The 243,793-nt window shown below is 57.9% G+C and overlaps 3 protein-coding genes and 1 long non-coding RNA gene across 13 annotated transcripts; all 4 read left to right on the top strand.

The window, feature by feature from the left end:
* Window positions 1-2,876: 2,876 nt before the first annotated feature.
* On the top strand, window positions 2,877-85,238 carry ARHGEF10 (Rho guanine nucleotide exchange factor 10). 5 transcript variants are annotated; one of them, XM_045086173.1, is made up of 30 exons: window positions 2,931-2,964; window positions 3,837-4,110; window positions 20,210-20,278; window positions 26,181-26,327; window positions 26,936-27,223; window positions 29,670-29,733; window positions 32,243-32,319; window positions 33,466-33,522; window positions 37,973-38,136; window positions 39,712-39,828; window positions 42,280-42,394; window positions 44,026-44,132; window positions 46,714-46,791; window positions 47,013-47,192; window positions 48,627-48,743; window positions 50,531-50,623; window positions 54,073-54,243; window positions 55,478-55,623; window positions 58,161-58,336; window positions 64,425-64,540; window positions 64,883-65,010; window positions 65,150-65,250; window positions 67,115-67,236; window positions 68,009-68,095; window positions 69,604-69,809; window positions 70,263-70,420; window positions 73,009-73,151; window positions 76,737-76,911; window positions 81,106-81,228; window positions 83,567-85,238. In XM_045086173.1, exons 3-30 carry the CDS (start codon window positions 20,242-20,244, stop codon window positions 84,070-84,072), a joined length of 3,999 nt encoding a protein of 1,332 aa, XP_044942108.1. In that variant the 5' UTR covers window positions 2,931-2,964; window positions 3,837-4,110; window positions 20,210-20,241; the 3' UTR covers window positions 84,073-85,238. The 5 variants fall into 5 exon arrangements, with proteins under 5 accessions (XP_044942109.1, XP_044942110.1, XP_044942107.1 ...); XM_045086174.1 differs by lacking the exons at window positions 2,931-2,964; window positions 3,837-4,110 and adding an exon at window positions 2,877-2,921; XM_045086175.1 differs by lacking the exon at window positions 3,837-4,110 and having other exon boundaries at window positions 2,891-2,964; window positions 50,534-50,623.
* A 3,488-nt stretch (window positions 85,239-88,726) lies between these two features.
* On the top strand, window positions 88,727-122,365 carry KBTBD11 (kelch repeat and BTB domain containing 11). Of its 5 annotated transcripts, none has more exons than XM_045086179.1 (2): window positions 88,727-88,854; window positions 115,696-122,365. In XM_045086179.1, exon 2 carries the CDS (start codon window positions 116,498-116,500, stop codon window positions 118,625-118,627), a length of 2,130 nt encoding a protein of 709 aa, XP_044942114.1. In that variant the 5' UTR covers window positions 88,727-88,854; window positions 115,696-116,497; the 3' UTR covers window positions 118,628-122,365. The 5 variants fall into 5 exon arrangements, with proteins under 5 accessions (XP_044942114.1, XP_044942116.1, XP_044942112.1 ...); XM_045086181.1 differs by lacking the exon at window positions 88,727-88,854 and adding an exon at window positions 88,855-88,960; XM_045086177.1 differs by lacking the exon at window positions 88,727-88,854 and adding an exon at window positions 97,928-98,059.
* Window positions 122,366-125,124: 2,759 nt separating this feature from the next.
* Window positions 125,125-143,543, top strand: LOC106007253. 2 transcript variants are annotated; one of them, XR_006608442.1, is made up of 4 exons: window positions 125,126-125,686; window positions 126,416-133,396; window positions 133,988-138,407; window positions 139,019-143,543. It is a non-coding gene; the product is annotated as an uncharacterized LOC106007253 (long non-coding RNA). The 2 variants fall into 2 exon arrangements; XR_006608443.1 differs by having other exon boundaries at window positions 125,125-125,686; window positions 126,416-138,407.
* Window positions 143,544-149,383: 5,840 nt separating this feature from the next.
* MYOM2 (myomesin 2) lies at window positions 149,384-222,571 on the top strand. Its single transcript, XM_004766755.2, is given in 38 exon segments — window positions 149,384-149,496; window positions 153,917-154,035; window positions 155,221-155,379; window positions 157,209-157,347; window positions 157,498-157,655; window positions 158,655-158,747; window positions 165,703-165,791; window positions 165,871-165,921; window positions 168,083-168,204; window positions 168,206-168,248; window positions 170,204-170,365; window positions 172,566-172,707; window positions 174,806-175,005; window positions 175,661-175,714; window positions 180,377-180,504; window positions 183,381-183,564; window positions 184,315-184,489; window positions 185,771-185,892; window positions 187,329-187,516; window positions 189,038-189,164; window positions 190,264-190,442; window positions 191,482-191,596; window positions 192,560-192,716; window positions 192,797-192,903; window positions 194,924-194,968; window positions 195,498-195,634; window positions 199,813-199,957; window positions 200,068-200,127; window positions 201,052-201,119; window positions 203,972-204,085; window positions 204,280-204,367; window positions 204,875-204,913; window positions 210,210-210,315; window positions 217,571-217,734; window positions 217,967-218,003; window positions 219,538-219,560; window positions 220,603-220,658; window positions 221,846-222,571. Coding segments are annotated over 37 exon segments (4,401 nt in total). The 5' UTR covers window positions 149,384-149,496; window positions 153,917-153,928; the 3' UTR covers window positions 222,164-222,571.
* The last annotated feature ends 21,222 nt before the right edge of the window (window positions 222,572-243,793 follow it).

Here is a 243,793-nt window from a genome sequence, read left to right as displayed (position 1 = left end):
AGCGGGGAGCCTGCTTCCTCCTCTCTCTCTCTGCCTGCCTCTTGCCTACTTGTGATCTCTGTCTGTCAAATGAATAAATAAAAATATTTTTTTTTAAAATTGAACCTAACTTTTATCTCCCAAGAGTCAGTGAGGGATTCACAGTGCGAATTCTCCACCTTCACCGCAACACCCGGGCTCGGAGACTACGGCACTCCGTCTGGGAGGGCACCCACTCTTGGAGGCTGCTCAGGAATTAAGGCTCAAATCAGAGCTCTGCCCGCCCCAGCCACACCCGGCAGCCTTGGCCTGAGGTTCCCCCTACCAACCCGCAGCTGCCCTTTCTGGTGGCCCTGCGCTAAGGGGCTCAGCATGGCCCTATGGGATTGGGAAGGCCCAGTCTGAACTACTTCCAGTTACGATGCTGCTACTGTATTGTCCTCATAGGTCCCAAAACACAATTTCTGAGTGAAAACAATGTGTCATATTGTCCTCAAGTTTTTGAAAATAAGCTTGTGAGCTATTTATTAGAAATGTTGATTCAATCTGTTTTCATTCTTCTGGGACAATAAACAGCCCCAAATCATGATTGTGACTTACCGAGCGCCCACTCCTGTGATACATCGCATGGGCTCTTTGTCGAGTTCTCCCTTTCAAACTCCCAAGTGGAGATGTGCCTATGATTAGTTACATTTCTATATAGTTAGAGACTGTGTAAGTCACACAGGATTTTATCAGGGTCAGAAATCAAAGTGGGTTCCCAAATGGACCCCCAATCCCCGTTTGTTCTACGTATGGCGCTATTTTCCCTCTTACCTCAGCGCTTAGCGACCTGGAAATGTGACAAGCATGTGGCTAGCTGGAATTAATTCAGCTGGCCTTTTTCTTTTTTCTTTTTCTTTTTTTTTTTACATCTGTCTATTAAAATAATTATCTGGGTGGAAGACCTTTGAGCAAGGTACTCAAATAACCCTAGGAATAGAGACACTGTAATGCTTTTCTGATTTTACAGTCCCTGGAAGGAGAAGTGTCAGCCTCCAGTATCTTCACAGCAGGAAGACAAGTCTGAAACAGTATTTAAAAGTAGCTCAGCCTGTTCTACAAAAGGAGCAAATGCTAATAATAAATATCGCTAAATATTTCCTTACCTACTGTTATTTACTTCCCAACACTTGTAGTCTCTACATGTTGTGACGACGATTTATGTCACTCAGAATCTGCAGGGAAAGAACTTACACAGAGCATGTGAGCTTTAGGGGTACTTAATGTTTAAACTAACTGTGACAGTTAGCTACTTCGTTCTGTTCTAGAAGCCGTGAATGGGGCTAGAGATCTCTACGATGTCTGGCAGTTCTAAAATTCTGACTTTAGATCATTTCTTTGACTCAGAGACTTGGGCAAGAAGGGGAGGAGTCCAGCGACTGGGAGCATCTCTGTTAACCTGTAACCAGGTAACGTGGTTTCTTTGTATTCTTGTTAAAGATTGTCCCAAGTTCCCCCACTTCAGTCATAATTATAACAATAATCCGTTTTCTTTTTAAATTATAAAATGGGGCTCCTGGATGGCACAGTGGGTTAAGCCTCTGCTTTCTGCTCAGGTCATGATCTCAGTTCTCTGCTCGGTGGGGAGCCTGCTTCTCCCCCCCCCCCACACCTGTCTCTCTGCCTACTTGTGATCTCTGTCAAATAAATAAAATTTAAAAAAGAATCCTGCTGGTTAACAACAGCACGGAGGACAACGTTCTTGTGCATGCTGGACCCTTGGGTGCAGACCCAAGCATTGTGAGTTCATCTCCAGCCACAAACAGACTCATAGTATGAGGATGCTTTGACAGCCTACGAAGCACTTAGCCATTCCAAGGGTGGAACCAGAAGGGGAGGCTCTTCCCTCTTAAAGCACTAGTTTCAGGCTCTTAAAATTGCCTGGGAAGGGGCGCCTGGGTGGCTCAGGGGGTTAAGCCTCTGCCTTCAGCTCAAGCCGTGATCTCAGGATCCTGGGATAGAGCCCCGAGTTGGAGTTGGGCTCTCTGCTCGGCGGGGTCCTGCTTCCCCCCTCTCTCTGCCTGCTTCTTTGCCTACCTATGACCTCTTGTCAATAAGTAAATAAGTAAATCTTAAAAAAAAAAATTGCCTGGGAAATGTGTGAGATCCTTGCATATCCTAACGCCCAAGCCTCGGCAGGCCTGGGAGCAGCTGACTTTCTGCAGAGCCAGGACCGCCCCTGCTGGCAGGAAGAGCTCCCCAAGGGAAGGGGAGGTGCTCTCGGTAGTCTGCAGCCCCAGGGGTCCGCGGGGGAAGGGTGGGTGTCTGCTGGGGGGTCCCACCCACGACCCCGCCCAGGCGTGCAAGCCCGCGCGTCACAGGAAGGGCCAGGAGTCTGGGGGGTCCTACCCACGACCTTACCCACGCGTGTAAGCCCCAGGGTCCGCGGGGAAGGGTGCCTGTGGGGGTGGGGGTGGGGTCTTGCCCACCGACACCACCCACCTGTGCACAGCCCCAGGGTCCGCGGCAAGAACCCGGTGTTGTGAGTGGGTGGCGGGTCCTGCCCGCGCCCACACCCACGCGTGCATAGCCCGAGGGTCCGCAGGAGCGGCCAGGAGTCTGGGGGGGCTGTTCCGTCCACGATCCCGCCCACGCGTGCAAGCCGGCGGGCTCTGCGGGAAGGGGCCTGCCTGGCGGCCCTGCCCCGGCCGGGTTGCGCCCCCCCCGCCCCCCCACGCGTGCGCAGCCAGGCCGGGCGTTGGGCTTAGGAGGGGCCGCGGGCGGCCACGTGGCCCCGCAGGAATGCGCGGGCGTGAGGGTGGAGCGCGGCCGAGGACGGGCAGGCGCGCTATCCAATGGGCTCCCGGCGCCGTCGGATCCGGCCAATCAGGGCGTGGGGGTGGGGCTGCCTCCCTGTGGGCGGGGCCGGGGCGCATCCCCGGCGGCAGGAGCGGGGCAGGGTGAGGGGCGCTCGGAGGGACGGCGGGCGGGGGTCTCGGCCGGGTGAGTGCGGGCTGGCGGCCCGGGGTTCCTGCGGGGCGAGATCGGGCCGGGAGGCGGGATCCCGGGGGACGATGCGGGCCCAGGGCAGGAGCGGGGGTCCGGGTGGGGGCGTGAGTGTCGGCCGGAGGGAGCAGGGGTCCTGGGGGCGGCGCGGGGCTGCGGCCGGCGCGGGGAGGCGCGGGTCCTCGGAGCGAGCGTCCCGCCGGTTGGTCGCGGGGCCGCGGATGAGCCTTCGCCCCCGACGGCCTGTCCGGTGCGACGGCTCGCGCGCTCGCGCAGTCCGGCCGGGCTGCGAGTCCCGGCTGCCCGCCGCCTGAGGTCTGCGGGTGCGCGCGCCGACGGCGCGGGGTGGCCCTCGGTTCCCGGGGGCCGTGCGGGTGCCGGACCCAGCGCCGCCGCAGCGCCAGCGGGGTGCGCCCTGTGCCTTCTGCCCAGCGCGCAGTGCAGGTCACGGGCCCCGAGCGGCCCCGCGGCTTTCGGGGGGCGTCCTCCCGGCTCCCCTGCGCACAGCCGGCGCCGCCCCCAGCTCCCGAAGTGTGTCCCCTGCACGCTTGGGTACAGACAGTGCGGGCAAAGGATCACAGGCAGCCTCCCAGCTTCCGTGGGGTGCTCCCTGTCCCCTGGCTCGACAGTGCAGGGAGCAGACCATGAGCAGCACCCCAGGTTTAGCAGCTGTTCCCCCCAATCCCCCCACGCACAGCTTCCCCCCAGCCACGCACAGGTGTGGAGTAAGAAGCCCACGAGCGGCTGCCCCCACCTTCAGCATTGCCCCGTGTCCCCGGGGTCGATGGTAGTGGGCTGTCAGGACCCTGCGGGAGAACGGAGGAGTTGAGGTGTTTATTTGGAAGAGTGATTTCCCTTTTCCTCCAAAGACAAAGTCAGTGGCCTGCTTTAGGATGAAGGCGCACGCTACTTACGAAACAGGTGTCCCCCTCCGCCCAGAAACCGAAGCGGGGTGTGCCGGCCGCGGCGGGCAGATGCCTGCTTCTCCCCGCGCGGCCACACTTCTCCGTGGGACCCGAAGTTCTGAACATAAACACTTGAGGAAATGATTCAGCTTGTCCCGGGGCATCAACGTTCAGAAAACAACAGCAGATATATTTGATGTCATGTACGATTCATGGCCATGACTCACTTTCGCCAGAGGTAAAACTTCTTATTAACCCCAAACCTTTGGGGCTTTTCTTTTGGCTCTAGTTGAGCCACAGAGTAAAACTGGGGTAGCCTGCTGCATTTGGGACCCTGTGCAAGGGTTACTTAGTTTCCCCACAGGCTGAACGTTGCAGGGAGCGTGGTTTTCTCTGCTCATTTGTTGCTTACAAAATGTAATCTGAACATGTTTCCTAGGAAATTACTTATTAGAGAAGAAAGAGGAGATTTACTGTTTGTAGTTTTTAAAACATCACTTGCTCCATAATCTGGCAGCATTCCCTTGATTGGCTCAGGGATGTGATTTAGTGGCCAACATCGTTAGGTCGGTGTATCACGTCTTTTTGTCATCAGATACAGACTTTGATGGTGTCTTGTCATTTGTCTAAGATGCTCTTTCCTAACTGGTCAGTCTTTCCATCAAAAGAGTTAGAATAGGACAGAGGAAAAATTGAAACTGATTCCGGATAGCCTTCTACCTTTTAAAAGTTGAGCTTGACTTGCCCTGAATTTACTGTCTGGATCACCGAGACATTCCTAAGCGCCATATTTTCTCTGTAGTTTCTTTTGTGGTGTAGTCAGAAGGAGAGTCTTTGGGAATTCTTTTGGATAGAGGCACGCCGGTGATTTCAAGGGGCTTTGAGAGGAGCCTGCGGTGAGTTCTGGAACTGCTTGCCCGGCCCTGGGTGCGTCAGGTCATCCCACAGAGCTTCTGTTTACTCCTTATGAAATTGCTGGGACGTAGTACCTACGGCTTATTACACCGAAGCTTTCTGCCTAATGAAGAACAACTAAAACCGAGGCGAGTTGGGCTGTATTATTCTTTAAATAATACTTTTAAAACCCCGTCATGAGATACAGTATTTTATTGCACAGGGAGTCCTCAGAAGGCTGCGGGGAAAGAGTCAGGTACTGGAGCACGTTCGTGTTCCATTGATCTGGGACTCCCAGTTTGCCCAGGTAGGAAGGTGAGTGCGGAGAAGTATGACAGGCGAGGAAAAGGAGGTGATAACCACTCAGGAGCTCGCCTTCTCCCTTTTTCATGAAAGCCTTGGACCAGTGTAATTTTGACAAAAGGAGGGAATCCTGGAGCTTTGCAGCAGACAGGGCAGTTCCAGGTCTGCGGAGAGCTGCCGGGGTCCCGCAGGAGAGCGGAGCGTGTTCTGCGGGAGGGTGTGGGCAGGGCTGGCTCCATGGGTGGCCATGTGTCCACCCTGTGACAGTTGTGACAGGTCAGGGCTGTGATCAGGTTGCTGGCTAAGGACAGGGGAGGCCCGGGTGGAGAGCTAGCGGGGCCCCTTCTCCTGGGCCACCGGCCTCAGCCGACACATGCGAGCTCTCTGTCTGTCCCTGTTCCTCCGGTTCAGACCGCTCCGCGGCGCCAGGCCGGGACGCTGGTTTGCGCGTCTTTCTTTGCGTGTGTATGAAGTTTCAAAACCTTGATGATGGACATGATGGGCCATCAGAACCTCTGTTCCTCTTGTATTTCCTGCTCTCCTCTAAGTCACCGCCATGAATTGTACCTGCTAGGGGAAGGGGTGTCTGTGCCTTATTTCCTATTGTAATTAACAGGAAAATGATCTTTTGAAATACTAAAAATCCTAAAAATCCTTTGTGCGTGTTCATGTTTTTCTCTTCCATGGACCCTCTTCCAGTATTAGAAATTGTTTTTTTTTTTTTTTTTTAAAGATTTTATTTATTTACTCGACAGAGAGAGATCACAAGCAGGCAGAGAGAGAGAGAGGAGAAAGCAGGCTTCCCGCTGAGCAGAGAGCCCGATGCGGGACTCGATCCCAGGACCCCGAGATCACGACCCGAGCCAAAGGCAGCGGCCCAACCCACTGAGCCACTCAGGCGCCCCTAGAAATTGTTTTTTAACGTAAAACAGCCTCAGAGCTGTAACAGGGTGCCGTGGCCTGTGTGCGGGGGAGAGCTGGAGAGGGAGTGTGCTTGCCGTTGGGCGTGGGGAGTGGCACGTTGTGCCCGCAAAGGAAATCGTGGCCCCGTGGTGGGGGGAGGTGGGGGGGGGTGCGCACCTGGGGGCCCATCTTGGGCTCTGAAATCTTGACCCGGTGAATCACTTGTGACTTGACCTGGGGAATTTATGAAGAAAACAGAATGAGCCGTGGAGGGCACCTGCATCCTTTGCCCTGGCACAGCTCCATGGAGCAAAGGAACCCTTCGCCGGTGAGGCGTGGCAGGCTCCCTGAGGGTCTGGGCTTTGCTTCCTGCGAAGAGGGTCTGTCTCCATCCTCATCGGAACCAGAGCTGTGCGGTCTGGCTATGGAGACCCAGACCCTTACGCGTGGATATTATGATTTTTAAGAAAGAAATACGGACATTTGCTTTGAGATAGAAATACCAATTGTAAAACTGCAAAGTCACATATAGACGTGAGAACTGAACTTGTGTTTCTTTCCTCGGTATGCGCAGCCTGGGGCTGCCCGGACGAGGAAGGCCGAGGCCCTCTGTCTGGATAGAAGGGAGCTGTGCGCGCAGAGCGCTCTGTCATCTCTTCCTTACTTCTCTCGAGGGAGAATGGAGTGGGCACTGAGCTGACGGCAAGGGACGGGAGACGAGTGAACGGAAGAGCCATGTTCACGCTGATTTGCGCTGTGCCCAGTGAGCAGAGAGGTTGGAAGCCTGGACTCGGAAGCGTTGGTGTTCAGGGAGGCTGTGGTCCGAGTTTCCCGCACACAGAGTCACCCCACTGGGCTGCCTCATCAGACCAGGTCCTGCCTTTCTAAGGGCAGCTTGAGAGTGGCTTGAAACCCTAGGGCATTGGCTGAGCGGTCTGGACGGGACCCCTGTGTGGGCCAGTGTAGACACAACCCAGGGAGTTCCAGAGCTATTGATGAGCACATTTCTGAGGCCGGAGTTTGTTTCTCCGCGAGAAGCCTTGAGCTGGGGTAGAAGGAATTCACTGTGTCTTTTTACTCCCCGTGGGAGCAGGTGTGAGCCTGGCCGGGTCGCCGGACCAGACAGCCGCGAGGTTGTGGGCTGTTGCTTGCTTCCTCCCAAGGACAGGGACTGGGCTCCGGCCCTGCTCCCGTCCTGCCCCGTCCTCTTGCTGCACAAGTGGTAAGAAAGTTGCTTCCTGTTTGGTTCTCAAGCCGGCAGCTCAGCCGGGGGTGGGAAGCAGCCCACGGTGGCGTGGACCATGCCCTGCGTGCCCCGCCTGCTCCCAGGGCGGAGCTGCTGCGAAATGTCATCTGCGTGGGTTCTGTGAATTCCGCCGGCAGAAGCTCTTCTTCCAGAGCCACACCCCTGAGAAAGTCTCTCTCCGCTTTGCTGTGCTGTGTGGAAGAGGCCAGTGTTCATTTGGAACTGAAATCTCAGCTCCTGCTGTTAGGTTCCAAGGCCACAGGGCCCACCAGTCTCCTCGGAGCTCTAGTTCCGCAAGGAGCCCCACACCAGTCTCCTCGGAGCTCTAGTTCCGCAAGACGGAAACCGAACCGGGGTGGCGGCTGCTGCTGCTTCAGGCTCCTCCCTGAAAACTGTGCAGCAAACCGTGGTTTGTGTTGATGTCTCAGGAAAGAGGACAGGTGCACCATTCTGCCCCAGCACAGGGGGACGCCGGACGTCTGTCACAGGCGGCTGGGGCAGGAGGAGAGATGCCTGTTTCCCAGGACCTTGGCCAGAGGGAGATTTGGACCCTGGGATGCTTCTCTGCTCAGCTTTCTCAGACGAGCTCATCCCACAAGGGGAGGCGGTGTGTGTGCTCCCCTGGAGTCGAGGAAGGTGTCTGGCTCCAGGTTTCCTGTGCAAGCTGATTCCTCTTTTTTTTTTTTTTTAAAGATTTCATTTATTTATTTATCAGAGAGAGAGAGAGAGTGAGCGAGCACACAGGCAGGCAGAGTGGCAGGCAGAGGTGGAGAGAGAAGCAGGCTCCCTACCGAACAAGGAGCCCGATGCGGGACTCGATCCCAGAACCCTGGGATCATGACCTGAGCCGAAGGCAGCAGCTTAACTGAGTCCCCAGGCACCCCAAGTGGATTCGTCTTATGGCTCATTTCCCTGATGGTCTTCAGGGTGCCATAGGTGGACCCATTGTCCCAGGCATCCTGACTGTGTAAGAGCTCTGGTCACCTCTTCCTCCAGGGCTCTGCTCTAGGAAACTGGAGGGAGTGTGTGGCGAAACCATCCGAGTAGGCCTCCACTTCCCCCTTGCTGAGATGGTCTGGTGACTGTGATAACTGGTCTGGAAATGGAAAGCAAGAGACAGGGCTGGGGTGCTGAGGTGGGGACGGTGGCGGTGCTTGTGAGTCACATAGGGGCCAGGTGGGTCTTCACTGGCAAGGTGATGCTTGAGTGAAGTTTGGAAGAAGGTGAGTGAGATCACACCAAGAGCCTTCTATCCGAAGGGAGAGCATGTGCAAAGGCCTTGGGGCAGGAGCAGCAAGAGGGTCCTGTGGTCACAGGAGACAGCTTAGGACATGACCTCAGGGAGGTGACAATAGTGTGACAGAAAGCCATTACAGAGCCGTGACCCCGTGGGACCCTGTTTCACGGGGCCATCCTGGCTACAGTACTGAGTTCAGATGACACAGGGTTGAGGATGGCAAGGGAGGTGAATGATGAAGCTTTTCCAGGAACTCAGGCAGAGATGGGCTCCAGGGTGGACCAGACAGGCGGCCTTGGAAGGAGGGGTCAGTGCTATTCTGGGCACCTGTTGACGCTGGAGCTCACAGGGCTTGCTGGTGGGTTCGTTATTGGGAATGCAGGAAAGGAGGAGTTGAGTAAGTCCGAGCGCTTGTGGGTTGTCCTGAGCAAGGTGAGGCCGGACGTTTCTGGGGGAAGGAGGTAGTCCGGCTGCCGCCTGCTGAGGAAGGTGCCTTTCGCAGTGGACCTGCTGATGTTTGTGTCTGGGGGGCTCTGAACTTCTACCTCCTCGGCAGCTTTCATTTACAGTTCTCCGCCACTCCACACACTTGGTGTTTTCCAAAGATCTAGGTTATTACCAACTTCCAGTAGCAGGAAGAAACCTGAAGAGGATTTCCCTCTTATGAAAAAGTCAAAAAGTGGGCATCACATTCAGCATCTGTTTTGTGGGGAACCCCTACGGGCGGCATGCGCCCCGACCAGCTCCTTCCTGGGCTCTGCTCCCCGCCTCTGGCCACCAGCGCTTTGACCTGTGTCTGTGAGCATCCGCTGGCCTTTATCTCCATGTATTTTGGGCATCCGGTAGGATGTTGTGTCCTGAGGCCTAAGAAGAGCCAGAGAGAAGTAATTTTGGGGTCTGACATGCTCACTCATTTTCCTACATGAATGAAAGGTCATTCCTTCTTCAGTTTACACCATTTCCGTTGTGAAAGATTTCATAGGAACGCGGCACTTCTGGCTGGGGAACCTGTACCCCTTCCTGCAGGGCTGGCTCCGTCCTGTGCTGCGCAGCGCGTTCCATGACTTCCGGAGTTTTGGCTCTCCCACACGCTTCGCTCATTTTGCCCAGTCTCCACCCCTGGCAGCCGCTGATCTGTTCTTTGTACTTATGAGCTCATTTTTATGCCACGTAAAATGAGCTCAGATGGGATTTGTCTTTCTTATTTCAGGGTGCCGTCAGGGCCGTCCACGTTGTTGCAAACGGCAGGGTTTCTCTCGACGGCAGAAGAGCACCCCCTGCACGTGTCAGACGCTATATTTTCTTTCTGTTCAGCCATCAGTGGACACCCTGTGATGGCTGTCCACATGGTGGCTGTTGGGATAAGGCTGCAGTGGACGTGGGGGTGCACATACCCTTTCAAGGTCTTATTTTTGTTCTTTTTGGGTAAATATCCAGAAGGGGGGGGGCTGAATCATATGGTAGTTCTAGTTTTTGTTTTTTGAGGACCACACTGTTCTCCGGAGTGGCCGCACCCGCTTGCCTTCCCACGGGCAGTGCGGGAGGCTTCCCCTCTCTCCGCGTCCTCGCCAGCACTTACGGTCTCTCATCTTTTTGGTACTAGCCATTTGGACAGGTGGGAGACAGTATCGCGTTGTGGTTTGGTTTCCATTTCCCTGATGGTCAGTGATGTTGAGCATCTTTTCACATACCTTTTGGGCACCGGAAGGTTTTCTTTGGAAAGCTATTCAGACCCTCTGCCCATTGTTTAGTTAGGTGGTTTGTTGGCTACTGTCGTATGAATTGTTTATATGCTTTGCATTTAACCCTTTATGAGATACATGATGTACAAATATCTTCTCCCATTTCTTAGGTTACCTTTATATTTTGATGACGGTTTCCTTTGCTGTGTGGAAGCATTTAGTTTTAAGTAGTCTTTATTTATTTATTTGTTTAAATGTGCTGTTGCTGTCTTTGCCTTTGATGTCAGATTCAAAAAGTCGTCACCAACACTGGTGTCCGGGAGCTTACTGTGCTTTCTTCTAGGCGTTTATTGCCTTCTAGGTGTTTATAGTTTCAGACCATATGTAAACGTCTCTAATCTATTTCAAGTTAAGTTTTGTGTATGTCGTGATGTAACGCTCAGTTTCATTCTTACACACTGCACGTGTCTGAGTTTCCCGGCTCCATTTGCTGAAGACACTGTCCAGTGTGCACTCTGGGTTCCTTGGCTGTAAATTAGGTGAACATGCGTGGATTTATTTCTGAGCTCTCCCTTCTGTGCTGTGTGTCTGCTTTTATGCTGCTCCCAGACCATTGTACTGATTCCCGGAGCTTTGCCACGTAGTTTGACGTCAGGAAGTGTGATGCCTCCAGCTTTGTTCTTACTCGAGGTCACTTTGGCTATTTGGGGTGTTTGTGGTTCTTTACCAATTTTAGGATTATTTCATTGTTGTGAAAAACACCACTGGAATTTTAATAGGAATTGGATTCAGTCTGTAGATAGCTCTGGGTCACATGGACATTTTAACAATATTCTTCCAATCCATGAACATGGAATATCTTTTTTTTTTTTTTTTAAATTTGTGTCTCTTTCAATTTACTTCATCAGTGTCTTAGAGATTTCATTGTATAGGTTTTAAACCTCCTTGGTGAAATTATTCTTAGATTTTTTTTTTTTTTTTTGATGTGGTTGTAAGTGGGATTGTTTTCTTAATTTTTCTGATGATTTGTTATTATGTATGGAAATGCAACTGATTTTCACATATTGATTTTGTGTCCTGCAACTGTACTGAATTAGTTTTAGCCATTTTTTGGTGGAGTCTTTAGGGTTTTCTATAGGTAGTGTCATGTTGTCTACAAACAATGATGATTTTCTTCTTCCTTACCAATTTAGATGCTTTTTTTTTCTTTTCTTGCCTAATAGCTGAGGGAGGGCTTCCAGTACTGTATTGAGTGGACGTAGTGAGAGGACATCCTTGTCTTGTTCCTCTTCTTACAGGGGAAGCTCTCAGCTTTTCATTGAAGGGCATGTGAGCTGAAGGCTTACCACATGGACACTTTATTATGTTGGAGGATGTTCCCTCTAGACCCACTTGTTGAGAGTTTGTTTTTTTTTTAAATAAATGGATGTTGAACTTTGTCGACATTTGTCTGCACTGATTGTAATGATCATAAGATTTTACCATTTTGTGAGTGTCGTGTCTCATTGATCGCTTTGCGGATGTCGAGCCATCCTTGATCCCTGGAATGAATCCCGCTTGATCATGGTGTTTGATCTTTTTCTCGTCATGCTGGGTTTGGTTTGGCACACTTTGGATGAGGGTTTTACAGCTTTATCAAGGCTGTTGGCCTGTGATTTTCCTTCATTGTACTGTTTTTGTCTGGTTTAGTGTCAGGGTAATGCTGGCCTCCTAAAATGCATTTAGAAGTGTTTCCCATTCTTTGTTTTCCTTGAAGAGTTTGGGAAGGATTGGCATTCTAACTTTAACCTTTGGTAGAGCTCATCAGTGAAGCTGTCTGGCCTTGGATATTTGTTTTTTGGGCAGGTTTTTGATGATTGATTCCATCTCCTTACTAGTAATTGGTCTGTTCAGACTTTTTGTTTCTTTGTGATTCTGTCTTTGTAGGTTGTTTGTAAGGACTCTAGTTTGGACCATTTGTTTGCTTATAATAGTTCACGTTACTGTCTCATGATGCTTCGTGTTTCTGTGGTGTCGTCTGAATGGTTCCTCTTGTCGTTTTGGTTTTCTTTGAGTCCTCTCTCCTTTTTTCTTAGTAGGTCTAGTGAAAGGTTTGCGAGTTTTATCTTTTCAGAAAAACAGCTCTTCATATCCCTGAGGTTTTCTATCATCTTTTCGTCTTTATTTCCTGATCTTCGTTATTTCCTTTCTTCTGCTAACTTTGGGCTTAGTTTGTTCTTCATTTTCTAGTTCCTTGAGGTATAAAATTAGGTTGTTCATTGGAGATTTTTCTTGTTTCTTTTTTTTGGGGGGGAGAGAGCGAGCACAGGCAGACAGAGAGGCAGGCAGAGGCAGAGGGAGAAGCAGGCTCCTGCTGAGCAAGGAGCCCGATGTGGGACTCGATCCCAGGATGCTGGGATCATGACCTGAGCCGAAGGCAGAGGCTTAACCCACTGAGCCACCCAGGCGTCCCATTGTTTCTTAATATAGGTATTTATTGCTACAAACTTCCCTCTTAGAACTGCTTTTCTTGCATCCCATAGGTTTTCTGGGTGTTAATGTTTCCATATTCATTTGTCTCAAGGTTTTGTTTTCCGATTTTCTTTGGATTCTTCTTTCCCTCACTGGTGTCTCAGTAGGATATCGTTTAATCTCCGCATACTTGTGTCTTTTCCCATTTTCTTGGGGTTGAGTTCTGGTTGCATACTCTTGTGATTGGAGGAGGTTCTTGATACGATTTCAGCCTCCTTAGATTTGTTGAGACTTGTTCTGTTGCCTAAGCTGTGCTTTCTCCTAGAGAACATGCGTGTGCACTTGAGAAAAATGTATATTCTGCTTTGGGAGTGAATTGTTCTGTGTTAAGTCCGCCTTGTCTAATGTACCATTGAAGGCCAATGTTCCTTATTTTCTGTCTGGACATCTGTCATGCAAACTCTACCCGAAGACTCGGTGGGGCTCCATCACTCTGGAGGGCTGCTGGTCATGGAGTCCCGAGTCTCCCAGTTGTCAGCATCTTCTTGCCCCGTGGCCTCCCGAGTGTTGCCTCTGTCTGATTGGCCATCCTCCCCGGTGCTCCAGCCACATCAGTCACCTGATCAGACACCTCTGTGGGTCCCCTCTGAGCCCAGGATGAGGCCCTGCCCTGGTGGGGCCTGCTGGTGCCCATGGCTGGTGAGCCGCCTCTCCTCCCGCCCTGGGGCCTTCCTCCCCTCAGTCTTCCTCCCAGAAGCCCTCCCTTCTTCCCTGCTCTGGGCTCCTTCTCGCCTCATGGAGTCTTAGCTGGCTCTATGTCTGCGTCCCCGCCACAGGCCTGCTGCGTGGGCAGAGTGACAGTGCCATCTGGACACTCTGCTCTTCTTCTTCCTGGGGTCCACGGTGTGGCCCCAGTGGCCGTTGGGTGTGGGCGGCAGCCCCAGCACCCCCGGGGCGGGGTTGGGAGTCGCGTCCTGCGCGGAGGAAGCAGGTAGGGCTGGGCCTCCCCACGGCCTGCAGAACTGCTGGCCCTTGGTGTTTGAGGAGCGGCTCACTGTGCTCTGGGGTGACGGTGCTTATTCTGGGTCTGACTGATGCAGTAGCACTTCGGCACGGTGCCCCTTCTCTGTGGGAGCCCCTCAGTACACTTCCTGTACACGGCCCCCTCACTGTGGGAATGTGAGCACAGGGCAGCCCCTCCCCATGTGGAGCCCCCCCACCCCCACCTCGCCCACCGCGGGCAACCAGGGGCAGGGACTCTGGCCCCGGAGCCTCCCCAGAGACTTGCATGCTGAGGCCTGGTGTCCTTGACCGCGAGGGCGGCCTTTAAACCTGGAATTCACGTCCTGCAGGAGATCTCTGTGCGCGTGGTCTTCGGGGAGGGACTAGCGATTTCACTGGGGGGCGCGTCCTGAGCTGACCCTTTCCTGGGGTGTTCCGTCCCCATCTTTGGATGGGGCCCAGCGGCTGTGGGGAGTGACAGGGTGGCCCGAGCAGGCTGCGGAAGGGGACCAGCCCCAGCACTAGTCAGAGATCCGGCGCTTGCTGGCCGGCTGCCTGGGGGCAGGGACCGGTGGGCGGCGTCACTTGAGCCGAGGCAAGGGGAGGCTTTCTTCCCTCCAGGAGGAACGTTCTGTTGTTTTGTTTTGTGAGCACGACACTTAATGAAACGTTTCTGGGCAACATTATCTGTTAAAGACAGAGTTAACTTACGCCCCAGTAAGCTGTGGTCACTTGAAGCAGTTGGAATTTTGTCCGGGTGATTGGGAGGTTTGGAAAAAACTCGGGGTGGTTCTGACCTGGCTGAGCCCTGTTGCTGGGGTCGCCGTGTGGGCGGGCGCCTCAGGAGCTTTCCCCGGGGATGTGCTGTGTGGTCGCGAAGCACTTGCCCTCTGTGAGTCTCGTCTGGTCCCCCCCTCAGAGGGTGCGGATCCTGGCAGAGCCCTTGTGGACCCCAGCCCCGGGGGCAGCCCCCGCCCACCCCACATCCCAGTTCTGTAGTTTGGGTACTTAAGAGAGGAAGAAGAGGCCAGGAGGGGTGAGGAGGAGGGGGAGGAGGCAGTATGCCCCAAGCAGAGGTGAGGACAGGAGGGACAGCACGGGAGGACTGGTCCGCAGGGTCCTGGGGCCTCCCCACCCGAGTCTCTAGCTGCCCACATGAGGACCACGCCAGGAGCGCCTGCAGCTGCCCCCGCCCCTCCCCCGCCCCCTGCCCCTCCCTGCCCGGCCTCTCCCCTTCCTGCCTCCCCTCCCCCCCTCTTCCCCTCCCCCTTCTCCTCCGTGCTCCTCCCTCCTTCAGGGTTTCAAGTGAACCACCTCTGGCTTTTGTGCCTCGGTAGCAGCCCTAAGTCCACAACTAGGTGCTGTTTCAGCCCCAGAAACGCGCAGGGTATGGCTCAGGGGTTAGTCCTTCGTCAGAGCTTGGGGGCATCCCTCGAAGGTCATGTGCATTCTGCAGCCGCCCGCAGCCCCGACATGGAGCCCCGACATGGAGCCCCGTCTGGAGAGGCCTTGTGCAGTGGCCCCATCCCGAGCCCCAGCCGGCCCTGTGGGGTAGGCGCCAGGGAGGGGGAGGGACCGCGCCCCTGAGCTCGCCTTGCGCTCTCTCTAGAAGCAGCGGAGCAGGGGTGCCGCTCCTGACTCTGGGCTGGCGAGGGCTGCAGAGCAGAGCAGCGGACAGGGAGGCTTCTCTCTCTTGAGAGCCGAGGCTCCTTCTCTTGCGACTTTCAGTCAGACCGCTGTCCCGCCTGGGCTGTCCCTGCTTGCCTCTCCAGCCACCGGTCGCCGCTCGGTCACTCTCTTCCATCCCAGGACACCCCAGGATTCTGTGTCCTCAGGTCGGAGTGTGCGGGGGAGGGGCGTGCAGGGCACAGGCAACCCAGGGGCCAAGGCTTTGAGGGAGCTGGAGAGCTGAGCACAGCAGACAGGGTGCCCCGGCCCAGCCTCGGGTGGAGGATGCGACCTCAGGGGCCTCACCTTTGTACTCTGGACCCTGGGCTGTTTGGGAAAGAGCCACTTAGCTGCTGGCGGCCATAGGTTTTCTAATACCGTTGACACAGAATAAATTTACTTCTCTTTAGTTTTTGGTCTTCTGGGGCCAGTGAATAAAGGAAGGGAAGAGACCTGGGGTTGGCGTCCGTCTGACATGAGCGCGTCACTTACAGTCGGAAAGACGCGGACACAGGACAGTCCCGCGTAGCTGTCCTGACCCTCACCCTGACCCTAACCCCAACCCCAACCCTCACCTAATCCTAACCCTCGCCGCAGACTCCCTGGTAAAGCCCAGGAGTCCCGGCCAGCTGAGCTCCCTGCAAGCGCGTGGGAAGCTTCTCCATCCTTCCCTTTCCCTTGTGCGTCACCGTAACTGTGAACACGGTTGTTTTCTGTGTTTTTCTGTGCAGAAGGTTTCTGTCTGTCTTTCTGCGCGGGAGGTTGGCGCGTTTGGTCTGCCGTGGAATTTAAACTTAGCGGGTGCCATTCCGGCAAGACGTGCGCCGTGAGACCTTGTGTGCTCATCCTCGCTCCTCCCCGGGCTCTGTGGGCGCAGAGCCTTACGGATGTGACGTCCGTCCACAGGCAGTCCCAGAGGGAGGGAACCTGCCGCGGGCCCTTGGGGTTTCCTGGCGCACACTGCTCAGCGCCCAGCTCCCTGTCCCCTCGTCCTCGGGTTCTGTCCTTGGGGTCCTCTCCTCTTAGGCAGGAGGACCCGAGGCTCCTTGTCCAGGCAGTTTCCACGCCGGTGCTCCGAGCCAGCCCCTTTGGTTGGGACGCTGGGCGCTCTGTGACTCGGACAGGCCAAGGTGGATCCTTGCTCTGGCGATGGTGGTGGGCTCTGGTGGGTCTGGGCTGGGCACAGGCTCAGCCACCTGCAGCCCATCTCTCCGTGACCCAGACTGGGGAGATGGGTGAAATGGATGTAAGGGAGCCCCCCCCACCCCACCGCTGGTGCCCACAGTGCACAAGAGGCTGTGTGCTCAGCAGGGCTGAGCCTGCCGGGCGGTGAGTGAGCCTGTTCCCTCGGGGGCCCTGCTCCAGCCTCAGGGACACAGTCCCCCCCACCCCCGGCAGCCCTGTAGCTGGACCCCCGCAGGTGGGTTGCATGGCTGAGGACGAGCTGCAGAGCCCTGTCCAGCTGGGGGAGGTCTGGGGAGCTGGGTGTCCCCAGAGCTCAGGCCCCCTGTCCCCTGCTGCATGTTCTCTCTGCTGGTCTCTGTGGAAGGGACCCTGGTTGGGAGTGTCCCGCTGTCCTCAGAACCCCGAATGCCGAGTGCTGCTGTGGTCACAGGCTGTGAGAAGCGTCTGTCTCCTGAGCCTCGGCGTCCTGCCGCTCACGTGCCCGTCCCACACAGGGTATGAGACGCCAAGAAATGCCGTGGGAGCCAAGGTTCGGGAGCATTTCTGCAATGTGGGAAAAAGCAGGCACAGTGACGTGGGGTATCTGGGGGCTGCCCCGGCCTCAGAGACCATCTTGTGACGCGGAGCCACACCACCTGCAGACAAGTCCTGTGAAATGGTCCCACGGGGCTCAACCTCTGGGCTCCTGCTCTGACCGAACACGTCATCTTTTTGTTTAAAACCGCGATCTGGGTGCACAATGCAGTCTTTCATTAAGATGCTTAAATTGGAAAGTGACCGCAGTCGCACAGCCCAGACTGGAATTATGTCCTGCTGCCGTCTGTCGGAGGACCGCGTTGTGTCGGCGAGGCTCTGTGCTCTGGCCGAGGTCAGTCTTGGACAGAGCCGGCTGCGGTCCAACTCGGTCCCCAGAACACCGTCTGCAAGCGCTGAGGGTCCCCAGGGAGGGTGCCACGTGCCAAGTGCCACCGGGAGACGGCTCAGAGATGCGGCTTTGGCCCCTGCGTGACTGCAGGGGAAGCAGGGTTTTCGGTGTGGCCTCAAGGGCCTAGAGGGGCAGGATGCCTCCCGGGTGCCGAGCAGGCCGTCGGGGTTAAGTGCACGCTGGCCTCGGAAATCCGGGGGCAGAAGCGTGTGTTTGTGGGTTGTTCTCAGGAACGTGGCTTCCCACGGACGCTGCTGTGGGGACAGTGGTGTTACAGAGCGTGCTGTGAGCCGCTGGGCTCTCGCCGGTGTCCAGAACACAGATCATGGCACCAGAGGCTGGCTTCCAGTCCCCGCGCCACAGCTGGAGCAGGTCACGCACCCGCAGGGGCCCCGCGAGCTGGGCACATTGGCGCAGGTGGCCGTTGGAGCAGCGAACCACAGTGTAGTCTGTCCTGTCTTGTCAGTGTCCAGTGGGGAACGGGGCGCTCTGCTGGCCTTGGTTCTCAGGTGTTTCAGGGACAGCAGGTGTTAGTGAGATTTGTGCTCTGTGGTTTGAAAGAAAAGTGTTGAGGACGAGTGACCAGTGTTCAGACAGGAGGAGCCACATGGCCGTGGCTGCTGGTGTGTCCCAGCTCCTGCTGAAGAGCCTGGGGCAGAAGCGCCACCCTTTGTCCCCGACCGGAAGGATGTCTTCAGTGGCGGTGTCCCCCGCTGGCCTCGCGCACCAGCGGCACCCGTGCTGAGCTCAGACCCACGAGAAAGCTGTGAGTTGCCCGAAAGCCCGAGGACCCCTCCGGCTGCCCGGGGTGCTGTTGTTTGGGGCTCTTCTCCACGCAGCTCTGAAAATGCCGGGTGCCCACACCCCGTCTGTGGCGACAGCGCTGAGTAGCTGCACACCCGGTCCTCACCTCTCGGGCGGCTAAAAATACGTTTCCCTTCTTCCTCACTTCCTCTCGCGACTGTGGAGTCCATTGTCCCCTCTTCCTGCGGATATGTCGCGTCTTTCCTGTTCCCGGCGGTGCCTGTGGGGTCTAGGCGCACCGGCCGGGCGGGGCCGGATCCAGGGTGAGGACCGGCCCGGCATTTTCTTGTGGGACCAGCATCAGTGGGAACCCTGGCATCTTGGACGTGCTCGTGTGCAGTGCAGCGTGTCGCTGCTGGCTGGGTCCTCTTCCCTTTGCAAGCTCACCTGTAGGACGCAGAAGCCTGGGAGACTTTGGGACTCACTTCCTTGGGAGATGACGTGGCAGGAGAAGACGCTCCCTCCATGCAGCTCCGAGGGCCGCGTGATCCCTGCAGACATGCGCCCTGTCCCTCCCGCCACCCACTGCCCAGGAGAGATGTCCGTCCGGCGTCCATGCTGCATCACAGGCCGTGACCCCTGCGGACACCACGCTCGGTGCCTGGAATGCAGCGGACGTTGGTTGACTATTTGCTGGCTGACGTGGGGTGGTGGGTGTGGAGTTCCGTGTCAGGGTCGCCGTGCCTCTGTCCCTGTCCCTGTGGACCAGGTCACCGCAGCCCGAGGCCACCGCTTCTCAGGGAGATGCGCTCCCACCTGCATTATTTCCTCCCGTAACTGCCACAGTCTGCGTGCGTCTCTCTGCTTTGGGAACCGAGCGATGGTTTCTGGCCAGGAGGGTGAACTCTGCCGTGGGCTCTGTGGGCCCCCGAGGGATATATGTTGTATCGAATCCTTGGAGAGGGCCGGGGGTGGGCATGGTGGGACAGAGGACGGACCGCAGTGTGACTCGACCAGTGCCCGCTGCCACCTGCCCAGTGCCCCCGCGTGCCGGGCCCTGTCCCAACCCCCTGTGTTCAGATGTTTCACCCCTGCAGCAGCCGAGGCCACCCCTGCTGCTGTCCCTGTGCTCCCGCTGGCCTGTAGGAGGGCAGGGGTGCAGCCCCAGCATGGGACGTCGTGCTCCTGGGTCTCCCTGGGGTCGGTTCCCAGGAGCACTCCGCACCTCCGTTCCTTCACTTGGGACTGGCACGGGAGCCCGTGTCCTGGAGGAGACACGGGACGAAGCTGGCGGACAAGCCTGAAGCACAGCGCAGAGGGGCGGCCGTGCGGGCAGGGTGGGCCATGCCCCCATCGGGGCCCTCACCAGCTTCCCTTGTGCTGCCCAGGCTGAGAGCCGGCGTGGTGGGCACCGCAGCTGTGTTGGCAAGGGACCCACAGCTTGCCCCGCTGCGGGCAGGTGTGGGCTGGGGCGTCGTCACCGCCGCACTCGCCTTGGTGCCATCCTGGCCGCCTCAGAGCCCGGGCGTTGGCCGTAGGAGCCGGGCAGGTGTTCGGTGCTGTAGTCCCTGCGAACCAGGGAGCGGGCAACAGGATGCCCCTCGGGAGCCGGGCACGGACATCTTCACAGTGTGGCTGGTTTCATATTCTCAGACTTTGTTCTCTTTCGGAAGCACATCGGGAAACCAAGTGCAAAGAAGAAGAAAAAGAATAAAGCTGGGTGTGCAGAGACCTGGCCTAGACCCCAGAGCTTAACCACTGGAGGCTTAGGGGACGGTCAGCCTGGTCCGTGATCCTGGGCAGCGAGTTGTTGACTCGAAGCCAAAGCTGAAGGAAGAGAAGGGGCAGCCGTCTGCCCTGGGTTCCTTTCTCCCGACCCTCGTGCCGGGCTCGGAGGGGTCCGCCAGCAAGCCCGGTGTGGAGGGAACTCCTGGCCGTGACCGTGGGGAGATCAGGCCCCCGGGGACTCTGCGCGCTCACAGGCGTGATTTCGGGGGCGAGTGGCCGTCCTTCGGGAGTGGCCCCTCAGTGAGCAGCGTGACTGGGGCTGACGTCAGCCCTTCACCTGTGGTGACCGTGGTGTCTTTACTCCCGCAGGGGTCCAAGGACTGACGTTTCCCAGCTGCGCCATGGACCAGCCCGAGCCACCCGCCCCTGCTCCTGAAGGTAACCGTCGGCTTGCAGGGCCCCTTCCGACGTTGCGGGCCCTCGGGGAGAAGGGGAGGGTCTGGCCACACGTCCCGAGGAGGTGCAACTCTGAGCCCCTGCCTGCCCAGTGCTCCTCCCTTACCTTGGGGTGCCGTGTCTGAGCCTCCTGCTGGGCCCTGGGCACCCCCCCAGGGCAAGCGCCCGCCCGGAGTCCTGTGAGGTCCGACTCCTCCCGACCCGTTGCACACCCACGTGCGGAGGAGGACAGGCGGACCTCCTGGCTGAGGGGCCACAGGTAGGCTCTCGCCGCCCCAGGCGTCCGCTGGTGGAGCAGCAGGATGGTTTCCAGGTCTGCCTCCTTTTGCGCTCGGCTCGCTCAGGGAGAGCGGGGACCTCTTCTGTCTGGCTGCTCTGTATGTGAGGTTGGCGAGGGAGGGGCCCCGTCCTGGGCCGTGGCCAGACCACAGAGACCACAGCATGGCAGCGGAGGGTCTGGTGCTGTCCCTCCCAGCTCGCAGGGCACGGTCTGCTCGGGGCTCCCGTCCCCGGGACTTCCCTCGACCTGTGCCCGGACAGATGTGCATGTCCCCAGCATGCCGGGAGGCTGTGGGACCCGAAGGGCAGTGAGCCAGAGTCTGGGAGGAACCCATGTGGAGCCAGAGCCTGGCCGTCCCTTCTCCTGTGCTGGCTGTGGCACTCGGGGCCTTGAGTTTATGGTCTTGCCTCTTGGCAGGAGGCATCGTGGTCTCCTGATGCCTTCCCAGAACTCATAGCAACCCCACCCCCCACCATGGTAGGGAAGGAGGACCCCTCCGTTGTCCCGGTGCCAGAGGAACGTGGCCTCACCCACAGCCGGGTGGCAGGCACTTGCTGATGACGGGTCGGGCTCCAGCAGGACACAGAGAACAGAAGCTGTGTGCGAAGGGTGGAGGGGCGGTGGCCTGTGATGGTGGCATTGTTCTGGGGACACCGCTGTGCACACGCAGCCGCCACCCCAGGGATGTCCGGAGCCGGGAGGAGGCCGACAAGGACCGTGGCCGTGAATGGCCCCTTGTTGGGGAGCGGTTTGCGCCTGCTGCTTTGCAAAGCCCTTTTTTTTTTCTAATGATAGTAAGAAATAGAGCACAAACAGCCTTCTTTCGAAATGAGAAGAACATCTTATCTTGGATCAAGCTTTTTTTGTGTTATAATAGATGTGGTCTTACTGGCCCCAGGGACAAAATGTGTCGCCTTTATCTGAGCTTAAAAATGAATATTCTCTTATTTTTTCCACTCAATGTCTTAGTTCCTCCATGGCATGGCTTTCAGACCTGTTTGTGGGTTTTCAGCAGCCCTTGAGGGCTATCTGCTCGAAGAGGGGACGACCTAGGAGGGGCATCTATGTGTCCCTGAGCCCTGGAGCCCCCGTTCCCCTGAGGGGTGAGCGACCCGAGCCAGCCCATCCTGAGCCCAGGCTCTGTGTCAGCTGCGTAGACCGGTGCATTACAGGAGCAGAGGGTGGCCGGCCGGGCTGGAGGCAGGCAGTGTCTCCCTCCCTGTCTCGGCCCAGGACTCTAAGTCCCGGTGGGAAATGTAACATTGTAGCCTGTAGTGACTGAGCCTTTGTTGCAGTTTGGGAAGACGCTAAGACCGTGTTGACCTGAGAGATCCAGTGTGAACTCTCGTTTCCTTGGAAGTGCGCTGGCCCCAGTGGTGCAGTTTGCTGCTAGACTGAGGCGGGGGGCTCAGTTGTGGGAGGAGGGCGGTCGCGGGTCAGACTGTACCCCTGGTGCTGTGCTTGCTGACAAGGTTGTTGTCTTGTCAGGGCGTTGACCAGAGGGTCAGCCTGGCACGGGGTCTGAGTCGGGGTCCGGCTCCTCTGCCTGGAGAGCTGTGGGCAGGACCCTGGGTGGTGCCCTGGGACACATCAGGAATGTTGCCGGAGTCGGGAAGAGGAGAGTCCAAAGCAAAGGGACTCCTCCGTGGGTTGGTTCATGGCCCTGCAGTGGCCCGGGGCCTGGGGGGATCCTGAGGTTCCTGCTGTGGACTTCTCACCCCAGGGAGAGTGTGCAGAGATGGGGAGGGACCGAGGAATGGCTGAGCTAGAGGGGCTCCCGGAGTCCAAGCAGAGCTCCTTGGATGTGACTCCAGAGCTCCAGCAGGAGGTCTGGCGTGGACGGTGGATTTTGTGCCGATGAAGACCAAGGCTGTGGGCAGGCCTGGCCTCCCATGGGGAGCGTGTCGGTTACTCTGGAGCACTCGTTGTGGGGGCAGGAGGGGTCCATCAAGGAGCAGCCTGCCTGGGCAGCCATGCCACTTCCTGCGGACAGGACCACGGATGTCGTCTCTTAGAGCCTGGAGGCAGGAGGCCCAGGGTCCAGGGTGGGCAAGGCAGGTTCCTCAGAGCCTCCCTCCTTTCTCTCCCTGTATCCTCCTGTGTCGTCCTTCTGTGTGTGTCTGTGTCGCGATCCCTTCTCCTTATGACGACCCTAGTCCTGTGGCACCAAGGCCCGCCGTAGGGACCTCGGACCTCCGCATGAGTCGTGTTCGAAGTACTGGGGCTTTGGCCTTCAGCATATGGTTTTGGGAGACACAAATCAGTGTGTCTGATTTGTGGAATCGAGAGGAAACAGCGGAAAGTAGCAGCCGGATAGGTGGGAGGAAGCCAGGAGTGTGTAATGTCACTGATGCCAGACGCGGCAGTGAGGAACAGCCCAGTGACGGGCGGGGACAGATGCGGGTGACCCACGGGCTTTGGCTTTGGGGACACATCCCCCAGCATCCCGTGAAGCCGTCTGCCCAGCGGTGGGGAGGCAGCAGGAGTGGTGGGGGAGAGGAGCAGGTGCAACACAGAGGGTTTAGGGCAGTGAGACTCCTGCATGTGACCCTGCCATGGTGGACACGAGTCATTGTCCAAAGCCATCAGGCACGGCCCCTGACGGGAGCAGCGGACTGTGGGTGACAGTGACCTATCAGTGTGGGTCGGTCATAAGAAAAGCTGTTTGCCGCTCACTTTCCTTCCTGAGCACATTAAACAGGAATCCTTTCTCCCTGCATGGGGGAGCCTGGGGTTCAGGCCCATGGGGTCAGAGGTCATAAGGCTTTTTTTTTTTTAAGATTTTATGTATTTATTTGAGACAGAGATCCCAAGTAGGCAGAGAGGCAGGCAGAGACAGAGGAAGGGAAGCAGGCTCCCTGCCGAGCAGAGAGCCCGACGCGGGGCTCAATCCCAGGACCCTGAGATCATGACCAAAGGCAGAGGCTCAACCCAATGAGCCACCCAGGCGCCCCAAGGGTTTTTTAATAGCAGTGTTTGCAAGGTCACGTAGGTGGTCGCACGTTTGCATGGGCGTACAAGCACCTGCTTGGTGGCCTGTTTTTAACGCTTCCACGTGAATCCCCACCTGGAAGTAGGTCCTGGGCCGTGGGGCAGCTCCATGTTTGGCCCAGATGGTGTACACACCGCCTGCTCCAGTTCCCGTCCCCTCCAGCGGCGCACCGGAGTTCTGGTTCTCCAGTCCTCGCCAATCTTTGTTATTTTCTACTGAGTATGAAAGGGCCAATTACAAACACTATTAGTGTGTCAGGAACCTCTTTCCAAATCACTGAATAAACTTCAACAAAACAAGGTTAACTGTTTCAGTAGTAGCGCACTGTGTAAATGTGTCGTGATTTGGAGACTGTCTTCTGTCGTAAGACACGCAGGTAAGTATTCCGATGACCTCTGATCATTTCCTCAAGGCAGACATTTCATGGTAGAATTTCTGAGATGGAGGATTTACAGAATTAGAAGGCTCGGGTGAGTATTGGCGAGCTACCGTCCACAGGGTCACCAGTGCGCACTCTCATCGGAATTCCGTGTTCTAAAGACATGTTTTCTGAAGACTTTCCTTCATTGCATGTCAGCGTTGCCGCTGTCTTGCTTTTAGCCGATGAAAGTGACTTCCCAGCACGCTGGGCGGGCCCGTGTGTGCCTGGACGTGGCATGGGCGTGGCGTGGCAGTGGCGTGGGCGTGGCGTTCTGGCCGAGAGGTCCCTCCCGCCTGCCCCCTCGCAGGGGCCAGCCTGAGCTCTCCGTTACTCGGAAAGTGTTTTCTCTGAAAGACCCCTTAGAGTGTGTTGCTGGTTCCAAAGATTCAGGGACAAAATACACACCCGGTATTTAAAGCCACTTTTTCTTTTGGACCGTCAGTGGTCCGTCTGGGCAGTGAGGCCCCAGCTGGAAGGAGTTTCTAGGCTGACTCCTGCGGCGACACACGTCCGTCAGCTTCCCTCCCTAGGAATGACTCCACCCTAAAACCCTGATACGGACTGTCCCGCCCCCCAGGCTCCCCCAACCCCTCAGGAGCTACGAGGTGCCTGCGTCCTTCAGCGGCCCAGGGTATGGAAGCTGGTTTCCGTAGCCTGCTCAGCACCCACGCTGCTTGTCTGTAGCTGACCCTGGCCTTGACCTGGGATCGAGGGGCGCTCGGGGGGCTCTGGGCAGAGTGGGAGGGGTGTAGATCACCCACCATTGTGATGGGACAGCCCGGCCTGGCCTCACGCACGCCCCACCGACTGGGGAGGTGACCCCTTCCCATCATCCGTAAGGCCCCAGGCCATCCCGGAATCCACTTGGACCCCAGCCCCGGGGACAGAGCAGGGAAGCGAGCCCTGCGGCGTTAGCACAGGGGTGTGGAGAGCGAGGTTCCTGATGTCTCCGTTACCTCAGCCTGAAGACGCACCACCCCCAGCCTCTGATCCTGTTCACGTGTCCTCAGTTCTAAAATAACCACGTTCAGGTCCCTGCGTTCCCCGTAGGCGCCTTGGGAAACAGCCGGGCATGTGTACCAGCCGTTTGGCTGGTAAGTCGGGGTGGAACCATCTGGAAGGGACCCGACCTGGGGCAGTGGGGCCTGTCCCGGCAGATCCTTCCCCAGCCTCACAGAGCCGGAGCTCTCTGTGCCTGGTGCCCTCTGAGCGGCGGCCCAGAGAAAACCCGGTCACGCTGGGTGAGCTGGTTTGCTTGCTGGGTGAGTGATTTCTGCTTGTGCTGACCTTCAGGTCATCTCTCTCAGCGGGTCACGTTTTCCTCCCCTTAGTGCCCATTACTTCATAAGGGAACCCCCTAGATTCCTCTAGGGCCTGGGGTCCCTCAGTCCCGCAGGGGCCCCTCCCGTGAGTGTGCAGGAATGTGACCTTAATGGCCCAGAGCTTCTCCCTGGAAAGTAACTGATTTTTTCTGATATTTCGTGATTTGTCTGAGCACCAGACACCGGCCGACTGTCTTGTCACCGAGGGAGTGGTGCGCTGGTGGTTAAGGATGTCCAGTTCGGGGGTTTCCGTGTTCTGACTTCGTGCCTCAGAGTTGGGGTGCAGAGAGGAGGAAAAGGCCCTTCCCTCCCACGCTGGCCCCTGCATGTCCTGCTCTGTCCCCTACCCCAGCTCCGTAGCCGGGGCGCGGTGACCCCTCACGGGCTGCCTGGGCATCTGTCCACCTGCCCCCCGCTTTGTGAGCCAAGCATGGGGGTCCAGGCCTCATCCCGGTGGATAAGTCCCGAGATGGCCAGTCTCAGATGCCTGTCCCAGTGCCCACCGGAGACCCCCTCGGTGACATCCTTGAGGCTGAGCCCCACTCCCTGCCCCGCACATCCTCGGCCAGGAACGTGTGGCCAGAGGGCTGGAGGGCGGCCTGACATGTGCAGGGAGCACGAGGTCCCCTGCCTCCGGGTGTGACGTACTTTGCAGGTGGCCGCGTGGGCAGAACCGGGGGGTCTGGGGACCCGTGGGGCGGGAGCCACGTCCGTTCCGCGAGGAGGTTGAACGTCTGTCGTGGGCGCCCCGTGTCCGGATTTTCCCTCTCCTCCATCCTCGCCCTGCTGCCCTGGCCTCCCCGATGTCCGCTGTCGCTGACAGCGCTTCTCCCTCCCTCTGGGCTTGACCGTGTCCTTCCGCCCCGTAGACAACGCCGCGAAGCGCGAGTCTGCCGACGAGGACGACGAGGGGGAGCAGTTCGATTTCGACAGCGGAGATGAGGTTCCGGAAGCAGACCGACAGGCTGCGGACGCCCCCCCGGCCGGGAACGCGGGCGCAGACGCGTCCGGCTCAGGTGGGTCCCCTGCGGCCACCGGCACGCGCGGCCCGGCGACTCCCTCGCCCCACGGCCAGTGGGACGGGCACGGGGGCCTTGGGCGTCCAGGTGTGGGACCGTCGTGACCTTTCTGGGGCCTGAGCCTGAGAGACGGGTTCGGCTCCGGCCGGGTGTCCCTCATTTCTGCTCCTGCCCCGTGTGGGCGGGCGCTGGGGGTGTTGGCGGGTGAAAGCGGCCCCGGCGCCGCGTCTGCGGGGACGTGGAGCGGTTCCAGGGTCAGCACGTCGGGAGAGGGAAATCCGCTTGGGTCTCCGAGGGGCCGTTGTCGGCTTCGCTCCCTGACGGGGAGGACGGGCGGGGGCGAGGCTTCCGTGTCTCCGTCCCTCACAGCACCCTCTGCACGTCGCGGACTGGCCCGAGCTCAGCGGCCTCTCACTCATCTCGCAGTAGAGGCCGCGCTGGGAGCCGCCAGGCCCCGTGGGCGCCCGCCCCTCCGATGCCCCAGAGTCGGGGGCGCCCCTCAGCACCCCAGCTGTGGGCGTCTCCTGGGCGGCCCGGTGTTGCCTGGGCCCCGGGAGGGCAGGTCAGCGGTGCGCCCACCTTGATGCTTGTGTGTTTGCCTCCAGGAGGTGAGGTTGGGGTAGGGACAGACACGGACGCCCCGGCAGAACCCGCCGCCCTCCAGGCCCCGGCGAGAGTCAACCCCTACTCCGTGATCGACATCGCGCCCTTCCAGGACGAGCAGCCCCTGCCCCCAGACGCGGACGCGGAGGACGACACCGGGAGCCAGCCGGTGCCCAGCGGGTACTCGGTGCCCGTGCCCTGCGGCTACGCCGTGCCCTGCAGCCTGCCGCTGCTCCTGCCCGCCTACTCCAGCCCCGTCGCCGTCCGCGCCGTGCCCCCGCACGAGGAAGGTAGCGCCCCTGCTCCTCTCTGCGCACCGCGGGCCGGGAACTAGCCTTGTCCCTGGGAGCCGCGGTGCTGGGTGCTCAGCGAGAAATGCCAGAGCGGACGAGGCGGAGCCGTCTGTGCTCCTGCCGAGGCCACAGGCCCCTGCCACCCCTGCCGCAGGCACAGGTGTCCAGGCGCTCCTGAGGGCCCAGCACTGTGCCCCCAGCGAGTGTGCTGTGTTCTGTGCAAAGCGGACTCCGTGAACGCAGCCTGCTGAGTTCTCCTCTCTGTGAACTCTGTGCTCTGTGTCCCGGACACGCCACGGGGACACAGGCAGAGGGCCTCTGAGGGACGAGACACCCCCAGACCCAGAAGCACAACTTGGATTACGTGAGGTTTCAGTAAACAGGTTCTTTCCTTCCCAGTTATGCACAACAGAGACAAAACATCTTTAAAGAGAATCTCGAATTTACACTGGGAAACGCACAAGGTTTTCGGGGTTGATGTTTCCCCATATGTTTTCCTGGTGTAATTGGCAGTGATCTTGGAAAGTCACCACGATCCACAATGCTGTCCGTATCTTGTAGCCCAAAGACTAAGAACAATCTGAAAATAAGGAAGTCGGCATTGCAGTCAAAAAAAGATTAAGGAATATGTTCTTGTGTTAATTTGCTTATTTTCAGATTGTTTGGTTATTTTTAATAATTAAATACTAATTTATTCTAAGTAATTTAGTATATTTAAAAACCATTGGCTGCTTTTTGTGCCGTCCTCCTAGAGCTGTTAATAAAATCCTATCGTAACAAACACTGTGGTAAGTCCCCAGAGCCAGGAAGACAGGTCTGATCGTTCGTCTCTTGAGCCTTCAAAGACAAACCCGTGCACCAGGCTCTCCGCTGGGGTCATGGGAAAGCCTGCACTTCGGGGAGGCTGGGGTCCGAGGCCTGGACCTGCGCTGCCGGCCGGCCGTGAGATGGCCAGCCTCTTAACTCTTTGCACCTTGTGGTTCTCCCACGGACCTGGGGGTGCCTCCTGGCTGTGCCAGGGCTCAGGCCCCCCAGCACGGAAGCTGCCCCATCTGGACCCTCAGAAACAGGAAGAGTCCTTCTCTTCCCGCTGCCCAAACCTATTCTGAAAAAAGACTCTGAGGTTCTGCTTCTGTTCTCTAGTGGTCCTCCAATGGCCAGAAACTCACAGTGCTCTGCTTCTTGGCAAGAGCTTCCAGATCTTTCCAGAACAGCAAGAAATGAGCAGTTAGTGTGGCCAGAGAGAGAACTTCCGAGTGTGCTGACCTCCTCCTGACCTCTCCTATCCAAGGTCTCGTGTCTGAGCACACAGCAAAACGGGTGCATCTCCTTTCTTGAAACGGGGAGCACGGGGGAAGAACACATCATTTTGGGTGGGCAGTGAGATGCGGCTTGGGTGGTGTGCGTTTGGGGGTGGGGGGTGATGCCCTTGGCCCAGCCTTGGGGCAGCAATCCCGGTGCGCAATGTGGTTGCTGCCAGTTAATGTCCTTTCTTCAACACTTTGTCTAGTAGCTTTGTCTCTTGGGAGGTCCTGGGGGTCATTCTTCGGGGCAGCTGGTGTGGTGGAAAGAGCAGTGTTTGGAAGGGGGCACAGGGTTGAGTTCAGATCCCGACCCTGCCTCTGACCTGACCCGTGGTCCGTGGCAGATGCCTACCGTTCGGTGGCCTTAAGAACACGGCGAGTCCGTGTCCGTGTGGCCCCGGCTGCACCGCTGGGGGTTCCCACCACCGAGGAAGGGTATTTGTTAGTCATGAGCAGGACCAGGGGACCATTTATAGCCGAGGTCTCCACACTAAGTACACTGCGCCCCGCTTTCATGGACAGCAGCGCACCGTCACTTCTTTCTTAAAGGCTTTTTGTGGACGGTGTCCCAGTGGGGCCGATAGCGCCCATCCTCCGTTGAGCTCATGGCCTTTTGTCCTGAGCTCATCACCCTCTTGGTAAACCAGACCCAGAGGTGGGAGAACAGCCGTCGGCCGAGACACGTGTGACGGACTCGTGTGTGCGTGTGCCTGTGTGTGTGCATGAGTGTGCGTGAGCACGTGCGTGAGCACGTGAAAGGTGGGTTGTCAGATGCCAGCGAAGGGACTTCGTCCCGTGAGGCCTCTGGAGGCTGCCGTGAATCGATCAGTCGTGAACCCCCGTGCGGAAGTTAAGCACTGAGAGGAAACCGGTTTCTTTGTCGCTCAAACGCGGTTTCTTTGGGGCACGGCTAATTCCCGCTGTTTCAGCGGCCTTCGTGTATCACTTTTTACTATAATCTTGTTTTAAATACATTTTATCTAAAACCTGAAAAACCTTTAAATCTGTCAGTTAATCATTTTTACGGTAAGATAAGCTTATCACTGAAAAAAATATAAAAGCATCTTAAGGATAAAAATCCGCTTCCTGAGCATTTTACCGTAAGCCTAAACCCACTGAGTTTTTTCCTTTCCTCACAGAAACTCAGGAAGCAGCGGACGACAGCCAGTTTACTTCTTTACGGTCTGAGGATCCAGCAAGCAGGTACCTTGACTAACTTCCGTACGTGCTCTGAGTTCGTGACCCTTTCCTGAGATGTGGAATGCAGCGTACGGGGGGCGGGCCTGCCCGCCCTCGGTGCTGTGAGGTGACCGGCCAGGCGCGCCCCCAGCCCGAGACCCTCCCTCCCAGGTCCAGGACCGCTCGCTGTGTCACCCGGGGCTCCCAAGATGGGCTCGCCGGGATACAAGGACCCCACAGGCTGTCCCTTGTGTTCTGGGGAGACAGGCCGTATGGGGGCACAGGCGGGTCGACCAGGAGCTGCAGCCCTCCTCGGGGGTCCGTGTGCTTTAGGGTCAAAGAGGGTCGCAGCATCCTGTGGGGGAGGGGGGCTTTTCCCTGCATTGGACCCACCTCGGTCTGGAGTCCTCCAAACTGATCTGATTGTAGATCTTTCATACCACTTGCCTTCAAAGACGCTGTCGTCTGCATGGGGTGCCCCGCGAAATCCCCGCTTCCCGGCGAGCTCCTCCTCGGGTTCCAGGACCCCGGTGCGAGCTCACTTGCAATACTGCGGACTGCTCTGTGCCTTCCCTCGTATATCCTGTGTCCCCCCTGCTGCTGGACGAAGGGTTTTTCAGAGATAAAGACCAGGTGTACCAAAGCTTAGCGTGCGATGTGCTTGGCGTGTGGTAGGTGTGCCCGCGTGCGGTTGCTGGGCCGCCGTGCTCGGGGAGCCACGCACCACGCCTGTTTTGAGTGTCCTGTCCAGTGGGTTTTGGCACATTGCATCGTCCGTCCTCAAATTGTGTTAGAATCTACATAACGTAGTATTCTGCCATTTTAAGTCTACAAGCCAGCGGCCTCTTGTGTGTCCACGCTGCTGTACAAGCGTCACTACTCTCTGCTTTCAGAATTTTTCATCTTCTCAGACAGAAACTGCCCGCTGGGTGGTCATCTACCGTCCCCGTCCCGGCCCCAGAGAGCGTCTGTTCCGGGCTGGGCTACGAGCTTGCGTGATTGAGCTGCCCCTGGGACTGGACTCACGGCCGTTGTCCCCGTGTCGGGCTCATTTCCCTTCGGGTCACATTCGCGGGGCTCTCCCGTGTTGCGGGATGTGTCAGGGCTGCCTTCCTCTTCAAGCGGGCACCGGGGCCCGAGCACCGGAGTGCCTGCCTGCTCCCGGCCCGTCGGCTCTGCGCCTGGGGGCGGAACGGCCGGATCTCGGGTGAGTCTGTGTCAGGGACCGCGCCGGTCACGTGGACGGTCCCGCCTTCTCCGTAAGATCAGGAGCTGATTTTCCATTTTTAAAGAGCACAGCCGTACCGCTGAGTGGGAAATGGTCCTCGTGCTGGTTTTGATGTGCATTTCCTTGATGAGTAGCGACACGGGCCCCCGCATGCCGTCGGCCCGTTTGTGTGTCGTCTTTGGGGAGATGCCGTCACGTCCTGTACTTACCTCCGAACTGGGTTTTGGTTGTTGAGTTCCCGGTGTTCTTTATGTGCTCAGCGTTAATCCCTTGTTGGGCGCGTGATTGGTGACGTTTTCTCCTGTTCTGTGGGCTGCCTTTCACTCTCTTGGTAGTTTCCTTTGTACAAAAGTTTTCGATTTTGATAAAGTCTAACATATGTTTTTCCCTTTCGAATTGCCTGTGCTTTTGGCGTCCTGCGCAGTGAGGGCCGGCAAGACCGTGCCGTGCGGCAGTCTCCCCGCATTTCTCCCAGGAGCTTCGTGGTTTAGCCCGCGGGGCTGACGGATGTTCTGATGGTGCTCGGGTCTGGCTGATTCGAGGTGTGCTTACGGCTCTCCGGGCCGGCGGTCCCAGCCCTGGGCTGCCAGGGCGATGTCTCCGGCTGTCCTCCTGAGTGTCTTTCGGTCTTCGGTTCTGTGCATTTTTGCTTCACTTACTGGGGTGTTGAGAAGCCGCAGCTGGGTGTTAAACTGGGGACGTGCCAATTAGGACCCGCTAGTGAGGTGCAGAAGCCTCCTGCATGTGTCCGTGGGAGCTCCCCCAGCCTCCCAGTGACTGGTTTGGGGGACGGAGAATCCCAGGGTGACTTTGATGGAAGGCACAGCTGGGGCCACCCACACGAGGGCAGTGGGGTCACCAGATCGATCCCTGACACGTCCTCGGCCCAGGAGGTGTGAGCTGGGGGAAGGGGGTCCCCTGCTGCAGCAGATACAGAGCAAGGTCCCCAGCACCTGTCACTTATTAGATGAGAGTGGACGAGAGCTCGCTAGCTTTTTAAGGGCTTAACTCCTAAGTGTTGGTTTTACAAGGTGCCCTGAGAAAGTGGAGCCGGACGGCATGGTGGGAATCCCAAGCGCGGGTCCTGCTGACAGATCTGGACTGTGGGTGTGGGCAGGCGTGCCACACCGTGAAATGCACGGGCAGCAGCTCAGAACTCAGGAGGCTCAGCTCAGAGCACCCGTGATGCTGTCCGGGGAAACAGAGGGGTACAGACTGGGAAGCAGGGGTACCCTTAGGGGACAGCCTGTGGCCTCATGACGGGAAGCGTCCACTGTTGTGATCTTGTGGTCTGTTTTCTCTTAGCGACGACCGGGTGCACAAGGCGGACAGTGCCCTCGCCCGGTGGGTTGCGGACCCGGCCAACACCGCGTGGATGGAGAGTAGGTACCAAAGCCACCAAGAGCCGGGCGGGCCCCTCTCCCGCCCCCGTGTGTGTCTGTCAGGTTCTGCTGATCATCCCATGGCCTCTTCAGGTCGAACACGTTAGAAACATCTTCATTGACCCCAAGTACTGGCTGGTGCTGTCCCGGCTCTCCGCAGCCCTCCTCTCCCTGCCGTGGAACCCCTCTGCTCACCCATCCCTGCAAGCAGTTGTTCCTTTCTTCCTCACACAGTGTCTGGGTTTTGCCGTGACCGTCCTCTGTTTGGGGACCAATGCTGTGACCCGGGCCCATAGTCAGCAAGTCACCGTGGGACATCAACCAGATAGGTTTTTCGGGATTCTCACTAAGATGCTTCTTCGTGCTACCGTTTTGAAAAGGGGATGGGGGGCTGGGGGCCGGGTAAGCCAGCCGACCGGCCGATGGCAGACCGGATCTTCTGGTCCACGTGGGGTTTAGAAAGCGCAGCTATTTTTAACTACGTGTGATTTTTAATTTTTAAAGAAAACTAAAGATGGTTTTTCTAATTATCTCTTTATTTTCCACTGGCTCACTAATTTCTGTGTCATTATTTTATATGATCGACTTCCAAGGAAGAATTGTCTTAACTTTATCCTAATTATTAAATTATCTTCCAGGATGTGTTGTTCTGGTTTTAATTATGACATTGTCGAACAAGGAACTTAGCATAAGTAGATGATTCTGCTAGGGGCTGCTAAATTGGGTTCATTACAGGATGAAATTAATATCTTCCAGTTCTCTAGAGAATTTATTTCCAAAGTAAAATTTGTCTGACTTTCCCTTTACTCGTTTTATTACATCAGAGGCAGCTAGTTAGAATAACGCACAGGTCAGGTGCGCTAAACTCTACCACAGTAAAAGAATCTGGGTATAACTTTTGATTCCCCACAAAACTTCCTGTCAGCCAGAGTCCCAGCTGGGTCAAGTAGCGTGTCATCCTTCATCCCAAGAAAACATCCTGTCCCAAAAGCAGGGGTCGTGCTCCCGTAGGTCTCACGAATTAGCCCTTACCAACTGACTTTCAGAGTAATTACAGCATCATAGGAGACTGTGGTCGGTCCTAACAGTGTAAACTGTACTTGGTGAGTCGGGTCAGGTTTTCACGTGTCCCTCTTTGTATTCCAGATCCAGAAGAAGCCATTTATGATGACGTGCCAAGAGAGAATTCGGACTCCGAACCAGGTTTGAATTGTCTGTGATCAAGTTTTAGAGGGTTCAGTTATCAGTGTTCCCTTCTGGGTGTGAAAAAGCACTCGTCAGCCTGCACACAGTCTGTAGACACACAGCTTACGTGTGTTTCATGGTCGTGTTTTGTATGTTGTCTAGTGTCTCCTTGGTGTCATGCCGTGGATTATTGGTCTGTGCGCACGGGTGTGTGTGCTTCCATTATAGGCCTTTAATGAGGGTGATTGATGAACATAAAGGAGCAGAAAGAGTTAAAGATGTGAAAAATAGGAATGGAAATGTAAAAAAACATGGAAGCTGTGAGTACCAGCACATACGTGATGAGTGACTTAGATGAGAAAATAGAAGAAAGGCGTCCTGATACTTTTCCAGAATTAAAGAGTGACGTAAGTTCTCAGATTGCAGAAATACAAAATCAAAGCCGGGTCCAGCCTGAATCCGTACCCTGGCCCGCACACAGCTCAGTCCCCAATTCCAGAACAGGAGTGTGTAAAAGAGTAAAACAAAGGCAATGTCAGACAGAGACTGGGGAGACCGAGACAGAGACTGGGGAGACTGACTGCTGGAGCCTAAAACGATTTCACAAGTTGCATTCCAAGGAGAAGGTGCTGAGCTTAACGAGCTGTCGAGAGAACAGAGAGCAGATAATGACTTTGTGAGCGAGTCCAAAGCAGGCAGTGAGGAAGATGGCCCCGTGGTGGTGTTCCATCCCTGAGTGTGGCCACAGGGTGGGGCTAAAGCCCTGGGCAAGGCACCGGCCATCTGGGGAGGCGGCGGGCTGACCCTCGCTTCTGCCGTCTGTGCGTTTCTCAGCAAGAGGGTGTGAATGATGATTGCGCATGTTTTTCGGTGATCGTTTGGGTCTGCATTTATGGGTGATCACTAAGAGAATAGAAGTGGGTTATTTAACTTCCAACCCAGTAGAGAAAAACGGAGTCTGGCCTGTAAGAAGCAAGAAAATGTAAAATAAGAAAGGATGGTGAATAGTAGGAGAAAAGACGGCAGAATCAGTCCGAGGAGTCTGCTCGTTATAGTAAAGACGAATTGAGTCCAGTTGGCCCTAAAAGAAAAAACCCAGATCTTGGGTTGGATAAATTCACAGTTCTAGGCACAGATTTTAATGACAGCTGAATGCGGACACAAAACATTTGTAAGTAAATGGATGGAAAAAGAAATACAAGTTCAGTTCCAACTACATGTCGTAGCCAGTATGACTCTCATCTACTGGACGTTCGTCTGTGAAATGTTAGGCGTAGAGCCCTTCCCAAGAGAGAACCGTAACCGTTCTAAACTTGTGTGCTCCTAACAAGACTGTCTCCAGTCGTATAAAGCGAAACATGCCCGAGATGGAATCGGCCGTAGTTGAGTACGTGATCGGAGCGGGAGAGTTTAAGAAAGCTCCTCCCCGTCCGTGGATACTGGATGTAGAGTAAGTGAACCGCAGAAGAGCGTGGTATACTGTCGACGGAAAGATCCCGTGTAGAACCCTGGAGCTGATTGTTTCAGAATGCGCTTTTTTCCCAAACGCATGGAATATTTGTAAAAATTATATAGCATTCCTCAGAGCAATTGTGAGCGAATGCCAGAGAATTACTGTTCATGCCTCATTCTCTGATTTAAAAAAAAATCAATAAAAATATATTTGAATATTAAAAAATAACACTGATATCTAGCTCATAGACAAGGCTGAACACAGGATGGAAATTAAGAATATTTGACTTGAATAATAGTGAAAACATTACATACATTTTTATGGGATACTTTAAAATAATGAATTATAGACATTTGTTAATAACAGAAGAGAGGAAAATAATGAGCCACTTCCAACTCCGTTTTATATAAAAGAATAGCAGAGGGAATTCAGAGAAAATAGAAGAAAATAAAAATGGTAGCGGCACCTGGGTGGCTCGGTGGGTTAAGCCTCTGCCTCCAGCTCAGGTCATGATCTCAGGGTCCTGGGATCGAGCCCCGCGTCGGGCTCTCTGCTCGGCGGGGAGCCTGCTCACCCCCCTACCCCCCTGCCTGCCTCTCTGCCTGCTTGTGATCGCTCTCTCTCGCAAATAAATAAATAAAATCTTTTTAAATAAAAATGCTAGCAGCAGACGTGATAAACAGAAAACAGAATGGAAAGTTACCAGCATAATGAAAGAAGAGTTCTATGAAAGTCGACAAGCCTCCGGCAGTGTCGGGAAGCACGGGCGTTCCTGGTCAGAGAGCGGCAGAGAGGGAAGGAAAGTGGATCAGCAGAAGCTCATGAGCATCATGAAGGGGTTCCGGAAACGACGTGGTGTCATTCAGTTGAAACACTTGGCCTGCATCTGACGTAGAAAACATTGATGCATAATGATTCCCGATCTAGAATTAATTGCTTAACTGACGGGCCAGACAGCCCGCCGAGACCCGTGTCCTCGTCCCAGCGGGGCTAAACCATCGGGTGACAGGCAGTTCCTCTGCTCTACACGCAGGTCCAGTGGACCGTAGAGGACAGGAGCAGGTCACTCCTGAGGGTCTCAGTAGAAGCTTAGAATCCCCTTCACGCAAAGGGGCGATGCTGAACATCCTAATGAAAATGTAAAGAAATAAAATCCAGCAGTATCCCAACAGACAAGCAAAAGCCCACCTGAGCCCTTTAGGTTTGTCTCGGGGGTTTATGGATCCCTTAACATTAGCAGGTTCTTTGACCATCTTTTCCACAGGACCAGACGAACGGACATAAACCTTACCCTCATCTCAAGACATGCTTAAAATGCACTTGATAGGATTCAGTCAGTGTTAAAAGCTCCTAATAGGAGGCAACGTCCTCAGGCTAAGAAAGGACATGTTCTTGTAATCACGTGTCCTTGTAATCTACATCCAGCTAAACGGTGAGTTAAAACCCGTGGAAATTTATTCATTCCGCCCTGTGTTGGGACGCTGTCACACGCTGAGCACTGAAGCAGGTTCAGCCAACAGACTCGTCCCTGCTCTCCAGATTCCTGCGTCCAGGGAGAGACACACTGAACATTTGGGCCCCTTCGGAAATCGAACTGAAGTGTTTGCTGAAGGAGTGTGCAGGCAGGTATTTTATTTAAACGCATGCTGCAAATGAAGTGGGAATTAAAGACTGGTTTCTGCAAAAACAAGCTTGAAATTTATTTTTGGGTAATTTGTGCATCCAGGTAGGCCCTTCCCAACCCAGACGGAGTGACCTGGGGCCTCCCAAAACCAAAACGCCAGCCAGAGGTCTACCAGTAGTCAGGGAGCCAGCCATTCCGGGTAGAGCCAGCCGTGTCCCTGTGAGGACAGTGCCGTGCAGGGCGCCGACGTGTATGGTGTGTGTGCTTTAAGTCCCACGTCAGCCAGCACCCTCCCTTGTTAGGATCACAGAACGTCCTGGTCCCCTCAGTGGCCCTTAGCTCTTTGCTTATTAAATGTTTGGTGCCACAAATATTTTGAAAAAAAAAAACAAAAAAACAAAAAAAAAACCACTTCAGTAAGACCTAGCTAATGTGCAGATGGTGATACAAACTGGTGGTTCCCTGGCAGGTGTGTTTTCTGGAGAAATTCTTGCCCATGTCAAGGACACGTGTGTAAGGGTGCTTGTCTGTGGCACGATTTGTAAAGAGCAGAAGAGGCGGGGAACACAGTGGCCCCACACCGGGGAAAGGGTCCGTATATGGCAGTGAATTCTTACAGCAGACATTGTGCTGCAGTTAAAAATGAGTAAATGAAATATATATATATATATTTTTTTTACAAACACACACGCTTAAAAGTAGGGTTGAGCAAAAAGCAAGACCCCCAGGGGTAGGGTGCAGGTACGCTTACGTTGGATGGGCACCGCTGAGGTCAGTGGATGCCCGTGGGCCGGGACTGCTTTGTGCTGACCTGGGGGAGGGCACAGGGCTCTGGCCATGCGTGGGTCGCTTTGTGCTGCTGCCTCCATGGGAGCAGGCGCTGCCATGGCGTAGATGGGGCCCACAGACTGGCCTGCTCCATGGTGCTCTTTGGTGCACATAAAGTGTTTGGTAATTAAACATGTTCAGTGAAGATGGCACTAGATATTTGAGGTTCCCTGGAAGTATAATTGCAGGATTCAGGCTGCCCGGGACCTCGGCTGTCTGGTGAACTGCAGACACACAGATGTGTCTGAGGGAGAGCAGAGGCCCACGTGCTTTGTGCGAAATACGGCCTTTGAGGGTGAAGTTCCGTCGCAGCCCTGGGAGGACCCTCACGCGGAGTGTGACCAGCGGCCCTCAGTTTGCCCCGGGGCTGGGGGCTCACGGGGGCTCACGACCCCTCACGACCCCTCACGCCGCTGCCCCGTCCCTGCGGTGCTGCGCTGGCCCTGGGGGTCTGACACGCCTCCCACCCCAGCTCTCGAGGCTAGGGTGAAGCCGCCCACACGCACAGACCCTAACGAGCCGATTCTGCGTTTCGTATTTTGCTGTGGCCTGTTCGCCCTCAGAGGAGATGGTCTACGACGACGTGGAGAACGGAGAGGAAGGCGGGAACAGCTCGGCGGAGTGCGGCTGGAGCTCCAGCGAGTTCGAAAGCTACGAGGAGCAGAGTGACTCCGAGTGCAGGAACGGGGTCCCCAGGTCCTTCCTGCGCAGCAACCACAGAAAGCAAGTATGTGTTGGGGCTGTGCGGGGGGGCAGCTCAGCGCCGTGCGCCGTCAGCACGAGGGCACGTTTGCACCCGTCACGTGTCGCTGCTTCCGATGCGGCCCGCTTAGCGTGGGGAAGGTGCAAGCGGGCGTGAAAGGGGCCCCGGCTTGTGTCTTGAGCGTAGCCGCGGCGGGTTTCTCAGAGACACACCGAGAGGCCTCGGGGACCACTGCCCGCATCACCTGTGTTGTGCACAGACGGTCACGGCGCGCTGGGCACGCGCACGGCCTCGGTGTCTGTGAGACGCCCGTGCTGCCGAAGGACAGAGCCCCAGAGCGGCCTCCTCCTGTCCGGAGGGGAGCGTGTGCGCGTGTGCGCGCGTGCGCGTGCGCGTGTGCGTGTGCGCGAGTGCCTCCTGGGGGTCTGGGGAGGAACTTCAAGGGTCAGTGTGAAATCCGGAGCTGGGCGGTGGTCCGCGGTGGCCCTGGACGCACTCGGTTGGGCGGCCCCTCTTCCTGAGATGCGTGGTCTCACGGTGGTGGCTGTGCCGTTGGGGAAAGGGGTGAAGGGCGCTCATGGCCGTGTCCGCAGCTGCCCGTGCCGCCCGTGTGAGGCCGCGCGTCAGGCCGCAGGCACGCGGAGGCAGCCCGATTCCGTGCGCTCCCGCCTCTCTGGCCTAGGGCCGGGGTTAGGAGAGGAGAGTGCGCTGCAGCTTCCCGCTGGCGGCGGCTGGATCATGCGCCGGCCGACGGGCCTCTCACGCGCTTTCTGAGCCGAGCTGCCTGCCTTGCCCACTGGGTTCCCTTGCCCACGCCCCGGAGCGCAGAGGGAGAGGCTGCTGCGCCGCAGGTGGCTCTCGAGTGCGGATGACCCTGGCATGACCCCTGCCCAAGCTTGGCCACGTCCTGGGGCGGCCGGCGGCACGGCCAGCAGGAGGGGCGGGCTGAGGGAAGGCCCAGGCCTTCTCGGTCTGAGTCGTGATTTTAGAACGGCTCGCTGAGTGCTCTTGTGCTTGGCGAGTCAGCTCGGGGAGGCTTTAGTGAACACTTGCATCAGGCGTCTTTTCCTGGGTCGACACAGGAAGCATTTGCGGAGAAGCCCTGAAGCCTCGGTTTCTGTATCGGAGATGCGCGACCCCGTGGGCAGTGCCTGCAGGAGTCCTGCCCTCCCCTGGCCGAGACGACGTGACGTCAGTTGGAGACTTAGAAGTCTGTGCTGCCCGTTCCCAAATCACGACACCCTGTGTGTAGGGCAGTCTTGAACTCGGGTACCTTCTGCCTTGGTGCTGACCCAGAAGAATAATTTTACACCTTTTCTACTTGCATGTTGGGTCATTTTAATGTTCTCAGAATGCACAGGAATGAGGTTCGAGAGGCTCCAGTGCCCGTGTTCGCTTTTGTCTGGTGTAAAAAAGTCCCCAGTCTGGCTCCTTCTTCCCCCACATTTGTAGCTCTCGGGGGTCGCTGGACCAGAACTAGGGGCTCCCCGTGGGGCGCGGGGTCCCCGGCCGCCGCCGCCGCGTCCTGCCAGCGTAAGACTGTGTCTCAGGACGGGAAGGCGTGCGTTTGTGAACAGCTTGTGTCTCTTTGTGCTGTAGCTCTCCCATGACCTAGCCCGTTTCAAGGAGCACTATGAGAGCAAGATGAGAGCTTTGATGGCCACCGCGGTGGGGGCCGCAGAGATTCAGCAGCTAAAGCAGAGGCACGAACGGAAGGTAGGGCGGCTCGTGCTTTCACCAGCTGCGTGGGTCACGCGTGTTCGGAAACAGGCCAGGCTTCCCGGGGAGGCCGCACGGCCGCGATGTTGGCCCTTCCTAACCATTCTGGTTCCCAAAGTGTGGTCCTCGGCTTCCAGAGGCCACCACGGCCCGCGGAGGGGCTCCCACTGTTCCTGAAACGCTTTTACCCTCCTGTCTGTCTGGTTCTCTTCCACGCGGACCGGAGTGTCCCCCAGGCTCCGTGGGGTGTCACCCCCGCCCGGCCCCCAGCCTGGCCTGACCGGCATCCCCTCTCCCACACGTATGCAGCCGCGCCGCCTGTCGGGCCGTTTGGGAACTACAGGGATTTTCCCTGGACGTGCTACTTCCACGACCCAGAGCAGGTTTATTGTTATTTCTAAACGAGTGTTCATTGAAGCTTGATATTTTTCTCAACGTTAACTCTCCATCCAGTCAATGTAGACCCGTGAGGGCCGGGTGGACAGAGCTCATGGGGCCCTCAGTACTTTTACGAGTCTAAAGGGCCCCCGAGACCCAGGGGCTCAGGAGCGGCTGGGTTTGAGCGAGGTGGCAGCCGTCCCCGGAGCTGTGTTTTGAAAGGGCACGGTCAAGTACTGCTCACGTCCCTGTCCCGCGTCCTGCCGATGTCCTATGGTCTGTCCGTGAGTGTCAAGTGACCTCTAACTCAAAACAGACGTTCACCTAAAAGTGTCTTCCGTGAGAGTCGCTGCTTGATTCTGGAGCATTCTTGTGTCATGGGCCTCCCGGAGCAGGAGCAGGAGCAGGAGCAGGAGCCTTGGGCTGGTTCCTGTGCAGAATGTAAGGCAGCAGGTCATGTGGGAGCGTCAGGGGCCTGGCGCGATTCCCCAGAGCATCATGAGCTCAGTCATTGGTCACGGGGGAGGCGTGATGGAGGCCAGCTTGGTGGAGGAGTTTGGAAGCTTGTGCGCCGGTAGGGAGTGGTCCGGGTGAGCAGAATGACTTTGGGAGCAGGGAGTGATGCCGTGGTATGTAGTTGGGGCCAGGCCAGGCTGACCCCCTTCATCCAGAAAGAGGCAGACGTGAGGATGGGTTGGGGGCCCTGGCTCGGCTTCCGGACTGCTGGCACGGGCATTGCGGTGCCCTGGGTGCTGGGGCTTCGCTGCTGCTTGAGGACTAGGTGCCGTGCAGGCTGGTCGCCTTCAGTCGTCTGTTTGCAGTTCTCTGATTCTTGTCCGGGGGCCCCTGACCGGGGTCTGGTAAAGATCGAGGCTTAGCAGTCCGGCACGGGGTAAGAAGGGGGCGGTCCCGGAAGGCGGTCTGGGTCGGGAGACGAAGCAGAGGCGCCCCACAGGCAGACGAGCCATGGGGGTCGTGAGCAGGAGGTCCCAGCAGCCAACACAGGGGAGGTGCTGCGGCCGTGAAGGGCACGTCCCCAGGAGGGGAGACCCGATGCAGGAGTCAGAGGGGCTGCGGTGGCCGTGCCCTGGGGTGGCTGGAGCAGGGTCCCGCCTGGCGAGTGTGGACAGGGCTTGGCTGCAGCTGGTCGAGGCTCGGGGGACTAGAAGACAGTCGGGGGCAGCCGGGGTCACAGTGCGTGTCCGATACCAGTGCATGCCCCTGGGGAGGCACCCAGGCTGTGGCGATCTGGCCCCAGGGGCAGGGAGCTGGAGACAGGGTTGCAGTGTGTCTAGTGTTGGGGGAGTCGGTGGGAGGACCAGGGCGGCAGGCAGTGTGGACCGGACGCTGGCTTGTGTGGAGGGGGACATCTGGGTTTCTCTGAAAGAATCCCTGGGAGCCCAGTGGTGAGTACCTCGATCTCAGAGTTTTCAAGAACAAGGAAGGTGAGAAGGCAGAGCAGCTGGTCGTGGCCCAGAGCCCCAACGACCGGTGTGTGCTGCTGGGCTCTGGGTTCAGGGAACCGGAACGTCTACACGGCGCTCTGGTGGGAAGTGGGGTTCTGGCTTCCCATGGGCTGTCCTCCCGCTGTGACCGCTCACGCAGCCTGTGTGCACCCCTGAGCCGATGGCCCTGCCTCCCGGGGAGCTTAGCAGACAGCCGTGGGCTGTGTCCTGCGTGTGCTGGGACCTGGGCCCTCTGCGTGACTCTGTGCCTCCGATGCCTGTGGGGCTGTGAGTCGTCCCCGGAGCTATGGGATCGGCCTTGCACGTGGCGGGAGGAGGAGGGGCTGCTAGTCCAGTTCGCTTTTCTTTCTTTTCTATTAAACACACAAAACATGGCCCAGGCCATGCGTGCACACACGCACACGCATGCACACGCACGCGCATGCACAATCGCACACAATCGCACGCGCATGCACATGCACGCGCACGCACAGCAAGCGAGCTCTCCCTGATCACAGAGCCGACCCGAGGGGACGTTTTAATTCTTGACAGTATTCTTTTAAAATAAAAGCAGCAAGTCGATTTCGTCGACGCGCGGCCTCTCACGTGTTCCCTCCTCCGGCAGATGCAGAGGCTCATGAAGGCTGCCAGGGAAGGCACGAAGGACGGGCTGCAGAAGACGAGGGCCGCGGTGCGGAGGGGCCGCTCCCTCATCCGGACCAGGTCCTTCCTGGCTGCAGGTGGGGAACCCCGAGCCGGGCAGGGCGACGGTCTGCGGGACCCCCGAGGCGGGTGGCTGTGGGTCAGGTGCGTGCCTGAGCCCGACGACCTTAGTCACCCAAGCTGCGAAGCGGAAGACGGGACTGAGTTGGTGGCTCTTACGCTGGGCGTGGTCGTGAGGAGGTGGGAGCGTTTAACCCATCCCGCGCACCTGACGCCATGGCCCTGGGACTGATCCGTGGAACCCGAGGCGGGGTTCCGGATACCAGAAGGTTCTGTTTCTGTTTCTTGTTAAGACTTTATTATTTAAGGTCAAGTTTAGATTCACAGCAGCCCTGAGCAGAGGGCGCAGAGAGGTTCTGTGTACAGCCTCCTCCACGCAGAGCCCCCGACCCCAGCAGCCACATCACCGTGGTGCGTTTGTCACCTCTGATGAGGCCACGCAGCTTCCGTCCAACATGCCACGTTCTGTGGGTTTGGACACAGGCCGGTGGCCGGTGCCCGCCATTACCGGGCCATGCAGAGGGGCATCATGCCCTAAGAATCTCCTGTGCTCCGCCGGCTTATCTCTCCGTGCGCTGCACGCCCGGCGGCCTCTGCTCTTGTCACTGTCTCTGTGGCTTCATGTCCCCAGATTGTCGGAGTCGGAGCCCGGCCGTGTGCAGACACCTCACACCGACGCCCTTCACGTGGGCACACGTCTGTGAGGCACCCCCACGTCAGTTTGTGACGCGAAGGCTTTTTTCTCTGCAGCGCTGGACACCACCCACTCCGGGTGGACCACAGTTAATGTGTCCGTCACCTCCCGAAGGGATTCTTGGCGTCGCCAAGCCCGGGCCGTCAGGAGCCGGCCGCTGGGAGCTCCCGTGGCAGGCCTGTGTGGGCCCAAGTTTTCAAGTCCTCTGGGTCAGGATCGAGGACTGTGGGGTCGGACTGTGTCACCTTCTGTGAGAAGGCACCCGACTGTCCTCCAGAGTGGCTGTGCCCCGGCAGCCCGGCCGTTCACGGGGGCTCCGCAGCTCCGCACTCTGGCTGGCCCGGGGTGAGGCCCTCGCTGCGGACGTGAGCCCTACTCACAGAGTGTGGACTCCGCGGGCTTTTGCTGTCTCCTTACGGACACTTCTGTGCAGCCGGGTGTGCAGCTCTGAGTTCCATGGTCTTTGGGCTCCCGCTGCTGTGGAGCCCTTGCTGTTCTGGTCTCCAGCCGGCACAGCCGAGTGTTTAGAGATGCGCCGAGTTCCGGTCCAAGCGCTTTGCTGTGGTGGGAGCTCTGCTTCCCGGAGCGCAGGGCCGAGTCCAGAAGGACGCCGAGTCTGCCTTAGCTTCCGCTGGCGAGCGAGCGTGGGCTCTCCGCGGGCCTTCGCTCTCAGTGCGGCGTTGCCTAGGTCAACACGTGGAAGGATTCAGAGGTGTTCAGAGGACACGACTGCCTTTTAAAATGAAACTACCACGTATTGAAAATTTTAGGTGTCGACGGACGCTGTGCTCCTCGGGTGGGAAGGGTATTTTCTGGGCACGTCCAAGTTTCCATTCAACCATGGCCCGATGGAACCTGAGCACGGAAAACCAAAGTGCCCAAAGCCGGGATTCGATGGGTTTTGTTGTTGTCACCATGCTGTCGCGTTATGACCGTTTCTGATTTCTTTTTAAGATCACAGATCCTGTCTTGAAGAGGAGCAGAATTTATTTATCGATGTTGACTGCAAACATCCGGAAGCTGTCCTCACCCCCATGCCTGAGGGTCTGTCTCAGCAGCAGGTAGGGTGGGGGGCTGTGCCGGCTGCTCACCGAGCTTGGGGTCTCCCCGTCAGACCCCTGCCGTCCCCTGCCTGCGGCCCCCGTGGGGCCTGGACACGGTGTCCCTGGCCCACGAGCGTTTGGGGCACCACTGCCAGAGTAAGCGGGAGACGGGTGTGGGCGCGATTTATACCGGTTCTGACAGGGACTTTAGCTAGAGACGCTGGGCGAGCGTCGGCCAATGGCGCGGACGTAGGCCCCGCACGCAGACTTCCGTAACCGATGAAGTCCGTGGGGTGTCTGCGATTTTAGCCTCTGGAAACAGGTAGCAGAGGGAAGAAAACACGGTGGTGTCTGTTAATGATCTCTGGCTAAAAGGAAGAGAAGCCTCCCGAGTGTGGAGTGGAGCTGGAGGTTCCAGGGGGCCCTTGGGCTGTTCTCCGTGGGGTCAGTGTGATGCCCGTCGTGGGGACACGCAGCATGAGGTAGACACATGTGCACAGTGGTGTGGGACGGAGCGGTGTGGTGACCGTGCTGGGGTCGCAGCCTGGACAAAGAGCCACACTGGGCGGATGTCCGTGGCCATCAGCCGTCCCCAGACTAGGAAGCAAACATCCCACGGAGTTAAAGGTGAGCCCGAGCGTGGGGCTGGCAGGCCGAGGAGGCGTGTCCGTGGGTCATGCGGCCCCGTGAGCGCGTTGGCAGCGGAGGAAGACCCGGGGACAGTTGCGGCTGCGTGTCACCAAGTCCTCGCACATCCGTCCGTATCACGCACACGTCCCGCGGGAGGTCGCCGGGGCTCCCAGGAGGCCAGCGGTAGGGGTGACGCCGTGCCCTGGGCACCGTATGGCCCCACACCTGGGCCAAGTCTCTGATCCCCAAACCTAAAATCTTCAATCCTGAGTCTGTTGGTTGGGTGAGCCGTAAGCGCCCTGCTCTCTGCGGTGCTCCCTGGGGACGAGCGGCTGCGATTCCCGCGCAGCAGGTGCCGGCCGGCCCCGTTCGTGGCTCACCCACCGCTGTCCAGCCTCACCAGCTGGAGAGGGGACCGGAGTTCTTGACAACACCTTCCGTGTCCCTTTGAGGTCTGTCTGCCTGGGTTCCCTCACCCACTCTTATGCTGTGTGGGGCTCTGGCCACTGATGGGGTCTCCATGCTCATTCCTGGGGGGATACAGTGTGACTGGGACTTGGGTCCCCTTGTCGGAGGACACGGGGTCCAGTGGAGAGGGATGAAGCAGGGCCCTCCCTGATGGCAGGCACAGGTTGGGCACCGTGATGTAGCCGGGGACGGCTGTACAGGGGACGTGGGGCCTGGCCTCTCCGAGTTCTCTCGGGACTGTTAAAAATGTCTGTAGTTTCCTGGGTTTGACCCCAGATTTCTACCTGAGGAGACTTGGAGCATCTGGGAATCTGAATTCAGGGAAGGGACGGTGGAGACAGGTCGCTGCTCGTCCGGGGAGTGACTGGGCGGTGGGGTCTGGCCTTCCTCGTGGCGCTCAGACTCCTGACCGCGGGGGCCTCTCTCCACCCCAGACCTTCCACGCCGAGTGCGGCCCTGACCTCCTTGCGTGACCGAGGAGCACTGGTTTCTGTCTTAGCTTTGTGGGTTTGAATGGTCCTTTTTGTGGAGAGTCACTCCCTTGTCTATCGCCTTTTGTGGGACGGTATGGTCCTGGGACATCCTCTACTGCCAGCTCCCCATGGTGGGCAGTGCCGGGTCCGGCCATGGGGGGCGCTGGGCTCCGTCGCCAGCCTTGTGCGGGCGCTGCGGGGCGAGGGGCGGACGGGGCCAGGGGTGTAGAGGCCCTGCTGGTTCTGTGCTCATTCTTCACTGCTTGGCCAAAGGAACTTGCCAGACTCTAGGCTTGATGGCCCCGCCAGGCGTCCAGCCTTTCCCAGGAACCGCGCCAGAGGCGCCGTCCCCTGGGCGCGACTGACCCGCAGCCGTGAGGGCGACGGGGGCGGTCTTCATCCCTTTGCCGTGCCCTCCGCTGCCTGGCTGTGCTCGCTCGCGAGCTGTTGAGCCAGAAGGTCTCCTCTTGTCTCGGAGGCCGATTCTGCTTCCACAGGTTTGCGGGAGCGACGTCCCTGGATCGGTTTGGGGAAGCGATGCCCCTGGATTGGTTTGCAGGAGCGATGCCCCTGGATCGGTTTGGGGAAGCGACATCCCTGGATCGGTTTGGGAAAGCGACGCCCCTAGACCTGTGATGCCACCCGCGGGCTTTGAGTCAGGGCGGGAGCGGCTCTCAGGCTTGATGTGCTTGGGGAGCTGCCGCAGCCCAGCCCAGCGCAAGCCTGGGAGACTCTGCCCCACGGCTCCCAGCGGCTGGCGTCACTGCTGCAGTGCGGCCTGTCCCGCTGTCCCTACCGTTCACAGTTTGAGGCTGGACCTATCCCGTGGCCGTGGCAGTGGGCCCAGGAGGTCTGTGCCCGCGGGCGCCGTCCAGCACACCCTCAGGGCCGGGCGGTGACCTTGCTTCCCGCGCCGAGGACTCGGGAACAAAGCAAAGCTCGGAACAAAGCAAAGCTCGTCCTGCACGAGACGTGACTTTTCCGTTTCCTGCCGTGCTCCGCTCACTGCCGTTTCCGCGTGTCACCAGGTTGTGAGAAGGTACATCCTGGGCTCCGTGGTCGACAGCGAGAAGAACTACGTGGGCGCCCTGAAGAGGATTCTGGAGGTACGGACGCGTCGTGTCGTGGGGACGTGGGTGTCACGGGCCTCGTCCGCCCGTGCGGGTTCACGCGTGCCCACGCGCCGGGACGGGGTCGGCGTGGCGGGACCCCCGGGAGGCGCGGAGAGCCGCGTGGCTTGCGTGAACCGTGACTTCTGTGAGTGGGTTTCTCCGCGTGTCTGCGATGCGCCCTCCAGCGTCCGCGCCGCCCCCCGTGTCTTTGCCAGCAATACGAGAAGCCGCTGTCGGAGATGGAGCCCAAGATGCTGAGCGAGAGGAAGCTGAGGCTCGTGTTCTACCGCGTCAAGGAGCTGCTGCAGTGCCACGGCATGTTCCAGATTGCGCTGGCCAGCCGCGTGGCCGAGTGGGACTCCGTGGAAACCATCGGGGACGTCTTCGTGGCCTCGGTAGGCTGCTGCGCCCCGCCCGTGCCTGTGCCTGGGGGAACACTCATGCTGGGGGTCCATGTCGGCAGCGGGCCTGGCTGCTCTCTGTGGCCACCGTGGCCGGGGGGCTCCGGGACACATGGTTAGGCGCTGTCCTGAGGCCGGTGGGGTGTCCTGGAACGGGCCAGCTCTGTCCAGTGCCACTCCAGGCAGTTGGAGTGTGGTTTTTGTGGCCGAGCTGGGGCTCTGTGGAGGGTGCCGCTCTCTCCCGCCCAGCCCGGGGCAGCTGGGTCTTGCCCTGCTCCCTGCCCCACCAGGGTCCGTGGAAACTCCCCACATGTTCACTCCAGCCAAGGCTCTGGGGCCTGGGGACATGTGATTGTGATGCTGATGCAGTCTTGAGGCCGCTGGTGACTCAGGACGTGGCGACCCACGTTCACGTTTCGTGGCGGGGGAGGAGTTCAGCTGCCTGGAAACCAGCAGCCTCCGGTGTGCACCGGCAGTTCCGAACCCTTTGTCTTGGTCCGTTTGTGAACTCCGTGTGCTGGGCTTACGAGTGTGCTGTGTAGACGGGGAAGCCTTTATCTTTCCCGCAGAACAGCGTGGGCTTGACGACGTGCCGAGTCACGGGCCGCCTCGAGCCCCGCGCAGGAGCAGAGCTCTCCCTGCGGCGTCTGCCTGGTGCCCCACAGGCACCTCGCGGAGAGCAGAGAGAGCAGAGACAGCACGGTTGCGCGGCAGTTGTGTTTTCCGGCTGTTTTATGTGTTGGTCTCTGCATTGGCTCTCACTTCTTGAAATATTTGTCTTAGTAACTTCTTTAAAAGGAAGAAACACCTTAAAAACTGTAGTTGATTTTTATACAGAAAGCATTTTTTTTGGTCAGTGATAGTTGCGTCAGACCCGGATGGATCTTACTGTGTATCTTGGGGATCTGTGGGATCTGCGGAGAGTCCCAGCAGGAGGCCTCTTGGCGTTTCTAGGGAAACGGAAAGGGAGCGGCGTGGCCCTCAGCCAGAGACGCAGGAGGGATCGGTGCCCTGCCTCCCCCGCAGCGTCTCCGGGAACCTTCAGGGCCTGCCAGTCAGGTTGTTGGGGCCTGTGGGGTGGCCCCCCCAGAGGTGAAATCCACGGAGCGAGGACCGGCCGGACATTGGGGGCAGGTGTTGGTTGGGGCTGCTGCTGAGCTGAAGGCCGGACCGTCGGGGGTCTGAGCCGATGAGCACATCGGGCAGAGCGGGGGGAGACCGACCATCTGTTCAAACAAGTCCTAGCGAGTTTGCTTAAAGAAGAAAGGACATCACACGGGGTCGTAAGGAAGCGTGTCCTGTAGAAACATCCCAGCGACTGAGGGGTCCCATCTGGGGCGGGTCTCAAGTGTTCTCTTCTGTCCCACAAGTGTGAGCCTCTGGGCTCTGCACGCCGTTGACGGTTTTCTGTTCTCTCTGGTGTTTCAGTTTTCCAAGTCCATGGTGCTGGACGCCTACAGCGAGTACGTGAATAATTTCAGCACCGCGGTGGCAATCCTCAAGAAAACGTGTGCTACAAAGCCTGCGTTCCTCGAGTTCTTAAAGGTTAGCCCTTGGTTTTTCTTCCCATTCTGGGTTTTCACACCCTTTGATAACGCGTTCCGTGGGCACATGCTTCGTGGTGAAGCTTTCATGCATGTTGCCTGTAAACGTCGAGAGTCACGCAAGCTTCGGTACCGAGGGGCTGGGTCAGAGCTGGAAGCAAAGGTGAGTCTTCAGGGGTGGCAGGGCTCTCGGGAAATAACCTCCATGTGCACCCCCGGGAGGGGTGCGGAGGGGCGGGCAGACGGACAGCTAAGGTCCGATCGCAGAGGAAGCTGCCTTGGGATTGGGGTGGAGACCCCCCAGGCCCCTCAAGTCTGAGCAGGGAGCTGATCCCCGAGGGATGAGCCCCCCGTGGGCCGTGGGCTCTGTCCCTGCTCCAGTGAGAGGCAAGGTGCCTCTGATGTTGACAATACGCAGTTGACCTGGGATATTTGGCCCACGGCCCCTCACCGTGGCCAGCCACCGACCCCAGACCTCACGCGCACGAGGCCCCAGCTCCCGTCATAAACCCTGAGCCGAAGCTTGCTCCTTTCCTTGAACTGAATTCTCGATCTCCTGCCACCATAGGGAGCGGACGCGGGTGCCACCCTCGCCAGCCGGTTACGCTCCGGTCAGCGTTAGTGGGGGATCCTGTCAGTCCCCGCTTCATGGGTCTCGGCACTCGGTGGTCTCTCTGTATCCCACGTGGCTTCTGGGGGAAGGACACACAGATGGTCAGGCGGTCACTTGCTTGGAGGAGGTTGTAACCATCTTGTGGAGGTTGTCCGCCGGGGGGGCCAGGGGCAGCCCCCGCCGCCAGTTGACCGCGTGCCGGGTGGCTTGGGGGCGAGGTGTGGGTCATCCTGGTCCACCCGGGAACCAGTCTTAGGGGGCTGAGCCGCCCTTGGTGGTGGTGGGGCTGAGCCCTCGCTCTGCCATGCGGCCACACCGCTGCCCTAGCCGGAGACCCCATCCCCGTGCGGTGGTCCGGCCTGCGGCGCATCCCTCCCTGGCACACGGAGGCATGACGAGGGACTCGGTGGCCCCTGCTGCACGGTGGTGGCAGCCCTCACCCCAGACGTCCTCTGCCATGGCTGCTCCTGGGGCAGCTTCCGTAGGACACAGACTCAGGGACAGCCTGCCCTCCCCACCCCCTCCCCCGAGACCCTCCCCCCAGAACCAAGCCTGGCCGGCGGCGGCTGCTGCGGAGAACTCGCCCAGAGCTGGGCCTGGCTGCCGTCCAGAGCCCTGCCGACTCTCGTTTGGGGTTCTGTGCGGTTTTTTTCTTCTCCTTTTTTTTTTTTTTTTTAACATTTTTTTTATTTAAGAGAGAGGAATAGAGATCACAAGCAGGGGAAGAGGGAGAGGGAGAAGCAGGCTCCCGCTGAGCAGGGAGCCTGATGTGGGGCTCAATTTGGGACCCCGGGGCCAGGACGTGAGCGGGAGGCGAATGTCCAACCGACAGAGTCTCCCGGGAGCCTCTTTTTCTCCTTTCTGTCAGCGCACTTTCGGGTGGCTGTAGCGTCTCAAACTGCCAGTCCCTAGAAGGCCGAGATGCGTCTGTAGGTGGACGAGCCCCGCCTGGGGGCCGGGCGCCCTCGGGGAGCATTGAATGCCAACCTGGGAGATTTCCACTCGGAACCGGCCCCCGCGCGCTCTGGCCCTCGGAGGCGCGAGCACGCGGGCAGTGCCGGGTGTGGGGTTCTGCAGCGGGTCTGCCGCACGGTCTCCGTCGGGTGAGGGCAGCCGTGGCCCCGGGTGGGGGTCCCTGCCGGCCGCAGTGCGAGAATCCGGGCTTCTCCCCACAGCAGTGCCAGGAGTCCAGCCCCGACCGCGTCACGCTCTACAGTCTGATGACGAAGCCCATACAGAGGTTCCCGCAGTTTATTCTGCTGCTGCAGGTAAGGACGTGCCCTTCCTGGCGTCCGCCCGCGCGCCGCCGCTGTGCTCCTGGCCCCGTCTCCAGGCTCCTCCCTCCCCGGGCGGTTATGGCGGGCAGGGTTGGGGCTCCCGAGTGTGGACACGGCCCCGGGCCCTCACCGGCCCACTCCTGCATGGGCAGACGGGGCGGATGCAGGTTCCCCAGGGACAGAAAGGAATCCGCCCCGTCCGCAGCCATCAGGGTCTGGGTCTAGGCTCAGGTGGGAAAGAGCCCACCCTCTGCGGCCAGAGGGCACGGGCGGGCTCAGGAGTCTGAGTCCAGACTCCGTCAAGCCGAGCCTGTTGTAAACGTGGTCCACAGACGGTGTAGGGAGCAGAGACGCCTTGTGGAGAGGCTCACCCGTGGGCCCGACGTGGTTGGAAACTAAGCATATTCAGATTGGTGCCTGTGTTGTTTCCAACAAATCCGGTTTTGGGGCCAGATGTGAGGCACCGATTCCGTGGGACGCTCCGTCCGCGCACACGCCTCGCCCTCCCCACAGCCGGGGCCCCGCCGCACGGAGGCGGACAGCCCACGCCAGCCCCCGGGTGTGGGTTCCACCGATTTGTCAGGCGGCTCGGCATGGCTCGTGTCTGGGGACGCAGGAAGGCGGACTGGCCCCGCCCTCGGTGACGTCACCTAGGCCCTCGGTGACATCACCCAGGCTCCTTCCCTTGAGGTTACGGCTACGGCTGTGACCGACCAGATCTCTGTGGAACGTGTCCTCCCAGACCGCGTCGTCACAGAGCTGTGAGAAGAAGGACACGCACCCCAGACCGCTGACATCTGCTGTGTCCGTGGCTGGTCTCGTGGGGCCGTTAGTCTTTGTTTTCCACGTCCGTGTTCTAGCGAGCGTCCGTCATGTACGTGTCCGATCCAGGTTCGGGTTCCGTCGTGTGTGCTGGAGGGCTAATAACAGAAGCCGTCAGGATACCCAGAAAATGTGTTTGATTCACAGCTGCTCGTGTGGGCGGCCCCAGGCGGGCAGTTCGGTGAGGAAGGAAGGTGGAGCCAATTAGACAGTTCCTTCTTTAGCTAGAGCGGGACACAGGGACCAAGGGCAAGAGCATGACCTCCCTGGGATCGTGTGGAGCACGTTCAACCTCACGTGCAGACTGTGCTGGTGCGTGCTGGTGCGTGCCTGGTCACCCCCGGTCACCCCGTCCACGGCGCGTGCCGAGACCTGCTGCGTTTTCACGCCGCACTCGCGGAAGGTTTTTGTTCTTCGTTGTTACAGCTGGATGTGGTTTCCAATCTCGTTTGTCAGCCTTTGGTTAACTGTTAGTAAGTCCTGGTAGACCTTTGGCCCAGGTATTACCAAAATAGGTATTTTTAGAAGAGGTGCGAGGGCTGTGGGGAACAGAACAAAAACACCAGAGGACAGGCTCTGCGCCTCATGGTGCCTGAGAGCAGGGTCGTGGTCTTGGGTAACATTTCTCTGATTCTGGTCCAGGAACACTCGTTTAACAGCTTTTCCCCGTGGGCTGAGATCGGTCCCTCTGTGGCTCTTCCTCCCCGACCCCCGCCCCGTCCTCCTGGGACTCAGGAGCCTGACCTGAGACCTCCGGGATCCCTGTGAGTGGCTCCCCTGACAGGTTGGGGGGCTCGGGGTGGGTCTGGGTCTCAGGAGAATGCATGGTTGGACGCAGAGTGTGCAGTCTGGGCGGCTGGGTCATGCAGGGGCTCCGCTCCCAGTACGGGTGCTCCCGGGAGCTGCTGCCTGGGGGACCGCGGGGGCCGGCGGCCGGGCTGGAAGACTAGACCGCGTGTCCCCTCCCTTCTGAGTCTGCTCTGTGCACGCAGGGAGGGACGGCGTGCGGACCGGCGTGCTTCCTCCCTCTTCTTCTGGCCCATCGGGAAGCCTGCTCTCCCTGTCTCTGCGCCGACCCCAGCTCTCCTGGGGCATGTTACTGGTAGCGCTGGGACCCCCCAGGCTTCCCTGACCCTTGGTAAAGCTGAATGGCCCTGGCTTTTCTGGGCCTGCTGGGTTGAGAACATGGTCCCGTAGGAATGTTTATCTCACTGTGTCCCACTGCTGTTATCTGTCCCATGTTGGACCAGTGGGACTCACGGTCTGGACGGAGGGACAGACGTCCTTTTTCCCTGCATGGTTGTGTCCTGACTGTGGTTGGCACCGGGGCCGGCCCTGCCAGCTCGCACCGTTGGAGCAGGTGGCATTCTCCCGAGGAGTCTGCTGCCTCGAAAGGATTCAAGTGATGCGTAGGGACACGGGCGTGCGGCAGGGTCTGTACAGTGACGCGTAGGGACGCGGGCGTGCGGCAGGGTCTGTACAGTGACGCGTAGGGACGCGGGCGTGCGGCAGGGTCTGTACAGTGACGCGTAGGGACGTGGGCGTGCGGCAGGGTCTGTACAGTGACGCGTAGGGACGCGGGCGTGCGGCAGGGTCTGTACAGTGACGCGTAGGGACGCGGGCGTGCGGCAGGGTCTGTACACGTGACGCGCGTAGGGACGCGGGCGTGCGGCAGGGTCTGTACAGTGACGCGTGGGACGCGGGCGTGCGGCAGGGTCTGTACAGTGACGCGTAGGGACGCGGGCGTGCGGCAGGGTCTGTACAGTGACGCGTAGGGACGCGGGCGTGCGGCAGGGTCTGTACAGCCCACGCAGAGTGGAAATATGTCATCGCTTCTGCAGGTTTTTTCCTTCAGATGAAAAGCAGGTGGAAAGGTGAGGCAGGCACCGTTGAATTCCGGCATCGGGGGGCCGGGTGAGAAGGGTGCTTCCAGACACGTCTGCTTCCGTCTGCAGGAGTCCGTACGTGGCCTGTGTGAGTGAGCGGAGACCCACTCCGTGTCCGGTGTCAGAGCAGGGGGACGGCCCGTGACTGTCCCACAGATGCTGCTCCTGAAAGCCGACTCCCGTGTTTGACACGTGTGGTGCCACTTTGTCGGTGATCAGACTGTCGGCCCCTCCTGGCAGCGCCCTCTTCCCGCTGGGAGCCTGCGGATGCGTACAGAGGGTGTCCGGCCCCCGGGAGATTCGGCTCCTCCGTGCGGGGTGAAGGCACGGGAGGAATGCTGCCGACTCCGTGTTTGGAAGCTGACCTCCGGGGTCCGTGGGTCCGACTGGGGTGGAGAGAAGCAGGCTAGGAGTGACCCTGAGCATGGTTATGGAGGGCGGGTGCTTCTAAGATGTGGCACGTTCATATTTATGGTGCCCTGTATTGGGAAATGCTGGTCTTTTCCATTAGCAAAGCCATTTAATAAGTTCCTTTAGTTTGTGCAAAAGGAGCCGTTCCCGTGTGTGGCCAGATCGTGAGTCACTGGGCTGCGCCTTCTCTCCCAGTGCTTATCTTACCCTCCCCCGACGGAGTGTGTGAGCCTCACAGCCGCTGGCTGAGAGCACATGTGGGCCGCGGTCCGCCCCCGCCCCGGCAGTCCCGTGACTCCTCTGACGGTGCTTCTCCCCCAGGACATGCTGAAGAACACGTCCCGAGGGCACCCGGACCGGTTGCCCCTTCAGATGGCGCTGACCGAGCTGGAAACCCTAGCGGAGAAGCTGAACGAGAGGAAGAGAGATGCCGACCAGCGCTGTGAGATCAAGCAGGTCGCCCAGGCTGTCAACGAGAGATACCTGAACAAGGTTGAGCGGCCCCCCAGTCCGTGCGGGGACCTGCTGTGCCCTGGCTAACACGCCACCCTTCCTTCCGACACTCGCTACTCACCTTCTGGAAGCTTTGTGCTGACGCCCCGGCTCCGGCCCTGCCTCCGAGGCCGATGGAGGGCATCCGGCTGGTCGGGCAGGCTTCCTCGGGGGAGGGGCCTCCCGCCTCTGCGACAGCCTTGCGGGGTCTGAATCTCGCTGCCAAAAGGCGGTGTTTCCGCTCAGAGGGTCACGACCAAAGCGGAGGGGGTCACATTCGTTCTCACCTGCACCTGTCCGTGCTCGGACTAAGCTATGGGAACGGGAAGGAGCCGCGGCGGGAAAGCAGTTTCTGGGCAGAGCTGCGTTTCTGCTCTATGCGGGCGAGCCCGTCCGGGGACAGCAGCCTGGGCGGACGTGGACTTTGAACCTGCTCACAGCCCCGGTCCACGGGGAGAGGTTTGGTGTTGAGTAATTCCGTGTCGTACCTACGTCGCTAAGGTCATTTCCGCTTCTGTCTGTAGGGCCAGTGTCCTCCCAGTGACCCCCCGAGGGTTCACGACGAGAACTTTAATGCGTTTTGAGGAACAGGTTTTTCCTGACTTTCTTAATAATTTGATTAGGAATTTCTGTGAGCTGAAGGTAGCATTAAGCGCCGGGGACGTGGTTTAGGACCCTGCTTGGCTCTGGTAACAGCGCTTGCAGACTTGTGTGGGGCCCCGAGTAAGGCTGACGAGGAAGGGCTGCGTGTCCCTCGCTGGCGATCCCGTGCCTGTGCGCACGGCCTCGTCCTCCCCGTGCACATGTCGAGAACAGACTGACAGTGAGGACGGCCGGCCGGCCGCGGACGAGAGTCTCTAAGGGCTGGGGCTAGTACTCGGGCAAGTTGTTTAAGGAGAAGGCGTACGGCTGACGGGTGAGAACAGGTGGGCCCCCCGTGCCTGGGTCCGTGTCTCTCGGCTGGAGGAGCTGTGTAAGGGCTGTGGTGGTCAGACTCCCCGCACTCTAGGTAATTCCAAACACTGAAACCACAGAGTAAAAAGCTGCTTTCAGCACTCCACGCAGTGCACGCATACAGGGTGATCGGAGGTGCGGCAATTCTCCGTATAGGGGAAAACCTGCAAAGCCTTGACGCTCTGTGCTCCTATATTTTGCAAGACTTCCGCTCACGCTTTCTGTCCTTCTGACGACCTCGGTTGCGGGGAGCGCGTCAACTGTGACTTTGAATGTTCAGCTTCTCAGCAGCGGGAATCGGTACCTCGTGCGGTCGGATGACATGATCGAAACCGTGTACAACGACCGGGGAGAGATCGTCAAAACCAAGGAGCGCCGTGTCTTCCTGCTGAGCGATGTGTTGATGTGTGCCACGGTCAGTGCACGGTGAGCGGGGGCCTCACCCAGGGGTCCGCTGAGCGCCCACGTGTGCACCAAACCATGGGCTGCTTGAACTCGTGCTCTGAGTGGCAACAGCATGGAACTGGCCCGTGAATCAGGGCTTCCTCTCCCAGGGGGCCTGGGTGCTGGGCCTCCATGAGCACACCCCTAGATCAGAGCCAGCATGATGCCTGTGGGCCCCCCATGGTGGCCGGCCCCTGGTCCCGTGCAGTCCCAGCACAGGTCTGGGTGGGTGATCCTCCAGGGGCTCACCCGGCATGGCCCGATTCCAGCCCCACCTTCTCAAGGCTCTGGGAAGTCACCCCGTCTCGCTGAGCCTCATGCACACACTCTGTAGGGTCCTGGCGGGGAAGCTGGTGATCCCTGGGACTCTGGGGGTCCCGCTGAGGAGCACCGTGAGACATGTCAGCCTGGCGCCCGGCACGGGGCTGTCTGGTTACTGTCAGTGTTTGTTATGGTTCCTCCTCGTCCTCAGTGGCTCTGAGACAGGTACAGAGTAAGTCTGGAAAATATGCCCTTTTTTTTTTATGTTTTATTTGTTAGCGAGAGGGGAGACAGCATGAGTGGGGGTGGGGCAGAAGGGGAATCTCAAGACACCTTGCTCAGCTTAGAGCCTGGTGCGGGGCTCGCTGTCACGACCCCGAGATCATGACCTGAGCCAGAACCAAGAGTCGGTTGCTTAACCGACTGAGCCGTCCGGCCACCCCCAAATGTGCCAGTTTTAACGACAGCCCCGTGTCAGGACGTTGCTTGATTCATACCCAAGGCTCAGCCTTTATCGTTAAACTTGCCGTGGCCACACTCGGACCTCTGGAAGCAGCCACGCTCGGCGTGGTTTGGCCACTGCCTTCACCTGCGTGTGGAAAGGAGCAGGTCACTGAGGCGTGGGCTGAGCCTGGGGGCCTGGAGAGGTCTGAGCAGTACGTCCCGGCAGGGAGTGCCTTCTGCTCCCTGTGTTCCCACCCCGAGAGCCACTTCCGGCCACACGGAAGCTAACGGCACAGACTGGTTTCCAGGCCTAACGGTGCAGGAAGCACCCCCTCCAGGGGAGGCGGTGAGCTCTCCGCACACACTGGAAAGATGAGGTCACACAGTGAAAGGACTTTGTGGACAGCGAAGCGCGGCGCACACGTGGGTGTTTCCTGTCCCACGGGTTTGCTGTTCGTAAGCAAGCTTTGTCTGAATGTAGCGGGACGGCTGCTCGCCGTCCTGCGGGGTCCCGGGGGCGGCCCAGGTACATGCTCCAGCACATGCCCCTCGGTCAGTTTGGGTCTTTGGAAAAATGTTATGTCATTTTTAAAAACCTGAAGCTGATCATATACTTCCCAGATGAGCAAGAAGTGGACAGACCCTTAGAAAGGGGGTTAGCCGTGGTCACTACCAGGGTTGTTCCTCAGAGTAACGCCCCGGGCCGTGGCAGGGAAGCCAGGTTCCGACAGCCTTCTACGAAGTGAGGAAACGGGACGCTGTTCCGTGGCCAGAGATGTTCTGAGCGACACTCCCGGGAGGCGGTGCAGGGGGAGCCACCTCGGTCAGGCCCCGAGGATGATCAGAATAGGAAGATTCCCCCAAACCTCAGTAGAAGTGAAGATTTTAGATTCAAACACAATGAGTAGACATTGGGGTCGAGTTCTTGGGCTTCTCCATTTTTACGTCCAGAGCCCGCGGAGCCCCTAGAGCACACAGCGTCTGCGCGTAGCCTTCTCCTCCTCCCCCTTGGCCTGCGGACCAGACGTGGAGAAGTAAGGTCTTCCAACGTCACAGCGACGTCGGGCAGCTCGGGCACCAACATGTCCAGCGTTTCGGTTGGAAGTGCAGCGTCTGGACTTTTGGTTATTCCTGTGTACATTTTGACTGGAAAAGATATGTACATCTTGCAGGAAGCAAACTGAGACAGTGACCAGAAGTGGGGAGCAGTGATTGCCCCTGCTGGGGGAAGGGGGGCTTCCTGGCCACGCGGAGGACCTCAGGTGGCTGGCGGCCTGGCAGCCCAGATGGGTGCTGGTCACGCAGGGGTTTGCTGTCGTATCTTCCCCTACGGAGCAGGTGTGGCTCGTGGGGTCTCCGCACGTAGACCTCATTGTGTGGCCCAAAGAAGAAAATAACCTGCACAGGTCATGAGATTGTTTTATTTAATTTTTACCTACATATTTTCATCACGGAGCCTGATGGCAGGATGTGACTTTATTAGACGAGGTTCGCTCTCCCCGGGAGTAAAGCGTTCCGATGTGAAGCGGACATTTCCCCGATAGCAGCCTGTGCCGGAGCACACGAGCATCTGCCCAGCCGTCCGTCAGGCAGCCTCCGGCTTGTCCCCTTTAAGCATTTGTGGAAACGCGGGAGCTTTTGGGAGATAAGCCTTCCGTCTTCCCCCGTCCCCCTAGATTAGGCAGTGAAGGGTTCCTGCCCTCCCCTGCGCGGTCCCGGGGGACCCAACGGTGTGTTTCTCGCCCGAGTGTCAAGGGCGACAGGTATCCTGACTTCTGCGGGGAGGGATGCTAACCCGCGGCCTCCTCTTTCAGCACCGCGGACAGCAACGCCCTGGCGTCCCCCGGCCGGAAGTACTTGTTGAAGTGGAGCGTCCCTCTCGGACGCGTGGAAGTGGTGGAGTATGGCAGCAGCGACGGGGCTGGAGAAAACAGGTGCCCGCCCGTGCACCCCCCAGAGAGCCTGGCGGTGGTCGCCAACGCCAAGCCGAGTAAGTGACACTTGACTCATGTGCGTGTGTCTTGCGGCCGCGTCAACACCAACCTCAGAGGCCGTTTGCTCGGCTTCCGCAGCGTCCGGGGCCCCCGGGGGGTGGTGGGGCTGTTGGACGAGACCGTCCTCGGAGCCCTGTTTTGCGCCGGCTGGTACACGTCGACGGAGAGCCCACCGGCCCCTCATCTCTGAGCCCACCTCACTGGCGTGCGCCCTTTGGGTTAGCAGGGGAGCCGCATCCTGTGGGACGCGCCGTCTCCCCAGGTCTGTGATTTCCGTTCTGCGTTTTCCCACTCAGCAGGGAGGGCGCTACCTCCCGTCTCCCGAGCGTGCGTGGACGTCCAGCAGCGTGGGGACCTCGGTCGTGGGCGTGGCTCTGCCGTGCACCCCGGCATGGTGCAGCCCCTGCTCTCCCGCAGCTCCCGGGGAGGGAGTGCCGGTTGCTCGGCCGAGACGAGCCACGGGTGTCCTGACACTGGCAGTGCTTCTGCAGCTGTGTGACGTGTGTGGTCTTTATTGCTGAAGGGTCTCGGGACTGGAGAGTTTGAATGTTGTAGTATTCCTGACTTTCTCCTACCATCTCTCTTTTTTATTTTATTTTATTTTTAAAGATTTTATGTGTTTGACAGAGAGAGTTCATAAGTAGGCAGAGAGGCAGACAGTGAGAGGGAAGCAGGCTCCCCACTGAGCAGAGAGCCCGACTCGGGGCTCGATCCCAGGACCCTGCGACCATGACCTGAGCCGAAGGCAGCGGCTTAACCCACTGAGCCACCCAGGTGCTTCTGTCTCTCTTTTTTAATGCAATTAAAGCCTGGCTGAGTTTCACCCTGGCGCCGGCCTCTGCCCCAGGCGTGGAACACACAAGACAGTGAGCGGGGACCCGCAGTCGGCCTTTTCATACATGGAATGAGCCTTGATATTAAATGTTCGTGCCGTAAATATGTGGGACAGCCTCTCTGAAGACTTTGTTTCTGCGCGTTCAGAAGGAGGTGCCTTTAAAGCCCGCAGCTCTCCCGGCCTCTTGGGCCCATCCGCTCGGACTCCCGGAACAGGCCTGAGGAGCATCAGGTCTTATAGGCTGGGAGGTCTCCCGTTGTTCTCACTCATGTGACGGTAGCCGTCGGTCCCTCAGGTGGGGATGAGCCTGGAAGACCGCGTCCCCAGGCCCCGTGTTACGGGTCCTATAGTCCTGAATCACTGACCGCCAAGTCCTTATAGGCATGGCCGATGGGCTCCGTGAAAAATCAAAGTCCCAGAAGGTGTCACAGTTTCCATGGCGGGAATGTCCTGAGCGGGCGGGGAGGGGGTTCTCCCAGACGGACGCGGGTCTCCGGGATGTACTCACGTTCCACTTGCGAATCTCGAAAGTTTGGAAAAGTCCATGTAAATTGCTTGGCCGAATTGGGTGCAAATCCCAGGTGCGTCTTGGTTTTGCAGACAGCACCGTGCCTTCCTGTGTTTGTAACAGCAGCAATGTTAGAAGGTATTCGCGGGTGAGATTGCCTCCTTGTGCTTGAGTCACCGCAGAGAATCACTGACCCGCGGCTTTGGTCGTAGAAGGGACACTGGGCAGTACAGCATCGCTACGTTGTCTTACTTGAGTTTTTATTCATAACTTCCATGGAGCTAACACAGAACGAGATTCGAATCCGTTAGCAGCATGGGAAAGCTGACCCTGAAACAACTCCGGGGTGAGGGGCAGCAACCCCCGTCCGTTGAAAATCCTCATCCATGATTTGACTCTCCAAAAACTTAACAGTGAAAACCTGCTGTCGAGCGGAAGCCCCAGTGAGAGCAGGAGCAGCTGGCGCACGCCTCGCACGATACACGGATCCTGTCCTGTGTTCTCACGGGACATCAGCGAGGGGACACACAGCGTCAGAGAGGACATGGTACGACACGCTCCTGGCGCGGCCGCAGGTCTATCAGAGCAACTTGCGTAGGAACGGACCTGGACAGGTCAAAGCCGAGCTGCTCACGGTGGACCGGCCCCGGAAGAGCAGACACGGGCGCCAGAAACGTTCCCACGAGCTTCTGTCGGTGACGGCAGGTGCAGTTCTCATTGTCAGCGAGAAGAAAATGTGTCCTTTGGGAGAGTGTCGGGTTTTCTTCGTTCTTCAGTTTAAGGAGGAGTTTGATGTGACATCCTAAGTTCAAGAGACTTGGGAGCGTGCTTGGGGCCGTACACGGTTGTGTTCTGACTTGCCCTGACCTTTCCCGTCACTCCCAAGAAGCAAGCGCTAGCCTCGTGAGCACCGTTGTTCGGGGGCGTCTGTGTGGACACCGTCCTGAGGAGGGGGGTGAAGACCAGACCCGTCTGCCGTCCACTGAGGTGTGTTCCACTCCGTGTTGCCGGTGGAGGCCGCACGTGGGCGTCACTTGTGTCACCGCCCGTGCTGTGGCCCGTGCACAGGCGTGCACCCTCTTTCAGTGCGGCCCGTTACCGTGGTGCCTTACTTTAGGGACTCGGGGTCCCGGTAACGGAGGGGTGCGCGCAGACGTCATCGGCACCGAGCTATTCCTCGTCCCCTTCCCACTTCGGGGCTGGGCGTGCGGTGGGCGCCCCGTGAGTGTTTGTTGGGCAGATGAAAAGAAAATTGGAATCACCGTTGAATGGAATTGTTAATGAAACTGCATCTTTCTACCTACCTGTTTATCGAAGTCCTGTTCAAAACCCAGCGCCGCGTCCTGGCGACCCCTTGACGAGTAAGGGGCTGACGGTGCCTTCTGATGCCCCAGGAGATGGATGCAAGGAACAGCTGATGTGCTTGGATACGGTCCTCGACAGAGCCCGGGGCGCAGGATGCTTCGGGAGGTCAGCAGGGACTGTTTTCTCCGAGCCACCGCTGGAGCCGGTTGTGAGGAGGAGCGGGGTTTCGGGAGCCGGAGGCGGGCGACGCGCCTGTTGACTCGTCGGTTCCTTCCGCCGGCCTTTGTCCGACACCCACCCGGAGCTCGGAGGAAGCTTGTGCCCAGGGAGCGCTGAGGGTTTTTGTGACTGGACCCTTCCAGCCTGTGGCGCTCCCTCGGGATTCTGGAGGACGGAGCCTGGTCCATTTGTGGGTCCAGGGCCGTCCACAGGTGCAGGAACCCCAGGAGGCTTCCGGGCTGTCTCGGGATTGCGTGGGCCATGGCGTGGCACTCGCTGTGGCTCTCCAGCCAGCGGCACTGCTTTGTCCGGAAGGAAGGGCCCAGACCGGGCGGCGTGGCGCTGTATGGGCCGCAGACCCTGAGACACCGCTCGGCAGAGCCCCTTCCTTGTACGGCTTCGTGGCGCGCATGGCTGGACGCAGAACAACAAAGTGTGGAGTCAGAGCAGGAACACAGAATAATCGCCGATCGCTCCGTAAACTGTTTCTGGAGAAAGGAAGACAGGACGGCGGGGACTGGCCCCGCGTCGGTAGTGCTGGTGTTTCCGGGACGGAGCCTTGACGTGCTGTTCGTTCCCCGTCATGAGCAGACTGTGGCCATGAAAGGGTTGGATTGGGAATCGTCCGGACGCAGCATTCCAGACAGGAAGGCCTCCGGGAAGCCGTGTTCTGGGCCCCGGAGTCCAGGAAGGGGCGCCTTCCCGAGCTTCAGGTTGTCGTGGGGCCCGTGCTCTGTTCCTGTTTCTGGAACCCGTCACTCATCTCAGCTCTGCGTCGGACGCGTTCCTTGTGTAAGTGCGGGGTTTTAGCAGGCTGTTGCCATACAGCTGCGGGCAGCGGGGAGGCCTGTGGGCAGCGAGTCTGCGGGTCGGGGGGTCCCAGCACCCGGCCTCCGTGGGAGCGAGTGTTCTCTGCGTTCCTGGCTTAGTGCCGCACCCGAGCTGTGCGGACCCCTGTCTGCTGGTTTTCCTGTCCATGGAGGGGATCCAGGTTTTAGCTCTAATTCCTGAAATGATGTCTGTGGAGTATGTGGCCCTCTAAATGCCTTCTCGGTTAAAAAATTTCTTTAACAAATTGAAATGTGCTAATTCTGTGTGTTGGAAGACTGAACTCCAGCCAGACCTCCGTGGGGCACTTTCAGGCTTCCGGTCAGGGACAGGGAACGGCAGGTTCACTGGCAGGAAGGACTGTCCCGCCCACCCTGCCCACACGCCTCCAGCAATGAGGGTCCATGCGTTGTTGGGGCCAGACCAGGAGCTGCTCTTGCACGTCAAGTCCAGAATTTGGATCTCCTTCCCACCAGCCTGCAGACAGCGAGCCGTGCTGCTCCGTGCATAAACCCGCGTCTGTCCACGAGTCATAGCTAGCTGGGCCATCTCCACTGTCTCCGGAGTTTTCTAGAAGGGCTTTAGATGCCCCCACAATGCTGTTGTTCCTTCTGGTTCTCCTGCATTTGTCACCCTCGGTTAGTTTGAGATGCCAGGCAGGAGTTGTTGCTTCCTCAATAGCCGTGCGACTTCTCTGCCGTGTGGATGACTGAGCTCTGAGCTCAGCGTTGGGGAATTCAGTCTCTTGTTCTGCACTGAAGACAGAGCGCGGGTGTCACGGCCTAGCAGCCGGGCTACAGGAGCCGGTGAGGTTGCCGCCGTGGGCCTCGCGGGAGCCGCACGCATGTGGACGTGCTGGTAAGGAAGAGCCGTGTGAGGAGCGGATGGTCACTGGCCAGCTTGCTCCCTTTGTTGTGAAACGTCCCCAAAGCACTTGATAGGCCATCGGTCGTAGAATTTGTCTAGATTAGTCCTGAAAAATCAGGCCTGGCGGAGGCAGAAAGATCCCAGTAAAAATGGCTCAGAGGGCGTTTCTGAGGACTGTTAGCTCCCCGGCGAGGAGTGAGTGGTCGGACGTCCGCGTCTGGAAAGCTCGCGGTGGACGCCCGGCTCCGTTTTGCAGGCAGACGCGCGTCCGCAGACAGTCCACACTGGAGGACGGACGAAGCCCCGCACTCGGCTGGGCCGTGTGCACGAGCAACGTGCAGGGCGCCTCACACACCCCGTTGAGAGTTCCCACACGCGACGGGGTGCCCGAAACCGGCCGGGGCGCTTGGTTTCCTCCGGGCTGGCCCTGAGAACTGTCCCAGCCCTTTAGGTTTTATTTTCTCCCAGCGGGGGTTTGTCCCTTAGAAGAGCGTCTGCGCGGAGCACGTGTACTTGCCTCGCCTGGGAACCGCTGCCGACCCGCCCAGCCCGGCCTGGTGCTGAGGGCGGCGTCCGCTTCAGTCACGCTGGCCTCGCGGAAACGGACCCAGGAGACATCCTTATCCAACACGGACAGATCTGCTCCCTGGCCTGCGGGGCGCTGGCGGGGGCCCGAGGCCGTCTGTTTCTGTGAATGCGGAAGAGGAGGCAGCTGTGACCGCGTGTCCCGTAAGGGGTGGGCTCCGCGTGAGACGTGGCGTTGGGTCCTGCCTGCGTGTCAGTGTGGGGCCTGTGTCCTCGCCGGGAGGAAGGGGCACGGGGCCTAGTCCTGGGGGGGTGAGGAACATTTTCCCCCGGCGCAGAGGTGGCCCCGGGGGGGGGGACGGGGCTCTTCCCCTGCCTGTCGCTGTTCTTCTCTGTGTCCTGTGGTCCCTTGGAGAAAGGGCACTGGGGAGCCCATGCTGGTGCTGGAGGACCCGGTTGTTGGAAATTTGGCTTCAGTCAAACGCAGTGTCAGCAGTGTGTTAGAAATGCAAGTGACAAGACGTCAGCCAAACCCAAAGTGTGAGAGGCTCTGTGAGGTAGCGCACCGGCCGTGGTCCTGATGTTCAGGTCCTGGAAGACGGGCGCCCCCGGAGCTGGCCTGGCCTGGAGTGGAGGCAAGTGCGTGCGGGGCTGTGGGTCGGGTCCGGGAGCAGAGCACGAGCTCGGGGAAGCTGGCAACACTGGAACACGGCTCGCAGGCTCGCGAACGGCGTCCTGTCCACGTGACCTGGCGGGTTTGACGACGATGCTGTGGTTCTGTGAGAGTCTAATGTCACGGGACGCGGCGTAAAGGGCGCACACGGGGACAGTCGGCATCTTTTCTGAGTCTGAAGTCCTTCCAAAATGAGAAGTTAGAAAAGGAAAATGCGCAGGATGCTTGGCGAGAGCCCCTTGTTAGGCATTCTCGGTCCCGCGGCGTCTTACCCTCCGGCTCGCGCGTGGCTTCACGTGGCGCCGTGTGCTGCTTCGTCCGCAGACCAGGTGTACGTGGGGCCCGGCCAGCTCTATCAAGACTTACAGAATCTGCTGCATGACCTGAACGTGGTCGGGCAGATCTCGCAGCTCGTCGGGAGCCTCCGAGGGAACTACCAGGTAACCGGCGGGCCCCGCGGCGCGGAATTCCGTGTCCACATCCGGGTCGCCATCACGGCGAGGCCGGGCCTCCGGGTTCCCCGCGGAGGGAGAATCAGGCTGATCTTGAGAACCAGTGCGATGGCGGGGGGTCAGGGGGAAGCGTCCTTGGGTCACCTCACTCACAAGCGGACTCCAGTCTCCGTCCCGTTTTGGAGACACCCAAGCCCGGGGTAGGGGGCTCGTGTTAGGAAGGCGCTATGGGAGGCTGGTCTTCCCCGGGCTCCTGCCCCAGCCGCACTCTGTCCTCCCTGGGAGCCTGCCTTGGTGAGACCTTCACCGCGCACGCCTGTCCCTTCGCAGAACCTGAACCAGTCCGTGGCGCACGACTGGACGTCGGGGCTACAGAGGCTCATTCTGAAGAAGGAGGAGGCGATCCGGGCCGCAGACTGCTGCCGCATCCAGCTGCAGCTCCCCGGGAAGCAGGACAAGTCAGTGGTCACTCGGCAGGGCGGCCGTCCCGGGCGGGGCTCAGAGAACGGCTCCGCGGCCCCGTCGGGGGTGGCGTGGGCAGGGCTGGTCCCGGGATCCACGTTCTGCGCGTCGAGTGCCTTTCTGCTCCCCCGGCAGGTCGGGGCGGCCCACGTTCTTCACGGCCGTGTTCAACACCTTCACGCCCGCCATCAAAGAGTCTTGGCTCAACAGCCTGCAGATGGCCAAGCTCGCTCTGGGTAAGACGGGTCGACCCCAGCTCGGGGGCATGTGTAGGCGGGGGCCACGGGCGCATCCCGATGCCGCTTCTCTCCGGAGGGCGGTGTCCGTGCCCAGCACAAGAAAGACCCCGGCAGTAGAATCCCTGCGCACCCGGCAGAATGTTCCTGTTTCTGTTTCTGTTTTTTAGTATTTATTTATTTATCCGAGAGAAAGACTTGTGAGTGAGCAGAGGGTGGGGGAGACCGGCAGACCCCGCGGAGCAGGGCGCCCCGTGCGGGGCTCTATCCCAGGACCCCGAAATGACGACCTGAGCCAAAATCCACAGTCGGGTGCTGAACCGACGGGGCCCCCCAGACAGCCCAGAAGAATGTTCTCAAACAGGAAAAATGAACCCGAGCAGGAGTGGTTGTTTTTAAAAGGTTTTATTGATTGTTTGAGTGAGAGAGCCGGGGAGGGACAGAAGAGAGCCGGGGAGGGACAGAAGACAGAGGAAGGGAGGAACCGGACGCGGGGCTCGATCCCAGGGAGGAGCCGGACGCGGGGCTCGATCCCAGGGAGGAGCCGGACGCGGGGCTCGATCCCAGGGAGGAGCCGGATGCGGGGCTCTATCCCAGGACCGACCAGAGCCAGAATCCACAGGGGAGGGGCCCACTGCACCCCCTGAGCCGAACAGGCCCCCCGCCCCCCAGCGGGAGTTGTTTTTACTATATCTGCATTATAATGAAGGGATTCTAGGAAAAACAGGCCCTGACTTTTACATGTGGCTCAGCCCCTCGGGAGGCCCAGCCCCACCGGTGGGACATCCTGCTTCTCTGCCCCACAGTGAGCAGGTCGCCCCTGAGCGGTCCCTGGAGAGCCTGCCCTCATGGTCAGGAAGGCCCCTGGTTCCTGCTGCCTCGAGGGGCCTTGGTGATTCTGTTTCCGCTCCTCTGTCCGCACCTGTGGTCTGTTGAGCCGTGAGTCAGTCAGACAGGCCTGTGCGTATGTTGTTCACACACAGTGTGTGACCCCGAGCACACCGTGACACACAGGCCCCATGTGCTGTTGTCGCTAAGTGAAAATAAAATACGGAGGGAACACGGCCCGGCCGCTGCTCGCCCCAGGGCCCAGGGCTGCACTTCCTGCCGGGCGGGAGCCTCCCCGCCACTGCCTGTGCCCCTCTGTCTCCCGGGACGATTGCATGGTTTGTCTTGTACTGGAGGCTGCGAGCCTGAAACGGCCCACTCTGATGAGAGCGAGCTGAACCCGAGAATCGGCCCCTTTCATCCCTGCAGAGCCGAGATGGACAACTTGCTCTGTAGCAGAGTTTCTCTTCGCTTCCTCGTGCTTTTTTCTTTTTAATTCTTATTGTCACAGAGAGAGAGAGCACAAGCAGGGGGAGCCCTAGGGAGAGAGGGAAGCAGGGTCCCCGCTGAGCCGGGAGCCCGACGCGGGGCTCGATGCCAGGCCCCGGGATCATGGCCTGAGCCCCCCGCAGACGAGTCACCGACAGCCGCCCAGGCGCGTCTCCCTCGCGTGTTTTACTCCATGGTTTTCTGCCTGTCGCGGCAGCTCTCACTGTGCCCGTCGTATTTGAATCTGAACATCTCCGTTGCGTTGAAGAAAGACGAAGACGAGCAGCTCCAGCTGCTCTACGGGGCAGTCTCCGCCCTCGCGTCCTCGCGGTCAGGGGCAACGAGCAGCAGACAGGACGCGCTTCTCAGAATAACGCAGTGACTGTCAGGCCTGCCTTTGGGAGGACAGCGCGCTGTGCTCCAGCAACCGTGTTGAGCTCTGCGGGCTGGCGTAGGCTGTGATGTCCACGTCTGGGGCCCACGGGGCCGGGTCAGCCCACAGGTGGCTCAGGTCTGCCCCTGCCTGTTTCTCTTCACCCGCCCGCAGAGGAGGAGAACCACATGGGCTGGTTCTGCGTGGAAGATGACGGGAATCAGATCAAGAAGGAAAGACACCCTCTCCTCGTGGGACACATGCCGGTGACGGTGGCCAAGCAGCAGGAGTTCAAGGTGATGGACGGGGGGCCTGGAGGAGGGGTCCACTGTGCACAGAGACGGTGCCTCCTTGTCTGGGTAGAGTCCCACGTGGTCTCCCCAAGTCAACTACTGTCCGCATTTCTCTGGGGGCATTTGTTTAGGAATTAAGGTTGCTAGAGGATGAGTGTGAAAGCCGGCTTTGCTGCCCAGCGGCCGTCGGGAGGTGGAGGTTCCTCGCATACCTGGTACATTCCAGGCATTATTAGTTACATGAGGGCACATGTGTCAACCCCGGCGGTGTTCAGTGTCCACAGTGGGTCACAGGGAGAGGCCTCATGTTTGCGCGGAGTACAGCAGGCTTGGGCTGACGCGGGGTTTATCCGTGCGCCCGGCTGTCTGTCCTGGCACCGCGGAGGATGTGTTCAGAGGCACATGGCTGTGTCTTTGTGTGTGCGACGAGCAGAGACATTCCGTTCCTACTTCTCCTTCCTGGACTCTGGCCGACACTCCGCCCCGGAGGTCCCGGGAGGGCAGAGGGCGGAAGGGGCGGTGCGCCCCGTGACGGACGTCTGCGGCACCTGCCGGGGTCTGAAGATTCGAGAGTGGAGACTGACGTTTGCCTCTGAAAAGCGGATTTCTGAGGCTTACACCCACATCTGTTCTTTTTTCTGTTTTAACCTTTAAAAAGTAATAATGTGCCGTTTCTGTGACTAAGTGTCGAAGTCTGTCGTCCACTGAAGACACTGTGGTCTGGACGCCTCCCGGTCCCTTTCTGACGTGTGGGTGTTTGATGTCTCCCCATTAGATCGAGTGTGCGGCCTACAACCCAGAACCCTGCGCGAACAGCGAGGCTCAGCTCGATCCCCTGGCCGCGGCGCACGGCTTCCTGTGGGTAAGATGCTGCGCGTCGGGCGCGGCTTCCCGAGGAATCTGTGGCCATAGCTGGTGTGAGCTTGAGAGGGTTCCAGACCCTGCGGTGGTCGCTGTGTGCGCCGGGCTCTGTTTATAAACACGAAAGTCCCAAACCACCCACGAGGGGACTGAACGCTTTTGGAAAAATGTCCAATTCTCAGGAATTAAAATGTTTCTTTTTCATGTAAAGCTTTGTGGGGTAGCCTCAGCCCAGAGACAACCAATTTAGCTAATATGAGAGTAATTTAAGTATTTCTTCAATTTGGGTGGTTGAATTGCATGGGACCTTCCCCTCCATCTAAGACAGTGCTGGCTTCTTACACTGGAAACTTTGCAATTAAAATTAATTTGTTCCAAATGAAATACTGCATTGGAATTAACTGCCATCCAGTGGGCATTTCTGGTTCTTTCCAAAGGAAGATGGTCCTTGTGTGCTGTGTTTGAGGTCTCCCCGGGCCCCCCCGGACCTGCTCCCTGATGGGTGCCCTGCTGTCCTCCAGCACTGTGCCCTGCCCTCGGGTGACCTCTCCCCTTCCCCACAGCCCCAGCCTCTGTGGTTGGGGCTCCTCCCCGAGCATCGAGGGGGAACGGCCCGAGGAACCGGGTCATTCCATGCGCCCAGCTGCGAGGGAGGATGGGCTTGTTTCCCTGAGGTTTTCGTATTTTAGCAGAGAAGTCCTCCGTCACTGGGACTGTAGTTGGTGACTCATTCCCTCTCCTGATCCTGTTCCCGCCTGAGTCCGCGCCGGCCGGAGCAGGGCTTCATGGCTGGGCACCCTTCCCTGGCAGGACGCGTCTCTGTAGCGTGGAAACACTGTAGTACGAGTAAGGGGGGGTGGGACCCCCAGAGGAAACGGGACCCCGGAGCCCTTGCCCCCAGGCCGGCTTTCCCGGCAGGACCCTGAGCGCTCTGTCCTGGCAATGCTTCCCTTAACCAGATCTGACTCTTTGCCACTGAGAAAACAGTTGGACCTCACGTTGGGCACGAAGCCTGTGGGACCCGGCAGATAGATTCACGGGAGTGCCCACGGCCAGCCAGTGTCTCAGGGCCACGGCACACCGCCTTACGCTCACGCCGGTGGCCATGGGAGGCACGTGACATGCGCTCTTTTTGTAAGTCTTTGTTTTCTGGGGTGAGCCTGTGTGGCGTGGGGTCGACTCTCACGTGCGTGGAAGCCTTCGTGCTGTGCCGAGCAGGCCGCCACTGCTACGTGGCGCTGGGACGTGGCTTCTCCGGGGTAGAAAGAGGAATTAAAAACAATCCCAAACTGTGCTCTTGTTATGAAAATTAAAAGGGAAAGTAACCCCATTCGTTGAAAAGAAGAAGCGGGGTCCGGTAGCAGACTGTGTCAGCGGCTCTGGAGTCTGGGAGGAGCGTCCGTTCCCGTGGCAACCCGGAATGTCCCCGCGGCACTGGGCACCGGAGGCAGGGGTCGGTGTGCCGTGGATGCCCAGACGCTCCTCTCTCCTCCCCAATCCCCGACCCAGATCGGAAGCTGCACCAACCAAATGGGCCAGATCGCCATCGTCTCGTTTCAAAACTCCACGCCCAAGGTCATCGAGTGCTTCAACGTGGAGTCTCGAATCCTGTGCATGGTGTTTGTCCCCACGGAGGAGCGGCCTGCGCAGCCCGAGGCCGCGGCCCGGGGGGCGCTGGGCGTGCCCACCATCTGCCTGGGGACTGAGGAGGGGAGGTGAGCCGCTGCCGGCACCCCGAGAGGAGCTGGGGCAGTGGGGACGGACGGTCACCTGCCCGTCTGTTAGGGCTTAGGCCACACGCCAGGAGGCCAGGTCGCCGCCCGTGGGAGTGACCTCAGGGGACCTCCTAGTTCCGCCGTGCGGTTTCCCCCTGCCTGTCTCTTCCTGTTTTCCGAGCGGCTGACTGCTCACGTCTGGGGTAGGACAGGGCCGTGGTCTGGGCCGTACGCGGGCGGAGTGTTGGCCTGTTCACAGCACGCCGCGGGGTTTTCCTGCTGTGAAGTCACCTCGGAAGAAGTGGCTTCTTCATGGTTTCTCCTTCGCAGCAGTGGGACGAGATCAGGGTGGCGGCCGCGTTCCCATGCAGGCTGGGGCGGGGTGGGGCTGGGCCCTGCGGGAGCTGCCGGTCCCCCGAGCACACGCTTACCGGCTCCCGGTCCCCCTCGCAGCATCTCCGTGTACAAGAGCAGCCAAGGCTCCAAGAAGGTGCGTCTGCAGCATTTCTTCACGCCGGACAAGTCCACGGTCATGAGCCTCGCCTGCACGCCCCAGAGCCTGTACGCCGGCCTGGTCAACGGTGCCGTGGCCGTCTACACCAAGGCAGAAGGTAAGCGTGTCTGTACCGTGTGCCCGTCTACACGTCCACTCTCGTAGTGTTTCTGGGGGTTGGCTCTGCACGGAGCTTCACGTCCCTGGGTCACGTCCCCGTGTCTGTCACCGTGCGTCCCAAGGTACGTGCGGCTTCCTCAACCCCGAGCGGACGGCGTGAAGCACCAGCATCCCAGCTGCCAGGCGGGAAGTGGTTTCAGACGTGGGTCTCCCGGCTGACGTGTTCCCGTTCCACAAAGTCCTGATGTCCACACGCGTCCTTCTCCCGGTGGGCGGGACCCGGCCTCCTCGTGGTCCCTGCCATCACGCAGGCCACGGGGCTTTGTTTTCTCAGGTGGGGGAACCTCAGGCCGCCCGTGGGAGTGGCGGGAGCCGGTCTGCACCAGCCCGACAGCTGGGAACCCCGAGATGCGTGCACCGGCCGTTGCCCCCACCCCCCTCCCCACCCCCACCCCAGGCTCCCTCTTGTCTCAGGCGTGACCCAGCCGTCCGGGGGGTTCAGGGACACCAGAGGGGCACAGCGGGTCTGTAGCCGCCTGGGGCTGCGTCTCCCAGCTTGGGGCACTCATGATGCCCAGGGAGCCCAGGGAGGCGCTGGGTCAGAGCCTCTGCAGGGAGACCACGGGGCCAAACCGAGGGGGGCCCGTCGTCCGGGGGAATGGGAGCCCTGCCGGGACACCAGGGCCGCTGCAGCCCCCCAGGAGGGGAGCCGGGAAGGTGGGAAGGAGCGGGGTGGCCGTGGCCGTCCCGTGGGCAGGGGATAGCAGGTGTGCCCCGTGCAGTGAGTGCCGCGGCTGGGGCATGTGGCTTCTGTGCAGGCTCGGCTGCGTTTAGAGAGAAGCGCGTGTTGATTCAGGTACGATGAATAGTCACCGTGGGACGCTGTTTCCTCTCCCCGTCGGCTCTGGCTGGGCGGCCGCGCACACGGGCTCCCTGCCCTCCGTGTCCTCGCCAGCGCTCGTGACTTGTCTTTCTGCGGACGGCCGTTCCCACGGGTCCCGCTTCTCTGCTGCACGTCTGACTAAAACAGCTGTTCTCCGCAGTGGGAGGCTTGCCTGGCTGGAGGCCCTCACGCTTCCACCACTGCTCAGCCAAGCTCTGTTGCGAGTCTTCAGCTTTTTAAGGAGCTTGAAATCTGGAAATCTGTAGGAAATTGCCAGATTTTTAAGTGTCAGCTCAATACGTCATCGGCATGTCCTGTGGCCGCCGGTTGGGCAGCCCGGTGCAGCATTCAGGTGGGCAGTAAAGACTCCAGAAAGAGGCTGTCCCCAGGCAGCTGGTCTGTTGGCTGGAGCTGCCAGCTGCTGCCCAGGGCCCAAGGCTGTGCCCTCCCCAACGCCCCAGGGGACCTGGCATAAGAGCATCTTTTGGACTTAACTGCAGCATAGAAGTGTTCCCACTGCCGCTGAGTCATAACTTGAACGTGCGTCTCGAAATGCAGAACGTGCCTCGGGGCATTCTGGAATCTGCGCGCTCGGCTTGGGACGGTCACTCACAAACAGGGGTCGGATTAGAAGGGTCGGCGGTTCCTGCAGAAGCCAGGAGCAGCCCTCGGTGTGCAGCCGGGACCTTGCCGCCTTCCGTGTTCAGAGGGCTTATTCCGGGAGGATGCGGGGCCGGACTCAGAGCTGTCGTTGTGTTTTTGGCACGACGGCTTAAGTGATGGTTACCTGAGGAACTGAAGCATCCGTTTTACTGTTTCCCAGGGTAGTCACGCCGTCACTTTGAAAACGTTGGTCAGCTCTGGCTTTTGATGTTTTCTGTGGCCGTCCCTGTCGACTCGCACTTCATGCCCAGTGGGACAGGCCCCCTCAGCAGGTCTTTGAAAATATTTTCAAACCAAACTATTTCATCCCTGCCCGTGTGTTGGGAATGCAGGGGGAGTTCCCGAGAAGAGGAAAGCCTCCTCAGTTCTGGCTTTTTATTTTTTGAAATTCAGTGAAGACGTGGTGGGTCTTGATACACCGTGCGTGGCGAGGGGAGTTTCAGAGGGGAGAGCCGGTGACGGGGACACGTAAAACTGTCCCATGCTGTCTCAGGTGCAGAGCCTTCCTGATGACCGAGTCGTTCTGTGCGTGTCGCTGTAGGCGACAGGACTCGCCGGACACAGCTGTGCCGGGCGCTGTGCCGAGCCCCGGATCGCCTGTCGCCCCTCACACTCTCACGCAGCTCTGGGGGCGCGTGGCAGAGTTGTCCCCGTGTTGCAGAGAAGGAAGCCGAGACGGGGTTGGGTGGTTCGTACCGGGCGGCCAGGCCGGGGTCTGAACGTTGCTCCGTGCACCGTCACTCCGGTCGCCTCACGGCGAGGACGCCCGCTCTGCGAGCCTGGGACACCCAGACCCACGCGACAGCCTCGGAATTACCAACAGTATTTTGCTTGTTGTTTAAAACTGTCTGTGGGGTCCGGGCTGGTTTGGTTGGTAGAGCCTGTGACCCGAGACCCAGGCTCATGGGTTCCAGCCCCAGGGTGGGTGTAAGCCTTCCTTAAAAACAGCACAGGACAAGCAAAATGTGGTCTGTGATCCTTGCCCCCAGGTCCTGTGCACGGATAGCAGAGTCTGAATGAAAGTAACTTTCTCTTTTAAGATGGATCCTGGAATTCCGACCCTCAGGAAGTGATACAGTTAGGCGTCCTGCCCGTTAGGAGCCTCGTCATGGCAGAGGACGCGCTCTGGGCGGCTTCCGGAGGCCTGGTGTTCACGATCCGCACCGACACGCACACCATAGAGGTGAGTCGTCTTTGGTGAGTCTGTGGCCCGGGAGGGATGCATTTCCGTTGAGCTGCGACGCTGGTGGTCAGGGCATCCCCGGCCCGCGGCCCCACCAGCAGGACGGCCCTCCGTCGAGGCGTCTGCTTAACCAGGTAATGCGGCTGCCGCGCAGCCGTGTGTCCGTGGGAGCACGGAGCATTCCTGAGCCGCTAACAGTCACAGACGTTACTGCAAAAGATGCATTGAGTATGAATGTGATAGAGGGTCTTCGAGGACATGGGGAAAATCGACCCTGGTCAGGGGCCCTTCCGGTCAGTGCAAGCTTGGTGTTACTCTTAAGGGTCAGGAGAGAGCCCGCCCCGTGGGTGCAGGGGCCGAGCGCAGGCCCCGGGTCTTAACCTCCTCCACGTTCCAGATGGAGGAAATCGTAAAACATAAACAAAGTCACAAACTTAGATGGAAAGCAGTAGAACGTTCTCATTACTCTGCCGTGGGGGAGGTTTTCAGGGCGTGACCCATGCTTAGAAGTTGTCATAGTAAAGAAACAGTGAATGTGGTAAAGTTGTAGAACATTTTTTGTTCCCATTTGGTACGTGTATGTGTTTGTACAAGAAGAAAGTTTTGTAAATGACAAATGCAGAAAATAGCGTCCATCTCTGTGACCAAGCGTTAGCGTCCTGAGAAGGAGGAGTTCTTCTAGAGGACAGAGAAGCCGGGCCGTCCGCCATCATTCCGCGCCTCCCCTCACAGTGAGCTCAGATAATAATTATTGCTTTCGGCCAACGGAATGAGTCAGGTCCTGACTGGAAATCCCACCAGCATGCGAACGGCCCTTGAGATAGGAGGCCGCTCGGGGAGGACCCCCGTCGTCCGTGCATACGCGCTGCGGGCACCTTGCCGTGACTGGAGGGAACCTCCACAAGCTCTTCGTAAACTGTAGACATTTGGACTTCGGAAGACGTCTGTCCACGTTCTCCCGGAGAAGGACCGTCGACGCAGCCGGGTAGGACCTTCAGCCATTTTGCCAGCGCCCTCTGAGACGTGTTGTAAGACACGCGTGCAGCCTATTCTGGGACACACGTGGTGGCGTGTTCTGGGGTCTCAGAAGATGGGATGTCAGCCTGCGCCCGGAGCCCCCGCAGGAGCTGGAGGGCGGCCGACAGTGGTCAGGGGAGCGCTGGGTCCGTGCAGACCGGGGTAGATCGCCTCTGACCACGTGAGCCCAAGGACGGCGGCAGAGGAGACCCCAGAAGGTCACCAGGTGCCACACTCAGACCCGCGAGGTCCAGACGCCTCCCGTTGGTCACAGGTGGCTCTTCTGGGTTTCCTTCTGGATGTGCGTCTCCAGCATCCTGCAAGCCCCTGCCTCCTGAAGCCGACAGGTCAGAGCTCTGGCCTTGCCATGCAGTTGGCAGGAAGAGAACAATCGTGGCTTTGATGCCAAGATATGGAGGGCGGGACAAGAACAGTGTAAATTATTCCCACCCGAGAACCCCATGAGGCCTGGCTGGCCCAGCAGAGCCGGGATCCCTAAAAGGAGATTTCTTGGAGCATCTCGGGTGGAGACGGGTGTGGGCGCGTCCGGTGGCCCGGTGGGAGGTGCACTTGGCACAGATGTGGTGGGAACACCCAGGAGTTGGGACTTCTCTCCCCCGCACCTGGAAGCTCTCGGAGGAGGCCCCTCGGGGTCACCGTACTGGGGGGATCCCAATGGGAGGCATTGTGTCTGGCTGGCTTTCTCAGGGGCGCACATGTCCTTTCTGTTGGGACGGCCCGTGTTCTCTGAAGGTCAGTTTGCTGGCAGTTTGGGGGGCTGCTGCTGGAGACCACCTACGTGGAGGAGCCAGCCGGGCCAACCCCACAGGGCCCGCGGGCCCGCAGAGAGCACAGCTCTGGGAAGACGCGTGACTGGCCACGAAGTGCAGAAAGCGTAGCGGCAGCTGTCACGGACCCCGGCTCTCCCGCACGGTTCAGGGAGCACCGCGCGGACCGTGCGCGACCCCCACACCCCCACACTCCCGTGGCATTCAGGGAGCATGGCGTGGAGGTGCGTGATGGAAGGATGGAAGACAGACAGCAGGAGACAAATAACATGAAGGTGGGCGGGGCCCAGCAGCACTCGTGAGAACATTCCAGAAACAGTTCTGGGCCCCACCCCGGGCCTGCTGGCGTCGCTCGAGGGCCAGCAGCCTATGCTATGGTGATGTCTGGGGGTCCTGGTGGGCAGGGCTGGCCTGTCCCGGCAGGGGCGAGGGGCACATGCCGGGATGCCCGCCAGTCTCCGCAGCCTCCCATGGTCCCCCCGCCGCCACCGTCCCACTAATCAGCCCCACGGGCAGACATGTGGCTGTGGGGCGTAGTGACCCTCCGCTTCCTCAGGAATTCTGTGCTGGTCCCCAGAGATAGGAATGGAACTTCCTTCGCCGAGAAGTCCGCGGAAGGGTGAGGCCGCGTCTGCTCCCGTGATGGGCGTGGAGGGGGGTGGTCCAGGCCAGCTCGGAGAGTGGGGTCCCGCCCCGTCTGGGTCTCTCTGGGCACAGGTGACAAGGGCTCTGCTCCCGACCGTGGCGGAAATGTTCGCCCCCGGCTGGGCTTCCGGTGGGCTCCGCAGGGCGCGGGTGGGTGAGGGGTGGAGCCCGGCGGCCGCTCTCTGCGTGGGGCAGGCACACAGCACGTGTGAGCACGCCTGCTCGGCGGGGTGACGGGCTCTGAGCAGCCCCCGTTCCGTGATGCTCAGGAGCAGCCCGGCTACCAGAGAAGCGAGCCCGTCTGCTTTCCCTGCCCTGTGCAGGGTCGCGCCGGATTTGATGGGCTGCGGGGATTAGGGGCTGCTCTGAAGGGGCGGCGTCTTGACGCCGACTCTGCAAACTTCACCCCTGCTCGCCCTTCCTCCAGACCTGTCAGGGGTGCCCCCCGCTGCCCGCCCAGGCCTGGCCCATCCTGGCTGTGGCCGAGTTCCCCCTTCACGGGTCCTCGTGGCTCAGGGCTGTCAGGATGGGGTCACGGGGCAGAGCTCGACCAGATGCTCAGGAAAGACCTGGCCCCACAGGGAAGTAGCAGGTGGCCTTTGGGGACCAGGCCAGGGCTGGGGGCAGACCCAGAGACCCGTGGGTCACCCACGAGCGCTCGGAGCAGTGAGGTCAGGCAGGCCTTCCCAGGGCTCTCCCGAGGCCAGGGTACGGCCTCCATTCCCTGCTCCGGGTTTGGGGAAGGGGGCTGCGGGCCGCACACCAGCTGCCCTTCACGATCCCTGACCTTCCAGCTCCCCTGCTCCCGGGCAGCTTGCGAGGGTCAGGGTCCCTGGGAAACACCGGGACTACTGCTTCGGAGCGGGACAAGTACCGTTTGGTCACTACCTTGTGTCTTGGGGACAGAGGTGTCTGTGGCTTTGGAGTGGTGGTCCCCTCGCCGTAGGTCCTTGGGGGTCACGCTGGGCCCCTCTGGAGTGCCAGCTGGACGCTCACGGTCAGGGTGGCTGTCTCACCTGGCTGTTCAGTTGTGGCGTGGGGGCTGGCAGTGGCCAGCGGTGGCTGATGGTGACACCACGGTAAGTCTCTGGTTGTACCCGGAGCCCCAGGCATCGCGTCTCCTTGATTTCCCCAGAACCAGCTGGAGGCCCACCAGGAGGAGGGCATGGTGGTCTCTCACATGGTCATCGCTGGCGTGGGGGTCTGGATCGCCTTCACCTCTGGGTCCACGCTTCGCCTCTTCCACACGGAGACGCTCAAGCACCTGCAGGACGTCAACATAGCCACCCCTGTTCACCACATGCTGCCAGGTAATCGGACCGGCCGGGGGGTCCCAGGGGAGAAGGGGGCGTGCTGCACAGGCCCGGCCCCTTCCGGGCAAGGACACAGGGTGAGTCTGTGCCTCAGCTTGGTTCCCATAGGTCAGAAGCCCTTCACCGTAGACGTTGCTTGTAGTTGAGCCCAATGAGACCAGATGAGGGGAGCAGGGACCTCACGTAGAAGAGCAGACAGGAGGAGAAGACTCACTGGGGCGGGGAGGGCTCTTGGGGGACGCCAGAGACGCCGCATCTTGGCTGGGAGCCCCCCAGGCACAGAGTGGGAAGGGTGCCCCCAACAGGGGGTAAAACAGGTGCAGGTGCAGAAGTGGAACTGTGGGGACAGCAGGTGGCTAGTGTGTGGGTGTGCGGCTAGTGTGTGTGTGTGGCTAGTGTGTGCGATCGGCTAGTGTGTGTGCGACCGGCTAGTGTGTGCGTGCGTGCGACTAGTGTGTGTGCGTGCGGCTAGTGTGTGTGCAGTCGGCTAGTGTGTGCGTGTGTGTGACTAGTGTGTGTGCATGCAGCTAGTGTGTGTGCAGGTGGCTAATGCGTGTGTGCATGAGAATGAAGTGCACATGCGTGGGGCAAGTGTGTGCATGTGGCTGGTGTGTGTGAACATGAGCTACCTGTACATGCACGTGTGTCACATGTGCAGCATATACAGAAGCGTGTGGCCAGCGTGTGTTCAGGCTGTAGCCAGGAAGCACAGGCAGGCAGCTGGCGTGTGTGAGCATGTCATTAGCAGGTAGACACTTGGAGGGAGTGTGTGGTCATGTGGCCAGTCTGTTCGCGCTTCTGGCCAGCGTGTGTTTCTGTGTCACGGAGCTGATACATACGAGTGTGTAGCTAGAATATTCTCCCGTATCTGGTGCGTGTGAGATGTAGATAGTATGTATTTGTTACATGGAGCTGGTGCATGTGTGTAGCTGCTGAATGCGAGCACGTGGCCGGCGTGCGTGCAGACGCGTGGCTGCTATATGCATGCGTGTAGGTACTGCGTGTAAGCACATCACTGGTGTGGTGCAGACCCCCGGCCGCCCCCTGTAGGCTCGTGGCTCATGTACATGAGCACGTGGCTGGGACCTGCAGGCGTGTCGCACGTGTGTGCACAAGCAGGCAGCAGCTGTGCTGGGGGAGGGGGTGGAGGGAAGGAAGAGCCTGGCAAGGCTGAGCCTGGAAGGAGCATCCGGCAGCAGCCGACGGAGGATGTGGGGGAGGACGGTGGGGCCCCGCCTGTGGTCCGGGGGCGTCCACGCGGCCGCGTGAACCCAGGGAGAAGCAGAGTCCCCTGGGGCAAGACTGATGAGGGGAGGACCGGCCAGAACGTTTGAGGTTTGGGACCTGGGTTTCTTGGGAAGCACACAAAATCATCAACAGACATGGGGTCACAAAATGCTCGTTTGGGAAAACCAGGCCACTGCCCTGGGTGCTGCTGAGCAGAGCAGCCTGTAGGAAAGAAAAGGAGGGTCTGGGGCGTGGACGGGGAGTCGGGAAAGGGGCTGCAGTTGGGGAATAAATCCCGTCCGGTGCGCCAAGAGGGATGGGGCGGGGCCGAAAGTGTGGGTCGGAACATCAGATGCCGTCCGAACGTCAGCCAGCAGCCTCCGGAGGAGAGAGGAGTGTGCGGACTTGGAAAGAGGGTGTGTGAGGAGCCAGGAGAGCCCTCCGGTGTGCGTGCCGGGAGGCCAGGAGGGGAGCCAGGCAGGGCACGGCCAAGCTCAAGGCCCGAGGGCTGGTGTGTGCATGTGCATGTGTTGGTGCAGGTGTGTGCACGTGAGTATGGGTTTGTGCGTGTGTGCATGTATACATGTGTGTACACACGTGTGCATATGCGTGAGGGAGGAGCTTTGCTGCAGACGTTTGAAGATGTGGGAACCAGGGAGGTAAAGAGATTGAGATTAGATTATGGTTTGAAAAAGTTAACAGCAAACGCTGACCCAGTCATGCCTGGTGAAAACCTCTGAGAAGTTATCTGGGTCCCCTGCCCACGTGGGCAGTAAAGCAAGTTGTCAAAATCCACAAATTCAGTGCCGGTTGTATTCTGGCCAGATACCCTGCGTATATGTGTTTATGTCTTTAGCCGTAGTTTAAAGGGACGGAGGGAGGCTGGTGGTCCCCGGGGCAGGTTTTGTTTTGCTCGTTGATGGTTGCTGGTGGTTGGTGGTTTGTAGTAATGTTGACAGTGTCCGCAGCTTCAGCAGCAGGTGCTAGAGGAAGAGTTACCTGTGATGCGGAAGAAACAGGATAAGGGGTCAAGTTCTAGAAAGGCTGGTCTCTGAAAGGGGAACATTGGTGTTGGATGTGGGGAGAGAAGAATATGGAACGGAGGGGTGGGGTGACACGTGTGGGGCTTGGTGAGTGCTGGTTGTGGGTGGCGTGCCGCAAAGCCAAGTTCACCTGCTGCCAGAACAGGCGATCCTGCGTTAGCCAGCCGTGGTCCGTCGGCGGCCGATCCCGGGTTAGCCAGCCGTGGTCAGCGGCGGCCGATCCCGGGTTAGCCAGCCGTGGTCCGTCGGTGGCCGATCCCGGGTTAGCCAGCCATGGTCAGCGGTGGCCGATCCCGGGTTAGCCAGCCGTGGTCAGCGGCGGCCGATCCCGGGTTAGCCAGCTATGGTCAGCGGTGGCCGATCCCGGGTTAGCCAGCTATGGTCAGCGGTGGCCGATCCCGGGTTAGCCAGCCGTGGTCAGCGGTGGCCGATCCCGGGTTAGCCAGCCGTGGTCAGCGGCGGCCGATCCCGGGTTAGCCAGCTATGGTCAGCGGTGGCCGATCCCGGGTTAGCCAGCCGTGGTCCGTTGGCTGTCGATCCCGGGTTAGCCAGCCGCGGTCAGCGGCGGCCGATCCCGGGTTAGCCAGCCGCGGTCAGCGGCAGCCGATCCTGGGTTAGCCAGCAGCTGGGCCCTGCCCACGTGCTGTGGTTCTCTTCTGGGCTGGAGAGAGCCCCAGCTGGTGCGTGTCCTCCCCCACTGCGAGGCTCGCTGCTGCTTCTGTTCCCTCCGGGGGTGTGTTATGAGGAGCCTGTGGATAAGCCTTCCAACACGTGCTGCGTCACTCAGTCATACTGGCTGTGAGTTGGTCTCATTTCCTTCTGAAAATGCTCACACACCTGTACCTGTGTGTTTTCTAGGCATTTTATACCTGTATGTAAAATAAACAGTGCCCACCCGTCTCCAAAACCAGGTCATTCAAACAGGCAGATGTCCAGAATTCCTGGGAACATAAACACTATTGGCTTTTAAAACAACATATAAGTCTATATTGAGAAATAAAGCCGAATCTTTTTTTTTTTTTTTTGGTAGATTTTGTTTTTTTATTGGGGGGTCTTGGGGTTTTGGGGGGGTCTTAGGGTTTTTTGGTTCAGTTTTTCGTTGTGTGTGTGTGTGTGTGTGTTGTTGCAAGAAAGCACATACCAATAGTCACGTCTACCTTGGGCCTTGGTATTAGACCATTTGTGTCCGTATTTTTTCTGCAAGACGGACTTGAGTGGGACGTAGAGTCCTTGGAGGTGACCTTCGTTCCTACAGAAGAGAAGCAGCACGTTGTCTTTAAATGCTGCCGTCGCTTCTCGGGAGCAAACAGCGGTTCTTGTCCGCATGTGGGCCTCAGAGGGACGTGGGGCGTCCCCGGGACTCTCCTCGGAAGCGTGGCCCTAGCGTGGTCCTGGCGAGTCCCACGGCCCAGCAGCACCCTCTGGGCTGCTCTGCACACGGCAAGCTGTCCGACGTCTCTGGGCCTTGGGGCCGTGGCCATAAAACCAAACTGGACAAGCAGCCGAAGCCGCGCGGGCCCCGTGGCTCTGCCGTGCCCTGCGAACATTTCCCACACGGTTTCCCGTGCTGAGCCGAGGGCGCCCTTCTCCCTTCTGGCAGACGCTGCGGGAGGTCCCCCATGGCTGAGTGGGGCTGCGGGTCATGTGCGGGGACATCCGTCCTGGGCGCAGTGGAGCCCCTCTCTCCTGGAAGGCCTGGTGGCTCCTGCTGCTGGCGTGCCTGGGTCGGCAGCCCAGCCCCGGTCCCTGTCTTCCCCGGCAGCGGGGTGAGCGCAGTGTGTAGCCGGAGAGCCCTGGGAGGCCGTGGGTGGCACGGTGGGTATTCAGGCTTGAGGCGGCGGCATGTCCAGGTGGGGCACCGAGCGCCTGCCCCCAGCGCCGCGCAGTGGCCGAGACCCCCCACTTCCCTCTCTCTATGCAGGGCACCAGCGCCTGTCGGTGACCAGCCTGCTCGTCTGCCACGGCCTGCTGATGGTCGGCACCAGCTTGGGCGTCGTGGTGGCCTTGCCCGTCCCACGTCTGCAGGGCATCCCCAAGGTGACTGGTGAGTAGACACGCCCCGGGCCCCCGTCTTGCCCGGGCCTCACTCAGCCCTCTTCATGCTTCCGCATGCCGGGAGCTGCTTACGCAGGGGGAATTCGCATGTTTCCTTTCAGTGTAGACTCGAGTGCTCAGTGCACACATGTGTTCTGTGCTGATGTCAGCGGCCCAGGGTCACTCCTATCCCAGGACATGTTTGCACGTTCCCTTTATGGCCGCGTATTAGTTTCTGTCATTTAGAGATGCTTTTGCTTGGTGGCCGTGGACGCTTGTTACATTTTATATCACAAAGAAGGAAGCTCAGCGTCCAAACGGGCTTTTTTGCCGTGTTGGCAGGAGTTCGGACGGGTCCAGTCTTTTCGGGAAGCGATCTGGGATTGGGGAACGTGAGCTTGAAGATGGTGTGTGTGTGTGTCTGTAGTCGGGATATTTCGGTTCAGAAATCTGCCTCGGGAGGCAGCCGAGACGAGGAGCAAAGCAAGATGCAAAAACGATATTTGACGAAGCGTTCAGTTTTTCTCAGCACAGAACAGGACCCAACTTAAAAATCAGGGGTGAAGAGAGATTTAAGAAAGTGGCTGTGCTCCCGTTTTAGAGTATAACAAAGCTGGTAAAAATGATGTTTGTGGAAAGCTATGAGCCATACAGAGAAACGTGAGCTCTGTAAGTCAAGCCAAGATCTTAAATTTTACACTGATTCCGTACTATCAGCCAGGGGAGAAGAAAGTCTCAGAGAAAGAACCTGTAGGAAATTGAGCAGAGGGATAATGAAGATTCTGTTCCTACAGTTTCTTCCAAGCGACAACCGCAGAGTATTTCCTTGGCCCCAGACGCCCTTCTGTCCTCCGTGAGCTGTGGGCCTGTCGTAAATCGATCTTTACATAAATCCGGGGGCACCTGGCCGGGCTGAGGAGTCCTTTCGTTCGTCTTTGTCCTCATTTCTGTGTCTCCTGTGATCCGTGTACGGCACACACAGTCGCAGGTGTGACGACGTCCAGTTCCGCAGGGCTGCTGAAGGCGTCCCTGTCCAGCGACCCTGCCCCCCGGGCATAATGTGCTCAGTGGGTTAAGCAGCGGCCTTCGGCTCAGGTCATGATCCCAGCGTCCTGGGATCGAGTCCCCCATCGGGCTCCTTGCTCATGACCTGAGCTGAAGGCAGCTGCTCCCTTCGGCGCCCCTCCCCCACAGCCATGCAGAACCGTATTCCGTCACCAACTTTTCTCTAACGTCTTGCCAGTCTTTACCCCCACAAACCAAATTCGTATTTTTGCTGTTTTCCCATTTTCTAGAATTGCCTCCTAACATGCATATTCCTCCGTGACTTTTTTTGTTTCAACGTTATTGCCAAGACGCATGCGTGTGGGCGGTGAGACGCCTTTGCACGCGTGATCATCTGGCCACCTCCGCTGACACCGGCCCCCGTTCTTCTGGGGCACACGCCAGGCGCGGAGTCATGGGCATGTAGGAGACGCATGTGCTCACCTTCCCTTGGTGACACGGACATGTTTTCCCCCAGCTGTCACACTGGGGACACCTTGCTCGCTGGTGTCTGAGCCTTCCTGCCCTCCCGTCCCCCCGCCCCCAGTACCTGTGAGCTTGCCGCTTGCTGCTGTGCTCACCGAGGAACGGGCCTCGGGCCTTAAAGCACCTGGTAAAGAAGGGTGCACACTTGCCAAGTCCCTGTCACCTGACCTGTGGAGTGCTTGAAGTGTGGACACCCTGTTCCCACCTGATGACCTGTAGGGTCAGGGCGTTTGGGGAGGGGAACGAATCGTTATTTCAGAATAGACCTCTGGGTAGTTTCTGACATGTGCTCTCACGTTAGGTGAAGATTTTAAAATTTACTTCACGCCACTCTTAAATTGAAAAGTGCCCCATCTGTGAATAAACCAGATAGCTAGAAAGAAGAGTCCCCATTTTAATTAAAACCACGGAAGGAACTCGTTCTAAAGCACAGGGCCTTCATGTAACAAGAAACAGCAGGAAGCTGCTGGCATTTTAAGCATCTTGTGCCTCAAACAGACACATTTCTGGCATTTAATTTTTCTGTCAAGACTTAGGAAAATCACATCTGTTTCTCAAGTGCGAGTGAGGGGAGCCCCGTATGGGGAGTGGGGGGCCACTGTTGTCCCGCGGGCGCTGGAAGTCCCGACCATCACTCTCAAAGCATTGTGGGCATTCAGTAAAAGGCCACGAGAACATGGCCACGCGCTGTTCTGGTTTGAGGCTGTCCGCTGGTGTCCGAGGTCTGCGTGGGTTTCTGTGGTTTGGGCGAGAGACGGATGCTTGCTGATTGCCCTGTGACCCTGTCTGTTGCACGCGGCGTGTGCGGAACGGCTCAGGAAGAGGCATGGTCTCCTACCACGCGCACAACGGGCCCGTCAAGTTCCTGGTCATGGCCGCTGCCACCGTCAGGACAGACAAGGACAAGCCCACGGACAGCCCACCGCCCGGCGCAGAGGCCCTGGAGGAAGAGCAGAAGGAGGCACCCCCCGGCGAGGGGCCCGGGCCAAGTCAGAGCGGTGCGGATGGCATCTGGCTGGGGGGCTCGTTGGGCTCCGGGACTCCCAGAAGCGATTTCTCCTCGTCGTCCGGGTCCCTGACTGCCTCGCAGGGCTCCGGCTCCCTGGAGCCCCGATCGGAGGAGAGTGTGGTCTACGACCTCCTGCGTCTCCCCAGCGTCCTGCCGAGCCGGGGGCGGCGGGCCAGGAGGGCGAAAGCCAGCTCAGTGCTCGTGGCATGCGGGGGCCAGGGCCACCGGCGGGTGAGCAGGAAGGCCCGGCAGCAGCGCCCGGAGGAGCTGGCCTCCTCCGTCATGGTCTGGCAGATCCCCCTGCTGAGCGCCTGAGCCCGGGGCCCGCCGAGGGGGCGGCGTTCTGCCGGGTCGGTGACCCCGGCTGTAGACTGCGTCTGTGCTGGTTGAGGAGGAAGTAGGTGTTCGGGGGAGAAGCGTGCAATATCACGGTGGTGGTGTTTTCCTGCGAGCTGGTGCCCGCCCTCCAGGAGCAGAAGCAGGTGCGGACGATGAGAGGAGCCGCAGGGCCCGTGGGGGCCGTGGGGAGCTGCTGGAGGGCGCCCCACACTCCTGACCGCCGCAGACAAGGTGCCGCAGACACGCGGGGGCTCCCAACCCTCCCCTGTGCCGTTACCCCGAGAATTTAATCTGTGGACTGAGAACGTCTGGCAAAACCCACCCTGTTAGTAGTGTGGACACTTCGTAACAATTCTCAGAATAATGACTGCTTGGGTCGGAGTCCAGGCTTCTATTTATACTGTCTGTAAATTCCCGCCCGGAGTTGGCAACCATGAAGAAAGCCTGAACACACCCCGGTCTGCGGCGCTGGTTTGCTTTCTGAGCTGAACTGGGTTTTCCCAAGTGGTGTCCTGTGTGTATTGTATATTTTAACAAAGTAGTATTTTTATATTGCATTTTTGTCAATTAAAAATTAACAGTCAACGTTTTAGCCGATATGAGATCTGTAACATTTCATGAATGATGTTTGCTTTGAACCAAAACACTCTGTACCTTCCCAAGGTGTACACTCGAGCGTCAACGCCAAACTCCGCCTCCCTCCTCGTGTCCGGTGGCACGGACGCTGCGGTGGCATGTGTCTCCCTGTCGCAGAAAACGCATGGAAGCGGCGCCGGTCGGCTCTGCCCCGGTGCGGGTCAGTGTGGCCGTGGGGCGCGGGCGAGGTGGGCAGCCCTGCCATCCAGGCGCCCCATCACTTGGCGCATGTACGGGTGCGCGGCCGAGCGCTGAGGCCCATGACGCGCCGTTGGGGCTCGCGTATCCGCGTCGTACTTAGTGCTTTAAAACCATTAATGCAGGCGTCACTGGAGATAAATTTCTCAGCACTTTACAAATGACTAAAAATGCTAATTTTATGACTTAGCCAAATATTTTCCAAGGTGCGTATATACCCCCCTCCCCGAGAGTAATATCTCCCTAAGCTTTCTTAAATCGTTAGCTGCTACCTTAAGTCATCAATAAAATCTTTTTATGTAAACATACACTTTCCGAATTGCCTTTTCTTGCCCTGAAACACGGAGGGGCACTTCCGGTCCGGCAGGTCGGGGGTGGCCTGCGGGGCCCTTTGGGGTTCGGGAGCGCTGCCTGCTGGTTTGGGAGTTTGGTGCCATGAGACAGCCACGAGGTGTGTGAGTTGTGCGGGAACGCTGTGGTTTGGGGCAGGTGCTGAGAGGACCTCGTCTCGTGTCCAGGACTCACAGACACGCCGGTTTGCACTTTGAGCGACATCGTGAGTGGAATGAACTCCACGTAAACCACAGAGGAATCTGGGGCTGACCCGCTTCGGGGACCCGCGCTGAGTGAGACCGTGAGCTTCTCCGTGTGTTCACAGGCGGAACAAAACACAAGCCCTCCCGTGTGCGCTTTGTTGCAACCTTGGTACCCAGAGGCGTTAGGTCTTCTTCAGTATCTCAAAAAACTCACAACCACCAATTTTCTTATGGCCTAAATAATAAAAACAACAACAGTAAACCCCAAACAGTACCCGCCGGGGTTTACCTCTGCGTCTGGATGTTGACGTATTTGGACAAACCTTGTGTGATGCCATGTGTCGCACTCCCGTGTCGGAAGCCTGGCTGGGCTTGGCGTCAGGCGTGTGCGGTGAAGGGTCCCCCCGTGGGGCCGTCGTCTCTCTGTTCACGTGCCTCCCTGCAGAGCCCTGAGTTCCTCCTGCCATGGTGGCTGCCCCCTGCCATGTTTTGGGGGAGGCTGGGTTTCCCTGCCGTGGGGCGAGGCCAGGCTCCCTCATGCCCCTCGCAAACCCTGGGGCGGCAGCCTCGGTGGCTCCGAGACCGAAGCCCGGAGCTGGTAGGTCCGCGTGCCTCCATACGGGGTTGGCCCCCCTTCGGCATCCTGGGACCGTCTGTGTCAGACCACAGCCAGGGTGGGTTTGGGCTAGTGCTGTCTGCTAGACGCGCCCCCCGAAATCCACGTGTTGAAACCCCAGGCTCCGAGGTGGCCGTGTTAGGAGGAGGGAGGTCATGAGGTCGCGAGGGCGATGGGAGCCCCGCCCCTGCCCCAGACTCTCGTGGGGACACAGTGAGGAGACCTCCTGAGCCAGGGAGGCCTCACCCGACACCGGCTCTGTGGGGCCTCGACCCTGAACTTGCAGCCCCAAGGGTAGAGTTCAGAGCGGCCCCTGTGCCTCCCATGTCCCCCGGGGATGGTGCATCTGACCTCCCGGCCTTCACTGCTGCTGAGGTTCGGGTCTGGTTTCCAAAGGGAAAACTCCCAGCAAACCAGCAGACCTGCCCGGCGCCACGTGGGGCCCCTCTGGGCAGCGATCCGGCAGGCAGAGAATGGCTCCCGCCCGGGGCTGGCGGCAGACGCTGGTGCCCACAAGGAGCCAGGGTCCAATCGCAACGGAATGCAGGGCTCCCTGAGGAGGCTCGTACGTGTCTGCGATCAGCCCTCGGCGGTGGCCTCCACAGCCCCGCGAGTGCAGGCGGCTTGCCCCACCGAGCCGGTCTGCGCCTGGCCAAGGAGGAGGGCCATCCAGAGCGGGCGGGGTGCAGGCAGGACAAGACCCTCCCGTCGCCTCCGGAGCAGCCAGGGCAGGAGCGGGTCCACGCGCCTTTTCCACGTGCTGGGAGGTGGGTGCTCGGAGCCCCTGAAGGAGCAGAGCAGTGTGGACACGTCCCGTGGGCTAGACTACCTGGTGAGAGGCAGGAGAGGGTGAGCCTGTGGGATGGGTTTGTCCGCGCCCTTTCTGGGGAGAAGGGAGGGCCTCTGGGTCCTGGAAACATCGGCTGGCCAGGAACTGGGTATCCTAGCGGGGCGCAAACATCTGCAAATCTATGGGATGCCCCTGGACTGTCCCCGGACACCGGGGCATTCAGCTACCTGCTCAGTAGTGAGCCCTCGGGGTCCCAGCCCCACCCCCCATACTGCAGGACCCAACCTGAAGAGGGACTCAGCTCCCGCAGCTGTCCGGGGATGAGTAGCCCAGCTCCAGGCCAACTGCCTTCCCCCTGCTCCTGTGCGGTGGCCTCTCTGCCTCTCCCCCCTGCCCCCTGGCCCTCTGCTCCCCCAGCCCTGCCCCAGCCTTCTGGATGCCTGTGATTGTACCTACTGGTGAAAACAGCCTTGGTAAGCTTGGTAAGGGCAGTAACTGCCCTTCCCACCCCGTGCGTGGTTCCGATTCGGGGCACAGAGCGCTTCTTAAGCTTTCCCAAGCCCCTTCTCTCTCACATCCGCCCCCACAGCTCCTGCACACGCTCATGCACGCACACACACACACACACACTCGTGCCTGCACACCTCCTCCGTGCTAGCTTTGCTCGCCCGCCTGCAAGGGGCAGTTGGGGCAATGTGGATTCGGGCGGAAGAGAGAGACAGCCGGCCAGGGCTGCCCCCCGGGGTCTGGCATCACTCTGGTCCCGCTGCTTCTCTCCGAAGAGCCTCGGGGAGAATGAACCCTTGAAAAGCAGGCTGGTGATTCTCTGGGATTTGACAGCTCTTGCTGGCCTGAAGGCATGTTTCTGCCTCCTCTTTGTGGCCTGAGAACATCGCACTGGTCCCTCCAGGTGGATTCAGGTGTGTCCCTCGCCCTCTGGACCTGCAGCAGTGACTTGTTCTCTTACTCCTCCCACGAAGGTGCCCAGTCCTAGTCCCCTCGTGAGAAAGGGTAGAGCCAGGGCAGGAAAGGGGCGGCTGCCCTCTTCGGCACCTGTCACAGGAGGGCTGCGACCTCCGCCAACCTCGCACGGCGACAGGGCATCCACGTGTGCGTCTCAGAGCAGTCCTGCTGCTCCGGTGTCGTTTCTGGACGTGTCGTGCAGATTCTGAGTCTGACTCTGTGGTTTTATTAAAGACAACTGCCGTGCGAGGAAGATGGCCTAGGTCCCGTGTGCTCGGGGAGCTCAGGAGTCTGGCCAAAGGGGACTCGGCCAGGAGCAGCAGAAACGGGCGTCTGGTGACCGACAGCCCGATCGGAGTCGGCCCAGGGCCACGACCAGAACCGCCGGGTGCCGGGATGGCCGGTGGGGGGTGGGGTTGCAGGGAAGGAGGGGCGGCACAGACCCTTGGCTGGGGCTCTGCGAAGGCGGGATTGTGTAACCGGGCTGCCTGGAGCCCAGCCAGGCCGCAGAGCAAACAGAAGGGCTGGAAGCAAAACCACCCAGAGACTGGCCACAGAAATCAGAGGTTTCACGTGACCTGGGAACGTCCCCCTTGGTGTCGGTGCTAAACTGCTGGTGATGGTAGCGCGTCACCAGGAGGAGGGGCCTGTTGGCTGTGGGTCTGCGCCCGGTCGCCTGCAGCGGAGGCCCAGCGGGTCTCCAAGAGCTTCGTTCCCAAAGACCCCCCTGCGTGGAGCACTGTCGCTGAGCCCCGGAGAACGAGCTGCCGTCCAGGAGGACGACCAGCCCTACGGCAGGCGCGGTGTTCCAGAATGCCTCCTGATTGATGGTGGAGGCAAAGCATGGGCAGGGGTGGAGGGGAGTGGGGGGGAGGGGCGTGAGGGGGCGGGCCCACAGAGATGCTGGCGGAGGAGGAGGGAGCGTGCCCGGTGCCCACAGGCCTGCTTCGGTGCAGTGGCTGCGCGCAGAGCTGGGGGAGCCCCCCGGGAAGTGAGGGCACAGGAATCAGAGATGACCAGTAAGTGCTCCGGCCCCACGCTGGCAGGTTCAGAGGTGTGGGGGTGTGGAAGTGTGGCTCGCACACATGCAGGCAGAGGGAGAGCCCTGCACTGTGTTCTGGGTAGGTAAGTAACGGAGGAGTTGTTTATTTTTTCTGCTTATCAGAAATAATCGCTGCTTGATTCCCCACCGTGATGCCCGAGGTGTGGGATTCCTGTCCCGCCGTCTCTAGTTCAACGGTTCTCAACCAGGGACAGTTGGTCGTTTCTGGGGACGTGTTCGTTGTCATTACTTGTGGGGGGCACGGACAGAGGACTGGACGGGGCAGCAGGCCGGCCGAGGCCGGGGATGCTGCCGGATGCCCCGGAGCACGGGACAGCCCCTTGTCTGCTGTGCTGTGGCCAGAACACCAGGTCTCCGTGTTCTCGTGCTCCCCTGGAGATCAGCTGGTTGATTTCTTTTTTTGGTGTGAACATATGGGATTCCTGCTCTGTTCTCAGATGTCCCAGGCTTCTCACTGCGTCTGCTTGGCCCCAGCGCTGCTGCTCTAATTTGAACATAAAAATACCTTGTTTAGGGGGCCTGAGTGGCTCAGTTGGTTAAGCACCAGACTCTCAATTTCAGATCTGAGGGTTGTGAGGTCAAGCCCCGTACCAGGATCCATGCTGGGTGTGGAGCCTGCTTGAGGTTCTGTCTGTCTCTCTGTCTGTTCCCCTGCCCCTCCCCCACCCGGGCTCACACTCATGCTCACACACTCTCTCTCTAAAAATAAACATTGAAAGATTTAAAAACATTAAAAAAAATACCTTGTTTAGGTGCCAACACAGAACTCCTGATACAGACTAATGGGGCAATAAGCTCACTGAAGTGAGAGCAGATACGGATTCGTACTCAGAGAGAGAGAAGCTCCTGCTGGCCACACCCCGTGTTAGGCACGGTCCACACGTGCACACCAGATCTATACACGTGGTAACTTCGGGCTGGGCCTCCCACGGAATCAGAGACCGTGACGGGCTCTGCTGTGGGATTCCTCACGGACAGAATCCCTTCAGATGGGAATCCACAGGCTGGGTTTGGGGGGGGTCCCCAGGGCCTGTGGTTGATCATCAGGGGCTCTGAATTTCCAGGAAGAACAGGCAGGCGGTGTGCTGGGAGGTATATGTGTCTGTACTCCCTGCCCCAGGAAAGCGCTCACACCGTCCTTCTGCCCAAGTCATGACCAGGAAATTGCTGGAAGCCACCTGCCTGGTCTGTGTCTGCATTCTGAAACTTCCTCTCACTTCTAAGAAAAAGCAGACGAGGGTTTAAGACCAGAGGGTTTGAAAGTCAGGATTTTATTTATTTTTATTTATTTGTCAGAGAGAAAGGCAGGGGGAAGAGAAAGAGCATACGCAAGGGGAGGGGTAGAGGGAGAAGCAGGTCCCCTTCTGAATAAGGAGTCCTTGTGGGGCTCAATCCTAGGACCCCAGGATCATGACCTGAGCCGAAGCCTGATGCTTAATGACTGTGTTACCAAGGCGCCCCAGGGGCTTTGAAGTTCAAGTAGGAGCTTTACCACTTAGGTTTGCTGAACATCAAACCTTGAGCAAATTGTGTCTTTGAGCCTCACCTGTGTCATCTGTGAAATGCACTTAGTTCCTGCCTCACCTGGCGACAGGATTTAAACCACGTGATGGGTGAAGGTCTCACTCGGTGCCTGGCGCGTGGCCGGCCTGCAGCAGCGGCTCCTGACAGACGCCTCTTCCCCCTGGGACTCCGTGTCCGGCAAGCAGCCCTGCCATCCCTGGTCATTCTGCGTCTCCCACGGCTTCCCCACTTCTTGTTGACTGTGTTCAGTCTTCCAGCGAGTGCGCGGCTTGCTTGCCTGCAGGGGACGCTGCCGGGAGCTGCCCACGCAGCTGGGATCAATTAAGGATCTTGGGATGAGGGGATGAGCCTGGATCATTGGGGCCCAGGTACTGTCCTAAGGGTCCTTGCTGGGGAGAGGCGGGCGGGTCAGAGAAGCAGACGGGCCTGGGAGGGGGCCGCAGGTGGCCCGCCACTGGCCGTGACAGCAGAGGAAAGGGTTTCCGAGTACTGGAAACGACCAAACAGGTTCTCCCCTCAAGTCTCCAGAAGGACCTGGCCCTGCCACTGTAGACTTCAGCCCAGCAAGGCCCAGGTCGGGTTCCTAAGAAATAAATCAGTATTGTTTGATGCCCCCAGTTTCCTGGCAATTTGCCACAGCAACCACGGGGAGCCTGCACAGTCCTGCGGGTTAAAAACACCGGTGTTGATGCGTGTAGGACTAGGCCCGCTAGAGGGGCAGCGCGCCGGGCCGCCGCACGGGGCGTCTCTGAGAAGGCTTCCAGCTTCAGTCTCACACTCTCGTGGCCATGAAGGCCTTTCAGGGAGAAGGTGAAGACAGGACAGGAACACAGTCTGGAGGGTCTTTTTACCACTGGGAGAGGGGGTCGAGGTGGCTCCTCCTTCGGGCAGAGGCCTGCTGCTGGGGGTGACCGGCAGCCCACGCACCAGCCGCCTGCTTGTGTCCCAGCAGCTTCCCCAGCACGAGGCTCCCTGTTCAGAATCACCCCAGTGCCGCCTGACCCCGGAGGGTTCCCCGACGGCGCGGCCTCCGCTCTCTGGCCGCAGTCCAGGGTGGACTCCTCCAGGCCTGGGACACGCTCCCTGACCCCTCTTCTCTGTCCTGTCTGCTTTGCCGGCCGAGAGCAGGCGGCAGGAGGGGTGAGGGGGACCTGCCTCAGCGGGGGCTCTGAGAGCTCAAGCCTCCCAGTTCCACAGCACACCTGCAGCCCGGTGGGTCTCCCATGTCCAAGGACTTGGCACCGGTAAGACCCCAAAGGCAGGCCCCTTGAACCCAGGCCAGAGGCCTTGTGCACAGGACATGTTACTCTTCTCTAAGGGAGCTGGGGCGTGGTTTGGAGGCACTGGCTCTCCAGTCCACCAGCGGCTCAGCGGCCCGAGGTCCCCCTGCTGAGTCCGTGCAGGGGACCCTGTACCCTCGTGCAAGGTGGAGGCAGTAGGTCCCGGGGTGCGAGCCCTGTCCCTTCAGAATGCACCCTCCTAGAATGCTCCTGCCCTGCGGAAGCCCGGGGCTGGGGCCTGACCTTGTGGCCGGGTAGGGGGAAGCAGGGGGCCCCCGCAGAGAGAAGACAGCTGGAAACAAGGGGCCGGTAGAGCCGGGGTGGCCAGCAGAGTCTCCGTGGATCCTTCCCTAACACACTCATCCAGTGTAACCACATGCAGTTTTTGTTTTTTTTTTCCCCCAAGTTTTAAGAGCAAAACAGCACACTTTCAAGGGGGAAATAAAAGGCACAAAGAACAGAACAATCCAGTAGTGCTGGTTTTGGGGTAGGCCGGCGTGTGTCTTCCTGCCTTCTCCGAGGGCCTGCTGCGCGCTGCGGGTCTGGGCCCCGGATTCACCGGCTGAAGCCCTAACGCCAGCAGCCCGGCGCCTGCAGAGGGGTCTCTGGGGGCAAGTCAGAGCAGACGAGGTCCTGAGGGTGGGGGTCGGAATGAGTGTCCTTATCAGAGAAGCAGACCCAGAGGTCGCTCTCGCCAGAGGAGGACACAGCCAAGGCCCTCCCTCCCTGCGCCCGCAGGTCTGGCACACCGTGATGACCCTGGACTCCGCAGCCCCCAGACGCGGGAGGAAGAAGGAAGGAAGCGGGGATGGATGTGCTGGGGCAGCGGGGCTGACCGTGGCGGGGCTGGATGTGCTGGGGCAGCGGGGCTGACCGTGGCACGGCGGAAGAGTACGACGCGGCTCCCGTCTGTTCACGTGCAGACACGTGGAAAGCTGTCCCTACACGGGAAACCCGGCAGGGAGGCGGGCACAGACCCCCAACCAGCAGCTTTGGGAGCTTTGCACCCACTGAGCCGCAGAATCCTGGCAGAGACCCTGGGGTAGGAGGCAGAACGGGCTTGGGAGAGCGGGCCCCTGTGCAGGCGGGAGCGCTCCCGGGACCTGGGGAGTGTCGTGGGAGGGCCACGGACATTTCCACACCAGGACCCTCCCCACCCCCACCCCCTGCCCCGTCTGATGGCTCCAGGGGGCTCCCAGCGGGGCTCCGGAAGGGCCCACAGCCACACGTGTTCTGACGATTCCGGTGGTTTCCCGGGGATCCCTCCCACCGAGACTCCGGAGTGGGACCCCACCGGTTGTGGTTGCTGGGGGTAGGGAGACCCAGCAGGCAGCTCATCAGGAAGCAGGTGCAGCTGGGCCGGTGTGGCCTGCCCCAGCTCGGCCGCCCCCTCCCTGCCCTCCGGTGGCCTGGCTCTCCCTCTGCAGAAGGAAACAGGTGGAGTGGGGGGTGGGGCGGCCACGAGGAAGGGGGGCGTCCTCCGCACGCGGCTCTTCCTCCCGCAGAAGCTGCCGCCTGTGTCCCCGGAGGCTGAGGGCTGAAGTGGCCGGGCAAGGGGAAGCGGCAGTGCAAGCATCAGGGTCTGGCACTTTGTAAACATACACTTAGGAGCACCCCGCGTCCTGAGAGGTTTCAGGTAGGCCCTCCCGGTGTGGCTTCCGGGCGCCCCCCGGAATTCCAGAGAGCAGCAGGGAAGAGCCGTCTGGTGGAAGGCTGTTCGATTCTGCAAAGATTCACCGGCGATGAGAACCAGGTTCACACATCCCTCCCTTCGCCCCAGACTAGTTTTCACAAGTGCATTGCCTGATTCCAGAAGAAGACATCGTCTGGAAAAAGTGGGCAGGAGACGTCCACCCGTGTCCACTCTGAGTGCTGTGGTCTGGGGCTTCGCGAGGACCAGCCGGCCGCCCGCGTGTCAGCAGGTGGGCTCTGGAGCTGTCCGTGGTCGAGGGGACAGCCCGGGCCACGGCCGCCTCCCAGAACCCCACCGGACGCGGCGTGCGGCGTGCTGGGCACAGACCGGGTCTAGGCCCCTCTAGCTTCATATGAAGGAAATGGCTTCGGATTTCGTACGTCGTTTCTAAATCCTCCTTTTTCTACCAATTCATTTTTACTGCATTTTAGAAAGGCCCGTCCACAATCAATGTCAAATAAGAACCCAAACCCCTGACTGCTCGCGGCGGACTCCTTGGAAGGCACGGCCTGCACAGAGAAGACGAGAAACCTCTGTGTCAGTTTCCTGGGGCTGCCCGGAGTCAGCACCATCTAGGGGTGAGGAGGGACGTAGACCACAGATTTGGACGCTCCCGTGGTCCTGAGGCCAGGCTGACACCCCTGTGTCACGGGCCACGCCGTCCGAGGGCTGTCAGAGGACCTGGGCCTCCGGTTCCTGGCGTCCCTGGCATCCGTCATTCCTACCTGCGTCTGTCCACACCTGGGACCGAACCTCCTCCTGGAAGGACACTCGTCACACACCAGGGCCCACCCTGATGGCCTCATGTTTGGTTGGCTGCCTTCCCCAAATAGGGTCCCCTTCTGAGTTACCAAGGGGTTAGGACTCCAGCAGATCTCTGTGGGGAGCGAGGCACAACCTAGCCCATAAGAACCTTCGTGCTCATCAGCCTTCTTGATGTTTCCTCCGAAGATTAGATTGATTCATTCGAGAAGACCGTGCCTCACTGTGAGGAAGGGCTTTGGGGCTGGACGGGGTGAAAATCCCCGACCCACCACGCGTCAGATGAGTTACACTAAACTCTCCGGAGGCCACCTTCCTGCATGGCAGAAGGGAGACATTCCCAGCTCCGGCGTGGTGCGGGCGCATCTACACCAGGTGTTCTGCACAAGTATGCGTACGCTTACGTATGAACGTACTACCACGTAGACTTAGGTGAAATCAGATTTCATTGCAAGTAATTTGCTCTGACACTATGAACACATACCTTGAAAATATTTTAAAATAACTGTTAAATTTTTACATCTTTTCCAAAAGAAGTTTTACCAGTATCAGCACTCATGAGCTTAATGGTCTCTTAGTGGCTGCCGCATCGACTCCTGTGACAAAGATTCATGGCCTCCTGGTGGCCTGCAGCTGAGTGAAGGAAGGGACAGGCCAGGTGCCAGCATCCCGCGGAGTGTGATGGAGGACAGCGGGAGGGAGGCATTCAGTACAACAAGGCATCACCCTCCCGTGGACTGGGCAAGCTGTGGTCACGACTTGCTCTAGAAGGTGAAAAAGACGGGTCTCGGTTGTCCCGTTCAAATCAGGGGCTCCAGGTATCATCCTACGCCGGGGGTGTCTGTAACATGCAAGTCCGGGTGACGTCAGCAGCACGCGGTCAGTGCGCGCGTACAAGTCCTCCTCCCTCGTCGGCAGTATTTCGGGGGACGTAGGCGCGTACTCTCTCGAGTGTAAATTTCTCAGACGCTGCTAATTAGAGACTTGGGAAAGCTCAAGACACGAGGGAAAGAACTTCACAATATTCAAGATGTAGCTTTCCCAACAGTGTCAGTGGCCCCCAGTCCATCAGAGACGAAGGGGGCCGTCGCGGTGGGGAAAGGGGAATTTTAGGGAGGCCGGTGGAGGAGACGGCCTCACGTTGGCACAGCGTGGGCAGACGTTTTACATGAAGCACGGACTGTTGTTCCCACACCCACGCAGGCTATTCTAATTAATTTTTCATGCCAAGGGACTCAAAGTACTTTGTAGCAATTGGATCAATTCCTGACAGTTAGTGGAGTTTAATTGCTTTTTTTTTTTTGGAAGGCAGGAATGCATAAACTCTTACGGGCTATTAAAACCTTTGGGGGAAATTATATGCTTTCTGGTAACAGCACCAGTAGGAAAACGGTATCTCACGTCCTAACAGGGCTCAGAACTGGTGACTCAGTGACAGCCATGTACCTCATCTATGTCTAAGCCCTGCGCGTGCATGAGGAGCCCAGTCTGGGGGAGTCCAGAACTGGAGAGCTCGAGTGCGTTTGCTGACAGTCATCCGGCGGAGGGGACGGACTCCAAACAGGAGTGAGGAGTGCAGTTGGCCTGTGCCTGCACTTAGGACACGCAGCGCTGAGAGCACTGCCGGAATCACCTCGGTGTGTCCCCGCCGGGGGGGAATAGTCACGTCCCCCACCTACAGAAGTGGAGAGCGGAGCACGGAGAGGTCAGTTCTCTTGTTCAAAATTCTCAAGACTTGCAGATGGTGGGATGGGGCTCTGAGATCCAGCCTGCCGAATTCCAAGGCCGTGCTCTTGCGGTTTCTCCACGCAGCTTCCAAATGGGGTTCAGAGTCCCCCAGGCCTGGAGCGCAGGCTGCATAGACCCCAGCATTCAGGGGGTTGCCGACCGTCCTACCCAGGACAGTTATGAGTGTCACTTACACTCTCCACAGCTCTGCCGTGATGTATTTGTACATTTCCTCAGAACTGCCGTGCACGATTTGGCTCTTTCTGAGCCGTGGAAAATTGAAAATAGTAAAATACTATTCTCGAAGTACTCTTAAAATAGATGTTATTGAATGTTTAAGTTAAGTCCGTCTTCTTGATGTTGTTATGTTCCACGTTCGGTTTCAGGCGCTCTGGAGGTCCCTGTAGTTTGACGGAACTCATTAAGTGAATGGATCGTTCCTCTACAATTCCCATCGACCATACTGGGGCCCTAGTATGTTTTTTAAAATAAGACATGTACAGTCTGAAAATGGATGGGGCTCCCCACACACCTTATCTGCCAGATGGTGTAGGGAATGGATGGATATTTTCAGTTAATTCATTTACTTTTTCTTTCATTCAGTAAACATCTACCGAGAATCTAGAATATGGCAAGCGAAGCGTTGTGAAGTGAAAAGAAAAACTAATTATGACACATGACCGAAGTTTTCCGAGTGGTGGAGGAGATGGGCCAGTACTTCAGTGGCAAGAGTACCAGTGGTTGGGGAAAGCTAGTGGCCACTGGACACTGACCCGCACAAGTGTGTGGGGAAGCCACGCGGAGCTCTGACTCTGTGGGTCGGCTGAAAGCTCCGAGAAAGCCCGGGAGTGAGGCCTGCAGGCCCAGCTGGGGAAACGGAACTGTATTCCAGGCGTCTCTGGTCAGTGGGGAAGGGTGAGCTAGTGACACGGGCTCCACGTGAAGGTGAACAGACATCACTGAAAAGACCCCAGATTTTGGAGTATTTCTGGAGTGAACAGAACAAAATTCACATGGGCCATGATGGGAATGATGTCAGCCCCCAGAAGATGTTCCTGCTAGAGTTAACCAATGCTGTAAAAATGCGTACCCCAGTGGTTTGCTTGGTTTCCGCTGCCGTGGATCCAAATCCTGGCGTGTTCTGGTTGGCCACTGAGTGAATTCAGGATGTTCTCATAGTCTTAGCCCTGGTCGGAAATCCAAAAGCCTCCTAGCACAGTAAGCTGGCAAAGACTGTCAGAGGCAACACTTGAAACAAAGCAGAGTCTGAGGCCCTCTGTGCCTGTGGAAATCTAATCAACCTTATTTTGCACAAAACCTTTAAAAATAGCATTGACCCTGGGGGCCCGGTGTTAACTAGAACTGACCCCGGCAGGAAGCAGCTGTATGCAGGAATAAAAAGCCGCTGAAGTCAGTGGAAATGTCTTCCCCGTCCGCGGGCAGCTCTCCCGGAGCTTGCTGTCCGCTTTTCCCTGAGGCCCCGACAAGCCGGCCCGGTGGCTGCGGGCGCAGCCGGGGCCGAAGGCAGCTGGGGATGCTTGAGGCCACACTGCTGGACACAACAAGTTTCCGCGTTTCCTGCAGCGCGATGAACGTTTTTCTTTTTCATTCTGGAATCTACAGGCGACAGGTTTTCAATCACTGCATATGTCAACAGCGCGTCTCTAATTTCCCGCACAAAATCCACGCACACTCCAGCCCATTATCTCAGGGTTTGGCAGAGGATGGGCGGGGGAGGGGCAGCTGGACACAAAAGAGCGTGGCCTCAGGCAGAGACCCCCGCGCGCCGGCGGGAACCTGGTTTCGCTTCCTGTGGGGTGGCTGGGGGGTGCAAGCGGCATTCGCGAGGCGCACCGGGGTCCACCTCGCCGTCGGCGCCCCTCCGCGTGGGGCCGTCGTGGGTACGCAGGCGGCGCCGCTCTGCACGCCCGGAGCGCCCGCATCTGCAGGAGCTGCCGCGGCTGCGGAAAGGGTTAAGCGGGCGGCGGGCGGAGGAGGGCCCCGCGCGGAGCGGCTCCGTCCCCGGAGCGGGCAGGGGCGGCGCGGGCTCGCGCTCCAGCCCGGAGGCTGCGCGCCCGTGTGCACGCGCGCCCGGCGGAGGCTGCGGCCGCTCCGGCCCCCGCGGCGCGAAGCCTGGGCGCGCTCGGCGGAGCGGCTGGGCCTCCGAGGCCGAGGTGAGTGCCCAGTGCCGGGCCCCCGCCGTCCGCCCCGCGGCGGGCTGGGGGAACGCGCGTCCCGGGGGCGAGGGCGCAGGGGGACTCGCCGCGCGGGCCTGGCGGCGCCGGAACAGCCCGGGCGCTCTGGGGAGCGCGGGAAGGCGCCGGAGGGACCCGGGGCGCTCGCTGGCGCGCGGGAGGCGGCGGAGGACCCTCCGGGGCGCTCGCGGGGGCGCCGCAAGAGCCGGAAGACCCCCCCCCCCCGGGCGCTGGATGGCGCGCGGGAGGATGCCGGGGAGCCCGCGGGGCGCTCGCACAGGTGCGCGGAGGCGACCGCCCCGCCTCCGGCGCTCGCACAGGTGCGCGGGAAGAGGGCCGCGCGCATGCGCGCCGGAGACCCCCGACCGGGGCTCGGAGTCCCGGCTCGGGTGGGCGCGGGGGTGGCGGGCGCGTCGCAGAGCGGCGAGGTAGGGGAGGGCCCCGAGGACGGAAGGCGGGGGCCGAACGCCCCCGGAGGCGCAGGGTCGGGGAAGCCCGAGTGGCGAGGGGGTGGCTGCCGAGCTGGGGGAGGCGGCGGGGGCGGCGGGGGCGGTCCTCCCCGGCGGAGGTGCGGGCAGAGGGCGGGCGGCGGTCTCGGCCCCGGGGGCGCCGGCGTAGGGGTGGGCGGCCGATCCGCGAGGACTGCCCCGGGAAGGGGGTGCCGCGGGTGGGGCTCGGCAGCCGCGCCGCGTCCCGAGGACGACGAGCCCCCGCGCTGCCCTCGCGGTGACCGCGGGGGGAACAGGCGCTCGGGGAGGGGCGTGGGGCGCCGTGGCCACGTTTGCTGCTGGCACGGCCGGGGTCCGCGCGTTCTCGGGGGCTGGCCCGGGCCTGCGCGCTGCGCCTCGGAAGCGCGCGGGTCGCGGGGCCGCAGGAGGCGGGAGAGAGGGCCCTCCGGGACCGGGACCGGGACCGGGACGCGGGGAGACGGGACCCACGTCCACGGCGCGTTGCCCGTTCTCCTCGTTCGGCCGCTCTGCGCCCTGTGGCCGCCCTTGAGGACCCCGAGCCGCCCGGGGTTCGCCGGCCTCCGCCGCGGCCCGTGGGGGCGGGGGGCTTACCCCGGCACCGAGCCGGGCCGCCGGGCGCCTCCGCTGGTGGCCAGTGCGAACGTGCCCGACATCACGATGGGGCGACATCACGATGGGGCGGCGGGTGCGGGCTGCGAGCGACCGGCTCACCCGCGCCGTCGCCCGGAACACGTCTGGAGGGAGTTTCGGTGCCAGCCTCGCTGCCCGCCCCGTGGGCACCCCCACGTGCTGGCGACCCCTGCCTCCTGCACGGCCCGCGCAGTTCTTGCGGGGAGGGTCCCTAGCTCTGGAGGGACTGCGTCCATAACGTTAAATCAGGGGAGTTTTAAATAATTCTACCATCTCTTAATTTTCTACAAAACCATAATTTCAAACTCTACCCCCCCCCCCCATATTTATTCTAAGGGCAAAGAAAAAGAACAAGCCAGTTTGGTAAGACGCTGCATTTCTGCTCAAACCACTAAAGGCTCGTGACCAGCAGGTCTTAAACTCTTGTTCATCCCGCTGGAGCATCCAGGGAATGAAGGGTTCGCCCTGTTCCCAGCCTGTTCTCTGGCCACTTCCCTCCATCTCATTAAGTGGCAGCTACTCAGACTCTAATTAGGAACTCCTAATGGATGCCAACGGTGCCCTTGAGCCTTTCATCCTGAGCTAATGGCGTCCTATTATTAGAATACCCCTCTCCCTACCCCAAACCCACAGAAGACAGCTTCCCCTGCCTTCAGATTTCTGCCAGGGACCGGCCATTGTCTGCAAATTTATGGTAATTGTTATTCCAACTGTCTCTTCAGGGGATAACTAAGCAAAAATTTTAATGAGATTAAAAGTTTTGAGCTCTTAGTGTCAACTGTGCAGACATTGCTGATAATATAATTAGAACACAATGAGAAGAGTTAGAAGATTTTGCCTGTATTTAAAGCAGTCTTGGTTTGGGAGGGGAGAACAGAAGTGGAATCTTGTGGATCTTAGCCTCCAGGCTGGGCAACTCTGTATATGGCCCTCTCGCCTTTCTGATAATCTGGGCATTCGTTCAAGAAAGGCCCTACCTTGACCCTCTGACCGCGTTGTGCGTTAGCAGGAGGGTGGAAGGATCTGGAATTGTGGCGATCTTTCTAGACGGTCCCCCTTACGTCTGACTTTACTTCCGTGGGTCCCCATACAAGCAGCAGCTTTGGCACTGGGAAGGTGAAGGTCTCTTTTTAGCTTGAAATACACCTTTGGAGTCTTTGTTCCTGTACCAAAAAACAGGCTCTCCAAGCTCTGAACGCCTCCATCTGGAATCATATTTCTGTTGTTTTCTAAATGCCAACAGCATAAATTGCTCAGTAAGAAGAGCTTTGCAAGGCATCTGGAATCACTTAGGCAGCTGCAGTGCCCCCAAGCTTCCCTACATCTGAGCTGTGTGACCCATGAAGATGGCTGCCTCAGTGGGCCTCGGAGGTGCCCGGCGGGGCCTTCTGCTTGCAGATCAGAAACCCGCTGTGCCATTTTGCACATCTGCCCCTGGTGACTTAGAGTCATATCTGCTCTTCTCTGGAGTTCAAGCGATTACCGTCTCCACTGTGGCCCTGACTGGGGTTTTTCTCTTGCAATTATTATAATTATGCTAAAATTATAGTGTCCGTATCCAGTGCATATTTGCAATATAGTTCAAACAGAGCAGCAGTAACTTTTGGAATAAAATAAAAACTTCTAGGAGTTTATCTTTTGCCAAGAACCTGGCTCCTGCTAGAAAGGATATTAAAATAAACAGTGCCTTGGAAGTTGAAGCCATCCTATTTCTTGTGCAATGGTTGACCGATTAAAAATTAATTTCCTTCTTTTGCAAATAGTTTTTGAGTGACTCCGTGGGTCGGGCACCATTCTAGGTGCTAGCAATAGAACGGCAAGTGAAGTAGACTCAGTCCCCACTTCTTGCGGCTGAGACTCTGCAAGGTGAAAGGTGGTAAGCGTGGGACCGTGTAAGTTCACCTGTAGTAACGACCCACCTGCTCTGAAGGAAAGGAATAAACCACGAAAGCATAGGTCAGAAGGATGAGAGTGCCTGAGGAGAGTTCCAGGGGAAATCATATGCAAAGGCCCTGTGGTGAGGAACAGGACACACAGAAAAACTGAAGGAAAGCCAGGGAGGAGCACCTAGAGCAGAGAGTCCTAATCTGTAACTTAATATAATGTTAATCCTCAATTAATTGTGTTTTTCCCTTTAAGTAAGCTGATGGGGCTTTATGCTTTAGGATTTGTTGGAGTAGGATGTGGATTAATTCTACAGAACCGAGACCTACTGAATCATAAAGGGAAATCATGAAGAGGGATGATCAGTGCCAGTTTTAACGCTCTTATTACTGTTGTATGATAAAGTCTGAGACTGGAATCCTTTGTGTGTGTGCTCCCTGACCCTACTACCTTGGAGCCACCATTGCCTGTTGCTTTCACGGTAGCCTTTGTCCCCGGGTGGGGTGCTGGACATCACTCTTGTCCCCTCTGGTCAGTTTCTCATGCCGTCGTCAGGTGGTCATTTACAAACAGAGCTGACATGGGGGTGGTTAATGGCTTCCCGTTGTCAAAGCTGCAACCCACAGTTCTCCATATGGGCTGTGAGAGCCTTGGCTGTGACACCCTTAAGGGTGTCCCTTAAGTCCCCCATGAAGGCATGTGAAACTGTAGCCCCTGTGCGATGGTATTTGGAGATGGGGCCTGTGGGGGCCATTGGGTCATGAGGATGGTGCCCTCCTGAACGGGGTTAGTGCCCTATTGAGAAGAGACAGGTGTGAGCCGCCCTCTTTCTACCCTCAGCTGTGTGAGAACACAGCAACAAGTCGGCCAGTGGGGAGGACCCTCAGACAGCCATGCCGGGCCCCCGATCTAGAACTGCCCAGCCCCCAGAGCAGTGAGAATTCAGAGTCTGTTGTTTACAAGCCATTAAAGCCATGGTATGTTTGTGATAGCAGCTGGAGCAGACTAAGGGAGTGGCTTCAAACCCATTTACTCAGGTCTACAGTCTGAGTGGGTCTCCGTGGGGCAGCTCAGCTCTGTGCCACTGTGCAGGACATGGGCTGGTCTGAAGGATGAGAGCTGGGACCACCCTGAGGCTCTTGGTCTCTGGTGTCTGGGCTCCAGACCAGCCTCACGCCATCAGGTGGGGGCTGGAGCAGCTGGGGCCCCGGGAGCCTGTCTGTCTGTCTGTCTCTATGGCCACTCCGGGGGCCCTCCCCTGCCCAGCAGCGTCTGTGTGCAGGAATGCTTCCATGCTGGGGCACGGCTCCCCAGGACTGTGTCCCGAGCAGATAGGGTTGTGTGAGCCCCCCCTTTCCTAAACGAGGCTTAGAAGTCACGTTGCGGCACTTTCGGCAGTTTCCGGCCTGCCTGGGTCACGGGAAGGGAACGTGGCCCTCCCCTCCTTGGAGGAATGCCCGCTCCTTGTGAGGAGATCATGCTGGGTGGGGCATGTCCGTGGGGCCATCTTTGGAAAACACCGTCTGCCACACCCCATCCACACCCCATCCTCTTGGCACTAAATCCACATCCCTCCCATGTGCAGTGGCACGACTCCCGGTCCAGCCCCCAAATCTCACCCTGCCATGGCCTCAGGCTCAGTCCGCACGATCTCATCGGGGACAGCAGGCCCCCTGGGCCCTAGTCCTTGAGCTCATTCCTCATACAAAGACGCCCACACCGAGGAGAGGCGCTGTCTGCCCCAGACATCCAGCAGCCGTGATGGGCAGGGATTGGACTACAGCAGCAGAACCTTGTGTTGGAACCAGCAGGGTGTCCGTGTTTGGGCACAGAGAGGTTCACTTATGGGCAGGTATCGGCCTCTGTGATCACGGGCTGGCCGGTGTGCAGTCCACAGGCCGTGCTCCTGGCGAGAGCCCTTCCACAGAAGAGCTGGTGTGGCCGCTGGAGCCTAAGGCCGTCCAGAGCAGGATTCTCTCTTCCTGGGGGTCTCAGCCTTTCCTCCGCTCCAGCCTTCAACCGACTGGATGAGGCCCCCTGCACCGTGGGGGATCTGTCTTAGCCGAGTCTACGGATTTAAATGTGAGCCCCTCTAACCCGTCACGTTCTCAGCAAGTATACACTGGTGCTCGAGGGAGCGTCTGGCCCCGGTGCCCAGCCACGTGGACACAGAAAATGCATCATTGCGGGCACTGTCCTATTCCCAAGCCAGGCGGGGAAGGTGCACTGCAGCCGGCGGACGGGGTGGTTCCTGGACCAGGTTCTAGTCTCATTCCTGGGCATGACTTTCCAGCGCTCTTGGCTCTGCCCTCTGGATTCCTGGCTCTCCCTTCCCAGTTCTTTCTTTTCCATAAGAAGTGGCCAGTGTTTGCCGCTGATGGTTTTCTCAGCCCGTTTCCTGTTTTCCTCCTGTGCTGTCTGGGGCCCACGCAGTAGCTCCTCCGGTGTGGTGGGCTGACAGGCCTGGCGGGTTTTCCGTGGCTCTCTTGGCCTCGCGCCAACCGACCAAAGCCCTGCCTGCAAAGGTCACGTCCCCGGGCCTTTGCCACCACTTTGCCCCACTGCCGTGGAAAGTCCTGAAAATTCTAAAAGCTGTGGTTGACTGAGTCTGCCCTCGAGAGCGTCCGAGCGGCCTCACTCTGGTTGAGCGTCCCCCCCGCCCCCTGCCGATATTCGGAGGCTCTCACAGAGGGCGAGTGCCCCCCAGATGTGATTGTTTCCCCGAAGCTCCTTTGCTGGTCGACAGCCCTGCAGCCCCCACCAACAGGAGCCGGTTTTACTTCCAACCCCGGCCCCCGAAAGGCTTGCTTCCTTTATGTGTCTCCCACATCTCCCTTGAGAGCAAGGAGAACACCTGCCTCACCCCTGCCCCCCTCACTGGATCAGAGCTGCCGAGGGCGACCCCAGCAGCAGCCCGCGAGCCTCTGTGCCGGCGGAGCGGGGGTCCCGGAGCGCAGGCCTGGCCACCCCACGTGCCCTGACAGCGGTGGGAGCTGCGGGAGTCACGGCTCCTGGCGGTGCCTCCGGCCGAGCCCGCCGCCCCACTCTGCGGCAGTGTGTGCTGCAGCCACTCCTGCACGGGCGCTCCGGGTCATTGCCGACTGTCCCCCACCAGCACAGCTGCGTGTCTGCGGCTCCCACATCTGGGCAGCGTCATGGGGGGACGGCTCTCCGGGCCTCCCTCCACCGAGGGCAGCGCAGGTGACCTCTCCGAGGGGTGCTCCTGCTTCCAAACCCCGGGCGGGGCGCCCGACACGGGGCATGGCAGGTTGTCCGTGCGGCCTCTCCCCTGGGACCCTCCGGTGTCCCCCATGTCCGCACGGTGGGGCAGGGGTCCGGGGTGCAAGTCCTCCGAGGGGGAGAACCAGGACCAGCTGTACTGCCCTTTGTCGTGCGGGCTCCCTTCCCCGTGGCGGCGTCGGGTCAGGAGGACCGACGCTGGGGTCAGCCTCACCTGCTGGGGACAGCGCGGGATGAGCTGCAGGGGCGGCCCCCTCGGGAGGGACCACGGGCCCCCATGATCCGCCTGTGCCTCCGTCCAGCTCCGGCTCCTCGCCGTCCACCAGCAGCTCCCTCCGTGAGGGGCCCAGGGCCTGTTCTGACCTGCCGGCTTCCTCTCAAGGTCTGCTCTGCCTGTTTGCCCCCAACTACACCGCTTCCTCCGGGGAGGGTCCCTGGGTGGGCCAGAGCAGGCCTGTCCCCCCACAACCTGTCCCCTGTCTGTGATCATTCCCTTGGTCCCTGGTTCTAACGGCTGGGGTGTGTCTGTCACGGCCCTGCCAGGACTAGGAGCCCCAGGAAGCCAGTTCCGCACCTGCCTCCCCCTGAGTCACACTGGGTGGGCAAGGGGGCTGATGTGGGGTAGGCGTCCCTGCTGCGACGGGAACCTGTGTGCCAGGATTCCTGTGTCCTGTTCCCTGTGCTCTGCTTGGCCTACACGTGGGCCTGGCATTAGTAGGCTTGTATTATCAGACGTTTGTTGAATGACTGTGTGACTAAATGATGAAAAAGAACTTGACCCTGATGAAGAGCATGAGGCAGCTCAGGTGTAGAGGCCTCGTCTGCCGGGGGACGGTGCTCCCGTGTCCTCACGGGGGTGGGGTTCGTGGTGCAGACGGGAGCTCTGGTCCCCCATCCTGGGCAGCATGGCCTGTGTGGAGTGCGTCTGGCAATAGCTCACGTCACACTGTGCTGGGCGCGGGCTGACCCCTGTGCACACTCCTGCCCTTCCAGGGCAGACGGGAGTCCCACGGACGGAATATGGACGTCGGGCTAAATGGTTCTGGCTCCGGAGTTATCGTTCTCAAGAAGGCAGGACGGACTGTGCAGGACTGTCCGTTTGTGTGGACAGGCATCACCAGGACGCGTCTTAGTGCCAACGCTCGTCATGTTTACTCCACTGTTAAGTCCTTCTGGAAGGTTCCACATTTCGAGGAGAAATCCTGAGAGAGGACACAGGCCCAGTTGATGTAGCAAAGGCTGTGACCCACCGACGGGACCCCTGGCTCAGGGTGTGTCCACACGGGGCTCAGGCCTTCGTAGGGGCACTGCAGTCCAGAGTCTCATGCTGCTTGGACGTGGCCGTGGGCTGTGGGTTCGTGGTGGCCTTGGTGTCTCCTGACCCAAGAGTGTGAGCTGAGAGGCACTTGTCCTGCACCTGGAACCCCCGACCCGCGGGGTTGGGATCGGCAGCGAGCAGGACGAGGCTCGGAGACAGGGCAGCGCCCTTGCCCGCTGCTCCTGCTCTTCCCGTTCTCAGGGGCTCCAGCCCCAGCAGATGAGCACCGGGGGACTGCCGGGCTGACCCCGCCAGGCTGCAGACCACACCCACGGGTCGCCTGGGCAGTCTGCTGCACTGTCAAGGGATTTGTAGGCATCTTGAGAAAGAGTTGGATCTCAGACATTCCTGGACTCGAGATAGGGCCTGGAGATACGGAAGGCGCAGTAGGATCCTGGCTCCAGCCCAGCACCGCGTGCCTTGGCTGTGGGGCCCTGCGTAGTGCCTTGACCCCAAGGACTCTGTTTCGCTTGTTTCTGGGAAAGGCAGGGAGCCGGTGCTCTTGGGGGCCCCAACGTCCCGAGCCTGGGAACAGGTTCTGGGGCTGGAGGCTCTCCGGTTCAGCAGGATTTAGGTTTGCATGTTTTTTCTGCAAACGTGCGGCCCAAGTCACGCCTAAGATTTAGCAAAATTTGACTCTTAAAAGTGATGCGTCATTCTCAGGACAATGTTCCTGAAATCCTGGCCCTTAGGAGGGTGCGATCCTTTCTTCACTGTATGCCTGTCTGCTCAGGGGCCCGGCTGGACCCAGCGTGGTTTTATTTTGTACATGGACACACACATATGCATGTGCATGTGCTCACATAAGTGTGTACACACGGGCATGAGTGCGTACACACGTAGACACAAAGGGGCGTGTGTGTGAGTTTTCTAATCCTGACAGTAGTACACCTCGAGGAGAGGTGGTTCGAAGACACCAAAAATTATGAAAAAAGAAGTCACACATCCACAAGGCTTTTAGACTTTTTGGCACTTTTCTCAGTGTCTTTGTTTTTTTTTAAAGATTTTACTTATTCATTTGACAGAGAGAGAACATAAGCAGGGGGAGGGAGAGGGAGAAGCAGGCTCCCTGTCGAGCTGGGAGCCCAATGTGGGACTCCGTCCCAGGAGCCTGGGATCGTGAACCGAAGGCAAGTGCTTTACGACTGAGCCGCCCGGTCCCACCAGGCGCCCACCTCCATGTCTTTCTTAGTGTGTTTCCCCTGTGCGCGCGCTCTCTCTCTCTCTCTCTCTCTCTAAATGGCATGGGCCACCTTGTGATCTCGGGCTTTAAATTCAGAATCGTGAGGGAGGCCTTTTCCCAAATGCTTGGAAACCCTGAGAATGGTTTTTCGTGATGGCACGGGACTACATGCAATTGAGTGGTAAAATCCCCCGTTCATGAGTCCCATGTTTTGCAAAATGTTTTGTCCTGAAATCTGCTTTTCCGGAGCAGTTTCCGTCCGAGGCGTGGAGCACCATGGCGGTGCTGGATGACCTGTCCAAGCGGCCGGTCATGCGGGAGCCGTGGGGACCGAGGGAACCATGCAGGTGCTCCCAGCCTGACCCGTGTCTACAAGGTTGGATACACGGTGCTTCAAAGCCCCCTTTTCCACTCAGCAACTTCCCGCGTCTTCACGGAACTCCGAACCCTGGGCAGACGGCGGGGGCTGCTGCCCGGGGCTCACGGGCTTGCTGGGAAACCGCAGCCCCCGCAGTTACTCCGATGGCTCACTGCGGTTGGCGTTTGCCAAGTGCGACGGGATTTGTTTGTTTTTCCCCCAAAGTCACCATCTTTGCGAGGCTGCAGTTTCCTCTCTCACCCCGAACTCCCCTCACGTTAGCTTCAAGCTCAGGCGGAGAAAACATAGCGCAAATGGAGAGGTTGGCGACTCGTTGATGAGCACTGTTGCTCGGACGGTCAGGGCTGGCAAAGACAGCCGGGGAGCAGGCGCCCTCGGTCGGCCTCCGGACGGAGCTGCGAACCTTCCTCGCGGGCGCTCTCCTGGCGACCCTGCACGGCCGGACGTGGAGCGGTCCCTGCCGCGCCCCTGGGCTCGGGCACAGCCTGCCGTCTCCGCGGGATGCGGCGGCCCCTGTGCGAGGTCAGTGAGCCGTTCAGCTGCCTCCCCTCCGGGCGCCCCACCGCGGCTGGGAGCACCCCGAGGTGAGAGCACTCGGGTCCACCGCAGGGTCCCTCCCCGCCATCTCTCTGCCCACAACAGGAAGGCCGGTTCTGCGCGTCGGGCCGGGTCGCTGTGAGCCTTGTCCCCGGGCCTCGCGGAGTCCGCGCTCCTGGTCAGCAGCGGCCGCGGCCCAGGATGAAGCTCCCGGGAAGTCGCTGCCTCCGTGCGGGGCCTGTGCGGATGTGCTGATGCCCAGGCGCGGCGGGAGGGGGACCACGGACGCTCTGCGCGGCGCCCGAGCCAAACCAGAGGAGAACAGACGTGGGAGAGAAGGGGTCCCTCCTCGTCAGCTCGTCCCAACAGCCGTGAATAACGAGTGACATTAGTGGAAAAGGCACTGGGTTGGGACTTTTTTTTTTCCCTTAAGATTTTATTTGAAAGAGAGAGTGTGTGTGTGTGGTTGGGGGGGGGGGCAGAGGGAGAGGGAGAAGCCGACTCCCGCCTGAGCAGGGAGCCTGAGGCGGGACTCGATCCCTGGACCCTGAGATCAGGACCCAAGCTGAAGGCTGCCGCTTCACCGACTGAGCCGCCCAGGCACCCCAGGCTTTCACAGGTTTTAATTAAACTCTGTAGGCAACTGGTGTGACCTTGGACAAGGCTCCTTAATAAAACCAAGGGCTTAACTTTAAAGATGACAAAAGGTGAGCTTTTATTTAATTTTGCCATATTTCAATTCCACTGGAACTTTAAGCATCTTGAATAAGTTACTTAACGAATGAGTAACAAATAAGTTACTTAACCTCAGCACTAGGAATGAAGCAACTTAAGGGGATTCCTACGCTGCAGATGAACCTATTACTTATGTGTGAGGCTGTGGCTTCCATCAATTTTTAGGACTAAGCCGGACTCACTAACTAATAAATACTGGCAGCCATTTATTTGTTTATTTATTTATTTATTTTTAAAGATTTTGTATTTATTTATTTGACAGAGAGAGGTCACAAGCAGGCAGAGAGACAGGCAGAGAGAGAGAGAGGAGGAAGCAGGCTCCCCGCTGAGCAGAGAGCCCGATGCGGGACTCGATCCCAGGATCCTGGGACCATGAGCTGAGCTGAAGGCAGAGGCTTTAACCCACTGAGCCACCCAGGCGCCCCCTGGTAGCCATTTAAACACACAGAACAACATCTCAAATTATCAACTGTGAAATATTCCAAACATCGTAAACAAGGGGCGCCTGCATGGCTCGGTCATTAAGCCTCTGCCTTTGGCTCAGGTCATGATCTCAGGGTCCTGGGATCGAGCCCCGCATCGGACTCCCTGCTCGGAGGGAATCTGCTTCTCCCCTTCCCGCTCCCCTGCTGTGTTCCCTTTCTCTTTCAAATACAGAAATAAGTAAATTAAATTTAAAAACAAAGCAAAACATCATAAATAGTGTAATAAGAAGTACAAAGTATCCTAAAAAGATGTCACGCCTTCTTCTTTTGCCCTTTATGCTTTAAGATTAAAGGAAAATAAATGATACTGACTTGGTGGGAGACCCCATTCCTTCCGTCTTGGGAAGTAACCTCTGGACCCGACATCTGCCACCGTCTTCTTCCCAAAACACAGTGTTCTTTTGTGCGTGTGTGTGTGTGAATGGGATGACAAACCACCAACCCTCAAAAATGCAAAATTGTGTTTTTGAAATGTATTCATAGAGATACATGTAAATCTAGTTCTTTTTTTGTGGTAGAGTAATTTTGGCAGATCCAAAATCAGTCTAAAAGCAACTCCGTGGATTCGTATTGTGTAAAAGGACACACGCCATCCTCACTCCCAGGACTGATCGTGTTACCGCCAGGTCACCCTCCGCTTGCTTCTCCACCAGCCACCAAGGGATTTCCACTGTCAAGGAGACATTGTGGCTCCATGGGCGTGACAGGTCCACTGACCTGCAGAGCCCCCAGTGCATCCCGCCTCCTCCTGTTTCTAGAACTGGTCAGGCTTGTTTCCATCGCAGGATTTCCCCTCTGCTGGGCTCTCTGGTGCATCCCATCTCACCGACACTCCGAGTCTCCTCTCGGGTTCAGTGTGCGTTCCCCGTTCTCAGAGGGGTCTCTCCTGATCCCAGGCTCAGAATCCAGTCCAGCCGTCACTGTCTCTCAGAACTGTGTGCGTGTCCTTCATGACACGACTCTCATTCACTCGGAACTCAGAGAATGGCTGCAGGCTTGCCTTCCTCCCTAGACTGGGGCCTTGGTGGGGGCTGGGACCACATCAGCTGGGTTCCTGGGTGCCTCCTGGTCCCTGGTGCACTTCCTGCTACACTGTAGGTGTTCCGTAGACGTCTGCCCAATAAATGGGGAAAGGAATGAAGATTGCTAATTATTTGTCAACGTTGAGGTATCCATGGGGATTTCACAGGTCGAATGACTGAGAAAAACTGGGATTTATTTGGCTCAGGTCGTTGCTCCTTTCTGATCCCAGCTTTCCATCCCCGGGGGACACTCAGTTTGATTTCAGCAGATGTGCAGAACACATTAGCTGCGGGAGAGTCGGGTCTACCCACACAGACTGCTCAGCATGGCATCTCAGGGCAAGAAAGTGCAGCGTGGACTTACCATTCAGGTGCCTCTTTCCAGATGCTCCGCGATTCTATCTGTAACCTTAGTGTTGACGCCGTGTGTTTGGCTAAATCTGTAATTCTTGAATCTGGACCCACAGGGACAAACGCTTCTATTGCAACATAATCTGAGTGTGTGTCCGAAGGGACTTGAGCAGACGGTGAGCTCCTCCACCGTGGCCACAGTCTCTGGAAGGACCGCACAGACACGTCCGTTCAGTTCTGCTAGCCTGGGACTCGGGCGCCCACAGGACCGGGGGTGCGGCGGCGGCCGGCGATGTCGGCTCTCGCTGCAGCGGGGAACACGCGGCGCTGCCTTCAGCTGCCTGCAGTGGCCCTTCCATTCCTGCTCCCCTCCCCGTATGGTCATTACGTCACCAGCAGAGGCACGTCTTGTGCGTCCTGGAGCTCTAACGTGCTGTGTATCTCTGAACTCTTGAATTAGGAAAAAAAAAACAAACCATGATCTGACGAAGAAAGCAGAATAGTAAATCCGTTCAAACAAACTTTGACCTAGCTGTCCACCTGGGTTATTGTAAATTTTATCTCTCTACACGCTTCACTCCCTCCCGGCAGGCAGTAACGGGGGATGGCCAAGGGTGCGGACACAGAGACCCCCTCACTGTGCAGCCTTTGGCACAGCAGGCGAGAGCTGCCTGTGGAGTGGGGTGCTCAGCTCTGCCAAACATGGCACCTCGGGCTGCCATCCCAGGCTCCCACCAGCTTTCTTGAATTCCTGCCCAGCAGGAGGCAGTCCCTGGGGACTCGGTGGCCTGCTCACAAGGTGAACAGCTAGAACAGTCTTGGGCATTGTTTGGGTCTGTTGCTAAGTTTTTTGGTTTTATGAGACTAGTCACTGGAGATTTCTGGGCATCAAGCATTTTCTCCTTTACTAAGTCAGGGCCCTGGTGGTCGTCCTGCTAGTCCTCGTCTGTGAGTCACGAGCGCGGACCACCGAGTTGCCGTGCTGGCGACAGGGCCGGTCTGGACACGGCTGGGATGGTCGACGCTCGTTCGGGCCTGGTCCAGGCTGTGTGCGGTGCTGGCCAGGGCGGGAATGCCCACTTGTGCACGCTTCCCGGGGGCAGGAACTGTGCCGTGCTGCGTTCTTTATAAACCCAAGGCAGTGCTGTGACGCAGGCTCCGGTTTTTGGTTAGGAAGACTGCAGTTTCCAGGGAGGGGAACCCCACGCAAGTCAGCTCATGTGTCAAATGGAACTGATTAGCTCAGGGACCTCGGACGCCCCAGCATGAACCTGGCTGGAGGCCGGGCTCGACCCAGGGGCCTCTCCTTCCGTCTCCCAGGTGGTGCTGTGTGAGCCAGCTTCCTTTTCTAGACTGAAGACCAGACTGCCTTTGACTTCTGCCCCACTGAGGCAGGGCCCTTCCTCCTCCTGCGTCAGCTGGCAGGTTGCCGTGTCCCGGTGGCCAGAGACCTGACCTGAGGCCGCGCTCTATGGAACAAGGCACGGGGCGTCTGGTGTCTCGGAACAGGCAGCTCACTGCCTGCTTCACGGGCCTTGGACTCTGGACTTGAACAGCTCTTACGTAAAGCTTTTATTCGGGAAATTCCCGAGGAGTTTACTTGTTCCCATCATCTCCTGCTGAAGATTTGCCCCCTCAAGTTACCGAGATCGTAACTCCCCTAATAACGCCCGCGAAAGCGCAGGTGCCCGCTCACCTGTCTGCTTTATTCCCAGCATGGGGTGCGGGGCTGCCAGTTTCTAGGATCCCGTGGACAGTTGTCCTGGGCCACGGACGGGGCTCAGGAAGACGTGGAGGCTTCGGTCCCCCCAGCATGCGGATGCCGCTGAAGTCACCTTCCTCACAGTCAGCACTAGTGACGGACCCGACGCTTCCAGACACATCGGGCCTGGGCTCCCGGTGCTGGTTCCAGTTCTGGCTCTGGCCCTAGGAGCTGTGCGCTGGCGGCATCATGCCATGTGGGGGAGGCTGCCCCTTCTCCTTACCTCTGCTGCGCAGCGGAGCTCACGAGAGCAAGGCCCTGGCGTGTCTGTATGGTCGCGCCCCCCGCAGAACCTGCCTGGGGCAGCCCCACGCCCGGGATGGAGACATTAGCCATCGCGTTCTCACTACCCCTGTGCCGTCAGGCCACGTCACAGCTCATCTGGTCTTTTAGAAAGGTCCTTCGTGAAAACAGAATTCTAGATTGCCGTCGGGTGGAATAAAGCCTAAGCGGTGTCACTCGGTCTACCGAAGGGCAGCCGCACTCCTGTAATTATCCACAGACTATGGCACCAGCCTCCCCGTGGGCTTCTGAACTCCACGGGATACACGGCCGGCCTGGGCTTCAGGGCCTCTGACTCACCGCGTCTCTCCCTGCTTGGAGCACATTACCGATCTCTCACAGGCGGACTCCACGGGCTCCACTTCCCACGCTTCTGAGACCCCACACGCCCCTCGCTTGCCATGGCCGGACAGCGGCGTTACTGGGCCACATTTCTGAACGAAGATATATTTCGTGACTGACGCTTCCCGTGGCCAGCTCTGGCCTCGGAAATGCTGCTCCCGGTGTTTGGACGGTCCTCCTGCAAGTCTCTTCTGCACCGTGATGGGTACCCAGGGAAGGGGACCCGGGCCCTGGGGGTGCCTGCAGCCTGGGCGCCTGCTCCGGGCCCCTCCGGAACTGCCCACTCATTGTAACGGGGGCCCGGAGACGAAATCATCTTGAAAAGCAGTGTTTGTATGAACAGCTGACGCAAATCAACGCGTTCTGTAACCAAACAGAATTCCCGAGGCTCCCTGCAGGTTTCTGGGGCTCTACGAGAGCTCCTGCACTTACTGCTTTCTCCGCTCATGAACCTCACGCTGACGATTGGCTGTTTCCTGGGAGAACGGGGTCTTTCTGGCGTTGGGGAAGGCGCACGGTGGGCCCGGTGCAGGCGCCATCCCGGGGCCTCCGGACCTAACAGGGTGGATGGCGATGTGTGTGGAACAGGCTGGCTGGGGCGCGCACGGCACGGGAGAGGGACTCCTCACGAGCAGCAAGGTCCGCCGCCTGTTACAGGAGCTCAGACACTCCGGGTCTATAAACAAACACGTTTTTTCAAAAAGCCGACCATAAAAATTTAAAACAAAGAGTCTTTTAAACAACCTATATTATAAGGAAGCCTATTTAATTTTAAATAAACTAATATCCACTTTAGATACATAAACAGTGTCCATCTTAGGAAATCATACAATCATTTTTAAAAATAGTCAAGAAATTCATGGAAGGAAACTTTAAAAACTCAGACCCCGGTGACTTGGGATTGTGTTGGTTTCTCTCCTGCTCCGTTACGGGCCTCGCTCTGTCTCTCTTTTCAAACACAGCGGGCCAGCCGTCAGCTTGGCGAGGTGCCCCAATCACAGCTCTTCTCTAGGTCTGCGGCGATTTACGTGAAGACAACCTTGAGGGCTTAGGTTTTTATTCAGTCTGACGTCAGGTCAGCCAAAGAGCCAGGAAGTTCTGGGACTCTTCTCAGGCTACAGAAAGAAATAAAAGACTAGGTCGGTCCTCTGAGGTCCACCGTCTTGGGCGGTGCACAGACGTGTTAAATAAAGAACGAGCCTCCTCACAGCCCGCCCCCCGAGTTTCTGACATCCGGGTTCACACACGCGTATGCACGCGCCCTTTGACCTCTTGCCCGTCTCCCCCACCCCTGACTCGGACAACCCCTCTTCTCTGTATCTGTGCGGTTTTTACTAAGATATGTCAATACACCTTAGTTTCATCAGACCTTCCCCGGAATGACCTCGCGGACAGAGTGCCGCTGCCTCCCGGGGGCCACGTGCTGGGGTTCTAGCCTTCGCCGCTCGCCCTCACTGTGCTCCGGGGTTCACGTCCATGGCCACCTCGCTGGGCGTGGCGGCTGGGGACAGGGTGGATGGCGCAGAGATGGTGTCGCAGCAGGGCTGGGCCACAGCTGAGTAAACACCAGAGCGAGTCTGTCCTGCTGGCTTCTCCGCGACCCACATGCCCCAGTGGGCCAGGCGTCCCGCTCGCTCAGCACTTCCTCCCCTGGCCTTTCCGTGCACCCTGGCCACGGCCTTCCGTGCAGCGGCTCTGCCGCGGAAGCTGCCCTTCAGGATTTCTGGAAAAGACAGAGGACAGGAGAGGCAGAGAGAATGGAAGGTTTTGCATTTCCAACTTGAAAACACGTCTGCTAAAATAATGGGAAAGCGTTTTTAGCAACCCAGCAGCAGGAGGCTAGGGGCGAACAGGTAGACATGCTCAACTCTGAGCTGCTGCAAGGCTCAGGGGACCGTCTTTGGAAGGACAGTCTCAGGGGACAGTGTTTGGAAGGACAGGCAGAAATCCGGAGACTTTGGGGGAAGCTGATTAAGAAACGCCCGTCTCGTTCGAGAGGCCAATACATCCTAGCTAGTAATGGAAAATGGAGCTGTGTTTGCTGTTTTTCTTGCCGGTATGCCCTTCGTTAGAACACAATTCGACTCTCCCCTCATGTCCATGCTAGGACTGCTAAGACCCCTTTCAGGCTGGGGAGTCTCAGAAGGTTTTGCCAGTTTAGGGAAGATTATATTTTATCCTTCCCTTGCAGGTGCTCACATCTGCCTTACACATACTTTTTTCTTGGTTTGGCTTTTCTTTGGCTGCATGTGGGCTATTTGGAGAACTGCTTCTCTGAGGTTTTTCAGAGGCTCGTTCCGAGAGCGAGGGGTTCAAACAGATTCCAGAGCTGAGCCTCCGAGGCCAAGTCCACAGAAGTGTCTCTGCTCCTTCTCCAAATATTTGGTTTTTAAACCAACTGGAAAAGACTGTAGGAAAACTGTCACATAGTAGTAAAATTAGTAGGTTCATTGTGCTTTCCACTGAGCATCCTTTACATACACATCCCATTAGGCTGAAAATAGGAATTTGTTGACCTTTGACTGCCTTTTTTTACCCATAAAAAAGGAGTTTTGTTTGGACCAACCCGATGTTTTTATTTTTTTAAAATAATTTTATTTTATTTTTCAGTGTTCCAAGATTCATTGTTTATGCACATACCCAGCGCTCCGTGCCGTCTGCGCCCTCCATAATCCCCACCACCAGGCTCCCCCATCCCCCCGCCCCCTCCCCTCCAAACGCTGAGAAACCAGATGTTTTTAAAGCTCTTTGCCTGAACCAGGTTCTCCCTGGGCCTCACAAACAGGGCAGGAATAAGGAGAGAAAATAATCCCTAAGTTGATCTCTTTATCTTCTTCATCTGACTCTCCAGCAGTGAGGAGTCACTGTCCCCTTTCCCATCCACTGTGGGTCCCCTACTGTGGCAGTGGTGGGGGAGTGTGGCAGACCCCACTGACACACGGTGACCCTGCTGCAGAGTGCACACTCAAACACGCTCTCTCTCTCCCACAAACAGGAACAAGAGTGTGCTGACACCGTCTGGAAACATCTGATGTTCCAACAAAGGAGGAGGCTCCAGCCGGATGAGTGAGGAAGGCCGCTTCTGCTGCAGGAATCCTGTTTTTCTAACACCCACCTGGCGAGTGAATTATGGACAGCCCCCTCCCCGGGGGCGGGGGGGTGAACAGTGTGGATGCAGAGGTAGCAGAGCTGCTGAAGCCGGACAGGAGACTAATAGAGACTAATCGAAATCCGGATCACAAATGAGAGTCTTAAAAATAAAAGCAAGCTCGGGGGAGCACTCCACAGGGACCGAAGTGCAAATCCCGGGTCTGAAGTTTAGAGGCAGCGGCCTTGGACGTGTTGGTCCTGGGATGCAGGGCTGGGACTGATGGGATGAGAGTAAAGTGACCCACGCTGGCCCAGGAAGAAAGGGCTGCCCTGTTTGTGAGCCCTTCCCCCTAGCTCCGCGCGGCAGAGAAGGGGCTGCGGATCACCGGGAGGCCGTCGGCGCGTTCCCGGGAGGAGGCATCGGTGCACCGGCCTGGGGACCAAGCCACGGAGACCCTGGCCCCGGGCTGGCCCACGCCTCCGTCAGAAGTTCAGCTGAGACTGCCCGGCGCTGACGCACTCCTCCTCGCGGCAGAGGGGAGCGGTGTGGGGGCCGGAGGAACCGTGCACACACCAGTGAAATCTGATCGCCGGCCAGGAAAAGCCCCGGAGGCACGGGCGACCTTGCGCAGCCCGAGTCAGGGCGCGGTCATGGTGGGGTGCTGAGCGCGGCTGCGGCGGCGGCGGTGGCGCAAGCAAGCGTCCCCATGGAGAACCCCGTGCCCCCCTGCGCCCTCTATCCCGGGGACGACCGCGGCCGCGGGGCCGAGGCCGGGGGCGCCTTTGCGCAGGGAGCGTGCGGCCAGGCCGGGGGCCGGGGCGGCGCGCCCGCAGCTCCGGGAGAGGGCAGCCTGCAGCCGCCCGACGCGCAGACACCCTGCAGTCTCCGCGCGTCGCTGTGCTTCAGCTCCGGGGACGGCTCCCCGCCGCAGTCTCGCGCCTCCGCGGCGGAAGGCGCAGCGTCCTCCCCGCCCTCGCGCCGCAGCGGCCCGCGGGTCGTGGAGCGGCAGTGGGAGGTCGGCGGCGCCGCCACCGCGTCCGCCGAGCAGCCCGGGGACCCCGAGCAGCGCGCGTCCCCGGAGGATTCTGTGTCCCCGGAAGAGCCCGCGTCCGCCGAGCAGCCCGGGGACCCAGCCCAGCGCCCGTCCCCGGAAGAGCCCGCGTCTCCCGGGGAGCCCGTGTCCACTGAGGAGCCCACGTCCCTGGAAGAGCTCGTGTCTCCCGAGGAGCCTGTGTCCACCGAGGAGCCCGTGTCCACCGAGGAGCCCACGTCGCTGGAAGAGCTCGTGTCCCCTGAGGAGCCCGTGTCCCCCGAGGAGACCGGGGACCTCCCACCCGTGGCCCCGGGCGTCGGGCCGGCGCACGGGGAGCCTGACCTGGTCATCGAGGTGTCGGGCCGCCGGCTGCGGGCACACAAGGCGGTGCTGGCGGCTCGCAGCGACTACTTCCGCGCGCGCGCGTCCCGGGACGTGCTGCGGGTGCAGGGGGTGGGCTGGGCGGCGCTGCGGCTGCTCCTGGCCTACGCGTACAGCGGGCGCATGGCGGGCGTGCGACCGGACAACGTGGCCGAGGTGGTGGCCGGCGCGCGCCGCCTGCAGCTGCCGTGCGCCGTGCAGCGCGCCACCGACGCCGTGGCGCCGCAGCTGAGCCTGGCCAACTGCTACGAGGTGCTGAGCGCGGCCAAGCGGCAGCGGCTGTCCGAGCTGCGCGACGCCGCCTACCGCTTCATGAGCGACCACTACCTGGACGTGCTGCGCGAGCCCGCGGTGTTCGGGCGCCTGTCGGGCGCCGAGCGCGACCTGCTGCTGCGCCGCCGTCTGCGCGCCGGCCGGGCCCGCCTGCTGGCCGCCGCGCTCGGACCGGCCGGGGAGCGCGCGGGCAGCCGCCCGCAGAGCCCGTCGGGGGACGCGGAGGGTCGGGGCGACGCCGCCGTCTACTGCCTGCACGAGGCGGCCGGCGAGTGGCGCGAGCTGACGCGGCTGCCCGAGGGCGCGCCGGCGCGGGGCTGCGGCCTGTGCGTGCTCTACAACTACCTCTTCGTGGCCGGCGGCGTGGGGCCGGCGGGTCCCGACGGCCGCGCGCGCCCCTCGGACCAGGTCTTCTGCTACAACCCGGCCACCGAGCGCTGGAGCACCGTGCGGCCGCTGCGCCAAGCGCGCTCGCAGCTGCAGCTGCTGGCCCTGGACGGCCACCTGTACGCCGTGGGCGGTGAGTGCCTGCTCAGCGTGGAGCGCTACGACCCGCGCGCCGACCGCTGGGCCGCCGTGGCCCCGCTGCCCCGCGGCGCCTTCGCTGTGGCGCACGAAGCCACCACGTGCAACGGCGCGATCTACGTGTCCGGGGGCTCCCTCTTCTACCGCTTGCTCAAGTACGACCCGCGGCGCGACGAGTGGCAGGAGTGCCCGTGCAGCAGCAGTCGGGAGCGCTCCGCGGCCATGGTGGCCCTGGATGGCTTCATCTACCGCTTCGACCTGGGCGGGGGCCGCGGCGACTCGCAGGCGGCGGAGGCCGGAGGCGTCAGCGTGTTCCGCTACCACTGCCTGGCCAAGCAGTGGAGCCGCTGCGCCGCGCACCTGCGGCCCCCGGGCGCGCCGTCCAGCCTGCAGCCCTTCCGCTGCGTGGCGCTGGACGGCACCATCTACTGCGTGAGCCGCGCAGGCACCTGGCGCTTCGTGCCCCCGCAGGACAGCGAGCCCGGCGCGGACGTGGGCGCGGGCGAAGGGGGCAGCTTCGAGCCCGCACCGCTCCGCGCCCCCTTGGACGCCCGAGGCTCGCTCTTCCCGTTTGTGCTCAACTTGCCGGAGAAACCGGACCGAGGCGAGGAGGGCGCCGCGTAGGGCGGGCGGGGTCCACCTGGGCATCTCCCTCAGGGACGCCCCCGTGGGCGGAGATCCACTGGAGGGGGTGGGGGGACACGGTCCATGGGGACCATTTAAACCCTTTGAAGTTGGAAGCTTGTCGCGGGGCCTTGAAGACTTTTTGCAATGCTCTTTTAAGGTCTGCTGCCCTATTCTGCATTCCCTTTTGCGCCGCTTTGCTCCACGGGTCAATGGCACACTATGTAAGGTGTGTGTAAAGGGGTGACCTTACAAATATGGCATGGGATGTCGGAGGGAGAAGGAGGAGGAAGTGGAAGATGACGCCTGAGGATGAGTGGGTGGGTCCCAGAGTGCCCATCCATTGTCCCAGGGTGCTCAGAGGCAGTTGAGCTCCCGAGTGGGATGGAGAGTCCCCAGACTGGGGGTGTGCACACTAGCTTCCTCACTGCACCAGGAGAAGACCCTGCACATAGCTCAGGGCCACCACCCCCGGGCGGGGGAGCCCCTGAAGTAGGCCACCGTGGGCTCTGTTGGCTTGAGGTTTACACTCATAACCCATACGCAGAGCTCTTGAAACTTTTTCTGCTTTAGTGAAAAGGCTCATGTCATCCTATGTTCAATTATGGTTGGGTTAGTTTCCGATGTCGCAAGCGTGAAAGGTGGGATCTGTCCCTGTCTCCTGTCCAGCAAGCGGGGAAGGATTGCCTCTGTCTGCTGCGGATCCCACAGAATGGGCCTCACCCCCTCTCAAGGGCCACTCCATCTCACCTTTCAACCCAGATAGCTTACAGACTTTTGAGTTAAAGGGTGTTAATGATTATATCCGATGTCCTAGTAATGACTTACTTCAGAGAGCAGATCGCGAGTAGCAAAAGCTGACCCCAAGGATGCTTGTCTGTTTTGAAAGGAACCTTCCTCAAGTGCCCTCTACATGAGCAGCCACCTTCCTGTTCTCGAACGGGCTCAAAGAACAGGTGCCCCTTCCCCTTGCCCCCGAGAAGAAGGTTGAAGCCCCTCTCGGCACTTCTAAAGACAAACATGTAGGCACATTTGGAATCCAGTAGTGTCCAATGTTCGCAGGATGTATTAGGCCATTCTGACGAGAGAGATTAATTTTTACTAGTATGGTGGCAGGGAGATGTGGCAGTGACAGGAAGTATACTGACATAGGGGAGGTAATGTGTATTTGTAACGTTAAGTAGCAGGTAAACTTCATTTTTTCTAATCGATTTCCAAAATACCCTAATAGAATTAACATCAATTTCAGTACTTTGAGAGGTCACGAGTGTTAAAAAGAAACCAAGTGATTGCTCATTTGTTATAACATTTTACTTTCCAAACAGGTGTAGACAGAGTTTACTGTTTATTAAGAATTTAAGGGTAAAGTGTGTGCTCAGAAAGAGAGGCAAACCGATCTGGATTCTGAATTGAGGCCATTTAAAAAAATTATAACAGGAAAAGTGCATGTTGACAGTCACCGGCACTTAACCAGAGGAAATCGCGCACCCCTCACTGCTTTTCCCTTCTTTCTCCAGTGGTGGGGGTTGACGTCTCTGTAGCAACAGAGGGTCATTGGGAAACAAGTTGTGCTTTCTAAAGAGCCTGTGGTTGTGGAAGTTACCGGTTAAGTATGTTTGGAAATGACTAGCTTGCGTCATGATGCACAAGCCAGAGCGATGGAGTTTAGGATTTCTGTGAGAGTATGTTCTAGCGACCTATGTGCTCTCTCAAGCCTGCTCCTGAGCCAAGAAGGTATCGTGGCAGCCTGGTTCTTCATCTTAGAAAAGGACAGACTTCGCCTGGCCCGGCCGTCCGTACGAGTAGAACGCAGAAACGGAAGCGGGAAAGGGAAGTTAGCGCAGGAAACAATGTTCTTGTAAAGAAACGTGCGCCTGTGTCCAGCACATTTCCCTCTAGAATCTTGTGTTTATGCTGAAGCTTTTATATGAAATGGAGCCAGGCCAATATTTTCATTCCTTCATTCTCAAATTCATGAAACACTATCACTGTGATTTTGCTCGTGAAATCATTCCTGCGATGTTTGTTGTTTCGGAACAAAATGCTGTGGGAGTGAGTTTCCCAAGCAGGCTCGTCCTGCAGGGGCACACGGGAGGTGCTGACTCGTGGGCGCTGACAGCCTCAGCGTCCCGTGCCCAGCTGGAGTTCCGTGTGTTGTTCTAGGATTTAATTGAACAGAGGCCGGCCCCAGACCTGGCGTCCCTCCTGCGGGAACTGACCCTGGATTTCCAGGGTTTGCCGCACTGGAATGCACGAGCAAGCCCAGGGAACGCATGGACACAGAGGGGCGTGGATCTTATTTCTCAATACAAATGCCTCCCAGAGACAAATGCCACGAGGACCAGTTTCTTTTGCTTTTGGGGCCAGTATTTGGAATTGTAACCACGAGGTTTGCAGCAGTCAGGCAAGCAGGTGGGGGCCGGGGCCACGATGCGGGGGACTGTGTGGTGCGGGGAGGGGCTGTTGGGGGGCATCCCCTGCCGAGACTGTCCCCTCACGGCTGATACTCCAAGGCGGGCCCTTTGCGCACACGACGGGACACTCCAGGCCTGCACCAGCGCCGGGTCGGGATGCCTCGCTGTTCCCATTCCCGGTTGCTCGCTTTGCCGCAGACTCCTGAAGACGGGTCTGTCAGAGGCCAGCGCGTCTGATGTGTGTAGGACCACCCATAACTCTCGTGCAGGTGACCCTGGCACGCAGACATTTCCCCATATGCAAAGGAGCAGTGGGCTTGTCCAGGGAGACTGCGGTGGACAGAAAGGTCCGGCCTTTGGTTAGCCGACGGCCTTTGTCCATGGAGACTCATTCGAGCCACAGAGACACGGGGCTGGCCATGTCTTCTTCCACATGTTTATTCTTGGTCTTGGGAACAACCTGAGCCCCAAGCGACCCTTGGCAGCTTTCAAGCTGGACTTGGGCCTTGCGGATGGGGTTTCTGCATCCCTGGGGGCCCCTCTAAGAGGACACACAGACGCCGTGGCTGCGTGTCTGCTGCGGTTTGAACTCTTACGCGTGCATTTTGCCGCAGACACTCAAGAAGCACAGCCGTCTGCCGCATCTGCGCCGTTTCTGGTGGCTTTGGTCATGCTGGCTCGTCAGGGGAGCTCTTGGGTAACTTCCTGTGAACAATTCTCAAACGGGATGTGTTTGAGGTCCTTGGCTGTATTTTCTAAAGCTGAGGTCCGTTGGGACCACAGCCCGCGGGAGCACCTGCAGGGCCGAAATGGCAGCAGATGGGCAGCTTGTGTTTTATTTTAGGTGCTTCCCCAGCTTATGAAATGCTGTAGTCGGGCATTCCAAAAATCCCAGCTTCTCACTTACGCCGTACCTGGGCTGTGGTATTCATGAGAAGACAGGAACGAGACGCGCACGCTCCAGCGGCACCGCCTCTCTGCCCCGGCGCCTGGACCTGCCGGCACGCACGGCCAGGCCCCCGCGCTCCGGTGCCGGGCGTGCCGCTGTGACGGGCTCCGGGACTCTGCTTTCGGGGAGCCGCAATGCAGGCTGGACGCCTCTCCTGGGAGGATTCCGCCCTCCACGGCTCTAACAAGCGTGAACAGACTGCAGGGGGGCGTCGAGTAAAGTCGCACCAGCCCTGTTCCCCGCAGGTCAGGCCCGCGGACGCTGTACGCACAGGGAATGAGCTAACGCTTCGGTTTCCCGCGCCTGGGCGCAATTGCTGTGAAGCCTTGTCCGTGTCCGCTTATGCCACGATGAAATAAATCATTGGAAATGCTACTGCTCCTGAATCTGTGCCGTGGTTGCTTCTCTGCCCACCCCCCCGCACCCCGACAGGCAGAGCGGAGCCCCAGGTGAGCTGCCCTCCCTCGGGAAACCAGAAGCGTCCTCACCTGGGCCGCGGAGGTGCCCGCCTGGTCTGCCAGGCCCGTGCCGGCGGCTCCCCTCGGTGGATGAGGGTATGATGACCCCCGAGCCTCTTTCCAGCCCCCACGTTTACGCTCGATGGTCTCTTCACACTTACAAGGCGCCTGTCCGCGCCTCCACCGCTCACCTGTCCCTTCCCTGCCCGCGGTGCCACGCGTTGGTTTCCCCGTCGGCCACACCTCTGGGTCTGCATGGTCACTTACTCCTACAAAGGGAAGCCTGTAGACCCAAACATCCCTTACAGTTCGCACCCCCCAGGATCACGGGCCCGTGCCATTGTTAATTTGTAGGGGTTCGTTAAGAAATTATTTCTTTTTCTCTTAAAAATATTGTTTCATGGGGCGGGGGGCTGGGGGATGTAACTTGGGCTGGGGGACGCAGGAGCTCCCCGATCCGAGCTTGCCGTATCATTTCCTAATGGCTTTTTCCCTGCAAAACCAGAATTCAATCTGAACTTCCGCACAGCTGCAATCCCCCCCCCGCCGAGTTCTGGGGTTCTGATAATGGCCCGGGATGAGTTTCTTGGCCTTTCACACCTTTTCAGTTAGGTGCAATGCCACGAAACACAGGGGCTTTGCAGACGGAGGTGATGCACTTTATAACAAGTTGGGGCCCACGGAGGGTATGGGAAAAGCTCACATCGCTGGTCTGAGGTTCTCGTCCCGTGAGAAAGGACGATTTTCTTAAAACCACTTCCGGCAGATGAACTGACATCTGTGTTTGCCGAGGGGAGTTATTGGGCTCAATTCTTCAGAGAGCACAGCGGCCCCCGAGCGCCTTCCTTGGGGACCATTTTGCTGGTGGCTGGTGGCCCTGCCCTTTGGCGCTAACAGGACATTGACCTGGGCACTGCGCTGTCCCAGACCGACCTGCTGGTTCCCGCAGATGCCTCCGAACATTCCAGCAGCAGGAAGTAAGCAGCCGTGTCCCAAGGGGTCCCACTAGAAGCCCGTCACTGGAGCGTTTCGGGGAGGGATCCGGCACTGACCGCTGATCACCGACAGCGGGTCATTACACTCCATGAAGCTGTCCCCTGGTGCTGGCTGGGAAAGGTAGAAAAAGCACCGAGGCAGGACGTCGTCTGCGTTCATTCTGAGTGGCGGGTCTGTCCCATAACTAGAACCTGTGGGACGCCCGACTCCATGAACGGTCACATTTCCGTACCTGTATCATCAACAATGCCATCGGAGCGCTGACGGGTCAGTTGTGCGCACAACCTGCCGCAGGCACCCCCGGGTCGGGGCTTCTCAGACCTCAGAGTCCGGGAGAGGCCCTTTGTGAACTCCTAAAAAATGCAAAATCCTAGGTCCCAACATGAGAGGCTCCATTAAAGCTGTCCCCGGGGAGCCTGGAGTTTGGGTTTTCACAAACACCACAGGTATCGCCGGTGCTCACGGCCGCGTTGCGTGCGGGGGTCCCGCATGTGCGACGGTCCCCGTAGAGCCCAGGTCCCCGTGGCGCTGTGCTCGCTGTGGACACGTCTCCGGGGCTGCCTCTCGTCCCGCACCTGTCGTGGCGACGCTGCCTGTGCTGCTCCGGCTGGATCGTCCTGGAGAGGTTGTGATTGTCACACACCATGAGTGGGGTGCACTAAGAACCAGCTCCTTATGATAAGCCGCTTACATGCTAGTGAGGGAGCCCAGACACTCAGCAAGGCCTGCAGTGTCCAACCCAGTGACCTTGGGCTGGCGAATCAGAGGCAGTTTCTGTACCTGAGCACAGCAGGGACCCTTGCCGGCAGGTCCGGTCTGTGCGGCTTCCGGCGGTGGAGGCAGCACGGCCCCGGGTAGTCCCATAACCCTCCGGCCGACGCGCACAGCCTCCCCCACCTCCTCTCCCCCCCACCTCCGTCCCCTCTGGTCGGGGCGTCGTCGCCACTGATGAGCCCCCATGGACACGTCCTCATCCCCCACATCCTCAGTGCACGTCAGGGTCACTGTTGGTGTCGCACACTCAGGGGTTTGCACGAATGTGTGGGGACTCCTACCTGCCATGACAGGGTCACACAGAGTAGTGTCACCGCCTAAACCCTCTGTGCTCCCCCTGCCCCCCTCCCCCTCCAGCCCCAGCCCTCCCCCTCCAGCCCCCCCACCCCCAAGTCTCCCTCTCCATCGTCATCCCCTGGAAGCCACTCATCTGTTTACTGTGTCTGTAGTTCTGCCTTGTCCAGCAGGTCACAGAGTTGGAATCACAGAGCAAGTCGCCCTCAGACTGGCTTCCTCCACTGGGTGAAGCACATTGGAGGTTTCCCCGTGTCTTCATGGTTGGGTGGCTCATTTCTTTTTAGGGTTAACCACTATTCCAGGGTCTGAACACACCACAGTTGACTCAACCACCCGCTGAAGGACACCTTGTTTGGGTCCAGGCTTTGGCAACTATGAATAAAGTGCGCAGGTTTTTGTGTGGACATGAGTTTTCAGTTCATGTATTATTTTAGATCAACTTTATCAGGATACAATTTACACACAACCACGTAGCCTCATTGTCAGTGTACAGGTCCATGACTTCTGACAAAATACCTACGAACCCAGGGGCGCCTGGGTGGCTCAGTGGGTTAAGCCGCTGCCTTTGGCTCAGGTCATGATCTCAGGGTCCTGGGATCGAGCCCCGCGTCGGGCTCTCTGCTCAACAGGGAGCCTGCTTCCTCCTCTCTCTCTCTCTGCCTGCCTCCCTGCCTACTTGTGATCTCTCTGTCAAATAAATAAATAAAATCTTTCAAAAAAAAAAAAATACCTACGAACCCAGATACAGGTACCCTGAGTTCCTGTATAAAATACAGAGCAAGTGCTTCCCCGCGGACCTCACCCGACTCCTTCGCTGCCTGACCCCACATCCTGGCCCTGGGCGGTCAGCGTCCTGCCTCTGTCACTAGAGATCAATTTCGTAAACATGGAAACACACGGCATTTGCTTTTTTCTGTCCTTCTGGTTTTTCATGCGGCGCAATGGTTTTGAGATCTGTGTGTATCAGTCATCTGCCTCTTCCTGCCTTCCTCTCTCTCTCTCTTTCTTTCTTTCTTTGTTAAATTGTTTTTAAAGGTTGTTCCGCAAAGCAGATGCAGTATTTAAGGCCCCGTGGCCAGCAGGGACTGCTGCGTCATCAGCGCGAGCGCGGGGTTGATCAGAGCGCCGGGCAGCCGCAGCCCACTTCCCCAGCCAGACTTCTTGCGAACTGGTAAGTGACAACGTTGATATTTGTGTCTTCGCTCCAAGAATCCCCCAAATCCGGCCGTCGCTGTGACGGGTTCTAGTCCCGGGCTGGCATCGGGGGCTGACCTGGCCCTCCCGAGCTGGAGAGCGTGCGGTCCACGGGCCTGTCCGCGCTCGCTTGGCTCTCACCGCCGGCTTCACGCCCTTCCCTTCCGTCGGCTTCGGTGGGACTCGCGCGATTTTCTCATGTTGTGGGCAGCCTTAAAGGCAGGCGACATCATTCTGGGATAAAAGGGGGCACGAGCCAGTTGCATGAACTCGGGAGCTGCAGCTGAGGTGATCCCTGCCCCCCCCCACGACATGTTTCATCCGGGCTGTCCCTGCGGAGCAAACCACCGAGACCCTGCGGAGCGCCCAGCCCTGTCACTCGGCTGTGGGAACAAACAGCTTCCGCGGGCTGAGCGGCCACAGCAGATGCCACACCGGGCAGCTCACGCACAGGGTCGCGTTCACACCTCACAGACGTGTCGTAGGGTTGGCCGGTCCCCAAGGGGACACTCACATGGCAAGGCCCCTTCAGGGCCACCTGACTTCTGAGATTAAGAAAGTGGCCCTTTCCCGGGGGAGCCCCCGCAGCCCACCTGCCCAGGACAGCCCGCCCACCTGCACACGCCTGGACCCGCCCTGCCCTCCAGGCGTGAGAGAGCCCGAGCTCGGATGCAGGCCCCCAGCTGAGTGGCCTTTGTTCCAACAGACCCGGGCGGACTCTCCACCCGAGGGCCTCGAGACCGTGACCACGTGGTGACCAGCTGTTGGATTCAGCAAGATGGGGCACTTCGTGAGGGCCAGGTCTGTTCTGGGTGTGGGGACGCTGCCCTGAACCCCACCAGCAGCCCACAGCACCCCTTGACCGGCGTCTGGTAGACAGAGAGGGAACCCCTGCGTCACCAAGAGGGGTGGTCTCCTTCCCAGGAAGTGGCCCGGCGGCCACGGACCTGCTGCTCCTACCCCCAAGGGCGCGTGCGTCTGGGCGTCAGTAATGCCGATTCTCTACACTCAGCAACGCCCCGGGGAGCGGGTGAACTAGAAGTTTCCGCTTCCTGTGGTTATTACTCAGGGGCTGAGTAAGCGTGTCTGAGGCCAGTCAGCATGACGGCCGCGCCACGGTCCTCGAGCCTGGGACACACTCGTCACCCCCACCGCCCCCTCTCCGGGCAGGCCGTGTGCACACCCCAGGGGCACCTCCCGACCCTGCGATGCACGGGGCACCCGGCCGGGCCCCACAGAGGTGGCCTGGCTTGGTGTTCAGGCCTCTGGCGGCCTTCGTGCGGGGTTGCAGTGCCCTGCCCGCCCCCGACCAGCTCCCCTGCTGTCCTAGAGCCTCCGCGGTGCTGCGTGGGAAGGCGGGCCGGCACGGACTTCAGACATCCCCGGAGAGGGTCCACCTCGCCCTCTGCTGTCGTCACACTGAGCGCCTGTCTGAGGGACGCCCTTCCAGGGAGGGCCACTCACCGTCCCCTCAGAGTCCCCGGTAGCATGCCCACACCCTTGCCTGGAGCGCAGGCCCTGGCCCAGGGGCTCCACGTCCAGCCCCCACCAGCCCTCTGCGCCTCCCTCCTGCCTTTCCTCCTCTTTTCCAGGCATTCTGGCTGCCTCGCTGCTCCCCACACAGCACTGACCCTGGGATCGCCTCTGTCTGGGCCTCTGCCCCCTGGGCTCCCCGGGGCTCCTGGCCTCCATCCCTCCCTCAGGAGGCCTCTGACAGCAGCCCACTCCCTCCGCCTGCATCGGGCTGCGTCTCCTCACGGGAAGGCTTTGGGTTCGTTGATGGATCTTATCCGCGCGCAGCTAGAGCTCACTGTGCGTTTATCCCCTCCCGCCCGTCAGCGCGGGCTTGTCTGCTGGGCTGTCCTCCCCGAGCCAGCCCGGCTTCCCTTGCCCTGGGCCCGGCTTCTCCGTCGGGGGGGAGGGGGCTGGGAGACCCCCGGGCCCGGGTGAGAGCCCTGCAGGGAGCGCGGTGTGAGCCCCACTGCCCGCACGAGAGCGCGGAGGCTGGTCTCGGAGGACCCGTGCGCGGCCCCGGGGAGCGCTCTGCACCATCAGACGCGTCCCGACACGTGCGCGTTCTAGCCCTTGTGTACCTCCCAATCAGTGTTCCTTTCAGGGCAATTGTTATTTATTTGCAGTTATTTTATTTTATTTTTCATCCCGGCGCGCGCCTTCCTCCCCACCCGTTTCCACTGTGCCCCCGCCCCGTCCCCTCTGGGGACCAGCAGGGTGCTCTCTGCGGTTAAGGGTCTGTTTCTCCGTTTGTCTCTCTCTCTGTTCTCCTTTGCATGTTTGTTTGGCTTGTGACATTCCACACGCGGGTGAGATCATCAGGGCGATCTGTAGGAAGCGTTCGCGCCCTTAGAGCACTCGACTTTAGCCAGCAGGCTCCCCGTGGGTTTGTAGGACAACCCGCCCCACACCCAGCTGCGTCGGACGCGTGCGCCCCGTCTTCGTGCGGGGCTTCTCTCCCCTCAGCCTGTTTGTCCACGTCTGTGCTCAGCGGCCACGCTCGCCGAGGGGCACGGGGTGACCGCACCCCAGGGCTCGGAGTTCCTGCTCCGCCCCGCTGGAGCCGCTCGGCCCGGAGGAGCCTCTGGATTCCACCCATGTGTCCCTGGGTGTGTCCCGAGGCGCGCAGACACACAGACGTGTTCGGGGTGTGTTTAATCGATCTCCGTCTTTTCTCACCGTCTCTACACGTTTAAGAAAGAGCCGCCCCTGGTGCTTCGTGTGGCTCCCGCGGCCGCTGCCTGCGACACACAATGCCCTTCGCAGCGACCGCTCCTTCGCCGTCCTGTTGAGGGACTCGCCTCCCCGAGCTAGCCGTGGGGAAGGAGCAGCCCCCGCCCCGCAGCCGGGATGGTGCCCTGCCCGGCTCTGAGGCCAGACGCACCCGGGAGCCCGCCGATTCTGTGAGTGAGGACGGGCCCTGCACCAGGAAGCAGTGAGGTCTGATCCAGGGTCTGTGGTGTGCTCGGGCCACGGCTGTGCCGGCCCGTGTGGACGCAGGTCGGGGCAGGACACTCGTGGCTGCCATCGGCAGCTTCTCCGGCGTCCAGCCCGGAGCCCGTCCTCCCGGGAGTGCTCCCGCCTCCTCATCCCCGCCTGAGCCCCAGGACTGAGAAGGGAAGACCTCGGTTCTCCTTCCGTCAAGAGCTGCCCCAGGGGTTGTTGCTGTTTAGAAAACGTTTTTACTCCTCAAAATGCCAGGTGGTTTTTCTGATTCGAGGGGTAACCGTCTGACTTACAGCCTGAGGGCGTCCCCCGTGTGGCTCTAGAGTCAGTGTTCCCGTGCGTCCGTCTGTCCGACCGTGTTGGAGAGGAAGTGTGCAGTGTGCTGAGCGGTGCCCAGCCCCCACTACCCCCCACGGGACCGGGGCCCCTGCGGGGCCAGAATGAGCACACAGGCCTGGTTTCCATAGTTCCCGTCTGGCGGCAGAGCCCCGCCAGCTCCTTGGACGCCGCCGTGGGGCCAGCAGCAGGCAGGCAGCGCCGAGAGGTGGCGGGCCGCCTACCGCACCGCCTCTGCGTGTTCCGGGGGATGGGTGCGGCCTGGGCAGCAGCCGCTTGTCCGCCGTGTGTGCTCCGGCCGTTCGGCCCTCGCTTCCTTTTCCTGGAAGGATTTCATACGTGATGTCACTGAGTTCCCAGGCAGTGTTCTGAGCACAAGCTGCTTTCTCCACCCCCCGTCTTGCCTGTCACAGATTCCCTCTGTACATCCTGGGAACAGGGACACAGAAGGCCAAGTGTCCATTGTCTGTGTGTGTGTGTGGAAGTCCGCGGACAAAGGCCCTTTCTCCCCGCCGGCCCTGCTCTGACTCTCCCGCTGTTCCCTCCTCCTGCCGGGCCGCTGTCCAGGAACAGACGGGAAGACCGTGGCCTCGGCGGCTCAAGGAGGCCGCTGGACTGGAGAAAAAGAACATTTATTGTTAGTTCCCCACCATTTATGTTGACAGAGCGTTTTCTTTGATGTTGCTCGCTGTGTTTTTTCCAAAGAGCTGCAGGTACGAGTGATGTGTCACTAGAGACACGGCGGGCTTTGATTCCCGGCCCTGCAGGGCGGCTGTCCCCACCCCGTCTGTCTCCGTCTGCCTCTGTCTTGGTCTCTAGCCGTCTCTCGCCGTCTAGGTACTGATCGTTTATCTGGCACAGTTCAAGGGCCCCCGTGCTTGGTTTTCCTGCACCCGAGATGCAGGCTCTCGGAAGGGAGGGACAGTGCAGCGGTGTCACGGCCGTCACTCCGGCAGACGTGGGGTGTGTGTCCTGGGAGAGCGGAGAAGATGCGGAGCCACAGCTGGGGGGGGTGCACAGATGTGAGACCCCCCCCCGGGCAGTGAGCGGGGGCAGGATGGACAGGACAGGGCCTGAGAGTCAGGGGAGGCCGCCCTGATGCCCCTTAGATTGTGAGCCAGGCTGGGAGGAATTACAGTTACAAACCGGAATGGAAGAATGAAAACCACCCGAGCTTAGCCCAGGATGTGAGGGGAGATGACTGTCACGTGTGCACACACACTCGCACACACACGTGCACAGTGGACGGTGACACACGTGCACACGCACAGAGCAGACAGTGCACACATACGTGCATACACGCACGCACGGTGGACGACGGTCACGTGTGCACATGCGTGTGCACACACTCACACTCGCAGTGTGCACCCTGGCCTGCAGGCAGTGTGTGTTCCTTACCACAGGTGTGCAAACCGTCGAGGAGCAGCTGCTGCCACAGCAGAGACCCCACCCTGGCCGGGTGATGGGGGTCTGACCCCTGCGCTGCTTGCCGTCGGCGTCCGTCTGTCCTCCCTCCTCCCCGGACCCGGAGATGCGCTCCGGCACGCCTCCCAGTGTGCCGGCGAGGATGCAGTATGCTGTAGGCTCCCCGGAGCCACCGAACCAGCAGGAAGCCTCTATTTCTAGAAAGCGGTTTCTGAGGAGGTGCTGGCGGCCACGTCATGGGGCTGGGACGCCGAGGGATCCTGTCCTGCAGGCTGGAGGCCCGAGGCCGGGCGTGAGGGTCGAAGGCCCCAGAAGCAGGCGTCTGTTGGCAGAAGATGTGTGATCCTGTCGAGCAGAAGGGCCCCGAGGACGGCGTGCGTCCCACCCGCGCCAGCGACGGTCCTCACTCATCTCTGACTCAGTGCTGGGCCCGTAGGGAAACGCCCTCAGCCCTTCCGCGATCGTGTTTCATCTGGGCATCCTGCAGCCCAGTCACCTTGACACGCAAACCCACGGAGGCAGACAGAGGACGGGGTGGCAGCGGCTGCAGAGCGGCCCAGGGACCCAGGCCAGCGGCTGCAGAGAGACCCAGGGACCCAGGCCAGCGGAGCTCGGCCACGCGGCCCGCCCCGTCCCACGCCGCCGCCGAGGCTTCGTCAGGGCTGCTCTCCTGCTTCTTGCTTCGGAGTGCCGCGGCCGTGTCTGTGCACACGCGCACATCGGGCCCCGCCCCTGACTTGAAGCCGTCGTGAGAGAGGTTTTGTCTTCTCCTGTTTCTGTCATGGTCCAGGTGACCCTGAGGCCATCAGTGCCAGCTTTGGGGTCTGGATTCTCACGGCAGGACGGGCGGGCAGGATGCCGTGCTCAGCAGGGCCCTGTGACCCCAGGGTCGCCCCAGAATGGCGAGGACCGCGTGGCCCACGGCGGGCTGTCCTCCTGCACTACCACCATCTGCTGGACAACATGGAACATTACACTCTGGGGACGGACGGTGACACTGGGGACATGGAGTTAGGTAAACAGCAAAATATTTGAAATGACGTTACAGCCACTGTAGAGTAAACCAGCACATGTCATGTATTTCAGAATTCTTTTCCATACATGTCACGTTATTTTAAATAGCGTCGTGCGACAAGTGCTTGTCAACGCAGGCACGGAAATGTGCGCTTCTTTTCAAAGGTGATGCATGTCCCGGACGGGTGACCCAAGTCCTGGGGCGACACGTGTTTGTGATAATGACCTAACACGCGAGGGCCCCTGTGTGTGCCTGTGAGGAGGGGTTGGAAGTCATTCTCGTGGGTGACGTAAGTGGATTCCTTTTGGAAGAGCCCAGCTGTCCGCCTCCGGTTATTAGAAACAGTCCAGAAAACTTCCACCCGGTGCGGGCGACGTAACAAACCCGCCGGAGGGGACGCCTGCACAGAACGTCACTTCCCGCAGCCAGTGTCACCGAGTGTCGAGGACGACAGGCCTGCGTCTCGTTCACACCCTGCCCTGGAGGCTCCTGGGCGCCTTACCTGTCTGTCCCCAGCACAGCCCGGGTCACCAACCGTGGCAGCTGGTTCGTGTGGACAATCGTGGGTTGTGTCTCGCTGTGGCCCCTCGGAGGGCGTTTCGAGGCCAGCCTAGATCCGGGTCCCCTGTCCTGCAGTCCTCATGCCGCAGGCTTTTCCCTCACAGCCATCGCGGCTTCGACGCTGACCCTTCCGCCGTGTGGTTGACACTGAACCGGGAGGGCCGGTACCCAGCAGGGCGTGTGCCCGAGCCCTCCCGGGAGAGGCACGGCGGGAGCCTGGGTGGGGGGCGGTTGTCAGAGCGCGAGGCTCTCTGGGCAGCTGGCCGGGCCCCTCGCTCTCCTGGAGGCTGAGCCAGGCTGAGGTGGGGCGGCGAGCTGTGGGGCTTGGCCCCGGGACGCCGGCTCCCAGTCTGGGCACGGACACAGGCTCCGGCCAACTCTTGGGTTAGTTTTATCCTACGGGCGTCCCGGGCGGCCTTTAGCAGGAAGACCCGCGGGTTTTGACGCCATTGCCTTGACGTGAGCGTGGAGATAAAACGGACGTCCTGTTTGGGGTGGCACCGGCGCCACGGCTTGACTGTTTCAACTGTATTTTGCTGCTGGAAGAATCGAGGGAAGAAGCCAGCTTTTCCCTTTGCCGCAGGAATCACCGAGCGGGGACACGGCCCCTGGACTGCGGCGCGCACGGTGCTAGTGCTGTGTGAAGGAGGCAGGCTAGTGGTGTGGTCTGCGGGCTTGTCTGAGCTCGTTGTGCGGCTAAACCAAGCGAAGGTTTTCCGTGTGTGTGTGTGTGTGTGTCCATATATTTACATAAATTTGCATACATTTGTGTATATTTGCATGCGGAGTATCCGTGTCGGGGAGTTGGACACGAGACCGTTTGCTACACGAATCTAAGGAACAGTGAGTCGAATCGAGGTTCTGGAGAGAAGAGTTAATACTCAGGATCTTGTTTTCTCCCCTGCCAGGGCCTGCACACGCGTGTGTGACGCGTCATGGAAATGGGGGGTCGCTTGTGATTTCACTAAAGCCTGGTGGCGGCCCCAGAAACGGACGCTGACGTGTCATGGGAATGGAGTGTTCCTCAGTGAATTTACAGCGTGTGCGCGTGCACGTGTGTGCGCATGCATCTGTGTACATGCGTGTGCGCGTGTGCATGTGCATGTGCATGTGTGCGTGTGCATGCGTGCACAGAGCACTCTCAGGTCACATTCTGAGCATCCTACGAATCCTGATCTCTAAGCACTTGCACTTGAAGTTGTCGGGAACACGTTCCCACGCACCGGCAGTTGTGCCCCGCCGTCCGAGCTCCATGTGCCGAGAAGCTCCCTTGCTGTGTGGAGCGCGGCCGCTGGTGGGGAGCACGGCAGCCGGAGCCTCTCGGAAGTGCCCGATGACCGTGTCCGCAGAGGAAGGACGGCACGTCCCCCCTCGGCTCCTAGGGTGGAATCCGTGAGTCAGCCCCTCCCACACACTCCCACAGAGAGCGCAGAGTCTGTGCCTGAGAAAACAGGCGCTTTTAGTTGAGAAACAAACAGTTCTTTTAATTGAACATGTTTTTGCATCAACGACAGAGAAGAAAAGAAATACCCCCCCCTGCCAAATACCAGGTAATTTAGATAATTGAAACCAGCAGTCAGCAAACTCTTTCTGGAAAGGGCCACATAGTCAATATTTTAGGTTTGGGGAGACCATGGGTTTTTCTTTGTTTATGTTCGGTTTTGTTTTTATGACCCTTTAAAACTGTAGATGCCGTTTTGACTGAGGGCTGTGTGCAAAAAAACCATGTTTGGATTTGGCCCCAAGTAAAACCCGTCAGTCTGTGCACATCTCCTCTTTCCCCAAAATAACTAAGTCCTGCAGATGAGGGATTCCAGCGCGGTGGGCCGTAACCCGTGATCAGTAGCTTCTTAGGACATCACAGAAGTCTTAAAAAAAGTTCACCCCAAATAAAACCAATTTTCCATGAATTTTATGAAGTGACATTTCTATAAAATTGGGGTCATTCGTGAATTTCTTTGTTTATTTTTTTTTCTCTTGCAGGTTGCCCCCCTGGAGTCACTTTCCTGTCCGAATCACACCCATTAGTGCTTTCTGCTGGTGGCAGAGTCTCCGGGTTTCTGCTTGTTGAAAAACCAACAACTTTGCCTTCGATCTGGGGAGAGATGCTGTCTGTGTATCAGAGACGGTCCCAGTGGGGCGGAAACCTCTGTGCCACTGCTCTGGGGTGGCCAGGGGACTGTGCTGCCCCCTGCCCAGACTCCTTTCTGCCTTCTTAGCGAGGTTTTCTCTCTTTCTTTGCTTTCCAGATTTCTTTTTCTTTGTGCGATCATTTAGGTGTGCATTTCTTTGTGCATCTTCTGCTTGGAATTTGCTAGGATTGTGGAATCTGTGGATTTGGTATTTTTCATCCTTTCTGGAAATATTTCATTGTCCTTTTATGTTTTGGCTCTGTGACAGTCTCTAATAAAGCATATTTTAGAATGTCTTACTCTCTGCCTTTTGTAGCTCTTACGTCTTTCTCTATATTCTTAGTAATTTTTGTCTCTGGATCATGAATTCTGATTTATATTCTGGATCTTGCGTTGTGCCAAAATCGGCAGTTAAATCCCTGCATTTTGTGGTTGATTTTGGTTATTTCACTTTTGTTTCTAAAAGCTCTGTTTACTTACTTTAAAAATCCGATCTGTACCTATTTATGGCGTCCTGTTTCCTTAGGCACTGTTGGGAATGTCCTCTATTTATTTCAACGGGGCAGCACGTATTTGAGCTCTGGGAGGGCTTCATGGAGCTCTAACTCACACACCGTACGTTCACCTGTTCAGAGCATAGGGTTCCCTGATTTGCGGCACCGTGGCTGGGCCCCCATCACAGGGTCCCTTGTAGCACGTCCTCGTCACCCCCAAAAGCAGCCCCGTCCCCACCAGCACTCCCGGCCCACTGTCCCTCAGCCCCCCGGCCATGAGGCACCCTCAGCCTCTCCCGCGGACATCTCACTGAGTGGCGCTGCCCAGCGTGTGGTCTTCCCGGCGGACACCCCGCACTTCACGGTGCCTGCTGCCAGCTGGCGGGACAGTGGAGTTGCCGTGGGTGCCGCGTGCCGTGCTGCTGGGGTGTTCCTGCACTGGTTTCGCGTGGACGCCTGCTTCTGTCTTTCTGGAGCGCGTGCCTGGGAGTGGAGCCGGGGCACTGCTCTGGGCTTCCCGTGCACAGGACCTGCCGTTCCCTGACGTGCGGCCGTCGCTGGAACGCCCACCAGCAGGGGTGCAGGAGGGCTCCAGGTTCTTCCTCCTGCCTTTGCCGTCACAGCCCTGCAGTGGGTCTGCGGGGCTTTCCTTGCCGTGCAATCCGGGTTTCCCCGACGGTGGCGCTGGACGCATGATGGCGACGTGTTTCGTCGGGTGGGCGGTGACGGAGGTCTCTGTGAACCTGCTCTCCGGTCCTTTGTTCCTTACGCAGGGGCGCAGGGGCCGTTTCCACGGGTCGTTCCTTCTCTTTGACGACAGCCTAGAATTGTGTCTGGAAGATCCCCTGGAGGGAAAACTCTTTCCTGCCCATCGGGTTCCGTTTCCAGGGTTCATGGACATTATTAGGGTTCATGGCGTCTGGTGGGTGGGCCTTTACTCCGGGGGCGCCCGGGCGCCAAGCTCGAGCCTTAGTCTTCCCTGGATGGTGCTGATGGTTCGCCCCCAGCTCTGCTCCCAGCCCGAGCTGCACCCCTCTGGTTGGCGGTGGGGAGGTCGCCCACCCGGCCCCCACCTTCCTCAGCCGTGGGAGTTTAATTTCTGCCCCCGAGGTGAGCCCGTCAAATCAAAGCTGTTCAAGGAAACTGGTTCCAGGTTCACCTTGTAGGACTTCTTATTCCTTTCTGTTCCAGGCTGGTATTGCTTATGGGACTCCTCATCAGTTTTCAGTGTGTGTGTGTGTGTTGGGGGGGGGGGGAGTTCCAGAACCAGCAGGAGGTGAAACACAAGATCAAGCGTGAAAACCAGGCCTGGAGAGAGAGTTGTTAGGAACTTCTCCCACAGTTGTAGGGGTTTGGCAAGTTCAAAATCTGTAGGGTGGGCGGCAGGCTGGAGCCCCAGAGAGAAGCTGCCGTTTGAATCTGCAGGTGCCACTGGCAGAATTCCTTCTGAGGGCGCCGGTCTTTGTTCTCTCAGTGCCTTCACCTGATGGGACGAGGCCCACCCACACCGGGCAGGTTCATCTGCTTAACTCCAAGTCTAGGGATTTCAGTGTTAATCCTGTCCAGAAAACACCTTCACAGCAACGTCTACACTGCTGTTTGATCAAGCATCTGGGTACCACGGGACGGCCAAACTGACACATTACAGTTAACTGTCGCAGTGTATACACAGCATACATGTGCCTTCGTATATTCCCAAACGTATTTTCGGTGTAGGAGCTGTTACAAGTGACTAACCTGCCGTTACTCCACTCGACGTCTTACACGGATGCGTCTCGGTTAGATACTGCGACTGTGACGAGATGGAGCCCAGTTGGGGTTAATATAATCTTTTTTCCAAAATTGCAAAAGATGGCTGGCAACACAATTACTTAAACGTGTTTCTAATTTTTCCCTCTGTCTTATAAAGCGGATTTGGATTTCTTCTCCAGTTCCGGGTATTGATGGATTTTCCCCTTAGCAGGACAAGGACAGTTCCGGTGGCTCGCGGCACCACCTAGTGGCTGCCGGTCACAGTCTCCCTTCCGCAAGGTTCCCAGGGCCGGGAAGGGTCGAAGCTTCCCAGGAGGCTGCCCAGCGCGGCTCGAAGTGTGACCTGGGGTCCCCAGGAGACCTCCGATAGCTCTTCGGGAGGCGAGGGGTCAAAACCATTTTCATAATACTCGTGAGATCAGTGATCGTTTCAGTGATGCGGCCGGGGGTGGAATTGGACGGTTTGCACAGTCCCGTGTGTGACGTTCCAGGCTCCGGCGGGGGGAGGACCCGGCCACGTGTGGGCGAGAGCCCCCGGGCGCACCGTGGCCCGATGAGAGCGCTGCTGGCGTGGCTTCGGATTCTGAAATCGGGGTCGTGGCTCACCCTCGGGATGTCGCCGTGGGGCTGGGCGTGCGGGGGCCAGTCCACGGCTCCCCGCTGGCTTTCCTCCCCACGCAGCCAGAGCTTGGACCGCCACAGCCGCGTGCGGCCCACGCGCCCACCGTCTTTCCTTGAGCCGGGCGTCGCGGAGGTTTGCAAAAATGTGGACGCTTGCCTCTGTAGCTGTTTTCTTGTTTCCAGAAATGTCGTTATTTTTCACAGACATGTTGTTTGTGTTAACATTGAACAGGTCTTTCATTTTTGTTACTTTGTAATGAATCCATAAATACGCATTGTAAAAACGTTCTGGCTTAAATTTCTAGTGTGGCAAGCACAGGTAGGTATGACCTACACGAATAAAAGCCGTTTGGGCATCAGTAATGTTTGAGGGTGCCGGGGCCCTGGGCGGATCTGACCCAAGAGCCCGAGGAGGTTTAGAGCGACGGAATGAGACTTGATAATCTCGGATAATTAAAAACAACATGTAATGTGGAATTCAGGAGCTGGGATGATTTGAGTCCAAGGATAATAAATACTGATTTATGGTTAGTTTTGGATACTTTATACCATTTCATTTGTATGTCCAAACAGTTCATGGCTGATCTTTCTATTTGTACTTTTCATAGTTTTAAAGCAGGTTCCGTTCCTGACTTGACCACACGTCTTACCTCTTTCCTTCCTTTTCAACAACCAAGTCAAAGAATACTTACTGGCTGTCTATTCTACGCCAGGCCCAGGGAGAACGGTGAACTCTACAAAGAGAAGGAGACTAATTTCTGCCTCTCCCGGGCTGGAATCGGAACAACTTGTTTATGTACACATTCAGACATTGCCCAGTTTTCTAAAATTACTCCCAAATGTAACAGGTCATGTTATGAGTAAGTTATGAGTAACGCAGCGCCCTAGGGCCTTAGGCACTGGGATCTGCAGTTTTATGCCCAACGGGCCGCGTGGAGAATTTTATCTAAATAGCCCGTCCATTAGCAGGATGCTTTGTCGCTGGTGTAGCATGTGTGTTTCCCCCCGCAGAGTCTTCCGTAAGTGAGGAAGTTCTGTCCTCATAGGAGAAATGCTTTTTGAGAAGAGTGACAGTCGGAGGCCCGAGTTTCGTGACGTGACCCGAGGGAAGCCGCCTGTAGTTTACAAGAGAGAACAACGTACAGAGCCCAAGGGGAAAAGAGGCTGAATGACATGAACTCAGCAAAAATACCGTGTTTTGGAGACAGAAGAGCAGTGCCACCGAGAGAAAGCCTTCCCCTTCCGTGTCTTATGTCTGTGCCTCGTGGCTCCTGGGTCACTGTCCCTCAAAGTGCACAGGGACAAGGCCGTCCTGTTCTTGGATGATTCTCCTGCGGGGGCACAGCTGGGATGTGGGACCGAGTCTTGCGGAGGAAGAGAACCGGTCGGATGCAGATGGACAGGGTATGTGAGAGATGGATCGTAGGAACTGGTCCCTGGTATTGTGGGGCCCGGGAAGCCCCCGGACCTGCCGTCCGTGAGCTGGATGGCCGGACCAGCTGGTGCTGGAGCTCCATCCAAGGCTGGAGGTCTAGACCAGGGCAGCCATTCCTGTGGTTCTGTTCAGGCCTCAGTGATGGCCTGATGGCCACCTGCCTTCCAGAAGGGGGGGTCTTTACTCAGTGTCCTGATTCACAGACACCCCAGAGGTTGGGTTTCACCAGCTCCCCCTGCTGCATGGTCAGGCATCTGGAAACTACCCTCCTGGGGTGACAGTAGGTACCTGCCTCTGACCCCAGGGTATTTGTTAATAGGTCCCAGTTTGGATCCTAAGTTGTATGGGCCCTGCATTCCCGCAGAGCCACGGACACTGGGAGGTGAGACAGATCTTAGTGACTCATTTGTTTGAAAGCTCTGCTCTCCCTGACTTTAGTGGGTTAGGAATCTGCACTCCTGTGTCAGCCAATGTCACAGAGCTCATCGATGTCAGTCTTTGGGGTGCAAGCTTTGACCGTCAGTCCTGTACCAAATATATGGCCATTTATTTGCTGTTCTTATCTGGTTCTTCTGGTCAGTTTGCCGTGGATGAATGAGCAGCTTGGCACGACGGCGGTGAACCCAGACAGACTTGCCGGGAGCAGGTGCACGTGCTGGGGACCCCTCGGCACGAGAGGCCCCTGATGGCAAGTTCCACTGCACCAAACGGAGCCGGAGAGTCGGGGAGTGGTGAGGACCCAGTGCCTGAGAGTGCGGGAGAGCCGGGCCTCGGTAGCTGGGCCGGCCTCGTGTGAAGCCAGGGCGCGTTGCAGAGCTTCTGTCTGGGTCAGTGCTGTCTTGACCTTCGTTTAACCCTGAGAAGAAAATTCCTTCATCCCACATCTTCACGTGGGCTGCCAAAGCCGTGATCTTGTTGTGCTGGGACAACTGGGGACAGCTGTTAACGGCAGGTCTTAAAGGTTTCGTGGGCCAGCGGCGGAAGACGGAGGAAAACCAACACCAGCAGACTCTTGATCTCAAGTCCAGATCTCCCGCCCCTGGGGAGATGTTTCCATGCCTTGTGCAAAGGCCCGGATCTTATCCCCCAAGCCCCCTGCCCCCCTACAGCACCTCTGAAGTGCGAGACTCAGGCAGACCCCATGGCTGGGACCAGAAATGCCAGGGAAGACACTGGATTCTAGTGGCTGTTCCTGACTCCTGTGGACTGAAGACTTCGGCCCTAGAGCCTCTGCTGTGAGCCTGTCAGCTGACCTGACCCGCCTGCAAACGACCCCATCACTCACCCTGGGGTTTGGCCACCATCCTGTGCTGAACTGGACAATGGCCTTCACCTTGACCTTGACCTGGGAACCGCTTCTCCCTCAAGGCTAAAGGGAGAGGGGCTAGACACCAAGCTCTCTAAATTCTAGCTCAAACTCCCTGCATAGCCATGTAAGGCTGGACAGTTCTTTGTTTTTTTAAGTCTGTGTGGTCTTTGATCTCTGCACGCGTGGGGCGAAGCCAGAGGACCGGGCAGGCGATTGCCACTTGTTCCGTCCAGTGCTGAGAGTCCGCGGGGGGCTGGCCGGCTTCCTATCAGCAGCCCCCTCCCCCTGCCCACCGGAGCCCAGGGGCACTTGGCTTGTCTCCTGCTCGCAAGGGCAGGGCCCGCCCTGCCAGCCTCATGGACTCGCGTGCCCTCCGTCTTTTCTTATTTTATTACAACCACCATTCTTTCAGGCACATGGCTGGGCTGCATGGTCCGTAATCTCGAAGCCATTAAGGGCTTTCAGAATGGAATCCTCTTGGCGCGGCCGGCCGCGGCTCTGGTGCCTGTTTCCTGGATCCTGTCCTGCGCCCGGCAGCTGGTGACCCTGTCCCGGTGCGGTAACACTCCCTTCCCTGGGCCTGAGCGTTCCGGATTGAAATCATAGCATATGGGGGCTTAAACCAGGATCATGTCACCCAGACTCTCGCTTTACAGATGGGGAAGCCAAACCCCGGGGCGGTCGGACAGATTCTGCCTGGGTCACGAAGCTTTGACAGCAGATTAGCGAACTTAGCGGCCAGGCCTGGAGCCCGTGCCCTTGATGCCCGCCCCAGGCGCTGTGGCCAGATCTCAGCGGCGCTAACCTCCTCGAGATTACTTAATGACACCGTCGAGATAAACTTCCATTAATGGAGGGCCGCGTCTGTAAATAGAAACCTGTAAATAGAATCTACAGGGTAAAAAAAGGCGCTTCTTGCGTTCCTCCCCCATGCAAGGCACTATTTCAGTTGAGCTCGGGGGTGGTTCTGAACCCACTTCTGTGTCTACACAAGCCTTTGGCCCCAGGTATGGTCAGTGTACAAAAACGGCAGGTGGGTGGTTTTGACCCGCGCAGATGGGCAGTTCTCATAGGTTTAAACTGAAGCATGGAGATCGCATGAAGGGCCACACTGTAATCTTAAAAATACCAATAGAGTGGACACACCGTGTTCTGTGGGCTTCAGGTCTGCACCGCAGTGACCCAGCAGTTCTGTGCGTTGCTCACGCTCCTCTGGAAGGGAGCGGAGACGTGGAAATGCACGGTTGCCCGTACAGCCCGAGGGACCTCAGTCTTAGCTTTCCCTCCGCATGCCCGGGTCTTCGTATCTCCCGGGGGTTTCCTCCCTGCTGGCACAACGTCTGTCCTGTCACTGGACCAGAAGAGCCTTGTGAGTCACAGAGGAGCTTGTCCCCACTCAGTCCGTGGGCTCTGTGTTTCCGTGGCTCTGGCCTGTGGCTCCCAACACCCCCCATCTCACTGAGGGTCACAGTGGAGGTCACACCAGGCAGAAAGCACATGTGATACAGCTCGGGCCTCCTGCCAGGCTTCCTAGGCTATGTTTTGATCTGCAAAATATGGAAAAACTTTGGGCTCCATTACAGAGACATGGAGTAACGCCCGAATACCAGACAATCCAGTTGCTTTGAAGTTTGGGAGGACTCTCGGTTTTGTCATTCTCGGTTTCTTGTTAACGCAGATGCGGGCACGTTAATGGCTCTGTTGGGCTTGTTCACCCGGGAAGTGGACGGTTCTTGAAATGTGTCTCTAGTCCCGTGGCGTGGCCACGGTGTGGGCCGTGAGACGGATGAGCAGGTGGTTGCCACAAGGAACGTGTGGTTACCGGCCGATACAGGGCTCTGGAGGAAAGAAACGTGGCTTTTGGGGTTGTGAACGGAGAGCCCTAACGTAACTCGGGGGTCAGAAGAGGTGTCTGGGGAACTGGTGTTCGAGGGGGAGCTGAGGGTTCCCCAGGAGACAGGCAGATGTTGCGGGAGGTGACCCAGCGGAGGCCCTGGGGCCAGGCGGGGTGCTGTGTGGGACCAGGGTGGCTCCGCAGGGCACAGCTAGGCACGACCAGGGTTGGAGAAGGTCTGGCCGTGATCCTGAGCCCGTGGGCAGAGGCGGTGGCAGAGAGGGTGGGGGCGGCCCGGTGCTCTGACACCGTGATGCTGCACGGGAAGGAGGTGGCAGGGGCAGGGGGACCAGCAGGGCTGACGCTCGGGACGAGGGGGCGGAGGACGGTGGGCAGGGCTGACGGCTCGGCCCCCCAGGGGCAGGGGACACTGGTGGCGGGAAACATGGAGAGCCTGGGCCCGGCTTTGTCCTGCCGAGTCTGAGGTGCTTGAGGACAGCCTCCCACGCGGGCTGGTTCTGACCGACGGCAGAGTCAGCGTGGGCCTCGGGAGGCAGGAGCGGGCCCTCCTGGCTGGCGGCTCGCAGAGCGCGCCTGACCCTGTGTGACCTCGGGGGTTTCTGCACAAGAGGGAGCAGAGTCCACACACTGGTGGGCATGTGGGCCGTGGTGGGGGAGGAGGGAATGTTGTCGAGTCGCTGAAGCTCTTAAGTTCTTACCATTGGTTGTATCTGTCAGTTCTAGAATTTTCCTTTTATCCTTTAAAAAGATCAATTCCAGGAGAAAATCAAGATGACTTTGGGTATGACGATGGCGTTAGACTTCGCATCAAACATATGATCCGTGACGGGAATAATCGCTGGATTTCGTGACAACGGAGAACTGCTCCGGGAAGAACAGCTGAAGAGGTTGGGCAGAAGGTCACAGTTGGAGGCAAATATTTGCGCAAGACATTTGTGTTATCTAAAATATATAAAAAACTCTTAAAACTCAACAACAAAATGATCAAAACCTGATTAAGAAATGGGCAGAAGCCTCAGACACTTCCCCAAAGAGAACAACAGACGGCACGTGATGCCCCACGTCACGCGTCATTGAGGAAATGTTAGTGAGACACACCGCACGCCTGTGAGAACGGCCCACGCCGGAGGGCCGGCCACACCGCGTGCTGGAGAGGATGCGGGTCGGAGGGAGACCCCGCTCGCGGCTGGCGGGTGCAGAGTGGAGCAGACACCTCGGAGGACAGTTTGGTGTTTTCTCGCAAAAGGAAATGCGCTCTTCCCGTGGGATCAGCAGTGGTGCTGATGAGTTGAAAACCCATGAAAATGGGTTTCATGAGTTGCAGATTTATGTTCATGGAAGAGGCTGCACACGGATGCTTACCACAGCCTCATTCACAATTGCCACAACTCAGAAGTCACCAAGACGTCCACCAGTGGGTGCTGGGTGAGCTGTGGTCCCTCTGGAAATGGAACATCATTCAGCCCTAGAACGAGCCATCAGGCTTCGAGAAGACACGGCGGAACCTGCAATCCGTGTCATAAAGTCACAGACGTAAAGAACCTCCTGTGTGATTCCAGCTCGGACATCCTGGGAAAGGCAAAACTGCAGAGATGGGACAAGATCATCTGGCGGCGGTTGGAGGTCAGGGAGGAGGGACAAGCAGGTGGCACCGGGGGTTTCGGGCAGTGAGATTGTTCTGGGTGACACCACAACGAGGGGTACCTGTGATCACACGTTTGCGCAAATGCACAGTGTTCGACACCAAGGGTGTCCCTGGTGTAGACAGCGGGCCCTGGGGGATGACGACGGGCTCATCGGTGGTGACAAGGGCACCGTCTCGCGGGGGTGCTGGTGGTGGCGGAGGCTGTGTGTGGAGGGGCAGGGGCACATGGGAATGCTCTGTACTCTGAATTTCTCTGTGAACCTAAAGCCAAATCTAAAAAATAAAGTATTTCAGAAGAATAAGGAGTAAATGACAAGAAGTGTCTATGATATTCTCTAAAAAAGTCCCATTCTCTGATGAGATTCCCCATCTTAGAATCTTTTCTTCTTGAACATGGTCACAGCAGACATTTTAAATTGTGTATGAAAACTGCATTGACTTGGGGGTCTGTGAGCTTTTGGATTATTATTTTATCCTCTTGGTCCCTGCACTGGGCCGAATGGCTGCACCCCCCACCCCCACCGCATTCAGGTCCCGTGGTCCCAAATAATGTGACCTCATTTGGAAATAAAGTCTTTGCAGATATGATTACGGATTGTGCTAAGGTCATAGTAATCACAGGGGGTCCTAAACCTGGTGAGTGCCCTGAAGAGGGACAGAGAAGACAGACTGACAAGGTGCTGTGCAGACAGACGGAGCCTGGAGTACAGGGGCCCTCAGAAGCTGGAGGAGACGCGGAAGGGTCCCTCCTAGAGCCTCAGAGGCAAGCAGTCCCCTGGCACCCTGATTTTTGACATCTGGCCTCCAGAACAGAGAGGGATTAAGTTTCTATTGTTTTAAGCCACCAAGATTGAGATAATTCACAGCGGCTGTGGGAACAAACGATCTTCTTGCGTAATGAATTGTGCTTGAATGACTGAAGTTGCCTAAGAAATACCGTGCGGTTCTGAGTGAGGCTGGTCTCATGGAGTCAACGTTCGCTGTCCGCCCCGGCGGAGCTCGGTGGTGAAAGTCGGCGCTGGCCCCGGGCTCACATCCGTGCCCCTTTCCTTCATCCTGGCCTTGCAAATCCTGGATGCGTCCTCTGGCTCCAGCTCCAGCGGCCCCGTGACCTTGCTGAAAAGCTCCACTGTTCTCTCTGCTACTTAGAGCTGGTCTGTGTGTCTGGCCAAGAGTTGGACAACGTCCAAAGATGAAAAGCAGCAAGCAGGAAGACAGGACAGACATATGTCCATCCATCCACCACCACCCATCTAGGGTCCTTTCCCCACCACCACACATCCTGTCTGTCTGCCTGATCCACCACCACCCATATCCTGTCTGTCTGTCCATCCGTCTGTCTGTCCCACCATCCACCACCACCCATATACCTGTCTGTCTGTCCATCCATCCATCCACCACCACCCATATACCTGTCTGTCCATCCATCCATCCACCACCACCCATATACCTGTCTGTCTGTCCATCCATCCATCCACCACCACCCATATACCTGTCTGTCTGTCCATCCATCCATCCACCACCACCCATATACCTGTCTGTCTGTCTGTCATTTATCTTCTCTCTCTTTTCTTATTTACCTTTTCTCTGAACTTTTCGTTGTTCTGTGTAAGAGTCTTGTCCTACCAGAAAAGCCGCTGTGTCTTGGGTAGAGAGTAACAGAGCCGGTCCCTCGCACACCAGTGGAAGTCAACGTCACTCATCTCGTATCCTGCATGACCCACAGTGTAGAGTCCACGAGAGCATTAACGCAAGCAGATGTCTTGCGATGGAGTAGATGCTCCATAAACACTAATGTACGTATGTGAAGAATAAATTTTAAAATCTCTCTCTATAAAGTTGAAGCAGGGAATTGCCAAACACAGCTTTGTAAACTCTGGATTTCTCCGCTGGCTCTGGGCGCCATGAACTCCTGTGTCGGCTCAGTGAGTTTCTCACATCTCTGGCCTCTTCGTTTCGTGGGTGCTTCAGGCGTCCTTTCCTGAGTGCAGGTCTGGGGCGAAGGCGGCAGGGAGAAGCCGGGGCGTGTGGTGAACCTGGAAGCCCGCCCTCGGCGATGGAAGTTGAGTACGTTGTACCAACACCGGCCTCGCGGGGGGCACCAGAGTCTAAAATAAGGGCAGGCTCATGTCAAAAACAGAAAAGGAATTTAAGGAAATCTAGCATTTCTTTTCCTAACTTCTCCTGAAAACGCCAGATGTGGGAGGAAGCATAAGCGCAGTAATGTGAGTAGGTCGATGAACCCTCATCTCCAAGCCATGGCTCGTGGACCCGTGTTGGATGGACTCGGAGCGAAATACAAGGGAGGGTTTTTTCGCGGGATAGTCATCTGTTTCGTGGGTCAGTGGGCTGAGTGGGACCCCAGGGAAGCATTGGTTGAATGTCTTGGGGATGAAAACAGGGTATTTCCTTTCTCTGAACAAGGTCAGACTCTCATGATGGACTTCTCAGAAGGTTCCCACGGAAGGACCGCGACCCATTCACCTCGCCCACGGGGGTTTCTCGAGGTTTAAACTACCCCTTCACGGTTCTGAGCAGGGAAGGTGCAGGCTCACATCTTTAGGACGCAAGAGGCCGTCGTGATGCCACAACGGTGTTTGCTGAGCACGAGGCGGGTGTTGCCAGGGTCACGCATGTTCGAACACCTGGAGACCCGTCCCTGGGCTGGTGGCCGGAGATGCCAAGGCAGGGTTGGTCCCACCATCTGTAGGGAGCAGGGCTTTTCTGTGCTGTAAGAATACAGCTAACATCATCTAAGCCACATAAGTCTGTCGGAGACTGACAGCCGTCATAGGATCTCACTCATCTGTAGAATTTAAGAACCAAAACAGAGGATCCCGGGGGGAGGGAGGGAAAAGTGAAACAAGATGAAATCAGAGAGGGGACAAACCATGAGGGGCTCTCAGTCACAGGGAACAGTGCTGCTGGAGGGGAGGGCATGGGGGGCGGGGAAACGGGGTGGCGGCACGTGACGTGACGAGCACGGGTGTCCAGGTGACCGACGAGTCCCCGACCTCTGCCGAGGACACTACGGATGCTCTCGATGTAATCGACTGAAAGTAAATTGAGACAAAACACCCCCCCCCCACGTAACAATCTACTGTCTTAACATTCTAAGCGAACGGTGCGTTTTCACCATGTGCAGCCGCGGGGCAAGAGCTTCCCAGACCGTGCCCCTCCTGCCTGATGGACTCCCGGTTTCCACGGGGCAGTAACTCCCCAATTCCCTGCTCAGCCCCCGGCGGCCTGCGGTCCGTCTGCCTCTGTGAGCTGGACCCCTTCATGTGCCTCCCGCCGCGTGTCCCGCCGCGTGTCCCGCCGTGCGGTCCTGGTTCCCCGGACGTCGCGGCACGGTCGGGTCACGCCGCAGCGTGCGGTAGGCAGCCTTCTGCTCGGGCCGAGCACCACCTGTGTACACCGCATGTTCCATCGGCTCGTGCGCTGAGGGACACGGAGGTCACGTCCGGGCCTCGGCTGTAGCGAGTCGTGACGCGGTGAATGTCGGGTGCCGGCGTCTCCTTCAGATCCGCCCCGTTCTTTCGGATGAAGAGCCAGAACTGGGCTTGGCCGGGTCACACAGGAATGTACTTTTTAATTTTTTGAGGAGCCTCCGCACTGTTTTCTGGAGCGGCTGCCCCGGCTTGCGTTCCCCGCGGCCCCGCACGGCCTCCGGAGCGCTCGCGCCCGCCGACGCTCGCTGTTCTCTGGGTTTCTGCTGTGCGTTGGTCTGAGCCCTTCTGGCAGCGGAAGGCCTCGCCTGGGCCGCAGATTGGCGTTTCCCCGGTGAAGAGCGGCCTCGAGCGCCATCGCCCGTGGCTGCAGGCCATCGGTGTGTCTTCCCTGGAGAAGTGTCTGTTTGGGTCCTTTGCGCATTTTAAAAACCGGACTGCTTTTGGTAGCGCACCTCCTGGTTTAAGGTATGTCGGGCAGATGTTGGGTATTTTAAGCAGATTAAAATGGGACTGAGGCCCAGGCGGCCGTGCGGCTCTTTAGATAATCTCTGCGGGAGTTTTCCTACTGCAGGTGGGAGGCGTGAGGCGGCCGGGGGCGGGCTGGCTCTGGGTGGGCAGCCTCAGGCCCCCCGGGCTCCCAGGCAGGAGGGAAGGTGCTGAGACCCTCGTGGACGTGACGAGGTGGACATGGCCTGTGTGGCGGCGGCTCCTGGGGAGTGGGCTGAACAAGGTGGGGCCGGGGTCCCGGGTCCTGTCCACAGGCCAGGTCGGGGGGGTGTCTAGGTGGGGGGTGGTCGTGTGTCCCCCCACAGGCTGGGGTCGGGCAGCCCCACCACACCGCAACCTGAACGCCGGGACCAAATTCTTCCGGGAGAAGCGAATGCCGTCCACACCGGCAAGAACAGTCTGGGGGGGTCCGGGAGCCGTGGTGCCGGGATAAGTGGGGTCCGTGACGTCTCGTGGACGAGGCCGCATCCTGTGTCTCTAAGCGTGCTGGTGGTTTCCTAGTGGCTGGCGGGTTCCATGCACACACACACACACACACACACACACACTCACACACACATGCACTGCCTATGGCTTCATCTGCAGAGGACAGTCCTGGACGCACCGAGGTAGCCGAGCCTGCACGGGCGGTGCGGGAGGGTCTTAGACCTGGAGGCAGTGACGCTCTCTCCGGCCAGGGCCTAGCTCTGTCCCAGCTCTGCGTCCTGCGCGGCTGGGCCCGGCAGCCTCTTCCTCTTCGAGAGGTGGCGTCCGGGGAGGTCACACCCTGCTTGGGGGAGGGGCTGGAGCGTTCGGAAATTGACTGTCGCGGGGTGTGAGGCACTCGTACGTCTCTGGTCTCTCCCTGAAGCGAGACTGTTTAGTCGGGAGAGGCTGGTGTCCTGGGACGCAGGTGACAGAGAAGCCATTTGACAAGAGGTGGGGCCTGTCATCATCCGTTTGTGCCCGGAGGGGCCACCCCCGTGGGCGGGAGCAGCGGCCCGGGCTGCTTGCTCCCCCGGGACCTCCCCAGGGAGGGCAGCACGGGCTTCCTCCTGGAGGGGTTGCTGGTCAGCAGAAGTACCACGCAGCGGCCTGTTTATTCGATGCCCCGCACCACACGGGCATTCAGTGAAATGCTGGGCCACTGGGGGACTGAAGGGGAGCAGACACAGGCTGAAAGTAGATAGCCTCGGTTCAGTGCGGGGGACACTCGGTGAGTCCGGTCAACGACCTCTGCTCTGGCTTTGTCGCGTTTTGCGGACGCATTCGCTGACCCCGTCTGCTGGGCGGGTCCTGGGCTGTGTTCCTGATCCATCACACGTGTGAACCTGGAGAGTTTTTGGCGCGTGGGACCTGGGGCAGGGCATTTCCTCCGATTATCGCGACAAACTGAGCTGGTGTTACAGGTGGGCCGGACGGCGAGGTAGGCCAGCTGGCCGGCGGGCATACCCTCTTCACGCCGAGCTGTGGTTCGAACGGAGTCCTCTGGCTTCTGAGGTCCGGTCCACCCCACACGGCCCCTCCTCTTGGCGCCACGTGCCCGGGTCCAGACCACGGCCACGCCAGCTTGTGTGGGACACTTGTGCACAACGATGGACACCCCACAGTCCTCCGGTGGTTACATGCCCGGGAAGCACATCTGTGCTATTAACTATAAATAAGACGGAATTTGGCAGCCGGGCACGATTCCTCTTTTGGGAAAGACCTTCCTGCTAAGTCAACTTCAGGGTGAGACCAGTGACAGCTTGAGAGTTTCTGGAGAAAAAGCAACACCAAGAAACCTCCCAAACACATCAACCCCCGAGAGTCGGGTCTGCCGGCCAGTACTCAGCAAACGGCACCCCAGAACTCGGGCAGCTCTCGGGCTCATCCGGAAGCACCAGCAAAGGGCCTGGGGACCCTCAGCTCGCCAGGGCTGAAAAGAAGGCTAAGAATGTGTGTGGGAGCGTTAAACAGAGTCGGAGGAGCGTCAGGCATGGCAGAACGTCGGCCTTACGCGCCTGTCCTGGGAGGAGAGAGGTGCCCTCCGTGGGTCAGGACGGACACTTGGCACTTGCCGACTTTCATTTTTTCCAGCTTGTCGATTTTTCCCTCCTAAGATCAGGCTGATGACTGATGATGTAGGTCATGGATTTGGGGCGAGGCCGTCCCTGTGGCTATATATAGCATCTTCCCAGGCCATAAATGGGAGAGAGGGCTGGGCATTTGGAGGGAGAAATAGCCGTGCCTTCTTCAGCCGGAGCCGCGTCGTGGGTGCTCTGGGTGAGGCAAGGCTGCTCTCCGCTTGGTCTTTTTCCTCTCTCTCCGGGTAAGTTTCTTTTCTCCTTTCCTTTTCTGATTCGGGGCTTTGCAGGAAGGACTATTGCCATGTGCCGAGGCTGGGGCCGTCCGGTTTCCTCGGTGGACCTGTTTCGGGGGAAGCTGGTGTGAGCCGGCACGTTCCCCGAAAACACAGAAGGCAGCAAACGACTCAGCCTGAGTCTGTTTCTTGGACCGGATTTCAGGACTTGCTTTGTTTCCCGTGGTCACGACCTTCACCGCCACCACAGGCGGTCGCCGCAGAGCCCCGGCCCATCAGCCCCTGGTCTGTGGTGGCTCCCAGGGGACCCTCAACCCATGCGCCAAGGTCTCCGCGTTCCCGAGAGTCTGAGCCAGGAAGGCGCCCGTGGGGACAGTGCAGGTGTGAAAAGGTGTGAAATGTTAAAAACTGGTCATTTTCTGAAGAGAGAAGGGTCAGTAGGTCATTTGCACGCCCTGGACATGGGTATCTGGGGGACACGGGTCGCCGGGCGACCAGGCTGCTCCCTGGCTCTACAGGCTTTCAGCTGGGAGCGACAGCTTCTCACGGCTGTCTTCTCGTCTGGGCTCTCCGAGGAGCTATAATCCTGCAGAGTCGCTGGGCTCCGTGCCCCCGCTGGCGCCTGGCGCCGTTCTCCGGGCCTTGGAGCTGTGCCTGCCAGAGGGCGGTGGGGCAGGGGCCGGGAGGCAGCCGGGCTCAGGCCAGCGGGGTGTCTCCCCTGGGAGGGCTCCCCTTTCCCACCTCCCGGGCTCAGCCCTTGCTTCCCAGGCTCGAGTGACCCAGGCATCAAAGAGTGAGGGGGCCAAGGTCACTAAGTGGGTTTTTTTTTTTAAGATTTTATTTATTTACTTGATTGAGAGAGACCACAAGTAGGCAGAGAGGCAGGCAGAGAGGGGGTGGTAAGCAGGCTCCCCAGTAAGCAGAGAGCCCGACGCAGGGCTTGATCCCAGGACCCTGAGATCATGGCCTGAGCCGAGGGCAGAGGCCCAACCCTCTGAGCCACTCAGGCACCCCACTAAGTGGGTTTTTAAATAAACGAGGTCCAGCCTCCGCTCGCGGCCGAGTGTACGTGGAGCCAGCGTTGACAGAGGGACGCGGGTCCCTTACCGAAATGAGAGAATCTGGGGGTAAACCCTGACTGGTGGTGACGGCAGCTGTGTGGGTTGCTGGAAGGTTCTCCTGTCCAGGAAGCCAGACATGATCTTGTCGCTCGATTGAATTTGATCCTGCTGGAGCGTCAGGACAGAAGGACTCAGGGTCCTTGGGGGCCGGAGAGCTCTGTGTCTGCAGGGAGCCTCCGCAGCGCCTGCCGCGGCCCCGAAAGCTTGTTCGGAGAAACACGGCAGAAGTCGAGCTGCCGGGAATCAGTGTCCCAGCTTGTTGGACTCCTCGTGGAGGATTTAGAGGGATTTTGTGCTCGGTGGTCATCTCTTTTGGTGCTGAGCATTCGGGAAAAGCTTCGGGGAAGGAGACCCCGGGGCAGACGAGCGTGGGCGGGGCCCGTCTGGGGTCCTGAGGGTTCAGTTCCTCGGGGGCCTGGGCCAATCGTGCGCCCTCCTCTCGAGAAGCCTTCATCTGGTGTGTTCACTGACTGCGAGCTTTTAGGTGTCCTTTATGAAGTGGCAGTCACGCATGGTCGCTGAAGTGTGTCTGTGAATTAAATCCTTGCTGTCCTGAGAGATGGGTGTGAGCAGGCCCCAGGCGCACGGCCCCCGGGCCGGAGGGCGGGCTCGCGTTTCCCGCTGGTGTCGTCGTTCTGACATGTGTGTGAGGCCTTCCGTGAGCCGGCGGGCTGGGTGCAGAGTCAGGAGGGTGGAGGCGGGACACTGGCCCCGGGTCCCACGGGCCGGAGACCTGGGCGGATGGTTTCCACCCCCCAGAGCTCTGTGGCCTCGCGGGGAAGGCCGGCAGGACAGCGTGAGCTCGCACACGTCGAGCTGTGGAGCGGCCTCTGGTTTCAGACGAGGGCCTGTGCCCAGGCTGTGACCGGCTGGCATCTGCTGAGTCCACAGGAGCCGGTTTCCAAGAGAGCTCCTCGCTCTGGCCCGGGAAGCTCAGGTGCAACAGGGAGAGGCTGTGAGACCCGCGGTTCCCCGAGTGGCCTGCATGTGGGCTCGGCTGCGCGGCGGGCCTGCTGCTCTGTCCGGCTTGCCCACGCGCGTGGGGGGGAAGCCAGCCCAGGCAGGGGTGGGGGCTGGCGATGACACACTGGGCCAGGAGTCCCCTGAGTAGAAGACGTGAGCTTGCAGCCGTCCGCGGAGGAGGGGCTCTGAGGTGTCCCGTCCTTGGCAGGCAGTGCTCCGTGATTCGGGCCCGGTGCCCCCGGCAGGGGCCCTGCGTGTCCGTGGAGCGGGAGACGGGTAGGAACGGGGATGACCCCGTCGGCGGAGTCCCCGAAAGCTCCCGATGCTGGTGGCCCTCAGCTTCATCAGGTGGGAATGAGGGCGGGGCATGTTCTGAGACGGCCGCGGCCCCCACTGCCTTGGGTGGTGGCGGAGGAGCTGTAGCAGGGGAGCGGGCAGAGCCAGGAGGGCAGGAGCCCCGTGCCCTGGGCTGTTCCGCGTGCTCGCGCCTCCCCAGGGCGGTGCTGAGGCCCCGCAGGCCCGCAGGCGCGTCGGCCATGGGCCGGGTCAGCGATCTAGTGGGGGCCGGTCGGCTGGGGCGTCGACCGGGCGCCGAGGGGCGGTTAAAGGGTCCCTGGGCTGTGAGGACAGCTGGCCTTTCACACTCAGAGCAAAAACACAGGCCCCCTGAGTGTGCCCGGCCCTCTTCCGGGGCGCTATCTCCCCCGGTTTAAACCTGTCGAGGTCGCCCACCCCGTCTTCTCACCTGGGCCATCGGCGGACCCTTGGCCAGACGTGCGAACAGGTCTGAAGCGAAGTCAGTAAACGCGAGCGGGTGTCGAGGCGGCACACGACCAGGCCACCCCGAGAGCCTGTGGGGGGTGCCTGGCGAGTTGATTTTTAGGAGGAAAAATTAGTTTTAGTGTGGCGAAGTGTGAAAGGCCCAGAAACAGAGGTATGGGGGGGTCAGCCCTTTCTACGCGTTTCCAGGGAAATCCTTTCTCCTCTCTGGGGTCCTGCCCGGCCCCACGTACAACGGGTTTGGATAATCCCTCGGGATCTTTCCAAGTTCTGTGACCCGGTGCTTCTAGGAAATCACAGTCTGCAGGAAATGGGCCACCGGGAGTCTGCTCGGAGGGCGTTCTGTGTTTGCTTGGTTTTCTCACGGACTCTGTCCCCCGTGGTCTGCACCTCTGTTGTCCCTGGCGCTGGGCCATGGGGCCTTGCCTTGGAGTCGCTTCTGTAAACTGGGGCAGATTATTCTAGTCTAAACACCAAGGACAAGAGGAGCTCGATTTGGGTTTCCTTCAGTCCTCTCTTTCGGGACTTGGTGATCACCGGGAATGAGGGATGCCGTCGATGTGGTCGTTTTAGAGAGACTCGAGTCAGCCAGGAGCTGGCACCCGGCGTAGTTGGGGTGCGCACGGGTGGCAAAGAGCCGGGTGTCCCGTGCCTGCGCTCCTCCATTCACAGACGCGGCGCCCTGTGGATCTCAGTCACTCCTAGTTTTCCAAGAATTTAACCAAAATGTGCTGGCTTGCCCACCTGCCCCGGCTTTCTTGCTGGCCCCTGCCCTGCTCCCTGCCCACCCCTGCCGTCCACGTCCACACGTCACCAGTGAGATGCGGTTGTTCTGCACAGTGTCCTGGAGATGAATCCCCTTTCCAGCCGTGAAGCCCCCGGCTCGCGGGGAAGACACGGAAAGCCCCCGTGTGCGGCGGCAGCCCTTCCGGACGGATCTCTTCTGGCATCTCTTCTAGCATCTCGAGATCCCGTGTTTTCTGGCCTCTTCCCTTTGCTTGTGGGGATGCCTGCCCCTGCCCCGTCTCCACCGGTCAGCCTGCCCATGGCCAAGCTTCTCCTCGAGGGTCACCTCCTCGGGGGCCTCACCTGGCGGCCCCTTCCCTGCCAGCTGTGCTCCGTCTGCACTTCCTGGAGCAGCTCGGGTCTCCCTCTGCTCTTATCTTGTATTCTAAGTATCTGTTTACGTCCCTAGTCCGCATTTTATTTTATTTTTGTCCTTGTCACTCACGTGGCTTTTCACGCTGCCTGGACCCAGCGGGTTTTCCAAATGTATTTGTGCAGCTCACACTGCAAAGAAACATAGTCCCCGTTTTGGATTTTCAGAGACACAAACCCATCATGATATCCGGTCCCGGGGGAACTTACTAGGGATCCAGACTGGAAGCCAGAGACTATGTTTGCTTGGACAGTGTTTCTCCCGTCCCCCATCCCCTGAATGAGCGTCGTTGGTGGAAGCTGACTGTCCCCCTTGGAACAGCTGGGGATGCTGGTGCAGAAAGTCCAGCAGCAGGACCGCATGTGCGAGGGAGCTCGGCACCGTCTGACTCACGCTTTGCTTGCAGGTGCACACCAAGATGTCGCTGGTCGCCGTGCCTTTCTACCAAAAGCGACACAAGCACTTTGACCAGTCGTACCGCAATGTTCAGACAAGGTACCTTCTGGATGAATATGCTGCAAAAAAGTAAGTTGAAATCCAGCATTCGGACTGGTAGATCTTTGTTCGTGGGGTCTGGCATTAACGGGGCTTTACCTGGTCCCCTGCACCCTGGCCATGAACTGGTTTGGGGAGGGTCAGGGATGGCACATTCCTAGCACCGGTGGGAAATTCGGCTATCCTGGTGCCCAGCAAACTCCGTGTGGAGTGCTGCTGGGACCCTGGTGGATCCCGTGGATCCAGGGAGACTGGCTCTGAGCCCCTCATTTAGGTTATGATGGCAGAGACTTTTGAGTAAGTGCTCCTTGCCGGCTCCTCCTCATGCGGCTCGCATGATCTAACAGTCACCGGCGCAGAAGGGCAGCCAGGAGGACCAGTGGCTCGTGGGGCAAAGGGAGGTCGCAGAGAGGCTGATGTCAGTAGTTTCGCTCCCATAATAGTAGATGTAGCAGAAAGGTGAGTGTTTTCCTGCCTCAGGGGCTGGTGAGAAGCCGCAGGTCTTGTGCCCGTGTCTGAAGCCTGGGGTCCTCGGGGACGCGCCACACCTGCCTGGGACCACAGATGCCCGTGGTCTCAGGGGCCCATGAGCCGGCCGTGCTGCCAACCGAAGGCAGTGCCGGGCGTGCCGGGCCGCGGTCTCTGGAGCTTGAGCGTGTCACCAGGCTGAGGTTATATTTAGACCCGCCCGTGGCCTCGGGTCAGCTGCCGTCCCCGTCACAAAGAGCCGAACACCCGCAGCCTCCCAGCGGCCTCTGGGAGCGTTGGATCCCCGGACACGTGTACGATCACGACCTTAGGCCACAGCGCGGGGCAGGCACTCGCGCGCGTGTGTGGAAAATGGCGCGAGAGAGGAGTGTGTGTGTGAGCACATCCGTCTGAGGACGCCTGTGTGCTGATGTGCCAATGCAGGGACGTAGGTCTCTGTGTGTGTGCGTGTGTGTGACTGTGCACGTGTGTGCGAGTGTCTGTGCATGAGTGCACAGATGGGGCAGCGTCTGCGCAGGGATGTATGTGTCTGTGTGTGTGAGTGTGCACCTGTGTGTGCACACATGCTGGTGTGCTCAGGAAGGCACACGTGTGTGCATGTGCTCATGCCTGTCCCTGTGCCGGCACGGTTCGAGGCTGACTTGCATGCAGGAGAGAGGCGTGCGGTTTTGCCGATGACTGCACATGCCTCCAACACGCCTGCTAGTTTGTTCCATGGCCCTCCAGGCGCACGTCCACTCGGTCGTCCCAGAGGTCTCTCTCTCAGAGGTCGTCCTCCCAAAGAGCGGCCGGCCAGACGGCGTCCGGAGGGACCACCTGCAGCATCTGCGCCAAGAGACTGAGCACGGACGCGCTGGAAGAGGAGGAACACGAGAAGAAGCGGAGGTAACGCCTTGTCCTCCGCTCCCGCGCCGGCTAGCTCGGCGGCCTCGCGTCTCCGTGGGTGGGGGCTCCGCGAGGGTGTGCGGCCACCACGGGAACCGCGACAGGCCATTAGCCAGGAGCCTGGAGGGTCACCCCTGCTTCTCCAGAAGGCAGTTGCTGCTGTCTGGTGGCTGCTTTCTTCTCCCCAGTCTGTCTCAGTGAGTCCTATGGGATAACCGTGTGGGGCACTTTCTGGAGTGTTCTGCACAGCGGAACCTGCCCATGGGGCCACGACGTGGGGCCGTGCTGTGTCCGTGCCCTGCCCTGTCCCACACCGTGCCCACCAGCTTTGCGCAAGGAGCAGGCTTCTCCTGTGAAAGCGCCGAGACCTGACAGGTTGAGGTTCATGTCGAGTTTCCACTGATGAGTCTTTAGCCGTGAACGCGGCCAGATTATTCCCCGATCACAGAGAAGCAGGTGGAGACCTTACAAGAAGCAAACAGTGAAGCAGCCCATGATGGTTTGTGTTAGACCGGCTCTGGTGTTCCCCCTCGCCTCCCTGGACTTTTCTAGAACATTTTCTCTATACGAACACACTTAAAACCTGAAGGGAAAAATGAGAATTCGGCAGACATGTCCTGTTTTGAACGCCGCCCTGGCAAGAAGGGACCCGTGTCCCAGCCACGGGCCGCCAAAGAGATCGGGCTCTCTTGTGCAAGCTTCGAACGGTCCTTTCGAGGCCTTGTGGGAACGTTGCCGTATACGTTTTATGGTAAAACGATGATTTCTTTTGTGAGAGAATCACTTCAACATGTACACGTGACCAAAATCTGGATTTTCTGTTACTGGACTATTTAAAAAATGGTTCTGTCTTCATTTAGGGTGTGGTTGTGGGGAGTGAGAAGCCCCGACCCTTATAATCTTACTAATGTTTCCTGGTGGTGACCTTGAACACGTCACAGAAACTTTCTATTCCCCGATTTCCAGTGAATTGGAGTGAATGGGGGGAGGTCGACTCGTACTGACGGGAGGGGCTGGGCCGTGGGATACTGTGATGCACGTGGTTGTGGTGATAAAGGCTCTGGGGACCGCCCCCGCGGTGGGAGGTCCTTCTGAGACCGGCGGGGCTCCTCTCCCGGAGCTGTCTGTTGACCCCCAGCATGTGTGTGGATTGTGGCCTGGGTCTCTCCGGCTCCTTGGTCCCCCAGCTCCCTGGGGCAGATGCTAGTTTAAGGTGTGGGACAAACCTGACCTTGAAAGATGGACCCGTGGTTGCATCGGTTTGAATCACTGTTGTGTCCTCATGTGAGGGCAAAGCCAAGGCGTCCTCGGCGTGCTCTGAGCTCCCGGCATGGCCCTCCGGAGGGTACGGAGGGTTGGAAATACCCCTTTGGTGCCTTTCCATCTGTCCTAGTGGAAGACGGGCCCAGAGGCATGAACAAGTCCGTTTTAGGGGCTTCAGACTCCCCTGTGTCGCTGCGTCCCGGAGCGTCTGCTCACAGCGACCCTTCTGAGAGGGCGCTGGCCTCGGGACAGTGCCGGCTGCACCCCGCGGTGAGGGAGAGCTGGCCGTCTTCCCCATAACTGTTTTATTGGGGAGCACATGGCACATGCACACACCCCGTACACCTGCCCTTCTTACAGCAGCTTCGGGGGTGGTATTCGCTCACTAGCTGGGCCGTAGTCTTGAAAGAAAGACATAAAACGGAGCAGAAATAGCATCTCCCCCCTCCTCTCTGTGTGCCCCACTTGGGGAAAGTTGGTGGTGAGCGTTTGTGGCCTCCAGACCTCCGAAGGGCTCTCACCCTCTCTGCGTGTCATGACGCTCATGTCCCCTCTTCGTCCGGCAGGTACCAGTCTCTGGTGGCTGCTTACGGGGAGGCCAAGCGGGAGCGTTTCCTCCGGGAGCTGGCGGAGATGGAGGAGGACCTGCACCTGGCCCGCGCCCAGGCTCAGGAGAAGCTGGACAAATACGCCATCCAGGAGATGGTAGGGGGGCCCCGGGGCTCCGTGAGAGGCGCGGGTCTGGGCGTGGGCTGGCCACGCGACGTGCGGATGGCCCGTGAGCCGGCAGCCTTGCTGGCCCGGTCCGCACCCCCTTCCCGCAGCGCACTGACCTGTCCTCGCTTCCCGGGGCAGGTGGAGGACAAGCTGGAGGGCCACAGTCACTCGTACTTGGAGCGGATGCGCCGGGCCCCCGAGATCCTGGTGCGCCTGAGGTCCCACACGGTCTGGGAGAGGATGTCTGTGAAGCTCTGCTTCACCGTACAAGGGTTCCCCACGCCCGTGGTGCAGTGGTGAGTGCGGGGTTCCTGCCCCGGGGCCCAGGGGGGCCGTCCCGCACTTCCTCTTAAGGAGCCGGGAATGCTGGGGGCCAACGTGCAGAAGGGGTCCCCTGGGGGGAGCACATGGCACACACCCCGTCCCACTGCCCACCGCGTGGGAAGCTCCACGGGACGTACATTTAAACGTTTATAAACACTCCCGAACGTCCACTGTCAGCGCCGGACCAGCCCTGTTATTTTGACTCAGCTGAGTTTTCCGAGGATTGTTGTTCAAGAGGAAGTCCCTGCAGATGACCTGAACGCAGCGGGGCGGCATGTGGGGCCGCGGCCGAGGGCCTCTGGTGACGTCAGGGGTCGCGTCTCCAGGCCCCGCAGACCCTGTTTTCTGCATCTGTCGTGTACGTGTGTCTGTTTCCCGCTTGCTGGAAGCGATAATGATCTTCCCTGAGGTCGTAGCCTGCCGCAAAGGCCACACACATTTCCTCATAACCTAACCGGGTGCTTGGTGCACTCTGAGAATCAGCGCTGGGTCCTGTGGCTGTTGGCCAGGCTGGCTGGGGAGGCAGAGACCCATCGAGTCTCAGGTTCAGGGGGACGAGGTCCTGCCCTCCTGGGTGGGGCGCGGAGGCCGGCTTTGTGCCGTGGGGATCCTGCGCGACTCTGCCGAGAGGCTGGCCTGGGACCCCGCTAGCGCGGGTGACATTCTTTTCTCGGGAGTGGTTTATCCCGCGTTCCTCACGCAGTCCGAGGACACCGCGGCGCTCTCCGTCACAGGATGAGCGTGTCCCCGACAGGCCGGGTCCTGCAGCAGCCGCTCTCTCCTGGGCGGACGGACAGACACGGGCCCTGGGTCAGCCCCCTGGTTGCGCCGCGGTGCACGGGCCCGAGGTCCTGGGAAGGGGGGGGGCTCCCAGGGCAGGGCGATAACTTCCCCGGGGCCCCAAGGAAAGCTGGGACAAAAGGTGGATGCCAGTCTGTCTTTGCGGTGACAGGCGTGTTTCCCTCGTGCAGGTACAAAAACGGTAGTTTGATCTGCCAAGCGGGAGAGCCGGGCAAGTACAGGATCGAGAGCAAGTACGGCGTGCACACACTGGAGATCAACAGGTAAGGCGTCGGGGCACGGCGGGCTCCCCGGGGCACTGCCTCACACAGCCACCGTCCAGACCCAGGGCACCCGTCATAGAAACAGTCGCTCAGGGAGCACCACGTCCACTCTGTGCCGTGGGACGTTGGTGGTGTTTCTGTGTTCATCTGTGGGAGAAGCTTCTGGAAGCTTCCAGAAGCTGTCCTTGCCGTCGGGTTCCCGGGAGGCAAACCCGCAGCTCTGTCCAGGCTCCCGCTCTGGGAGCAAAGAGAATACACAGGTGGTTTAAGGACAGATGTGGCCGTCAGGTGCGCAGGTGACCGTGGGCGCGGACGGCTTCCCCACACCTGCCCCGCAGGGGCGCAGCGCGGGCCAGGCTGGGGACCAGTCCCCAACCAAAGGAATGTATGTTTTATAACCCTGCGTACTTTCTACGGTATCTTGTCCCTAGGAGAGGCTTAATAAATAGACTGCGTAAGCTAAAAAAAAAAAAGAGAAAAAGAAATAGAACTTCTACCTTTTTTCTCATGGACTGGAAGAAGTGGAGCGCACAGATGAGGAAAAGAGAACAAAGTCTTCCCAGTTTCGCACAGCATCAGTGTCGTCCCGTAAAGACAACACTTCGTTTTCCTTACACAGCACGTGCACACACACACGCACACTAGATTTTTTTTTTTCAAAAGTGAGATTCTGCCTCTTCCTCTGCTTCTGTGCACACACGGTTTGCCTGTCATCAGACCACAACATGGTGCAGCCCCTTCTCTCCCAGGCCCTCGCGACGTTTTCCCGCGCTCGGCTGGTGCTCCCACAGGTACGGGGGCTCCTTCCTGTGCTGTGATTAGGGACCACGGCCAGACCCCTGGGTTTGGATCCCTGATCTATTGTGTACCTTGTGACTTTGGATGGGTCATGAACTCTTCCTGAATTGTGGTATTTTTATCTGAAATCATTATCAAGACACAGATGATAAACAATGGAACGATCGTGAAAACCAGATAGGACTGTGTATGTTCCTGTGTGTCATATAAACCCGTGGTGAGTGTGAGCGTGTGTGTGTGGTTAAGTCAAGTCGAGGCCTTTCTAGGAAGCGACGAGGGAGACCAATATACGTACAAAAAGTCGGTGAGGCATCGGGGTATGGAACTGCATTGATTTTATTATTACTAACTTGCAGAGCGACTACATCGTCATTAGGCTGGGTTTACTTAGAGGTAAGATAACCCACAATAAAAGAATTGTTAGAAAATGGTCCCACCGAAACAGCCCCCAAGGTGACCCGGAGAAGTCACAAGTTAGCACAACAGAGCGTCTGTCACAGAACCTTCCCCCCGATGCCTTCTTACACCGAGGACAGAGTTTTTAGACACTGGTTCTGTTGACCCGTTTTATACACTGCTTACTCCGATGTGCTCCATGCGCGTGACCACCGCGTGGGGCCCAGGCGCGCACGCCAGAGGGGAGGGGGTGTGCACCCCCGGAGCAGGTGGGGGCACACGGGGAAGTCACGGAGGGGAGACCTCAGGGCTTGGGGTCCTGCTTGGGGCGGTGGGATTCATCTTGGGGGGGTGGGAGGCCCCTGTCCAGACACGCTGCGGGCAGGGGGACCCTGAGCGGACCCCGCAGGCTTCCTGTACGTGAGGACGCGCCCAGGGCTGAGGATCGGTGGGGTCTGACCCACGCTGGTCCAGGACGGAGTCCGCCAACTCCCCCTTCCCACCCCACGGGAAGTCCGTGTCACCTCCGTTCTTTGCGCTTCTGCCTCGTGCTCGCTGGGGCCTCCTCAGTCTCCTGCCCGGGTCCCCCCCTCCTTTCCCAACTTCCGACGTGGGTCCCCTCCAGGTCCTGCCCGCCTGGCGCTCCCAGGACCACACCCGCCGCCGCAACGCACGTGGGCTGGCTTTCCCACCGGTCAGACACGGCCTTGGATAAGCCTCTGGAGGAGGCCTGGCGGGTTCCCCATCACCAGAACCAGCTCTCCGCCTGCGGATTATGCAGAACTTGTGTTAGAAAGTTGTGATTGAGATGAAAATTTGTGACAGGTCATTATCCTGGTTTTTCAGGTAAATCTGAGGCTGTTTCATAAAGCTGGGGGTCTGGGCCTTCTGGTGCCATTTGTTGGGAACCTACTGGGTGCCAGGCACTGGTCCAGATGCTTGGGATACAACACTAAAACCAAGGTCCTCTTCTTTGAGGTCTTACAATCTGGCAAAAGGAGGTGAACCGTAAGAAAAATAGAAAGGTGAATTATATAGTAAATCAGGAGGCCACAGTGCTGTGCGTGGGGAGTGGGGCCCTGTCGGTGTGGGGGTGGGCTGGCATGTGGGGTGAAGCAGGGTGGCGGTCGGGCCGGCCCTCACTGAGAGGATGTCTTCAGAGCAAGGCTGTAGGAGATGCAGAATGGGACAGATCAGGGCAGTGAGCCGCGAGGTCTCCGGCCCCAGGGGGCAGCTCTGGCTGCGGAAAGCGTGGGTCCCAGCTCCTGGGGCTGGAGCGGTGGGCGGCCGTCACAGGCCGGGAGGTCAGAGGTGAGCTGCAGCGGTGTGGGTCAGACGACGCCGTCAGACACAGCAAGGACGCTGACTTTCCCTCGGGGTTGGGGGATGCGGAGGGTCCGAGCTCTGGCTCTGAGCACAGGGCTGGGCTGTTGGTGGCGGGCGGGCCTGGCTGGGATGACACGGTTCTGCGCAGGTGCTGGAGGGAGACCAGCCGGAGGTGGATGGTCAGACGGGGTGTTGCTGAGAAGGGGCGCCGCTGGGGTGAGGCAGGCTCGGGTCTGCACACACGCTTGCGCAGAGGGTCGGGGGGCTCCGTGCCCTGGTGGGAACACCCGGCCCCTTCTGCATTTCTCAGAGAATCACTTTCTCTGCTTGGATTTCTAGAATGTGTTAGCTGTGTAGTAGCCCGAAAGCCACGCTGTGTGGAAGGAGAAATCGCCTTCGTTGTGGAGTGAGCTTGTGTCCAGGGCTGTCTCTTTTCTAACTGGGGTGCCCTGTGGCCGGTTGGGGGTCCCTGGTCAGCCCGAGGTTTCACCCAGCTTGCTTCTGAGTTACTAACTGCATTTACAAGGGAAAACCATTTCCCGTTCTCCAGTATGAGACGTTGACTCTTATCCCGGGGATGTTAGCAGCTTTGGACCTGGCGCACGGACAGACCCGTGAGTCTGTCGGCTGGAAGTTTGTAAACTGAGGCCCGGGACACGGTGGCCTGAGGCTCAGCAGCCAGGCCCCCCGCAGACGCACTCGGAGCTTGTGGAGACGGACGTGTGCAGCACTGGTCTGCCCGGGGACCCCGTCGGCAGCTGCCGGGCCGAGGGGAGCCCGTCTCCCGCCGTCTTCACGTGACTCGGCTGGTCATGCCGAAACGCTGAGTTGCCGTCATTTGATCCGTGGCCGTTCCGAGCGCGGCGGAATGTGCCGCCGGCCCGAGAGGACAGCCTGGGTGACGTCTGCTCCTATGAATACCCTCTGGCCGCTGAGTTCTCCAAGTGCTTCCACCCTCCTGTGCTGGTCGGATTAGACTGTAACCGACACGGGTTTATGTGCTCGTAGGACTCCCCCGGGGACTCATAACGCGAGTTCTGTTTCTTCGCAGAATTTTAATGCCGCGCTCGTGTTTTATGAAAGCGCGTGGAGCGACCTCGGGCGGGTTTTGTTTCCAGCACCCTGCCTCCTCCCGGTGGCTCGCAGCACGGCTTCAGGCCGACCTCCTGGCACTTGGGTGTAGATGTCCGTCCTCAGACTCTCATTCGAGTTAGATTGTGAATCCAGGGTGGACGTGGCTCCCAGGGAAGGATGCTGGGCCCGAGTCCCCAGCACGGGTCAGAGGTGATGTGGGCACTTGTCCGAGTGCCCTCCTGGAGGGAGATCAGCAGGCATGACGCTGTTCCGTGAAGCTGGTCTGGGGACACCTCGAGACTCGGAGATGTACGAGGGCCCCACGGACATGTGTGAAGATCGGGACCCCTGTCTGTTCTGGGAAGCCGTCCAAACAGAACACGAAACCCTCTGCCTCTTAACCACGTGCTTGCAATTTCTCCCAGCCGGAGGGACGGCCCGCAGCAGGCTCCGGAGGCTGGCTGCGTGCGGCCTGGGGGAGGAGAGAGGGAACGCAGTCCTGCTGGGGTGTGGGAAGACATGTGGGTCCCCGGATTATCTGTGGACAAAATTCTGAGACGGGCCCAGGCTCCTCACAGTCTGGGTGCCCGGCCCGTCCGCCCCTGGGCGTGCACTGGCGCCGGCGCCCCGGGTCCCGTCCTTCCCGCAGCCACACACTGGGTGGCACAGGCCTCCCCCTGCCGTCCAGGCAGGTGTGCTCACTGATCTTGTCCGTGTGTCCCGGCGTGTTTCATGCCATATAAAACACGCACAACGGAGCGATGCAGAACAGTGTTGTAAGAGTGACACACAAGGACGGACCCATACCTCCTCGCCTCGCGGCTGTCCGGACACCCTCCCTGGGACACTTGTAGGGAAGCAGTGGGTCGGAGTGTCGGGGGGAGTGTCTGCCCTGCCCTACACCCCAGAGCACGCCGCGGGGCCTCTCCGGGAGGAAGGCGCACCAGCGGACACCCCGGCTGCGAAGGGGTCCCCGGCCCGCCCCCCGCTGCGCGGTACGTGCTAACAGGCCCCTTGAGAAGCTGGTCTGTGCGAGTGCATCCAGTGGTGCTTCTCGCGATCCGGTTCTCAGCTGGAAAACCGGCTCAGGATCTTGTGGGACAGGCCGCTGCGTGGGTGGGCCGCTTGTCCTCCCCGTGGGACGTTCGGTTTGAAAACTCCGGGGCACTGTCTGAGACCACTGGTGTTCAGTCCTGCCCAGAAGTGTTTGTGGCCGAGGGACCAGAACACGGTGCTGAGATTAATGGTGGCCAACTGGACAGTGCTGGGCGCCCTCGGGTCGCTCTGTCCGAGGATGCGCGGAGCGTGTAGCAGGAGGAGCCTCCCCCCTCGGGAACCGGAGTGACACAGGCCGAGGGACCGTGTTGCGGCTCAGCGGGGTCGCCCCCTGGCCGGACCGGCCCGCTGACCGTGCTCCCTGAAGTGTCGGCTGTGCCGCTCCTCCTCCCTGAGACTCGGTCCCTGTGAGGTCACAGTCGGGCTTCGGGTCAGACTTCCGTCAGGTGGTTTTCGCAGGGTGCTGGTGGCTGTGCACGTGGCTCGGTCCGGAGGACCCTCCCGGCTGGGGCCGTGGCGTGCCGGCGCTCCCTCCTCTGACCTGTCGTCATGGAGCCTGTGAGGGTGTTGGTCGTGGGGACAGTTGTGGGGCTAATCCCAGAAGAAGGATCCCTCCCGTTTGCAGAACGCATTCATGAAAATATAATGGTTCATTGTTCACAAGAACTCACACAAGCACGCACACACACAATAATAATAATGATAATTCAAGCAGTGCCTGAGGGCCGGGGAGAGAAGTCATGGTCCCTTCCGTGTAGAGCCCCGCCCTGCCGCCCCCTACGGTCTGTGCGCCCCTAGGGGCGCGGAAGGTGATGCTCAAGGGGGAGAAAGCCCCCGGGTCTCGGAAGTTTTGTGTTTTCTCCAGGGAACAGGCTGCACTTGCCGTGAGTCTGGACGGTGTGTGGCCAAGCAGCCCCTGGGAGGCCAGCCTAGGTCTGCAGCCTCAGCGGTGGGCTTTGTAGCTGGGTTCACGTGGCCACGCAGGGAGCCTAGGGCCAGGGTGCCGTGTGCCCAGCCACAGGGGTGGAGCTCTGCCCGTGCGGCTCCGGGAGCCCGGCGCCGAGAGCCGGCGGGAGGAGCCGGAGGGAGCTCCGCGGAAGCAGGGACCCGGTTCTCAGCAGAGAGCACGGCGCTCCAAAGCCTCCCCTCCCCGTTATCGGAGACACTGTGTGCTTTTTGGTCAAAGGAAATATTTTCACCTCCAAGGAAGAAAGTCAAGTTACTCACGAGCCCCTGAGAACGGGTTTGTCTCTGAGGCACAACTTCCTGATGCATTTGAAAAGGAAGCCTGGGGTCAACTCTCTCTTTTGTTCCTTGCGATTGCGGTTTTGTGTGTGATTTCTCTCCCCGGATTTGTGTCACGGTCGCGATGCCCACTTCTGGGACAGGCAGCGGGCGCTGCCGGAAAGAGCGCAGGTCCGGGATTTGCGCACCGCTCATTTACCCAAGTTCTCTACGTGTTGGCCTTCTCACCACGCTGCTACGTAGCGGTGTGTGTTCTCTGGGGGCTGCGACACAGGACACTCAGGTCGAAGTCGCCGCAGAGCGCCTGGCTTCTAGGAAACACTCAGCAGAAGGGTCCTCCCCTTAGGTCCCTGGTCCCGGGGACGATTTCCAGATTCTGCTGGGAACATAGCTCACAGCCAAGAAAATAAGCTTCGGCCTTTGTAAGGTCGATCTGGGGGTGCAGAGGAGCCCGCCCTGGAGGAGCTGGGGTCCGGGGTTGCGGGGTCATTTTTCTTACTGGGGGTGGCACGCCGCCTCCCCACGACTCCTGGAGAATGGCTGCCATGGGCAGGGCTGGTCAGACAGCTTCAGAGTATCCTGGGTGGCTGCTTCCTGTCTGGGGACCATCTGCTTTTGGGACTTGGGGAATAACCTCCATACACACGGGAAAGTCTGGTGGGGAGGGAGGCAGAGTGGATTTTCCTGGAGGCTGAGGTCAGTGGAACTTTCCCACTGGCCAGATAAAGCCATGAATTCCACCTCGGTAGGAAAATGCAGGCAGCGGGGAACAGAGACTGCCCCTCAAGGACGAGACTGAGGCTTTTCAGGGATGTCTATATGGCCAGTTTCCCTCAGAGACAAAGACAAGCCGTGGTCTGGAACCAGCCATTGCCGTGTCCGGAACCGACAGCAGCTCCCGGGACGGAGCGGACACTGTTCTTAAACTGGTCGCTCGTGAACAGAGGATCTAGGTCCTACAAGAGGCTTTCAAGGAGCACCCCATTCGATCTGGGTCACGGGCTTCCAGGGCGGTCCCACAGTGCATTGAGGACGCTGCCTTGCTTTCTCTCTCTCCAAGGGCAAACTTTGACGACACAGCGACATACTCGGCCGTGGCCACAAACGGGTACGGGCAGGTGTCGACCAACGCCGCCGTGGTGGTGAGAAGTGAGTGTTCCTGCCCGGGCTGGGGGCACGCCTCGCGCCTTCTGCGCCTGTCGGCGCCCTTCACCGGCTTCTCTTGCAGGGTTCCACGGGGACGAGGAGCCGTTGCACTCGGTGGGACTCCCGATTGGATGTAAGTCGATGCTGTTCTTTGTTGTGCGGAAAAATGTGCAGCACTAGCATGCGATCACAGAGAAGGTGTTTCCTGAGGGTCAAATCTTAAAATCATATTTCAAAAGATTCTTTGCAATCGCTCTTGCTGGTGCTGGTCCACGGAAAGCCTGTTTCCGTGTCCTTCTGTGGCCAGGGGGCATTTTAAGACACTGGTGAAACCGCAGAGTTACATGTTTGAATCGGGGGGAAAAGCCCGAGTCCCAGTCCTTGAGCTGAATGCTGGCTCCTGCCACCGTGTCCGGCCCCGCACCCCGATCGTCCGTGCCCACTCGGAGTAAGCAGCCGCGTGCACCAGGACGAGGATGAGGCAGTGTTGGCTCTGGCTGCCTCCCGCCTGCCTCCAGAGGGTCGGCCCTTCCCCTTCCTGAGTGTGTGACCTGCCCGTCGCTCGTGGGTCTGCACCCCGCTGTCTCCTGTACCACCCTCCCCCCCACCTAATGCCTTCCTTCTCCGCTCTGAGTGCGAGTGCAGGGCGGCTGGCTGTTGCCCGCCAATGCCCTGTTTGCAGGGGGACCTGCAGCAGCCCTGTCTTGGGGCGAGTCGGGGTGTCTCTGAGCCCCTGGGTTGGTTCTCAGCTGGCAGGGGGGGACGCCGGGCTGACCCGAGCCCCGTGAGTGTGGGGAAAGCAGCCATGCCCGGAGCATCTCTAGGACCAGGACTTGGTAGACCCACATACTGTGGCTCCTTGATGGTTTGGGAATGAGGTTCAGGACTGACCTGCCCTTCCAGATTACGACTGTAGCATAATCTGGGTCCGGATGTTACAGGTCAAGTGTGGGTGAGGGAGGACCTGACCCAAACCGTGCCCCAGGGGAAAGCCTTTCTGGCAGCCGTGCACACCTCTGTGTCGTCGGCTTTGGGTCATCTCTGCATCGGTCATACTGGATTCTCGTGTGCCCGACAATCAGGAGTCGTGCAAGACCACGGATGGGCGAGCAGGACAGGGGCGGGGCCACGTGGGGGGAGGCAGGGCGGCCCGAGAATGTGTGTCGGTGCCCCTGGGAATCCACGGACGATGCCGAGTCCGTGGGGAGGACGCCTGATGAGCCTGATGAGCCGGCGGCGAGCTCAGACGCCATCCCCGGTCTCTTCTTGGTGACAATTCCGTCTAAAGAAAAACTTGGCAGTATTCACACTGGACTGAATTGTACAGATCGTGACCTAATAGATGCCCATGTATTCAACGCAGGTGGATATTTTGCCACTTTTTTCCAATTGCTTTTTAAAAATTGAAGTCCATTTGGCATTGCACAAACTCGCTGTTTCAGAGATGCATTTTGGTGACCTTGGTAGGAGCTCAGGGCCTCCGGAGGTGACGGAACCCCCTCGCTCCCACCGGCCCCTCCCCCGCGCCCTCCCACCGAGGAACCGTCCTCTGGAAACTTCCAGCTCTTTAGAAAAATCTCCCCTGCGCACATGTTTCTAAATTATGTATCTTTGTTTGTTTTGAAAATTTACTGTGCATTTTCTTCTGAAATGTACCCCGCCCAGCTACAGTTATGTTTTGAGATTTAATTTTGCTGCCCCTGGATGTAGTTGGTTCATTTTCTGTGCAGAGTAGAGGGCGTTGCGCTGATACACACAGCACAGTGGGTTCAGAACGCTGCGCCTCCGGCTCGAGGGCACCTTCCGGAAGACCCACAGGTTGGGGCTGACGAGGATTTCAGCCCTTTGGTCTCACCACGGGGCTCAGAGTCCACGTGATCGCCCTGTGCCTGGAGGACGGGCCGCATCTCCGTGCGGGTCTTCTCATTCCTCGGGAGGGGCTCAGCCTCTACACCTCGCGGCTGGGGAGGAGTCAGAGCCCACGGTGCTGGCCAAGTGGGGGAGGCCCTCCTCCGGTGCGTGGAGGCACCTTCTCGCCTTTGCGTCTGCACACGGAGAAGGGAACCTGGGTCTCCTCGCGGAGCCCATGGTCAGGACTTCGTGCGAAACCTCATCACCTTCCAAAGCCTGAGCCTCCTAATACCTTCTCGCTGGGGCTGAGGGCTTTGACGTGTGAATCTGGGGAACTCGCTCTCTCAGGGGTGCGGGTGCGTGAGGTCCTGGGGAAGCGCCCCTGCCGCGTGGGTGCCCGCCTGCCCCCTGCCCGCTGTAACCGTGTGCCCTCGTCTGTCCAGTGCCCCCTTCGTCCGTGATTCCGTACATGCACTTCGACGTCCAGTTTCTGGAGAAGTTTGGGGTCACCTTCAGGAGGGAAGGCGAGACGGTCACTCTCAAGTGCACACTGCTGGTGACCCCGAGAGCTGAAGAGGGTGCAGCCGCGCGCCGAGTGGTACAGGGACGGTGAGTACGAGGCAGGGACCGCCCCGGGGGACGCTGAGCTCCCGTCACCCGGCTGAGAACGAACGGTAAGCTCCAGGGGTGGTTTGGCGGTCGCGCCCACCACGGGGATGACCGCAGGCAGCACGGCCAGCAGAACAGCTTGACTCCACCCCGGGGACGTGGACAGGTTAGCAGGGATGCCCACGATTAGAGTTTTCTCTATAGCTTCACAGGAAGGGTCTTCCTGTGATTAAACAGGACAAGTGCAGTGTCTGTATCACCCGTTTTTCCTCGGCTGGGACAAGCGCTCACAGTTACTAGAGGCCGTGGAGTCCTGGGCTCTGTCCTGAGTGTGAGGTTTCTCTTCCACTGGGTTTGTGGGACAAGGTTGGGGCAGCTCCCTGGGGACCGTGGGGGCTCCCCCGGGTGGGGATAGGGCAGACACCCCTTCCTCCTCAGTCTGCACCCCTCTGCGGGGCGGTCCTCCCCGCCCTGTGCGTGTGCGCGGTGCAGGGGCATTTTCCTGCGTCTCCTGTGGGCAGGGGCTCCTGAAGGTCTCTGGCTTTCTGTAGGGCCAGCAAGACTGTCCGGCTTATACTTACTTGGGACCTAACACTGTGCAAAGTATGACAAAGAAGCCCACGCCAGCCTGCCCAGACAATATTTATAATCGAGCTGGGGGAAACCGTTTTCCCTGCAAAGCCCTGTCTGTTTAAAGTGTGAGAAATGTCCCAGAACAGGTGTGACGCTTTGCCAAAGGCAGGGCACTGACCACGTGTGCCGACCCTGTGGGGCCCAGCGAGGGGCCGAGACTCTCGGTGGCGACAGAGGAGATCTAATTTACCCTCTGCCTGCCCCTGGACGTGTCCTTCACAAAATAAGACCCCACACCCATGTCCCCAGGACGGGGGACATCCTGTGCCATGGTCGGCTGGAGGGCCCCATGCCCCATTCCACGGTCCACGGTGGTCTGCGTTTGCCCCAGGGCTCAGGGCTGGAGTTGGTCCATTTTTTCCCGTTAGGAACAATCTTTTTTTTTTTAAGATTTTATTTATTTATTTGACAGAGAGAGAGATCATAAGTAGGCAGAGAGGCAGACAGAGAGTGAGAAGGGGAAGCAGGCTCCCCGCTGAACAGAGAGCCCGATGCAGGGCTCGATCCCAGGACCCTGGGATCATGACCTGAGCCGAAGGCAGAGGCTTAACCCACTCAGCCACCCAGGTGCCCCAGGAACAATTCATTCAGTCACTGTCGCTTGCCCGTTCGCTACCTCGGGGCCCTTTCTCGGAGCGTGCGTTGGGCGCCCAGACAACGCGCCCGCTGAAGGGGTTTGGCCCATGTTCCTGCTCCTGCGACTGGCCATGTTCCCGCAGGCCGGAGTGGGCAGCGTCCCTCTGTCCCGTCCAAGCAGGGATGCAGCCGTGTGGCTCTGTCTGCCCGACAGCGGGGAGGCCAGGGGTCACTCCTCCTTCGTCGGCTGCTCCTTGCTTTCCCACGCTGCTGTTTCTTGCCCGGGCCTGGCCTCCTCCGCAGCGGCCGGCTCTGTCCTGGCTTTCGGCCGACGGTTTACTGCTGCTACAGGCCGCTGTCAGGCACAGAGTGGAGGGCCGCCACTGAGCCAGCCCTGGGCACGGGAGGGTGTCGCCTCCACAAAACCATGGAGGTGCGCGTGGTGAGACACGGCGGGGTGTGCCAGGGGCAGGCAGTGGGCCCCAGCCACCGCGGTCCCCTCAGGCAGAGACGCGCTCTCTCGTCCTTCCGACGCTGACCGTGGTCCTGTCCCGGCTGCCCCTTCCCTTGCCATTGGCTGTCGTGTGTGCTGTCGTGGGGAGCGCGGCTCTCCGGCGGTTGCCAGGCTGCGGCTTCCTCCCGCCGCGGGAGGCTGGAAACCCCGCCCCCGCCCCGGGCCCCCCCGCGCAGCTACAGTCCGAGTTCCCCGACGGTTTCTGACGCCGTCCCGCGTGGCCGCTCCGCAGATGTGCTGCTGAAGGAGTCCAAGTGGACCAAGATGTTCTTCGGAGAAGGCCAGGCCTCCCTGTCCTTCGGCCACCTGAACAAGGACGACGAGGGCCTGTACACCCTGAGGATCGTGTCCAGAGGGGGCGTCAGCGAGCACCGGGCCTTCATGTTTGTCCGAGGTGCGTGGCCGCGGGGGTGCAGGCGGGGGCACGGGACCCCCGATGAGGGTGGAGCCGGTGTGTGTGTGTGGGGGGGGGCGGCTCGCTGTGTTCCTTGCACACCTCGTGAGGGGGACGTCGGGGCTCCCGTCTTGGGCATGTGTGACCCTCTGTCCACGACATGAGGAAGCTACCGTTGAGAGCAGGTCATTACCCTAACCTCTGCGTCTCTGTTGATGAACGGGTAGAATGTATAAAGCGACTTCCGAGCCCGAACACGCCCGTGTTGCTAATTCTTGAGAGATTTCAAGAATGAAGAGGGGTCCTGAGTAGGGAAGACCGGGGAGGGGCCCCTCACGCCCCAGCTTGCTTGTGAGGGGAGGCCCTGACGCTAGGACTGCTGTCCCCAGCGCCAGCGACCTCGGTGAGTGAGCGTTCGCGGCACCAGCCCGGCCGCCAGCCCCCGCTGGGAGCTTCACGCGCAGAGTCCGTGTGCGCCCGTTTGCGCCTCCTGCCTTCCCCGGGAGCCGCAGGACCCCCACGTTATGGGAAGGAGGACCGAGTCGTGACAGAGCAGGCGGGTTGGACGCTGTGCACGCTCTGTGCCGGGCACACGCACGCGTCACAGCCCCGCTGTAGTGAGCGGACACGGGGACCCGCCACCTGGATGAAATCACGTCTATCCTGCGTACACAGTGCCCGGGGATGTATCTCCACACACGTGTGTCTGTGCACACGCAGAAACACCTACTCGCGCGCGTGTGTGTATAACCTGAAACCCTGACACTGACCTCATAAGCCGGTGCCGTGATTATCTGTCTCCAGTGCAGACGAGGGGCTCAGAGGGCACTTCTCCAGGGTGGGGCAGCTGGGGGCCAGCTGTCTGGGCCTGAAGCCGGCGGCTTCTCGTGCACATTCCCAGCCCCCGGGCCCTTCTGGGCACCTGCTGGAGCTCCGCCCTGCCTCTATTCCCAGGCCCCCTGCGGTCTCTGGCTTAGGGACCCTCCTCCCCGGGCCAGCTGAGCCACCCTGAGGATCCCAGAACCCTTGGTCCTAGTTGGAGGGCTCAGCCGTCCCGAGCCCGGGGCTGGCCTCCGGCACTCTGACGGCCTGCCCGGCCTTGCTCACTGTCCCTCCCCTCCAGCTTCCGGGGCCTGGAACAGCCCCACCAGCATGTCACTGTTTCCGAATCACAACTGTCGGGTCAGAGCATGAAAGAGGGGCTGATCATCAGGGAATATTATAAAAAAAAAAAAAGGAATCATAGAAAACAAATCCACTCGCCCTCCCCACCCGCCCGAGACAACGTAAACTTGCTGGGCTGGGGTTTTAGACCCTGTATTGGGCTGGCATTAAAGCGCACCTTCCACTCTCTGTGCTGGCCTTCTGGCAAGATGTTTCGCCCCATAAAAAGGCACTAAGTACCACATAGCTGAGCTCGCCTGGCTTACTCAGCACCCACAGCAGGAAGAAAATAATGCATGTATGAGGGAGTTTCACTGTCCTGATTACTTTTTGAGGATTCTGATATCAAAAGAATACATTTGGCTCAACGTCAAGGAATCCTTAGTTTTAATATGTTGAGGAAAATCGAACAAGACAGTACACAGTGTTCACGGCCACCCAGGCAGTACAGACTGCAGATAAGAAGTTAACGGTGTGTGTGCCCTTTGGGACCAGCGCTGCTGGCCTTTGGGGCCCCTGTAAGAACGTCTGAAAACCAGATGTACCCGAGGCGTGCTCACCAACGGTCATGAAAGTGCTGTACGGACCCAACGTTTGTTCACTGTTTGCGGAAAAGAAAAAGCTTAAGTCCTCCATCTTGTGAGGACTTGGAAAGACAGAAGCGTCTAAGGTAATAGTTCCCAAGTGTTGAAAAGGCCACCTTCTCAGTTTCATTTCTTTGGTCAGTTTTTGGCGTGACATTATGTGACAACCCTCCCTCCAGAGAAGGGGACCTTCCATTTCAGAATAAATTATGAAAAATCATGGACTTCAGTATTTTCTAGACGACAGAATGTTTTTGACTTTGAGAACTCATAAATAGGTTTATATTTCTTGTCAACAAGCCATCAGTCAAACAAATAGTCAAGTCATTGAGACACGAGGAGCAGGTCGAGTGGACTCGAATCGGGGAGATGCAAGTCTGAGTTTGAAGAAGTGGGCAACAGGCTTTCCAGCATCCCAACCATGTGCCTCTTCTCCACTCCCACCACTGCAGACGCTGACCCGCTGGTCACTGGGGCTCCGGGCGCGCCCATGGACCTGCAGTGCCACGACGCAAACCGCGATTATGTCATCGTGAGTTGGAAGCCGCCCAACACCACCACCGAGAGCCCGGTCATCGGCTATTTCATTGATCGGTGAGTGCCTGCTGCCTTCCTCCAGGGCTGGAGACGCTCCTGAAGCTGAAGCTAAGGTTGGCCCAGACGACATCTTTGGAGAGTTCTCTAAGCTCAAGTTCATGGCACTGTTCTTGTCATGGGGGATTTGGTGGGATCAGGTCCCTCTCTCTGGTTACTGAGCGGCCATGACTGAGCAGTTGGAACACCGTGGGGTTAGGGTAAGTAGATTTCTGAGTGTCGTAATTATTTGCCTGTTCAACACCCTGTATTCAATCCACCCCCAACTTTTCTAGACACACGAAGCCCCAGTTCTGGGTTCTCTGAAGAGTTTAGTCCTGCTTCTCCCTCTAGAGAAGGAGAAAACAGGCACAGAAACGTAGCTGGGAAGGTCGCCGGCCCGTTTGTACCCAGGTCCCTTTCTTCCTCTTCATTAAACTGGGTTTTCTTCTTGCCTCCAAGAAATAAAAATACTGATATTTCAATGTCTAAAATATTGGAATTTACTTTGGAGCTAATCACTTAACTGTGAACATCAAGTTCCTTGACTGGGTGTGGAGCTCAGGGGCCGGGAAGGAAACCAAGCAGAGCTGGTGAATTTATTGGACACACAATTTAGGCCCCAATTACACACTTCAATCACCAAGAGAAATTACAGTAAAAAGCAATGAATTCAGAAGTAACACAATCGTTCTGGGGAGGAATTTAAGATGTTATATGTATAACACACAGTAAAATAAGATGTTTGTTTCAGAAAAGCCATTCAAGTCTGATTGCTTTTTGGTTGGTTAAGTTCCCTTTTCCGCACCAACAGAGCTACTTGTTTGGGTAAAGCATTCCCTATTGGGTTAGTATTTGGAAATGCTAAGGTCAGATTTGTGGAGTGCATTGGGTAGGGTTTACCTTGAATTAAAACCAAGAAAAACAAAATAGAGTGATTTGCTGTGATATTTGAACATTTTTTCAGCCATTTGGCAGAAACACTTTCATGGCCCTTCTTACGTAGGGACCCACGTCCCTCCCTCCGTCATTAACAGGGACGAACCCAACAGAACCTTCTGGTCGGAGGACCCCACAGCGGCCACCTTGGGGGTTAGCTGAGGGGCTCCCCTGCCAGACTCAGTTTGGACCGTGTTCTGGCTGTAACAGGTTAGCACCTGTGGGTCACAGAACTTGCATTAAAATTCTGGATCATTAGGAGAAAGAGATTTGGTTCTCTCTAAAACAAATGTACAGCCCTGGCTTGAAATAGCTCCAAAAGATGACTTTTCTGACCTTGCTGTGTTCTCCTGGGGATTTGACGTGGGGTTTTGGTGCTGAAATTTCTCAGCCTGTGAAAAATGCAAGCTACTCTCTGCATGTCCACGTGTCTGGTCAGGACTTCATGTTTTCAAAAGCCATGTGAGGGGCGCCTAGGTGGCTCAGTGGGTTAAGCCGCTGTCTTCAGCTCAGGTCATGATCTCAGGGTCCTGGGATCGAGTCCCGCATCGGGCTCTCTGCTCAGCGGGGAGCCTGCTTCCTTCTCTCTCTCTGCCTGCCTCTCTGCCTACTTGTGATCTCTGTCTGTCAAATAAATAAATAAAATCTTAAAAAAAAAAAAAAGCCATGTGAGATGCTGGAAGGATCTTCGGCACTGGGACAGACTGAGCCTGCCTTCTGGACAGATTTCAGTGCCCAGGCTCTCATACCGCGGGGCGCGTGTGGGGGACCGGCGCTAAGGGCCCTTTCGTTCCATGCGCTGCGTCGGGCCTGCAGGGGGAGCTTAGGGCACTGCTGATTCTGCTGTGTAAGTTGGAAAAAGGACTGTCAAGGAAACATCTCACGTGACTTGTGGAGGAGATTTGGCCTAAATGTGGTTGAAGGCTAGAATGGGTCTTCAGGCTACAAATTATAAGGCTTCTATATAAGGAAATAGATATACTTTACATACCCTAAATGGCTCTGTCTTTTGAAGACTGCTCGTACTGCTGCTTATGTAAATCTAGTGCTGTAGTGCTTTGACTTCTACAATGTCATGTATTTCCGGTTAGAGCTGGAATGCGGGTGTAATGCACACACAGACCCGTGTGTATTTATTCGGCTCATGTATTTGTGGTTGTCCCCTCGTTTTGATTTCAAGATGTGAAGTGGGAACTGACAATTGGGTTCAGTGCAATGACGCCCCTGTGAAAATCTGCAAATACCCCGTGACCGGGCTCTTTGAAGGAAGGTCGTACATTTTCCGCGTGAGGGCAGTCAACAGCGCGGGCATCAGCAGGCCTTCCAGAGTGTCCGAGGCCGTGGCTGCCCTTGACCCTATTGACCTCAAGAGGTTACAAGGTAGGTTGTGCAGATTTCAAGCCCCAGAGGTGTCTTGGAATCTTGGGGCCATTTTTATGGGATTTGTTCTTTCTTTTCTACGCTCAGCTGTGCATGAGTTTTAAGAATGTCTTTGAGGACCGAGCGTGGTTCGGGGACATTTTACAGTGTCCATATGTCCACGGGTGTCGCTTTAGGAGAGGGTGTGGCCAGGCCGGCATAATCTCCGACACCAACCACGCCGCCTTCCCAGTGCTCTTCACTGGGATCCAGTCAGACTGGCTGAGAACTAGAGTTTTCTTGGTCCATCGAAGATGTAATTTCAACACATTTGATAAGACTCGGAAGGCTTTGAAACTAAGCCACTTTATTTTCGAATGGTAATTTCATGTGACGCAGATGCCCAACAGGGCTTGGACCCTTAAATGCGGTGTGAAGTCAGCCCCTACATTTCCCTTGCCCGCGTGGTCTTTCGAGCCCAGTGCAAAGGTCTGAGAAGCACTGGGTATGCAGACTGCTCCAAGTAGCATCTGAGTCCCTCCGAGTTGGGGGTGTGTTGTGGTCATAATACACATAACACGGGGCGGATTTGGATCTCGCGCCGAGTTAGGGAAGCTGGGGCTTTCTTGATGAAACCTTTGGACGCCAAATTCAGCATCTACTTTTCTCTCTGCAGCGGTCCATTTGGAAGGGGATAAAGAAATCGTCATCTACCAGGATGACCTCGAAGGTGAGTGGCCCTTGAGCACTGCGGCCCCACTGTCCGTGCCCTAGGGAGTCAGGACGGTGGCTAGAGACCAGAGCGATGGACAGCCAGCGCCCAGGGGCTGGGTAGAGCCTGCGTGTCAGCACCGCAGCCGTAGGTCAAGTCTGCAAGCGCGTGGCCTGTGGAAGTTAGAAGACGGGGACGAGCTGGGCGGAGAGCAAGGATAGGATCCGGGGTCCTCCGGGGCGGCTTCACGGCTTCCAGGCCGGTCCTGGGTCCTCTTGGGGCCGTGCAGAGAAGATCAAACGGAACCCGAGTCTTTGTCACTGGCTGAGGCTGGGCCCTTTCTCTCAGCCGCCATGACTAGAGGACTATTTCAGTTTTTCTTTTTAAACAAAAATTTTTATCTTTAGTATTTTAGTCGAAATGGACGGTATTCTTCCTGTCAGTATCCCTGGCCTGAAAATTCACATTTCCCTCATTTATATTGGATTTTCTGAACACTTCTCTTTGCTATTCCTTTCAGAGATAGCCTGGAGGATCAATTTATTAGGGAGGGGAGCCTGGCATTATTAGTCAGAAATCCAGAGATTTTAAGCAGACTTATAATTAGAGTTCGTAGAGGACAACAAACAGGTTACAAATGAAGAAACATGAATTTGGAGCTAGTGCCTCAGGAGATGCACTTTGAAGCTCTCTTTTAAAAAATTGCTGCAATCTAAAAAATATATATATGTGTGTGTACATATATATATTTGTAAATAAAAAAAATAAAACTGCTGCGGTCCCAATGCTCTTTCCCCAAAGAGCTACAGACCTAGGAGTTCATTAGCTGATTTTCATGTTTGCCCCCAGATGGTCTCCAGACATTGGATCTTCTGCACCTATAATGGCTTTTCTCGAGTATCTCCAGAAGAACACCTAAATCCCAGAGGGACACTCCTCAGTGACATTTAAAGTCTTAGTTAAGACCCCCACTTCCAGGTATACTCAGAAGTTGGGGAAGGTGCCCAGTAAATAAACCACAAAAGAAAAATAATCCAGGAAAGGTTGACTTCCTATGACTTCTAAATAAAGGATTGAAGTGTAGGTATTGGAAAGTGTAAAGTCTGGCTCCTGCTTGCAGAGGAAGCCATGTTCCCATGCAGACCCACCTGCATGAATGTGCATTTTCAACACGAGAGCAGGAAGGGGAGTTCTGTTCGTCACCTCCAGCAGGCCCGTGGGATCGGGGTGGAGGGAACCACCCGAGGTCTCCTACGGGCGCGTGTAGGCATTCAAACAAAACTACCTTCCAGGAGGAGGCAAAATCTGCATTATGTAAAGGTGAGAGCAGGAACCGTGCCCTTCTGGGGAGCAGAGCTCTCTCTCCATGTACAGACAGGGATGCGCTGGGGGTAAATCCCAGCTACAAAGTGCCAAAGCCAGAGCTAACGCATCGTAACACACTTAGCTGTCTGATCGATAGAATGGAAGTTTGGTTTCCCAGACGCAGTAGATCTTTCTAGCCAGGACAGACTCACTGATGCCATTTGCCATCTTTCTCCTTACATTTCTTTTCCGTGAGAAGGCAGCTTTTCTGGCTGCCTGGAACCTGTAACTTCATTTTGTTTGATTCCTTCTCAAACTCGGCTGTATCCTGTTCATTTGTGGGTAACATTCCTGGGGCTCAGCCTGTAGCTGGTCATTCGAGGCAGAGGCAGGGACCCTCAGCTGGAAGGCTGTCTGGCTGCGACACTGAGCCTCCCGGGGCTCCCGCTCTCTGGGAAGGCTCTGCACGCCGCAAAGGGGTGGTCCCCACCATCTGATGCAGACCTGGGAACTAGGGTCAGCTCTGTGACCTGCTTTAGGGTCTGCGAAGTTCATGAGTTTACTTTACTCACTTTAAACAACAAATGCTTTCTCTAATTAAAAAAAAAAGTCTTTAGAGAAAAGGGATTTCCAGATGCTTTCAAGCAACCCATTTCTGTGTTCAGGCACCTGTTGTTAGGAATTTCTTCCCATCACTCACCTTTTTTCTTCGTGGAGGCCCATCTGCTTCTTTTTGTGTTAGAAAAGGACTGATAAATGCTGTTCATTTTAAGGGAGAGGAACACTCCTTTGTTGGCTAGAAAAAAAAAAATCACCCCTCTGCTATTTTATTTACTTATTTTTGCTCACTTTTTCCAACCAGTTTAATCTTTATGTCCTCCTCAAGGGTTTTAATTACCGTCAGGGCTCTTCTCTGAACATCATCCGACTCTCGCAGCCGTTCTTGCGTTGGTCCCTTGAGAAATGCGCACTCTGCTGTGGGGCTGGCCAGAGCAGGCTTCTGCAGCGCTCGGCCAGCCCCGTTTCCCTCTGCTAGTTAGTTCCACGTCCGGGTGTCCGGGGCTGGGGGCTGGCAGAGGCAGCCGTGTAGAAGGTACAGCGCGCTTTCTCCTGAGCTCTGTCATCCTGGGCAGCCTGAACATTCCCAAGACAGTTTGTGTTTTTGTGACTCAGAGAAAAATCTTCTGGCAGCCTGTTGTGGTGTCTTTGGGTGGGCAGGACAAAAGGCAGGATCTGTAACTGGGGGATGGAGGCCTGGGTCCCTGTCCTGCCCCTCCACAGCCCGGGGATCCCAGGGAAAGCTTGCGGCTTTCTGAGCTCCATCTTCACCCCATATGGATGTGGCTTGAGAGAGCGGGGTCCAGAGAGGTCCAGAGATTCCCGAAGCAGAGTTTCGGGCAGCACCCGTCACTCAGAGGCACCGGGTCCACGGGGAGCGTCTCCCAGGTGACATATTTGGAGCTGCCTCTCATGGTGGCTTCCTTCCTTCCTTCCTTCCTTCTTCTTCTCCTTCCTCTTTCCTTCCGATTTATTTATACGCGTGAGGGGAGGGGCAGAGGAAGGAGAGAACCTTGAGCAGATGCCAGGCCGAGCACGGAGCCCGACCTGGGGCTCAATCTCATGACCCTGAGATTACGACCCGAGCCCAAACCAACAGCTGGACGCTCACCCGACTGTCCCCCTGCAGGGCACCCTCTCTGCTTTCATTTGCTTGTCTGTCCGCCTTCTCCTCTCTGTTGGGGGCTGGGTAGCGGAGATCAGCTTGTGTCCCTGGCCTCTCCTTGCCCCCTGGGGCCCTCTGAGTCCTCGCCTCTTCTGTCCGTGGTTGGGGTCATCTGTGCGTCTCCAGGCCTCCTGCTGCTGCGCGGCCCAGGGCAATCCTGACAGGCTCCAGGCTTCGAGTCCCTGAGTCCAACTGGGGGCTCCCTGCTGACAAAAGCTGACTCTTCCTCCTTCCCCAGCGCAAATGAAAGGCTTCTTATTCTCGTGCTCTAGGCCTGGAATCCGGGCTGGGTCTGGAAACAGCAAGTTGCTCAGATCTGGAAGGCAGCTTTGCGCTCAGGCGCCTGTTCTCACCGCGCTTGCTACCCGCCTAGCTTCCCTCGGGTCCCCGGATCTGCTTCTCAAGCCCTCTGGCACCTTGGAAGGAAATCAGATTCAGCCCTGGGGACTCACCATGCATCGTCCTAGAACAATTTCCTGCCTCTCCTCTCTCGCATCTCTGTAGGTGTGGACACAGCCCTTGGGGCCAGTGTAGGCCTGTTGGGTGTCCGGAGGCCCCACCCCATTAGCCCTCACTGGCATTTCCCTGGAGACAGTCTGACTCCTTGTTTGAAACCTGACCCGCTTGCCAGAACGCTCCTAGATTAAGCCACGCTGGGTTTCCGTGCCTGTGGGACCTGTGAAACGGGTTATGCTCTGTAACGGGACTCCTGGGAAATAAAACCAGGCTTGTTTGTGTTGTCTCCATGGGCTTGTTCAATGCTGTGCCCGCGGCACAGTCCTCAGGGAGCAGCTGGATATTGAGAAGGGCTGAGATGTCCTAGGGACGTTCAAACCTTTTTAATCATGTGCTAATCTAATTGGAAGCTCGTAATATTTTGTATTGCAATGACAGGGACTGTGGGTCTGGAAAACCTCCACCTCGTAGGAAAAGTTCTCCTCTCCAAACGTGACGCCCTGACCCCTTAAGTCATATTAAAACACGATGTGCACCATGAGAGAAGTAGAGCAGACCCCTCTGCTTGCACATGTTCCCTCCTAGTTATTTGCAAAGGGCTGATGGTTGTCACTCCAGAATTTCAAACGTATAGGTGTAGGTTACTGTGCTTGGGAACGTGGCACAGATCCACCTAGGGAGGGAGAAACGTGTGCTCTGGAGGCTGACCCACGGTTGCAACGCTGGGAGGGCGTATGAGGAGCGTAACCGGAGAGGCCGGCGGAGGAAGGATTATCTCATTCCACAAGGCTCTGAAATGCAGGACACAGACCGCTCGAACCTTCTCTGCACAGAGTCCCAGCTCAGCAAGAGCTCCAGTCCTGGTCAAATGCCCTGTTTTTCTGGGTGAACCTTCTTCCTCCCCTTCCAGCTGAAACTCTGGAAGATTTTTGGATCAGATTATTATTTTTTTTTTAAATGGACTGGCTCATGTTAGCAACAAAAGTAATGAGGTGATCGTCATCAGTGCGTTCTACTTGGCTGGGAACAACAGTTGGCTCTAGATCCCAAAATAGAAGTGAGGCAAAGGACAGCTCGGCCGTGCCTGTCCCTAGCACCTGGAAGCACACCCAAGGGGCGACGCTCCCACGACGGGCCCCAGCGAATGGGGTGACCTGGGCTTCATCCAGTGCTAACCGAGTTTGTCTCTCCTGCAGGCGATGTTCAGATCCCAGGGCCTCCCACCAACGTGCATGCCTCAGAAATCAGCAGAACATATGTCGTCCTCAGCTGGGACCCACCTGCTCCCCGTGGCAAGGAGCCGCTGATGTATTTCATCGAGAAGGTATTCTGTGGTCGCGTGTCCTGACACAGCAGCTCTCTGGGGGATTTCACGCTGTGCTACTCCGTGGGTTTTAGAGAGGAGCAACCGTGAGGTCAGTCACCGCAGACTCGACCGCTGTTCCTTACTGGGGACCTGAGGGCACGGTGAGCCCCGGCCCTGCATATGAGCATCGGCGGATAAGGTCCGGGTCCTGGCTTTGCAGCCTTCGTGGGAACAAGTGGGTCACTTCATGTCTCCGGCTCTGGCGCCCCTACCAGAACGGGGCTCGCTAAGTTCTTTCCTGCGGACACGTTCTAGCTCGCAGATTTGGAGGACCCCGTGAGACCCGGGGAGCAGGGCAGATGGCTGTAATAAGCCATGTGGCCACGTGGTGGCGGTGCTGCACAGGCTTCGCTCCGGAGGCTGCGGCCATCGCATGGGTGGTTTGAGGACTAGCCGGACCCCTGGATAGAGGCACACACGCGCGTGCACACACGCACAGACACACACGCGCGTGCACACAGGCACAGGCACACACGCACAGGCACACACGCGCGTGCACACAGGCACGCACACACGCGCGTGCACACGCCCAGGCAGCGAGAGCACAGTGACGTCCGCACTGCGCGCTCGGGCCCCGCTGCTTCAGTCCGTCCTGTTGCTCCAGGCCCGGGACCCCGTCCTCCCTGCAGACCCGCTGGGGCTCCTCCGGCTCGGCTCGGCCACGGGCTGCCCGCCGTGGGGAGTCACGGACCACGCGTGCGGCTGGAGGAGGGGAAGCGGCGGGCGCGGCCCCGGGGTGCTCGGCGGTCCCAGCAGGCAGCGAGCCGCGGGCGAGCCCAGGCGAGCCCGGAGCGGAGCCGCGGAGTGGGGGGGCCGGTGCCGGCCGGTTCGGCCGCGTCTCGCTGTGTCACCGTCCGCTCCCGGGTCCGTCCACCGCAGCCCGTCCAGGGCGCTCTTTGGGTGCCGTAGCTCCTCCCAGGGCCCAGAAGGAGCCCAGGAGCTTCCCTCCATCTCCGCTTCGCGCGGGGCCGGGGTGAGCGGGTGGGACCTGCCGCGCAGCGTGGACGCCCTGGAAGTCCTGGCGCATCCCGGAGCCGGTGGTCCGCCCGGCAGCCCCCGCTGTGAGTCCCGCCCCGTAAGGCCCCGTGCGGGGTCGCTGGACGTTCTGTGTCCCCGCGGGGCTCCCGGACGCCTCCCCGCCTGCTGTCTGCCAGCCGAGGCCGGGGGTCATCGCCCGGAGAGTTCTGCTTGCGGCCGGGTCGGCGGTGCGTCGCACCTGCGGTTGGAGGTGTCCCCGCGTGGGTCCCCGCCGGCCCGGACCTGCGCCCCGTCCTCCCGCCTGCGCGTCTCATCAGCAGCTCCTGACCCCACTGTGCCCCCCGCGCCTCGCTGGGGCTGCTGGAAGCCCGACAGGAAGCCCCTGATAGTCCCCCGCTGCCTCCCCGTCCGCCACCCTCCGCATGAGGCTCCCCTTCCCCGAGGGGCCCAGCGGCGTGTCCCCCCGACGGAGAGCTCGGGACGTCCTGGGTCAGCTCCGAGAGCCTGGCTCGCTTCTGCTGCAACAGCAGAACGCTGCAAGCGCGGCCCTGACTTGGAGAAGCGGGGTCGTTTGGGGCGACTTCCCAGTCCTGGCGGCAGTCCCCGGGGCCGCGGGCACCTGCTGTCACTGCTCAGGGTCCCTCACGGAGGGGTTAGGTCCCGCGGGGAAGAGGGGAGCGAAACATGGCACGGAGGCTTTTCCAGTAATTATCAGTGATGCAACCCGGATGAGGAAAATTAACGCTGCAGCAAAGGTGCAGAGACCTTTGGGGAATAAAACGAGAATCACCCATACTTCCGTGGTTTGCAGTGGTCATCACACATTTTTTCCGGACACTCAAAAGCGACTTTTTTCCTTGCGTGGCTACTGAAACTTGCTTGCACACACAGGACTTTTGTAAGATTTAAGTCCAGTTAGTTAACATGGAATGTATTACTGGTTTCAGAGGGCAGGTCTGTGGGTCCTGAGCCATCCCAGTGTCCATCGCCCAGTGAGCCCGCCCCGCCACACCCCTCCCCTTCACAACCCGGGATACACATACTTGTGGTCTTTTTCTCTATCGTCTTTTATATACGTGATATGTCATAGGTACAGTTTCTCTCCTGGGTGACCTTTAGCTTCATGCTGTACTTGCCCTCATCTGGTGGGACCTTTTCCAGCTAACCCCAGCGACTGCGTCTTCAAGCACAGGAAGGAATCATGACGTGTCCTGTGCTAGTACAGCCCGTTATACAGATTGCTGTTACCTGAATACTACAACGATAGCTGCAAAATAGTGAACACTTTATTCTATGTATTTATTAGTATTTCAAAACAACTATTCATTTATTTCAGTGGGAGAAGCGCTGGGGGAGGGGAATATCTCCAGCATCTCCACACCCAGCACAGAGCCTGACACAAGCCCCGAGATCATGACCTGAGCTGAAATTGAGGGTCAGAGGCTTAACTGATGGGGCCACCCAGGTGCCCCTAAAATAGTGAAAATTTTAAATTGAAATGAGACCAGCTGAGTATGATGGGATTTTATTAATACCCCAAATTATCCTTAATCCCTTATAGTTCATTCTACTTTACTAAAACTGCAACCTATGGATTAATTCCCCTAAGTTTTTTTAGTTTATTTGTTGTCACGTAAAATTTTTACTGGTGTTTCCAGCTTTGGGTAATTTTTCATCTGCTTTTCCAACTGGTTTCCTTTTTCATAAAATTCAGAGAAGAGTTATTGATGGCCGGGGATGGGCTTCACTGCCCGGACATCCCTGGAGATTAATTTGGCCAGCTAGAGCAGAACATGCCTTCGGCACACCTTTGGGGAGCTCTAGCTTCCTCTTGTAAATCCTGTGTCCCTTTGCAGTCCGTGGTTGGGAGTGGGACCTGGCAGAGGGTCAACGCGCAGACGGCCGTCAGGTCCCCTCGGTACGCCGTGTTTGACCTCGCTGATGGGAAGCAGTATGTGTTCCGGGTTTTGTCAGCCAATAAGCATGGCCTGAGCGACCCGTCGGAGATCACCGTGCCCATCCAGGCTCAGGATGTGATTGGTGAGTACGGCCGTGCTGGTAAGCGGCCAAGGCTTGGGACAGGCCCTGAGTAAGGGACACCAGATGCCCTTCTGTTGTGTTGAAAAAGACAGCTAATGTTGCATATGAGCCAAAATGCCTTGAGGTCTCAGTTGACAAGGGATGGATGTCTCTCTGCTGTGTTGATGGCTACTCAGCATTTCTCCAAAGTTCCATCTTATTTTTATGGAACTAACAAATGGGTTAGAAATATTTTTAGGCATTGGCCACTTTTTGGAGAACCTTGAACACACTGGAGTTGCTTGTCCATGTGGCTTGAATTTCCCGCCCTGGAGATGCTGGAGGGAATTACAGAAATTTGGAATCGCCCCGTGGAGAACATCCAGGGTCAGATCACGAGTGGGTTTTAAATCCCCTTACAGATTCCGGCCAGTCTGATGGAAGTATGTCTTATTTTCTTAAAGTTGTCACTATCCTGTTAGCTAAAACATATGTGTCACAAGAAGGTGCTATTTAATGATTCTGGGGGCGGGTACAGGACACCGAGTGATTGTCCTTTCTTTCCATGTGAGTCAGGTGGGACTTGGGAAGACACAGAGGACAGTCCAGCAACTCCTGGGTGCCCCGGGTGGCAGGCCCCTGCCCACTTCTGCTGCTCGTCCCTCCTCGTCCAATGTTGGGGAGCCCTTCCCTGTGGACAAAGGGCTTGAGGCTGTTGGGTACAGCTTCTGGAACTGAGACACTGTTCTTCACTCTACCTCCTCTGTACAGCGGTCCCTTCTGCCCCGGGCCGGGTGCTGGCATCGCGGAACACAAAGACGTCGGTTGTGGTGCAGTGGGACAGGCCAAAGCACGAGGAGGACCTGCTGGGCTATTACGTGGACTGCTGTGTGGTGGGGTCCAATGTGTGGGAGCCGTGCAATCACAAGCCCATTGGCTACAACAGGTGCGGGAGCCCCAGACCCACTGTATGGGAAGGGCCGCACTCCAGCTGGGAGCCATGCGGCCCTCAGAGTAGCGCGAACGCCGGCAGACGCGACCGTGAAGCTCCTCCACGGGTGTCTGTTTTCTTTCCCGCTCGTGAGGGGCCAGGACTTGAAAGCCAATGAGTGGGTAGAGAGCACGGGGCTGAAATGGTTAGCGTGTTGATGAGAGAACTCTAGAACCTTGGTCCTTCTGGAGTTATTAGCAGTTAAGGCTTACCTTCCAACAGGAAAGTTAAAACAGCAGCCAGGACTCCTGAGGTGTTTTATTTTTCCATATTGAGTTTTTGAACTTTTTAAAATGGCTTTGCATGAATGAGAGTCGTCTGCTCCAGCCACTGATGGAGACAAAGCGGGGGACTGTCCCCTCTCTTATGCGGGGCAGTGGTGGGGGACGTCAGCTCGTGCTGGGCGGAGAGGAGCATCCTTGCCACCGGCATGCGTTTACCCCCCACTCCTGCAGGAGTCTGAATGTGCAGGACGTCTGACTTTAGTAGGTGCTCTCCAGGGTATGCTTCTCAGGTACGTAGAGGCAGCAATCAGATTCTCCACTGTGGATGGGTTATTGCCAATGGCTCAGCCATCTTTCCCTTTTTAATTTACTTAAAAACAAACAAACGAAACTTGGGAAAAGCCATGGCTAGGAAGGGAGAGACGTCACTGAGAACAGTATGGTTAGATATTTCAAATCCACAGGCAGCAGACTCAGAAAGAGATCTCAGGACAAAAACCTAAAAGCAGCATTCTCCAGATGAAGTTTTGTAAATGGTCACTAAAGGTCTGCAGGCTCTAAGAGGGGAGCAGACTTTCTCATGTGGATGGGGTGCTGGCCTCTGCTGAGCTCCTCCTGTACGGGTTCCACTTGATGCTTGTAGTGATGCTGGGAGGTGGGTTCTGTGGTCCCATTCTGCAGCTGGGGCGACTGTCTCACAGAGACAGTGACCCACAGAGAGTATCCGTGGGTGTTGCTTCCTGCACCCTCAGACCTGTGCTGCTCCTGTCCCTGGTGTAACCAGGCATCATGGCCTTCCTTGCTGACCCTGGGTGTTGATTTGCATCCATTAACTAGAATTGAAATGGGAAGTGGATATATAGCATACATATATAAAGAACTCAAACTACTCAAGTTCCTTTTAGTCCCAGTGAAAAAAAATTTTGTAGTATTCCCATAATTTTTACTCTGCTGAAGGAGAAGGGGAAAGGCTGAGGTGCGTGGTCATGCCCCTGACGGGTGTTTTGTTCAGGTTTGTGGTGCACGGCCTGACGACCGGCGAGCAGTACATATTCCGGGTGAAGGCCGTCAACGCTGTCGGCACAAGCGAGAACTCGCAGGAGTCCGATGTCATCAAGGTCCAGGCTCCCCTCAGTGAGTAACCGAGGGCCTTCGTAAGCTCTACGGGAATAAATGCTCACGGTGGCAATAACATGCTGTCCCGGGAGGGTCCTCATCCGCCGGCCGCATGTCCTGGAAACACGGGGCTGAGGGAGGAGAGGTGAAACGCCAGCAGGGCACACACTGGGGACACATGGCTTCATGGCAGGTCCCATGTCTCTGCACGTGTGTGCCCACCTTGACATGCGTGCTGTTGGGATGAACATCTCTTTCGAAGTCACTGCTAACCTAGAAAAACATCAGTGGCCTTTCCAGCTGGTCTTAGTTCAAGGAGCTTTTATCATCCCAGAGAATTCCAAATGTTGATGTGAACTTTGTGGCTTTGTTCATAAATGGTTATCGTTAGAATTGATTTTGGTCAAATAAAAACAATTTGGGACTTAATTTCAGAGGTGGGCCCTGGGGCCACGAGTGTTGTGATTGTCACCCTGGTGATTTCATACAAAATGGGCTACACGGCAAACACGTGCCCTGGGACATTTGGGGCATGAATGTCACATGCTACTTCTTTTGAGTCATACTGATAGCCTTTCATTCCTGAGAGAAAGGTTTTGCTCTTTATTTACTTTTGTCTCTGATTAAATTATTATCACATTTTCAGAAGTTCAACTTTCTCTCCTAACAACACATAAAGTCATGTTAGGGAACAACCAAGCAGTGCTCAACCTGATACTACTTAGGTGGTCAGTATAGCACAAAATCATTCTTTTGTTTGAGGGACATTATTCTGATCTGTCCGTTTTACCCAGGAGGGACTTCCAAATGTTATCATTCCTACTTATGACAAAGCAGTTGTCTGCAGTTTTATTCTGTGGTGGGAACAGGTATTTCCCCGGTCACCTGTCTCTTGGGTAACAGAGAATGACCAGACGCAGGTCACCTGGAGCTGGGGCCAGGGCTTGGGGAACAGAGGCACACCCTCCCTCAGGCCCTTGGAGAAGATGATCCGTTTCCAAACAAACTCATGTGAATTCATACTCACCGGAACCGATCTGATGTGGGAAATTAAGACCGCAGGGCAGTAACGTGCAGCGTCTCTGGTCATGGGGCACGGCTGTAATTCTTCATGGATGTCACAAGAAAGCTCCTCCTGGAGGTTTTCCCTAGAGGAGAGGGGAAATCTCTTGTTTCAACCACCCAGGCCAGATTTGAATAATGGATCGCCCCTGTGTTATTGACATATTGGAAGATGTGTGTGTGTGTGTGTGTGTGTGTGTGTGTGTGTGTGATTTCCTGGGGGAGGTATTTAGGAATCGCAGTGAATAGAGAGGACCGAGTTACCGTCTTTAAAGGAACAGATGAGAACATGCAGGGATGGTTGAGGTTTGGGGGCCCCTCCGCAGAGCAGGAGCGGCCCCAGGGAGGGCAGGGTGGGGGTGGGGTGACCTTCCTGCTGTGTGTCTTTGCAGCTGTCCCTTCGCACCCTTATGGGGTCACGCTTCTGAACTGTGATGGCCACTCCATGACCCTGGGCTGGAAGGTGCCCAAATTCAGCGGGGGCGCACCCATCCTCGGCTACTACATAGACAAGCGCGAGGCTCACCATAAGAACTGGCACGAGGTCAACTCTTCGCCCGTCACAGAGAGGATCTTAACGGTTGGTTCTTATGGGCCCACTGGTTTTTGCTGGGTGGTTTCCCATTCTGGGCAGAGTCCTTCAATCGTGACTCAGAGTTCAAGGGCGTTAAATAATGTGACACAGACACACAAGCAGGTTCAGAAAACTTCACAGCCTCGTGGGAGAAGGTCTAGAATTGGACCGAGGAAGCATTTTCTTCTGAGACGCAGGAGAGGTGGAGAGGCAAGGAAGCGGGTGGTGTGGGGGGTCGTGTCCCTGCTGGGAGCAGCCCCAGGCCCCAGCCCGTCACCGCGTGGTTGTACAGGGCTGGTGCGTCCGTGCTTAGCTGGTGTTCCGTCCGAACACGCTTGCCCAGGCTTGTTCCTCACGGCTCTGCTCAGAGAGGCTTGTGTGCACAGCCTCTGAGCGAGTCACTTGCCCAAGCACACGTTCTGCCCAGGCAGAGAGAGAAGGAACATCGACTTAGAGTAGGAATATCAGGGATCAAATCCAGGGGCAAACCCTCCCCAGCCACGGGCTTTCTCTCCACCTCCCTGAGCCTTCCGCTGCTCCGTTGTGTGGTTTAGGTCACAGGCACGTGTGTGTGAGTGCGTGTGCGTGCGTGTGTGCGCACGTTGGTGCATGTGCACGCACACACGTGTGGGAGTCTGTACGCATGCATGCGTGTGCCTGTTTGTGCACGTGTGAGAGATTCTGTGTGTGTGTGCACGCGCACGCACATACACGCGTGAGTCTGTGTACATGCGTGTGCACATGTGCGTGGGAGCCTGTATGCACGTGTGTGTGACTGTATGAGCATGTGTTGGTGCGTGTGCGCGTGCAACATGACCGATATGGGTGCACGGTCAGCCCCACCGCCGTGCTGAGCTGTGCTGGATGAGGGCCCTGACTCCCGAGAGAAGCGCCTTCTTGTTCCAGAATGCCGGGGGCTGCCGGGATGTGAGCTCCGTCCTGCAAGGAATGGAATGCTTGACTTCAAACACTTGCTCTCGAGGCTCTGTTTTTCCAGGAGGCGATGTCACCTGGATGCAGTGGGGCAGGGCTGAGGGCTCTGGTCAAGGCTTTCCCTGTACTTTTGGGGGCACAGACCCTCATGTGGCCGCAGGCGCGACCTGAGGGCCGCCGGTCTGTGCTGGGGGTCGGTGACGGGTTGTAGGGCATCACGCAGCTAGGCTAGTCTGGCTTCAGGCTCCAGCCGGGGGTTCTGCAGAAGGGATATGGGCTTAAGGGCAGGCCCCCACGCCTGCTACTCCACACACGCTCTGTGGCTTTCCTCTCCGTGAGCCTCAGAGGGGCTGCTGAGGGCGTCATTGTGCCATCCTTGTAGGCGCGGTGACGGGAGGAATGAAACAAGGTGGTCAGGTTCCCTAAGCGACCACAGCATGGCGGCTGCATTCACAGCCCTCTGGGACGGCACCGTCCAGTTTACTGGCCCAGCCCCTACCCTCACAGTTCATTCTAGCAGTTGGTCCTCCTCCAACAGGCAGACAGTGACGTGGTTTTTTCACTTCCTGTGTTAATTTAAATGCATCTCCCCAGGTGGAGGGCTTGACAGAAGGCTCACTCTATGAGTTCAAAATCGCCGCCGTCAACCTGGCCGGGATCGGGCAGCCGTCGGACCCCAGTGAGCTCTTCAAGTGTGAAGCCTGGACCATGCCCGAGCCTGGTGAGAAGCCCCACCCCGGACCATGGAGATGCCCTCCGTGTCATGATGTCACGAGCCCCAGAACTAGTGGGCGTTCTGTCTGCGCATGGTAGGGCGTCCCGCCCTGTGCCGGGCACGGGGCGCAGCTGCGGACAAGGTGGCCCTGTCCCCCGGCAGAGGCTGAGCGGTGACGAGCATGGGGTGGTCAGTCGGGTTGCGTGAGGGGACAGGGAAGGCGGACCCGGGCAGGAGGAGCCGGTGCTGGCCGTGAGACGACACAGTGTGACCCTGCGGTTCCAGTGTGAGAGGCCCCATCCTCCCGACCCGGGGGGACCTGGGCCCTCTAGTTCAAAAACGTAGGATAGTTGCTGATCTGCTTGCATTAGGACTTCACGTTTTAAGTCTGTTTTCATCAATTCTCAGAACCTGGGTCTTCACTGGTTACCTCCTGTCTGCCAGCAACCTAAACGGGACGGATAAAATGCTCCTGTTTCGAGCAAAACTGAAGTCGAAGCTATTCTGTAGGCAGAGAGTAGTGTCTTCTCCCTCCCTTCCTTCGGAGTGTCCTTGTGTAACAGAACAAATTTGGGCCCCTTAGAACCGCCAGTGGACGGAGCGCTCTCCCGACTTCCGGAGACTTTCTGGGGCTCCCCCAAAGGGCTTAGCAACCCCTGATGTGGTTGATGCAGTTCAGGCGCAGCCCCTGCGCATTTTCCCTTTGCCGCCGAGGCCGCTGGACCCGGGAGTCCGCGCTGCCCCCGTGGAAGGCTCCAGGGTCTGAGCCGGTGATGTGCCTGGGCTCGAGGAGCAGGCGTGTGTCAGGCGGGGGTGCGGGTGCCACGCGTGTCCCTGGTCTGTGCACCCGCTCTCTATGTGAGCCGCACCTGCCAGTCCTGAGCGCGGACAGGGACTCACGGTGACTCCAAGGTGCCGCGGTCCCCAGACGCCGGCCCGACTGTCCCCTCTCCATGCTCCACACGTTCTCCGGGACGTGCGTAAGGAAGGCCGATGTGATACGTAGAGTCCTGGGCTCTGGGAGCCGATGAAGTCATGTGTCCCGCGGCGGCCGACGCCCGGGGTTGGTGCATGCACACACGGCCGACTACGTCTGCCTTTTCAGGTCCTGCCTATGATCTGACGTTCTGTGAGGTCCGAGACACGTCCCTGGTCCTGCTGTGGAAGCCCCCCGTGTACTCCGGCAGCGGCCCCATCACGGGCTACTTCGTGGACTATAAAGAAGAGGACGCTGGGGAGTGGAGCACCGTGAACCAGGCAGCCACCGCCAACCGTTATCTGAAGGTGACGCTGTTCCCTCCCGTGTCCCCCACCCTCCCGGGACGGGGTCTCTGGTCCCTTCTGGACGGGCTCGACGCCGCCAGGCCAGCTGCTCAAGCAGCTCAAACCGTCCTTTGTGGCGCTGTGGACGGTCCCCGCGGGGGCGATGGCCGCTGTGTGTCTGTGGTCAGGCCTGTGTTGTACCCGTGTCCTTCGTGACGGCTTGTAGAAGTCGCGCGCGTAGACACACATGCACGCGCAGCTGTAGGACGTCGGAGAGGAGGGCGTGTGCACGTTCCTCTCTCCTGTCCTCCTAGTGGTTCTGTTCTTAGCGTCGACAGCCGACCCCTCACTGGGGCAGTTGTGACTCCCGTCCTCGGGTGGGCCAGCCACCCGTCCTGGCTCTTTGTCCCCGCCGCCCTCCTGCAGAGGCTTTGCCCGCTTGCTTGTGAGCTCTGTGGTGTGGTGTAGACGGCGGCAGCTGACCGGAAGCCCACACCTGAGTCGTGTGCACGGCTCCATCCTCTGGGCAGCCGTCCAACCCCGCGAGACCAGATCAGCTTCTGATCCACACCGAGTGAACTGATCAGCTTCCAGAGATCTGGCCCAATCAATGACCGAGGGAATAGCTGATGTGTATGTTACGTATCAGCACAGATCGCGGTTCACAGAAGCTACACACATGCAAGGACAGAACAACTTAATTCTGCTGTGTCCGAGCAATGGGAACTCTGGCCCGGTTACAAATCACATTTGAAGTAATGCTTCCTCCCATAGCGTTATGCTGACTAGGAACGCTCGGCGGCCGGCGGGGTATAGGATTTTAATTCTGCTTTGAGATGGCGGAGGAGACAGGAAGCCTCTCTCGACATGGAAGAGAGTCTGTTTCTTCTTGCCAAGTCGGACTGTGAATGAGTGTGTCTGTCTCGCCTTCCGCTTTCCCAGCTCACTGTGCCGAGCTCTTCCCTCTTTCCGAAAAGGGGCGTGTGCTTGGTAAAAGGTGAAGACTGGAAGTCGTTTTCCCTTATCGATTAGTGTGTGACAGGCGCTCCGTCTTTTTCAGGCCTGTGACCTGCACCAGGGCAAGACCTATGTCTTCAGGGTCCGGGCTGTGAACGCCAGCGGGGTGGGGAGGCCGTCGGACGTGTCTGAGCCGGTGCTCGTGGAGGCCCGACCGGGTGAGACGCGACCGTGTGGCTGCTGAGGACGGCGGGGGGCTGAGGGCCGCCAGGCGTGGGCGATGGGTACGCGTGTCTGTGTGCGCGACGCAGGGAGCTGGCTCCTGCCGTCTTGTCCACGGTGTCGAGCGGCAGACAGGACAGGCTGCCCTCCGGCCCTGCACGGCCCCGGCACCCCGAGCCACGCTGCGGCCCCTGAGGCCATTCGCACAGTCGGTGGGGTCCACATTTGGAGCAGTGAGGCTGCATGCGGAGATGATGATGGTGTCTCTCGTGACTGCTGGATTTTGACGGGGAACCTGGGGGCAGGTGGCGAAGGCCCACGGAAGGGACGTCAGCGGAAAGTGCTTCCAAGGGTGAGGTCAGCTCACGGGGTACGTGGGGACGGAGTGGTGGGTCCGCGAACCCTGAGACCCTGTTGTCTCCTGCATTGCTCCTCTCTGGGGACTGACCTCACGTCCTCTGCCGCTGGCGCTCTGCGCTTCTGCCTCCGTCGTAACCGACAGCATCTGTGCCTGCCCAGGCCGACGGTCCTCCCCAGCCTCTGCTTCCTCAGGGACAGATTCTGACGGGTCCGTGTGGGGCCGGCCTCCACCTGGTCAGAAGGGACAAGCAGGTCCCCTACCGTCCCCCCAGGGGAGGAGGCCACGTGCCGTGATATCGGGGGTGCCCGGGGCCCTCCCAGTGGCCAGGGGTCAGATATCGGGGAGAAGGAGGGTCTTTATGGCCGACATGTCCTCTACGGCGGGACTGGATGCAGAGACGGGAACAGACGGAGACATGACGACTTAAAACCCTGTCCACTCCGGCCGCCACCTGCTCCGGGAGCATCTGCCCTCCCGCGGGTCCCACTCAGGTCCAGGGGACCGTGCAGGGGAAGCCGATGGCTCGGTGGGGACCAGGCCGTCGCCTCCAGACGGAGGCCGCGTGCCTGTGACACGGCGCTCCCTGCCCTCTCCGCAGGCACGAAGGAGATTAGTGCCGGCGTGGACGAGGAAGGCAACATCTACCTGAGCTTCGACTGCCCGGAGATGACGGACGCGTCCCAGTTCACGTGGTGCAAAGCCTACGAGGAGCTGGTGGATGACCAGAAGTTCCGGGTCGAGACAGTGGGAGACCAGTAAGTCCCCTCGCGGCCGGCCCGGGGGCCACCGGGGCCGCTGACTGACACGTAACCTGCCCCGCGGTTCTTCCTTCTAGTTCGAAGCTGTACTTTAAAAACCCGGACAAAGGGGACCTGGGCACCTACTCGGTGTCCGTGAGTGACACGGACGGAGTGTCCTCCAGTTTCTCCTTGGACGAGGAAGGTAACCTCGGGGACTCGGCGACGGAGCGTGCGGGCTCGGGGGCTCGGCAGGGGACACGGACGCTAGCGTGGAGAAGATGTGCTTGGGAGACGGGCGCCTGTTCGTGGGGGGCCGGGGCGCAGGGCGATCGCAGAGACGAATGCGCCCTCAGAGGTGTAAGGAGCGCTCTGGCGTTTGTGCCCTGTCCGGCACCCAAGTCACCGGGCCGGGGACGGGGCTTCTAGAGCCCCCCGTAGAGCCCAAGGTGGGTTTGCGCTGCATTTCAGTAGCTTGGCAAGCGGAGGGGAGCGGATGGGTAAGTACGGCCGCGAGGTTCTCGTGAGACCACGGATGGGGGCTGCTTCCCTTCCAGCACGGAAGAGTCAGGACGGTGAGAGAAAAAAACACATGTTTTCTGTGCGTGAACTAAGATTGAGCCGGCAGAGTCAAAATCTCTTGCTCCCTTGCAAGCAGGAGACGGCAGAAAGAAGAGCCAGGACACAGCCGGGGCCCAGGGACAGGCAGGTCTGTCCGGGCGGACTCACGCACCTGCATCCCTGGCCAGTGAGCGGGGCTCACGCGGCAGACGCTGGTGCTGCTGGGGACTGTAGTGATTTGTGTCCCGTGCTTGTGACGGACCGGCCCACAGTCAGGGTCAGCCTCACGGTGAGGCAGAGGGAGCCCCGTCGTGTGGGATAGCTCGGTCAGATGTCAGGCGTTCTCCAGGTCTCTAGAGCTGTCTAGGGGCTGAGAGTCCCCTGTTAAAATACAGGGTCTTCTGGGAGGCCCGGCGCCTGGTGGGACGACCCAAAGTTCCCCGCTGGTGTGTTGGGCGGGGGCAGGTGAGAGTGTGATCCCGCGGACACCTGACTCAGAGGGTCACTAGGCGTGGGCAGGGACGAGAGGCAGGGACGAACGCCAGGAGGCCCTGTCCTGATGCTCAGGCCGCTGCAGGGCAGGAGCCGACGCTGGGCAGACGGGGAAGCTCGTGCGGATTCCATGAGACCCAGCAGGAGGGCGACCGGGGGTCGGTGTGGACGCGGCTGCCCAGGGTCCTCAGGATGCATGTGTCCAGAGACAGGCCCGAGCAGGTCCAGAATCTGCTCCAAACGCCTTGTAAGCTGCCATTTCTGACCCTAACTCAGTGGTCTTCTGGTTTTAACTCAAAATATCCTTAAATAATCCTGAAAAGAGTTCTGTTTCTCTGCACCAGTTTTAAGTTTGTAGGTGACGTTTTCACTCTAATTTTAAATAGTTGCAAAGGACGAAAACCTCCAGCATGTTTTAAAACGTAGGTGGACTTTAAAAAATCTTTTAGAGAAAACCTTGGAGCTGCCGATTTCGCTCGTTTGACTTATGGACGTTCCCACCGTTAGACCTAACGGGGAAGCCAAGCCAAGCCCCCAGTCAGGGAAAGTCTGACCTCATTTCTCAGTCCAAGTGAGCGTGTTCACACACGCCTTCGTGACCGCCGTCTCTTTTCTAAGTTCCAGTTAAGAAGGAAGGAAGGGGGGAGGAACCTTCCGTTTTTCTTGGCTTGGTCGTGGGCCTCTTTCCGGAGCGAAGCATTTATTTTTATCGTTTTATTTTTATTTTTAACTCGTGGCAGTAACGCAGCACAGTGAAATCCTGGGTGGGCAAAGCATTTTGAGGGATGTCTTGCAAAGGGAAGGGCAATCACAGACCCCCGCACACTCTCGGTATTAGGAAGGAGTTTGTGTGGAATTTGAGGGTCTGGAAATGGGTGTCTTGAAAGTCCCCCCTGCAAAGCCTGCCCCCGCCCCCAGCCCCACTGTCCCCAAACTCTGCCTCACGTGCCCCCACCCCTCCCCTCACGGCAGGGGTGTTACACGGCGAGGGTCTCAGGAGAGAGCGTTCGAAGGTGGTTTAAACCCTGTTTGCCGTCTCACTCCCCCTTAGCCTTTCTTACGCAGTGAAACCTTGGTGGTACCGGATCTCCGCTCGGGGTTAGATTGTGATTGTTTACGAACTTCTGCATGTCTGGGTCGAAAACCAATGCACGTATCTTTCTCAATTTTAGAGCTCGAACGTTTGATCGCACTGAGCAACGAAATCAAGAACCCCAGTAAGTAAGCGCGGGACCCCGCCTGCTTGCAGGCCGATGGCGAGCTGGGAGGGCCCTGTTCGTTGTGGCGCAGAGCTCATGGGGAGCGCGTCGGCGAACCGACCGTTGCCTTTCACGCGAGCAGCTTCCACGCGTGTCACCTGCTGGCTGGAAGCAAACACGAGTGGATAGCACAGCTTGCAGAAATTTTATTGCATAGAGAGAGTTTTGGGGTTTCGCGTCACTGATCCTAATCCCAGCAAGTTGTCAGGTGGGGTCTCCAGTTACGGAGTTACACGCAGGCGAGCGTGTGCCGCAGTCCGTGGAGTGAGCCGGGAGGGTGAGCACGCGGCCCACGGGGCTTTACCTGCACCGGCAGGCTGACCTGCGGCTTGTTTTTGTTTTCCGGTTTTCATGATCCAGTTCAACCCTCCAGGGTTTCACATCCTCAGAAACCTCAGTAACCGGCTCGATGGTTTCCTCCAACATGCAGCCCTTCTCCGACAGCGACTCGTGCATTATTGACTTCCTATTTCTCTTCTTCCCATAGCAATTCCTCTGAAATCAGAATTAGCTTATGAGATTTTTGATAAGGGCCAGGTTCGCTTCTGGCTGCAGGCCGAGCACTTGTCACCAGACGCCAGCTACCGGTTTATTATTAACGACCGTGAAGTCTCTGACAGCGAGGTGAGCTCATGCACATGGGACTCCCGGGTTTGGGAGGCGGGGGAGGGCCTCGGGAGGTCAGTGACTCCGGGTCGGGTCCTGGGTGTGTTCTCATCCCCCTTTGAGCTGCAGAAATTGGGGCACAGCCGGTTGGCGAGATGAACGTGTGACGGCTGAGTCCTGCCACGCTTAGAGACTGGTCTGGGTTAGACGAGAGATCAGAGTCCCTGAAATCCGGGCCCGCCAGAACCAAACAACGGTCACTTTGTTTTAGAGACGCTGAGCCTGGTGCTATGAAAAGGTTCAGGTGACGTGGGGGGCACGGGATATCCTTAACGGACGGGCCCGCTCACTCTTGACCCTGGTTTCGAAGTTGTGCATTCTCACCCTATTGTGGGCGGGTCCTGCTCACCGAGCACGTCCACGGAAGGCGTCCACGGGGAGATCTGCTCCTACGCTTCCCTAACCTTTTAGGCTGCTCTCTTTTGTGGCTCATCTGGGCAGAGCGCGGCAGGACCGCCCACCATGTCTAGAATGCTACGACACAAGCACTCTTGCCCTGGGTCTGCTTTTCATTGTGTGTGAGGAGTCCTACCATTATTGTAAATATTCCCTTTCTGGCCGTGGAATACCAAGTACGCCTCTGGGTACTTCTCGTCCACGAATTCCGGCACAGCTGCTGGCATTTGCAGCTGAGGGAAGACCTGCTCCGTGGGCCCTTCCTTTCCTGTTGGCTGGAGAGCGAGGGGCCTTGACCCCCTCTGCTCGTGGCCCTCGGGGTTCAGTGTATGGGGTCGTCAGCCTGCTCAGCGCCCTGCCTTGTCCCTGTCGCTGCCCACACGTCCGCGGGACGCTTGACACGCAGGCATCGCTCGGGCCACACAGGGGCCCACTCACTGTGTCGCTGAACTGGACCCCTCATCTCTGGTCCAGGCTTTGTCCCCGCGGCTGTTTGGTGAGATTTACTTGGTTGGAGGAGCAGGTGTCGGGCAGACGGGAAGGACAGAGATTGTGTGAGTTGTCTTACCCCGAGAGACGGCGACGGCCGTGAACGGGAACAGGCAGCCGTGGCTGTCGAGGACACGCAGGCGTTTCCCTCCTGCTGCGGGGAAGCAGCGGCACGCATTCTGTCCCGGGGAGAGCGCGCTGTACGGTCGAGGACTTGGAGAAACCCTCTTCGAGCAGAGGCCGTGCTGTGAGATGAAGAAGAATTTAGTGTAATTGTGCTTATTTGTAGAAGGTCTTCTGATGGACAGTTCCTCCCTGCTGCAAGAGCGGGCTTTAAACACGGACGTCTTTGCTGCGTGGCTGGTCTGTTGGGATGGGGCTGCACTATTTCACCGGCTTAATTAGCAATCCACAGGTGACTTTTCCGGGGGGGAGACTGATGTTATTTTGTGTGAGTCACATCAAGGCCTGTATTTACGGTGCCCATAAAATCATTGAACTCTATCCTGCTGCATAACAGCAATCGCAAGAAGCCTAATTAATTTCTCAAACCTGCCCAGACCCGGCAGTGCCGTAGCCGAGAAAACCGGAGGAGCTACTGTATCATGAAGACTCAGAGTCCCACGTTCTTACTTCCGGACCCGGTGGGGGCGGCTCCTGGGGTCCTGTCCGCAGGGGCTGGAGGTGCTCGTGGATTGGACCGTAAGACAGCGCTTTGTCTCAGTGGTTTGACATTTGCTCTCCGTGGTCAGAAGCAAACGCTCAGAAGGACGGGGCGAGCCGCGAGCCAGCAAGCACCTGTCCGTGCGGTGTCTCCCTTCTGTCCCCACCTGTCTGCCGCCCGCCGCCGCCCGTCTGCGCGGAGGACACACGCTGCCGCGTCCTGCGACCGGGACCGTTTCTCGGTGACCGCCCGCTCAGGAAGCGAGCTGAGGCTGGTGTGCGCGCATTTGTGTCTCTCCATCGCGTCCCACAGACCAAGCTCCGGGCTCCGTTTCCCATGCAGACACAGTGTATGACCGTAGAGTGTGCGTCACGTATGTGAAATCACAGTGGAAAGTCTAACTGTGAAGGTGGTGTCTGCTGGAAGACAAGGCCAGGGGGTGGGTTCTCGCCTCTTAAAACCTCAACGTCATATTGGCTCAGGCAGGACCAGAAGTGTCACGGTTGATCGTTGGGAACACGGTCACCCTCTTCTCCCCTGCGTGCATTTTACAGATCATTTCTGATTGTCCCCCAGAGCCAGCCAGGAGGTGGGGACCCTTGGGGGCGTGTGGGCCTGCGTCCCGGAGCTGCAGAACGGGCACCAGGCGACCGGGCGACAGGGGCCTTCCGATAGTCCTGCAAGGCCATCCGGGCTCAGGGACAGTGCTGGGAGGGCTGAGGTGGCGAGCAGGTTTCCGGAGTAGGGGTGCCTGAGGTGAGTCTGGAGATGCAGACAGGAGGCCAGGCCGGCCCGGCCGTGGCCTGTGCTGAGCACGAGCAGTGGGATAAACGGGGCCGGCCGCGGAGGAGAGAGAACGGAGCCGGCCGCGGGAGGAGAGAGGTGTGCCGCGGGAGGAGGCGTCTGGAGCCTCCTTGGGCAGAAGAGATTGCAAGCGGTGCCCGGTGCTCGGGGATGTGAACTCACACATGGACGGGGCCACGTGGCTCTTCTGCTTGTATCTGAACGCTTGTGCCAGCGGCACTTGGAAAGCTGAACTTGAATGTGGGCTCAGAGACAGAAGGTCACCGTGGAAATAGCACAGCGTCTGGCAAAGAGCAGCACTGTTCCCTCCCTCTGTTGACAGATTTTCTGTAAAATCACCTGCAGGGAGACATTCTGCGTTCTTAGGAGCGGGAGCATTCTAGGCAGAGTGTGGCTCCTGAGGGCAATGGAGCTTCCCTGGGTGGCCCTGCTTTCCTCGCCACTGACCACAGATCACTGGTGTTTGTTCTGCGCATCCCGGTCCCCGGGCCTCCCCTTGCCGGGCTGAGACCAGGATTCAGTTTGGGAAGACCCTGCCGGACCCCCTGTAGGGCTCACAGGGAGACGGAGAGTCTGCAGGGAGCGTCCTACGGGTTACCGGGGACATTTCGAGTCGTCACCAGAGAGAAGAACCCTGCATACTCCTTGCCTTTGAGATGACTCAGTCTTTGGATGTGATTCTTCTGCCCCCGCAATCCTGGCTCCGTTTCAGATACTGTCTGGCCCAAGGCTGGAAGAAGACATTGTCCATTCGCCAACCAGAAAACAATTTGGTGTCTGTGAGCCTGTCACGACCAAGAGAGCGGAGTGTGAGAGAAAGCTGAGCTTTGGATGGGCTCGGTGGTGCGGGGACGTGTCCCCAACTAGAGGCTGTTGGTAGGGAATTAGTTACGGCGCGGTTGTCGGGACCACAGCCAGTGGGGTGCCCCGGACGGCGAGATGAACTCGTCAGTGAGAATCCCACACACATCTCTGTGGTCCTCACTGCGTTCTGGGCACACAGGCGCTGGGTGGGAAGGGTGAGGACGGTCCGGGTTCTGGAGGCTCGCCGTCCGGCAGGATGTGTGGCAGGCGGTGGGCGGACACTTGGACGGGGCGGTGGTCTGCCCTGGAAGGCGACGCGTGAGCAGCAGGCATGTGACGGGAAGGGCCCCCTGCCGACTCCCGGGGCCGTTCCCAGTGGGTGCTCCCTGTTCCAGTCCGGAGGGAACAGAGCAGGGGAGCAAAGATGCTGCGTCAAGCTGGGCCTCAGGAGTGAGGGGAGCGCGAGGCACCGGACTTGCCTGGACACACACGCTCTTCCAGAAAGTCTCTGTGCACCTGACAGCCGGCTTCCGTGGCGCTGGTCCACGCGGTGGCCTTGAAGCCACGGTTCTGAGTCCTCAGAGCACAGCCAGCATGGTGCTTGACGGTGGGGTGCTGCTGGCCAGCTCCGTCTCACGGTCCGTGAGGGGTCCCTGACAGCACACAGCCTTTTCGTCATGTCCCGAGTTGCCTCGTGCCGGTTGCCGGTCTCGGGTGTGTGCTGTCCCTGCTGGAGCCTTCCTGGAGGAGGCAGCTCCCGCACAGCCCTCGGGCTGCCTCACCGGGGGGGGGGGGGCACACGCGTCCCTTGGTTCACGCATGGGTCACCGAGCGTTTCCACGGTACAATCTCATTTTGTGTTTTTGTGTGTGTCACAGTCCCTTGGGCGTAGTGGTAGATGCGACGGTCAAAGTCAGAGACAAAACCGGGGGAAGGAGTCTCCTGGGCATTAATTCCCTGCCTCCACCACTGCTTCCAGAAACACAGAATGAAGTGCGACAAAGCTACTGGCATTATCGAGATGGTCATGGACCGATTCACGATTGAGAATGAAGGCACCTACACCGTGCAGATCCATGACGGAAAAGCCAAGAACCAGTCTTCTCTGGTTCTCATCGGAGACGGTACGCCCGCCCGCGTGCGTCTGTGCGCCTGTGGGAGGAAGTCCACGAGCTGCTCAGACCACACGGACTCAAACATTTCTCATTTCTTTTCCTTTCAATATCCACTTCAGCGTTCAAGGCTGTCCTAGACGAGGCTGAATTTCAAAGGAAGGAGTTCCTCAGGAAGCAAGGTAGGTCTGGGCTTGTCCCAGGAGCCGAGCAGACTGGGCGTTTCCAAGTGCGTTTACGGCAGATTCGGCGCGATGCCCATGGGCTGCAAACGCTGTTACAGACGATCACGAAGTCAGGCGTTTCCCGTCCGTGGAAACTTGGGTGTTTTTCTGTTCTTTGCACTTTACATTTATTTTCATCCGAGGTTTTGTCTTGCTTCTACCTTTGAAAGCCCCAGAACCTGCAGATTAGTGTTTGTATTTCCTGTTCCTGAGTCAAGGGCATGGTCAGGGTGGCCGAGGGGCTGACCGGCTCGCCGAGTCGTCTCTGTTGGCCGCTGAGACGGAGGTGGCCGCAGACCATTTCCTCTTGGTGCGAGGGACTGGGGCGAGCAGCACGGGACCGACGGTCACGACTGCGGGCTCGCTGCGTCTGCCCTTCCCGGGACGCGCATTTCACTCCCGCCGCGCCCCAGGCACCCCCCGGTCGGTCGGCTCCTCTCCTCGCCGTCGCCCTCGTCCACACGCACACTCCCATCTCCTGGGGTCTGGCCATCCCACAGGGACGTGGCTTTCCAGGGTCACCTCTGCAACTGGGGCACCGTCCGGAGTCCGAGCAGGGGCTTCAGGCCTCCCAGGACCTGTCACGAGTGTGCGGACCCCGCGGCGCCGCCAGCACGCTCCGCCCGAGCCGGTGTCGGGGGGCTGGGACCCGGCGCGCCCTGGGGACGGCTGCTGTCTGCGCTGTAGCTTCCTGCGGGCCGGAGCTCGGGACTTACCGCGGGAAGGACAGGCGCGTGCGGACGCGGCCCCATCCCGTCCCGTCCCTAGCGCAGCTGCTCTGCCGAAAGCGCTCTCAGAGATGCGGAAAGCACGCACGGACGCGGGTGCGCAATTTCCTTTTCTTTCCCTTCAAGGAACCATCTCTCTCCGTTTCCCCCTCAGGCCCTCACTTCGCGGAGTACCTGCACTGGGATGTTACCGACGAGTGTGAAGTCCGGCTTGTTTGTAAGGTGAGGCCTGGGCTCCAGCGAGGGGCGGTGGGCTCTCCCCACTGGGCTGTGACGGGCCTCGCGGGAAGCGTCCGCCGGTCATGGGATGCGAACCCGCGCAGTGTGCAGGGCGCCGCGTGACTTCGGGTCTCACCACGTTCTCCACGTAGACTCCGGTGTCCACGCCTCCCGGAGCGACAGTGCCGCGGCGACGTGCAGGGGACAGTCAGGGGTGATTTAAACTGTTTAAGAGTTTCAGCGAGGGGCCGTTTGGGAAGTTCGCTACGATGAAAGGCATCTGGTAATTTCCATGCTGCTCACATGGTTTCTTTAAGGAAAGAAGGAATGTTTTGGAAATAAGGAACTTAGATTTTGTCCTAAGAATCGAGCACTGAAGTAAGCCTTCCTTCCTGCGGAGGCTATAAACCTGTATGTGCGGGAACAGACCTCCAGGAGCAGGAGCTGTGGGAGCAGCGCTACAGCAGGGACCAGGGACCAGTAATGCCTGGTTTTGGCCCAGAAAAAGAGTAATTGCACGAGGGGACAGATGTGTTAACTAACCCAGCTGCGCTGGCCATGTCCCAGGACTGGGAGGTATCCCTTACACTTGAGCAATGTTAAATGTCAATTATATCCCAGTAGCTCAGGACAAAAGTAAGGTGCAGGCCAAGGAGAGAGAGATAGGCGTGGGGCAGCGTTCGCCTGAGGAGGGGCGAGCGTCCGGTCAGGACCAGAGTGTGGGGCTGGTGTGCGGGGCCGGACGGAGGCCAGCAAGCGTGTGCTTACACGGCTGTGGGGCTCGTGGGACTTCTCCGTCCCGGCGCGCTCGGAGATCATTCTGGTGCCCTCCCCCCTCTGTAGACACACGACGGTATGTCAGGTTCCCTGACCACAGCGAGGCAGAAGTTTTTAAACGCGGATGCTGGAGGGACCGAACACAGAAACGGACACTGGAGTGTTTTGCAGTTTGACACACTTAACTGGTGCAGTCGTGTCCCAGCTCCTGTGATGCTGCAAAGCATCCTACGTGGTCTTCCCCTTAGTAATACGTCAGATGGTTTTTTGAATGTACTTGTATCACGAAACACGGGGAGAAAATTTAGGCAAGGGTATGTACCTTGCCTAGAACTTCACAGAAAACTGTCTTTTATATTTGCTTATTTATTTATAAAACTATCTTTTAAAAGAAGAGTTTACCATAAAATAAATTTCAGTCAGACACAAGAAAATCCCCTAGGAAGTTCTCGTGTGGCAGACGTGGGGACTGGGGTGCTCCGTCTTGGAGACTGAGTCAGGCCTGTGCCACGTGATATCTCGGGGGTCTTGTCACTCTCTTATCTAGGTATTATGGACACTTTCGGTGCCTGTGTTTAAGGAGCAGGAGGGAGAAATCACAGAGAACACAGAGGGAAGACAGTGGGTCCTTCTGGGGCGTGAGAACCCCCAGCTCTAGGACCAGGCGGCCGGCGGGGTCTGATTCAGAGAACAGACATCGGAGCTCGCTAGACAGGCTCGTATTTAGGACGCAGGAGCCAACAGTTGAAAATATCTGGGAAAACTAGAGTGAGGGGGAGCAGCACAGAATCGAAGTGAAGGGGGTCAGGGTTGGGGTGGCCCTGGAGTCCGGGCACCAAGATCTTGAAGTGTCGGGAAGGAGGTCGTCTGCCGGACCATGTGCGGCTGTCCTTCTGCCGTCCAGTGTCCTCTCGTGGTCCCGACTGGAGAGCGGGGCTCCTGCCTCTGGTGCGTGGACTCAGCAAACATCTGTAGACCCACGGGGCATGCTGCCGGGTCCTGGGGTGCGAGTGGGAGCGGCAGCACATCCCGGATCCCTGTTGTCCTGGGGATTGTCTCTGGATTTTTCCCGGGTGACACGGGCTCGCGGCCGACGGGCGCTCTGAGCGGCGCTGACTAGTGCGCGATCAGAACCGGTGGCGCTGTCTGAATGCTTCTAGTTTGTTTGTTTGTGTCACTGACATCACTTTTGCTGAGTCCGCGTGGGGTGTAGACGCAGAGTCACTGGTCTCAATAGTCCACTGTGGCCAGTTCAGTCCGTTTGTAGGAACCAGGCTTGGTTCTCATCCACGGGTGAACACAACAGAGTGTGCGAACCAAAATGCTTCCTCATCTTTGGAGTTCCGCGAAGCTTCGTGTCCAACGTAAGCTCGTGTCACAGACTGAATTGTGAGTTTTAGTAGAAGGAAAGTTTCCATTCTCGTGGGGCGTATTAGCTGTGATGGCTTCATCCCTCCTCTGCAGACACACCTGAAATGTCATGCTGCCAAAAAGCCACTGAACGGTTTGATGGCCCTCTAAGAATACTTCCTACTGTTTATAAATTTAAAATACACTGCTTCCAACTTGTTTTTACTACTGACATTTCATATAAATCAAGAGCTCCTCATGCTATGTAATTTCACGGGCTCGGATGATGTGTCCTTCTGTATGCAATGGTGGGGGCGTAATGATTTCAACAGAAGCTGGAATTTAGAAACGTATTTGCCATTATTAGGACTGACAGCTCTTCCCCAAGACTCTGGCTGAGGCTATAATGAAAATTGATGGTATTTTTTTAAAACTCTGTGATTTAAAATCCAGAGACTTTGTTTCTTAAGCTTTTATTTATTTATTTGAAAAAGAGAGACTGAGAGAGAGTGAGAGAGAGAAGTCAGGGCCGGGGTGCAGTGGGGAGGAAGAAACAGGTTTCCAGCTGAGCAGAGAGCCTGATGCACGACTCGATCCCAGGACCCTGAGATCACGACCTGAGCCGAAGGCAGAGGGTTCACCCACTGAGCCACCCAGGTGCCCCCAGAGAGTTTTTTCTTAAAAGCCAGAGTAATTCACATCCTAACCAAAGGATTTCTGCCTCGTAGGTTGCAAACACCAAGAAAGAGACAGTTTTCAAGTGGCTGAAGGATGATGCCCTGTATGAAACCGAAGCGTTGCCGGATCTGGAGAAGGGGGTCTGCCAGCTCCTCATACCCAAGGTACCCGCTGTTCCCGGAGCAGGAGGGCGGCCGAACAGAGGCAGGGCTTTCAGATAACTTGGAAATCCTACATTAGCTCCCCCTTTCAATCCTGAATTTTCTGTGGTTTGCGAGAGGAGTGACTATCCTGCATTGATGACGCGTCCTGTCTTGGCATTGATCTTACGTGCGTCCGGGATGTGTTTTATCTGCAGCTGTCAAAGAAGGACCTGGGTGAATATAAGGCGACCCTGAAAGACGAGAGAGGCCAAGACGTCTCTGTGCTTGAGATAGCCGGCAAAGGTAGAATAAAGCCTTCCTCGTCCTCCCCCAGAGAAATCTGTCCTGCCGACCGGAGGCGGCGTGCTCGGAAGACACCTCCGTGCGCTCCCTGACGCTGCGCTGTAGAAGACCCATCTCTACCTGCCTTCACACCCGCGTCAGCGCTTTGGAAAAATGCGTGCTGCTACTTTGCGTTTATAGGAAATGTCATTTTAGTCCGTCATCATAAGCCAAGTTTTCTCCCATTAGTAATGGAGTTAGAACGATCGAAACAGGAGGGGGGTAGTGAGTCACTTAAATGTAGAGTTGGATTGATGTGGAGTCAGGTTTTCTCATTCCTCACGTAAAAAGGGAGCAGGTTAGAGGGATGTATGACCCCCAGGAGCCTTTTATGGATAAATGTTGCCATTTTAATGTTTCATTTTTCAAATGAACATCAGGACTTCCTGTATCAATTTAATTAAACATGAAACTGCTGCCTTGTGATAAAATTATAGTTTGTAACGGGATTTCCCTTCCTCCTTTCAGTGTACGAGGACATGGTGTTGGCCATGAGCAGAGTGTGTGGTAAGTAAGGGTGCGCAGGGTCTGTGTGGGGCCGCAGTCCCGTTTCCCGGGCGGCACAGAGCCCGGCCGAGGGGCCCCCGGGGCAGCCCTCCCGCTGCTCCCTTTCGCCATCTGAAGGGGTTTGAAGCACGATATTTAGGATCTGTATTTTAGTAAAAAAAAAAAAAAAAAAAAAAAAAAAAAAAAAAAAAAAACCCACGCAGTTTGGGCCTCCGGATCAGCAATTAGATGATTGCCTTGCGCGCAGCTGCTCTCAACGCCTGTATTACCGGTGTCGCACAGCTCTAACAGATGTGAAGCCTCTGGCTTCGCGTCCTGTATACGGAAGCCTTTCTTCAGGTTTGCGAATAAATCCTTCCTCTCCACGGAAACCGTGAGGACGAGGAGAGGGTGAGGAATTCTGGAACCACAGCTCCTACGTGGGTCGGGCTTTCTGCTAAGAAGGACATGTTATTATGGGGCTTTTTGGAGATGCCATAACTTAGATCCTCAGAGCCAGTGACGGGGGCAGGAAAGGGGCCCAGTGGCGGGCCCTCTGCCCCCAGAGTCCGGGCTCTAACCAGCCGTGACCACGTCCCCTGCCAAGCTTACCTGTGGCTCACGCGGGCTCTCCGACGTTCTGGAAACCTTGTGTTTGTTTGTCATCGCTCCCTCAGGGTGGCCCTGCAAGGTAGATCGTACTCGGTTCTACTTCGGCTCGGTCAGATAAACATGACTGTGTTTTAAATGTGTTTTGTGTTGATGCTGATTAAGGGACTGGGCTGTCCCCGGGGCTGCGGAGCCCCCAGCTGCAGGCCCGTGCAGCCGTCTGCGGGGCTGGCGTCCCGCGCTGCCTGGAGCTGCGGTTACCGTATCGCGTAGCGCGCACCGCGGCGGGGCTGACGGCCGTCCTGGCGCAGTGAGCGCGTGTGTGCGTGTGCGCAAAGTGGAGGTCCTCCTGCTCTCTCGCTGCTCCGGCGCCGGGAGGACCGTGTGCCGAGAACGGACGCAGGGCTGCCACCGCACACACGAAGCCTCGGTCCTCCAAAGAGGCCAGGTCCCCGCCATGACAGTCCCCACATGCAAGGGGCAGCAGCGAGCACCATCCGACGCCGATGCGTGTGTGTTGGCAGCACGCCGGGCTTCCCGCAGCCCCCGCCCCTGCTCCGGGGTTCGCAGCCCCTGCCCCTGCTCCGGGGTCCGCAGGCCCTGTCCCTGCTCCGGGGTCCGCAGGCCTTGCCCTCCCCAGCCCAGCTCCTGCCCTGCCGTCCTCGCAGCAACCCCCTGGCAGGCCGTAGGGACCTTGCTGGGCACCCCACGGCGTCTTGGCCGTCCTGGGTGCTGGGCTCGCTTTGGTCTTGGAGAGACAGACATGGTTCCCGCCGCGCCTGTGCGCTCGTCCCAGACCGCCGCCCCCCTGTGCGGCGCCGGTGCTCTTTCAGGAAGTGCCAGCCTTTGCTCTGGGGCCTGGGGAGGCACCTGCTTCCCTCATCCTCGGGGCAAACGGTGCCCCTGCCTCCCCCAGCTGCTTCTGAGAGTGTCCGTAGTGCCGTGTGCACACTCGTTCACACGCATGCAGACGCACACTCACGCACACACAGACACGCTCACACTCACGCGCACAGACTCACACTCACACGCAGACTTCAAAAGTCAAACTCCTCAGCTGGGTTTTAGGGACCTCCATGAACTGTGCCACAGAATGCCCCCAGGGCACCTGCTGAGTCCTGCGGGGTCCCAGGAGTGCCCGGGGCTGCAGGTGAGAGCTCACGTCCCTGAGGAGCTGTGGTTTGCTCTAGGACATCCCGTTCATGACGACTGGGCTATGCGCGAGAAGCAAACCCGCCCACATTCCCAGACCAGGAGTCCTGCCCTCTGCTAGGGGACATGCGTCTCTGAGGCGTCGTCCACACGTCTGGGACAGGAGCAATCATGCCCTTCTACAAGAATATCTCACGTGTATTGTTGTCTAAAGGGGCCCGAAGTATATACCCTGATTTTCGAGATTGATGGGACTCCTGAATGTGTAATCAGAGAACACCTGTTGGTGCGACGGAAATCTCAGTGGCAGACTTCGCTTGCGGTGTGGCATGTCTCATAAACTAAATACCCTGCTGGCTCGGCTTTGTGTCGCGGAGTAAGAATGCTCCTTACGGCTTTGGAATCAAGGCTTCACCGTGATGCATCTGGCAAAACAGGAGCTAGAGCGTCGGCGTTACTGTTCGCCCCCGGTGGCATCATTCTCGGAGACGAGGCTCTCGTAATCCAGCTCTGGGAACGGTGTCCAGGTCCTTTCCCGCTGCGGTGGCAGGGGCAGCGCCCGCCGGACCGGCCGGCTGGAATCAAGCCCGTCTGGCTCTGCGGAGTGTCCCCAAGCCAGGGCTCTATTTTCCGTCCTCGGGGAGTCTGCCCAGGGCTCGATTTTCCGTCCTCGGGGAGTCTGCCCGCGGCCGTCCGTGCTTCGAGTTGGGAGATTTTCTAGCCTGGCTCTTCCTCTGTCAGTCTGTGTTTCACGGGTGGCACGTTTGTTTTCTCTCTGCTTGACCAGAAAACCTTCGGGGTGTCTGATCATTTCCTGGCTCTGACTCTGGTAGTCTGGAACGTGACCCTGAACTTCAGGCGAGTTGGCCTTTCCTAAGACGACGCCGCTTCTGCTGTTTCGTGTTCAAGGATGTGTGGTCGAGGTCTGGGAGGGTTAGGGTTGGGAGGCGGGGCCTGAGCAGGAGGGAAGCTGAGGGGTCAGCCCGCCCCCTCCCCTCCGTCTTCAATGCGGGAGGAGCGCAGGGGAGGACACGTCGCTCCCTGTCCTTACCCCGTGGCCTCACTTATGTCCCCAACTTGCAGCAAGTGCAGAGCGTGCCGGCCACCTTGTGTCCCCAGTTTGCAAATTCCTCTTCTCGCCTGTTGCTTTCCATCACTGCCGTCTCTGTCCAGGAGGAGCAAGAAACAAGAAACGGATGGACAGGGAAGGAGGGGGCTTGAGCGCCGCTGCTCCCTGCAGAAGCTCCCTCGCTGGGCTGCGGCCGGGCCCAGGAGCACCTGCCCCCTCCCCCTCCCCCTCTGTCAGCCCCTCCTCCTTCCTCCTTCTGTCTTTCCATCGGGCTTCTGCCCCCCACACGCCTCCTCCGTGCACCCCTGCGACCCTTGGCCCTTCCAGGAGAATTGTCCTTCCTTGAGCTGAAGGCTGTCCTGCCGGAGGCCCGGGAGCTCTGACACATCTGGGACATGAGGCTTCGGGGTTGGGGGAGGCCCCGGGGGAAGCTCCTGCTCCCAGCACGGCCCCGACGCCGCGTGCGCTCGTGAGGGTACGCGCCTCGGTGAGAACGTGGGGGCTTTGTCGTAGCCTTGAATTAATGTGAGGGCCTTAAGCACGATGTGGGTTAACGAAGATGTTCTGGGATATTATTCAGCCCCAGAAGAAAGGAATCCGTCATTTGGGACAACGTGGGTGAGCCTGGAGGGCTCTGTGTGGGAGGGGCCTGGCACAGAGAGGCAGAAGCTGCCCGACTCTCCGACATGTGGCTCGGGGCCAGCCGGGCTCACGGGAGCAGGCGGACGGTGGGCGTTGGGCTGGGAGGGGGGCGGGGAGGTGTCGGAGGGCGCACGGTCTCTGGCTCGGAGCTCGGCGGTGCCCCGCTGTGCCCGCGGGTCACGAGTGCCCTGTTGGTCGCTGCCGCTGAAGGGGTCGTGTGCAAGGGGACCGGAGCAGGCGTCCCGGGGCGGGCAGGGCGGCAGACGCGCGCCCGCCCAGCTGCACTGGCTCCCCCAGGGCAGCTCCTGCCTCCCCGCCCCACCGAGCTGCTGTAGCTCAGGCTCTCGGAAGGTACAGGGAACAGGGGCGCACGGATGCGGGATGCGGGAGAGGCAGAGGGGCTGGGGTGTCTCTGTGCCCTGTGCGGGTGTCCGGTGACCTCCCCGTGGGTCACCCCCAACCCTCCATTCACCCGGGCTCCAAGTCAGGACCTCATGCTGCACTCGGTCATCGGTTCAGCCCCTCTACGTGCTTCATGTCTCCGGGGAGCCGTGAGTTTCAGCAGGAGCCGAGGTCCCAGAGGCGACCCTGAGCGGGTGCACAGACCCTGCCTCGGCGACTTCTTCCAGTCGCTCCGTCGGGACAGCGGTTCCCCCCGAGTGTCTGTTGGCGGATCTTCCCTTACGGGGGCTCATGTGACAGGAAGTGGAAGTCAGGGCCACCACCGTCACGGCCGTTTTTATTTTGGTTTCTATTTCTTTACACAAAGTCATAAATACAATTTGTTTCTTTTTCTTTTCTTTCTTTTTTTTTTTTTTTTGCCTGAGTTTATGATAATTATCCACGTTTTCTGTCGATGATTGCCCACAGTCACGTGCTGTTTCATGGAGCGGCTGCTCTGTGGTCCAAAGTCCTCCTTCCTGGGACGGCGGCCGCCGCTCACCGTTGCGAGCTGCCGTACAGTGCTCGTCCGCGGACAGAGAGGCTGTTTTCAGTATTCGGGATTTTCCCTTCGGGCGAGCTCCCAGGAGTATGAGAGTCGTGTGGGGTCTGTGGGTGTCTGCAGGGCTCGGAGCAGACGTCCTGGTGGCTTATCGCCTTAGCACGTGCTGCGCTGCGAAAGCCTCTTCTCCAACACACCCCCGTCGGTTGTTTTAACCGTATCGGTTTCTTTTATTTTGCTGATTCTGTAAATAGTATCTTCTGGGTGCCTGAGCACCATGGGTCCGTGTAAAGTCTCTGAGGTTGCGTGTCTGGTACAATCCCTGCTCCCAGCTCCCCACCCCCTGCCCCAGCGCCGCCGGCTAAGCTCCCACTCCAGACACACGAGCGGCGTCCTCACTCATTTCCTAGGCTCCCCGCGCCCCCGCTCGTGGCTTCTCCTGCCTCTTCTTCCCTCTTACCTGGTCTTTGCTCATCTCAGAGGACGGACCGTAGCCTTTCGACTCCTTGACACCTTCCTGGGTCATTTCTGCGGAGTCATGTGTCCGAGAATTTAAGTTCCAGATCAGTTAATGCGGAATTCACCGTGTTCCTGAGCTGTTTGCCAGAAATGTCCCTCCTCTTCTGAAGCTCAGCGGCCAAGGGGCAGATGTTGAGCCTTTCTCTAATGTTTCGTGTCCTTTGCAGTATTCAGCAAAGAGGATTTCGGACACATCTGGCCTTGGCAGGCGCTCGGGGAGTGAACGGATATGGTGTGGGAGGGTGAGAGGAACGTGTGGCCGGAACATACAGACCAGAGGCTGCGTTGACGCGGGACAGAGCAGCGTCCCCTGCCGTTGCACCTTTGTGTTCTGACGGCTGCCGTGCCACTTCTCTTGGTCTGAGTCTGTTTGTTTTCTGCAGGGGCGTCTGCTTCTCCCCTGAAGGTGCTCTGCACCGAAGAAGGAATAAGACTTCAGTGTTTCATGAAATACTTTACCGAAGAAATGAAAGTGAACTGGTATCACAAGTAAGTATGAGTGGGATTGACGGCGGCCACAGGTGGAGCAGTGCCCAATGCATACAGCTGGACACAGCGGTCCTGGCTGTCTGTCACGGCACTGCCCCTCCTCTCGACAACCCTGGTCTGGGGCAGGGGACATCATGGCCATAGAGGGGACCTCCAGGAGGGGAAAGACAGAGAAATCCCTGAAGGTACCAGAGACACATTTCTGCACCGTCTGGGTTTTACCAAATGGGGTGGCACACGTGTTATCTGCAGTGGAGCAGGCAGCTCGTGGAAAACCAGTATGTGGAGACCACAGTCCCCATGTCCAGTCTGCCAGCTCCTCACTAGCTTGATTAAGAAGAGAAGGACCAAAGTGTCCAGAGTTCAAGGAAGAAAGGAAGCGATGAGATCCCGTCGGAACGGCAGGTCTTCTGGGTTTCTCGCTGGCGGCCTGCAGCTTCTCCAGGTGTGTAGGGTTTGCCCCCGTAGCACCGGAGACTTTTGTCGTGGTCGCAATACGGGCGAGCCCTGGTGCCCGGCCCCAGGGTCTGGGTCTTTCAAACCTACACCCCAAGGGTGTCCCTAGAGCTGCTGCTCAGAACTGCAGGCCACCGAGCAGGCCGGACCGAGGTCGGTTCCCCCGGGAGCTGAAGACGGAGCGGGCAGGGCGCAGCCTCTGCTCCGTCTCTGCTGCGACCCAAGGACACAGGCAGCGTTCCTGGCCCGTGTTCTCAGTGAAGTCGGGGCACCACGCTCCTGGCTCCTCGGCGAGCTGAGCCCCGTGTTTTACGCTCATTGTATCTACTCTTCTCTTCAGCTTGAAACTGTTTCATCGAATCTCACATTTAGAATCATTGCAATCTCAGTGATACGCCTTCATTTATGAAACCCGTCCTAATGGACCACACTTTCTTCCTTTTTTCCTTTTATCGGATGTTCCGTCCGCCACAGCCCATCCTGCCTCTAAACGGGCTGCTTCTCGCACACTTCGGAGCGGAGGCTGTGCCCGCGGCCATCTCCCTTCTGAAAGGGTCGTCTGTCCAGGTGCCTCTGTTTGCGAGTCCGGTGTGAAGGGCGTAAGGAGCGGATATTCTTGGTTTTCTCGCCCGTGTGACCCCCGGTGGGCTGTGTTTCTGCCAGCGTGGCGTCCGGCGGAGGCGGGGTCACCGCAGATCCCGAGGGAGGGTCTGTGCCTCCGAGGCAGGGTCCTGTTGGCAAAGGCCCCGATAATGGGAGCCTCGGCGTAGTTTCGCGCTGTGACTTTCCCTGGAGGAGTGTTTTCTTAGACGTGTGCGTCCGTCTGTCTCCAGCTGAGCCCAGCGCTGCCCGGATGGGCGCATTCCTGACTTCCTTCCTGTGCCGCTGCGTCCCGGACGGCGTGTGCTGTCCTGTAGCGGGTCCTCCGTGCTTGGGACGTGTGTCCTGTGTTCCCTCCTGACCCTGGGCTGTCCCCGACGGGCTGCTCCGTCCTCCACGCTTTCCCAGAGCGGCACACGCCGCAGCAGGCACTGGGGTGCGCAGATTGGATGGGCCTGTGCACCTGCGTAGACACACAGTGCTCACGCCCGTGTGAGCACACTCGCACTCACACCCACACCCACAGGAACGCTCGCCCCAGCGTGGATGCACACACACACACACACACACACACACACACACGGGTCAGTAGACGTGTTGGCACCGGCACTGGCAGGAGGTCTGTGTCTCCATCACAACTGCTGTGCGTTAAGCACGTCGCATACGTGGCGTCATACATCCCGGGTTGGGTGTGACTCCCCACTGTCGTCGATGTGGACACGGAGGTTCCGGCCGAGGAATGTGATGGGTTTGCTCCAAGCCCCACAGCCAGGGGAAGAGCGGGGACCCGGGTAGTAGCCGGTCTGACTCTCACCAGCTCCCTGCGCGGGGTTGTCAGGCTTGTGGGGGCTCACACAGACGGGCAGACGGACGGACAGACGGAGACGTCAGTGCTCGGGTCAGGTGTGTGGCTCCTGGATGAGGAGGCGTCAGGAGAAAGGTTGCGAGAGCCCGCAGAGAAGGGGGCGGCGTCGGAGATCTCCGTGGACGCCAGGGGCCTCGTCTGTGTGTTTTCTCTCCTCCACAGACCCCGAGTCTTCCTTGTGCACCTCGAGGGCTAAGACAGACCTCGGCCTCGATCCTCCTCGACTGCCGAGCGATGGTGAACCTGGTGCTGCGGTCTGTGGCGCCGAGATACCACGCTGGGTCGTATTTCACTCTTTGACTATTCAATAAGGGATTAGGAAGCAGGAAAATGGAGGAGCCTAGGAACGCCCACTCCCTCGGAGACGCACTGCCCTGGACAGCCGCAGGGCGGCCCGGGGCCGTCACAGGGGCAGCTCGACTGGGGACGCCGGCTTCTTCGTGTCAGGGGCAGCCCGGGACCGACCGAGGCTGCTGAGGACCTGCAGAAGCGCGGGCGGGAGCAGGGACTGCCGTTCCTCGGTAAGAACACGGACGAAGGCGCCCGGGGCTGAAGGTGCCCTCCGAGGAGAGGCCTCAGACCTCTGCGGACCGACAGTGACGCCGAGCCACACCGCGCATCCGGGACAGGACTGCGCCCTCCTGCTCAGAGGAGAAATTCATGCGCCCTCCGTGGTGCGGGTCTCCCGGGTGCGGACCCCTAGAGGCCTAGTGACATCCCCACACCCAGGAAACCTCAACCCCGGACCCCAGCTGCCGCAAGTCTCACAACGTCTTACAACGTGGATTCTAATTCCGCTGGGGAAATTCCGTGCACGGAGGAGCCCTTGAGATCGAGTGACGCAGCGAGGGGAAGGGACCCCTGGCTGTGCGTCAGGCTCCAGACAGGCTCCCCTGCACCCTGACGTGTGCGGTCCCTCGGCCTGTCCCGAGGTGTGCAGGACGGGCTCCAACGGGAAGACCAGAGGGGCCGTCACTGGGGCAGGCACCTTGGTCCCCGGGGAGCGGCTCTCCAGCTATGGTGTCGAGTCCTTGGCGGGGCTCCCTGCCTGAGACAGATGCTTCCCGGCCCGTCCACCCGTGCACCTGCCTGGAAGCCCGGGGCGGCCCGTGTTCGTGCCTGTGGCTCTCACGGGGGTGGGAGTAAAACTTGCCGGATGGTTCCAGCCCTTTGCAGGCAGCGTTGTTTTGTGAGGCTCCTGTCTCTCAGGGCTGTGTCCCCTGGCCAGAGGCTAATAGCTCCTGACTTTTGGGGGTGATTGCCAGTATCTGCGTTTGCCTGCCCACAGGAGGCAGAATCCGGATGGAGGTCCCGTGACCATCTGACCAGCGGGAGAGGAGCCAGCTGTCACTTTCCTCCTGGGACAGCCCGCCCGTGCTGACAGCTCCAGTCTCTGGGAGAGCAGCCTTGGCTGGCCTGTCTTTGACTTCGTTTTTAGACTTTTGTGCTCGTGTCCCTTCCAACGACTTGTTTTAGCATATCATAATTTAAATACTTTCACTGTAAGATACAAACCACTCTGAGGCTTCTAGGACAGTCGCACACGTAGTACAGAGCTCCTGCGCGGCTGTTGCCCGGCTTCGCGGGAGAAAAACCGGGCGGTGGAGGGCGACACGGTCCTCCGCCCTGAGTAGCAGACCTGGCCCGGGTTGTGCCAGTTTTCCAGGACGCCACTGTGCACTAACCGTCTTGGCTCTTCAGGGTCCCGGAACCTGGGGCAGCTCCTCAGTCTGTCCTTTCTTGGCATTTGGGACCTGGGTGCCCCTGGAGCTTTCTGGTCTGCTGCTTTGCAGAGCAGCCGTCCACTTGGGTCTGCCTCGTGGTTTCCCATGATGAGATCGAAGGCGTTCCTTTGTGGTCGGCGTGTAGGGGAAGCGAAGCTGACACAGGTGCTCACCTGGTTGACAGGTGGCTTCCCAGGTCTGTCCCCTGCAATGTCACCAGCTTTTGCTTTGTAATTAGTAAGTGTCTGGGGGCAACACCGAAACTCCGCGCGTGTCTCCTGTGCATCATTCTCTGACTGACTGATTTCGCTCAGCATAACACCCTCTAGTTCCATCCACATTGCTGCAAATGGCAAGATTTCATTTCTTTTGATGGCTGCATAGTATTCCATTGTGTATATATACCACATCTTCTTGATCCATTCATCTGTGGACCGACATCTGGGCTCTTTCCATAGTTTGGCTGTTGTGGACATTGCTTCTATGAACATTGGGGTACACGTGCCCCTTTTTTCACTGCAGTTGTGTCTTTGGGGTAAACACCTACTTGTGCATTTGCTGGGACATAGGGCAGCTCTATTTTTAATAGAGGAAGCTCTTGTGGACCCTCCATGCTGTTTTCCAGAGTGGCTGCACCAGCTTGCATTCTCCCCAACAGCGCAGGAGGGTTCCCCTTTCTCCGCATCCTCTCTAACATCCGTCCTTTCCTGACTTGTTAATTTTAGCCATTCTGACTAGTGTAAGGTGATATCTCATTGTGGTTTTGACTTGTATTTCCCTGATGCTGAGTGACGTGGAGCACTTTTTCATGTGTCTGTCGGCCATCTGGATGTCTTCTTTTGAGAAGTGTCTTCTTAAGCATTGTTGAATTCAGTGTGAAGCAAGCAGAGAGGGCATGGGCTTGGGGGGCTATGTTGGCTCTGGGGAGGGGACCGGCGGTGGGGATTTGTCCCTGTGGAAGAGCTGAGCTGGGGTGGGCGGTAAGGCAGTGTGTGGCCATCTCCTGGCATGGGCTCCACTGCTACCTGGGGAACAGAATTAGCTCACAGCCCAGAGTGTGGGGCTCTGGGAGAGCTGGCTCCGAGCTCAGTCCTGGCAGCTCAGCCGGGATTGGGGGTGAAGGTACATCCCCATCCTAAGACAGCAGCTTCTTTCTGAGCTGGAGTTCCAGTGGGGAGCAGGGTCACTGCTGCAGAACCGTGGCACCCCTGCCTCAGGGAGCGGTGGGCATTCCTGGGGGTAACGCACTTGCCCCCCCCCCAGTGCAGGGTCTTTACACTTTCTCCGTGCTGAGTGACGTCGCGTGGACGCAGATGGTCTTCACCCAAAGACACTCTCAAGGCTGCGGAGTGTTGCTTTCTGTAAATCAGACTTGAATGGCAAAGGGCCCCATGGCTGGGGAGCAGGCACCGCCGTGGAGGGCAGCGTGTCCGTCTGTCTCTGCTGCTGACCTGGCCGGTGGTGTTCAGCACATGGAAGCCGGGAGGCCGTCTGTACCTGCTTGAACTGCTCTGGGACGCTTGTTCTTCCCTGAGCACAGAAGACAGAGACACAAGGACACCGTGCTGTTGTCTCCTCCAAGCGGGCTGCTGATTTTGCAAACATATCACCATCCGAATGGGATGTATTTCAACAGAACCTTAACTCTTCTGGGGCTGAAAGTGTCACTATTTCCCAGAGCATGTGTATGGTGACCCTGGGGCCGCGTGAGTTCCATGTGTTGAAGAAAGCTGGGTCCAATGTGGCTGCTAACATGCAAATTCCAATCACGTTTCGTCATGGCTCAGGCAGCTCGTGGGCTTCTGGCCATGCCCCACGGAAGCTGCTCCAGACTCTCCGCCTCATCCATCTGTCCCCGTCCGTCGGTCTCTCGCACACACTCATGGACGCAGATGCCTGACCATCCTGACCTGTGTGCCCAGAGCACAGCAGTCTTTCTCTTTAAGGACGATGTATTTGAATTTGTGGAAGTAGAGACCAGCACCTCTGCAGCCCCCAGACCCTTGGAGAACGTGGCACAGGGGAGCCCCCAGGGCCGTCCACACCCGGGGCTGCAGGCGTGCAGAACAGGCAACCCTTCCTCTCCCCCAGCTGTCCCAGGCACAGCCTTTGAGGCAGAGCGCAAATCTTCGGTGTCGCTGAGGTCACCCCTTCTCAGCTGAGCTGGGGACATGCTGCAAATCCCTAAGCAGTATCCTGTCCCGTCCCGCAGGGAGGGGGTGTTACCGTTCCCAGCAGGGGACTAGTGCATTGGGATGGGTGCAGAGAGGCCTCATTCATGTGCGGGGCTCATGTTAAAATCCCCACCTCATCGGGGAGCTTCCGTGCGTGCTGAGTGCAGACGGCCGTGTTGGAGCCCCGGGGCCGTGGGTGGACCCAGCAGAGCTTGGAGGCCTCCAGGCTGAGCCTTAGCACCCGTGGCAGCCGAGGGAGGGGGCACAGCAGCACGGCCTGGGGCGTTCACGTTGGAGAGAGGGTGTCTCCTTCCTCTGCTTGGAAGAGGCTCTCCGTGCACGTTAGCTGTCCTTTACTCAGCCGTGGTGGGTCGGTCTGCGAGCTGTCACGGCGGGCTTCGCTTCCCCCCGGTCCACGCCGTAGGGTCTGCCATGTGGTCTGTCCCAATGCTGATCGTCGGGGCGTGTGAGGCGTGAGGAGGCCTCCTCTTTGTCCCGCTGCGACGTTCGTGTTGCATGTTACGGGCCAAAGTTTCTGCGGGGGAGTTTGTACACGTGGGCTCCTCACTGTCCTAGCGTTTCAGGCTTGGGGCTGATTGGCCAGCCCACAGCATGGTGTGTTTTCTTTGGAAGAGTATTTATGTCTGCAGAACTGAGAATCACTGTGTACAGGTGAATTTTCTGCTTGTGCACAGGAATGAGGCGGTCTGAGAGCTGGCATCCCCGGGAATGAGGCGGTCTGAGAGCTGGCATCCCCGGGTGGACTGACGTCCTGTTTCTCTCTCCCCAGCCCCCGGCCAGCACCATCCCTCTCTCCGTCTCCATGAACTTGAGTACTCCAGGGGCCTCCCTGTAGAATCATGGCAGTCTGTGTGTTTGAGGGTGACTTCTCTCAGCCCGCACAGGCCATCCACACTGTGGCAGGTGTCAGAATTCCCTCTGTTTTGGGCCGAACACTGTTGCGTTGTCTCTGTACCTGACACTGACATCTTCTTTATTCTCCCGGTGACGGACATCGGGGTGTTGTCATCTTTAGGGTCTTGTGAACGATGCTACGGTGAACGTGGTGCAGGTACTTGTGTCCCTGCTTTGAGTTCTTTGGGGTTTCTATCCAGAAGTGCTGACATGGTCATTAGAAAACTTTTGAGGAAAAAAAAATGTTGGTCTATAAAGAGCATTTTTGAGTCTATTATGTTGTGGCCAATAAGAATATATTAAATAAGAATGTTTCTTTAAAAACTAGGCATCAGGTTGAATTTTAGAGCTACTGATGTAGTTAATACTTTTATAATATTCAGAAAACTCTCCTGTGACACAAGCACTAGCCAGCCCAGTAGGGCTCCCCACCAAATGAGGGTCCCTAGCCCCATCACCATCTTGCATATAAGTTTCTAAGCTGAGATGAGTTTCTGTTGACTCTTTATTTGTTTTTAAAGAGATGCCAAGATTGCGTCGAGCGAGCATATGAGGATTGGCGGCAGCGAGGAGATGGCCTGGCTGCAGATCTGTGAGCCTACGGAGAAGGACAAAGGGAAATACACCTTCGAGATCTTTGACGGCAAAGATAACCATCAGCGCTCCCTCGACCTGTCTGGGCAGGGTAAGATCCGTCCTGCGGCCTCTCCCGATTTTGTGTTCAGGGATCCACTACAATGCCGGAAGAGGAAATGCTCTGATTTTATGCTTTTCATTCAGAGAAATTTTTTTCTGAATAATCAGTTTATCCCTTTGGCTGTTTGTCCTCATGAAGTCAGTTCATTGGTAAAGCACCTGAGTGAGAGAAAAGCCAAACACAGGGAAACCATTAAACTGTTTGCAACGTTTCCTTACAGCATTCGATGAGGCCTTTGCAGAATTCCAGCAGCTCAAGTAAGATTTGCATGTCCGCACGATTTGCACGTCTGCATGGTGGTCTGTCCCCCGGGGGCCACTTGGCCAAGCACAGAAACATGGGGGACCCTGGCACCCACAGAAAAATGACAGAGGGCAGGCGTCCTTCTAACCTGTGCATGTTTTTATAAATTAACTTTCTAGCGTCGTCATTACCCAGGGTTGCTTTTGATGATGAACATGACATATTTCTGAAAGAGTTAGAATTATGACAACACGTCTTACAGAGCAGTTTTAAAAAAAATTTTTAAAGATTTTATTTATTTATTCGACAGACAGAGATCACAAGCAGGCAGAGAGGCAGGCAGAGAGAGAGAGGGAAGCAGGCTCCCCGCTGAGCAGAGAGCCCGAATGTGGGGCTCGATCCCAGGACCCCGGGATCATGACCTGAGCTGAAGGCAGAGGCTTTAACCCGCTGAGCCACCCCAGAGCAATTTTTTAAAAGTTATATGTTTATGTTCTTTCTAAAGACTTTATGTTTTTGAGTGATTTTATCACAGCAAGATTGAGAAGGAGGTGCAGAGAGTTCCCGTGCAGCCCTGCCCGGCCCCTGCCCGCCCCCCTCTAAGCCCCCGCAGCACCCCCCAGATGGTGCACTTGTCACCAGCGATGGACCCGCAGGGACACGTCCTCACGACAGCCTGCAGGGGACGTCGGGGCTCCTCTGGGTGGGATCCATTCTGGGGGGTGGGACAAGTGTGTGACAGCGTGTGTCCCCAGCGGCAGGATCACACAAAGCATACTCAATGCCCGTCCACACGGGCAGTGTCTGCCCTGCGGCTGCCTGTCCACACCTCCCGCCCCCTGTCTTCTGTCAACCACTGCTCCTGGGCCTTGTCCTGTCTCCGTGGTTTGGCTTTTCTGAGCACGTCCTGGACTGAGGTCCTGCAGCGCCGACACCTTCACACTGGTGTCTTTCACGCACCGACCTGCATTTAGGGTTCCTCCCTGCCTTTGTGTGGCTTGAAGCCTCGTATATTTTTAGTGCTAGATAATATCCCACTGTTCCGAGAGAATTTTTAAGTAATCCCTTGGGTTTTTAAACACGAATCTGAATTTTGGAGCATCCAGAAAGGAGAGTGGACGGTCAGTGGCTGTACTGGGTCATTCAGTAAGTGAGTGTTGAAGGCACGAACAGGCAGCTAAGTAAACCAGGAGCCAGAGTTTTCAGAATTTATCTAAAAATCTCCAGTGCAATCTGATGAATGTGGTGAGAAAAGAAAATCTCTCCAAACTACATGCCCGAGCCCTGAGCTATTCCATGGGCGTCACCTGCCAAAAGACGGGGCCTCCCGCCACCGCCCGCAGCGGCGACAAGGGGAGACGCCAGGAAAAGTGCTCGGACCCGGCGCCAGCTGCTCAGTGCTGGCCGGGACGTGCTCCTGTAAGAGGACGCGGACACGTGTCCTCCTCGCTTTCGCTTTCCTGCCCAGCGACGGTCCGAATCATGCGATGCTTGTCGAGGTCGCGTTTTCTCACGATTTTCTTTTTATTCTCTCCCTTTGATGTTTAGGGCGGCGGCTTTCGCAGAGAAGAGTAAGTACCTGTCACATTGTAACAAGCGCCGCCTGTTCTTTAGGGGTGGGGCAAAGGGGCCACACTGTAGCGTTTGGATGTTGCGTGTTAAATGTGAAGTAGCAAACCTGCCGGCGGGGATGGAGAACCTCCCAGACTCCCACACCCACATCCCGACTCTGCCAACTCACCCCCTTCCGCCCAGCCCAGCCCGGCCCCCGCTGTGGCTCCTGGTTCCGTCCGGGGCTCCTCTCTCCCCTGCCCCCCCGCTCCGTGTTCTCTGAGATACGCGGCAGGTGCGGCCATAGGTAGAGCACGGAGGGCGGAGGCTCAGGAAATCCGTTCGTCACACGCACAGGTCCTCCAGACGGAGGCCGCCACCCGGAGCCACGCAGGGAAGGGCCCGGTCGGGAGGCGGGAGTGAGGGGCATGCCCAGACCCCAGCGTTTGTTGGGGTTTCCCCGGGACAGGCAGGCGGGGCAGACAGAGTAGGCCTGGCTCGTTTGAGTTATTTCACTGGGCTTTGGTTAGAAGGGGTGGTCCCTGGTTGCCTGTCCCCGGGTCCTGGGGTGATCACGGTAGAGGCTGCTGCTCCCAGGTGCGGGCCAGGTCGGGGAGGCGGGGCCCAGGAGCGTTGCCGTGGGTGGACCATCCGCGGAGGCCGCCTGGCTCCGGGCCGGGTGGTTGGCCTGATGCCGGCTGGGCCCTTAGGCGCTCCCTGAGACGGGGCACCCTGGCAGGGGCCATCTCCTCAGCCTAGGATGTCAGAGCGTCATAATACACAGAAAACGGGAAGCCCGGCTCTCCGGACGCACAGGACCCTTCTCCCCTCCAGGGTGCGTCTGGCTGGAGTGGGGTCCCCACAGGAAGCCCTTGGCGAGCTCCCGCACGTCCCTCGTTCCCTGCAGGGCCTTCACCGCCGTCCCCCGCACACCCGAGACTTTACGTCCACAGTGCAGGAGCCCCCAGGGTCGGCTTGTACCTACGTGCGGCTCAGCACGGGGCTGTTGGGGAGAGACGGCCCTGGGACAGTTGTCTGAACTGAGTCGCCTTCATGTTTCAGATCGTGGCAAGGTGATTGGAGGCTTACCTGATGTGGTGACCATCATGGAGGGCAAGGTAAGGACACGCAGCAGGACCCGGACTTAGGGCGGCGTGGGGTGTCAGCAGCGCAGGGCGGTCCCCCTTGTCGCAGTGAGCCTGGGGAGCCTGGGGGAGGGACTGCACGTTGCTCAGCCCTCAGAGGACGGGGAGCTCCTCACCCACCGTGATGCTGGTCTTCGGCTGTTTCTGTGACCCTGTGTCACCAAAGGATGGAGGAGTTTACCGTTCTGAACCCACAAGTAGCAGCTGTAGGAGCACAGGGACAGGGTGCACGACTCGGAGTCCCAGAGCAGGTGTGGCCACGTGGGTTCCAGGCCCCGGCATCCCCCCGATCCTGGATGTTTCCCCCAGTCCCGGGCCCTTCGTGGCATCACTACACAGGGACCGGGCCGACCACCGCCTGTAGGAGGACAGAAGCACATCACGGGAGAAATGAAACCGCCCGTGTTCCCCAGTTCAGACCATTTTGGAATTTGTGATGGAGGCACTAAGTGGAGGTTTAGTTTGTGGCCAGTCCATGGAGCTCCTGACATCGAGTTGGTACCTCTCAGGTCTCCAGTTGTTCTAGGTCCATGTCCCGGGGACGCAGACACCTGAGAGGGTATTATCAGGCCAAAATACTAAAATGTCTAGGCCTTCTCTCTAGCAGCTAAGGCAAGCCTAGAGGGCCCCTGAGCCAGGGTCATCGTGGGTCTCCCAACAAGGATGTGTCTGAGCGGCGAGCAGCAGCGCCGCTGTCCCCGGGGCTGAGCGTGTGGTCACGTAGTGTCCCAGTGCCTTGGCTGCACCCGATGCCTCCTCATAAGACACTGTGTTCTCTGGATTTGCCGGAGGACCCGGCAGACGGGGTCCGCGAGCTGGAAGGGAGGGGACATTGGGAAACGGGCTAAGCATGTCTGCTGTAGAACGTAGAGTGTGATTTCCTCTCCTGCCTTTCGAGACATAGACCATAATTAAAACAGGAAAAAATAGGAGAAATGATCCTTGCTCTTTCTCACGAGCTGCCCATGAGGCTGCGAGCTTGTTTGCTTCCCGCTGTCTTTGGGTCCCGCGTGTCCAGCTTGGCGCTCGCGTGCAGGAAGTGTGCGGACTGACCGAGCCTCGTGGAGCGTGGGTCGACGGCGCGGCCCCGTTCCCATGGGAGAGGCAGCCTGACGTCCGTGTTTCTAAGCCTCCCTTCTCTCCCCCCCCCCCCCCCAAAGACCTTGAACCTGACCTGCACGGTGTTCGGAAACCCTGACCCCGAAGTGGTGTGGTTCAAGAATGACAAGGACATCGAGCTCAGCGAGCACTTCTCGGTCAAGGTGGAGCAGGCCAAGTACGTCAGCATGACCATCAAGGGCGTGACCTCGGAGGACTCGGGCAAGTACAGCATCAACGTGAAGAACAAGTATGGGGGTGAGAAGATCGACGTCACCGTCAGCGTGTACAAGCACGGCGAGAAGATCCCCGACATCGCCCCGCCGCAGCAGGCCAAGCCGAAGCTCATCCCGGCCTCGGCCTCCGGGCTGGCCCCGTGACGCAGCGGCTGCCCGGGGGCGGGGCGGGGCGAAGGCCCCGCGAGTGCGGTGTGCTTGCTCAGACGGGTGACCGTGAGTGAGATCGCGTGTACCGATGGGCCAGCATGCACCGACGCTTTTGAATTTAGCATTTAGTTGTCATTCTTTCATGTCCCTCCAGGGGCGAAAGCCCGGGTTGTTAGCTGCAGGCTACAACGTACGTCTGCAGATGCCAACAGAGTGGGTTGCAAGGAGCCCACTCAGGTTTCCACGGATGCTGGGACGCCTAGCCCCCGGCGTGCTGCTGCTTCCCCTCTGTGGGGCAGACAACCTAGCAGCTCCGAAATCCTGGTGCAGAGCCTTGCATGCATGTGTTACCTGGTTGCACTGTTTTCTCTTGCCGTAGACGAATAAAGCTTTAAAAGGCAACTTGTGTGGTCTCCTGTATCAAGCCATACCTGACTCCATCTGTTTCCTCTCCGGGCTCAATTACAGATTACCATTTGGTGGCACAGCCAGGGGCCCGCAAGCGTGCCATCTAGAGACAGGGAGGGGGACGCAGATCACACTCATGGCATCTACCTGCCCGGACTTCGTGGTGGCCCCACAGCTGGCGGGGACAGTGGCCCCACACGACCATTGTTCCCGAAAAGGCGCGTCTCTCGTGTGGACTTAGAGATGTTCAGAGCACAGATCTGAAACTCTCTGTAGAGGAAAACAGGATGCCTGGATGGCTGTGGTCCTCTTAGGGAGCTAGTTGACTAGTTAGGGGTTTCAGAACGAAGAGAGGCGTCACTCGAAACTATCAGAGCGGTGGCCGTGGAGGCACATTGGAAATTCGGCTGACACTGGGTCTCTCGGTGAAGTGAAGCAAAACGTTTGGCTGAACACAGCCTTTCTTTGAACCCTTTCTTCCTTGTTTGGGAAGAGGCTGAAATTCCTTGCGCGCCAAATTCTTACTTTAACATTTTAGCTTTGTATTAAACATATTGCTCGTGTCAGAAAAAACTTTTGGGCATTTCGGAACATTTTTATGTCTCTGTCATTAAGGCTCAATGAGATTGTGTTATATTTTCCTAAGGTCGTAAACGAAACCCTGAAATTTCAATATGTCCCTAATGATGCCAGCCCGCTGAGCAGGTTATTATAGGAGGTAAAGTGAGTATCAGCAAGAATTTTTAAAAAGTATCGCTCCTTTCTCCGTTGTGCAGGTGAACTTCAGGTGACTTGGTCGTCACTGTCGAGCAGGGCAGTGTTTCTGGAACATCTTGGCAAAGGGAGACCCATACAAATTTTCCTAAAATTAGTCTTTATTTAATTCAACAGGACTTCCTTATTTTATAGTTTAAGGGGTCATTTTTTGTTTAGAGATTATAGTTCATGGGAGACAATGAATTTCTTAAAGCCGTATCATTTCGGGGGAGGGGGTGTTGAATTTATACTTTTAGAGCATTTTTTGGTTCACAGCAAAGCCGAGGAGAAGGTGCACAGGTTTCCCGCGTTCCTCCCTCGCCCGCCGTCGGCAGCCGCCCCAGATGGTGCACTTGTCACCGTCCATGGTCCCATGGACACGTCCTCATCGCCCCCAGTCCACAGTGTACACCTCCGTCGCTCTAGACCATGCATGCCCGGTTGGCACACACGTGTGATGACACGTGCCCTCTGTGGCAGGGTCACACAGGGTCGTCTCGCTGCCCTAAACCCTGTCTGCTCCGCCTGCTGGTTCCCCCGCTCCCCGAGCCCCGGCAGCCACCGTCGTTACGTCTTGACAGTCCCCGCGGTTTTGACTTCCGTCTTTTAAAAGCAAGTGCGCTCCTTCTGAACAGGCTCTGGTCTGTACAAGAGCCGCGAGCACTGCGGGGTTCCGCGCGCCCTTCCCGTGGCTCTCCCTGTGGGTAACGTTATGCTTCCATGGTACCTTTGCCAAAACAAAGGAGCTGGCGTTGGTCTGCCCGTCCTAACCGCAGACGGCTTTCGGGTCGCCCTGGATTTGCCCTCCACGCTCTCTCTGGGCGGTTCATGGTTGCTTCTGCCTGGTCCGGTCTGCCGTAGTTCCCGCCTTCGCTCGTGTTTGAAGATGGTGACAGTTCTAGGAATGTTCTCCTGTCTGGGCTGGTCTGACACGCTCTCGTGACAGTCTCGGCGACGGGCTTCGGGAGACCCAGCGGGGAGGTGCCTGACACCCACACACCGGGGTGACACCGACCTTCGTCCCGCGCGGAGACGGTGCCGGCCGGCTTCTCCTGGTAGCATCACTGACTCTCCCTTTCCTGCTCTACTCTTGGCTCCGGGTCCTTTGGGCCAGACCACGTGCAGGGGGGTGGTGGGGGTCCGTGGAATGAGCTCCTGCTGGAGGGGACAGCCGCCGCAGCACGCAGGAGTCTTCTGGGGGAGGACGCACCCCTTCTCTTCCCTCTGTTTCTCCAGTCAGGCCCTGTGGACACCGGTGTGGACTCATGAGACTTACGTCACACTCTGGGTCAGCATCCAACACTACGCTGCTCGCCTTGTCGCTCAGATCGTTCTGGCTTTGGTCCCCAGGCCCCTTGTCATTGGCTGTTTGAGTGCCCCTGACTTCCTGCGCCAGTGGACCCTCGGGCTCCGCTTTGCTCCTCCCCGCCGCAGCCCGGGGCTCAGCCATTTCTCTAAGGCCCCTGGCTCCTTGTGCTGGAGAAGCGGACGCAGAATCCAAGGTCTGGGTGCATTTTTATCACAGTCCTTCGCCTGCTGTATTTATGCAAATGTCCCACAGTATGGGCAATCCCAGTCTGATTACCAGTTACTCCCTGGGAGGCAGAGTGTAAGGAAGTAGCCGGGGAAGACATCTGGGTCACCCATTAACTGTCTGGAAATCCATTAAGTATCTGAAGAATGGCCGTCTGCTGTCCTAGAATCCACACCTGATGTGGGAGCAAACACGCCAGCCTTGGATCAGGAGATGGGGCGAGAGAGCTCATTGCTTAGTCAGAGAAAGCCACTCAGGGTCTGGGATACCTACCGGCTCCCTCTGAAGCCTGTGCCCGTGTGACAGTGTGAGGACAGAGGGGGCTGGCGGAGGCACGGGTTCCGTGAACAAATATATACAGTTTGTTTCCAGAGCCACAAGATGGCACAGTCCCTACACGTCCTGCCTCTCCATCGCTTCATGCTTTGGTTTATGTTTCCTGAGAACAAGGAACAAGGTATCTTTATGTTACCATAGTCCAGTCTTCAAATAAAGGGACTCACCTTTGATACAAAACCGTAACGTATAACCCATATTCTGACTCCACGAGTTATCCCAATCATAAGCTCTAGAGTTTCCCGTCCATCCAAGAGCCAGGTTGGGGTCTTGGATCACATTTCGTCGTGTCTCCTGACTTCTCGCAAATCTGGGACAGTTTCCCATCCTTCTTTATCTTTAATTATGTTATTAGTTTTGAAGGACAGAGGCAGGTTATTTTACGGAGCATGTCTTAATGTGGATTTGCTGATGTTTCCTCATGATAAAATTCAAGCTGTGCATCCCTGGTTGTGCTACCCTTTGCATTAGTTAGGTTCTTCAGAGACACAGAGCCAATAGGAGACAGATGATAGATACATGAATGGATCGAGGTGTAGACAGATAGATGATGGGTGGGTGGGTAGACATGTAGATAGACTGGTGGATGACGGGTGGATGTCTAGATACACGGATGGATGGATGGACAGATATGCAGACAGATTAAATAGATGTGTAGACAGATGGATGGACAGATGGATAGATGGACGGACAGACAGATAGCTATGTCAGCAGATTAGATAGACATGTGGATGGGTGGATGGACGGATGGGTAGGTACGCAGAGTCAGTATAAGTAGATTTATTACACGACTAGCAGACGTGGTTGTGGAGGCTGGGAAGCCCCACCATCTGCATCTGCAGCTGGAGACCCAGGAGAACCGGTGCTGGAGTTTGGCCGAGTTGGAAAGCCTGCGAAGCAGGAGTACCAATGTCCAAGGGCAGAGGAAGGCTGTCTCATCTCAGGCAGAGCGAGTTCATCTTCCTGTGCCTTTTTTGCTCCATTCGGGCTGCAGCAAATTAGATGATGCCCACTCCCAGCGGGGAGGAAGGGTTTCTGGGCTCAGCCCCCTGAGTCACATTCCGATCTCGCTCAGATACCCTCACAGGTTCCAGCTTCCTGCAGCCCAGTCAAGCTGACATGTCCACTGACCGCACGCTACTGCAGTGATGTGCTGTCCTCCCTGGGTGGCACGCCCAGAGGCCTTCTGCCTTCACTTCAGAATGCCTCCATCCCACGATGATGGGGCCGTCAGGTATCACTGCATGGCTGCCATGGTCCCCTGCAGCCACACACAATCCGTGGGGTTCCCTCAAGACCACATCATGTCCTGGGCATGGTCGCCTTCTTGTCTGTGCTGCTTTCCCACAGGGGCTCCGGGGGCGCAGTCTGGTCCAGTGGCTCCCACGGCCCAGGTCAGCTGCTGCTTGTCACTCACGCGCTCACTCGTGCCCACACCTCCCGTTCCCGCTCTCCGTTGCGCGGCACTCACAGCACCTGCTTCGTCCCCGGACGGGACTGCTTCCCTGCTTCCCTGCCCCGCGCCACGGCTGTGCCCCGCTGTCCGCCTCCAGCCGGGTCTTCAGCACTTGGGGCGGGCATCCTCCTTCCCGGGCAATCTGTCTGTGCGCCGTCTGTCTCCAAGCTCTCCTCGTGCGCCCCAATAGCTTCTCTGCTGGCATCCACGGGCCGGTCCCTGGGCGAGCGGACACTTCCCTGGTAAGGCCCATGTCAGGGTTCACACGGGGCTTCCTCTGATGCTTGTTGTAGTCAGAGGCCTGTGACCCAGACACAACCTCCCCCTGCGCACACCTCTGGCTGCTGGCCGATGACAGCACCCGGCGGAGGGCGAGCCTCCTGGCCCGGGGCCTGGCTCAGTGGCTGAGCAGCTCTGTCACCGGGGGCGTGTCACTTGAACTATTTAAGCCATGTTTCCTTTTGTCTGCAAAAATGGAGGAAATGATGCTCTTTACGAGAGAGTGCATATGTACTCAGAGCTCTGTTACAGAAAGAGTGAATTTTGGATTCGTCTGATTATGAAATATGGTGGTCTGGGGTGCATGTAGGGCTTTTACATAAATCAACCATCTGTTGAAAATGTTTCTAGGGTCACCTCATGAGAATAGTTAGATACAGATTCATTTAAATCGGCCCCAGATGTGGGCTTCGTCTGGGACTCAGAGCCAGACAGGAAGACAGGAGCGTGTGCGGGAGCGCAAGCAGCCGAGATTGGTTCAGCATTTACAAAACTCGGGCTCTTCCAGCCAGTCGTGACTCAGGCCAGGAGCTCCCAAAACAGAGACAAGAGCTGAGCAGGGTACAGGAGACCCAAAGCTTTTTTTTGCAGCTTTACACATCCTGTGGGCAGCTTAGCACTCACGCTCGAAAGGTAGAGGCCACAGAAGGAGAGTGAAATGGTCATTACCAGGGCCTGGGGAGGGCAAGTGCGGGGACGTTGGCCCAAGGCTACAAATGTCCCTTCTATGATGCGTGAACTCTGGGGGTCTAGTTCACGGTCGGAGACTGATCAGTGGAAGCTGCCCAGAGAACAGACCTTAGAAGTTCTTCCCACAAAGCGGGAAGAGCAGTTATGCGATGTGACACTCCGGTGGGAATCGTTTGGAGAATGTGAGCGTCTTAGATCGGCACCGCGTGCACCTCCCATGTCGTTATGTGTCAACTGTGTGTCAGTTGAAGCTGGGGGGGGGTGGGTAGTACTTGTAAACCTGGTCAAGTCACGGGGGAAATACAAAGATTTTGCATCTTCTAAAATTAAGATTTTAAGATTGCCCATATCTTACTTTTAAAGAAGGAATTCACGGATTTCCTCCTCTCTGCTCTCAGACCTGGCCAGCACGAGGTTGTGTGAGGTCAGAACGTGCGCTGGAGACCCCTTCTGGGAATGCTGTTTTCTGTCTCGTTTTTGTTTTAAAGCACCAGACGGCACGCTGGCAACGCTAGCGCCCGTGGGGCCAAGACCGGGGAGCAGGGAGGTACCACTTATTTTGTACGATTTAGTACAGGTCCCTTACGTCAGATGAGTCCCGATCGTCAAGATGCGCGGCCGGTAAACCAACGTGGGCCCCGTGCACTGCTCCCTAAGGGACACACGCTAGTTCCTTAGTCAACGGACATGACGGCGAGGCGTGTCTCTCACGCGGCTGCAGAGCTGCGTCACCGTGTGCCAGGAAGGAGACCCGTCCTGGGATTCACGTCACTGGCCGAGCGTGGGACAGCTGCCACAGGAGGCCCGTGGATTGAGTCCACGTGCCTCCCTCAGTGGGTAACAAGTGTGCTGCTCTGAGCAAAACGGGTATGTATTTTTTTTCTATGAAACGTTTTAACCCAGGAGCGCAGTGGGAATCCACATGTGAACGTTAATGGCTTAGAAAATTAAAAACCATAAATAGATGTAGAAATTGCATTTCATGGAGAGCATGCACAGTAACCGTGGCGTGGAGCAAATGGACGGATGCGCATTTGGGGCGAAAGGTCCTGAGAGTGTTTCATTAGCGGGTGGAAATTTGTCATGAAGGTCTTTTTTTTTTTTTTAACTGATTCAAACTATTTGTTAGCAAATGAAGGTAGGTTCGTGCGTATGTCGATGGGGGAGATGTCTGTCCCCCGAGCGCTGCGCAGGAAGCTTTCCTCCCGTTCTGGGGTTCTGGCGCGGCGCCGGAGAGGCGCTCCGGCTCTGTAGGAGGGTCTTGCAAGCAAGGGACGTGCGCGGACCGCCTCTCACCTCCCCCCGCACATCGGGTGGACACTCGGTTCCCAACGCAAGGGGGCGACTGCGACAGGGCCGAGCAACGTGGCTCTGCCGTGTTTTTCTCGAGAGAATGTGGACCGAAGGGAAGCTTGCAGGACCCGGCAGGCGTCCCCCGCGCTGCGCAAGAGGCGAGGAGAGGAGCACGAGCAGCCCTGAGCTCCAGGAGGCAAACCCGAGTCCGCCCAGGGACCCACCTGCCAGGACGTCCTCCAAGACATGCCCGGGCTGACGGGGCTAGTTGGTTCTGGAGGAGCCCTCTTCTTGTCCCTCTCCTGGCCCCGCCCCCGTTGGCAGGCCTGCGAGGTCCGAGTGCCCAGCATGGACGCCCTGCGAGCCGGCCACCAGCCTTCGCCTCTCGCTGTCTCCTTCTTCAGCTGTCCCTGGGGGACGACGATGGCGCCCACTCCCAGAGCACCCATCTCCCGTGGGGCGCACGGCCATATGTATGAGACCCAGGTGAGGTACTCTGGACGCAGCAGGTGCTGCGTAAGTGTATGTGTACCCAACACCACTAGAATCGATGCTGAACGTTTAGTATTTTCCCTAGATTATTTTTATCTGGACTTTCCCACCTTTTTCCTCATCCACACTTTGTTGCTTTTCCCCACCGTCTTCTCTGCGATTTCATTGGAAGTTTTAGGCCTTTTTTGACTGTTTTCCGTCCGGGGAGATTTCCTCTGGACCCAGGACCCCTTTGCCCATCCTACACAGAACACCTGTATGCAGACTCAGGGGTACTTATTTCTTGTCCTTACACTGACTCTGGAAACATCCACTTTAAAAAAAAAACAGGGCTTCCTGGGAAGACAGGATTGTGCCCCATTTCTTTCAAATTATGGTTTTGTTGCTCTAGTGGCAGAAAACTGGATTTTGGAGAGATGAGTGGCCATCACTGAAATAACAGACCAGTCAAACCCGTCTCTCTGTCGCGTATGTTCAACCGAAGCTGCAGGTAGCTGGCATGACTCTGGCGTGACCCTGGTCCCCTCGGCGCGCCTCACGGACCTGACACCCGGCGGGCACCCCACTCGCAGGGTCACGGGCGCGACGCACCTGGGAATCCTAGCCCGCAGTCCGTGACCTCTTCGTCAGTACGGACGGGGCCTGTGCTGGCCTCCGGGGCCCGGCTGCCGCGCGAGCCGGTCTGTGGCCAGGGGTCGGGGGGGGGTGGCCCCAGCGCTGCTGAGCCCACGGGCTGCAGAAACAGGCTGCCCGGCTGCCCGGCCTCCTCTGGAAGCCCTGGTCTCCCACTTGCTTGTTGGAGGAAGAACTCTCTGTTAAAGGCTTCCCAGGGCCGGCTGCTCAGTGGCTTCGAGGTTAAAATCAAGGGATGCTGGGGCGTGTGGGTGAGGTTTCACCGTCCCAGACCCAGGCGGGTCCTCAGCTGAGTGGCTGTCGGTTCCCCCGGGAGGGAAGTGGCCGGGATGCTCGTACCCTTGGAGGCACCCCTTCCCAGCCGTAGGAACACTTCCTGCGGAGTTCAATCAACCTGGGAGCCGCCTTGCGGGGTCTCCCTGGGTTCCGGCCCCGTGACGCCGCTAGATGGCGCTCGGAGAACAGACACGGATCCCGCCGGCCGCCAGCCCAGATCTATCTTTTTGATGCAAACACATCACTTCGTGAATGGGAGATTATTAAAGGCATTACACTTACCCGGTGACAAGGACAGGTCCGGCAAATTACTGTTTCCAGGAAATAGCGGGTCATTTTGAAGGCAATAATATAGCCTCTTAATCTTCACATGATACACACGAGAAGGAATAAAACACACCTAGTGAGGTATTACAAGGCTCTTGTTACATCAGTGAAATCATCAAAATGTGTGATATATCTATACATTAAGTTTGGGTATGAATCTTAAATATTCCATGTGTCAAAGAGGCGTGTCACACGCAGCCGGCTTGGTCATTTGTCAAAGCAGTAAATTACCCAGCATGGAGATGCTTCACATTAAGCTTCTGATCCTGGAGAAAGATCGGTTGGGGTGGAGGTTGCGGATCTGAGGAGTTTCTGGATCTTCAGGGAGCTGTGCTCCCCCAGGTGACCTTGGGTGACCTTGCACATTTTCTCAGTGGTTGTTCTACTTCTTGATTTTTTTTTTTAAAGATTTTATTTATTTATCTGACAGACAGAGATCACAAGCAGGCAGAGAGGCAGGCAGAGGGAGAAGGAGAAGCAGGCTCCCTGCTGAGCAGAGAGCCCGATATGGGGCTCGATCTCAGGACCCTGAGATCATGACCTGAGCTGAAGGCAGAGGCTTAACCCACGGAGCCACCCAGGTGCCCCTGCTTCTTGATTTTTAAAGACGTCTCCATAATGGGCATTTGGGGGATGGAGGTTTTGGGAAGCATCGGGGAGTCCTGTCACCCCATCTTTTATGGTGAACAAACATGGTTATCTGTGTGGCCTCTATTTTTTCCACATCTTAATTGCTCCCTTGAGGTATGGTTAAGTAATGGGAAGGTCCCTTTCACTGGCTCAAAAATGGATAGAATCCATCTAATCATCGTTTTACCTGTGGAACTGCAATGATACTTTTAAAAAAAATTAATTAATTTATTTCACAGAGATAGAGACAGCGAGACTCTCATGTGGGCCCACCTCCCCAGGACCTGCCCCCTGTCCTGCAAGGGGCCCTTCCAAAAAGACGGCTTTCCAACGGCCGGTTGGAACTGCGCAGTTTGCAGTTAGGGTCAGCAGTTCTCTGGCTTCCGGAGGTCCTTGTCATGGCAGACGTGTTAGGACATCAGCATTTGCATCTGTTGCGATGAGGAGTCCGTTCTACATCTCCGCGGCCGAGCCTCCGGTGCCTCGGGCCCAGGTGGGCGGCCACCTGCGTCCTCCGGCCCGGCTGGTCAAGCGTGCGTGGCTGGGCTGCGCAGGGCTGCTCCCCTGGTTCAGCGACGCCGTGGGCCGCCCTCGGTGTGGGCGTGAGGTTGTGACAGCAGCCAGCGTGTCCATCGCGTTGAGTTTCTTCCCGTTTCCTCATGGAACCACAGAGAATGTTGAAGAGCCAGGACCGAACAGCTGACCCCCGCCCCCCGCCCCGCCAGGACGGAGGCTAACAGATCACATTTGAGTGATCTCGCAGACGCCTGCGGAAGCCACTCAGAAAGGCTGGAGTGTGCCTGAAGGTCCGCGGAAGGCCCTCTGTGCGTCCCAGCGGGTCGAGCGCCCCTGTGTCAGGACGGGGGTGGGGACAGCCCAGGCCAGACGGAGGACTGTCCTCCTAGGATTCCCGCACGCAGCCCAGAGCCCGGAGAAGCACTGGTGAGCTGAGGCCGGGGCATCTAGCAGGAAAGGTGCATGTCCAGCTCCACCTGCCCGGACTCTCATCAGATGGGCAGGGCCTGTCCCCACAGGGGTTTGGGGCCTGCTCCAGCAGTGGGCGGGGTCAGCTCTAGTAGGTGGGCAGGGCCGTGGTGCCTGGGGAACAGCGGGTCAGGGCCTGGGGCTGGGTCTCCTCCAGTGGGTGGGCAGGGTCTTGGCACCTTCAAGGCCTTCCTCAGGATCACCTTCGACGGGCGTGGAGGGATTTCTGTTTTATTGAGGTATTGTATTTCATTCCATTTTATTTCCGTTATAGCTAGCATCCGGTGTTATATTGGTTTCAGGTGTGCAAGACAGTGATTCAATGATTCTGTACCACACCTGGTGCTCATTGGGACAGGTGCACGCCTGCTGCCGCATCACGCATTTCCCGGCAGGCACCGGCCTCCCCTCTGGTGAGCATCGGTGTGTTTGCTGTAGTGTCTGTTTCTTGGTTCGTCGCTCTCTTTATTTTACTTTGCCCCTTTGTTTTGTTTCTTGAATTCCACATGAGTGAAGTCAGAGGTATTTGTCTTTCTCCGACTGATTTGTTTGTTTAGCGTAACACTCTCCGGCTCCATCCATATCACCGAACATGGTAAGATTCCGTTTTGTGTGTGTGTGTGTAGTTGAGTAATTTGCTCCAATACAAAAATGTTAATTCCAAGGGTTACAGGCACAGCAGTGTTTATAGCAGCATTATCAACAGTAGCCAAATCATGGAGACAGCCCAAGGGTCCATCATCGGATGAGTGGATGCAGAAGATGAGATACAGCATATATATATATATATATATATAATGGACTATTATTCAGCCATCAAAAAGAAAGATTTTGTTTTTTGCCCAATGGAAGAAAACTCACGGGCATATATTCCCATGTTTCCTCTACTAAAGATTAAGAGAAGCAAAAGGAATAAAAAAACAAACAGTGCTCCTCTTAATCAATTTGGCCACCTAAGTAAAAGGTTGCTTTTAGGGTACTTCCTACCCCCCCACGCTATGCCATTGCTACTTGCCTTACAGTCTTGTGAAAAAGTACACCCGGCTCTACTCAAATAATCATTAAACCGTTCATTCGCTCGGCCGTTCGTGTATCCCTCCTTCGGCAAACAGCTGAACCCGAGAAGCGTCTCGCTCCCCCTGCACCGCACACGCTCTATCACTAGACTCTCGTAAAAACAATACTAAGGGCTGAACATTGCATTTATCCATCAAGAATTCACTTCAGTGACTGGTACAACAAAATTGGTGAAGTCTGACTTTTTTGGAGCCCTTTAGTGAAATAACCCAGTTTGGCACCAAAACAGCTTTCATTTGGAATTATCTATGAGCAGAGGCTTTATTAAGCAAAGTAATGAATGTGGACAAGATCGTGGGAGACATATTCGCACTAAGTCTATGTCCGAATCAACTGAAATCTCGCTTTATAAATATGCCAGCAGTTGACAGAGAAAGCCCCGTCTATCTGTTCTTCGAAGCTTCAGGAGGGCAGGACACCCTCGCTCTTTAGGGCTGTCTCTCCGGCCCCGAGTACCATGCCTGACATGGCGGGTGCTCCGAGGATGTTATGCAACATATAGATGAGTTGTAGCAAACCACATAGGGCCTCTGCTGGATACTTCCTCAACATGCCTCCCCCCGTTTCGAATGCTAGTCAAGATGTTAGAGAGGAGAAGGGAGTTGGGGGAAATTGGAAGGGGGGTGAACCATGAGAGACTATGGACTCTGAAAATCAATCTGTGGGTTTTGAAGGGGCGGGGGGGGTGGGAGGTTGGGGCACCAGGTGGTGGGTATCGGAGAGGGCACGGATTGCATGGAGCACTGGGTGTGGTGCAAAAACAATGATACTGTTGTGCTGAAAATAAATAAATTGAAAAAATTTAAAAAAAAAAGAAAACATCTAGAGAACCACTTTTGTCATGCAGTCCTTGTACACGTGAAAAGAAACCTAGCTGCAGATTGTCATCTATCGCACAAGTGGGGCTTGTGTCTGGCTGCGTTAGCAAATCCAGGACAGTCAAGCTCTTTGTAAACAGTGAGGGATAATCATGGTCATTTCTGGATGGGTTAGTCCCTCTCTTCCTCTCTCTCTCTTCATTCCTTTCATGTGTACTCTGGATGGGTCTATTGTAGTTTTGTAACTAAAAATACCAGACCCCTAGAACACTTCAGAAAACTGGGTATCAGGTGCACGTGGGCCCCTCCCCTGTCTTCTCCCCGCCCCCCTGCAGAGGGCACCACCTTGTCCTAAGGTCAGCATCCACTCTCTGGCGTATCTTATTCCTTGTCTGTAGCTCTGCATTTTCCTGCTCAGAAATAACCAGGGTGTTTCTAATTTTTGATATTGTAAACTGTATCGAATGAGGATTTTTAATAGTGCATGTTTGCGTATATCTGTGAGTTTTCTAAAGTACGTATCTGGAAGTGGAATTGCTGGGTCGTGGGAGCTGGCACCATCACCGTTACTAGCCGTCGTCAACTGCTCTCCAAAACCGTTATTAAGCTTTGGCTGGGAGCCCCAGCACATGGAGTTCCTATTGCTCCAAATTCCCTCAAACATTTGCTACAGTGTGATGTGCTATGTGGCCGCGAAATACTATGTTTTGATTGCCTCGCTCGCCCCGTGTTCTAACTGGTCTGTAGATTTGCTTGGATTTTCAATGTTGAAAATGGTATTACCTGCGGATATCATCCATTTCCTTTGTTCCTTCACGATTCTCCCAGGTTCGTCCGCAGGCTACACCCCCAGGACAACAGTGCAGAGGACACGGGACCCCAGCAGGTGTGTCTGAGTCACGTTCACAGCGGTGTGTGAGGGGACAGTCATGGTGAGTCCTCATAGGTACTGCTTGTCAGGCTAGCGAAGTTCCTTCTCATGCTTGGTTGCTACAAGTTGTATCTGTTTTTAGATCTCAAGGAATTGCTGAGTTCTGTCAATATTTTTTTTAAAGATTTATTTATTTATTTGACAGACAGAGATCACAAGTAGGCAGAGAGGCAGGCAGAGAGAGAGGAGGAAGCAGGCTCCCCACTGAGCAGAGAGCCCGATGTGGGACTCGACCCCAGGGCCCTGAGATCATGACCTGAGCCAAAAGTAGAGGCCTAACCCACTGAGCCACCCAGGTGCCCCGAGTTTTGTCAATATTTTATCTGCATCTGCTACAATACTTCAATTCTTATTTTCTCTTTTGGTCTGTGAATGTGTTGAATTCTATTCATGGACATTCCAATTAATCTGTTCTTGTAATTTTGGAATAAGCATTTCTTGGTGTGTTTATTAATACACATTGCTGGGTTATTTGCAAATATTTTATCAAGAACATTGACATTTATATTTCTTATAGTAACTTCTGCTACTGTCTCGGGTTTGGTTTCAACCCTGGATGATGTCTTCTTTGAAACATTGGTAGAAATCCCCAGTAATGTCCTGTGGCGCTTACATTCTCTTGTGATTTGTTCTCATAAAAGGTTGTAGGACTCCTCAGTATTTTAATGTATTTTGAGACAGTTTTGTTTTATTTTGAAAATGTTCCTTTTGTACAGTTTGACAACTGCGTTGCAACTGAATTTACGTGGTATTATCTTGTGCTTCAGAAAGTTCATATTGCCCCGTAGTTAAAGTCCCCTGTTGATTAATATTTGGGGCCACGATTTTTCAATTACATTGCCAAGTATTTGTCTCTTCTCTTAGTTATTCACTTTTTTTTTCCCCTAAGAGCCAGCATTTGTTTTGCTCCCCCGATCAGTGGTTTCCTCCATTTCCGGTTCCCGGTGCTGCTCTGGGTTTCACCGATCCGGCTCCCTCTGCTCCTGCTGCCTTTGCCCTGCGAGCCCTTCCTTCCAGTCTGCGGAGCCGGGGGTCCCGTTCAGTCCGTCTTCCTGACCAGCACGAGCGCTTCCAGCCGCGCGTCTCTGCCCACCCGTTGTAACTCACGGGAACTTCTCCTCCCACAGGCATCTTGTGCTTCAGAAAGTTCATATTGCCCCGTAGTTAAAGTCCCCTGGCTTCGTCCAGCCCCTGCCACCAATTCATGGGCTTTCTGGGGTGACAGTTTTGACAGGGGCTCCATTAAGATTCCTTCCTTCCGTAGACCTAGTGCATTCTCCTAAAAAAAAAAAAAAAAGACTTTACTTATTTTTTATAGAGCAGTCTTAGGTTCATAGCAAAATTCAGAGGAAGGCACAGATAGTTTTCATGGGCCCTCCTGCCCCACCAGACACACAGCCTCCGGCACCATCGGCGTCGCCACCAGATGGTGCATTTGTTACGCCGGACGAACCTCCGTGGACACGTTGTCATCAGCTAGAGCCCCTGGTTGCCTCAGGGCACCTCCTGGTGTCGTTCGTCCTGAGGGTCTGCACCGATGTCTGATGGCAAGGATGCATCATTGAATACCGCGCAGAGTAGTTCCACGGCCCCCCAGATCCTCTGGGCTCCCCCGTCCCGTCATCGTCCACCCCTGGCAATCTCTGATTTGTTTCACTGTCTCCGTAATTCCGACTTTTCCAGAATGTCACACCATTGGAACCACATGGAGCGCAGCCTTCTTGCTTTGGCTGATTCCTCTACGTCTTCTCGAGGCGTGACCGTTCCTCCCTCCTCAGCACCAGAGACTACCCCGTTACCTGCGAGGACAGAGTTCGTCGACCCGGCGCCGGCTGAGGGACATCTTGGTTGCTCCCACGCTTCGGCAATTATGGATAAAGTTGCTATAAACGTCCATGTGCAGGTTTCGTGTGGACGTAAGTGTTCTGCTTCTTTGGGTGACTACAGTGGACCATGGTTGCTGGGTCGTGCGGCTGTTCGGTACGAGGATGTTCTGTTCTGGAGGAAACCACCAAAGCTCCTCCCAAGCCCTCTGACCACCTTGTACCCCTGCCAGCAGCTCGCGGGGCCCCTGCGGCTCCACGTTCCCGCCGGCACTCGACGGTGCTGGTCCGTGTGTGGTCAGTGCTCTGGGTTTGGGACCTCCTCGTGTCTCATGCTGTCCTCCAGCGTCCGACCCTGTCCCTTCTGAGCCCCAAGGCCCCATGCTGTCAGATGCTGTCAGATGCTGTCAGATGCTGTCAGAGCGTCTTCCCTGCCTTCCAGGCTCTCTATTCCTGCCACCAGGCAGCGCCTGCGCAGTCCTCTGAATTAAAAAGATAATAACAAACACTAAAAGCATTTCTAGGTGTTGGTAGACAGAGTTTTTCTACAATAGCTACAGGGCCCCTGTCTGCCATGTTTCTCAAATGGGAGGCCTCGGGGAGTGTTGGTGTAAATCAGTGTGTGTGTAAATATCATTATGTCAATAACAAATGTGTCACGTTGTGTTTTTAGTTCATCGTGAGCTTACAGGTGGGACCGTGGACATCATTCCGTCTCACACACAGATTCCCTCATACAGCAGGTCCTGTTGGTGAAGTCTAATTCACGGTCATTATTTTTTAGGTTCTACTATGACTTCCAGCAGCAATGTCCAGTATGAGCTTTCTCTGACACCCAGACGTGTGTCAGACACAACTTCAGAAAGTGGTGGTTTCCATGTAAATTTACCTTCTCAAACTTCATGCGATTTACCCAAGTTATTTTCCTTGTCAGCCCATGTCCTTCTTAATATTTTACTTCCACGTCGATGAACCCCATCCTGGAAGGGACTCCTGTCCTTGCAGCTCGGACATGTTCTAGAACGAGGACCCGGCACCCGTAAGAGGGGGAGATCGTGGAGCAACACGGAATCTCTCACCGTCCACAGTCTATGTTCTCGTCACATGTCTCTTTGCTACTGTTCTAGCTCAAGTCCTTAAGACTTGTACCGAGACCAGCTGTTGGCGTCCTGCCGGGGCTTTCTTCATCTGGCTTCCCTCCACCCGACCCGTCACTCTGCTTAAAGCCAAGCAATGGTGAAGAAAATCCCTTGTCCGAAAAGCTTTGCAGGAGTGCCTGTTGCCTGCGGACTGACAGTCCGCTTCCTCCAGCCCGACTTGCATTTGTGCGACCCGTCACTGTGTTCCACGCACCGGTGGCTCCAGCAGCCCCCTTTGCTCTCAGGCCACCCTCACGACGCCTTCCACCTCCCTGCCCTGTCCTACAAGGATGGTTTTCTCTCTGCCTGGTCCCCCCCTGCCCTTTCTCTTGTGGAACTTCCTCGAGCTGTTTTGTTACCTGCAAGGTTCCTGGGCTGTGTTTCTGCCTCACCAAGCCTCAGTGCGGGACCCAGCTCGCACCAAGCCTTGTCCCCGGAGCCATTTCCTTATTCTTGAAGAAGCTGAAGCACCTTTATCTCAGTCCTTCTTCCTCGACCAGTTCGCGCTCATATTTTATGACATTTACTTAATCTGACGGCGTAGTGCTGATCCCACACTTTATTTCCCGTGGTGACGGGTTCCTAATCCCTTGAAAGAGGTACGTCTTCTTACCCAGCTCAGCATGGATTGCGTCACCTTTCCTGCACAATTCTGTCATCCCACATTCTTACTTCAGTGCCAGACAGGCGCCGGGGAGCCTGCCGGAGTCTCCCTGGTGTTCAGTTGGGCAGGACAGGAGCCGCTGGGGAAGCGTGTCAGACCCACAGAGCGTCCCCCTCCTCCGCGCTTGTGGGTCCCTTACGCCATTGCCTGTGCCGAACCGTGATTCCTCACGATGGCATCTGCTTAATGTCGCCTGAAAAGATCTTTATTTAGAGGACTAGCCACAGAGCTTCAAAAATCTTACAATTCCAACCGCTTTCTCTCTGTGTCCCTTCCCCGTGCCCTTCCTGCCGCACTCACAGCCGCAGCCCTGTCCCGCTCCCCGCTGGTGGTGGGACACACACTGCCTTCTGCACATGCGGCTGCTTCCATTCTCCCCTCCTGAGGTCTCCCGTCACCTTTCCTCGACAGCACGTTAACCATGCACATATTTTTTTCCCCTGAGAACATACTTTTTTTTCCATTTGTACCATGGAGGAGGCTCTCAATCTAATCTAATGAAGGAAATGAGATTTCGCCCTAAATCGCCGTCAAATGTTCCACCAACGCCTACCGATAGGGTGACACAGAAATCGATTTGTTTATAAATAAAGAGCTACTTAAACCTTAAGGACTATTTACCAGGGGCACCTGGGTGGCTCAGTGGGTTAAAGCCTCTGCCTTCGGCTCAGGTCCTGATCCCAGGGTCCTGGGATGGAGCCCCGCATCGGGCTCTCTGCTTCCCCACCTCTCTCTGCCTACTTTTGCTCTCTCTCTGTCAAATAAATAAATAAATTTAAAAAAAGAAAAAGAACTACTTCCCAAATGAATGTATAAATGAACAGGAGGAAGACAAAGAAACACAAGGAAAGAGAATGCAGCTCTGGAGGGTGACAGGCTCATCGGTTGGATGTGTGGGTTTTCCCTTGATGAATGCATGTACCAGAACACGGATCTGCGCACCCACGAGACATATGGAGTTTATCAGTTATACCCGGGAAAAGCAAAAGAATCAGGAACTGGAAACTCGGCATCAGCGCGTCCACTCAGTGCTAGCGACGCGTGCTTCGTCTTTAAGACGGAGACACTGGCTACCTCTACCTGTTTTCTCCTGCGAGCGCTGATTTTCCTTCTACCCTACTCACGCTTCAGCTTAATGCTATCATTTATTTTGCATTATTTTTTGTCATCATGGTTTAGTGGGACCTCTCAGAATGAATATCTACTGTAAGTGTGATCGAATCTTATTTTAGCTCTTGACCGGAGCAGATAAACATCAAGTGACACACAGTCCCTCCAAGAAGTGAGCTCAGCAGAGGCCAAGGTCCCCTGGATCACTGAGTGAACACGGGGTCCAGAAGACGACCTCACGTCAGCTTTCTTGAAATGCTCAGGAAGGCGCTGGGGTAGCATTTGGTGTCGCAGATGGAAGCTGCGCCTTCACATATCCCAACGATCCCGCCAAGTACTGCAAGACGGTAAGTTTGAGCTGCCTCCTACCTATAGGGGCGGCTGGCGGTGTGTCCTCCCCGGGGAGCAGGGACCTGCGGGGACGTGGTCCTCTGCAGGGGGAGGGCTGGGCGTGGCCCCCAGGACAGTAAATTTTTCTGTTCCCTGAATCGGTCACTGTAGCATCTCTGCCGCTCAGTCAGCACGTCAGCAGACTCGAACGTTCCCACAGGCGTCTGCGATCTGCGCGTCTGTTATTTTCCAGGGAGGCTTACGAGGCAGGACCTCTGCCGTTCAGCTGCTCTTCAAGCACGTCGGCGGGGAAACGCATTCCCTGAGCGTGGGTCTCCAAGCGCACCGCTGTTCGGGCAGCCCGTGCTCCCCTGCACGCCCAGTGGATGGTGGCCACGGTCCCGCCGGCCCAGGCTCGCTGGGAAACCAAGACTGTGCTGCACCCTGGCTGCTGGAAACGTGCCTTCAGCCGGGGAAGATTCCAGACAGCGTTCCTGGGCGTTCTGACCTTGTCAGGGTCCAGGACTGTCAGGAAGCCACGTCCCCCCACCTGGCCCGGGGCGAGCGCGCCCTTCACGGACCCTCACCCCACCTTCCGGCACTTACTGCCGGCATCGCCATATGAAAGTGGCGTCTGTTATGTGCCTTAAAACAGCACATTCCTTAGAGACCCTCTGGGAAGAGAAACGTCTTCCAAATTCGGTTCCTGACTTCGAGAGGCTTGCAGAATCTTTCCCTCTGGCCACTTCACACCCAGCCGGCAGGGCTCCTTTGGGCTGTGTTTCATGACGATACCGCGCAACACCATCAGGAGCAGTTAACCTCATCCGTCAACAATTGGTACCTTATAATGATCTCTCTCAGGTCTACAATAGCCCAAGCAACGGATTTATCCTATTTCTTAAACTTTAAACCTGTTGCGACCCAATTGTCAAAGGCTGGTTTGCGCGAGCTGGACCAAAGAGGAGAGGATTTCTTGAACCCTACAGGCGGAACTGAGTGCAAACTCTGGAACGTTCACGCACGGCCATTTAAGGCATCGGTTGTCAGACCAGGAAGGCCGAGCTTGTTATTCCCACCGGGACAGCATCTTTGAGGTCTTGTGGGTGCTTGTGCCAAAGCTGGCCTCCCCTCCAAGGCACTGCTTTCTCAGGGCTGTGCACCCCAGGCCCGGCAAGGCTTGGGGACAGCGCCGGTTCTAGAACCCGCGGAAGCAGTAAGACAGGAGGCTTGCTATGTGGAGATTCAGCTCAGTGCCCTGAGGACACAGAGCAGGAGACAGTGACCTCCAGGACAGCTGGCCGGGGAGCTCGACAAGGCACTGACATTGGCTGTGGTCCAATGTTACCCTGCGGGTGGTAAGGAATGTACCAGGGGCAGAAAAGATGGGGGAAAAGAGACATTTTGGCACAGGCTGACTACTGAGAAGATGCTTTTATTTTATTTATTTACTTTTGGGGGACAAAGTTATTTAATGTCATTTTTAAGTTCAGGGACTTTTAGAGAAATGGAGTTTATATCATTTTCTGGCCCTTGCAGATTCCATAAAGAAAAGACAATATAAGTCTGACAGGCAAAGAGGTGATCTCAAAAGAAGGAAACTGGAAATAGAAAAACAAACAAAACATTTACTTCACGGTGAGAAATACACCGTGAACGGATCGAACCGCGCTACGCAGCTCTGCCTCCTACAGCATGAGCAAAAGGGGCCAGAGGACATTGCGCCGCCGCCTCCCCGATGTCTGCGAAGAACCCTGAAGCTGATAAAAGGCATAAGGTTGTGGCCACATCACCAAAGTTAGACAGTTTCTGGGCATAACGTAAGCGAGAACTCGTTCTGTTTGTTGTTGAAGTTGGCACCACTTTGCTCAGCATTCGTGCTGATCCCTTTGGAAGGTCTCGCTGAGCACGTAATTCTCCTGGTCCTTCCCCAAACTGGAGGCAGAATGGCTTCCTGATGGTGTCTGACCGTATGGAGCATCTCCCGTGAGTCATTTTTGGTGGGATGATTGGAAGGTGGTTACACAGCGACGTGGGGACGGGGCACCTCGCCTCAACCGTTCCACTTGCTGGGCGGGAGGTATCGGCGTAGAGTGGATGATTTCTGGAACCTTGTAGAACCTGGTCTAGCTTCCCACGGAACCGTCTTGTTGGCTCGTAGACGGAGAAGAATCCGAGTTTGCAGACTGTGGCTCCACGCTGCTGTTTCCCATTTCAGGCTCCAAATGCCCAGAGCAGGAAATAGCAAACCTTCCTTTGTGTTCGTCACCACGAGCGCGGATAACAAAATGCTCTGAGTGGGACCAGTCCCGTCCTTGTCAAGGTGCTCTTGAAGGAAACCATCTCTGTTCTCTGTGGCTTCATCTCCCCGTGTGTAAAACCGAGATGGGAGCTCTTTCCACGGCAGCTGAGCGGTCGGATGACACTTGCCCCAGTTCACAGAGCAGAGATGTGGCCAACGTGGTCTCGAAACCCGTGGCTCTTTGCCTCAGTCCCTGATTCCCACGGACGTCGCCAGCGCAGAATTTCCCACCCTGCCAGCTTCAGACATGACAGGCGCTTGGTTTCCTGCTTCCCCTCTGCAGTCCTTTACCCGCTTCTAAGAGGCTGAACGTTACCGTGAACGGGCATCTTCTTGACTCAATTCTCCGGAGGTGGAACAGGATGCTGCAAGAGCAGACACTGATCCTTCTTAAAAGGAATATGATTTCTGTCTCTTCCGAAGCGTGAGCTGTTGTGAGAGGCTGGGCTTGGCGTCTGGTGTTGATGTGCCACGGGAGAATGTGCAGGTGGACACCTTTATTTTTAGATCATCCGCAGTCCTGGGTCCTGAAGGCTGATGGAGAGAAGCTGTAGACGAGACAGCTTGTGCCGACTCTCTGCCACTGGGGGTTTGCGGGGTCGGAGGGGTGGGCAGGGCATGGCTGGCATGTCCAGAAGGAGCTTATGCAACACGGCACAAATGACCCAGCACACGCCAGGTGTCCGGGCCGTTCCCACGGATAGAATGCGCTGCCCGTGTTCTTCCCTAATGAAATTGAAATCTTCATGTCTTATGTAACTCAATATCCTATAAATACCCCTAAGTCCAGGGCTGATTTGTGAAAGCCAGACTTCCCTAAGCCTCCAGGGTGTTAGGACTCTGCATTTGGCTGCAGAACTTTGGGATAATCAGCTTTTAAAAAGCAAATGCCTCCATCTCCTGTGTTCTTCTGTGCAATCCAGGATAATTCCTGTTCCTTAAATAAAGTGGTATTTTGATGGATTGTATAACAGCTGTAAAAAAATTGCTACTTTAAGATTATTTTTCATGTCAAATTTTATACATGAAGTTTGCGCCCAAATACATGAAAGTGGAGACATTGGGAGAAGATACAGATGTGAGAAGTGTGTGTGCCCTGTGTTTAGATTTTGTGTTTGTTTATATGCTTACTTTTAAAGATTTAAAAAAATTCATTTATTTGACAGACAGAGATCACAAGTAGGCAGAGAGGCAGGCAGAGAGAGAGAGAAGGAAGCAGGCTCCCCGCCGAGCAGAGAGCCCAATGTGGGGCTTGATCCCAGGACCCCAAGATCATGGCCCAAGCCAAAGGCAGGGGCTTTAACCCACTGAGCCACTCAGGTGCCCCTATATACCT

This window comes from Mustela putorius, unplaced genomic scaffold, assembly GCF_011764305.1.
Source record: "Mustela putorius furo isolate JIRA1106 unplaced genomic scaffold, ASM1176430v1.1 tig00000905_pilon_pilon_pilon, whole genome shotgun sequence".
Lineage (NCBI taxonomy): Eukaryota > Metazoa > Chordata > Mammalia > Carnivora > Mustelidae > Mustela > Mustela putorius.
This window is presented reverse-complemented; position numbering and strand designations above follow the sequence as displayed.

What these genes read in the sequence shown, in the direction of transcription:
- KBTBD11 (XM_045086179.1), top strand. Translation starts at nt 116,498, where the DNA reads ATGGAGAACCCCGTGCCCCCCTGCGCCCTCTATCCCGGGGACGACCGC.
- ARHGEF10 (XM_045086174.1), top strand. Translation starts at nt 20,242, where the DNA reads ATGGACCAGCCCGAGCCACCCGCCCCTGCTCCTGAAG. An exon ending in GAATTCGGACTCCGAACCAG is followed by an intron (nt 33,523 to 37,972) that starts GTTTGAATTGTC and finishes GTTCGCCCTCAG; the next exon opens with AGGAGATGGTCTACGACGAC. An exon ending in CCCTGAAGAGGATTCTGGAG is followed by an intron (nt 46,792 to 47,012) that starts GTACGGACGCGT and finishes TGTCTTTGCCAG; the next exon opens with CAATACGAGAAGCCGCTGTC.